The sequence below is a fragment of the Nilaparvata lugens genome, chromosome 3 (assembly GCF_014356525.2).
Source record: "Nilaparvata lugens isolate BPH chromosome 3, ASM1435652v1, whole genome shotgun sequence".
Taxonomy (NCBI): Eukaryota; Metazoa; Arthropoda; class Insecta; order Hemiptera; family Delphacidae; genus Nilaparvata; species Nilaparvata lugens.
This window is the reverse complement of record NC_052506.1, coordinates 30435595-30714568: the sequence shown is the minus strand read 5'-3', so window position 1 is coordinate 30714568 and position 278974 is coordinate 30435595. Positions and strand designations below refer to the sequence as shown.

At 34.3% G+C, this 278974-nt stretch overlaps 5 protein-coding genes across 10 annotated transcripts; 4 read left to right on the top strand and 1 right to left on the bottom strand.

Moving 5' to 3' along the window:
• Positions 1 to 2608: 2608 nt before the first annotated feature.
• Positions 2609 to 17047, top strand: LOC111062225 (nose resistant to fluoxetine protein 6; the record flags this gene model as incomplete). Its single annotated transcript, XM_039423492.1, is given in 10 exon segments — positions 2609 to 2823; positions 7372 to 7460; positions 9435 to 9625; positions 10632 to 10792; positions 11021 to 11189; positions 11865 to 12058; positions 12937 to 13072; positions 13522 to 13711; positions 14654 to 14796; positions 15780 to 17047. Coding segments are annotated over 10 exon segments (1635 nt in total), but the record flags the coding sequence as incomplete, so codon positions are not given.
• Positions 17048 to 26235: 9188 nt separating this feature from the next.
• Positions 26236 to 43214, top strand: LOC111064337 (rRNA 2'-O-methyltransferase fibrillarin). The gene is made up of 6 exons (XM_022352055.2): positions 26236 to 26392; positions 27740 to 27964; positions 28741 to 28886; positions 39094 to 39264; positions 40122 to 40367; positions 41407 to 43214. The coding sequence occupies exons 1-6, from the start codon at positions 26380 to 26382 to the stop codon at positions 41578 to 41580; spliced, it is 975 nt and encodes a 324-aa protein (XP_022207747.1). The 5' UTR covers positions 26236 to 26379; the 3' UTR covers positions 41581 to 43214.
• A 25080-nt stretch (positions 43215 to 68294) lies between these two features.
• LOC111064351 lies at positions 68295 to 217093 on the bottom strand. The gene is made up of 6 exons (XM_039423491.1): positions 216759 to 217093; positions 94104 to 94327; positions 88107 to 88251; positions 76204 to 76326; positions 74590 to 74778; positions 68295 to 68511 (listed from the first exon to the last, which is right to left on the bottom strand). Exons 1-6 carry the CDS (start codon positions 216865 to 216867, stop codon positions 68378 to 68380), a joined length of 924 nt encoding a protein of 307 aa, XP_039279425.1. The 5' UTR covers positions 216868 to 217093; the 3' UTR covers positions 68295 to 68377.
• A 15980-nt stretch (positions 217094 to 233073) lies between these two features.
• LOC111064336 (proton-coupled amino acid transporter-like protein pathetic) lies at positions 233074 to 263057 on the top strand. Of its 5 annotated transcripts, none has more exons than XM_022352049.2 (10): positions 233074 to 233356; positions 243080 to 243233; positions 250753 to 250842; positions 251674 to 251824; positions 252380 to 252504; positions 253445 to 253529; positions 256001 to 256276; positions 257744 to 257919; positions 259097 to 259266; positions 261671 to 263057. In XM_022352049.2, the coding sequence occupies exons 2-10, from the start codon at positions 243148 to 243150 to the stop codon at positions 261910 to 261912; spliced, it is 1401 nt and encodes a 466-aa protein (XP_022207741.1). In that variant the 5' UTR covers positions 233074 to 233356; positions 243080 to 243147; the 3' UTR covers positions 261913 to 263057. The 5 variants fall into 5 exon arrangements, with proteins under 5 accessions (XP_022207741.1, XP_022207742.1, XP_022207743.1 ...); XM_022352050.2 differs by lacking the exon at positions 233074 to 233356 and adding an exon at positions 239217 to 239417 and having other exon boundaries at positions 261671 to 263053; XM_022352051.2 differs by lacking the exon at positions 233074 to 233356 and adding an exon at positions 239433 to 240242.
• An 837-nt stretch (positions 263058 to 263894) lies between these two features.
• On the top strand, positions 263895 to 274542 carry LOC111064334 (proton-coupled amino acid transporter-like protein pathetic). Of its 2 annotated transcripts, none has more exons than XM_022352047.2 (9): positions 263895 to 264134; positions 265156 to 265236; positions 265893 to 266043; positions 266803 to 266927; positions 271446 to 271530; positions 272271 to 272546; positions 272928 to 273103; positions 273926 to 274095; positions 274243 to 274542. In XM_022352047.2, exons 1-9 carry the CDS (start codon positions 264064 to 264066, stop codon positions 274482 to 274484), a joined length of 1377 nt encoding a protein of 458 aa, XP_022207739.2. In that variant the 5' UTR covers positions 263895 to 264063; the 3' UTR covers positions 274485 to 274542. The 2 variants fall into 2 exon arrangements, with proteins under 2 accessions (XP_022207739.2, XP_022207740.2); XM_022352048.2 differs by lacking the exon at positions 263895 to 264134 and adding an exon at positions 264375 to 264631.
• The last annotated feature ends 4432 nt before the right edge of the window (positions 274543 to 278974 follow it).

Genomic DNA, 278974 nt, shown 5'->3' with positions numbered 1-278974 from the left:
CATCCGCTAGCACCGGAAGAAACGGATATTCAGAGCACGCGGACGGAAATGGTCAGTCTTTATTGCAATCTATTAATTTAGGCTGTGAAGCTGTTAAATTGATACCTGCTATTCTTGTTGATTTGAAGGTTAACGTTTAAGGTTCATCAGAAGTCATTTCCATTCTCCAATCTCCAGTAACTGTTATTTTCCAAAAAGGCTCAATTAAGAGAATATCGCCTATTATATATGTACATAGTATTTCATTAGCTGCAAATAACTGTTCCTGGAGATTAAAGTGCTTTATAAAAAAATTGGACATGGAATAAATATTTAAACACCGTTTCAAAAATATTTGATAAATGTTCATGATCGTACCATTTTTTTCATGCGCATACATCAATAAATTGAAATTAATTTTCATGAGTATGCCTGTAAGGTGGATGATAACATTATTTTGCGACAGATATCTTCTCTCTCATCAGGTTATCTGATAGATATTGTTAGTTAAGTGAAATGAATAATTATTAAATACTTATCGAATAATAAAAATCATGATCCGGTTTTAAAAGAAATCTTTACGTTATGACCCATATTTTGTTATTCTTAATCAATTTATTGATTAATATTTAGAAAAAATCTTTAATATAATTAATTATTAGGTATTATTAGGTATTTAATAGAGTTCAGCAGTTAGGCCTACTGCCGGGGTTTCGGGAACAAAGAATATGCAACCATAGAGAGAAGGTGGATGAATCTGTGATTCATTCTAGAAGAAGAAGAAAAAGAAGAGAAGAATGCGAAACATTTGTTTAATTGTCAGTGAGCTCAGAGTAATACCAATGCCTATAAATCATCAATTCTACGTACCGTAGGCCTACTCAAGGAGATAACATGCTCAATGCTCAACTCAACGAATAAGATAACAGTATTCCTACTACATCCTTGTCATATCCAAATATCTTTACTTCCTGCTTCCTATTAGAGATATCATAAGAAAACGTTATCAGGTCATTGTAACGAGCCATAAAAGTTTGTTAATGCTTTGTCACGTATTGATGAGTTTAATGGACAGAAGTATTATTCTTTAACGATTTATTGTAATAGAGAAGCTTGCCTTGGGCTTCATACCTTACGTGTTTGATTGTTTCTTCAGAAGGATTTACCTTCGTCCATATTCTTTTCCAATGGAAAATACCATTTTTATCTAACTTCTATCAAGTATACTGCAGTTACTTTTCAAAACATCAATTAATCTCCACAGCGATTAATAGGCGGCCTATGGCATATCGTCGAAAACAACACAAGCCTAATAAATAGCCAATTGGACGTTTTCTTGTCATTAAATTAAATAATATGCCCCATTGTTTTTTTAATATATTTTTAATGAACTATAAGTTGTCATGTTGTGGCATTACATGTGGATGAAATATGTAATATGTTCACTAAAGTAGGATTCGAACTATTTACAAATCTTAGGTGAACCATGAAGTGGTTATTGTTGATTAATCTAACCGAAAGAGGAAAGTATATATCATAATGTTAGATTATTGCTTTTTCAGAGAGATGTGACTACTTTGTAATCAATGTTCCATAGCCTACATAATTGAAATAATGACACACCCACTGGCAAATCGAAGGAAATACTTATATTTGAATCTATGTTATTGTTCAACATTTGTTCTTCAGTAGGGGCCAAAAAATATATTTTTGTGTTATCCAGTTAATTATTTCCATTTTGCATTCCACGTAAACTTCATCATGCTTTGAATTCATCAATATTCCCACATATTTTAAAACTGTAAAATTAGGAAGTTAGTAAACAACATCAGTTTATAATATTATAATTAGGTATTGATTTAGCCTATTTCTATCAACAATATAAACATGATTAATTTATATATGTATAATTTCATCAAAATATTCTAGCAATACACTAGTTACCAGTTTATCATAATGACCCAAAAACTGTAGCAGAACAAATTACGGTAGCCTATTTTTCTACTGTATGGTCTTACTTCTGGTCTTGGTTTTGGATTCAGGACAAGCATAATTGAAAGACAATAATATTGGTAGGGTGGATCAGATGCTGGCTTTATGATTCAGTGGCCAGGGTTCAAATCCCGGCCCAGGCAAGATATTTATCTCGGGCCACTCCCGTGTTTTGGATGGACACGTTAAATCGTCGGTCCCGGCTGCCTAAAAAGCAGTCGTTAGGTAATATCAGAAGCCCTGAAATTGATCAGTTGCGACCTGAAAACTCTGACACCAGACCTGAGCCAGCCAGGTCACTCGATATTATTATTATTATTATTGGTAGGGTATTACCCTAAACTCGTCATGACTTTCAACTGTGACTATAGTGAGGTCCATGTTATGATGGCAGTGGAGAAAGATAGGAGAACAACGTTGCCGATCCTCACTGTCAAGTCAATGCCTTCTTGCTATCCGCTTTGTTGAATGAAAGACAAGGATAGTAATAAAATCGCTAATCAAACAGTGCCATTATAACGTGGACCTCACTATAATCTCCGAATTGAAATCACTCATTATGCCAAACTCTGGGAGATAGGTATTCTAAAGTATAGTGTTTTGAATGATAATAACAGGCGTAATAATTATTGTGCAGTATGGAGGTTCGTACTCGAAGCAGAGACTGGACCGCGTTCGGTGGGCGCTGTGTGTTCCTGACTCGTGCAGTGAAGACGACATTCAAGGATCTTTGCGCGAACATCTCGCTCAGAAGAAGCTCAGCGATCGCATACAGATATTCCTCGACTCAGAAGGTTGTACACCGATCGACAGTCCCAAGTACGACTTTTCATTCAAAGACATTGTGTTCAGGTATGAATGAATTACATTTTCCTCTTTTATAGATGTGACTATATTATTCATATGTCTATGTTAATAATTATCTAGTTTGATATAATGAATAGCTCAATTATTCTGTCAGAGTTGTTGAGATTCTCAGATGGCCACGAATACATCTAGTAATAGTCCAGTCAATATATACATGAAAAAGGGGTGTGCTTGCTGGATTTGGCGGAAATAGCTGAAAACTGGAAAATGAACAGAAAATTCGAGGTTTTTGGGCCACTCTGTGTTCAGCAAAAGGAAATTTTGCATGAAAAAATTGGTTCTTTACTGATGGCTCTCTCATGTATCCAAAAATATATAAAAAAATCAGAACTATAATATAAATTGCAAGCACAAATGTATATAGTTACTGGACTATAATACTACTTTGCAACCTGAAAAAAGGACAAACTTGAATTTGGAGAAGCTCGTTCATGTAAATGCCTTTTGAGCAAATTAATAAATTGAACAGAGAGTTTTTTTTTTATCCCATTGTAATCTAGTCTAAAAAGACTAATGAGCAATTTTTTCCTAATATAATAACGGGTTAAATATTAATAAGATAGGTAGTTCTCACCAGGACTACTACTTCTAGCAACTAACTTGGAACAGAGAGTTGATGAAAGTTTCATGTTTCGATAGTAAATATTCTTGAATCATTGATTTGAACTGTTGGACATATCAAGGATAATATTTAAATATAAAATGGATTAAGCTCATACATTTTTCGCAATCCACGTTAACTGCCATCATTGTCACTAAAAACCAATTCACAGTACACACAATCGTTCAATTGTTCAAAATAACAAATGAAAATATATAAAATATTTTAATGGACATAATCACAATGCGAGATATTAATTTATTTTTAGATTATTTATTTGGGTTCTAAAAATATTATTTTTCCAACTATTTTTATATCATTATTTCAATTGATTATGATTATCATGATCTAGGTTTTAATTATGATTATTATGATCTTTATGATTATTATGATCCTTATGTTGATTGTGATCATCATGATCCAGGTGAAAAAGTAAATTCGTATGGCTTTCGTTGGTGGGGAGTCCCTTGCGGGAAGGTCCCACCGCCTGAATAATAATTATTTGAATAGTATAATTTGAGCCGTTAATGGGCCTTACGACTGTCATACTTCAGCGGGGATCGACAATTTAACGTGTCCATACGATAGAACACGGGAGTGATCTGGTTAAAAAAATTTGGTTGTGAGAGGGTTTGAACCTGAGATTTCTATGCACTCTATCCACTAGACCACGGATCACTTACAGATCACCACTAGACAGGGGTGCCCAGCCCCCCCAAGGCCAATGGCGCATGCCCCCCCCCAATTCAAGTGTAATGCCCCCCCCCCCAATCCATGTGTAATGACCACCCCCAAAGTACCCCAACTCCCAACTCTTTAGTTTTTAACATTAGTCAGTGTATGACAATAACATTCACATCTTAAGGTGCTTACAGATATACGCGCCGCGAACATGAGCAATTCACTTTTAATCAGCTGATGCCAAGCTTTTTATATCTGTATTTTACCGTTTCTGTAAAAATACAGATATAATCAGCTGATTAAAAGTGAATTGCTCATGTTCGCGGCGCGTATATCTGTACGCACCTCTACATTCTAATCTTCCATAGGACATTATTTACCTTTGGTCTTGTGAGGAATTCTTCCTGTTTTCATAATATTGTAAAACTATATACCATCGTTTCTTATCTCTTTAAAATAGAAATAAAGTATCTTTTGATATTATTTTTGAGACTAGCAGTGCACCCGTTCTTGTTCGGGAGGACTAGAAAGAACTTCATTACATCAGGAAAAACTACATGACACATATTTTAATAGGATATTAAAAGATAAGTAAGGGAGGCTTTGCTTTTTAAATGTTAAGGTTACTTATAAAAAGTTGAATAATAATATCATTGATAATTCTTTATTGCAAAAGAATATTGCATAGCAATCTTGGTAAACATTCATACAAATTTGGAACGACTTTATTCATACAATATATAATGTCGGCAAGTTTAGGTATTCTAAATCCTATACTATCAAACGAGCAATTTCTGTTTAGAAGTTTTGATGTTTAAATTTTTAGATGTTTGTATTTCACCGGATCTCGAAAACGGCTCTAACGATTCTCACGAAATTCAGAACATAGTAGGTTTATAATATGAAAACTCGATTACCCTAGGTCTCATCCCTGGGGAAACTCGCTGAAGGACATTAAAAGAATTTATTCATCCTTGGAAAAACAGCTGATAATTTCGGCATCTGTTGATGATGGAAGTGAGTGAGCGAGTGCATGTGTGTGGGACTGAGACAAAATTATTACTCAGCTGTTGAACTTTTGTACATAATTCAATCAGGTACTTGGTGACAGTTGTACAAAAGCCGGTTAAATTTTAATCCTGATTAATTCCAGTAGAACCAATCAGATAAGCTATCTTTTTGAGATGGTCTTCTGTGATTTGTTTCACGTGAAATGAATCAGGATTAAAATTTAACATGCTTTTGTGAGAGAAATGTTTGCATTCCTCTGCGAATTAATCTCAATCCACTGTGATTAGATAGAACCTTTCTGTATGAACTATGAATATTTAGTATAATTTCTTCTTTCGTAATAATTTTTATATGCATTTGTAGGTACTCTAGAGCGGAGCTCGGTGCCCCGATATTTATCATGAATTGGAATAGGTTGTCACTGATGTTGTGTTGTTGGTAGTATTTACTTTTAAACATTACAGGAGTAAATAACACAAGTCGAACAAAATGTAGACTAACTTTAAATGATTTGGTTTTTGGAATAAAGATATCATCTGAACAAGTACATTTTGTAAATTCTATCTATTAATACCAAATATCGGGGCACCGAGCTTTGCTCGTTATTTATTCATTGATAAACAGATTTATTTCATTGATAATCATTTCTTTAAAATGATTGGGGAAGTACTAACAGGCACAGCCCAAAACTGTTACTTACCCGAATTTTGATTTATTCACTACGAAAAATATATTTCGTCTGTGATTTATTCACAGACGAAATCATCGTCTGTTTTTCCAAGGATGAATTATCCTTTTCATGTCCTTCAGGGAGTTTTCTCAGGGATGAGACCTAGTGCAATCGAATTTTTATATCATAAACCTACTATATTCCGAATTTCGTGAAAATCGTTAGAGCCGTTTCCGAGATCTGTTGAACATAAATAACCATATAAGGAGATAGCCAGATAAAAAATAGAAAAATATAAACAGATATACAGAAATTGCTCGCTTCATATAATAGGAAAACAACTTATAGTCCAGTCAAATGATCGGTTTTCAGGAAACAGTCTCTAAAATGAGTACAATACATGATAGAAACTTGCAATTGGTCTTAAATGAGAGAAAATTCCATGCTCTATAAGCTGAGTTGCCCTAAATTGATCTTGCATCACTGTTTAAATCGAAAAACTGTCGAGACTGTGAAAATGAGAAAAATATCGCATATTTCTTGCAACAGCAAGGAAACTCAAACACAGGACCATTAAAAATTAAAATGAAGCAAAGGAGATCAGAATAATAGTTAATGATAGAGTTATAATTTATTTTTGTCAAAGATTTACCTTCAAACTCATAGGCTTAAAATTACTAAAATTCCTGCATACAAAACATTATCAATTGTGCTTATGCTTTATATTGAGTAACACTTAGCAAAATATAACATTGTAAAGGTGGGAAAAATTAACTACATTATGATATCTCTATTTAATACCTTGATTTTTTAATCATAATTCAAAATGTTGACATAAAATATACAAAAAATCATGCCCCCCCCAAAAAATGTTGATGGCGCAAATTGCGCCATGCCCCCCCCCTTGTGGGTACCCCTGCCACTAGACCACATGATCCAGGTGATAGATTATGATTACAAATATCTGAGCGAGATGATCCACTACCTCCGTAAACGGAGGTAGTGGATGATCATGGATTCCCACAAATCAGTGACACTGAAAGTGACCGGCACAGAGAAAATATGATTTCCATGATATCTGATTGGACTGTCCCGATATGTACGGCCTAGCGAGTATGAACAATCTCAGTTGGAATAATATCCTCACTGCAAGTGTCACTTACGGTCACCCACTGGTGTGTGGGTTTCAGCTTGAGACGGCCATTGAATAAAATCAACTTGAAACTGTCACCATTAGCCCTACTCATTAATTGAAACATAAATAGTCACCATTATGCCCTACTCATTAATTAAAACAGAAATTGTCACCATTAGGCCCTATTCATTAATTGAAACATTGAGAAGAACTAGATGATAACGGTATAACTATCGAAAATAGTTTCTGAAAAACGGTTAACTACCGTACATAAGAATTTGTGATATTTGGGTCTTTTATATGTATATCCAACTCAACATCACCTTCACTAAACCACAGATATAGTTAAACGCAGCAAAGTAAAGTTTCAATACAATACAGTATAGTCTAGCAAAGTGGACTATGTTTTTTAAATTATTTTTCAATATTTTTCAGTTTGTTTCTGATTGGTCTATTCCTCCTGTGTTTCATCGCCACTGTATATGACTTCATCTACTTCAAAGAAGAAGGAGACAGCCCACCAAGTAAGTAGCAGATGGCTCGTCTCTATTTGCAGTGAAGCATTTATAATTAATTTATTATTCTATAAAATATTATGTTATACACAGATACTTCAGTGAGGTATTCTATAAAGGGTTTTCAAATATAACTTCAATCACTTTTCCATGACTATTATAATTATTATCATGGATGTAATTGAAATCAATATATAGAATAGTAGAGAATGCCGTAGAACGTACAAATCATTGTAGAGTTGAGAGCTTAACTCCAGTCTCGTTATTAAATAAAAGAACAGTACCTATTGAAATGTTTAGAATAAGAAGATCATTGATTTCGAATTTGTTGTTCAAAAATTGGTTGTGGAACCTTACAAAAAACACTAGTTTTGAATACAGTTACTTTAGCAATAGCAGATACAGGTAGTAACTGTAGTTTTGAAAATTGACTAAATATCTTGTTTTTTACTGTTTAATGGAGTTACAAAATTTCAATACACATGAGATATTTCCAAATGCTTTTTTCACTGGAACTACGACAATTCTTCAACATCGATCGATGTTGAAAAATTGTCGTATATGTTGTCATAATTCGAATATGACAACATATTGTAAGATTTGGAATATACAAATATAATCGATTTCTGTAATGTTTCGATAGTAGGTGTGGAAGAATTTGCTGACGTTTTACTGAAGGGAATTTCTCCTTATTTGATTTATATTTCTAAAGAGTGGTCCGTTGATTTTGTTCATATTCTCATAACACAGTTTACCTTCGATTTCAGTCGATTTTTCAGTCAAGACTTTCATATTGTGAGTGAGAAAGATACTTCTAGTACTTGTGGAGAATTTTGATGCATGGAAAAAAATCCTGAAAAATTCATGAAAAGTTGAATATTAAAGTATTATAGTATATTAGGCTACAAGCACAGAAAGTTAGTGTTAACGGTATGAGGATAGTTTCCCGGTCGAGGCTTGCCTAGCCCGGGAATATGTTATCTGAATACTGTAAACACCTTTCTGAGAGAGTCGCGTACGATATTTTTCGCCACATTACACGTATAGCTGATGCCAAAAAGTTAGGCGTCAGTTCGTTCTGGGGCTGTGATCCCGAGATGCTGATTGGTCTGTTCTATTCAAGTCATCTCTAAGCTCCGCCCTGGCTTGGAATATCTATCCGAAAATCCGATACATTAGCTCCCAATGCTAAAGACCATTTCTCTTTCACCTTTCTTAGTTCCATGTTAGCGGCCGGAAAGGGTACTCTTTCCGGCCTTAGCTTGAAAGAAACCTGTTCTGACGTCAGACGAGAGTCGTCTGCAAACAATGTCTTTCAGATCTATGTAGGGACTGGAAAACAGCTGCTTTTTGTGCAGTGTGGCGAAAATTCTTTTTCGCAAAAGATAAAAATTTATTCTTCATATCTATTTTCGATAGAAGATGTACTTGGAAAACCATGCCGAACCACTGATGCCTAGACTATGTACATTAAAGTTATTCAAGTTGGAGTTGAAACGATTGATTTCATTCTAATATTGTAAAATATTGTAATTCAAATTTTAGAAATTACATAAATGACTTACTCTAAATGGTTTTATTTGGAAACCCTTTTTAAAGACTCAAGAAGTTCGCACTTCCAAAAATTCCCTCTCTATCAAAGTCAAAAGAACTTTGTTTTGAAAAGAATAAAAAATATCAACATTTCGGGAGAATTCTTGTGAATAAAAATTTCCTACTAGGATTCTAAAAACTCAGTATTTTTCGTTACTCGGCCGTGAATGAGATAGATTCAATTTCATCGATACCCTTGAAACTCATAGTAGTCTTATACGGTTTAAATGTTCTGGAGAGATTCCAATTGACATTTCTCCTATAGCTGATAGATGGTCTTCAATCTATGAAAAAGAATTTATCATCTGTCTAAGATTGCTTTTGTGTTGAACTCTTCTCCTCATAACTCTTTGAAAAACTATTTTCATAATATTTCACTTTGTATTCTAGGCAATTTCCTATTGTGCATGTCAGCAAGAAGAGGCTACCACAGTGTCTTTCGAAGAGAGAAGCCGATTTCTGGCTTGGATCTGACTCCGATGTATGCCATTCACTTCTTGTCAATTGTGTTTGTTGTTCTTGGGCACCGATATGCTGTTATGCTTCTGGGACCCACTCAAAACTATGAGTTGATTGAACATGTAAGTAAATAAGTTATAAGATTTATTATCAGGCTATGTAATAATGTTTTTTGTTGGTTCATGCTCATTAAATAATATCAACTCATGTTTGGTTAATCAGATGATATGATAAAATGGTCCAAAGTGATTCATGGCGTTGGGTACCGAGCAACTTATGCGAATTCGAACTTATGCGAGATTTGAACTTATGCAAACTCTGGCATCACTCCATCAAAGTTTATAACATCATCTATTCTCACTGGACTACCGCAGTTGAAAGTATTTATTTAAACTTCAAAATAGTGCACGATAAGATACTGATGTTACTTTAGATACGGAGACTTAGGAGGAAAAATAAAAAACATAGTATAGCGACTTGACTATCGCCTGTCTGTATAAATATTATCAATTTAGGGCTACACCATATATCTTGTTGATTAATTTCTGCAGTGTTGCAAGCGGGAATATTATTTCTCAGAAAAAGTTTCCGAAAATTGTCCTACTAAAACTTAAATAAATAATACTTCAGTTAATACACAGTAGCCTATTATTCTGATTATTGTTGAACATTCATTCTCAAAACAAGGATGGAATGATAGTGTACAGTACGAAGATGTAGCATTATTGAACATTCATTCTCAAAACAAGGATGGAATGATAGTGTAGGTACCGTACGAAGATGTAGCATATAATTCACATTATTTTGCTGTAGCTATCCTACAGGGATTTCAATTTTGTCAAGTGTAAGCCTATATATACCATACGTTCACTAGATTTGGCTTGTTCGAAGAAATAAAAACTCAAGGTGCCGATTGCACAAAAGCCAGATAAATTTAAACTAATTCCACGAGAACCAATCAGAGAAGCCGTATTTTCAAAAACACCTTCTCTGATTGGTTCTCGTAAAGTTAATCACGGTTAAAATTCAACCGGATGTTATGCAACCGGGCCATTGACTTGAAAACTTGATTTGAAATTCACACGTACTTCTACTATCGTTTTTATGGTATATTTTCATATTTGACAGGTATTCAGGAACTATTGGTTCTCGATGTGGATTGGTCATATGGATTTGTTCGTGGACAGCTTTTTCGTGATGAGTGGATTTCTTTTGGGTCTACTCCTCCCATTACAATGTGACACTGCCACTATCAGTCCTTTCTCAGTATATGTTCACCGCTATATTAGGTAAGATATTTCTTAGTTCAGTCTGTATATTTTATACGACTCATACCATATTCAAACAACAAACTTGGACTCCATTAGAATATTGTGTTAGAAAAATATATACATATTATAGACAGTCTGAAAATATAGTGGTAGATTACTGATTGTGAACCCCTCAAACCCTTTAAATTCCAATTCACAATTTCAGAGCTTCTATTTTTGCTTGATTTAATTTCGCAATGATTTCAGATTGATGCCAGCCTACATACTATTGGTATTTTTCTACATGACCCTGTTCTACAAGATAGGTGACGGACCACTTTGGAACCAGATGGCTGGCAATGATCAGTCTGCATGCGAAGTTAATTGGTGGACTAATCTGGTTTTCCTCAACAATGTTGTCAACCCTCTGAGAATGGTTAGTCCTTCACGATGATTTGGATAACTATTAATTCATCGCCACTTCCTGTCATTTGTTTCCCTGCTAATGATCATTATGTCGTGATTGATGTTTTGATTTTCTTTTTATTACATCACATTTTCAAAGACGTTCTATGAAACATTTAAATTAATAAACGACTAGCAGTGGTTGCTGCAAATAACTTGATGTAACACACAGATGCATTATATTTTGAATTTAGAATTCCAATTGAATACGGTACCGACCTGAACATATATATTTATTATGTTGATGGTGATTTTTGTATTCCAGTTAGCAATACCGCTCCCTAGAAATTCTAGAGCAATCCTGCACATATAATATTTGAGAAGAGTATAATATTATAGGGCATAGGCCTACCAAATAATGATCACTTCCTGTTTAGGGCAACTTGAATTAACATAAAAATTAAAGTAGCCTTTCTAACATTTATTTTCCATTTTTGATAACAGTTTCAACTTGTCTTTGAAGTTGAAACGTGTTGTGAAAAATAAATGTTAAAAAGGGTATTTTAGTTTTTAATTTTTATTCATAGGACTACATCATTTATGTCTTGTGGTATATACCTGTAGGTTATTTGTTTCGTAATAATATAAGCTAATTTCGAGTAAAGGTGAGGAAACTTATGGCATTTTATTTGTTATTGAATTGCAGTGTGCGATGCATTGCTGGTATATTGCCTGTGATTTCCAATTCATGGCTGTGGCAACAGTGATTATTCTGGCCCTGAAGAAGTACACGAAGCTGATGGTTGGTGTGTTTGCGCTGCTCTACTGCATGACTGTCAGTGCTGTCTTCGTCCACACCTATCTCTACAAGAGGACTGCTGTAATCTGGTTCTTCAAAAAGTGAGTTAGGGCTATATTCTACAAATAAACTCTATTCAATATCTAATTATTGTAATTCATTTCATTTTTTAGAAGTAATTATATGTACTTGAGCTTGCGGTATAGGCCTACTCGCAACCTCATTGGAGTGCCTCAAGTAGTACCTACAAATATTTTAAACTTGGCATTCTTGTTGAATATCAATTGCCAATATGCAATGGAGCACTTTAATTGGAATAGATGTGATAAAGTTGATTGGGATCAATCGGTAGGCTACATGATTTTTCCAAATCCTTCTAGAACAATACGCGATAGAATTTGTCTATATAATTATTATATTGCTAATATAATTGAATTGAAGTCATACGTTCCTCGAAAAATGAATAAGTTATCACTGACAGTTTTGAAGTTTTGACACTAGATTGATTCCAAATTAATTTCAAGTACTTTCTTAGAGTAATTTGTAAAGTTCAACTCAAAGGAACATTAACTATTGAAGCTGTTAATTAATTTTCATATTCATTTAATGTTTTTTCTTCTATTAATTTTTTGGATTAATGTCCCATTTTGTATGATTATTTCAATAAGTTTTTTTATAAATGCGGGAAACTTGTTAAGGATGTGATCTCTCAGATTTTTCAACAAAGTCACTTAATATGATGGGTTTTCAAAATCATGAAAAAGTTGGCTCCTTCACGAATAGGTGGAGTTTAAATGCATGTCTATCTCTGTATGAAGGTATTGTTAATTAATTCATTTATTTTTGCGAGTACTTCTCAATAACATTTTTGGGGGAGGATTACATACAAACTACTGTAGTTCTCTTCCGAATCTTCACAAATAAAATATTCCAAAATGAGATTAGATACACTTTTCACATTATTATGTTTTCATTGCAGCTTTTTCATCAACCCCAGAGGAGACGATCATTATACTTCCATCTACATACAACCACAATATAGAGCTGGCCCATATATTCTTGGTGTTCTGACTGGATACTGGGTTTATAAGAATATCAAACTCCGTCTCACCAAGGTTTGTTATATTTCACTATTGAAGTAATTTTTTCAATAATTCCTCTTAAATCACTTCCTGGCCTCCCAATATTGAACTTCTTATTACGAATTTCAATCTTGTGGATTAAGTTCTACCAAATCCATCATCGTGCTCAGAATAAGATTTTAATTTATATCAATGAAATTTATATCCATTACCACTGGTATCTTTATATGATATTTTTCTCAAGCATATAGAATGATCCAGAGCTGGCACAACCCAAACTTGAATTCAATTATCCCTCACTTACATAAAAATCATCATGCTTTGAAAGAGCTCTAAATAGCCATCAAATGCTGATGTGAGGGGTTGATTAATATGAGTACGGTATATAAGTAATGAGTAAGAAATAGAGTAATAATGAAGGGATAATATTGTCACCCAATTCTTATACTAGTAAATGATTTATAATACTGTTCCTGTTCCAGACGCAAACATGGAGCATGCTTCTAATTGGTTGTACAATAATGCAATTGTGTTTCTGGAGTGGATCACTGTATCACAATCCAGCCAGGCCGTACAATGTAATCGAATCAGCCTTGTATGCAGCTTCGACTACAAGTATTTGGGCCGTTGGTCTTTGCTTTGTGATTGTCTCCGTCACTATGGGGACAAAAAGTAAGTGTTGCCTGTCATTAATGAAGATCAGTTTATTATTTCAAATAGACTCCAATAGAAATAATTTCTTGGCCTTTGTAATAAGGTTTTGAGAAACTCATCAAAGTTGAAAATTAAATATGTACGGTATTCCACCCTTCCACTCGCAAGCCAAAATCAATTAAATCTATAAAAGCGTCATAAATTCTTGTCATATATTGAATATTTCTGTCAGTTTCAAATTTACCCGTGATATTAAACTTTTTTTGGGGAGAATTTTATTTGAGACTGAAAATAATAAAGAAATTTCACCTTGCCAATGTATGTCAAAATGAATGAAATATTTAAAATTATTCAGTCTATAAAATTTATATTTTCCATTATTCAAAATTCTTACCACGAATGTATAATCTATTATATTGTATAATTTTTCATTCTTATTTAGTAATTTCAGTTATCATGATAATCAATCAAACTAATCAAAGAATAGGTGCTTAACCAACAACCAACCTATTTTAAATGAACATTTATGACACCTTGAATTTCTTTATGAAATGGAAAGATTGCTTGGAATTTAATATTCAATTATTTACAGTTTCATTCAATCATGTCAAAAGAATAAAATGTGATGAATCAACTATTTTTAACAAGTGTTCAGGAAGGGGGATGGTTGGAATAAATCTCCACCCACACACATTTGAAATTTGTTGTTACAAAAAATAAACTATTATTAGCACAGTAGAGTAAAAATTATTACATATTATTCAATTCTCCCAATTTGCTGCAGATTGAATGTAGTAAAAAAAAATGGAAAATTAATAATTGTGACTGTAATGGTGTTATGTGTTGGCAATGTGTTATGAGTTCACATGGTTATTCAATCATTTTTGTCCTCCTACTTAACGGAGAGTTAAAAATGCCTGTCTACTTTTCTCTTTTGAAATGGTTGTATTGGATTTACAGCTCCAGGCTCAGTGGTGCTTTCATGGAAGCCGTTCACTTTCCTCGGCAAACTCTCCTATAACGTCTACTTGGTTCACCACGTTCTTCAAGTGTACTCTGCAGCATCCAGCAGATCAGGCACTCATGTCAACTTTTTGAATCATGTAAGCATCAATCGACTCAATATTTCTGTTGGATATTATCATAGAGAAACAATAGCTTAAGTAGATATCCCATGGTATAGGGAGTTTATGTCGTAACTTTTACTGTTATCTCAAGCCGATAGTTCACATATTTCTTTCCCGTGAAGCTTTGTGACACTGGTAGTCTCTCATATTGTGCCGTTCATACACTCTCACCCCAACAAAACAGTAAAAATCGACAATAATCGACAGTAATCAGCTTTAGATAACAGTAAAAGTTACGACATAAACTCCCTATACCATGGGATATCTACTTATAAGCTATTGTTTCTCTATGATATTATACTGTATACTTCAGTGAACCCATATCATACTCATCATTGATCTATCGACCCATGATTATAGCTTCCTTGTAGATTTACTAACAAATTAGCACTCTTCTTCATAAATATTTGTTAGTCACTCTCTAGATGAAGTGAATAAACAGTCAATAATGTACTTTGTTTCCTATTAGGCTATAGTGTCATTAATCATCGCCAAGGATGGATGCACATTGCATCACTATCGATGATTATAAATTTATTGAATGGCTCTAATCCAATAATTAATTTTGTGGACTTCTACAGCTCAGCCAGATGAGGCTCTCTTCCGAATGAGAAGAAACAATTTTTGGTTCGAATCCCGCCAAGCGCATATAGGTTTATGATGTCATCATCTCATCATCCAAGCACATCTGGATAATAGTATGAACATCATTCAGCAAACAAAAACGTGATGAATGAATAGAATTAGGTCTATATCAACTTTGAAAACTATTTTAGATTTGTGAAACCTTAATCATTTATTATTTTCACTTAAAAAGGCGATGCCTCGTTCTAAAATATTTTGTAACGTAGAAAATTCAGTAAATGTCAAACTATCTATCGCTTATCAAAGTTATTGTACAGAGTGATCAACATCGAGATCAGATTTGCTTCATAAAAATTATTTCAATTATTTTTCAGGTGGTTGCATCCGCCTACGATATGTCACTTTCACTAGCACTGGCTCTGCTACTGTTCGTGACTGTGGAAACTCCTCCTCGTTATATCCTCAGACAAATACAGAGTCGGATGAAACCAGCAACTATAACACCAACCGAACATAAATGACAATAATGCACACAACATTCTAAAACAATATCTAGTCTAAAATATTATTTTTCGCAGTTTTCAATACTGCGTACATCTTCAAATCTTGAGAAAAATCAATTCGCATTATGATTGAAGGTACAAATTGAGAGCAGAGAAAAAACTGCTGAGAAGTGGAGAGAACTAATGAGAGCTGAGAAGATGCAAAGTGTTCGATGATGGCGGATTTGCAATAATTGGAAGAGATGTGAGAATGAATTGGATGCAAACATTTTTAAAACCTGAAAAGGCTAATCTAATCACAAGACACCAAAGTTCAACCTGTCCTTGAAAATCCCTCATCTGCTGCCTCCCATGCTGTGACACCCATTATATTAAAACAATCCAACAAGGAAACAATAAAAAATAAATTTGACTTTTTGTATTTTTTCCAATACATAAGTTGACAGATATATTAGTTATGAATCAAGTTATGTTTCATGAAAAAATTAATGTGATCATTATCTTTATATCAACATAATCTTGATCATTTGATTTGTGTTATGCTCATACTCTTAATAGCTATTTATGTATTAAGAGCGTAATGCGCGACTTTATCGCTCACGCAAAACAGTTTTGCAAGAGCGATAAAGAAGCATTACGCGCGAATTACATACAAAATGTTTTCTACAACTGCCCAAACCTGTTAAATTTCTTATATTGGCGAAGTTACAATTACCGACTTTTTAGGTTAAGATCTGACCTTTTGGCGAGCTGCTTATCATCAGCTGATCAGCGAGCGTAAAGAAACTATTCTGCGCATACGCAAATGATTTGCGAGATAAAGAAAATCTACTGCGCATGCGCAGATGGTTAGCGAGCGAAAAAGTAGATTCTCCTCAGAAATAAGCTGTTTTACGAGGAGAATTGAGTATGTAAATTCTTTCTTTATGCGCAGTTGTAGAAAAAATACTTTCCCGAGTCCCTGCTCCTCAAACTCATTGATATAGTTTTATCACGATTATATAAACATTATTCATCCACATTCCATAATCATAGTGTATATACTCCCCAGTATATTTGGACCTGTAAATTGGACCAGTTTATTTATTTTGTAAGTAGTCATAATTTGTAATGTTAATAAAACTATCAACTTTATTGAATATTGATGTTTTTATCTCCACCTATCCAAACAAGAATAATATGCTCTAATAGTGAAAAATGGAATTTGTGTAATAGTGAGGGGATTCTGTAGGGTAGATGTCTAGGAGGGTATCACCCCTTCAAGTTGTCGCCTCGGCATTTTGTCAGCCAGAAAACTGTCACTTCCTTCAATGGGACAAGGAGTCACCTCGTCTACTTGCACCCCCTTAGGACCGAGCGCACTTTCACCTTTTGGTTGGCGCAAGTCAGTTAATGAAGAATGGAACTCGAGCGTTTCCATCTTATAGTGATATACCGGTGGTGAGCATACTGAAAGTCCGTCTCTGCCCAAAAAGCTGATTAGATGGATCAGGCAAATTCAATTTGCCAATATTGGTGCAATCACACGCTAATACTGTACCTTTGGCCCTATCAGTTAGTCGGACGTTAGAGCACCACATGGTACATCGCTTATTAAAATTAACTCAATTAAAGTCGATTGCTATTTATATGCCTTTTAAAAGCAGAAACCTATCCTTTTCTGTGTAATCTCTCCATGACTCAATTAATCCATATGACCGTATTTCAATTAATTCAATTTCCATGCTGAAATTCAACTGTTCTGTTCTTTACTTCTTTATATTCTGAGTTACTTCTTTATTACTAACCGAATGCTCACACACACACACACACACACACACACACACACACATATATATATATATATATATATATAATATATATATATATATATATATATATATAGGCTACTGTACTCACTCACAAGCGTAAAGGTTATTACAGGAGTGCTGCGGTGGAGACCTTGGCATAGAGGGTGCAAAATCGTCATGTATCATAGTTTTTTGGGCACAGCCATGGTGATCCGGTAAAGTTTGACAGACAAAGGATGTCAGAGAGATGGGCATTTGACCCCCAGGGACATGTTAGAATAGCCCAAAAAGTAGGCAGCTGACAAAAAAAAGTAAAAAAAAAATAAAACAAAAGCAGGCATAACACCACAGAAGAAGAGTAGTCAAAAGAAGGCCATGCGCTTACCAAGCTGGTGTCCAACATGAAAAACTCACGCAGTGAGTACAATTAAGGCTCATCCAATAATAAGTCTTCCAAGGCCCTCCTAAATTGGCAGGAAGGCAGACTCCTTGCCACCGCCGGCGGCTTGGTGTAGAGCCTCACAGACAGATGGGCAAAGCCTGGATTTGAGTTCTGCTCAGTCTTTGGTTAGTCCACTCACTATATACGGTACATTGGTGCTCGCATTTAAAAGTACGTACAGATATACGCGCCGCGAACATGAGCAATTCACTTTTAATCAGCTGATTATATCTGTATCCGTTTTACAGAAACGGTAAGATACAGATATAAAAAGCTTGGCATCAGCTGATTAAAAGTAAATTGCTCATGTTCGCGGCGGGTAAATCTGTACGCACCTTTATATTGCAGTTCTGATTTTTCAACATATATATTGTTTAGATACATAAGAGAGATAAAACAAGAACCAATTTTTTCATGCAAAATGTCCTTGTGCTAGATACAGAATGGCCGAAAAACCTATTTTCGGTTTTCATTTTCCAGTTTTCAGTCATTATTCCGCCAAATCCTGTAGTCGGCAGAAATATTCAATCTCGTCTTTTTTCAGATTATGAAATTTTGAATGAAATGAGATAATTCGGGATTCTCTATCTTCAATGAGTAATGAGTTACAATTTTTAAAAAATCTGGTGTGGCGCACTCACACAGCTTTCCTTGACGTTATGAAATTTGATCACCTGACGCTAGTGTTCCCGCGCATCTCAAGTCTACTATTCAAAGATTTGAGCCAGCTGGTGACAGGGCAATAACGCTGAAGACACACGAGGTGTGCTATCTCTTCATAGTGAATCATTTAATAGAATCAACAGTTGCCAACAGTTTGCAATTGGATAATCACATTTTCTCAAATTTCGAGCTTATTTTTAATTTTAGGTGAAAACGTTACTGAACATTAGTTGTAAAGATTCTCATGCTGAATCTTTTCCACTCGAATTTTGACGTGACAACGTCTTATAAATTGGTTTGCCGGGGAGACACTTCAAGAAACTGCGTTACGTTCCCACGTTATGCGCTCACAATGAGAGCGAGTGAGAGCGTTCGTTTCGGTTCACGGTCGTCTGGAAAGAGCACGAATAGGAGCAGTGGCGAGCAACACGACAGCAGCAGCCAGCAGCCAGCAATCCGAAGGCATTCACCTGGAGAGAGAGTGAAACGGAGCAGTCAACCTGCGCAGACGCCGCAAGCAATCTCCTGCGACTGCGCCACTAATTCAAAATGTCAAGTCAATGGTTGTCTCTCTCTCTCTTAGGTGGGCGCGGGCTAACCATGACCGAGTGGAAGGGACGCGTGCCTCTCACTCACTCTCATTGTGAGTTATTATTTCATCCTTCTTCCTACTATACGAATGAATATTCACATTAAAATTATTTTACCACTCAAAGTCGTTGTCACATAAAACTTTCACCCGTATACCGACTTTACAGGCAACAATGCAATTTTTTTTTTTTAAAGAAATTGGAATAGTATACCCACCAAATGACTTAATTTCTGTTGTTTTCAAATTTAGATTGTTGCATCACAGCTTTTTTTGTTTAAATTGTATCTGAAGCCTGATAATTCAGAATCTAAAATCAAACTTTGCAAAGATGGGGCAGAGCTCCTGAAATTTTTACAAAATATGGGACTTGTGGCAGTTGATGGAGCTTATCAATGACTACTCTAGGTATAACTTTAATTAAAATCATTGGAGCCGTTTTCGAGAAAATCGCGAAAAACCCTGTTTTTGACAACATTTTCGCCATTTTAGCCGCCATCTTGAATCGCATTTGATCGAAATTGTTCATGTCGGATCCTTATATTGTAAGGACCTTACGTTCCAAATTTCAAGTCAATCCGTTGATTGGGAGATGAGATATCGTGCACACAGACGCACAAACACTCATACACACACACACATACAGACCAATACCCAAAAACCACTTTTTTGGACTCAGGGGCCCTTGAAACGTATAGAAATTTAGAAATTGGGGTACCTTAATTTTTTTCGGAAAACAATACTTTCCTTACCTATGGTAATAGGGCAAGGAAAGTAATAATAAAAGAAAAAAATCAATTTTGATGAATTTTAGTTTTTGATCAACAATAAATTCCGATTGCTACCATTTAAATGTATAATATTCAAAATCCCACTGGTCGTAATTTTGTACTCTACAATCTGAGACCAGGTAGAGCGCTCTATCTCATATAGATTTGTTTGAAATCTTCATCAGCTTTCTTCTTATTAACAGGCGGACACAATCATTATTTTTCCTCCACCTACTGTCTAAAGTACTTACTTTACTCCCTGAAACATAACACTAAAGTGTCACTTTTTCGCTCTCGGTAGTAAAAAACAGAAAAACTCCCTAGGGAGGAAAAGTGACTCCATTTAAATAACATGGAAAGCATCTCTATTTTAGAAACGAACATTTGAAATAGGTTAGAAGGAGTAAGCTCAGATGAGGAAGCATATAGAGTAGTCATTCAACCAACTAAATTCAATACCTCAACCATACATTTGATCAATATATGAAATTTATGTTTGTATGCTAAAATTATTACAAACTTCATATCACTATACTAAAAAATGTATAATTTTTTTTATTATTCCATGTTATTCAAAATACCAGCCAACGAATATTCCTCATTAACAACTAATCAAATTTGAAACGGGAACTTCATAGCTGTAGCTGTGGCCATTGTTGTTACAACTTTTGCCGACAGATGGCGCTGTCGGCGGAAAACTGTTATTACAAGCCAGCTGTTTCTGATTACTTTTTAGATTATGTTGTAAAACATTGTTTGGTTACGTACGTTTTTAAAAATTATTTTATTTGCAGTTTTCATAAGAATGTAGGTGGAGGAAAAATGTTGTGTATATCATGAGTGAAAAATGTTTTTTCTCCCTCAGGAAAATTGTTGCCCTCAGCTTCGCCTCGGGCTTCAAACTTTTCCCTCAGGGAGAAAAAACAGTACTTTTCACTCTAGATATACAAATAACTATTCCCTCCACCTCCTGTCTAAAGTGCTTACTTTACTCCCTAGAACATAATACTTAAGTGTCACTTTTTCACTTTCAGGAGGAAAAAAGAGGAAAACTCCCTAGAGCGTAAAAGTGACTCCACTTATATAACATGGGAAGCATTTCTAATTTAAATATCTGGTGTGGCGAACGCACACAACTTTCCTTGCTGTTATGAAAATTGATCACCTGACGCTAGAGTACACGCGCATCTCAAATGTACTATTCAAAGATCCAAGCCAGCTGGTGACAGGTCAATAACGCTGTAGACACACAAAGTCTGCTATCTCTTCATAGTGAATGATTTAATAGAATCAACAGTTCTGTTGCCAACAGTTTGCAATTGAAATAATAACATTTTCTCGAAACTCGAGCTTATTTCCATTTTTAGGTGAAAATGTTCTGAACATTAATTGTAGAGATTTCATGCTCAATCTTTCCACTTGGAATTTTTTGTTTAAATTGTATCTGAAGCCTGATGATAATTGGGAATCTAAAATCAAACTTTGCATAGATGGGGCGGAGCTCCTGAAATTTTTACAGATATGGGACTCGTGGCAGTTGATAGAGCTTATCAGTGACTATTTCAGGTATAAATTTGATCAAAATCGTTGGAGCCGTTTTCGAGAATATCGCGAAAAACCCTGTTTTTGACAACATTTTTGCCATTTCATCCGCCATCTTGAATTGCATTAGATCGAAATTGTTCGTGTCGGATCCTTATATTGTAAGGACCTTAAGATCAAAATTTCAGGTCACTCCGGAGATTAGATATTGTGTACACAGACGCACATACACACACACACACACATATATATATATATATATATATATATATATATTATATATATATATATATATATATACACAGACCAATACCCATGAACCACTTTTCTGGACTCAGGGGACCTTGAAACGTATAAAAATTTAGAAATTGGGGAACCTTATTTTTTTTCGGAAAGCAATACTTTCCTTACTTAAGTAATAGGGCAAGGAAAGTAAAAACGTACATTTGAAATAGGTTAGAAGGTCTAAGTTCAGTTGAGGAAGCATATAGAGTAGTCATTAAACCAACTAAATTCAATAGTCTACCTCAACCAGACATTTGATCAATATATAAAATTTATGTTTGTATGCTAAAATTATTACAAACTTCATATCACTAAAAAGTTTTGTACATTTTTTTATTCCATATTATTCAAAATACCAGCCAATGAATATTCCTCATTAACTAATCAAATTTGAAACGGGGACTTCATCATAGCTGTATAATTGTGGCGGCCATTGTTGTTACAACTTTTGCCGACAGATAGCACTGTCAGCGGAGAACTGTGATTACAAGCCAGCTGTTTCTGTTTAATTTTTAGTTTATTTTGTAATACATTGTTTGGTCACGTACATTTTTAAAAATTATTTTATTTGCAGTTTTTATAAAAAATGTAGGTGAAGGAAAAATGTTGTGTATATCATGAGTGAAAATTTTTTTTTCTACCTCAGCAAAATTGTTGCCCTTGGCTTCGCCTCAGGCTTCAAACTTTTCCTTCAGGGAGAAAAAACAGTACTTTTCACTCTAGATATATGAATAACTACCTATTGTTAAGTAAAAAATGGAAAACCCTCCTCTCATTTTCTTTATTCTAACTGGAAATCTATCAATGATGAATCTTCCTATAGTGAGGTCCACATTATAATGACAGTATTTGATCAAATTTGGTGTTGCTATCCTTGTCTATTAATCGACAAAGCAGGTAGTACTATCCTTTTCTTGCTCCACAACGATGCCAAATCTGTTTTTGACAATGTAAAAAGATAATTAATCAAGGCAGAGAATCGGCAATGCTGTTCTCCCATAATCTTAATCCACTGTCATTATATAACGTGGATCTCACTATATATATATATATATATATATATATATAATATATTATATATATATATATATATATATATATATATATATATATATACAAATAAAAAAGTATATATATATGTATGTATGTATATATATAATGTACCGTGTTTACAGTAGCCTATATAGAAATATAAAATCAATTCTTTGAAAGAAGAGGTTTAGTAAGTCTAGTAAGAAGCAAGGAGAAAAGCAATACCTAAAATTTCTAGTCTACAGTCTACTAGACTGTGAGTCTACTATACAAGTGAGTGAGTCTTAATTTCAAGCAAAGAGAAAAGATCAAATATATATTTGTTCTTTTTCATAACTTGATCTGTTGTTATGTTTTCTCAAAAATCAATAAATAATTTATCAATTTAAAATGTCTAGAGAAAATCCTTTTAAAGCATTTGAATTTGTGTTTCTCATTCATTAATGTATAAAAATTATTCAATTGTTTCAAAAATACATTTTAAATCAATTAGCCTATATAACTCGTGTACTAGAGTATTTTGATAGAATGGTGAAAAAAAATGGCGGCTGAGAATTGTTTGTCTACTTTTGTACAGTCACTGTCAAAAGTAACAATAAAATGTTTTGGCAAACAGACAACATTGCAAAGCTAGAGAGAGATAGCATTATCTGTTATTTGTTGTATGATAGAAAAGGACAACAACAGTATTGTCAATATTCTACACTGCCATTATAAAGTGGACCTCACTATAGTTCATTTTGACTATGGTTTATATGATAAACTGCTTTAATAAAGTATAATCATCATTGCCATATAATTCATTCTAAGCTACATGTGATTCAATAAATACGGTCTAACGAAAAACATTAAAACAGGATAACCTGTTCTAGGTTAGGATGTCTGAAACAATGTATGGTAATAATGATAGAACATCATTCTAACATAGAAAATTATGTAATCTCAAGTATAACCCTCCATAAGAAATCTTGGCAATATTGCTATGTCAATCAACAAGTATCTAAGTAATAAAAATAACAGAATATTCACTCAAACCTTCAACACTAAAGCCTAAAGAAGTCCGCACTTCATCCAGGAAATCAATGAATATCATGATTTATTAAATGCAGTATTAAAATATTCTTTATTGCAACTAGTATCACTCAATCCTCTTTGAATTTCAAGGTATTTTCCATTTCCTCCCCAGTCGAATAATTTTTAAAATAAGTGCATTGCAAGTGAGGTATTTTTACATTCAAATAATAGCCGATCAGCCTTTGTTTCCTATGACGATTACACATCTTCACCACATGACCACAAGCGCGCTGTCGGCGTTTCTCCTGTTCCCCTGTTCGTCAATAGAAATAATTGAGGAGTTGAATGGAATAGGGGCGTAACCCAGAAATTGGGATTTCGAGAAAATGGGCCTTGAAGTTTTCAACTAGTTTCAAAATAGAGAGGTTTTTTTCTAAATACTTGGAACTAGTATCAAGACCGAATTTGTATTTTGTAATGTAATTTCAATTGGAAATTCTTGTAGATAATTGTTTGAGTATAGTGTGTGTGAATTGAATATAACAGCGTAAATAGTGTTAAATTGAATTAATTTGAATCAGATTTGAATTTATAAAGAATCCAGTTTGAGCTTTGTTCAAATACAATACAGAACCTGCAAGTTGAACACGGAAAAACAGCCTGGAAGCGAAAACCTATCTTTTTCCCAGATTTCTTCCCACCTCGAATCTGACCAAAACACCTAATAAAGGCTTCGAAGGGCAAGTAGACAAAATTGGATTAAATCTGGTGAGTTTTTGCTCTTTTTATTGTTCATTAATGCAGAGTTTAACTGTACCATAACCTGGCTCAAATTGAAGATTAAATTTTGCTCCTTGTTTGTATTTGATTATTTGAATAGTAAATTACAGTCCACTAGTAGCTCTAGCCTGAGCTTTGTACAGAACACGTTGTCTGTCAAACTTTACCGGATCACCATGGCTGTGCCCAAAAACTATGATACATGACGATTTTGCACCCTCTATGCCAAAGGTCTCCACCGCAGCACTCCTGTAATAACCTTTACGCTTGTGAGTGAGTACAGTAGCCTATATATATATATATATATATACTCTACCTCAACCAGACATTTGATCAATATATGAAATTTATTGCTGTCTATATGATATATATATATATATATATATATATATAATGTACCGTGCTTACAGTAGCCTATATAGAAATATAAAATCAATATGTGATTCAATAAATACGGTCTAACGAAAAACATTAAAACAGGATAACCTGTTCTAGGTTAGGATGTCTGAAACAATGTATGGTAATAATGATAGAACATCATTCTAAAATAGAAAATTATGTAATCTCATTATAACCCTCCATAAGAAATTTTGGCAATATTGCTATGTCAATCAACAAGTATCTAAGTAATAAAAATAACAGAATTATTCACTCAATCCTTTCAACACTAAAGCCTAAAGAAGTCCGCACTTCATCCAGGAAATCAATGAATATCATGATTTATTAAATGCAGTATTAAAATATTCTTTATTGCAACTAGTATCACTCAATCCTCTTTGAATTTCAAGGTATTTTCCATTTCCTTCCCAGTCGAATAATTTTTAAAATAAGTGCATTGCAAGTGAGGTATTTTTACATTCAAATAATAGCCGATCAGCCTTTGTTTCCTATGACGATTACACATCTTCACCACAAGCGCGCTGTCGGCGTTTCTCCTGTTCCCCTGTTCCCCAATAGTAATAATTATGATCATCATGAAAATAGTTTTTATTCTAATATGGAAATTGATTAATATATCATTGAAGAATGAATCCATTCGATCATTATTGACAATAATGATCAATTATTAAAATATTATTATTACACAATTTCACATATTCATGTGTTATTCAGAGAACATTCATGTTTGGTCAACTCTTGCGACGTAGACTCACATTTGAAACATCACATCTGCCATTGTATTTCATCCAGACAGGATACACTAAGAATAGGTCTTAAAGTTTCATGTTAATTTCATATTATAGAATTTGTCATATGATATATCCAAGTTTAAGTTTGAAAAATGATAATTCCATTTTTCAATATTTTTTCAATCACTAAATGCAAATCCGTAAAGTTTATTTTTTTAAAATTACAACCGGAAGCTGAAAGCCTCATGTGTATTTATAGATCGGAAATCGGAAAGACAAGTAGACAACAGAAACAGAAATCATAACCAAGAAACGACGAAACTAGCCAAACCACAAACCACGCTAGTTTTGTGTTTAAGCTCCTCTTGTTATTGTTTTATGTTCAATAATTTACTGTTATAGAATTTAAGATTTAGGGAGGTATTTGAGTCATCATGGGCAGACCAGGTAATATTTCATTCCTACCTACATTGATAAATTTGCAATAATGTATTAGAATATTCCTTCAACGTGATCAATGTAACCTAAAAATGTTTGTTTGCTTTGAATCAATTTAAGTTGAGTCATTAATCATACATTTAAAATCAGCTAAAATTTTGCCATTACTGATTCTTATCTCATCTTAAACTAAGCAAATTATCTGTCAGAAAGTTGAGCCTTTTGTTAACCCTTGGCCACGGTGCATATCAAATGTTGACGGTCGCCGGCGGATGGTAGGCCTATAAGAGTCCAAGTGTTATTGAAGATTTTATCCATACAAGGAATTTTAAGTTATGGTTTTCTCAGAAAATATGTTTTACACAATTGTAAGCTTTTATAGATATTCTGAATGCAATTTTTTGGTTATTTTTGTGAAGTTTTTTAAATATTTTTATTTTAGACGTACCTACTTACTCATAGTTCTAAACTTCTAATCCAGTATTACAGTTAAAGTTGAATAATATGTGAATGTATGTTCTATAAGAGTTCTATTAAGCAAAATTAATAATAGGCCTATACATTATGTTGATAAATAGCTAGCTAGTCAATAAGATGAATCATTGCAATTTAACCATCAACTGGTGATGAGTCAAACTTGTAACATATCTGGTAATGTTGAGTCTGGAAGACCTCTTTTGATAATTTCAATAAAACTACAATCTCTTGAAATGAAAAGTTTTTGGCAAGTGTATGTCACAACAGATTATTGTGCGAAGGCAGCGTGATAAGTTTTGTAAGCTCAAACCCATTACTGAATATTAATTTGTATTTTCGTAAAGTTAATGCAAAAATTTAAAATAAGTGTATTAGTGAAAAATTAAGCATGGTATTATAGACCAATCCTTATTTTCCCAAATGGATTATTATATTAATTGAATGAAAAAATTGTAGCTCAAATATGAGCAATATAAACTCATAAAAATGTTCTGTGCAGGTTTGAACTTTGATGTTTTCTGAAGATTTACTCTGAGAAACCCTCTTTGTCCACTTGAAATTCGCTTCATTTAGTTCCCACTCCTGGCACTTTTGTCTTTGGTTCCACTTCCAATATTTTTATTTTCATTTGAAATCTTTTTCTATTTCAAACTATCTCTGTTCCCAGTATTATCGTTTAGGAAAAACAATGATCGTATACTGACCGCACCCTCTTTTTCCATTCCAATTCTATCCCAATTAAGTTGTGTCTTTGTTCTTCATCCATTCTCTTCAAGTGATGATACATAGTTCACAATTCTTTTGGTGAGTTTATTTCATTTATTTTGATATTTATTATTGTACAATCGTTATATTTATTATTGTACTGTCTGTTTACAGGATTTTCCCCTAGAGGAGGCGGTGGTAGAGGATTTGGAGGAGGCCGGGGAGGTGGAGGCCGCGGTGGAGGCGACAGAGGAGGCTTCGGGGGTCGTGGAGGCGGCGGAGGTCGGTTCAGTGGCGGGGGCGGCCGACCCAGCGGGGGTGGCAGAGGAGGCTTTGGTGGTCGCGGTGGTGGCAGAGGAGGTGGCGGAAGGGGTGGACGTGGAGGAGGCGGTGGAAGAGGTACACCTGAATGCGTTTTTCTACAAATTTTAACTTGTTCACAGTGCTTGATAGTTCAGCTTGAGGAATCAAACTTGAGCGACAAATAGAGAAGGAAGTACTGTAGAGACGATTGAAAATATTTATTCAGTCATGTACCTAATCATTATTACACTTATCTGAGAAGGCACAACATGCTTAGGCTATATCCAAAACGGCCCCTTTCCAAAGTCATACTACTGTTCAAATAAAAATCTTGGTAGCTACTATTACTTTTCAAAATGAAAATTTACACTTGAAAAGACAAATTCTCAATTCTTAATAGATGTTATTACTAAATTTTACTAGATTTAGAAATTATTATTAAAAATTTATACTGTCTATCATAATACTTTCAAAGTATTCATTGGGTGTAGATGTCAGGTATTTAAAAATGGTGTTTTTTGCAAGATTTTGTTGAAAGTCCATACTGTATATTATGTGAATGAGCGATGCATACGTCATCATCCTCACTGAGAGACCTGCTACCAGTGTTTACATTACTTACTACTGTTAGGCTTATAATCGAAAGAAGCGCCAACAATAACATGAATTTTGCGCTTGTGTACGTATAGAAGTGATCTATGTCCTCATCAGACCGCTCTCGATGTATCTTGAGAATTATCTAATTAATGACTTTTGTGCAGAATCGGAATTGCAATCGGCTGGTGATGTGAATTTGATCAGGTTCAAATATATTATATTAGAAAGTTATGAATTTGAAAAGGCCAATAAATAACTCATAACTTACTTTGTAGGTGGAATGAAGGGAGGTAGCAACGTTGTAATTGAGCCTCATCGTCATCCTGGCGTGTTCATCGCCAGAGGTAAAGAGGATGCTCTGGTTACATTGAACATGGTGCCCGGAGAAGCTGTCTATGGTGAAAAAAGGATAAGTGTCGAGGTGATTATCAATCTTATTACTATTCTTCATATCTAAACTGCATTGCATTTTGTCTATATTCTTGTGATAAATTTAAAACGTTTGTTCCGATACGATCCATATCGTATTAAATGTGAATTGCCTATGATGGAGTACAGCACTAAGAATGTTTTCAGACGATAGATCCTACAATTTGGGAGTTAGTGTCTTTGTCATATGTCATACCTGATATTACTGTATTGTCATTAATGATCCTTGTTCATCGTACCTGTGTTTAAATACAGGGTGATAATAATAGGACTTTACCACTTCGAAAGCTCTTGAATATTTATTGAAATTACAGAATTGAGAATTTTACAAAATTACAGAATTGGTGTCATTTTGTTACAAAATACTTCAAGTTTAGGTGTGTTTTTTTGGTTCAATGTGACAGCCGTTGGATGCTACATACATCCCACTGATTAGATCGATAATCGATTTTTTGCCAAACTAGTACCAGCATATCAGGCGTAACTTGTGCAACCGCAGCGATCTGATTGCTATCCGATTTCGGAGGTCATTTAGATTGTCTGGTAGAGACGTAACATAAACTTTACCCTTAATGAACCCCACAGGAAGAACTCCATCGGTGCAACAGCATATTTCCACGGAGAAGTTCGGGATTTTCGGGATTGAATTGCTTTCAACTTCGCTGGATTGGCTGTGCAGGGCCAATCGCATGGCTCACCGGATTTATCACAGATGGATTTCTTCCTGTGGGGTTTCATTAAGGTTTAAGTTCCGCCTCTACCAGACAATCTTAATCATCTCCGAAATCGGATAACAATCAGTTCGCACGCGGTACGAGTGTGGCAAGAAATCGATTATCGTTGGGATGTACGTTGCATCCAATGGATGTCACATCGAACCAAAATAACTCTCACACCATAAACTTGAAGTGTTTTGTAACAAAAATGACACCTTTCTCAATTCTGTTTAAGTTATTTCTGTTGGAGCCAGCTCTAGTTTTCATTTTTCGTTTTTGAATTGGACGCGCGCTCCTCGTTCAGTTCGTATTTCTTTCACTTGAGTGCGTCGCGCTCACTTGCCGGTAGGTTTTTTCTTTCAGTTCAGTCTCGCTTTGAAATAGCTTGCCTCGAGTCGGGAATTGGTAATTTTCGTCGATCATTCCCAGAAGAAAATCGTTCTTCAAATTATTATTTTTTCGTTAATGTTAAATCGTACACCATAAACCTACGTTTGGAAGAGTGTTTGCCAAACTCCCTTTAGTTGAAAGTTTTAAACTATTATTTTTCGATTGGAAAGTTCACCGATCTATAGTCTTTAAAGACATTGTAAATATCTCGTCAGAAATATATGTGCAACGTTATATGATGGAAGCCGAATTTACCAACAGTAGATGACAATTAAGCTTGCCTTTTCACCATCCTTGATTCATCTCCTACCTCGGGGACACCTGAATACCTTACCTGGGAGTTGTAAGCTCAATAATATAAATATTACATTAGGTACTCTGCAGATTTTCGGTGAGTTGTTCTTTTATATATTCATTGCATGTACTTGTTTCTGTAGAGATATCACTTGTTTCTTTTCTATTCAATACAGTCCACTTTACATCAAAATTATTGATTACCAATTTAAAATCAATATAAATTTCTTAAAGTTGAACCTTAGAGTTACACTGGTCCACCAGGCCAGATTTTATTGGCTATTTTTTATTCAAATATTTGGCAAGCACTTATCCAATTTTATTGTAAATCGTTTGTGCATGCTAGGGTTCAAACCTGTTTGTACATTATGAATTGAGCCGATCAAGTTGGTTCACTCTTATCTCTATTGTCCGATCGGAACCGTTACTTTGCAATGCTGATAACGTTATCGCTTAGCTTGCTTCGTCTATTGAGCTTTCTCTGTTCAATTTGTACTAACATTATCATTTTGCTTGCTTGAATCATCAATGAAAATCGTTCATTGTTGCATTCGTAATTTTATTCGAAAATTAGTAAATGAAAATCATTAAGACCTTTCCAATATCCAATCATGAGTGAAAAGAAGTTAAAGCTCAAACGAGCTAAACTTGAGCAATATTTCTATCGTATTCAACGTACTTTCGATTGTCGAAAAAGGCTTTAAAAGAAGAAGCTAGTGCTAAACAATTTCTAATTCTCTATAGTTCCACTCTTAAAACTGTTCAGGATTATGAAGCTGTTGAAATGGAAATACAGGAGCTTGAAATGGAAAAAGACCCGGAATTTGTACCCAAATTTAGTAGTTCACATATGGAAATGTTCGAACATATGGAAGCAATTGCTAGTGAATTGAAAAAACGCAGTCAGGTTGTACCTAGTGTTTCTACCCCGGCTCAACCTGTATCTTCCAATAAGGATTCGTCTAATATTTTACCGAAAATTGAAATTCCTGTGTTCGACGGAGATCAATCAAAATGGGCGGTATTCTACGAAATGTTTAAATGACAACAAATCGATTCCAAATCAACAAAAGGTCCAATATCTGGTGTCCAAACTATCTGGAGAAGCGGCTAATATTTCACGTCATCTACCACCTATTGCTAATAATTATGAAATTATTTGGGATGCATTAATTAAGCGGTTCAATGACCCCCGCTCACTCTCAAATGTGTACTTGAAACAAATTTTCGAATTCAATTGTCTAAAATCTGAGTCTCGTGCAGGTTTAGTTTCTATAGTCGATCAGTTCTGTGGTTCAATTACTGCTTTAAAACGCCTACGAGGTGAAGATGTATCTGATGCAATATTTCTGTTCCAAGCGTTGAAAATTTTAGATCCTGTTTCTCGAAAGGCATTTGAAGCTTCAGTTCATACTAAGGATGATCCCACATATACTGATTTTGTTTCATTCATCGAAAGGCAGATTAAATCGTTACCGCATGACGAATCGTCTAAACAATGCAAGCCAGTAGTGAAACCAATACCAAAATCCAAAGTGTTGGTTGTTCAATCGAATTCGCAAGTGACCAAATCACCGGTAAAAATATCAGAATGTCTGAAATGTTCGATGACAAATCATAAATTGATCAATTGTCGTCTTTTTCGTCAGTTATCACCTTGGGACCGTTTTCGTTTTGTTAAGGAGAAGGGTTGCTGTTTGAAATGTTTCTCGCCAGCCCATCGTAGTAAAGATTGTACTTCTTCCAACTGCGAGGAATGTAGTCAGAAGCATAATTCGCTTTTACATTTCGGAAATGCTTCAAATTCGTCATCAAATTCGGATGCGAAAAAGGTAGAAAATAATACTATTACCTGTTGTTCTATCGATTCGAAGTCGGCACCGTATAGTGTTCTACTATCAACTGCTCAAGTCGAGGTACCTGATAAGAGAGGTAGATTGCACAAAATAAGAGTTTTAGTTGATTCAGCTAGTCAAAGTCATTTCATTACTCGTAAACTTTGTCGTAAATTGCAACTATCGATTTCTCCTTTCCAATTAATTGTGAATGGTTTTGGCGGAAATTCGCAATCAGTTTTTGGTCGTACTTTTGTCACGCTTCAATCTCGACTCGATTCTAGTGTTAAATTTTCCATTGAACCATTAGTTGTCGAAAAAATCATGGAACAGCTTCCCACTAGTAAAATTGATAATTCTAAATTATCAAATTTGTTTGGTCTTCGACTTGCTGATGAAAGTTATCACATTCCCAGCGAAATTGACGCTATTATAGGAGCTGAATTAGTGCCCCATATTTTCCGAAATGGTCGTGTGGAAATTGATTCGAATTATTTGATGGCCTTGGAAAGTGTTTTCGGTTATATTTTGATGGGTAGAGCCCCTATTTTAACTCAATCTTCAGAAAATTCAACGTGTTTGATGACTTGTCTAACATCACCGTTGGATAAGTTAGTTCGAAAATTTTGGGAAGTGGAAAGCGTTCCAGATGTAGGAAAACAACTCACTGCTGATGAGTTAGAATGCGAGAAGGATTTTGCATCGTCCGTTCGTCGTGAAAATTCGGGTAGATTCGTTGTCTCATTATCGTTTTCAAAATCCCCTGATTGTCTTGGTGATTCTTATGCTATGTCAGAACGTCGACTCATCAGTTTGGAGAAACGACTGGCACGTGATCCAAACATGCGTTTAGTGTATCACGATGTCCTCTTGGATTATCTCAAACAAGGACACATGGAATTGATAAAAAATCAGAGTGATAAAAGTGGTTATTTTATACCTCATCATGCTGTAATCAAAACTCAGAGTCAATCAACGCCTTTGCGTATTGTCTTTGACGCAGGCGCGAAAACTACTTCTGGAGTATCATTGAATGATATACTTCATATCGGCCCCAAGTTGCAAACGGATATTTTCGTTCTGTTAGTCAATTTTCGGTTATTTTCTATCGCTGTAACTGCTGATATAAAGCAGATGTATAGACAGATTCTTGTCGATGAATCGTGTCGCAAATTTCAGCGTTTGTTATGGAGATTTTCGTCCAATGATCCCATACAAATTTTTGAATTAAAAACTGTCGTATTTGGTCTGAGTGAGTCACCGTTTCTAGCTCTCAGAACTGTCCATCAACTTGTTCAAGAAGAAGGTGAAAATTTCCCTGACGCTAAAGCTCGTATTCCGAGTGACATGTTTATGGATGATTTGGTGACAAGTGTGTCTTCTTTAGGTGAAGCAAATCGTCTTTGTAGTCAGGCTAAAGAATTGTTCGAGAGAGGCGGATTCGAACTTACTAAATGGAGTTCCAATTCACCTGAATTGATGAATGATTTCTCGGAAGATGAAAAATCGGCCTTGTCTAAAGATTTCGAGATGGGAAATTTGTTGGCTGTCCTAGGTTTGAAATGGCAACCTGGTAGTGATTCGTTTTGTTTTTCAGTGAATCCTAATCAGTCTGTTCCTACCAAACGTCACATTTTATCGGTAGTAGCACGCATTTTCGATCCTTTGGGACTCTTGTCACCCCTAACTTTGTTTCTTAAATGTTTAATTAAACAATTATGGAATGCTGGTCTTGATTGGGACGATTCAGTACCTCCCTCTATTGCGCTTCAATGGGAGACATGTCAGAAGGAGTTCCCTTTATTGTCCAATCTCTTCATACCACGTCATTTAGGAGTGATGAATGATTCGAAAATTACTGTCATTGGTTTCTGTGATGCATCGACTTTAGGTTATGGTGGAGTGATCTACATAAAATCTCAAATGGATATGCAACCTGCAACTATCACATTGTTGTGCGCTAAATCAAAGTCGCGCCATCTAAGACTTTATGCATACCTAGGCTTGAATTATGCGCGGCGCTCTTGCTCGCTGAATTAATACAGGTTGTTGTCTCTGTTTTGAGCCTTCGTTGTCACGTGACTCGCGTTGTTGCATTATCGGATTCTACTGTTGTCTTACATTGGATCAGGGGCTGTCCATCTAGATGGCAATCTTTCGTCGCTAATCGAGTTACGAAAATTCAAGACTGTCCTATCAACGACTGGTTACACGTGGCAGGAAATTCAAACCCAGCTGATCCCATTTCGAGAGGTTTATCCCCTTCTGAAATAATTAATCATGATTTGTGGTGGTCTGGCCCCTCTTGGCTAATGTTAGAAGAGAGTGATTGGCCCGTCAAGGTCGATCTGGAACCTATAGAGTGTCTACCTGAGGTCAAGGTTCACTCAATTGTCACTGTAGTACAGTCGGAAAATTCATCTATTAATTCGATTCATCTTTTAATTGCTCGTTGTTCCAACTACCAACGTCTATTGCGTATCATGGTGTTAATATTGAAAGTACTTCGTCTATTGCCTAAACCTCATGAATTAGATTTCGATTTGGCAGAAAAACATTTGTGTAAAGTCGTACAAAAAATTCATTTTTCGAAAGAATTACTGGAATTGAAAGCTGGGAAAGAATGTACTTCTCATCTTCAACAACTGTCACCCTTTCTTGATCATGATATTATTCGTGTGGGTGGACGTTTACAAAATTCTGAGTTGAATTATGACAGCTGTCATCCGATTATATTACCGAAAAATGATCCATTGGTCACGCTTTTGATTGATTATTTTCATGAAAAGCACTGTCACGCTGGACCTCATTTATTGGCGTCTATTTTGAGACAAAAATATTGGATTTTATCAGCCCGTGTCCTTATAAGGAGTCATGTACGAAAATGTAACAAGTGTTTTCACTATCGTCCCACTCTTACACCGCCGAAAATGGGCAATCTGCCAGCCTGTAGAACTCTGTCGTCTAAACCATTCGTCCAATGTGGAGTTGATTATGGTGGACCCATTCGAATCACCATGGCCAGGCGTCGGAATCCTTTCATATTTAAATCGTACATTTGTCTTTTTGTCTGTATGGCAACTAAAGCCGTTCACATTGAATTAGTTTCGGACTTATCGACCCAAATGTTCTTATCAGCTTTTCGCCGTTTCCTTGCTCGACGAGGTCCTTGTAAGGTCATGTATTCCGATAATGGTACCAACTTCGTCGGCGCCTATGATGAGCTAATAAAATTGTCACGGATGCTGAACTCCAAGGAATATCAAAACCTGCTCCAGAATGAACTTGCTGATCATAGCATTGAGTGGAATTTCATCCCGCCAGGTTCACCTCACTTCGGCGGTCTTTGGGAGGCGAATATAAAATCAGTAAAGTCACACCTGTTTCGAGTTATTGGTAACCAGTTGTTGACTTACGAAGAATTGAACACTGTCTTAGTTCAAATTGAGGCTGTACTTAACTCACGCCCGTTATGTCAAATGAGCGCGGATCCGAGTGAACCCCTCGCCCTCACACCGGCTCATTTTCTCACTTTGACACCTCTTAAGTACCTTCCTATGTTAAATGTGGAAGATCGTCCAATGAATCGATTGGATCGGTTTGAATTAGTCAATCAAATGGTTCAGTCTTTCTGGAGTCGTTGGCGCAAAGAATACTTACATGAATTACAAACCCGTGTGAAATGGTGTAAGGATTCCACCCCTCTCACGGTTGGTACAATCGTCCTAGTGGATCAACCAAATGTCGCACCGTTGAAATGGCCTCTGGGGGTGATTGAGGAAGTATTTCCCGTGCTGACGGTGTCGTTCGAGTGGCTATGGTGCGGTGCGCCAATGGTCGCTTCAAAAGGCCGGCTACAATGTTGTATCCGTTGCCTATTCAATAATTTTCCTTTTGCATTTTTGTTTTATTCTCGTTTTGTTTTATTTTTATTTCTTTCGTCGTTTATTCATTGTTTTTTCGTTTCTTTGTTCTCTAGCCTTGTCTGAAAATAGCTTTTCAGCCGGGGGGGGATGTTGGAGCCAGCTCTAGTTTTCATTTTTCGTTTTTGAATTGGACGCGCGCTCCTCGTTCAGTTCGTATTTCTTTCACTTGAGTGCGTCGCGCTCACTAGCCGGTAGGTTTTTTCTTTCAGTTCAGTCTCGCTTTGAAATAGCTTGCCTCGAGTCGGGAATTGGTAATTTTCGTCGATCATTCCCAGAAGAAAATCGTTCTTCAAATTATTATTTTTTCGTTAATGTTAAATCGTACACCATAAACCTACGTTTGGAAGAGTGTTTGCCAAACTCCCTTTAGTTGAAAGTTTTAAACTATTATTTTTCGATTGGAAAGTTCACCGATCTATAGTCTTTAAAGACATTGTAAATATCTCGTCAGAAATATATGTGCAACGTTATATGATGGAAGCCGAATTTACCAACAGTAGATGACAATTAAGCTTGCCTTTTCACCATCCTTGATTCATCTCCTACCTCGGGGACACCTGAATACCTTACCTGGGAGTTGTAAGCTCAATAATATAAATATTACATTAGGTACTCTGCAGATTTTCGGTGAGTTGTTCTTTTATGTATTCATTGCATGTACTTGTTTCTGTAGAGATATCACTTGTTTCTTTTTTATTCAATACAGTCCACTTTACATCAAAATTATTGATTACCAATTTAAAATCAATATTAATTTCTTAAAGTTGAACCTTAGAGTTTACAATTTCAATAAATATTTATGGGCTTTTAAAGTTCTAAAGTCCTTTTATAATCACCCTATATGTATTCATAAACATTTTCATGGGACCGAGAATTCAGTTAATCAATGGAACCTTGAATATACGATTTTAATACCAGCTTAAATGAATGGTCTGGGATCCCACTTCGAATAAAAAAGATTCACTTCAACATTCAATCATTTAACATATCAAGAGATGGTTTTATCTATTAATTTCTTCATATGGAACCTGACATGTATGTGAAGTATAAATGAGTTATTCTGTTGATGTATTTTTCATGAAAGGGTGCGAAATCAGAGGATGGTTCAATGTGTCTAGAGTTTTGCCTTTCCCGAAGATTCTTACCCGATTCCTATGGGTTTATAATTGCTCAATTTCAGCTCTGTAATCTAATACAAGAGCTTTTATGTAGAGATTATTGTGCTCCATCAATATTCAGATGATTAACTATCAGTCTTATTATTATATGAACCATATTAATTGAAAGCTGCCATTTTATTGGCTATTAGATTCAATGTTATATATATATATATAATATATATATATATATATATATATATATATATATATATATACCATATATATATATATATATATATATATATATATATATATATAATATATATATATATATATATATATATTTTATGTTCAATTTATCATACATATTTTATGTTCAAAACAATGGGAGAAGCAATTGCAATTTCAGTGTCTAATTATGGATGAATTCATTTTTAAATCTTGATTCTTGTAACGTAAGACGTTGGACGGATGTAAATGTTGCTGAAATTGAGTGAGAAACGTTCATAATACCGGGTGATTACAAATGAAATAGACAACTTCAATAGCCTGTACAAAATTGAACTGGTTTATTTCAACATAGTAAGTGATATAGGTTTGTAGGGAATTTCTTAAAGTTTATGTTGGTAGAACTGTTGCTGGCTATTGTTGGCTGCTCCGTGTTACAACAGCCTGTTTAGTTTAGCAATATGGCCGCTACTCAAGTGGAGAAAGCTTATTGTGTTCTTGAATTAGCCAAAACAAACTCTGTTACTGTTGTGCAGCGTCATTTCAGAACAAAATACGGTAAACCACCACCAACAAGGCAATCAATTTATGACTGGTATGAACGTTTTGAAAGCAGTGGATGTGTGTGTAAGAAGAAGAGTACTGGAAGACCTTCTGCTACAGAAGAAAAAATTGATAGTGTTCGTGATGTTTTTGTACGAAGTCCAGGAAAATCGACTAGATCAGCGAGTTTAGAATTGCAAATTCCTCAACCTACTGTGTGGAAAATTCCGCGGAAACGTTTGAAAATGACACCTTATAAATTGCAGTTAGTACAAAGTTTAAATGACAATGATAAAGTTGTACGTAAAAATTTTTGTCAAGAGATGCAACATTGTCTTGAAAATGACGACACATTGTTTAATCGCCTAATTTTCAGTGATTAATGCACTTTTCACATTAGTGGAAAAGTTAACAGACATAATGTACGAGTATGGGGAACAGAAAACCCAAGAGAGACTGTACAGCATACGCGATTCTCCTAAAGTGAACGTGTTTTGCGCTTTATCTTGTGAAAAGGTTTACGGGCCTTTCTTCTTCCAAGAACCATCAGTTGCCGGAAGAATTTATCTGGACATGTTAACCGAATGGTTAATGCCTCAACTCCATGAAGATAGTTGTAACTTCATTTTTGTACAAGATGGAGCTCGGCCTCACTGGTACTCAGACGTCAGAGGGTATCTGGATGAACATCTTCCTAGACGATGGATCGGCCGTGCAAGTGAGGAAAACGTTGTGTTTCAGCCGTGGCCACCTCGTAGTCCGGACCTAACGCCCTGCGACTTTTTCTTGTGGGGCTATGTAAAAGACAGAGTTTTCGTACCACCGCTTCCTGTTGATATCGATGATCTTAGACAACGAATCACAAATGCTCTTGCTACAGTTAACCGTGAGATGCTTAGTCGTGTGTGGTCAGAATTTGACTACCGTGTTGATATCTGTCGTGTTGCAAATGGTGCACACATTGAACATCTGTAAATTTTCAATAAAAACTTCAAGAATTCTTCTATGTAATCATGTAAGTAATGATCTAAACTTTTAAATAATAAATTCTCTACAAGCTATTCAAACTGTCTATTTCATTTGTAATCACCCGGTATATTAACAAAGGAAACTAGATGTAGATTCTATTGATCTGCTATTAGATGTAGTGAAACACTTGTGTTACAGGAAGGAGAGAACAAGATTGAGTACAGAGTCTGGAATCCATTCAGATCAAAGCTGGCTGCGGCCATTTTGGGAGGTGTCGATCAGATCCACATGCCTCCTGGCAGCAAAGTGTTGTATCTGGGAGCTGCTTCCGGGACCACTGTCTCTCATGTCTCCGATATTGTAGGACCTGTAAGTAGTAGGCCAATACAGTACTCTGAATAGAACAATTTAAGGCTTATCCGAGTTGCTAGTTATTACCGTATTTATTTTGATGGGGTGAAGTTGGCATAGGTTTATTGGAATGAGACTGTGATTTTGGCTTGAATAATGAAAACAACCTATTATTATTCTTATTTAATTCAACTTCTCACTTCTGATGACATGCTCAGAATAATTCCCATCAATTCATGATTTATGATGTTCCTGTATCCAATAATACAAAATGAACAACTTGATATATAGTTGGAATAAAAAGTACAATGACAATTTTTTTTCTTGATTCACTATAGTAAAAAATAATTGTCTAATGATCTATCAAGTATCTTGAAAAAAATGAGACCACAACTCTTGTCTTAATTCACTTTTCTCAACCCCAAACTAGTGAGAGAGGTTTGAATGGTGAATTATTGGGCATTATTTAGTTCACAATATTAAGACATTGCATTTCATATTGAGATATTGCAGTGGGCAATATGGGGAGTAGGCGTTTCGGGACACTAATTGTTGTCAACGTAGAGGTTCTGAACGCTTGGACGGCGTGAGGCTGTTCAAGTAGACCAACTAAAATGCAGGGTCTCTGCACGAGAAGATGATTTGAAACTCAAGTCATTTGCAATAATAGCTGTTTAATCTAGTTCTATTCTTTGAGCAATACTCTCATTTAACGATTAACAGTTATAGTCTGGGTTGATTTATAATAGTCGTGAGAGCCATTGACGGCTCAAATTATATACTCAGGCGAAGTGGAACTTCTGTTGTTGTATTCCTAACAATAAAAGCAATACGAATATTATTATTCAATAATAATATTATTATCACTATTTAAGGAAGGATTGGTGTATGCGGTTGAGTTCTCACATCGATCGGGACGAGATATGTTGAACGTTGCGAAGAAAAGGACGAACATAATTCCGATAATCGAAGACGCGCGCCACCCGCACAAGTACAGGATGCTGGTCGGAATGGTGGACACTGTGTTCGCCGATGTCGCGCAGCCTGACCAGGCCAGGATTGTCGCCATCAACGCCCAGCACTACCTCAAGAATGGTGGCCACTTCGTCATCTCCATCAAGGTAATCATACATTACTAACATGAATAAAAATATAAATCCATGTACCCTTTTTAAAATTTCCTTTTTTTCTATTTTTATTTATATTTAAGAGTAGCCCCAACGAAAAAAGGCAATTATTATTAACTTGTTGGTGAGGGCTGCTCTTATTCAACAGGAAATGAAAAATCCAAGTACCCTTTATTCAACTTTTTTAATAAGGTGTTCTTAGATTTTTAGTTGCTGATACATTGTTATTAATTTTATTGAATTGTTCTTAAATTTCAAGTCATTCTCCGGGGATACTAGGTCCCAAGGCTGCTGGCCATACAACAGAATATACATGCCTATTTGTCCACAAGTGGTGTAGTCTCTCCATATCAGAGACTGAGGAATTTTCGCCCAATATTTGATGTACCAAGCCTTTTGCATATTTCTTCTTCTGGCTCATTCGTAAACCCATTCCCATGTACTTTTCCTTGTAACTTACCAGAACAACCTTTTTCTTCAATGTAATAACATTAATTAGGCTAGTAGTGTCGTACTTGGTGCGATTCTTCCTATGCTTCTAGTTACTTGCTTTTTGATGCAAATATATTCTTAAAAGTACTCGTACAAAACAATTTGATGGGAAATAATAAAAAATGATAATTTTATGATATGAGGCGAGAATAATTTCCAAGGTATGCACATTTTTGCAAGGATAGTTTTGCCTAGTAATGTTTATTGTTATGGGCAGCAAGAACTCTAATGGATGTTTCTTTGTAGTGTTCTCATAATTATAACATTTAAATTACGAATGTTATTGAATTATCTCAGTAATTTCATTATGAATTGTATTTTATGGAATTTGATTTTTATGATTATGAACATAGTCTAGGGGAAGACTTGTTGAAGAATTATTGTTGAATCCCAGAATGTATTTTGCTTTTGTTCACCTATAGTTCAACTCGAGGTTTTGATGGGTTCTCATTTCGAATTTGATTCCCAGGCTTTATGAAAACAACACAAAAATCTATGGTACGTTTTTTACGGTCCCTAATGTAGTATGTTCTGTCTGCAGGCTAATTGCATTGATTCCACTGCCCAACCAGAAGCTGTTTTCGCCGGTGAAGTGAAAAAATTACAAGCAGAGAGGCTGAAACCTCAAGAACAGCTAACTTTAGAACCATATGAGAGAGACCATGCCGTTGTTGTTGGTATTTACAGGCCTCCTGCAAAAAATAAGGGCGAATAATAGTTATAGTTATTAAATAGGTTAACCATTATTGTTTTACTGTCAGATATTCTTATCATTGCAAGTTATCTGTTGGACTCTTGACTATTATTTCTTAATTTTAGGCCTGTATTTCGCTTTTAGGATAAGGAGAATTATATTTCATTGATTTTTTACGTATCATAATATGTTCCGTTCAACCAGTCTCATGATAAGTTTTTAATTTCAAGACCAAGTCGTACCAAGTGTGATAAATTTTAATCTCAGATCGGTGTATTGCTCAATATGATTAGCTAATGTTGATCTTTGTAGATGCAACCAATCATTAGAAGATTCTTTGGATAACTGGAGTTCTATGTCATTTTAGTAGACTTATTTTAGCATTGATTCGTTTCTCTATTTAGTTTATTTTGAAGTGCTTGAACTTGTTCTCTAAATCATGCCGATGTTCAGCAATGCAACAATAAAATGAAGTGGTACGGAACCTACCTAAAACTGTAGGTTCACTCATCTCTCATTATCATCAGACTCATCACCCACACACAAGCCTAGAGCCTATGTGGGGTACCCTCATAAAAAAATTAATAAGTTGACCGATTATTACATATGCATGGTAGATAATTTACCCGTGATGCTTCATATTTAGAGGCTTCATACTTATATTCATCAGTTCTATAATATAGAATCCAACTCTTCAACTCTTGAAGATTGTATAGAATAGCCTAGTTATTATTACATAAGAAATTCATACTTCTGATAAAACTGCCTTTTGGATTCTACATTTTACTGAACACAATACCACAGAATAGGTACAGAATGAAAACAACTGTCAATCAAACGCCTATCCAACCAATGTTTTTTACCTGTCGCAAATACTAGACACGTCACGTGACCTTAGGAAGTTCCAATCCTGGTCTTCTGATTGGCTCATGGCAGTGAACGAGATCAATTGATCCGGATAATTAAAGTGATCCGAACCTCTCATCAATACTATTACAATGCGGCGCTTCCTAACAAGATGGCGGATTTTTGCGCCAGGGTACTATCAAAGTTTCCATACTGTATGTATACTGTGACAATACCATTGCATTGTGGCATCGAATAATACTTTTGAACTCCGTTGCTATGACATCATCAGCTATTTTATCAGAATAATTGGCCTGTAGAATTGTACATGTTAATTTTAACCATATGCCAATCCATCTCCATGGTATGCATTGAATTAAGGGTTGAGTGTTTTATAAAACCTGAATGGAATTCACAAGCTATTACTCTTCTGCTTTAGTGACAACTGGTTTTCGGTGTGCGCGCGCAAGTGTCATGACGCATTTTTGTGGGCACAACTGTCACTAATGTTGAAAACAATCGTCTATTGTCTGTGGGTTGCAGGTCTTTGTTTATTCATGTTTTTGATGTGGTTGTTGCATTGCTGATGATAGTGCATTTTTTTAATATAACAAGAGAAGAGTATTATGGTATAAACATTTTCAATTAAGATTTCATCCACTATGAAACTTGGTTGTAGACTACATTAGTAAAGTTAGGAACTATAACTTATTCCTTAGCAAGATTTACAGGTATAATTGTTTTCAAATAATTTGTATCATATAGAGCCTTTGTTATGATTCCAACAATAAATTTATTTTATACTTTCATATGAGATTTCATGCTCCTTCACCAATTTATCCAAGTTGAATGTCAGTTTGATGAAAAGCTGATAAAACAACTTAGGCCCGTACCATATGGACCGAATAAACACGCCCAAACTCGTGTGTCGCATTTTGCTCGTTACATAAGCATATGGATTTTGAGCTGGGTTTACATTCATTGGAAGGTGAGTTGGGTTTATTTGGTATGGATGGGTTACACACACCATTAAGACTCCTAATATACCCATGATAATTAGAGACCGTGAGTTTGGTCACGTTTATAGTATGGGTTCTTATTGTATGGGTATTGGTATGATCCGTGCTATCTATTGACAACAGTCTTTCTGGGGATATCTTACAGTATTAAGCAGTGTAAACTCGTTCAATGCTTTTCTCAGTGTTGATAGTTTTTTGTCTAATCCACACGTTGGCCCAGTCGATGGCCGCGTTGGTCCTGCCATCCACCCTGCAATGTGACCAGTGCTTTATCAAGGCCTGCGGTAGCCAGCGAAGAACAGTGCTGGCCTTCACTCGATATAAATGGAAGCGATAGCCAATGAAGGCCAGCGCTGGCAAACCACCTATTCACACTCTGGCGCTGGTCGTCATAAGCACGCATTGGGCCAACGTGTGAATGCGGAACTAGATTTTGGCTCTATTTTTAAACTTGCAACTTTCCAGTAGCCATCAAATCGTTGGCCAATAGGATTCCAAAAATTCTTTCAGGCAAAGACCTTTCCTTGATATTCTAAAGAAGGTAGATATATCGAACGATCGAACAACCAAAATGTTTGTTCCAAAATGCCGTCTGTTCCAAACATTGATTCATGATTAAATAACAGGAAACCTCACATAGCTTCACAATAAAGAACTACTAGGACTATCGGCTTGAGTTAACAGTGAAATATGGAGCAGATACACCCTATACCATGAGACATCTTATGATATCTTTTATCTCTGGTCATATTCTGCAATCTACACAAATCTTAAATTGCAAGTTGTCAATGGTTTTGAAGGCGAGAAATTTTATGCTAAGAGGGTGATCAGTGATTGGATATTTTTCTAAGGCAGTTAATAATCAAACACAGAAACTGGCAAATCTCCAATTTAATGTACAACCTTTTCTCAATAATATTCAGCATCGTTTTGAACTGGGCGCCTCATACAATATAATACAGTTTTGAATAACATACTAAAGACGGCGTTCTAAAATAACATTTACATAATTATTATCTTAGAGTAATAAGTTTTACCAATTGTCGGATATGCTAATCAGAGATAAACTCAATTGTTTTGCGTCTAATAAAATGGTCAAGATTGAAACTGGTGGTTTGTTCCCAACTACTCAATAATCTAGTTTTCATTTGTGCCACTCTCTGGGAACACAACCACTGTAAACTGTAATGCAGTAAAGCTGCAATCAGTAATTTTTTGATTAGGGACAACATTTTCAATGTGTAACTCATGTCCATTATCATGACAATTTCTTTTAAATATGTCTTTTGAGATATGTATGTAAATTTGATATGAGAATGAATTGTCTGAATCTGTAATCCATTACATACAAGAATCAGTTATCCAATAAGATTTGTTCCATGTTATAATAATTATATAAATATATATACACACACACATTGTCCTACAGTTCTTATCTGTGAATCTGCTGAGGGAATCAGCGAGTAAATACTGACAATCGCTTTTTATCTACATCAACTACCCGTTATAGTTACAATAAATAATGTTTCCTCTCAATTTTGTGAAATTAGATATGTTTTTTATAATTTATAATTCAATAAATTCATTTGGTTAAATTGGCATTAACCATTTGCATATTTTGAAGAATTAAATCATTTATAAACTATTCAATTTAAATCTAATGATCTCTAATTATTATTATTTTAACGTGAAATAAATTTGAACATGAAAAAGATGTCATAGTTCTGAAAAATTGTAATGAACTTTACAAGTGTTAAAATATTCCTAAAAAACGTACATCAATAAATGAGGTTCCTACAACAATAATTATTATGTTAAATTATATTATTAAATGCTTATTTGTAACTAAAAAAAACTTCACTCATTAATTTCGTAGAACTGATGATATGATACTCACTTTCATTTTAAAAAGGTCGACTTCGTACATAATTTCTACTAATTATGTAAGCATATCAAGATTTATGATATACCAATCAGTAAGTTCACTAGACTGTTAGTATCCAGCAACATTCATCGAAAGCATGAAACTGTACAACTCCAACACAAATATTCGATTTATAAATAAATTCCAATATGAAAATGTATTGTTCAAAATGATGGGTTCTTGAATTTACAGTTAAAATACCTAGCTTTTCGAGAGTTACATTTCTTAAGAGAAGACATTTCACATGAAACTACGTCGTGTTGAACACTTCTTCTTCTTCTCTGTCTCTTCCCCGCATGCCGTCAAAGCGTTGGGGTAGCCTCGACCCATCTTCTCCACTCCCGTCGATCCGCCGCCAGTCTCCTCATCTCTGGAACACTCTTTCCCCTTCTCCTCCCTATTTCCTCTATTCTGTCCTCGTACGAATACCTTGGACGGCCCACTGTTCTTTTGCCCTGTACTCTGACATTTACATACTGTTTGGCCTTTCTATCATCCCCCATCCGCTGTATATGCCCAAACCATCCAAGCTGCCTCATTTCTATCCTCTCGCTCACATCTCTCATGCCAACTTCCTCTCTTATCCTGGTGTTTCGAATCCTATCTCTCCTGGTCTTTCCTACTGATTTCCTGTGACACTTCATTTCCACCGTCCTGATTTTATTCTCATGGCATGATTTAATGGGCCAGCTTTCACTCCCGTACAACATGATGGGTTCAATTACTGATCGATAGACGTGATTTTTAATTCTTTTTTCTATCTCTCTTTTCCCAAAAATGCAATCCTTGATTGCATAGTAGGCCGTAGATCCCTTTCTCACCCTATTCATCACTTCCAGATCTATTTTTCCGTCCTCAGTAAACATTGTACCAAGGTATTCGTACTTCCCTACCTGTTCGAGCAGTTCTTCACTCACCATAATTTGAATATTCTCTCTCCCTCCTCTTGAAACCACCATCACCTTACTTTTACTCACATTCATAATCATTCCTCTTCGTTTCAGCTCCTCAGCCCATTCTGTCACTGATTGTTGGAGTTTCTGCTGAGTATCAGCAATCAGCACTATATCGTCCGCATATAGGAGAGCTCTTGCCCCAATCGGTCGCATGTTCCAATACCCTACCATCATATTCTGGGTCCTTCTCTTGCACACCTTATGGATCTCATCCATCACTAATATGAAGAGTAGGGGACTCAGACTGTCACCCTGTTTTACCCCCATCTCCATACCAAATTCATGGGACATTCCTCCACATATTCGCACTTTCGCTCTCATTCCTACATTGACACTAATGATGGCCTTGATCAGCTTTTCAGGTACTCTCTTTCTTTTTAAGGCTTCCCATATCACCTGTCGTGGAACTGAGTCAAAAGCAGCCTTCAGGTCTAAGAAAGCTAAATAGACAGGCTTTCCCCTCTCTAAAAATTTTGAGCATATATTCCTCAGCGATGACACATGCTCCTGGGCCTGTCTACCCGGCCTAAACGCTGCCTGTTCCTCCTCCATCTCTTGCTCTACAACTTTGCGCAAACGTTTCTCCAGAATACCCGTGTATACTTTCATGCTCACTTGAGAGAGGCAAACCGCTCTATAATTTTCACAGTCTGTGGTGGGGCCCTTCTTGTGGATAGGGATGATAATATTCTTGGTCCATTGACTGGGAACTCTTTCTTGATGCCATATCAAGTTGATCAAACTTGTCATCTTCTCTATCAAGAGATCTCCTCCCCATTTTATTAGCTCTGGCACAATCCCATCCTCTCCCGCAGCCCTTCCTGTCCTCAGCCTTTTTATTGATTCTTGTTGAACACTTATACTCTTAAAACTACAATAAATTATCACTGCAAATTTTTTTTATCTAATACAAATACATTAACATTCAAACATTGTCCTTCTTGAAGGATAAATAGTTTTAACGAACTAACAACATACTATTACAGTCTGTAGTAGTATGGATAAGCCATTCAAGTATTGTTATAGCACATCCAAATAATTTATGTGTGTGAATTTATTGTGAAACGAAAGACAGTATTTGAATGGGATACATTCACATAGAATTTCGACGTCAAGTGTGCGCACTTACATGTGTGTGTACATATATACTCAATTTCAACATAAAGTGTCAGGTGTGTATGTGTTGTATACGAGGAAAGATAGTTTCAATCGATTATGCAACTCCAATTATGGTGCCTTCCAGTTCAAATGATTCCGTTATTATTAGGTCTCACATCCACTCATTAAAACAACAGAAATCGTATATAGAAATGAATAAGGGTGATGTTTTGAAAAGAGAATTTCGGTGTCATTGCCCTGAAGATGTAAATCTATCAGGCTGGATTTCTTTAAAAAATGAACAAACTGCAGAATTGAGGAGTATGCAAGTCAAGAATTGGATATACCTAACGAGTCTGTTGAAATAATCCTTGAATTTCCGTTTATAATTTTTTCTAGAAAATGCGATGTGATATTTTTGTAATAATTTTATCATAGAGATTTCATGATTGTAGCATCTCTGAAAACTCGTAGTAGGCTCTAGGACCGTTTACCAACGGGGGGGGGGGGGGGTGGAGGAGGAGGAGCTGTTCTTAGTCGCGCAATCTCATCGACATGTGCAATCAATCTATGCAATTGTTTATTGTCGTGGCTGCGGCTTTCAAACAACCGCTGCAGTTCTAGATCTTGGCGATTTGGAAAATGACTTGGTCTGTGTCTCGAAACTGACGCTGACCTTTGTCTACTTATAGAAATTACTGAGACCTATCCAGCGGAAGCGGTTATAACTTTGCCAAAATCCGAACTGTCATCCCTCAACACTCGAACACTGATAGGAATACATTAGTATGATAACTTATAGAGAAGATACATTAGTATGACATTAGATTCTCAAGATGACTACAGGATGGATTGGTAATCCTGAATCCCTTCTCCCTGAAAACCAACGGTAGTGGTTTGCCAATGCAGTGTAGAGATCTCGAAGGGAATGCTATTTCGATTGTTCCAACAAAGAACAAACTTCGCTATTAATAAGGCCTTGACTTATGTATATTTTTTATAATGGAAAGTTCATTTTGATTTTTCTTGTCAATAAATGAGTAACAACTTATCACCGTACATATTTGGATCAATGTAAACAAATAATTTGATACAGTGCTATCTATTAATATAAAACACTTTTTGTATTTCCAATTTCATTTTTATCTTGATATATTAATTATGTTTTGGTTGACAATTATAAATTAATAGGTATTAATGTTTCCTTCCAAGCCATATATTGAAATAATACATTTTTAACCATCTCAGATACAATAATGTTGATGTTTGTAAATGCTAAGTTTATAATGTTGAGAAATATTCAATTACCTATATGGAAGAAGAGTTTGTCAAGTCATTGTCACATCATCTTAATCGAACCATGTATTATGAAAGCTATTTCCACTTTGTAAATATTGTTATAAAAAGGATTCAAAATAATATCTATAAAAAGTTATTCAAGACAGCAGGGATGCTCACATTCATTCATGACAAATTCAAAAAATGATTAATAGAAAAATATTATGTACCATACCATAATAGAACCCTATTATCTAATTTGTTTCATTAAAGTATATGAATACATACAATAGAACTACTTCGTTTTTTAATTGAAGAGCTATTAGGTGCTTACTCAAGTCATTCTTTGTGTACCGTACCGTACCTACGTCAAATGTCATCAGCCATTTTCCATGATATTGCTTTATCGATTTTCAATATCTTGAAACAACAATTCTTATCTATTATTCAATATTCTTATTGATTATTCAATGTGAACCAGTTTTACAAGTGATGGATTTTTATTTCATGAAAGAAAAGAAATCTGTTCTCCTTTCTGAAATAATGATGATTGATGGACAATCTTCATGTTGAAATTCAAATGTTTTTAAGTGGAGGAGGGAGTTCACATGTAGCACTCTACCGATTTATGGCAGCTTTTCATAATTTCTTGAAATTATTTAACTTGTTTTCCAAAAATTTGGTCCAAGAAGTGAACTTAGAACAAAAAATAATCTTCGATGCAAACGTCTCCATTTCACATTGGCGAACGCTCATCAAGGCAACGTTATCGCAAAAGTATACTTTCTCAATCCAAATAGTATATCTTGTAGTTATGCCCAAATAATGTATGTATTCACATTAATTTGAAGGTGAGGACATTTGTCGAACAGTGACGCAACAATCTTTATGTTTAATACAAATGCCTTGAAGTTTTGTAGCATAGAAGCAAACATTGTATTTCTATAATCTCATATATATATTTTTTAATCTCAACTATTTTTCAACAGGAATGTATATAATAATTATATTAATATTATTTATAATTATTATAAATAATATTACTATTAGGAGCAGCCAAGCAATAGCATGTGGCTTGAGCTACTTCATCGATTTTCCCATCTACTGATAAAAGTTATGAGTGTTGCAATAAGATACACATAGATAGGTTACTTACCATTGAATGTTTAATTTTTTTCTATTATTGTTCTGGTGGTAACAACTTGTTATCAATGCTTGCTTCTATGATGATCTTTTCATACATGATTTGAAATATCTCATAATTGAAAAATTGAGACATTAAGTTAAAATGAGTTTTATAATAATTTCTAATTCAATAAATTCTAGATTCATAGATTGGATTTAATCCATTGAAATGTAAAGTTTCAAATTAATTCTAGGTATAGAGAAGACAGATAATTTTCTGATATGTGTGGGATAAGAATGATAATGTTCTGTTGGATATGTAGGAATCTTGAGGGTGGTCTGTGAAGGAATGTTGACTAGAATGAGAAATCATGTTGAGAGTGATAGAGTGATAGGTAATGGCAGTTCATGGCTATCAAACACCTTCTCAATGATCGAAAGGAAGAAGACTTTGGCTCCAACAGCCAAAGCTTTAATTCTGTCAAAGCTCTCTTATTATTATTTATCAACTACGCTGAAAGATCTTAATTTACTACAGAGAAATGCACCGAAACTTATGGTCTCTTTTTAGCAGAGATAAATAGAAAAGTCCTGTAGAGCTATTGTCATGTGTAGAGACTCGGTAATTGACTGTGGCCAGCTAGGGCGGACTGCCTCGGCCTTGGCCGCACGATACAACAACATGCCTACTAACACTGAACACTGTCAAGCAAAGTCAAGGTGCAGCGTGCTAAAACTAAACTGCAGCTAAAAATAACATCTCAATTCTCACAACAACGCCTAATCCTAAATGCAATAATTATTAGGTTTGCATCTCTGAACAAGAACAATCACACGTATACAATATTTTTCCTTAGGATCTCGATCAACAATATTTCTTTATTATACTCATATATATTATATATATATATATAGTAGAACATAAAAGTAGAAATTCGAGTCTCTATTATATCATTATAATTATTATTATTATAAATATTATTGTACAAGTGTGTAATTTACAATAATTATTTTGCCTATGAGACACCGAGAACAGGCACAGACACTGCTTGTTGCACTGTTGTCGTGTGATAAGGGTGGGGGTGGGGGTAACAGTAACATGGGGTTGGGGAGGGGTGGGGGGCAACCATCCGAGTGTTGCCGTGTTGTGCCGCCGGGCAGGGTACTGCTCCAGAAATACTATTTAATTTTATACAGATAGAGATTTTCTCAAAAACATGTTAACCACACTGATTACTCGGTTAATAAAGAAGTATTTACTAGTAATAGAGATGAGTAGAAAGGCTGAATGTATATAGGTACACACCAAAAGAATATTCATCAATGACCGCTCGAAGAAACTGACAAATAATGAAAAACTTGTACTAGAGTGCACCAAGCCAGATCGAGTTTTCAATCTAGAATCAGCACTGTGATAAGTTGAATATAAAGATAAAAGTATAGGTTGATCTCGGTTGGTACATTCCATTATTATTGGATCAAATTGAAATGGATGATAAAACAAAGACTTGCTATTTTCATGAAAAAACACTGATTAAACCTACACTTTTTTTAAATTAAAGAATTTTCTGTTATAGAGCCTGGCTTGCTAGCACATCTATTATAGTTTTTTTAAATTAACGAATTTTCTGTTATAGAGCCTGGCTTGCTAGCACATCTATTATAGTTTTTTTAAATTAACGAATTTTCTGTTATAGGGCTGGCTTGCTAGCACATCTATTATAGTTTTTTTTAAATTAACGAATTTTCTGTTATAGAGCCTGGCTTGCTAGCACATCTATTATAGTTTTTTTAAATTAACGAATTTTCTGTTATAGGGCCTGGCTTGCTAGCACATCTATTATAGTTTTTTTAAATTAACGAATTTTCTGTTATAGGGCTGGCTTGCTAGCACATCTATTATAGTTTTTTTTAAATAACGAATTTTCTGTTATAGGCCTGGCTTGCTAGCACATCTATTATAGTTTTTTAAATTAACGAATTTTCTGTTATAGGGCTGGCTTGCTAGCACATCTATTATAGTTTTTTTAATTAACGAATTTTCTGTTATAGGCCTGGCTTGCTAGCACATCTATTATAGTTTTTTAAATTAACGAATTTTCTGTTATAGAGCCTGGCTTGCTAGCACATCTATTATAGTTTTTTTTAAATAACGAATTTTCTGTTATAGGCCTGGCTTGCTAGCACATCTATTATAGTTTTTTAAATTAACGAATTTTCTGTTATAGGGCTGGCTTGCTAGCACATCTATTATAGTTTTTTTAATTAACGAATTTTCTGTTAAAGGGCCTGGCTTGCTAGCACATCTATTATAGTTTTTTAAATTAACGAATTTTCTGTTATAGGCCTGGCTTGCTAGCACATCTATTATAGTTTTTTTTAAATAACGAATTTTCTGTTATGGGGCCTGGCTTGCTAGCACATCTATTATAGTTTTTTAAATTAACGAATTTTCTGTTAAAGGGCCTGGCTTGCTAGCACATCTATTATAGTTTTTTTTAAATAACGAATTTTCTGTTATGGGGCCTGGCTTGCTAGCACATCTATTATAGTTTTTTTTAAATAACGAATTTTCTGTTAAAGGGCCTGGCTTGCTAGCACATCTATTATAGTTTTTTTAAATTAACGAATTTTCTGTTATAGGGCCTGGCTTGCTAGCACATCTATTATAGTTTTTTTAAATTAACGAATTTTCTGTTATAGAGCCTGGCTTGCTAGCACATCTATTATAGTTTTTTTAAATTAACGAATTTTCTGTTATAGGGCTGGCTTGCTAGCACATCTATTATAGTTTTTTTTAAATTAAAGAATTTTCTGTTATAGGGCTGGCTTGCTAGCACATCTATTATAGTTTTTTTAAATTAACGAATTTTCTGTTATAGAGCCTGGCTTGCTAGCACATCTATTATAGTTTTTTTAAATTAACGAATTTTCTGTTAAAGGGCCTGGCTTGCTAGCACATCTATTATAGTTTTTTTAAATTAACGAATTTTCTGTTATAGGGCCTGGCTTGCTAGCACATCTATTATAGTTTTTTTAAATTAACGAATTTTCTGTTATAGAGCCTGGCTTGCTAGCACATCTATTATAGTTTTTTTAAATTAACGAATTTTCTGTTATAGGGCCTGGCTTGCTAGCACATCTATTATAGTTTTTTTAAATTAACGAATTTTCTGTTATAGGCCTGGCTTGCTAGCACATCTATTATAGTTTTTTTAAATTAACGAATTTTCTGTTATAGGGCTGGCTTGCTAGCACATCTATTATAGTTTTTTTAAATTAACGAATTTTCTGTTATAGAGCCTGGCTTGCTAGCACATCTATTATAGTTTTTTAAATTAACGAATTTTCTGTTATAGGGCTGGCTTGCTAGCACATCTATTATAGTTTTTTTTAAATTAACGAATTTTCTGTTATAGGGCTGGCTTGCTAGCACATCTATTATAGTTTTTTTAATTAACGAATTTTCTGTTATAGGGCTGGCTTGCTAGCACATCTATTATAGTTTTTTAAATTAACGAATTTTCTGTTATAGAGCCTGGCTTGCTAGCACATCTATTATAGTTTTTTAAATTAACGAATTTTCTGTTATAGGGCTGGCTTGCTAGCACATCTATTATAGTTTTTTTAATTAACGAATTTTCTGTTATAGGGCTGGCTTGCTAGCACATCTATTATAGTTTTTTTAATTAACGAATTTTCTGTTATAGGCCTGGCTTGCTAGCACATCTATTATAGTTTTTTTTAAATAACGAATTTTCTGTTATGGGGCCTGGCTTGCTAGCACATCTATTATAGTTTTTTTTAAATAACGAATTTTCTGTTATAGAGCCTGGCTTGCTAGCACATCTATTATAGTTTTTTAAATTAACGAATTTTCTGTTATAGGGCTGGCTTGCTAGCACATCTATTATAGTTTTTTAAATTAACGAATTTTCTGTTATAGGGCCTGGCTTGCTAGCACATCTATTATAGTTTAATTGTGTTTAATGAACCTGTTGGTTTGCCTACTTAAATTATTTATTCTACAGTCTTCTTCTTCTAGTGCGTCTCCTATCGGAGGTTCGCTATCAGCACAGCAATCCGGATCTTATTCACTGCCGCTCGGAACAAGTCTTTGCTGCTGCAGTCAAACCAATCCCTCAAATTTTTAAGCCAGGAAACACGTCGCCTTCCAACACTCCTTTTCCCACTGATTTTTCCTTGGACTATATTCTGGAGAGTTATATATTTGTGGCTTCTCATAAGATGTCCAAGATACAGGAGTTTTCTCTTTTTTATGGTGTAAACAATTTCACATTGTTTCTTCATTCTCCCTAGGACTTCCATGTTCGTGACTCTATCCGTCCATGGAATCCGCCACATCCTGCGGTAGCACCACATCTCAAAGGCTTCCAGCTTATCCATATGGCTCTTTTTGAGGGTCCATGATTCCATCCCATACAAGAGAGTGGAAAACACGTAACAGCGTAACATCCTCATTTTCAATTCTATATTTATGTCCCGGCTCGTGAACAGTTTTTTCATTTTTACAAATGTCGATCTGGCCATCTCAATCCTTTTTCTTATCTCTCCCGTCGAATCCCCACTTTCCTCTACCCACGTCCCCAGATATCTATACTTATGGACCCTCTCTATGACTGTACCGTCCACCATTAGGTTTGTCTGAATTTGTCTATTCAAGGCTTTCCTGACCACCATTAATTTGGTTTTCTTCAGATTCAATTTCAAACCAAATTCACCACATCTGTCATGCAATTTTTGGATCAATCTTTGCATATCCTCCATATTGCTTGTCAACAAGACAGTGTCATCAGCATACCTTATATTATTTATGGCTTCTCCATTTATAATTATGCCCGCCAACTCCTCCTCCAAGACTTCATTGAAGATAGCTTCGCTGTAGACATTAAAAAGGAGTGGAGACAAAATACAGCCCTGTCTTACCCCTCGGCGGATCTCGATTTCCTCGGTCAATTGATTCTCTATTCTTGCAGCCGCCTTCTGACCCCAATAAAGATTGCTGATTATTCTTATATCGCCTGCATCAATTCCCTTGTTGTCAAGCAACCTGTACATCACTCCATGCCTTACCTTGTCAAATGCCTTTTCAAAATCTATAAAACAGGCATAAACGTCTTGATTCATGTCTAGGCATCTCTGGAAAAGCACATTCACCCCAAAGAGAGCCTCTCTTGTTCCGAGCCCTTCTCGAAACCCAAATTGGGTATTGCTTATCCCTTCCTCAAGTTTTCTATATATCCTTTTGTGTATAATTTTTAGAAACAACTTTAGGGTATGGCTCATAAGCGCAATAGATCTATAATCAGAGCACTCCCTTGGGTTAGGTTTCTTAGGAATGAGTACAAAAGTGGAGATCAACCATTGTGTGGGGATTTCTCCCTTCTCATAAATATAATTAAAGAGGTTCACAAGAATATCAATTACATCTTCATCAAAGAGCTTGATGATCTCTATGGGGATCTGATCTGGACCTGCAACTCTACCTGCTTTCATCACTTTTAGAGCATATTCCACTTCAGATCTCAATATCTTCAAATGTACTTCCCCTCTCTTTACAACTGGTCTTACCGGTCTTTCGTCTTGGAAGAGCTCTGAGAGATATGCTTTCCATCTCTTTAGTTTTTCCTTCACATCAGTTATAATACTCCCGTCCTTATTCTTTATTATATTTGTACTCGCTCTGCTTTTGTGACATCCAGCCATTTCTTTAACCTTCTTATGCACATGGAAGCTGTCAAAATTCTTTTCCAATACTTCTATTTCTTCACATTGCAATGTCAGATACTCTTCCTTAGCCTCTCTTATCCTCTTTTGAATTCTCTTCTGTAGTTCTCTATATTCTTTCTCCTTTCCCTTGCTCTTCCTTCTTTCTTCCATAAGATCCAGAATTTCAGATGTCATCCATGCTTTCTTCTTCCTTTGGGGTTCCTTATCTACCAGGTGACTCGTCGCTATTTCTCTTAAGGTCACTTGTACCTCATCCCACTTTCCTTCTACATTGTCTACCTGTGATACATTAAACTCTCTCATGGCTTTGTTCACCTCATACTTCACAGTGTCACAGATTTTTGGGTTTTTGAGAAGTCTTGCGTCTATGTAATTTCTTGGTCGTTTTGTAATCTTTTTCATTTTAATATGCAACTTAGCTACTACAGGGTTGTGATCTGAATTGATATCAGCCCCAGGATAGGTTTTTGTAGATGTGACTGCATTCCTATATCTATTATTGATGAGGATATAGTCAATTTGATTTCTGATGATATTTTCTGGATTATCAGCAGGAGATTTCCAGGTGTACAATCTACGATATGGAAGCTTGAAGTAGGTGTTTGCTACCATTAGATCCTTCTCCTGACAAAATTGTATTAGGCGTTCACCTCTCTCATTTCTCTCACCCAGTCCAAAACCCCCTGTATGTGCTTCTACCTTATCTTTGCCTACTTTAGCATTAAAATCTCCCATTACTATAGTTACATCACTTTTCTTAGTGCTTGCAATTATTGTTTCCAGTTCCGCATAGAACTCCTCGACTTCTACTTCCTCCGAGTCTGCAGTTGGTGCATATATTTGTATGATGTTCAGGTGTCCTGTGCATGTTTTTATTTGTAACATCATGACTCTTTCTGAATATGGTGTAAAACTCTGAACCGATGCATTGGTAGCCTTATCTATAATTACTCCCACTCCATACCGATGATTTGGGTCATCTTTTCCTGAGTAATAGAAAACTCCATTATTCGTTCTACACTTACCACTGCCTGGCCATCTGACATCGCTTATTCCCAGAATGTTTATGCTGAGTCTTGACATTTCCTTCACCACATTGTCCAACTTTCCCGATGCAAAGAGGCTTCTTGCATTCCACGTTCCGATCTTCACACTCTTCAGTCTTGCTTTCATGTTCTGGTTCGCCACTGCTCCCCCCGGAGATCCGATTGGGGAGCTTTTACCTCCGGAATATTTCGTTTTAAACCCATCCATGATTGCTGTACTGATTGTACAAAGGATACCAATAATGGTCTTTAATGCAGTGGTTTCCCCTTGCCTTCTGCATCCATATGCCGTTGACCCTTTGATGGGTTCTTCCGCCTTTAGAGTCGATTTCTCCACCCTAGAGCAAGTGAGTGCCCTGTGGCTCTTCCGCCCTCTCCGCCGTTGGGATCTCTCCTCATTTTGTTGTTATATATGTGCTAAATCATGCATTCCATGACAGACAAAGATATTGTTTGCAACCGATTAAATATTCATACTATTACATTCATAATATAATACATATTTCAAATATGTGTGTATGATCATAATTCTATGCTAAAATTTAAGTTATGAATGTCAATAATTGAGATAAATCATAGATTACAATAGTGTTAACAGTGGTAATTCCCTGAAAAATCATAGCGTGCAGTGTTTGCTGTTTTCTACGGTTAATATTCTCCAAGCCAGGTTGATAATATACCTTCAGTTGAGCCAAATATATATGACGGCTGAGGCATAAAAAATTTATACATTGGGCTTGTTGAGTTGAAACTTTCTATGATTCTCTCTGTAAAGTAGCTTATCTCCCGTTCTTACTAGTTGAATCTACATTATTTAGACAGTCCAATATGAAAATTCAGTAGATTCTAAAGATGAAAGCCATGCAAACATACAAATTAAGGAAGAGTAAGCATGCATAAAAGGTAGGAAAATCATGAAAGTGTTTCACATTTAACCACAAAGTACCCTACCGTATAAGATTAATTGAAAGATGATTCATCATCTTCTATTATTTTTGTTAACCTATTTTTCACCTCCACTCACATCTTGTCATTTATTACACAAGGTTGGCAGAAGCTTTTCTTTATGTCGATTAATGTTGATTGAAATTGATTTTGATTAGGGCACTAAAAGAAAAGATCATTTTCTATTTGAAGCATTCAAATTAAATCTATTGAACATGATTTCTTATGACTTAGCATTCACAGATTTAGTTGGGTGAAGCTATTTGAAAAATGTACCTGATAATCAATTTCATACTTTTTATACCATTCTAGTTCATTGTGATCATTGAAGGGTTGAAGTTAGTTCAAGTGAATTCTAGTACAAAAGTATATTGTGCTTATAATGGGCTGTTATTTATTTTCTATCGATGTTTTGCTCCAGTAGAGAAAATTTAAAATGTTGGTTTTACATTTTATAAGCTTTATAAATAAAAAAAATTAACGGTAATATAAATTTGATAAGTCCAGTATTAAATTAATCGACGTTGATTTTCATTGTATCGCTTTGTATCAATGTTACTTGCACTGTTTGCAATTCATCACTATTCTCTCAAGAATTAGATTTTATGAAATTCATGATCTGAAAGTTGAAATTCAAATGCTATTTGGATGACGCTCACATTCCACTGGTTTTTTTTCACAATAATTGTTACGTTGAAGAGTGAGGCAATTAAATCCATTTGGAAGTAAAAGGAAATCACTGCGATTTGAACAGTGGATAGTAACTTTGAAATTCAGTTGCTCAATTCATTTCGGCTTGATCTATCATTTGTAATTATAGTTGATCAGAAATATGAATTGTATATAATAATTTATTGTATATAATGTTTATATTTCAGTTTGACTAATCTTCTATCACAGTCTCGCTTTCATTCATAAACATGATAATCCTAAATACGTTGATTAACTTAAAGATGTAGCTTATCTTACGTCGAATAATGTACGGTACAATACAAACAATTTTCATTAAATTACTATTATGATGATCATTGGAATTTCTGCTTGTGATTGAGAAAAAGTCATTTTATGAGCCTTGAAATTCGTACCTAGAAAAAGTTGCATTATTACTAGAAATTTTGTTATTTTTACTATTTATTATAGGTACTGTACATTGATTTTTGTGATTATAGAGATCAACTACTTTATTCTGAATCAGGATAAGGATAAATAGGGAAATTGTGAGATGAGGATAACATTCATAGTTACATAGCATCAATTTGAAAGCTTTGAATAATAACGATTTGAACGGAACTGCGATTCTGGCTTGGTATTGCCTCTTCATGTTCAGTGAAAATAGAAAGCTTCAGAGTAATTCGTTCTCACTATATGTGATAATATTGGTAATAATTGGTAACATTTGTTAATATTTGAACTAGGGATGGGTATCGAAAGACAAAACATCGATGTTTGAACATCGATGTTTTTTCATCCTAACATCGATAAGTGAAAAACATCGAACAGTAAACATCGATGTTTTTGAACATCGATGTTTTTAAACATCGTTTATCGCCTATACTATTAGTCCAGTCAATATAGACATAAAAAAGGGGGTGTGCTTGCAATTTATATTGTAGTTCTGATTTTCTAATATATTATTTGGGTACATAAGAGAAGTCCAGAACCAATTTCTTCATGCAAGATTTCCTTGTGCTAGATACAGAATAGCCCAAAAACCTCGTATTTTCGGCTCATTTTCCAGTTTTCAGCTATTTCTGCCAAATCCCTCCCAGATTATATAATTCTGAAAAAAATGAGATCACTCGGAACTCTCTATCTCCAATGAGTACTTTGTTATAATTTTTCAAAAATGAGTAAAATTTAAAGAAAAAATCAAATTTTGATGAATTTTAGTTTTTAATCAACAATATCTTCCGATTGTTACGATTTAGATGTATATTTCAAAATCCCTCTAGGCGTATTTTTGTGCTCTGCAATCTGAGATCAGGTTGAGCGCTCTATGTCATATAGATTTCCAGGTACACCTGACAACAATGCTTCTTGTATTGTGGAAAACACCTAATTTCCCAATAACTTCAACCATTATCACCATAATTATACTTTGTCCTCACATTGATATTTCGCACAATGACATAAGTTCATGGGTAAGAATCACCCGTTAGATGCACTTAATTTCAACATTTCCTAGTGGAGGCACGCTTAAGGACACCTCAAGGATCAAAATTTCAAACACTTATAATTTACTTTTGACAATGCTCAGATTTCATTGTACTACACTTCATTCTTCTCGGCTCGCCAAGGCGGTTCAAAATCATGCATCAACAGTCAAATTCGGTCAAAAAATAGAAAATTTATTGTTGAGTGTAGGTACTTATTCATATTCAATACATTAGAAATGACCAATTTCTATATTCAAAGCTATGTATCTCGGTAACCCCTTATTATAAAAATTATTACATGATCTTGAAATGTACAATAGAATTTTCTATTTCATCTGCTGTAAACAATTCATGAAAAAATATGTTCGTAAAGTGATATTTGATTGTTGAAAAAATCCGGAAATTGTAGATATTTTTCTCATATTAACGGTTTTGGCAGTTCTATGATAGCGAAAAGTGATTCAAAATGGATTTTAGGCAACTGAGCTCGTAGAGGATGAATTTATCTACAATTTGTAATCAATTGTAAGTTTCTATGATGTATCAGACTCGTTTTAGAAACTCTTGATCAACAGTAAAATTACGAAAAAAATGTAAAAACTGAAATCGCCATTTTTAAAATCTTAACTTCCAAATTGTTTTGGAATCGAAAGTATTATTTAATGGAGTGGGTAGAGGGGGACAATTTTCACATTCTCACTAGATTTGGAAATTTTATCAGAAGTATTTCACAAGACATGCAACTTTGAATATAGAAATTGGTAATTTTCTGTGTATTGGAATATGGGCTTAAGTACACTCAACAATAAATTTTCCATTTTTCGACCGAATTTGACTTATTATGCATGATTTTGAACCGCCGTGACGAACCGAGAAGGATTAAGTGTAGTACGATGAAAGCTGAGCATTTTGTCATAAGTTATGTGTTTGAAATTTTGATCCTTGAGGTGTCCTTAAGCGCGCCTCTCCACTAGGAAATACTGAAATGAAGTGTATCTCATGGGTGATTCTCATAGAACATAATCTCAAGAACTAATGTCCTTGTGCGAAATATCAATGTGAGGACAATGTAGTTGGTGATTATGCTTGAAGCTGAAAATTAGGTGTTTTTCACAATACAAGGAGCATTGTTGTCAGGTGTACCTGGAATATGAGATAGATCGCTATACCTGATCTCAGATTGTAGAGCACAAAAAGAGCTTCTAAAGTGACTACAATTTTATCTGGAGCTATTGTTCCAATATTTCAACAGTTACTAACTGGAATCACAGCAATTTTGGACTTGTGGTATTCAAGTAACAGTCTTTCGAATAATTGAAGTCAGGTTGTGACTAGAAAGATACATCAACTCTAGTTCACAAGATTTGTCATCTTCATGGTTTAGTCTGAAACCTCTCGGGATATCCTTGAGGATTCGGTCTTGAAATTTCACCCCAAGTTAATTTTAGCAATCATTGGTACTCATATCGTATTCATTCAATACCTGATAGATTTTTTAGGAAATGAAAATGGATTAAGTTTTTTATATGGATATCTGCACTCCTTACAATACGAGGACCTCTTTTCCAGAGCTAAATTAATTAGTGTTAAACACATGTTGAGGAAATAATTGTAGTAAGAAAAAACTCTTTCTTCCTAAGAAACAAAGAATCCGACCTCTTATTCAATTCTAAATAACTAACTATCTAACCTTGACACGGGCCACAGAAGTAATGTAAATCTTCAAGAGTATCCAACAGTCTCACATAAAATTACAGAGAGCCTGATTGAAAAATAAAAATAGCAATCTGCAGGAAATCAAAACTTATCTATATTCACAAAAAACACTAAACAGAATACTACACTAATAATATGATAGAGATAATGATTGTAATTCTGTTACTATTGCTCATTGCTCTCAAGATAATCCTCTTCAAACAAAAAAATAAAAAAAACTTGTATCAAATTAAAAAATTAGAATTGTTTTTACTTTTTAGTTGGGAAAAACATCTGATGACCGATGTCTAGGTAAAACCATCGATAAGTGAAAAACATCGAACAGTAAACATCGATGTTTGATGTTGAAACATCGATGTTTTTAAACATCGATGTATCGATACCCATCCCTAAAATTTGAACCGAATGTGCAACAAATTAATCTACTTTCAGCTTGAAAATTTTCAACTTATCAGGAGTACAGTGCTATCATATTATAGTATCTCAGGTAGGCCCACCCTTTTATTTTTTTTTTGTTCACGTGATCTGATGATATTCATTCCATTATCAAGTGTTTAAATTATAAAGAGTGATGAAACAAGATAAAACACAAGAAAAGCTATGAAAATAAATTTTGAATCTTCATTTTTTCACAAAATAAGGATAAGATGAAGGAGTCGGACAAATTATATATCATGAAACTTCGTTGAAAAACATCAATATCGGAAACTAGAGTTACCTCTGACTCGTATGGAGAAGGCACACTTCAAATTAATATAATAAATTCTGTGAGCAAACAACGAAATCCTGATTTTTATCATGAGCATGGTTAAATCGGGTTGGCAGCCTTGACTGCAGTGAAAATATTAGTGTGATTTGTGCTCGAGTGGAATTTCAAAATCTAGTTAATTTTAATTACAGTAGTGTCATTTTGAGTTTAGTTTCAACATTCTGAGTAGTGACTGTGTCTTATGAGCAGATTTCATTTGTTCAAATTTCAATCTGCAGGGGATTCCCAACATTGAAAGTGTAGAAGTTCAGTTTGTAGGTTAGAAAGAATTGACAGAAATAGAGACTTTCTTACGCAGGAGGTTCGCAAATTGAACTTTGAAGTACCTGCATCAACTCTGTGAACATAAAATTTACCGGACGTTTATAGACAGGGAAAAACGAAGGCCTAACGAAACAACAACGGAGAGAGAGAAGAAGTAGAAGAAGAAGAAGAAGAAGAAGACAGAGACGCAGAGGGAGAGGAGCTGATGAGACGTCAATCTGGATTATCTATCAGCGCTGTTATCTTCTGCGACCTTGAACTTCAGAGAGAATAAATTCTTCAAAACCGTAAACACTGTTTAAAACGAATGGGCTTTGAATAATGATAGGACTCATTTCATGATCAATTGTACGGTACCAAATTCATTTTTCGTCAGCTGTAGGCCATAGAAAACACACTGCACAATATGTCGCTGGTTGATGAGAAACTAGACAAAATTCTAGAGAAGCTACAGAAGCTAGACACTTTAGAAAGTAAAGTGGATAAAATAAACTGTCGCTTTGAAAAGGAAATAGAAGAGATTAAAAAAGAGATTCAAAAATAAAAAATAACGTTTCAGAAAGTGGTAAGACTACTGAGGAGAGAGAGCGGAGGTTCAATCTACTAATCTATGGAGTACAAGGCAGAGGCTTTTTGAAATTAATAGCGAAGTCATGCATATACTTAAGTTTTTGGTCCCCGAAATAAATAATAACTATATCAAAGACTTATGGAGAACAAACAAGGATAAAGAGAGGGCTCCAGTGCTGGTAAAATTCAACTCAATGGCAATAAAAAGTATTGTATTGAGAAGAAAGAGAAAGCTTCAAAATGAAAACCGTTTTAAGAATGTTCAAATCAAGGAAGATTTCTCTCAAGTGACCAGAGAAATAAGGAAAAACCTCTTCACGCATCTTTTGAGGTTGAAAAGCGAGGGTAAAAGAGCTATCATGATACAAGACAAGCTAAAAGTCGAGGGAAAACTGTACACACTCGATGACCTGGAGCAACAAGAGGCCAAATCAGCCAAACGGGCTAGAAGTGAAGAGCCATCTCCTAGAAACCAGGATGAGGGAAGTAAGATTTCTTATGTAAAGCAGTCTGTGAAGAAAGGAAGAAAAGTGGAAAATAATAGAGGCATCGAAAGTTTCCTAACTAAACGCGGTGATGCTTGCAAAGAAGTGAATCAAGCAAATGAACAAGGACCTATGAATCAAGACAATGATTTGACTGAGAAAGCGGGAAAAGAAAAGATGAGAGTCAGAGAGACGCAAATAACCAGACATAGCAAATACAGGAAATTAATAGGACCGGATCAATTCAGGAATTATTAAAGAACAGCTCTAATAAAAAAGATAAACTTATACAAAAGAATAACAAAATATTGAAAAGGAAAACTTTATACATTGGAACGTTCAATGCAAGATCGGTTTGTGGAGAAGATAAGCTAATGGAACTTGAAGAGGCCATGAAAGAAATAAGTTGGGATATTTTAGGATTAGCAGAAATCAGGAGAAGCTACGAAGAAGTAGTAGAAAGAAAAAACGGACATATTTTCTGTCATGCAGCGGCCACAAGGGGGTCATAGGGGAGTTGGATTCTTCGTCAACAGAAAACTAAAAAATGGTCTTTCAGAGTTTCAGGCTGTCTCTGACAGAATTGCGTTCCTGCGAGTGACGGTCGGAAATTTGAGATTATTCATTATTCAAGTGCATGCACCAACATCGGACAGCACAGAAGAAGAAACTGATGGATTCTATGAGAAGGTGGAGGAGGTGATGACAATGACGAGAAATGGAGAGCGATTGTTAATAATTGGAGATTTCAATGCAAAAGCTATTAGGAGAAGCTATGGAGATAGGAGTAGCAGTAGATATGGTGATGTGGAATCTACAAACGAAAAGGGAGAAAGACTTCAAGACTTCGCACTGACTAACAATCTGAAAATAATGAATGGTTTTTTCGAAGGAAATATAGAGGAAAGATGGACATGGAAGTCTCCAGTAGGTGGTTTGCACGAAATAGATTATTTCATTGTTAGGAAAAACAATGATATGGTCAGAAAACTGGAAATAATTGAAAATTTCAATTATGATTCAGACCACAGATTATTGATGAGTGAAATGTTACTCCACAAAAGAAGATTCTACATCAAGTCGAAACAAATAAAAGTAGATGAGCTGAATGGGGAAAATTTTATGGAAAATCTAGAAGTAGAATTTAGGAGGAGACGCATAATGGAAATAAGTGGTATTGAAGAAATGTATGAAAACTTGGTGCAATCCATATGCTCTGCTTCTGACAGATTGGTGAGAGAACAGCGAGCGAACAGAGAAACAGGGAGAAGAAGGAGTAATAGGATTTCAGCAGAAACAAAACTTCTAATTGAAAGGCGAGAAAGACTGAATAGAATTGTAAACAAGACTGAGGAACAAAAGAAAGAACATCAAAATCTAAGAAAAGAAGTGAGGAAGAGAATAAGGGAGGAGTTAAGTCAGTTTGAGGAGAACATTATAAACTCGATCATTTCAGCAACAGGATCGACCAAAAAAGTGAATCAACAGCTTAATATGAATAAAAGAAAATGGATTCCCAGACTTAACACTGAAGAAGGAATGGCAACCGAAAGATGGCACATAGTGGAGGAAGTAACTGCATTCTATGAAGACCTTTATAAAGTAACAGAACAAGATGAAAGAAAATGGATTCCCAGACTTAACACTGAAGAAGGAATGGCAACCGAAAGATGGCACATAGTGGAGGAAGTAACTGCATTCTATGAAGACCTTTATAAAGTAACAGAACAAGATGAAAGAGGGGTAGCAGTCGATGATTGGCCTATCGAATTTCACGAACCGGACATTCTAGAGGCAGAAGTAGTAAATGTAATTGGAAATCTGAAAAAAGAAAAAGCTCCAGGAACCGATGGTATCACAAATGAAATACTGAAAATAGCATTAGACAAACTAGTGAAACCACTTACACTACTATTCAATAAAATTTTGAGAAATAAAGTGATTCCTAAGGACTGGAAAACCAGCATGGTGATAATCTTGTTCAAGAAAGGATCCCGATTAGACGTAAGAAATTACAGACCAATAACTCTCTCATCCGTACTATACAAAGTTTTCGCCTCAATTATAAAGAATAGAATCATGAGTAGAGTATACGAAAACCATCCTACTGAGCAGGCAGGATTTAGGCCCGGATTCTCCACAATGGACCATTTACAGGCGGCTAATCAGCTGATTGAGAAGTGCTCAGAGTACAATAAACCTCTGTACTTGGGGTTCGTCGATTATCAGAAAGCGTTTGACAGTCTCAGTCATCGCAAAATGTGGGATGCGCTAGAAGAGTCTGGAATAAGTAGAGATTACATCAAGTTGATGAAGAGCCTCTATGACGGCGCAGAAATTTTTATCGAGTTGGAGAGAAGAGGAAGGAAGATCAAGGTAGAGAGAGGTGTTAAGCAGGGCTGTCCACTCTCCCCTCTTATCTTCAACTGCTGCCTGGAGTATATTTTTAGAAGGCTGGAGTGGGAGGACCAGGGGCTTCGAGTCAACGGCTTCAAACTCACCAACCTGCGATTCGCCGACGATGTAATGCTAGTGGCAGAAACCGCCTCACAAATGAAAGATATGTTGAACGAACTGATTTCCATCAGTGAGAGCATGGGCCTTCATCTTAATGCATCGAAAACAAAGATCATTACTAATGCCGAAAAAGAGTTAGTGGAGGTATCCTGCGGTGAAATTGAATATGTCGAAGAATATGAGTACTTGGGACAGAGACTCTCTTTCACAAATAGAGCTGTTAGCGAAGTGAATGCTAGAATTAAGAAGGGGTGGGGAAAGTACTGGTCATTGAGGAATATATTTAAGGGCAACTTTTCCAATCAGCTGAAATCCAAAGTGATGACAATGTGCGTGTATCCGGCAATTCTCTATGGGTCGCAAACATGGGCGCTAACAGAAAGATTGGACCAGAAGCTGGAGACAACGCAAAGGAGAATGATGCGCAGCATACTTGGAATCAGACTTAGTCAACGAGTGAGAAATAGAGAGGTGTTGAGCAGGATGCAGATGAAGTACCTACAAAAGGAGGCCCACATCCTTAAATGGAATTGGGCAGGACATGTGGCAAGAATGTCTGACGACCGCTGGACCAAAATCTGCACGGAATGGATCCCAAGAGACCAGGTTAGGAGAAGGGGACGACCACCTTGCAGATGGCGGGACGAGCTGATTCAGCGGGTTGGCCATGCATGGCCTACTACAGCCAGAGACCGAAAGTGGTGGACCAGAATAGTGAGCAGATTGTGAAAAGACATTGAAATTTACAACATATTATTTCCGTGAACTGTACCAATATAGTTGAGGATCTCGATCAACAATATTTCTTTATTATACTCATATATATTATATATATATATATATATATATATATATATATATATATATATATATATATATATATATATATATATATATATATATATATATATATATATATATATATATATATATATATATATATATATATATATATATATATATATATATATATATATATATATATATATATATATATATATATATATATATATATATATATATATATATATATATATATATATATATATATATATATATATATATATATATATATATATATATATATATATATATATATATATATATATATATATATATATATATATATATATATATATATATATATATATATATATATATATATATATATATATATATATATATATATATATATATATATATATATATATATATATATATATATATATATATATATATATATATATATATATATATATATATATATATATATATATATATATATATATATATATATATATATATATATATATATATATATATATATATATATATATATATATATATATATATATATATATATATATATATATATATATATATATATATATATATATATATATATATATATATATATATATATATATATATATATATATATATATATATATATATATATATATATATATATATATATATATATATATATATATATATATATATATATATATATATATATATATATATATATATATATATATATATATATATATATATATATATATATATATATATATATATATATATATATATATATATATATATATATATATATATATATATATATATATATATATATATATATATATATATATATATATATATATATATATATATATATATATATATATATATATATATATATATATATATATATATATATATATATATATATATATATATATATATATATATATATATATATATATATATATATATATATATATATATATATATATATATATATATATATATATATATATATATATATATATATATATATATATATATATATATATATATATATATATATATATATATATATATATATATATATATATATATATATATATATATATATATATATATATATATATATATATATATATATATATATATATATATATATATATATATATATATATATATATATATATATATATATATATATATATATATATATATATATATATATATATATATATATATATATATATATATATATATATATATATATATATATATATATATATATATATATATATATATATATATATATATATATATATATATATATATATATATATATATATATATATATATATATATATATATATATATATATATATATGATATAGGCCTACCCAGATAATATGTTATGACAGATCTTTAGCACTTGTGTGGTCAATATGTGAATAATTTTTGTATTTAAGGAATATTATTTGTGTACCGACCTACACAAACCATTCATCCTTTTGGCTGGAGGAGATATCACTGTCTGATCCCGAATTCCTCACTTTGCCTGGCAGTAGAGGCGGACCCGGGCCTCGCTGTACCCTAGCGTTTGGCCCGCAGGGTGATGCCAGTTTCCCGAGAGCTTGCTAATTATCGTTGTCGCCCCCGTACCGTTGCCCTGCATCTGTTGCACTGCAACACAAACACACGCATCATTAGCTACCATAACATATTCCAACCATAGTTTATCATAGTTTCTAATAAAAATGTAGTATCATCAAGTAGAGGATTATTTTTTGAGAAGTTGTCTATTTATTTTCAAACAACATTTCCCGTGAAATTTGAAAAATTCTTACTGAGATAGAGATAGCCTACTTTGATTCGAAAGTCATCGAGAAGGTTATACCATTTATTTTTAATTATATTATACTTTCTCAATAAAAATCCATAGTAGCCTCTTCACATACATGGAAATATGAGTTGGGCGATGTAAGTTTGATGGGATTGGTCCATAGACAATAAGTCTTCCTTTGAGAGAGCTCAAGAGTGAGAGATTGAGTTAGCTCATGAATGAATTTGTCAATGTACAGTCGCCAAGTGAATAAATGTCGCTTAATCACATAATTTTTTATTTAACATGAAAATATAGAACCATACATATTTTAAACTCACTAAAATGTTTCCAATAATGCATTTTAGTGAGACTGTAACTGGTGTCTCACTCAAATCGCCAGTTCGGTCACCATTCCTGGTGTCTCACTCAAATCGCCAGTTCGGTCACCATTCCTGGTGTCTCACTCAAATCGCCAGTTCGGTCACCATTCCTGGTGTCTCACTCAAATCGCCAGTTCGGTCACCATTCCTGGTGTCTCACTCAAATCGCCAGTTCGGTCACCATTCCTGGTGTCTCACTCAAATCGCCAGTTCGGTCACCATTCCTGGTGTCTCACTCAAATCGCCAGTTCGGTCACCATTCCTGGTGTCTCACTCAAATCGCCAGTTCGGTCACCATTCCTGGTGTCTAATAAAAATGTAGTATCATCAAGTAGAGGATTATTTTTTGAGAAGTTGTCTATTTATTTTCAAACAACATTTCCCGTGAAATTTGAAAAATTCTTACTGAGATAGAGATAGCCTACTTTGATTCGAAAGTCATCGAGAAGGTTATACCATTTATTTTTAATTATATTATACTTTCTCAATAAAAATCCATAGTAGCCTCTTCACATACATGGAAATATGAGTTGGGCGATGTAAGTTTGATGGGATTGGTCCATAGACAATAAGTCTTCCTTTGAGAGAGCTCAAGAGTGAGAGATTGAGTTAGCTCATGAATGAATTTATCAATGTACAGTCGCCAAGTGAATAAATGTCGCTTAATCACATAATTTTTTATTTAACATAAAAAACATAATTTTTTATTTAACATGAAAATATAGAACCATACATATTTTAAACTCACTAAAATGTTTCCAATAATGCATTTTAGTGAGACTGTAACTGGTGTCTCACTCAAATCGCCAGTTCGGTCACCATTCCTCGTGTCTCACTCAAATCGCCAGTTCGGTCACCATTCCTGGTGTCTCACTCAAATCGCCAGTTCGGTCACCATTCCTGGTGTCTCACTCAAATCGCCAGTTCGGTCACCATTCCTGGTGTCTCACTCAAATCGCCAGTTCGGTCACCATTCCTGGTGTCTCACTCAAATCGCCAGTTCGGTCACCATTCCTGGTGTCTCACTCAAATCGCCAGTTCGGTCACCATTCCTGGTGTCTCACTCAAATCGCCAGTTCAGTCACCATTCCTGGTGTCTCACTGATGTCCCAGCTTGCCTTAGTCATCACTGTGTTATTACTCTCTTGTGTCCATTGGCGATCCAACCTTGTATAATGTAACACGAGCCTTACTGGATCAAACGGCTTAAAACTTAATAAAATATGTCTTCAATTGTTTAGTTGGCCGAGCGAAGTGAGGTCTAAGATTCAAGTCGACGGTTTTGCATTTCTCTTTATGTTTATATGTTAATATTTATGTTACGCATTTACAGCAAAACGCGGCAATAGATTTTCATGAAATTTGACTGATATGCTCCTTTTTAAATTTCACGTCGACGTATATATATATATATAATATATATATATATATATATATATAATATATATATATATATATATAGTCCTTAAAATGCAAAATTTCAAAGGTTTTTGAAATTTTGCATTTTAAGGACGTTACAAACGCCATTCTTACCGTGAACATCAGACCAATCGAGTGGATTATTAATTGCATGCAATGAAGTATGCAATTTTTATGCAATATTTGATGCACAGTCAATTGCATGCAATTAATAACTAAAATGACATAGTATTTTCTCTAGACCTTTCTCTGCTTTCAACTCGGGCTGACTTGTTGCCAGTATGTCTTGAATGAGATTAGCTTTTGATGTTAGCATTTTTGATAAACCAACCCCAACAGCCATTAGCCGTTTCACACCGATATCTCGCCGACACGTCATAAAGGCAGGATTTACTCTGAAAATTCACATTATAAGAGTAGGCAGTGGTTTATAACTGCGCGAGGTCTACTGTTCACAGAACCACTAGTTATTATTGGATTAAAATACTTGAAATTAATTGTCAGAAGCGCTTGATGTTATTGAGCTGCTCATATAAATAATACGGTATGTCTTTAGTTAATATAAAATAGTGTTGATATAAATAATCATTAAGTTAGTTAAAGTATTAGGTACTAGTAGTTCTGTGAACAGTAGACCTCGCGCAGTTATAAACCACAGTCTCTTCCAATACTGTCCATCAGAGTAAATTCTGTCCTGTCCTGTCGTGTCGGCGAGATATCGGTGTATAAACGACTAATGGCTGTTTGGGTTGTTTTATCGACAATGCTAATAATTTGATGTAAACAGCTATGCTACTATCGGGTAGCCGTCTAGTTGTCCCCCCGACTACTTGACACCTACTGGACCAAAGGTGCCATCTAGTCATGACCGTAAACGACTACTTGACACCTACTGGACCAAAGGTGCCATCTAGTCATGACCGTAAACGACTACTTGACACCTACTGGACCAAAGGTGCCATCTAGTCATGACCGTAAACGACTACTTGACACCTACTGGACCAAAGGTGCCATCTAGTCATGACCGTAAACGACTACTTGACACCTCGCACCCTCGCGTCAGGGTGTCCCCCCGACTAGTTGTCACCTCCTTAGAAAGGAGACAAGTAGACGGGATGGCTCACGTCTACATGACACCTTGCACGCTGGCGTCAAGGTGTCACCCTGACTACTTGTCACCTACAGAGTTGGCACAACTTACTCCCCCGCGGCGTAAGGAGGAGGGATCAAACAATTTTTATTACTGGTTATGTTGTAGAATTAAATTCTAAGCCTTTTTGGTTCAGTAACATTTCCCGTCAAACGCACGGTTCGGGAGATATTCGCCGTCTTTGCTATTCTTAGGACAAATTTTTTCGAGTTGGTTGAAAACGGAGAAAATGAATAATAAGTCCTTTTGATGACTGAACCAGATGTAAAACACAATTCTAACACATTCTGTTCAGTTATATTTTCCCGTCAGACGCACCGTTTAAGAGTAAATTGAGCCTATTGCTAGGACAGTCAAATTTTTATCCATCAATGATATGGCAGAAGAAGCTATCAGTCCGGTTATCAACTGAGGTATTACATAAAGTCTGGTAATTAATATGAGGATAAATAATAATTTATATATACTTGTTTCTATACAGTCTGTTTCTATAATTCTTGATTGCACCATGGTTGAAAAAGCTCACTCACAAGAAAATGATTTTGAAAATATCTTATTATATCAAAATTAGGAATCTTAATGCCTTTTCATATAGAACTTGATAGTTAGGCTTCATTTTCCAACTTTCAAATGAAGAGCCAGCTGGAATGGTGATTTCTTGTGGAGTGGAGTCGAGGGGATAGGTTGTCGTGACCGTAGACGGCTACTTGTATCCTCGTAAAAATATACCATTGCTGTCAAGTTGTCACCCCGACTACTTGACACCTACTGGACCGGAGGTGCCAACTAGTCATGACCGTAAACGACAACTTGACACCTCGCACCATCGCGACAGGGTGTCCCCCCGACTAGTTGTCACCTCCTCAGAAAGGAGACAAGTGAACGGGTATGGCTCCGTCTCCTTGTCCCCTAATAACCGGTTTTCAAAGGGGACAAGAAGTCGGGGTGGCACCTATTCGCGTACCCCTACTATCATCAAAAGCTTATCGAGTTGAAAGCAGAGAAAAGTCGGGAGAAAATACTATGCTACTTCAAGTTATCAATTGCATGCTTCACTGCATGCAATTAATAGTCCACACAACAGCTGTGTTTTCAATAAGTTGAGATATTGAATTGCATGCGTCATCGCATGCAATTTATAATCAACTCGACAGCTGATTTATGATGAATAATTCCATAGTCTGATTTTTACTCTAATATTGGCTTATGGAGGAGGCTCCTTTTCCTTTTATATTATCCTTGAAATGCAAAATTTCCAAAAACCTTGTTTATACGTCGTTGCGCAATTTAAAAAGGAACATACCTGTCAAATTTCATGAAAATCTATTACCGCGTTTCGCCGTAAATGCGGAACATATAAACTAACATAAAAACATGAAAACGTTTATAAACATAAAGAGAAATGCAAAACCGTCGACTTGAATTTTAGTATTGAATAAAAATATTTTGCATTGTCAAAATCATCTGATGGTATTATTTAGCTATCGTTTGGGGGTAGGCGTGAATGCTTACTTGGCAGATTGGTATTGTAGGAGGGGGGCGGCGGCTGGTGCTGATGATGACTGGGGGTGGGCGGCTGGTGCTTGCGGCACACGCAGAGTGAGACACCTCCTATGCAGGCGCACACCACCAGCAGACCACTCACCACCAACACCACCAGTGCAGTCATGCTCATGCCCAGCACCAGCGTTCTCTCCGTGTCTGCAATGCAATGCAATGCAAACAATCAACATCAACCAAAATACAACTCATACAAGTAGTCTACAATAATGTGAAAGAAAATTATAATTTTGGAGTAGGCCACCGTTTGTAAAGTTCTCTCGAATTGTTAGAATGTAAGTGATACTAAAAAGCATATGAGATACCCCACTGTATGAATAACAAGGAACATATAAGGAACTATAGGAATATTAGGAACATATAGGAACTGTAGGAACTATACCGAATAACAAGGAACACTGTTACTTGTAGAAGTAGAGTAGTAATACTTGTATACAAGTAGTCAAGACACAACTGAAAAACATTTAAAATTGAAAACCAACATTGCATTTAGATATTCCAAAATGATTTACCATGGCTGTCTGAAGATGGATGCACAACTTTCGAAATATCTCAATTTTACAAGAGTACTTTTTCTTCATGTTTTTATCCTCTGATAGTAGTGTCTTACTGTATTGATTAAGTTGTATCAGTTCTATAGTAACTCATATTCCATTGCTGTCAAGTTGTCACCCCGACTACTTGACACCTACTGGACCGGAGGTGCCAACTAGTCATGACCGTAAACGACAACTTGACACCTCGCACCATCGCGACAGGGTGTCCCCCCGACTAGTTGTCACCTCCTCAGAAAGGATACAACTAGACGGGTATGGCTCCGTCTCCTTGTCCCCTAATAACCGGTTTTCAAAGGGGACAAGAAGTCGGGGTGGCACCTATTCGCGTACCCCTACTATCATCAAAAGCTTATCGAGTTGAAAGCAGAGAAAAGTCGGGAGAAAATACTATGCTACTTCAAGTTATCAATTGCATGCTTCACTGCATGCAATTAATAGTCCACACAACAGCTGTGTTTTCAATAAGTTGAGATATTGAATTGCATGCGTCATCGCATGCAATTTATAATCAACTCGACAGCTGATTTATGATGAATAATTCCATAGTCTGATTTTTACTCTAATATTGGCTTATGGAGGAGGCTCCTTTTCCTTTTATATTATCCTTGAAATGCAAAATTTCCAAAAACCTTGTTTATACGTCGTTGCGCAATTTAAAAAGGAACATACCTGTCAAATTTCATGAAAATCTATTACCGCGTTTCGCCGTAAATGCGGAACATATAAACAAACATAAAAACATGTATAAACATAAAGAGAAATGCAAAACCGTCGACTTGAATCTTAGTATTGAATAAAAATACTTTGCATTGTCAAAATCATCTGATGGTATTATTTAGCTATCGTTTGGGGGTAGGCGTAAATGCTTACTTGGCAGATTGGTATTGTAGGAGGGGGGCGGCGGCTGGTGCTGATGATGACTGGGGGTGGGCGGCTGGTGCTTGCGGCACACGCAGAGTGAGACACCTCCTATGCAGGCGCACACCACCAGCAGACCACTCACCACCAACACCACCAGTGCAGTCATGCTCATGCCCAGCACCAGCGTTCTCTCCGTGTCTGCAATGCAATGCAATGCAAACAATCAACATCAACCAAAATACAACTCATACAAGTAGTCTACAATAATGTGAAAGAAAATTATAATTTTGGAGTAGGCCACCGTTTGTAAAGTTCTCTCGAATTGCCTTCGAAATATCTCAATTTTACAAGAGTACTTTTTCTTCATGTTTTTATCCTCTGATAGTAGTGTCTTACTGTATTGATTAAGTTGTATCAGTTCTATAGTAACTCATATTCGATGTTAAGAAATAAATATAATATACATAATTTTAAAAACTCCATCAATTGCCTAATAAATTGTCTAACAAATGAGTCTGCTATCGCTGCGGTTTGTCCTGGTTCGAATCCTGCCAAGGGCATTGTTTTTTGACAATCCACTCTAATCACAAGTAGATGTATTAAGTCATGTGTAAAAATATTTATGATATCTATTTAATTTTAGAGTTTTCATCTATCTTGAATTGTCAATAAACTAAACCAATGTGTAAATATAACTAACACGTTTCATCATTAAGTTCAGTGAAAATCAGTTTTACCCTAATAAAACTAACTCAAATTTATAATATTAGTAGGCCTATTTTGATGAATGCATATGAATGACAATGACAAAAGATACATTTAAAAGGCATGATACATTAATTCAACTATGATTCATCATAAAAAAATTAATTATCCAATTTGAACTGTCAATAAACAAATTTAATATATAAATTACTATCAAATTTCATCATTGAGTTTAGTAAAAATGATTTTTTTCTCAATAAACAAACTAAAATTTTTATTTATTACCGTATACATTATTTGATGAATAAATAAGAATTATATTTTTAAAGGTACGTTTAAAAGACACGTCATATCAATTCAACTAGAGTATGAAATGGATCAAAAGTTCAAGAGGATTGAAACTCCAGAAGAAATGAAAAATTGCTAATTATGCAATAATTGCTTTGATCATCTAATCTGGCTTTCTATTTGTACAGCATAATATGTGCTGCATTGAAACTCATCATTAACTCCCCAGAAATGGCATGTTTATGCATTTGTGACAACACTGTTGATGTCAAGGGCCAAGGGCACCACGAAACACAATCCAAGCTAATTGAACCTGTCAGTTAGGTAAAGCAGGGCTTTGATCCTGGATGCAGGTTAACAGCTACGAGAGCAGCTTGTTGATAAGCCCTTACAACGGTAGCTTGGCACAGACATTCAATTAATGTTTGATTTATCCTAGAGAAACATACAATTAGATCAGCTGCTCAACCATAATAACTACTGAAAGAGAATTCTGTAGCTGAGCAGAGTAGTAGGTAGTTTCCAAAGGGAATTTTGAAATGACTTTTCGTAACTGAAATGTGTGTAGGCCTACACCAGAATAACTTATCTGAGCTAAAACCTAAAATATACAAATAATTTGGTACTTACGGGAGCATTTTGTACTGATTGCTTCGTCTGAGCCGTCAGCACAATGGTTTATGCCATCACAAACTAGGTCTGTAGCAATGCAGAACTTTTGTGATGTACAGGTGAAGTCTTTGCAAGTATGGGCTGAAAAAAATCACACTTTATTATACACTTGTTTTAGATCAACATTATTTGTAAACTTGGACAAATTGAAAACTATCTATTCAATTTAGCATAATTTACTTCAAAAATGTATTTACTTTTTGGTAAGAGCTACGATACTCTTATCTATCTGGAAATTAAAAAATTCACCGACTTGAAAATAATGTAATTATTACATTGATATGTTGGAAAATGAAAAGTTTTAAAAAAGGGCACTACTTTGATTTTTTTAATTCCCGATTTAAAAATTTAATACGACTGATTCATGTGCTCGTACTAGAAATCCAGTAGCTTCATATCTTAGGTACCGTAGGTTAATATCACTTTTTTGTCTTCTGAATTTAAAGATTTTTTGCTGTTATGGTAGATATGAGGTATATAGGTTGAGCCGTTAGTTTTGCTGATATCTGTTGTAGTTAATGCTTTTATTCATGCTTATTTTTACTACTAAGAATTTATTGAAATAGATTTTAGCCAAGTCTCTTAATTCTAACTGTTTGTAGAGATTAGCGTATGGAAAAGAGAAGACTGAACTGTAATAACTATTCCATTTCCTGCTTTGGTAATATGCGTAAATAAATAGACTATGTATCTATCATGGAGAACTTTAAGTATAGTATGAGTGTGCCACTACAGATTTTTTGTTTTGAATACCATATTTCTTAGCAAATCAGCAACATCGTGCATTACAATAACAATTGAAAGTTTGAGAATTGTAATAATAGGCTATATCCACAATTTTATTTTAAATCCTACGATACATCATTGAAGGTGCAAATAATACGGTAACTATACTCCGTGAACACTCATTCACAAATGATATGAGTTACGTTTCACATCACAGGGAATACTGGTATACTGCCCTTTGACTTTGGGAGGAAACAGACTGACCTCTAGTGAATCCATACCGGAGTTTATTCATAGCTGTTGTGCTTGATAGTGTTCAAGTGTAGCGCTTGTTCGCCTACTGGTGACAAGTTCACAGGATCACTCAACATATTTTGACCGCGTTACATTTATGAGCTGAACTGGTTTTCAATTCCAATATACCCTTGTATCGCAATAATTTGAAAACAAATAGATCAGTTAATCAGTACTACCACTTTATTCTACCAGTCTCTATTAATTCGAGCATCCGAATCAACTGCTGGTTACTTATCTCCTTCTGGGCTAATTAGTGAAAACAAAACTTTTTTATTGAATGAAAAAGACTGAGAAATTGTCAAAAACCACAGATTTATTGATATTTAGAAAAACCGGTTTCGGTTATTACAATATTGTCAATCTCTGATAAACTAAAACTAAATACAAGAGCAGCAGAATTCATACTAGTAGGCGAGAGTACTGCTATTGGTCAAGGACATGAACGCCTGCCATTGGCCCAGCTGGACAGTCTCCTCCCACTCAACGGTGTGACAAAATGGCTGCTTAAGCAGCAGAATCGCCATGATAACAAAATTTATTTTCAGTACAAAATAAGAACCAAGAAAACAAGTGTGAAAGATAATAAAACAAATATGTAAATGGAAAAACTATTGACTAATGTATGCTTACAATTTTATGATAAAACTTAATTCGTAGTGTTGTATTGATTGAAATGAATCTGGTCATTTAAAGTATACTTGGAATTTTCCTTAATTACTCTTGTTATTTCTAAAGCCTCTAGAATATTCAAAGATCTGCCTTTGTTATTAACATGCAGAAACTCAACATTCTCCTTAACTGTGAACTTGTGATTATTTGTTATCAAATGTTCTGCAAAGTTAGATCCCCATTCTGTTTATTCCAATCTCTGATGTGTTCTTTAATTCTACTTTTGAAACTTCTACCAGTTTGACCCACATAACAAGCATTACAATCACCACATTTAAGTTTGTACACCCCACTTTTATCCCAAATATCAATTTTGTCTTTACTCCAGCTAAATAGACTATTTAAAATTGATTTGGTCTTGAAAGCAACATGAAATCCATTCCTCTTCAATTCCCTACCTATCTTATCAGATACAAGGCCTAAATATGGGATTGTTATCCAAGTCTTCTTCTCACAGTTTGAGCCTACAAAGCTAGAATTGATTGAAATTTGTCTATTAATTTTACTCAATAATCTGTCCACCATACTTTCTTCATACCCATTTGTGACAGCTATCTGTTTAATTTTAGTGATCTCAATATCAAAATCATGATAGCTACTCATAGGTATTGTTAGTGCTCTATAGACCATGCTATTGAAAGCAGCAAGTTTGTGAGAAATAGGATGACAAGAATGAAGAGGAATGATAACATCAGTATGGATTGGTTTTCTGAAAATAGAAAACTTGTGAAAACCAGTGCTATGATCTATTCTTAAATCTAGAAAATTCAATACACAAAGAGAACCATAAATAATTCTAACCCCTCCATAAATAATTCAGCTAGGAGTGGTGAGAGGGGTAACCCCATTGCCAACCCCTCTCTTTGTTCAAAAAATCTATTGTTAAATTTGAAATAATTATGCTGAGTGCATAACTTCATCAATCCTATCAGTTCTTCTCTGAGTGTATGATCATTGATAGAGGCTTTCATTATTTCCTCAGCTCTTTCAAGACTTTCTCCCACCGGAATGTTAATGAATAAATTAGTAACATCAAATGACACAATTAATTGAGACATTCCTGAACGCTTTTTTTGCCTTAGACCGAGCCTTGAACTCATCAATTTTACAAATGGGTTGGTTACTTTTGTTATAGTACTTATAATAGATATTCCAAATTTACTCAATTTTTCAATATTTCATTAAATCATTCAGATTGTAACTCTACATCTCTCAATCATTGAAATGAACCCTTCAATTAATTGAGGATGAATTCGAGGGTCTTTATCATCACATCCACTTTAGTTCAAAACTGATTATCCACCACCCGTATCTTCTACTACAGCATCCAGTAGCCTACCGTACCTATTAATTTTGAAGATACGTGATAATTGTGTGATTGTGAAATGTGCTCTGCACGGGGTTTGTGAGATGACTGCTTATAGTGAACCTTCGTATTTCGAGAGGTATTGAAACTTGACTCATCAGAAGCTATTGAGAAGCAAATGGAAGTGACCTCCATATTCTTCAAGGTTTAAGTTAAGCCTAATATTAACGAAACTCTGTTCTGACGTGACTTTCTGTGGAGTATGGAGGTGGCACTACACGCAGGTTGAAGAGAATTTGATGAGTCATTCATCTCGGTATATAAATGAATGCAAACTAATTAGTTTATAGTGCAATTCATGGTTCATTGCTATTCATTCCTGTTGATCAAATAGGCTCTTTTTTATCCAAAAATTCATTTATTTATGGAACATACAATTAGGCTATACATTGGGCTACGATCTTCTATCTTGATATTAGGCCTATATTTATAATCATTTACTTATTATCAAGGTAAACTCTTTGTGATAGCTTTATTATAGTTTCCACGAGCCTCACCACCCCCACCAATTGTTTTATCAATTAACCATATCGCGTATGAGGGTACTAGGAAGGGAGAGGGGCCCCCAGGTCCCATTGAAATTATCAAGCACTATATAGGATGCTTTTTTTCATGAAGTAAGAAAATAGGTAGATATAAGCTTACACAGCCCAATTGCTATGAATAATTATGTAGCCACTATAGCATAAGTGAATAATACTCTACGTCTATGCAGTGATTTGTTTTCTAACAAAAGTCTAAATGGAATCAATTTATTGCGATTAGCGTCTACCATACAAACAATTTCGTCAGGTACCAAAAAGTTAGCTTTCCCCATACGTAATTATCTTCCATATTCCACTCTTACTTTCAAATTTCCATTACGCATATTGCAATTCTTTTCCATATTTCACTTTTCACGGAATATTCGATTTGTTCCATCTCTTTCTTCACCCTGAAAATCTCGAAGTTCTTGCGTCTTGTCGCTGACATCGTTCGACGTGGTTATATTTCCAATTTCATTTGGAATAGGGACCCTGGACCCGGGAAATTTATTTGATACTTGATTACTTGATTGTTATATTATTTGTATCTGATCGTGATTATTTGTAGTTGAATTAGAAATTTAATCGTTAATTATTGTATAGTTTTGAGTATTGTGCCATAAGCTATAAATCTTATCGCAGGTTTTATTAGGACGGAATTTTTTGTGTATTTAGAAAAATGTTCACGACAATGCACGACTTTTCAAAAAAATCATCCAAGACATCCACTGATGATTCTTCTTAAACAACATCAACTTCATATTTGAGCATTGATATTATTGTTAATGTCATTGAATTGGAATTGTCACTGACCGGATTAGCAGTGATAATGTTCATAATTCGAATGACAAAGAGAGACGATATTTCTCACTCTCTGTGTGTGAATTCTATTTTATTGTAAAAAATAATTGCAGTAAACACTGCTTGGATACCCTATTCGAAGTTCAAGTTTTCTTTTACACCTTGAGATGAATTTGAAATTTCAACTACAGTGACTTGAAAAATTAAAATAGCTAGCTTATTCTGAATTGAATGATGGATAATTTTTAAATATTGTGTATTGTTTGAAAAAACTAGCGGCTGAGTTGGAATTCTAGCTGGCAGTCGATTGGGACATTTTTTTAGCAAGAAGTATAAGAAATGGCAGCATGCCATGGGAACTTTTTCCAATCACGAGAAGAATGAGGAGCGCTGTGGAGGAGTTAAATGCTGCTATTGATGATGGTGAGGATTTTTCTGTAGATGGTTTAGTCAATAAAGCCAAGCAAGTTGAAATGGCAAATAAGAAGAAAATAATTTTTCCAGTCATTAATGGAATTATTCTTTGTGGTCGTGAAGGTCTAGCTTTAAGGGCACACAGAGGGGCAGTGGCGCTCTCTTTCTCTCCGGAGATGCCTGGAGAAAATGATGGAGACCTAGAGCAGGGATGAGCAGTGATGAGATATGGACTTGAAATAGCGTCTCTAAGTGGTGCTGTTGAGCTGGCAATGTTGAGAGAAAGAGGTCAGCGTAAAGCCCAGTATCTCAGTCCAGTCATACAGAACGAGATTATTCAAATATGCAATGAGATTTTATTAGTAAAATAGCAAGCTGACATAGATGACAATAATTTTCATCTAGTGCTGGCTGATGAGACGGCAGATATATGGGGCATTGAACAATTATCAATTTCTATGCATCAATTTGCAAATTAAAAAGAAGAATATTGAAAAACAATTGATGCAATATCTATCCTAGTTGTAAGTACAACGGAGAAGAGCCTGCAGAAACAACTCTATCATCACTGAGAGGGTTGGGACTTGATATCAACGAAATTACAGGGAAGAGGTATGAAGTAGAAGCAGAAACTAGTGGTCAATTCAAAGGAACTCAGAAGATCATCAAAGACAAAGTTCCGAGTGCTTTATATTATGATCATTGCAGTGCGCATCCGCTGAACATACATTTTTTCTGCATTTTGCATCTCGTCGATATGCTACGTATTGGTACTATCGAAGCTGTCTATTCATTTTTGTGTTTTCAAAGCGTCAGGCAGCATTATAGAAAATTTCAAATTAAAAAACCAACAATAGAAAATTGAAACGCATGTGTTTTACTAGGTGGGTTGAAAACACAATGCAGTTCAAAACTTTGCTGACCTTTAAAATGAGGTGATGAATGCTTTGGGCAGTCTATTATACACTTCTTGGGAGGGTAGGAAAACCGCTAGTTAGGGAAAGTCGTTACACCTGTCATTGGAAAACACAAAGTTCAAATGTTTGCCTTTCAGTATTGATCCAAGTGTTCAATTATCCTGTATGGCTGAGCAAAGGCTCACAACAGATAAACTTGGACTTATCAGAAGCAATTATACTTGCTGACAATGTAAAAAAGAGTTAACGTGGAAAAGAAATTCAAAGAGCTATAGGCCTACACTAGTCTCGAAGGTAAGGCTGGGAAATTTGGAATTGAAATAGAAATGCCTAGAATATATCAAAAGGATGCAGAGATTGGAATTCAGAACCAATTCTGTTAAGCAATATTGAATGAGATGGAAAATACACACCGTTTCTTTCGGTGCAGCAAACTGTCACTTTGCGCACTAGATGCACAAAAAACTATTACTTCATAGTTATTGTGAAGGCTAGTAATTAATTTGAGGAAGATCATTATAATTATTATGTTATTGGATCCTTTTGTTGAAATCGTTCGACTATATTTCAACGATCTAGATGAGCCTCCGATTTTCATTGCTGAGGTAAAGTTGGGGATAAGATAATAATCACTACAATAAAGACATCAAATGTCGAATTATCTATTCACTGCAATGAAGACTTTCACACCAATGTTTGGAAACTTTGAAATAACTAACAGTGCTCATAGCTTCAACATCCACGCCAGAACGAAGCTTATCCTTTATCCGAAGGCTCAAGAGCTACTTGCGGTGGACAACAGGGGAAGACAGGCTGAATGGACTAGCTATGATGAATATTCATCTCGACTTGCCAATAAGTGCCTCAGAAGTGTTGGTGGAGTTGGTGAAGAACAAAAATCACGCGATTTTCAATAGATAAGCTTATGAAAAATTATGTCCATATTAATCAATGTTATCAAATATTTTTTCAATTGTTTTTACAGAACTTACTTTTTTGTTTCAAGAGTTTTGTGAAGGGTTGAGGGAAGAGACCACTAGAGTAGGAATTCGGGTATGACTATTTGAAATACTTATTCCGCTTACTACATCAAAATAGAATTGATGAATTCATGAGTGTGTGAATGTGGATTGGAAATTTTTCCAATTCTTGACGATTTCTTATTCCATTACTCTTTTATAGTAGCCTCACTGGAATGAATGTACTCAGTTTTTCTGGTGAAGGGATTAGATTAGATTAGATTAGGGAGGGTGTGAATACATAGTAAGTTATATAAAAAATTAGTCTTCTTATTTGTAAAATGGATTCCTCCGCCTGAAGAGAATCCTGGATACGCTAGTGAATGCAACAGACCACTAATTACATCGAAATTGTTTAGAAATTGGTCCAAACTTGGTTTAAATGGGATCACTTCGTTTTTCAACTGGCCAAGTTGAAGCTTGTCATAATATAATTGAGTTTCATGTGACAATTCAATTTTCGAATGAAGCACGAAGGGCGCTTTGTAACAGCAGCCTTCTTCCCGCCGTCAGAATATGATTTAGAGTGTGGAGGGTTTTTTAACTTGTCAGCTGACGATGAATTATAGAGCCCAATCTATTTGTATGGCGTGGTCTGTAAATCAACAACGGCGCTGAAGCGTTGCTCTGAAAAGCTTTTTCGTATCAACTTAGCCATTTTGTAGACCAATCTGCTCGCGTTAAAAACGTTTCTGATCACCCTCTCAAGAACTCAGCCATTTGGTTGCTTTAAATCATTTTCTGTTACAATTTATATTCCAGTCAATGAATCACCGTTGCTGTCAATGTGGTAGATTATGATTTATAACACTCCTGTTAACAAGTCAGGTACTTTATAGAGTGATATCAATATTGGTGAAACCCTGATAACTTATCATTAATTCCAGAGAAGTTTTGTTGAGAGACAAAATAATTTTATCAGGTTTTTTTTGGAAGATAGCGTTGTTCTGAAGTAGACAATAATTCATTTTGATTTTTTCATTTCCTTAAGAACATGAATAATATTTTTCCTGTAGGCTATGATCACTTTCAACGAACCAAACTAAACCAGCAATGTTTCACGAAAATTGAAAATGACGAAACTGTTATAAATATTTTAGACTTACTGAACGAAAAATGTTTCTTTCCTAGATGAATCAAAACCGCTAGAATCAACTCTTGCTGTTGCATATTTCCATCAGCCAAAAAACACCACTGTACCGATTGTCATTCAAAAGTATTAATTTTTGAGCAATCTATTTTGAAATGTTCGTTTGATATTTTCCATAGTTGATTTAAACTTGTATTACAGTATCATGTTTGAATACTAATGTATTTTATCGATTATTAGTCTATAGTAATACTTTGAATCAGTAGTATTGATTCATCGGTATCACTTGTTGAACGGTGTTGTCGACTTGATGAAGCTATGCTATATTTTGGTACGGAATAAATGGAGTGAAAATTGCATTGAACACCAACACACGAGTTGCCATCGATTTTCGTTCTATCTTTCATATCAGTGCTGTTGACGATAGAGTCATATTACCGAACTTTTTAATCAAAAAGTGTTGTGTACGTTGATAGATTTATGTGGCGAGCCAAACTCTTATCAGCAAACTTTCGTTCAAACATACAGCATCACATCCATTAGGCCTATAGCAGCAAAATATTATTTAATATCCTTGGAGAACCGGTAGGCCTGAACCATTCAGACTGTCTTTTTCATTCTCGATTTAGAGGGATAAACATGAAAATGTGTCAACCCATTAATTTTGTCCACTCTTCCATTGAATAATATGACATTCGCTCGTCTGTGTTAAGTTTCCCGGAACAAATACAATAGTTATTTTTCGGTATTTTTGGCATATTCAGTTGAGTTTTGCACAAAAAATGTTTTTCCATGATTTTGTTATAACGTACGTATATACTCAATATTATAGAGTCTATACTAAAGCTGTATTTTCTTTTTACAATCATTCATCGTTGCATGATGGGGAATTTACATCATGGGTTCAACATTATAACATAAGGTTACGTAGGTTTTTGAATCTGGAATAATGCTGGCAACACTTGAAAACTATAAGTGATTTCTATTTACACACTAATTTACAAACACTTTAATATAGGATAAAAGACCTATAAATTGTAGAAAAGAACAGGATAGACCATCAGTTAAAAGGGATACGGATTGATAATAAGTGAATTGAAACAGTCGAAAGACCGATTCAAATAATATTAGAACACTGTACCATATAATAATGAGGTTCATTAATACACATGAAACTTTAGAAATAAGTATACGTATTATGGTATTATTAATAATAAGTATTCCATCCAGTGAAAGTTTCTCACAATATAGAGAAATCATCTATCATATAGAACATATTCAAACTATTCTGGATTTGACAGACCTGCATGAACTTTACGGCACAATGGGACAATATCCCCGAATCTCATTTTATTGAACAAATTAAGGTTTTTTGAGTTTGAGAGAAAGATGATCTTTCCTATGGTTTTATACGTAAAAATGAGTTGAAGCAGTTGCCGCCTGATTGCATGATAAATTGAGTGCGAGAGAAGCCTGTTTTAATGCGTTGTACCGCGATGCCGATGCGCTGCGATGCGATGCGCTCTTCCGCCTCATAAACAAGATAAAACGCGCTGAATTGTGATTGGCGGCGATCGGCGGTGGAAAGGGGAGGGGGGGAAGCTACTGCTGTTGGTTGCTAGCTGATAAATCGCCGCTTTATGGGCTCTATGACGTGATGAAGACAAAAGCTCCCGGCAAAATTTAAAGCAGTGTGTTGCACTCAAACTATCGTCGTCGAAACGCTACACTTGTTTGCAGACTATATTATATTATAATAAATGGTTTCTCGGGCGTTGTGCCGTTTATTAATTACAACTCTCGCCGCCAGAGAGTGCCGTGTACAGTATTTAATAATAACGAAACGCCTAGAACGAAGCGGCTGCCGCTCTTAATGGACGCCACCCATACGGCAAGAGCTACCGCGTCGTTTACCCCCTCGCAACCGCCCCCTATAACGAAGCGGTTAATAGCAATCCCGGCGTGCACAGCATAAGTGAGCTTATTGTTATCGCGTACACACACACACACACACACACACACACACACACACACACACATATACACATACACACACAACCTCAAACTTGCATAAACGCTCCCCTAAACCACCCCCAAACCATCAGCTACCCCCCCCTCCTTTCTACTTGTAAAGGCTGCCTGGTGAGACTAGTGGTACGCTAGCCATACCACAAATTTCATGAAAGGCGTGGGGCTATGATGCAAGTTCAAACTGCAGTCACGATGGCGTCAATGATAATCGGATAATTTCACACAGCTTACAAACTTCTGTATGATTTTTGGCGGTCATTTAGTAGAAGAAGTTTCATAGTCGAATTCACATGAAGTCAGACATCCATTCTAAATCAGTATAAACATATCTCATACAATATATCAATCATAATATTCTTGGTTTTCTTACACCTTCAAAAAGAGTAGTCGAAACTGTCAATTCCACATTCTACAATTTTCTCAATTTCGGTAATATCACAAGTGGTTCTTCTACTGATTCATGATACTATTTGTCTTTGAATTCTGTCAAGGACTATAGAAGTTTAGTACAAAAAAGAAGGTTCTGCCCACTAAGGAGACACAATCATCTCATATCTCATCTTAGGTGTCGAATTTGTGTTTGTTATCTTCTCTCTCTTCAAATTCTATTTCTCTGTAGATGTGACAATCAAGTTAATATTTGATCAATTAGCTATACATCACAGTAGAATATTTTCTGATCTGGCTTGTAGTAAGTGAAAATACATGTTGTTGACACCACAGTAGAATATACTGTTAATATATAAGTAACCTTCCTCTCAAAACTATAAAATGATTGAAAAGTCGCGCAAGCCAAACCTCAAAAGTGTTTTGAATTCGAATTCCATTACAAAACAGGTAGAAATCACGGTAATGCCGATGGTTTGAGCTGTTCTCTTCGATTCTTAACCGCCCAAGATGATCCTATAATGAATATTGATAAAGAATTATTGAAATCAGCCCAACGTGAAGACAAAATATTGCTTTCAACAAATCAAAACAATAATTATTGAAAACTGAGAGAAAAATGACGATTATCTGTTGGATAATGACGAGTATCTTTATAAGAGATAATCATGAAACAACAAGTAATACATTGAAGCTCTTAATATCCTCTCATCTGATGTCAATCAATCTGATGGATAAAATAATAAGATTCTCTCATTCTACTCAATTCTCAGTCCTTCTTCTTCCTCCTTGCCGTTTTCCCATTTTTTGGGGTCGGCTCTATTTGATCAAAGTCTCCAGTTCGAACGATCCTGGTTCGTCTGATTTGTCAGGTCCAACTGCTTCATATTTTTATGAAGTTCTCAGTCCATCAAGGAATACTTGATACATATTCCAAATGTGAGATATTCAGCTGAAAATATGATTGACCCAGAATGAAAAATGATGTACAAACCTACATTCAAAAATGCGTATCATGTCAGGAATGTAGATGATGGACATAGAAAAGAAAAGTACCTATAGTATAGTATTATATTCGACCCTGTCCATGAACCTTTCTAAATGGTATCGTTGCATATAAGTGGTTTTCAACCCGTCAGCTACGATAAAAATAAGTATATACTCACTTTTCTATGACCCATTATTGCGAATTATACTTATCAAAGATCAAAAGGCAGAAACAAGTCCCAAAAGAATTTGTAACCTGAATCGTAACAAATTACGGTGAACCACAAAAGTTGCTTACTGATTCAGGGAAGAATTTCATCTCGGATTTATTCAAAGAAACTTGCAAACTGTTAGGAATAAGGAAATTGAATACTACCGGTTACCTATGTGTTACAGTTGAGGTTGGGAACTAAATGGAAGCTCAACATAATCTTGGAGATTTCAAAGTAGCTGATAAAAGTGATGCATCCCATAGGATATACTGCCAAGTTAAGGGTTTAAAGATGAAGATTTTGATGCAATTCGGTTGTTGATTTACAGTGTTTTTGTGATATTTCTACCTCCTAATACAGGAAGTTTGAAATCGCAGACGATGAAAGAAATATTTACAAGAAAAAATCTAATTATACTTACTGGGATCTTTGACGGCGGTAATGACCATGCTGAATCCGTTGGACTCAGTGCCCCAATTGTCAGTTACGTATTTCAGTGTTACGAAGTTGGTCCTCGTGAAGATAGCGCCGACTGTTTGCTTTGTATTTCGACAGCTCAGGTCAGCCTAAAAAATATAAGTTTTATTAGTTGTAGCGAAGAATGATTAAACTAACGTTCATGTGAAAGTTCCAATAAAAAGTCAAAATGAAGAGTGATTCACTTCTAATTGAAATGGGGTACAATTTAAAATGGTAAACGATAGAATATACTCTTCTACCATCATCCAATGGGAACTAATTGAATCCAAACTTCATCCAACCTGACAAAAAAGAGCTCATGATTGGATTTCGAATCTAATTACACTACTTCAACTCACTTTAATTGATATTCGGTTTGATTCTTCGGCACAGTAATTCCAATTTAGTTCACTTTTAGTTAAATTTTTCACTGACTGATGTAATGAGTTATCAAAGGCAAAAGGCGAATCATTTATGAAACTTTCCAAGACTAGAAGAGTCTGGTCTCCTTCAAAGAAGTAATTCGAAAAGTTTGATCAGACAGACGTTGAATAACTTATTTCAAGAAGAAAATGTTCACACATACTAATTTTATTGCCAGCAAATTACGGAAAATAAAAGTTTTCTCTTGGAATTGAGTTCATGAATATAAATGTTTAAAAATGATTGATAGATTACCAGTTCAATGAAATGCTGCTTCTCTATCAACGATGAAAGTCATACAGACTTGTATTACAAACGTGGAAGAGGAGTGTGAGGTTTTGATATAGGAAACAAAATTTTCCTATTCTATTGAATTTTTTTTAAATTATATATCTCTTAATTCAATAGATGGAATGGGAGTGGTTTATCACACATGTGCTTATTCTCTGAAAGTGGTGAAGTGTACTTGATAATCAGATGTATGCATAGTTATTTATTGTATTAGTCGATTTGTCTGATATTTTATGCCTTTGAAACGATATATTTTCGATTTTTCAACGTTAGCTCACACCAGAATAAAAAAATCATTGCTAAAGGCCAGAATGATGCCATTCAGCTGAAACGAACTTGTGCCTTATTCCGTAAAATAATGTGCTGTAATAATCAAATCAAATGTTTATATTATTTGTGTCATTGATTTATTCATTTTTCACGGGGAACTGAATCAAGTTGTTGTAGATTATTCCGAAGTTTGAAAGACTATTGAGAAGCTTATATTTATCCTAAAGCTTTCCCTTTGACGTAATATGTGAAACGTTACCAACTTGTTCGTTCAGGATCTCCTGCTGAAATCAAATATCCTTTGGCTTATCGTGATCAGACAGTACGAGAACTTCACGAATACGGATTAAATTCTCTCTTTATTCGAATAACTCTGGTTATTTCTGTTTTTGAGAGGTCTTCGAATTTTCCGAATTAGCTCGTGATGAAGCTTTGCGGATAATAATAATTATTATTATTATCATTCCACTGTACTGTAAAGTTCATGACACATGAACTTAATCTCGTAATGGATGCTGATGTAATTCGGTATCAGTATGAAAATTTTATTCAGTTAGTCCTAAGCTAGGGTCAAAGCTTCAAAGACATTCTTAGAATGTTCATGGAAACCAATGTTTTTCTCCATAACTCCATAATTAGACTTAAATTCGCTTCTAAAACTCTATGATTCCGCAGCTGCAACGCAATCTGTACAACAACCTTTGAGAGAGGATTTTCACAAGTGATAAAAAAATTGATACAGTAATATATTTGTTTAAATGGTTTTGGTAATCGCTTACTGTTTCGTGTTGCGCATTTCTAAGGATTTTACACAATGGGATTCTTACCTAAAGCTCTCCATTATTGTCATTCTATTTTTCTCTAAAAACATGAAATATCGATCAATCACAATTCCACAGATTTATATAATATAATTGTGTTTCATAATCAATTGATAACTGTTTGAGTTTAATTTTAATTTAACGTATCTAAGGAAGAACAGCCTACTGATGAGTTGTGCGATTATCTGTTTATTGTTGTATGTGTATGTGTATGCGTAGTGAAGTCGTTTCAGTATCATTTAATTAATCTGCAGTGCAGGCCGGTGATTAATGCGTCTTTCCGTTGCCATCGCAGCCGGATTGCAAGTTGGCGATGGCGGCTCTCTGTTTATTGATAGCAGTTGAGAACGCTGTTGTCATGTATGAGTAACATCGATAATGTTCGAGAAGGCAGAGGGATGCTCGTTTTGAACTCTTGATCGATCGATAAGGAGAATGCAATCATCGAAAACTCATCTGAAAATCATTACTGCAGTTTGATCGCAATGCAGTTATCGATTCTAGGTTGAAGTAAAGGAGAAACATGAATGTAGAGGCCCGGAAAAAATTTACCACAAGCAAAATATGACTGGACTAGGAAAATATTGAGATTCCCTCAAGTTTGCTGGGAAAAGGAGCTAGAGTGGATCAATAATTCATTTTTCTGGTTCAATCAGTCAAAATCTAATTCACTCAAAATTGATTGTGAATTCAAGGCAACCAGCTTTATGAAGGAAGGGTTTGATACGATATGTGAAAACGTATTATAGATCCAGTTTTGACTGAGTTTGAAATTGATGTCAATATTTATCATTCATATGTGTGTTTGTTATTGCATACGTTTCAATTAGAAGGAGATGTGTTGAGTAGATAAGCACGATCACATATACGTTTTGAGACTATTATTGAACTGACAAATATATAATTTGGACACTTCCCCGGTCTATTGACTGAAACACTTTCAGATTCTTGAAACGTCATTCTTAAACATGATAAAACTATCGAGTTGCCCTGTATAAATGAATCAAAAATATAATTTGTAAACATTTTTGGATGGTTTTCATTCTTGCGATCCTGGCTTGCTTTGCCTTAGCACTAGGTTCTAGGCGACTGCAAAGATAATCCATCCAAGACTCTGTATCAATTATAAAACCATGCTCGACTCTATTATTTTCATTCTCCATTCTCATTCAAAGCTTCCATACAGTCTTCATAGATGTCTGAATACAGTGCCATTTTAAGCTGTCTTTTCTACCAATACTAGACTTCTCTGGTGAAGCACGATTAATTGAATACTGCAATAACTTGTGAAAAGCTACAGAATCTCTTTCGACTTGGAAAAAGGATAACTGGAAAGCATGAAAACAGGAGACAAGAAACAGCGTCGTTCAAATCTTCGCATGCTGTTTACAAAAACCATTACCAACTTTCCTTTTCAATTCTCTCGCATTTCGAATCTGGTGCTGAGTTCAACTTGAATGGAATGAACGATGACTAGATGCTACTTTTTGTTCTTGGAACTCTCTTTTGAAAAATCATCTTGAATTGAATTTTCCTGGGTTGAATGACATCGGAATGTCATTTCGTTTATTCAACTGACAATCCGCATTATGAGAAAAATCTTGTTTAATTAACTAAAACAGGATCCAGAATGAGAGCTTCTACATTTATTATTGGAACTCTCAAAGCATTCATCATTTCGAGCATCTTGCTCTTGAATTGTTCATGACATTCATTCATTATTTAATAGGACGCTGCATTTGATAAATCACTTCGACACTACGATAAAAATATGCTTGACTCATCGAAACGAAAGTTTCAAGAGCATCAATGAATTTTCATCTCATGATGTCTTCAACATTGGAAATTTTTATAAAATTGGAATTTTTTCCTGTTTATTTTGAATGCCACCAAGCAAAAGAATTGATTTCAATATCTCACTATGTTTGAATCGATTATTACAAATTGAATAAATTATTTGTATTAATTCATCTCAATTTAGCTAATTATTGATATATCTTGTGATTTTGTTCCTTAGTTGTCAAGTAATGGGACTATAAGCTGCTCCATTCTCGTTATTTGCAGATTTTCAATGTACAATTCATATCTACCAGACTCTGAATACCAGACCCCGGTGTTGAACACTGGACGCTTTTGGAATTCATGTCATTCACCTTTATTCTCTTCCCAAGAGAAAATATTTTCATTGGAGAAACGTTCGTACTAACATGATATAAATAATGGTACTTATGGAATAGAAGTTATTTTGTTGTATACTAGTAATTCTGTGAACAGTAGACTTCACGCAGTGTTCTCATCCACAAGTACCTGATTGAAACTACAGACCTTATAAAGCAATAGACTGGATTCTCCACACATCTGTGTAATCACTTGACAGCTGATTTATTATGAATAATTCTATAGTCTGATTTTTACTCTAATTTTCCAAATTCATACTCTGTATAGTTATTTATCAGCTCTATTAACTGGCATGAGTCTCCTTTCTGGGAAACTAATGGGGGGTCCACCCCATCCTTGAGAATGGACTTTGTAACCTCCTTCTCGTGCATGAGGTAGGTAGGTAGAGCAGTTCATAAAAAGAACACATAGTCGAGATATTTCATCTGTAGAACAGCTGTTTTGACGACTTTAAAAAAATGACGACTAAAAAAATCATTGAATTTCACAAAGGAAAAAGTACTCTGAAAACAATTATATATACACATATACAAAAGTCTGATCGTAGTTTCGAATATGAGCAAGGAAAGTTGTGTGAGTGTACCACACCAGATTTTTTTTATATTATCCTTGAATTGCAAAATTTCCAAAAACCTTGTATATACGTCGACGAGCAATTAAAAGGAACATACCTGTCATGAAAATCTTTTACCGCGTTTCGCCGTAAATGCGAAACATATAAACATTTAAACTATAACACATTTAAACAATTAAACATCAAAACAAACATTCAAACATTAAACATTAAACATTTAAACATTTAAACATTTAAACATTTAAACATTTAAACATTTAAACATTAAACATTTAAACATTTAAACATTTAAACATTTAAACATTTAAACATTTAAACATTTAAACATTTAAACATTTAAACATTTAAACATTTAAACATTTAAACATTTAAACATTTAAACATTTAAACATTTAAACATTTAAACATTTAAACATTTAAACATTTAAACATTTAACATTTAAACATTTAAACATTTAAACATTTAAACATTTAAACATTTAAACATTTAAACATTTAAACTTTAAACATTTAACATTTAAACATTTAAACATTTAAACATTTAAACATTTAAACATTTAAACATTTAACATTCAAACATTCAAACATTTAAACATTTAAACATTTAAACATTAAACATTTAAACATTCAAACATTTAAACATTTAAACATTTAACATTCAAACATTTAAACATTTGAGCAATTAAACATTTAAACATTTAAACATTTAAACATTTAACATTAAACATTTAAACATTTAAACATTTAAACATTTAAACTTTAAACATTTAAACATTAAAAATTTAAACATTTAAACATTTAACATTTAAACATTTAAACATTTAAACATTTAAAACATTTAACATTTAAACATTTAAACATTCAAACATTTAAACATTTAAACATTTAAACATTCAAACATTCAAACATTTAAACATTAAGAGAAATGCCAAAACGTCGACTTGAATCTTAGACCTCACTTCGCTCGGTTAAAAATACGCATGCACATGTTCAGAAATGTCGTGATCATGCTTGGTCTTGTTGTTGTTTCTTGTTTGTATACTTTCTTCAGCTCTGTCAAGGTGCGAGCTTTTTTGTTTAACTTTTGATTCGACCCCTGTAGATACTCCTACAGAAATATCAAAACTGGACTGTCTGAGGACCTTGAGGATAATGGAATGACGAATTCAAGTTTACTTCTGGAAAGTTAGGTATCTGCTTTTAAGACATGGATCAGATGAAAATATCAGTCTTTCAGTGATTATCCTTCAAATTGTTGGTCAATTTCCACCCCATACTTGATGATTTGTGGTTTATGGTACGATTTGTAGGAGAATGTAGTTGGACTGAAATTGATGTGAAATTCGTTCAGTTGTGAGTTGGGATAAGAAGTGGATAAGAAACAAACACATTTTTTACTGACCTTGTGGTTGCCAACAGCATGTGCTCCATCATAAATGAATAGATGATCATTGCAGTCCAGCTGCAGCATGTCGAATCTCAACATGAATCTCTGAAGTATCGAGTGAGTTTGAAAGGTGATCACGCAGTTTAGATTCCTCTCGTTTTGAGAATTGAGCTCTGCTCCATCTATTTTTCGATACAATCGTTGAAGAAAGTTGTTCTTGCATAGGTTCTGCATATGATCTGTAAATGAAAGAAATACAAATTAGCTAATTATATTAAATTTTTAATGATATATATATGACTTTGTTATCTATTCATTTATTCAACAATGATAAAAACACATAATCATAAAATTTGTTTAATAATATGAGAATGTGAATGAGAGTTTTCTTCTTGAATTGAAAGAATGAAAAAGTTTCAAGTCTGAAGATCTAAAAATTTGCAGTTCCAGATGAAACGATACTTGGGATACGGTAAATACAGTAGGCCTACCCAGTATCTCAAATCTCCGCATAGAGCTCTTTTTTGAAGAGATCTATGGTGTGAGAATATTAGTCTTCGAATTCTTTATTGAATATAAGAACTGAACTACTATATACTTGCTTTTCAGTAGCCTACTACTATAAGCCTCTGATCCTCTATAAATCCTATTATATTATCCTATTATAATAAGCGAGCAATTTCTGTATTCTTATATTTATATTTATATCTGGTTATTTATGTTCAACGGATCTCCAAAACGGCTCTAACGATTATCACGAAATTTGAAACATAGCAGGTTTATGATATAAAAATTCGATTGCACTAGGTCTCATCCTTGGGAAAACTCGCAGAACGACATTAAAAGGATAATTCATCCTTGCCTGAAACAGCTGTGGATAGTAAAAAAGTGAGTGAGGGAGTGAGTATGTGAAAAATCAAAATATCGCATCCCCGAAATTCATAAGATGACATATAGCCAGCTGTGAAATAATTATAAACACGATCATTTTAGAGAATTGTATTCTGTTTATCTATAATATCGGGGCACCGAGCTTCGCTCGTTATTTTTATTTATTGATAAACAGAACACAATTCTCTGAAATGTTCGTGTTTATATTTCACAGCTGGCTATACGTCATCTTATGAATTTCGGGGATGCGATATTTTGATTTTTCATATACTCACTTTTTTACTATCCACAGCTGTTTCAACCAAGGATGAATTATCCTTTTAATGTCGTTCAGCGAGTTTTCCCAAAGATGAGACCTAGAGCAATCGAATCTTTATATCATAAACCTACTATGCTCCAAATTTCGTGAAAATCGTTAGAGCCGTTTTCGAGATCCGTTAAACATAAATAACCAGATATATAAATACAGAAATTGCTCGCTTAATAGGATAAATAAAAATCGGGCCTTGAATTTTGACATTCAATAACTTTTTCATGTGAGCACCGATTTTGATTATTTTTTTCAGTTGTATCCGTTATGTTCATGTCCAGGTTTATGGCCTATCAAATTTATAATCCGACTTCAGGACTCTTTCCTACGGTCTTTCAAAGTTTACATGCAATCCTTTTGGGAGAAGATTTGTGAGCTGGTCACACACAGAAATAAAAATCAGCTGTTATAATCATTGCGTCATCCAACAGCCGTCGGTAGATAGTAGATAAGAGTGTGTGTTGCTCTATAACCGCCCTTGTATTTCATTCCAAACGCTCCGATTAAAAACAAAATGACTATCCTGTGTGTAACCATCCAGCAGTGCGGCCTCAGGTTAAAGACTTACATGCGCTAAAGACATTGCTTTGTTTCGAATAATTGTGATGTCTTCGGTGTTTAGAATTAATTGATTTCTAGTAAATTATTTATTTTACTGTTGGAAAATTATCTATGTAATAAAATCCATTAAAATTGATAGTTGGAATAATATGAATAATAGCATCTGCTATTCAAAACCAATAAGCAAGAAGCACCTTGATGCAAAATGCCGCATCACGCCTCCTCAGGTGTGTATCCAGCTAAAGTTTGTCATGAGATGCATTAACTATTTGGCGGTACGAAGTTCGCCGGGCCAGCTAGTCAATAAATAAAATTAACGAGCGAAGCTCGGTGCCCCGATATTAGAAATATAGATCTCAGTACCCTTTATAAAATTATTTAGTCACATATGACAAAACATGTCGTGACTAAATAATTTTTAAAAGGGTACTCACATTATTATCGATATTCAAACTAAAAAAAATCTGGTGTGGCGCACTCACACAACTTTCCTTGCCGTTATGAAAATTGATCAGCTGACGCTAGTGTTCCCGCGCATATCAAATCTACTATTCTAAGATATGAGACAGCTGGTGACAGGACAATAGCGCTGCAGACACACGAAGTCTGCTATCTCTTCATAGTGAATGATTTAATAGAATCAACAGTTGCCAACAGTTTGCAATTGAAATAATAACATTTTCTGAATTTTAAGCTTATTTTCAATTTTAGGTGAAAATGTTACTGAACATCAATTGTAGAGATTTTCATGCTTAAACTTTTCCACCTAAAATTTTTTGTTTAAATTGTATCTGAAGCCTGATAATTGGGAATCTAAAATCAAACTTTGCATAGATGGGGCGAAGCTCCTGAAATTTTTACAGATATAGGACTTGTGGCAGTTGATAGAGCTTTTCAATGACTATTTTAGGTATAAATTTTATCAAAATCGTTGGAGCCTTTTTTGAGAAAATCGCAAAAAACCCTGTTTTTGACAACATTTTCACCATTTTATCCGCCATCTTGAATTGCATCAGATCGAAATTGTTCGTGTCGGAGCCTTATATTGTAAGGACCTTAAGTTCCAAATTTCAAGTCATTCCGATAATTGGGAGATTAGATATCGTATACACAAACGCACATACACTCATACACACCAATACCCAACCACTTTTTTGGACTCAGGGGACCTTGAAACGTATAGAAATTTAGAAATTGGGGTACCTTAATTTTTTTCGGAAAGCAATACTTTCCTTACCTATGGTAATAGGGCAAGGAAAGTAAAAAGACGATTGATCTTCTGTATAATATCTAATGTGAACTTGCTTTACAGTTTTAAAGGATTGATCTTCATGTAATGGGGACGTGTGTATCCTTAGCCAAGAGAATCTATCTGCTTTCATTCAAACACTTTTTTATGAATGTGAAACTACCATTTTAGTGTCACTCAATTATTGCTTCCATTCATAACCTTATTGATTAAATTGCATGAATGTCATCACATAAAACATTACGATATTATCTTACTTCAGCTATTACCGAATAATCTGTTTCAAGTTATGAGCTTCACTCAACTACTTTTGAAAGCGGTGAATAAGACTGATATACCTGAATCTAAGGTTGAAGCCTCTGATCAGCATTAATGTTATTTCGATAGAGATGGTGAAATTTGAACAGGTAATGGTATCCCTCAAGTTGAAGAGCTGACCTGGAGTCTCAAGGGAAAGTGTGCTTCAGTCATTAGCCTGTACCCCGATCATGTTGTGTGGAGTTTGCCGTTATTCAGTCTTGAGGGACGTGTGTTTTACCACTAATGCACAATGAAAGCTCTTGTCGGTAATCGAGCCGCTGACAGGCTTCCCATGTATGAAACTTCCCGATATGAATGATTTTTTACTCGATAGGAACCTGTAACTTTGTAACTTACTGTATTGGTCTCCGAATTCCATGAACGTTCAAATGAATGACGTCAATTCTTCACAATAAATTGTTCAATATTTGAATGATCTACAATTATTGTACATGTGAATGTAGACTAATTCAAACGGAATATTCTAATCACATGATCCATTGAACACTTCTGTCAACACTGTTGCGTGTCTCTTGGAAGTGGCTATTGGCGATCATCATTGCCACAGTGATATTAATTGCTCTTCACTAGTAACTGTGTGTAGACTACTAGAGAACTGCTTGTCATAAAGTGGAGAGACTTTAATTCACAGATAGATGTTTTGGTGAATTCAAAAGACAATCAAAAGTGCCATAATTTGTTTTCAAAGTTTCATGTTGATTTTCTTGGATTAGGTATCTCTTGCAAAGAGATTATTTGATTTAGGTATTGAATTATTTGAGATTATTCGATTTACCAGTCGAAGGAACACAAATTGAATGTTTGACGTTTGGACCGACCAAACCCAACTAGTCAGCTTTAGTTGTGATGCCTGAACAAATTTTTCCAAAATCAAATTTCCACCAGAATTCTCTTTCCAGACTTTTGTCAAAAGAATTTTCTCATCTTCTCTCATGAGGTGAGATATTCCAGTGCTTCAATAATAGTAATGAATGAACAAACAAAGGAAAATGAATCAATCTATTTGAATAACATTTACATATCTTTGTTTGAACAAACAAATGAAAATGAATAACTTTTTTTGAATAACATTGTAATATCTCAAAATCAGCCATGAAGAGCGTTCATTCGGAAAACATAAATTCAGTTGAGAGGGTTCTGCATATATAATATTGATCTATGCAGTTGAAAATGCAACAACTTCTACTCCAATCACTGAAGATTTCAATGAATTATCAATTCTTAAGATAACCTGAGCTTTTAAAATTGTAGTTCGAGAAGGGAAAGTGATAGAAGGAAATGGAGAAGAGAAGGCGAATCCTAGGTGAAGAGAATCGTAGACGGTTTCTTCGTCGATGGAAATCATCTTGCGAGCTTTGGTTGGCTGGAAGCCATGGGTAATTGTTCGGGTTGGCCTCTCTCTAAGTACAAAGGCTCGGCTCACAACTAACAATGGACCTCTCATTCTCAGTTTTCTTTGAAAGTGAGCCGTCTTGAGCTGAATTCCCTCCTGACGTCATCAGAATAGATAGAACTAAAACCATTATCAACCTTTTGTCATTTTTATCCAACTTGGGTCACTTTGGTAGACGGAAAGTTGCTTTTTATTCACAGCAACTGCAATAATATAGCGTAGCCTATGGGTTAACTCTAACATTTCAAATACGGTTGCCTTCACAACAAAGAAATCTTCAACACTGGAACATCTCTAGATTTTTGTTATCTCTTGGAGAAGAACATGTTTTGAAGGATGATGTACATGAATGACAATGAAATTCAATCATGATGCTTAGGGGAAATGGATAGCTACTACACACCAAAAGGTGTCACATCAATATACTTCCATCTTCCACTATAGCTAAACTCTTTTGTAGCTGCCTCGCGATGAATTTTCATAAATTAATAGCTTCAACACTGGACATGGATTGTTGCATTGTTCCAGATTCATAAATTTTAGATGACCTTTTCAAAAAGACAAACTCTTATCGGGAATTAATTATATTCTGCAATATAATTATGGGATTATGCCTATAGTCTGATAGTTTCAATTGCCGTGAGAAGTTAAGAATTCCTGGCCGTCTGGAAAATTATCTATAATAAAGCTTTTCATCTTAGCTGCTTCCCACTCTTTTAATATTATTTGATTCAGCCTTAATAAGTAGTTTAATAGTATTATAAATGGATTTCTCTTGAAATTTTAGTAAAACTTTTAATAAAATAGGAAGTTATGAAGTCATTGATAAGCGTGGAGCTTCTATCGATCAGGAAGTAGAACATTACCATACGGAATAAGCTTTCCTCACGAAGAGGAAACATTAAAATACGAATGGGGTCTTTTAGCAAGGAGCGCTGTTTTCCTGGTTTGGGGCCGCGCTAGTTCTTGAAGTGAGGAAATCAATGGTCTGATGGGCTCTTGCATACAAGAATCTGTCATTATTACTTTGACAAATAAATCACCCTTGATAATGGCTTCTGCAAAGTTCTCTTCCCAGCCTGCTGGTTAATTATTGATGGCCTCAGAAAGTTTTCTTCAAAATAGCACTGCTTTCCTTGCAAACCATGTTTGCTGTTTGAACTCATGAAGTTTGATTCGCTTTTTCTCGCAGAATTATTTTCGTCTGATCACCTACCTTTATCACAGTTCCAATATTTTTTCACAGCCGAGTTCCAATTCTTAGAATGGACAAAACCGTCATATAATTTATCGGAAACAAGAAAAGAGAACAGAAAATGGCTTGATACAATAATCTTGAAAGTTTTTAGGGAAAAGTCCAAGAAAATCTCTGGAATGGATAATTAAAAATTTCGCACAATGAAACAAAAAGTCACTGATAATTGAACACCAATTTGCCAGAATGAAAAGGAGTTCAAATGATAGGGTGGTCAAGCTAGGAATCAAGTTCCAAGTAAAGCTTTACAAACCACAAGAAGTGGGTCTTCATCCGTCACCAGAGCTTCCCTTTCTCATCAGTCAAGATTAAACACAGTAGCTTTCTACATGGTCTGTTTCTCTTGTTCTGCGATAAACCCAATCTCCTTCTGAAGAAACCATTTCTCCAAGTGTGACAATAAACTTTTTCGTACATTGCTGCTTAATCCGTCGTCGAGTGATTCTTCAACACAATGGAAAATCAACTTTTTTCTTAAAGTTTACAAATGTTGGAATAAACTTGAAGATTTACTATTATAAGCTTGAATTCATCTCTCATGTATAATGGAAAGCCAATTCTGTAATAGCTGCTATTTTTAAGTTTTTTTGATAAATAATTAATTCCAATTGATACAAATATAAACATACCCATTAAAAAAGTTGGATAAGGACTTGCTCAAAGAATGGTCTCGTATCCTACCCCACAAGAGACTTTATCTCTAGTACTGTAATGTAGAAGTTAGTTTTCTGTGTCTTTGAAACGATAGGGAGCATGTTTGTGCACAGATGTGTACTACTGTATCATTCCGATCCTTGTTTGCTCGGCTGAATTTGCTCTTGCCAAACTACAAGAGAAAGTTGGCAGGTAGGATGCTCAAACACAATACTCTCAAGTTGAACATTGCTGGAGCGCTGTGGTTAGTTAACCTCAATCACCACGTACTTTGCTGAATTTACTCCAAAAGTTATATATATGATTCACTTATATATGATTCAGTTCAGAATCCTATAAATGCCTTGTTATCAACCACAATTCCAAAATTAATCTAATAATTTCATTGTTGGAATGATATATTATATATTTTTGGTGATTTTACTCCTTATAACAGCGAGTTAAATGTGCCCAGGTTTTCTGAATAAATATGGTTGTTTTCAAAGTCCTTGGTTTGTAGTATTGGATTTGTAGCCTGAATTAAATCTACCAGACCTTATTAACACAATATGTAGAGCCCTATTCATGAAACTACTAACTTATTGGAAATCCAGAAATTGAGTTCTAGTAGCTTAAAAATGGTGATTGAACACTTATTGCAGTATTTTCCGAATACGTAAGATGGTTGTAGTACGAGTATCAATAGAAATTGTGAATCATGGCTCAATTGAAATGTCTTGGCTCAAGATGGATTTGGAATTTAGTTAGCTGCGACACTAGCAAAGCGTAGCTGATGCCGACGTGCTCTCTAAAAAACCTGATTATGTTGGAGCTGCGCTTGAAATCACTCTTGGTTCCTGACCATCGATGGTAATAGCTCAGTTCATAGCTAGTATGGATGATCTAAACATTGATGTTCAGTTTGGTAGCGAGAGTTCTCATATGACCAGCATTATGGGACGAAAGAAACAGCAACCATTACAATAAGATTTGTATTGGACAAGTTGTGGATTGAAATTGCTCAAGAATTGAAAACGAAACGTGAAAAATTGAAGTAATTATAGAAATGACCAGTACCCTATATTGTAATTTAATATTATAAGGACCCTAGTTATTTCTATAGTTATTTAGTTGTTTCTATAGTTTTTATTATCTTTATTTATTTATTGTTATTGTAATTCTTTTATTTAAAATTTTATTGTAATGACATGGCCTAGTGTACTGTATGTATTTTCTAGCTGTAATAAAATCATTGAATCATAGTTGAAAATTCAAGTAGCCCTATTAAAATAATTCATATTTTAAGTATGAGTATTTGAATATTAGTATTTTTCATCAAACTCAAAATAATCTTCCTTTTAGTGCAATTAGAGTCGCTGCTGTTTCAGCCCTGAGCTAGTATAGCAGTTTTGACATGAACAGACGATAGCAGCATCGCGCCACTCTCTGCTACAGTATTACTATTCTTATCGCAGCTAGTATAGCTTATCACATCTCCAACATGAACGCAACCTGGAATTGAAATTCATGTGGGTGAGATTCTATTCCGTTACCTCCTAACTATCTACGATTATTAAAAGAAAATTTTCATTGTTACCAAGTACGTTAATCCCGAAAACAATATGCTGTAACCTGCTTTGATGATATCGTATTTCTATAGGAGTTATCTTGAGAGAATGCCAGTGAACGTTCATTAAAACTCATCAGAAAAAATTTCCATCAGAGTCCACATCAATAGTAATCCTATTATTTGAAGTAACGGAATAAGGATGATTACCCTAGTCGGATTCAGAAGATTCTGAAAAACTCAAATTATCATAATATAATATGGAAAAACGTTCTCCATTTGTGATTTGGAATGTGAGCTGGCACACTCGTTAACCCGAAAAAGTATAATTTCTCATTTTCATCCTGATGTGAAAAGATTTTTCATGGTGGAATAGATAAAATCTTGACAGACTTCTCAGTGTCCGAGTGAAGGATTTCATCGCAGTGGAGATTTTTTCCATAATGAGAGCTTTATGTTAAAAAAAAATTGTGACTTGTTTGGGTTGAGGAGTGAGCCATTAATAAGGGATGAAACTGATTTTGTGAAGCTGTGGTGGGTGAATATTATGCTCTGCACTGGGCTAGGGCTACCTTGTGGGATCCATTAGTAGTCGCCTGCATGAGATCACAGCATCCAAACAACTCTTTCTTTGTCCCTTACTATGACGTGAGAATGAATCAAACTAGTCCCATTTTCTTTCGCCTGATTTCGTGAGGAATAATATAAATCTTTCCAAAATTTTCATTCCACACACTCATGATTCAGACAGGGTTATGCCAGACTGGATAGACTTAGTAAATGCCAAGCTATAGCATTTTTAATATAGATTCATTAATCTCTATATAATTACAGTTTCGAAATGCTTCATCAGAATCAATGCATGATGGAGTTTTTATGATATTTCATAATACATTCTAATAAGGGTTCATGAACCGATCAGCATCCAAGAATTGACGGAAATAGTGAAAAAGAGGAAGTTTTAAATAGCAATCGGCTCATTCGATCTGTCTTTGTTCATAAAAAGAAACATTCACGTACTGAATGGTATTAATTCTTATAAAAAATGAATTTTCCTAAATCAGTGCTGTGATAATATTGATTTTATTATCAACATTATTTTGCAAAATTATTTAGATACCGGTACTGTGATAGTATATTTTCTTGAATGAGAACAGAGAATAAGAATTCATCTATGGCCTAAATTTGGATTAGGCTCTCTATAAATGGACTGAATTTCTGAATAGAAGAGATTTTGAACGATGATTTTTCTCTTCTTCAATTTATATTCTACACTTGATTGGGAAATGAATATTTATAATAAAGACTATATTCTTCTTTCCTAACCATATTACAAAATTGACTGGCCATTTCTCGATCCATTTATCATGCTAGTTTTGAACTCAGTATTCCAAATACGATATAAAACAAATATGAGAACTATCATACTATAATTATATTATACAGTAATTTTAAATATTTGTCATGGCGTCAACATGGCGTCTCACCGTTACCATATCATTGTAAGACTACATATATTCCAGTATTACTGCACGTATCACTCTCACTTCCCCCATCAGAAAGTCCTTATCGTGAGAGTAATGAGAATGCACCTTGATGGGTGTTTCAGTGAGTCATCAAAGCAAATACACAGTTACATGTCAGATTTTCATTTGTGGGGGAAAAGTGCGATTACAGAGATACGGCCTTTTTATTCTTGAGTGGAGACATGCTCGCGGCTCGTGATAGCACCCCCCCCCATCCCACAGCCATTGTTCGTAGTTTTTCATAATCTTTAAACGAAGCCAGCTTCCAGTCACGTTTTCTTTTGCAGTGATCGATCCCTGGAGGTTTGTATGGAGCATAATACTACCCCTCTCTCAGCCCGTGCAGTCTGGTGTCACCATATCTGGCTTATTAAGGCGCCGTAGTACGCCTTCGGGGAGGCCACGTGAACCAATGACTGCTAATGTCCCAGCGGGACGCCTGCAGAATACTCTGCCACTGCAACCGGCCACTTCACTCACCTCGCTTTCTGCCGCCCGGCCAATATTAGCTCCCAACTTGATTGCCTGTCCCGATACAAACCTTCCTTATCTCTCTCCTTCCTCCTCTACTCATCTCTCTCGCTCTTCAATCACCATTTCCAATTCCGGAAGGCGAATTCACGTACCGTCCCTTAACCCAATAGCCCACTCAAACGAAAATCAACCCACTCAATCAAAATTCAGAGCTACAAGAATCTTGAAACTAATCGAATTACTACTGAGGAGAGAGCTGCTTCGCAGTAGGTTATTGGATGAAAAGAAGAGAGCGACGATTGTTGAATTATTATTGGCATAGTTGAAATGCCAATCCCGAAAATAGTTGTTCCATAAATAATTTTATTCCGATGGAGTATAATTATTCCTTCTCGAGTTTAAGATACCGAAAAATTATGATTATCTTCATCTGGTTGAAGAAAAAACTTTACAATAAATTCAGTTTATCTCAGCCCATACGTAATCGGTCAGAATCAACTTTAGATCGCCCGAGAGAGGTTAACTTGATTATTTTCATTGAAGCCTACGTTTCTTTCCTACATGTTTAGGATTATGATTAGCAAAAACATTCCAGTTAACTATGAATTGAAAAGATTTGAGTTTGTACAAACTTGTAATCCAGGATGAACGTGACAAGATCATGATGATAAAAATTGATACTTTCATTGATTATCAAAGAACCATAATACAAACAATGAATTTTCTACTTTTTTATCATCCTCTTTGAATGTTCTAAAGTCTTTGCAGAATTGAAATATCCAGAATGATCATGTAATGAGGTAATCCACTTATTGTGAATATTGAACTTACAACCTAATTCCAGGACATTGTTGTTTTTCAAGTCAGTGTAGATTAAAATTAGTTATCTCGATGAATAACTCTAAACAGTCTTCAAGAAGTCAGAGTGGTTTGAATAATGTGAATTTTTTCTAGTTAGAATTTTAGAGAGGCGTTCCATGAGATACATTAGAAGTTACCTTGAGAAATAGGATGCTTAAAAGAAATCGCTCACATAGCTTGAATGTATATTGTAAGTGATTTGGTAATTTTTCTCTTAAGAAGCTGCAAGCAGTAACACTAGCTCCAGAACATTCAGCTACTTGCTGTAATGTTCAACATAGAACACTCCAGTACTGTTTGGAACGCCAGGCCTCTTCCCAGTTATGGTCTCATCGTGGTTCTTGAAACCCTACTTTGTCGACGGTTCAGGTTGATGGCTCCAAAGGAGCTATTTGTGTGAAAGGTTTACAGCCAACAAGGAAACCTGATCCACACACTGATGCTACTCCGTACATTTCATTCAAGATGTGGATTTTTTTTATACAAACTGTAAGTGTATATTACAACTCCTTGAGGACATAATACAATGATACAAGCTTCAATGAAAGTTTCTGAGAATGGCCGTTGTGGTTATCAATGCCCAATCGGGGTAGAGCAGGGTACCTAGAACTCAATTACAGCGTATCCTTGAATCGGTAAAAATTTAAAGAGTGATTGAAATTATAAAAATTTGATGATTAACCTAAACTGTCCTTCCAAATTCTTTGAAGCATAGCCGTTTTGAATATGGCTCAACTTTGAACTTTGTTGTTTTAGCAATATTTCTGATTAAATTTCTCTGGTCTGATGGATAATAATAATTTTCTGGTCTGATTCTTGCATTCATGTTGTGTCATGGTGGTCGCATTGATCTTGGAATCATTGACAGAAATAAAATAAATCACAGAAATGCGTTTTGCAGGGGTTTCAAATTGGCTTCTACTACCGTATCTCTACCATATCTCATTTTGTTCGTTGCAAAGTTGATTCAGAGCACGGTAGCCTATGTAGGAGTAAATAGAAAGTGATTTGGGATGTTTTCATATTGAACGGTACATGACCAAGTTGGCATGAATTTACACTTTGAATGACACGAACAAAAAGTTGCTTTTGTGATAAGGTATAGCGACCGGTGTTTTTTCACTGTTTGTCTGTTTTTAGATAGGATCGTGAGGGAATAGAATAGCGATAGGAAGGGCAACGATCAATGTGTCCCTGAAAGATGATGATGGATGAATGTGAGCTGTGTGCACCTTACATCATCTTCAAAATGTGGCGGCAATCTCCCCTCGCTGGCTCGCTGGAGCGTGTTCCCCACCCCCACCCATTACTAGCATACCCTTTCATCACTGCACTCTCTTAGCAACCACCACTCACACAACCGTCACACTTCACACTCCCCTCGTCGTCTGCTCACAGCTATACATTTTCTTCACTAAATACTCGACTGCCACAGGCCACCAACAGCTTTGTCTCGTGTATAATGCGATTTTCACCCTCTTTTCGACCAGCATTTCTACTCTGTCGAGCAACAACGTCTTTGACACCTTCTTATATTCTCCGATATAACTTAATGTTTTTGAGTCTGGTTCTCTTATTATTATCATTTCTATAAAAATAATCAATTTTTCCAATATCACCCATCTGCTAGACAATTCTTCTGCACACAGTATTTATGTAGAAAAGGTAGAAGACTAATGGAAACAATATTATTTCTACTCTGTCGAGCAACAACGTCTTTGACACCTTCTTAAATTCTCCGATATAATGTTTTCGAGTCTAATTCTCTCATTATTATTTCTATAACAATAATCAATCTGCTAGTATTTAAACGTCCGATAACTAATCGTTGAACCATGTGAGCGTTCTAAGTGCAGGCTATTTTGAAATCTACATTAACTTTCGAATGCTAGAATGTTGAAGATAATAATTGATGTTGGGTGGAAAACCTACTATATGATTTGAATATAGTATAAGAGAATACTTAATTCTGTCCCTCTCCAAAAACATTGATTTTATTGAGAATGATCTATGTGGAACTGATTCTTTCAAGGTCTGGCGAGTGTAGTGTGGAGAGCTTGACCCCAAGGTATGAGCAGCAGATGAGGATTGAATTTGTGAAAATGAATAGAATCAAGTAGCAGAGGATGGCTCTAAGGGTCTGAGAAAGAAAAGGAAGATCTATAAAATAACAAAAGAAAGGAAGGAAAGATGGTGGCCTGGCGTGCTGCCTGGCACAGTGCACCGATTTCCTGAATAGGATTTGTGATTCCCGGGAAGTCCTTTCAGTAGCTTTTCCTTTTCCTTTCACACTGAGCATCATGCTCACACGCTTGCGTGCTCTCCTTCACAACTGATGATGCTGAAACGACTTTTCAGTCAGAAATCCTCATTCAATATAGGTGCTAAGGTCGTTAAATGATTACCTTGAACGTACAGCAAACATCATTCTTATTGATATATTTTGTTTGGTGATTTTCACTCCTCTTGTTTAGATCACCAAGCTTACCTCCTCAACACAGACCCATAGAGTGATATGTTATTTATCACATTCATGTTGCAATCTGCCTACTTTTATTATAATCGATTTTATTTGGGTAATCCATTCCATGATCAATTGAGAGACCATCATGTGAATCGGAAATCGTTGAACATTTTCTTTGTGTCCTCTCATTGGTATCTTCAAGTGAACGAACAAAGAGACTGGTTTAACTATCAGCGAGAGATGCAATCGAACAGCACAATGAGACCGGATGCTCAATATTGTAACTTATAACTCAATATGTTGATTCTCGTAATTTGTCTTTATCCACTCTGAGAATATAAGTCCCAGTTTCAGATTAGTACTTGTAAAAGCTTCCCATTGAAACAAAGCATAAGAAAAAAGTTTACATTAGTTAACATTAACAAGTTAATTTCAGAAAAAAGGTTTAAATCCCAGAAAACTCTAGGTTTTTGAAATTGTCACTAGTTCACATGAAATTAAACTTCCTTTCGAATGAGAAATCAAATCCATGATCCAATAAACTATCAATAGACTGTCAATGATGATATAGTCAAGATTGAAAGATCAGAACAAGTTACACAATTTTTGGAAAAGTAGAGACTAAGATGAAAATACCAACTGCATGTTGAATGAACAAGAATGTTGATTCTAGTAAAGTCTCACTTCGGCATCTTTTCCATGGGTGACTGAACACGAAAACAAAATAACTGTGCTATGTATCTCAATGTATGCTTTTGTGACCTAATATACATAGAAAATTTCTATCCATTCAGTTCAAGCTGGTTTTACAATTTCCTTGATGTAAACATTGAGGTTATTGTAATAATAACACTTTGTAGAACTCCATAGGTAGAGTTAAAATTTGATGATACATATTCTAAGTAGCTAGGATATCTTGTCATCACTTCATATATACACACGAGCATGCTATTCTTTGAGGAAGGAAGAGGGAGAGTCCACCTCCAAATAGCAAACTGCCCCGCCCTGCTTGAAGCTGAACAGCTTTGAGGTAAAGGGCGATTATGTAATGGGGAAATTCCTTTGCAAGACAAATTCTTAGCGCCATGTCATACTCTAAATTCTTACAACTAGTTAAAGATTTGCCGGTTTCTGTGCTCAGGCAGGTATTCGCGCTCTGGATTCCATACGTGTTTGTGGTAGTGAAATATTGTCGCCGCCGCCTCGCTGTGTTTGGGGAGCCCCTCTTGGGGTATTTGAAAGGGTGGGGGTGATTGCACAGTGCCTGTGTGATAAGTGCCTCGCCGGACTGAGCTGTGTGACTGTGGGCTACGCCGGCTTTCCTCACCAGAGTCTGTTTTGTTACTTTTCCTCTCACGTCGCTCTCTCTCTCTTTCTTAATCACCCCTTTGTTTCCAGTTTCGTCCATTGCACGACAATTACCTTCTTTTCTCTCGTATTAATCTGGTAGATTTAAGTAGAAAATTCACATACTGTAACCAATGGTTGACGATTCTTTATTGCAGTTGCAGTGATATAAAGAATGCAAAACTTGAATGCAAAAATATCCTGATCGGTCTACTCATCGAGGTTATGATCTTGGAATCAATAACTGTTAACGGTATATTGATGATTGAGTAGTTGATTATTATCATAGTTCTGATTTGAATGTTGAAGTAAATACTATTGTTGTGTACAACAAAGTTGAATATAAATTTATTTAGAGTTTCCATCATAGAATAAATCATACTGAAATAATATATGGTTTGGAGTATAATATACTCCAAGCAACTGATTGTTACATAAAATATTCCTAAAGGTGCGTACAGACTCTCGCTCTGCTCCGCAACCGAACGTCACTCCAGCAGAGCGATTGATGATCGACCGGCGAGCAAGAGTGGTTCGACCGGGGAACGCGAGAAGATCCAACATCTTCCGTAACGTTCATGATGGGTGCGTGGGCGGAGCGACTGTGGTTCAATGGTGGTACGAGGGCGGTACGAGGGGGAGCGTGCTCGGTGCGGGTTGGAAGCGCGAATATGTGTACGCAGCTTAAGATGTCTATTAGAGGAACACTATTGGAAAGTGATTATGGATGCAACCACAGATGTAAACCAAGCCAAGATTGAAACCACAGATTTAAGCCTGTGATGCAACTCTTTAGAACCTAAAGCGAAGCATCAAGTTAACCATTCTGGGAAAAATGAGTTAGATCTAGAAACATTCTATTCATTAGGGGAATTTATAGCTGTGTAGTTGATGATAAGAGTGGTTTGAGTGGTAGAATCTACTTGATGAAACTGTTGAAACTCAAATACTGAATAGTTTGATCTTGGAAAGGTCTTGGAAAGATCTTGTTCTACTAATCAAGTTAGTTGATTAATGAACTCCAACATTGAATATTTCAACTTCCCAACCATTATTCCATTGAAAAATCGATTTACACATCCATCAAAAGTACTTGATTCGACTGAATAGATGAATTCTCTTACTGTAATAGTGTTTATTCAGCTATTATTCATTGTTTCCAAGAGCAAGAATGTAATCAAAAGATGAATGTAAATACATCTGGTAATGAATATCAAAAACTTACAAGATGTAAAAAAATACAACTAAGAACTTGATAATTCAAAGTTTTGTAACACAACAAAAACTTGTAATCAATCAATTTCTTCAAGGCATTAATTGATAATATTATTGAAAACCTTGAATAGATAGGAAATCGATTCAAGATAGCAAATAGGTTTAGTACATGAATAGAATAATCGTCCAGGAAGGGCTGAGGACTTTTCTATTGAAAAACTTATAATGAAGGGGTGATTTTAGTCTCTATACAGTAAAAAATATACTTTCCATCAGCTTGAGAGTCTAGTGCAAGTAGTAGCATTGATCCCAAGAATCAATTCCATAGTTAGGAATAGTAGATACCATCCTATTATATTAAGCGAGCAATTGATGTATATCTGTTTATATTATTATATATGGTTATCTGGTTATTTATATTCAACGGATCTCGAAAACGACTCTAACGATTTTCAATAAATTTGGAACATTGTAGGTTTATGATATAAAAATTCGATTACACTAGATCTCCTCCCTGGGAAAACTCGCTGAAGGACATGAAAAGGATAACAATTATTCATCCTTCGTCTGTCGAAACAGAATATGCGTGTGTATGAGAGAGACAGAATTATTTCCAACTGTTTAATCAATCAGCGAGAGATTTTAATCGACTTTATCAAAATAATCTGATTTGTTATTCCAAATCAATGTATGAATGACATGATAATCATTCTAAACTAGAGTATATCATAATTTTCATTATTCATTATTCTACAATTTTAAGTGATTAGTGAGTGTTATTTTGTCATTTAATTTGGTTTGTAAATAATATAAATTAGAACTTTTTTGTTTTGAAATGTTTGGACTGAAAATTGAACCTGAATTCAAGTGTATGGAACATAACCTACTTTCTGGACTATTGGTGTATAAATCAAAATTCGGGGAAGAAACAGTTTTGTGCTGTGCCTGTTAGTCCTTCCCCAATCATTTTAAAGAATTGTGTTCTGCTTATGCTTCGTTAATGTTTATGCTTAAGCTAAGCTCGGTGCCCCGATATTTTTCATTATATTGTATAGTATAGGAAAGTTAATCATTACTTTTTTATAGAATTTAAATTTGAACTGATCACAAAATTAGTACTTTTCTTAGAGGAGTAAACTGGAATATTCTAGCAGTTACATGAGTTGAAAGAATTGAATTTTCAACAAAACTCTCGTGAAGAAGCAACGCAATTACGATGATGGAACTGGTCCAACGCGCTACAGGCCTTGCCATACTCTCATTGTAGCGAGGAACAAGTTTGAAATGAAGAAAGTTTTCTCGAGTCTAGTCTTCAAGCAGTTGAAATCACATGTTTGGCCTAATGTGATGACCTATATTTCCTGTTCTGTTGTTGAACAAAGCTTGTCAATCTCGTTCTCATTTCTTTTAAAAGTTATCCTATGGATTGCTTGGGAGTGCAGTAGATTAATTGCTACTTGAACTTTATTCTTCAATCAAATTATGGAATCGGAATTCCTGAAACGCGAACCCCAAAAAATCCATTACCAACTCTTGAGGATTTTGAGTGTGATGCTGGATAACTGTGTTCATTTGTAGGTTTTTTTTTAAATTATTTTCACGGAACCGGAAAAATAGTTTACATTGGACATCTTTATTCCATCAGAGTCTGTTGAAATACTTTAATGGATTGGATTACTCTTATAACGAGAAAAAAATTGTATATGATCCAATGCTATGTAGTCTATGTGTCGAAATTGAATATTCATATCAAGGTCAACACATTTATACCTTACCATGTGAATTTCGAGTAGAAATATAGATAAAGTAATATCATAGTATGGTGGGCATCGTAAATTCGACTTCACATGGGAATGAGAGAACATAATATATTTCACTGTATGGTCACCTCTTCCCACCTCTTCCTCTACTTTATCCTAAAGCTTGCTTCTTTTCCCGACTAGCTTCAGCAGGATAAGAGAAGTCTTTCCACACCAGACCGTAGGTAGAAAAAACCGATGAAGAAGCGCTTAATCCTAACGGCGATAAGTCTTGGAAAAAGGTGTAAGGGAAATCGAAGAGTATGTGATGGAGAGAGTGTGTGTTTGAAGGGGGGGGAAGAGCCAGTGAGAGTGATTGGGGGGGGGAGGATGCCTATTTGTTGCAAAGGGTCGTTTGGGGCGTCGCCTCGCCTCAATATCGGGCAGAGATCACCGGCTGTCCCTCACCAGAACCCGTCCTCCTTCTAGCTCGGTGCCCCTGCAGCAGTGTTCAACGCAAACTGAATGTCACATCAACACTCGCTCTTCGCTCGGATGAGAGTGAAATTTACATTATCAAGAGTCTAGAATCGCTTTTCGCTGGGATACAATAACCATTGGATTCGATTTATACGAGCATCTGAAGCCGGTTTTCTTCCTTTTGATGCTCCCTCCAGGGTCGCAACTCACGCTTTCCATCGAGATACAAATTTTCCATTCCCATAGATAAAACGGCCATCATTCCCAAGAAAAAAAGGATCCCCGCCTATGTTTCGTGAGAATATCTCTGAACACAGCTTTCAAGAATATCATGACATGTGGATGATATTTTGACAGTGATATTGAGATTTACTCTTTCCTTGTATCTAGAGCGATTCAATATTGTTTGATGCGTAGTCGCTATATTTCCTGTCACTCATTTTGATAGGTATCTATATATAAGAATATGGGTAATTTTGAACGACCCGGATAATTATTGTTACTCTATCTCTACATAAAATTTGCCTATTGTCATGAAAAATGATTATTTCCACAGCAATTTGCGATATCGGAATTCATTATTTTTAATCAATTGCTCTGTATTATAAAATCATTTTCCAGGATTACTTTCAATCAGATGGTGATAATTTTAATGGAAAAATAAATATTTTTTTATAATCTATTGCACTCTCTTATTAGTGAGAGCTTAGTTGCCACACCAATAAATTTAAATTAATAGTCTCGAATAGATAAATAACACTATATTCTCAGCCAATATTTTGGTTAGAAAATAATGTAGGCTACTGTTATTATGAAATGAAAATTATCCGTTTTCTTATATCAGCCTCGCTTCATATCATACTCGATTCTTATCCCTTACATCTAATTTTTTTTCAGCTATAACGTTCCTTATCGAGTCACACCTATTGTTTGAGTCTGAATTTTTGATTCTGTTACTGTGTATTAATCACTTGAAAAATGTGGGAATGAATATCATAAGCAATTTATAAATTATGATTTGTCAATATTCTACAACCATTGGCTGATAAACATTGAACAATGTTGTATGAAACACTCACACTACTTCTCTTGCCTTTACAATATTGAATATTCACAAATTCAAACCAACAGGCTTTCAGCTCAAAACGTTTTTCATCCTTCATTATGTTGAAAATAAATATTTTGGTTCAATATAACAATAAAAAATATATTTAATAAAAAACTCGTATAGGTTTCAAAAATTTGAGAATCTTATTATTTTTGGCCTTGTTGAGCAATAATTCAATTTGATCGGGTCTCTAAAATGTTCCAATCATAGCTTAAATTAAATTAGTTTTGAATTTGAAATTTGAAAATGAATAGATTTTCAAAATCAATTTTTGACATGAGTTCTCCTTGCAATCAATGGTAGCAGGGCAGGGAAAGTAAAGGTGATGCTTACGATATTTTTGCATTTTCACAACTCTATTGAAAACTAAATTGTAAATTTTTATTGGTATTTGATATCCATGATAAAAATGCTGAATGATAAATCTAATGAAATCAAGGAAGATTAAAGTCATGAATCTAATTCATCGTTATTGTGCGACCCCAACAACCAGGGAAATTTTGAGAAAAATATCTGAGATTATTAAAAATATAAAATTACTGATATCGAAGAATTCTTATCCATCAACTAATCTTGGATCAATCATTCCATTACATCAAACTCAATTTTTCTTGATTGAATTGAAATTCTTTGCCCGAAATCATACATTTCAAATTGTATTTCATTAATGCTTTACTCAGTTTATAACAAATAACATTTTGAACTAAACTTAAAATACTGTGAGTCGGTAACATGAAAACTTGACTAACCAGAAATATTTAGAAGATAAAGTCTAAGGCTAGGCACACACCAATTAGTCAAGACAAGACAAGACACGTTTAGTCATAATACTTCACATAGTTGCTTATGAAGACATGTCTAATTGCATTTACATGACTAATCGGTGTGTGTTGCTTCATAAGAAACAATGTTAAGTATTGTGACTAATCGTGACTAGTCTTGTATTGACTAACTGGTGTGTACCTGTCCTTATTTTCCATCATCAAATCAAATCGAAATCGGTTGATTTCGTTTAGACTTGAGTACATAGAAATATTATTTACTTCTAAAATGGAAGGAGGAATATCTTCAAAGGCATAAACCTGAGGTGAGGGGGAAACCAGAAAAAATAATATTTTATTATCATTTATGATCCAAAGCATAATTTTTTCTTCAGCTTTTCACAACAGATGTGCCCTGAAAATAGAGGGGACAGGACAGGATGACCGGCTTCTATTTTGTCAGTTTGAAAGTTCAGTTGAATGATGACCTTTGCTGGAGATAGCACTATCTGGTGTTATTAATAACTCCATTGTTGAGAAAGGTCGCAGATGAGGACGCTGGGGAGTCGGTGGCCTGAACCCGAACTGGACTGCCCGTCGGCTGGAGTGACGGGGATGACGGCCTCACATTGCAAACGCCGAGATTGGTGACTCTGGTCTTGTGGGGGGGGGGATATCCCTAGTGTCAGTCGGACGCTACAGAATTATCTCAATTGAGCCTCTGCAAATGAAGGCTATAATTGAAAACTGCTATCAAATTATTGATCAGTAGACAGATCATTGATCCAGGGCCCACAACTATTTTGGAATTGTTAGACATTTTCGAAAAGACTCATAATTATTGAAAACAATTTTAATTTGACACAGTATTTTGCGTCTGAGTATACACAGAAAATTACTTCATAAATTAATAGACAAATTGTTTTAGTTATGATGTTTGGCTCACCGTCGGACAATTTGCGATGAGACTTGGTATAACCGTAGTTATGTATTTATGTGAAATCGAATAGTAGAGGAAGTCTCTGAGTCAAACAATTGTTTACCACTAGTTAATGTTTGTAATCGATTGGTTACCACCTGAGAGGCTGAAAACACTTGAACTTAACACTAATATAAGCTTACACATTTGGAAATTCAACTTTAGCTTGATCGCTTGATCAATAAATAAATAAAATAAGTCTCTTGCATGTCCATTGTGTCAACAATTTTCATCATCTTAGATCAGATTTATGCACATAAAAATCTGTTGTACAGATTGTTGAATAACATAATAACTGTTGATAACTCATCTTCTGATATTCCAAATCAACAGGAGGATTCAGAATTCTCGTATTCTGGAAATTTTCAATAATTTGAAGAATAAATCAAACTTCTTTCTATTCTCCAAGTTCCTTCACAACCTCCAATCAGTTGTTATTTCCTTCATGTTACAAGTTTGGAGAATGTCATTGTTCGAAAAGGATTATAGAAGGAGTGAGAAAAGTCTTCTGAAAATCAAGATGTATTTTGAAATACTCGAGCGTGAGGAAAAGAATGTCGAGAAAAGAGATTACAGCTCCGTACTCCGTACCCGTTCGTGAGTAATAGTCCAGAGAATTAGGGGAGGAATCAAAAATGCCGCTGAACAGACAGCTGAAATGACCCGACTTGGAATAATGCTGACTTTCGTGTTTTCAATGACGCTTGCTTGGATGTTTTCATCCCATGGAGCGGAAAGACGTCGAACTTTGCCGTTGAGGATGGTGGTGGAGGGGAGTGGAAGGGGTTAGAGGCTTACGTTCTTCAGTTTGTCTCCAAGTTGTCCCTCAGTTGACAAACGACGTTTCTTTCTTCAATCTAATAGCATCCTAGGATCTTGTAGAAAGTGGAAAGTCTGACTCAGTTGAACGAGAGTTCAGTGCCAGAAGTCTGATGAAAATTAAAGTTCATTCATCACTTTCACACCTGAGAATCTTCTTAAAGTATAAAGTTGAAAACACGTACACAGAGAATGGTATTATTAATGTTTGTTTCTGGGTTCAGTGATGGATGATTACGTTTCTCTTACATTTATAAAGTTACTTGAAAAATAACATTCACCAGAGACGTTAATTATATAAAGCAAACTGAATTATATGGTGAATTCTTGAAACGCCTACCGGAACAATCTACTCGTATTTCTCATATTTCTCAACTCTATATAATGCTGTTCACATCGTTTAAAACTTTTTTTTTTGTAACAAACAACACTGATGTGACAAAATTGGTAGATAAAATACTAATGCCATCCTTGCGTTTTTTTCTCTCCAAAATTAAGGTTATAACACAGAATATCGCATTGTTGTTGCGAGTGACTTCTAAAGCTGAGCCGTTAAATTGGTCACTATGAATATTATTCTTTTCCTCGTTATGATCTCTGAACTGTCACTCTATGCTGCTACACCACAACAAATCCCATATAATATCCAGAATTAATAATTCTATTACAGTCACATCATGCACTCATTGTTCGATCAGATGTCTCTGTTGACGTCATAGACCACCTCTACTCTGAATCGTCTAATTGAGCAAATAGATGCACAATTACTTTAAATCGACAATCAGTCTTGGATTCGAGTTTAAGCAGAAATCATTAGAAAGAAAGGAATTCGTCTACAAACTCCGCTCGAGTTTGAAATGAGTTCAAGTTTGCCTGAAACTTAGTGTTGCTGTTGAATCGATTCAAAACTTGCTCAATTGCAATTTTCACACTCTGCTGATATTGTACAGTCTGAGATTGTGTATTTCTTGTTACAAATGATTTTCACAATCAAACGAAGATTAAATCTATTCATTTTTGATCAACTTAAGGGACCTAGTTGATTGTTTTTTGATGAATTGTATATTATAATCCAAATAAGATTATCCTTCAAAAAACTGTGGGTACATTAAGTTCATGGGTACACTAGTTATGAGTTATGCGTTATGATATTGGAATTCGAAAAGCTGTCATGGAATATAGATAGACCTTATGGTAGAACAGATATTGGTAGACCTCTAAAGCCAGTTACATACACATCAATTCTTTGACGTTCAATTTTTGCCGTCCTTGCGAATTCTAACAGATTTATAGAGAAGAAACTGAATAAGAAACGGAACTTCACAAAAATTATCTCTCTAAGCCAATAGAATTCAGAAGGACGGCAAAAACTCGTACGTCTAAACATCGATGTGTGTGTAACTAGTTTCAGAAGATTGTAAATGTATAACTTGACCTTACAACCTTTGAAACAGGAAAAAAGTGCACGCCTTATCCCGGAAAGAAGAAGAGAAATAATAAGTTCACTCAGAGAAAAGAAATAATGAGAAAAAAGGTATAATGAGTTACTGAACGGTTTAAAAACCTGAACTAATGAGAAATGCATTCTTGTTTAGTTGATCAAAATGTTTTGACGCGGTCGTGCAAGGTTCAGACTAGGAACCTAGGAAGTATTGTTTAAGTGTAATCAAAATTCTCGAGACAGTTCAACATCCATCATCATGGAGCAAGAATTACTACTGTGAAAGCACCAATAAATAATGTTATTTTCATGGATATTATGAAAATATTACGTTTCCCACTCAATCCATGGCGAATACATGTCGGTACGAAATGTATATCATTCATTCATTCGTCTATCATTAACTCTATTTTTTCAAATTGTCTTGAAGGATGGACCTTGTTATAATAGTTTATTCTCTTAGTCGAAACAAAATTATATTACTCAGAAAATGTTTCAAGTTGAACCTCATTCCAATGCCGGTGTACTAAGTACGTCACGTACTAAGAATATTTCGGTTGACCGGGATTAGTTTGAAAGATTGGTAAAAGTGGACTCGCTTACAATAATTTTTGCTCATATTTTCTTCTCTCTTTTTTCCTACCTTCTCCAATTTTTCCCTTCTCCGCTCCTTTTCACCCTTCCTTTCTTACTTTTATACCTGCTTATTACTTGGAAAACCATAGTTGGCTAGGTAGATTTCCTCCTTTCTTCATTTTCAGTACACCCCATCATGAAGCCTGTTTTTTGTTTTTTCATTTAATTGGAATTCATTTTGTGATTGTAATGTTTTGTATTTCGATCTCTTCTATGTATCTTGTGTTGAGTTGAATGAAATTATTGATCGATTGATGTACGTAAATTTGAGAAACGTATAACCACAGATTCAATTATTACTTAATGTATGGTTTTGCCCACCTAACACTCATTCAGTTGTTACCAAATTTATAATGACATAGCATATAGCACGTTGTGAATCAATTACACACTCAACTTTTGATTAAAGGTAAAATCGATTGACTCACGCTGAACTAGAATGTTATAACATAATCTCCGATGATGGAAGATCTGGTGCTGCTGAGAAAAACAACAGTAGCGTGTATCCTTCTTCAATAAAGGAGCTCATCCATCAGGACGTTCAGCTCTATAAATCTAAAAGACTAACAAGGTACTAGCAAAAACGACTCAGGAATGACAGAGCTCAACAATGAGCTCAACAATGAATTATTGTTTTGTGTACAGACTTGTAGAAATGACTCGGCAAAGTGATTCTCATATTAGGCCTATATGATTTAGTTTTAGATTGGGAAAGTTTGTTGTTTGTATTATAATCGTATTACTCGTAAATACGAGTAGTATCTCTAACCAATTGATTGATTGTTCAAACTACCTTATGCATATCTAATATTTAAAATTTTCTTTTCAATAGATTGATATATGTTTTACTGTATCAGCTTACCACTTACAGTCCAAGAGAGTGTAGTAAATTCCATGAAGATGTGGATTTGGCTAACTTTCCACTCGAAAGATAGGAGCTAAGCCATTCGCATATGTCACTCATGAATGAAACATGAAACCGATCAACATGCCTGAACCAGGAGCGGTCACCGGACACCAGTGACACATGCTGCTGCCTCATATTATATTTGTCACTTCCTTTGAATCTCTGTTATTCTTATCAAGATACGCAATAATGTTCATTTTTCTCGTCTCTCGTAGTACCTCGTATACTTCTAACTTGAATCAAGTCACGAATCATCATGAAAATCACGTTGATTCAGTACGGGGAGAGATGCACACTAGTAATCTTTGTACGCACATCATTCTACTTATTCTCAAAAATATCCTTATCATTATACGAACATCAAGAGTTTGTACAGCGAGACAAAAATAATCCTAGACTGCTCAGGCTCCTAGTCAGAGGAAATTGTTATCAATGTTGGTTTGAGACAGGGTTGTCCACTCTCACCACCTCTCTTCAATATTTATGCGGACGACCTTTGCAGCAAGTGGAAGCAACAAATTCACCCAGGTATACAACTAACACACAATATTGCTGTCAATTCATTATGGTTTGCAGATGATCAAGTAATATCGCAGGAATCAGAGGACAATCTGCAAAGAGCAATATACCAACTCCATCTCCTGAGCTCAGAATATAATATGAAGATTTCCTTGCACACAACAAAAGTGATGGCGTTTCTGGGGAAGTCTCCAATACGTTCTAAAATAGTTCTCAACAACAGAATACTGGAACAGGTATCACATTTCAAATATTTGGGATGTAATATTACATACGAGGAAGACCACGACTTGAATGCAAAAATTAACAGATTCCAGTACATATGCGGAACTATTAACAGAACTCTCAAAAATAAAGCCCGAAAAGAGACGAAACTCAAATTTTATAAAGTAATGGTCGTCCCTACACTTTTGTATGGCTCTGAAACCTGTGTACCAAAGAGAAGGGAGTGGAGCAGGTTACAGGTGGCCGAAATGAGATTTTTAAGGTCAGTGAAGGGATGCACCAGAGAGGACAGGCTTTATAATATTGATATCCGTAGAGAGCTCAATGTGATCTCTATACCTCAACGAGTTGACGAGAATCGACAACAGTGGAGAAAACACGTTGAGAGAATGGGAAACGGAAGGATCCCGAAAGCTGTCATTGCTTACAGGCCAGAAGGGAGGAGAAGTATTGGCAGACCAAGAAAAAGGTGGGAGAATGTTTGAAGGCGGAACAGGTATTAATGCCTACCCCTCTAAGAAGACGACGACGACGATTATATGAACATAATATTCAACTAATAAAGCAATAATTTTATAGTACTCTTTTTTCACAGCTTTTTTATGTATGTGATATTAAATTTGAAGTTTCAAGTAGCTGGAAATAATCTCGAAATACAAGTGAATATGGAAAGTTGAAATAGGCGCGAAAATCTCTATCGAAAAATAAAGACTCAATGTCACTTAGTTCGTTATATTTCAATATTTCCATGATTGAATTAGTGAATAAATTATTATCAGTTAAATACTCTCAACTCGTACATCATCTGCCATACCTTTATATTTTTCTGTAGTCCAATTTCATACTAGAATTATTATAAAGTCCTCATTCCATTCTCAATTGAATTATTCAGAATCATGTTGGAGCTAAGTGAATGGAACCGAATACCGCAATAATTAAGATGGCCTTATTCAAATGAAATGTTTTTGACGCAAATGTCCTCATACGTTTTAGATGAACTTTTCAACATAACTCACTTCAGCCATACATAACCTCCACAAATGTATTGAAACCGTACTCGAAGTTAATAAAAGTGAATCTATTCAAATAGGAGTTTCATCCTTAATTTAATATAAAAGATAAACTTATTGATGAATTATTCACAAAACACTTGCAGTTCTATACCAATAGAGTTGAAACTTTTTACACTAGGATCAGACGGAGATAGTAATTTTGGAGTGAACTTTTTCTCCAAATGATGACTAATATATTTAGAATTCAATAATTGTGCCGTGGTTGGGAAAGATATTAGACCGCATGAAACAACAGACAGAATGGCAAATTCCAAAATGCGAACCAGGTCTCTGATAAGTACTATAGGTTGTAAGAAGGCAAAATGCTGCTGAACCAAAATAGTAAATATTTCGAGTACCGAGTTTAATTCTAACATTGCCTATACGATCTATTACCTCTCCTTGCGACGTTGATCGGCTGATAATGCAGGAATCACTTCACCTCGGTCGGTGTGGTAGGCTAGTGGGAGTCGATTTATTATTTGATTCTGCGGGATATTCCCAATAAAAAGATTTATTACTTGATAAGAAAATCGACCACCATTTACCACCAGAAGGAATAATAGTCTAATAATAGATACTATACTCGATAATGTCTGACTATTGCAAAACAGGATGTGTCCTGCACGATCAATATGTGTCAGTCGAGGAAGAACGAACTTGGAGGTGTAATGAAGTAAACCCAGTTTAATGAAACGGTAATATGGATATATTCTGAAAGATATACTTTTACAGCAAATATTGAATAAAATAATGAACAGATTTTACAAATTATGATTTTTAATCGATATAGAATGAATACCGGTTGATAGCGGATCTGAATCTTTAAATTATGAATATTATGTAAAAATTCGTTACTCTTTGATTGAACAAAATGAAAATGGATAATAGCCCTTGGAAAGGGTCATAAACTGCACTAGTTAAACAAGCAAAAATAAGTTAATACAAAATTATAATTCAGAAAATGGAATAAATGAATAATTAAAATTATTCTCAGGGTGTGGTTTCGCCTAAGGAAATTAGACCTTTTGGCTAAGTACAGCGTGAATATTCAAATTTATTTAATACTATAAAAATCAATTATGATAACTTTTGTACCCTTAAAACTATAGTCATGACTTTTCTTAAATGGACGAATTTGTACGCTGTGCAATTTTCGTAGATTTATGGGGATCCCCTTTTATATATTCGAATAACTTACGTAGACTTTTGTTTCCGTTTTTGGTTTTCGAAATATATTCGGCCGTAGAATATATCGTTCCGGCTGGATTCTTCCGCGTGGTGAAAAACGTTGAACAGACTTCACTAATATAATTTCGGGGTTTATTTAAATGAAATTGAAAGTCTTAATATCACAATTGTTATAGGAACTTTGGAACAAATTTTTTTAAAACAGAAAGACAAAGATTGAATTACATTAAACTGAAATTAAAGCTTTTGAACAATTAAATAGGTGGACTAGGTCTGCATCCTACCGATGATTCTTGCAAAATGGCCTCGAGTCTTCCTCTTCTAATTTTCACTTGCGTTTCTTCTTCGAATTTATCTTGCCAAATTTACATATTAATTCGGGATTGGTCAGATTCTGTGACGTAACCAATACGCTGAATGGGTGGTGTCAATGTGTCCAACTTTAAAGCTTTTAAATAGGGCGAAATTCCTGATTTTAAGTTGTTCCAAATTATCATTTAGCTCATATAATTATAATAATACACAAATAAATAATAGAATTCGTCTATGATGATATGCATTTGTAATTAGCTTCGACGGATAGCTAATGATTATAGAACATAGACATGCTTTTATAACATAGAGTAGACATAATATAAGAATATATATGCTTATAATAATAACGAACATAATAATAAATAAATATTTCTTCCTTTTTTTGTTTATATGGTTTTTTATATGCTAGAATATCGACCCTCAATCATCATATACTGGCTAAGCTAATCTGTCTTCATATTTCTAACAAGTATATTTTTATGATATTTCATTAAATAAAATTCAGGCCTATTCGGCATAGAAATAAAAATATAAAAATGAAAAAGTTAATATTATATAATTTTTATGATCGATTATTAGTCGAACTGCCTTCTCAATTTGCTACTTGTTAACAAGTTAGCTTTGGTCTGTTTTAGGGTTATGTTTTTGTTTCAAAACTAACCTTCAAATATTGTATTACTGATCAAATTAATAAACATACAAACATATATGGCTTTTTCCGTTGACGAATTTTTGAAAGGTATATAATTACTGATTTTTTTATTTCATACTTTGTAGGTTAGATAACAGTCGTCTATCTACCTCAGATAAGATTGGAGTGTTTTTCGGTGATAGAATATATTTCGTTCTCATAACGGCCTATGAATAAATCTATTATATAGTTGAGGGCAGCACAATCTTTGGTACATCACAAGTTCTATACCAATAGAGTTGAAACTTTTTAACAGTATAAATTTGAAGTGCAGTTTCTAGGGGAAGTTTCAATGGTTGAGCATATTGGTTGACATTTTCATGACTCATTCTAGATTACCAGTTTCCTGTAAAGATACTAGCGAATATGATCAAAATACCTATTGTATTTCAAGATCCTCCGATGTTCTTGTATTATTCCTACGATCCTCAAGATATAAACCAGAAGACAGGGATTCTCCTCTTGCTAGGCAATGAAGCAACACAGTATAAAAAATAGAATATTTCGTACTCCCACATACATTGGTAGTTTTCTATTAGAAATTCATTTTAATCAATGCTTGTACTTTTGAGTTTGTACTTGATGGTTAAGATTTGTACCTGCGAGTACTTCTGTAGATTATAATCAAAGTCGTTGATGCAACCAAAATTTGACAAACTCTAGAATACGTTACCCTAACATTCTTATTTTCTTAGTACCAAAACCTCAAGGAGAATGAGGATGTTGAACACTGACTGCCCTATGAGGGGATGGTTTTCAGGTCTTCTGGTGCTATCGATCGGCAGAAGGCTGCAAGCCAAAATCTTAAACACATGTGGGCTGCTATCCTCTAATAATAAATCTCAATTATGCAGATTTGAACAAGGCATTCACCCAGTGCCTGTGAGCCCTCACTCAGTGCCTGTAGTGAAGTCCTCACCCTGCCCTATTCCCTGTCTGCTCCGTTATGGCCCGGGGTCACTGGCTCCACTGGCAAACATACTCCTTGAATAATTCAACGGCGGATGTGAAATTCAAATGAACTTCTAGATCACGGCCTCCGATACCATCCGATTAGCTGATGCAATTAAACCGGGGAGCAACTCCAAATATCTAATTTGAATCGTATCCAAATAATTCTATCCTGAGAAATTAAAACAAATCATTCTGGACGAAGATTTATGAGGAAACATTGAATTCGTTGTTGAATTGCTCAGTTAAGTGGATTTGGTTACCCTGCGATTGTCCTTAATCCCCATGCATTTTTCTTGCTTCCCTCTTGCATCTCGAGAACGCTTGACCATATAAATAAGTAACGCTTGACCATAAGTTTTTCAGATACAAATTGAAACTAACAGAATAAATCACATTTCTTTTTTCCAACTCAAATCTTACAAAGTTCTACATCTTTGAAGTTCTAAGAAATGTTATTCTAAAAATTATTCTGTTTACAAATCATGCTGTTTGCATATTCTTTTTACTTGATCAGAGACAGTTCTTTTCTCAAAGTTCTGGGTTTTAGATCTAGAAAGTGTTTAGTTTCCACTGATCGATGGGTATTTCCATAAACACAATCGGTTTCTGAATTTCCGTAATTTTTTCCAATATAATAGTTCATAAATTTTCCCATTCTATTTGCTCATGTTGGGATATAAATTTGAGATTTGGTGTGGGCTAAATCTTCTGAAAGCAATTTACTACGCATTAGTTCATTCCAATATAGCTTACGGCCTGTGTATGGATGCACATCAAAAAGAAACTTGGACAAAATATTAGTTCAGCAGAAAAGAGCACTGAGAATTATAATGAATATTAAAAGTAGGGACTCAGTAGAACAAATGTTCTATCAGCTAGGCATATTGACAGTCTATGGGCAATTTATATTTTTGATGTCATAATGTACTTTGAAAAATTCACTGATTTAGAAAAGAGAAGTAGTATTTCAAATGCATATGATACTAGATCAGAAAGATTCGTACAGAGAAATAATTTAGAATTTTTGAAAATGAAGACAACTTTCATGAGAGATGAATATTTTAACATGCTGTCCCGAAATTAAAAGTCCATAAAGAAGTTAACTTTTTATGAGCTATAAGCTGAAGAAATATCTGATAGGATTGTTCTTATATTCATTTGAGGAATTTTTACAGATTTGATTGTGATGAATTTCTTATTGACTATTTTTGTGTTTTTTGTTATTTTATTATACTTATAATGGCTTTATTTAATGTATCTGCACATTTGTTGGATGAAAATATTTGAATTGAATTGAATTTCATCTCGCGAATTTTTCAAAATCATTGAGCGTTGTGGAAAAACGATCTCCGCGTTGACAGCAACGTAATTTGAGTTGAGCCATTCACATCTCCTTCAGCTCTTGACTTGGAAAATGGAGAGCAATAAGTTGGAAAATTGAAAATAAGCACACGTACTTGGCAAGAGGCGAATGAATGAATTTCCTGACAAATGTTAGCTACAGACTACAGACTCTCAGTGTTACACAGCCAAAATGTATTATGCTCTCTAAAGCTGGAAGCTATTAATTTGAGAGTGAATTCCATCAATACTACGCTCCAATGGATGCATCCAGATAGAAATACTTACGCATTTAGTTTTTTTTTTAAGAATAATACATTCAAATAAGTTTATATTGGAAATTTTATGTCAAGTCTCTACTTTTATTTTCATTTTCAAATTCTGCAACGTTTCATTTATTGATTTATCACTAATACTATTATACTATAATACTTGTATGCACTAGCAATTGTCGGTTTTCCGCTGAAATAGTTTTTTATTCCAAACATTGATCCGTAACAATGTTTTTTCATGATAATTGCTGTTTAACTCCAACTATTATACTAATATAATATTCGGTAATCAACAATAATTGTTAAGAGGATTTATTCATCAACGATAATACAAGTACATTTAGCTATCAAGCTGAACCAAGATCATCTTATAATCATTCTTGTTTGCTTAGCGAAGATGAAATACTAAACATATGGAACGAATTGTAGCTCATATATTTTATAGTGGGATGGAAAAGGGCGAGTGCAAACAAAAATTGACATTATGATATGAATCATTGAACGAGCAGCTCGAATGATAAACTGCATCGTAATTTCCATAAAATTTTCCATCTATTATTTTTTATTGTTATACAAAGTTGAACGTACTGACATTGATCGTAAGCTGTCATGGTAGACTCTCACTATTTGTTGTACAAAACTTGATCACGAATCTAGTTCAACTAAAGTTCAACTAGTTCAACTAAAGTTCAACTAGTGCAACATATAATGAACTAGAGATTGTGTTTGAAGAGAAATTATTTGAAAAAAGAATACAAATAATGAACATCAGTTCTAGACGAGTGAGAATATGAATAATATCTATATGAATTGATCAGGAAAATCAATTTCCGGTTCAATTTTAGGAGTTCAATATTCCTAAAGGTGCGTACAGATATACGCGCCGCGAACATGAGCAATTCACTTTTAATCAGCTGACTATATCTGTATTTTTACAGAAACGGTATGATAAAGATATGAAAAGCTTGTCATCAGCTGATTTAAAGTGAATTGCTCATGTTCGCGGGGCGTAAATCTGTACGCACCTTTTAAGGCTAGTTTCACATTCATTCGGTTCGTTTCGTTTTCGATTCGTTTTCGGCAAATTCTGATAAGTGTGAAATGGTAATTCGGTTTGAATTCGGTACCGAATAGAAACCGCATAGAACCGAACGCCCACTTGACTCCATCAGGTAATAAATTCCATCAGGTTTCAATTCGTTGCTAGCGAGAGGCTACTTTCACACACTTTCGGTTCGGTTCGGTTCGTTTCGTTTTCCGTTCGTTTTCAGCAAATTCCGATAAGTGTGAAACGATTATTCGGTTTTAATTCGGTACCGAATAGCAACCGCATAGCACCGAACACCCCCTCGACACGAATAGGTTTCTTCATATTCGAATTCGTTGCTAGGGAAACTTACACACGCTTGCCTTTTTTGTTTTTATTTTAACCTGATATCGTGATTATCTGTTTCAAAATTTTCCAAGTCAAACCGAACCGAATGAAACCGAATGTGTGTGAAGCTAGCCTAACTCTATCAAATATTATAATGATATTGATTGGATATAATTTGTTCCAAGAGATGTGACAGATTTTCTTTGGAAAAAATAATCAAACTTTGATCAACTATATCAAATTTATTACAAGCGAAAATGGAATTATTTCTTGAACCGAAAATACTAGTCAATACAATATGAAACATTAGTTAAGTGGTGACACTAATGGTGCGGTAATGAGTATTGCGAGTTCAAAATGTTCACTTTATGACCTCACAACATGAGCAGTGGTGTGAATTTGGGTGTGAAATTTCCAAGCGTGTTAAGAGGGGAAGGTTACAGGAGTGGAAGGGAAGGTTATATGGAGGGGGAGGAGAAATTCATAGTTTTGCAGTTGGTGGTTGTCTAGTGTCTAGATCGGCAAGAAACTTGTAGCGTGCAAAGGTAAATGGTGTAGCTCTGGCAAGTTCGGCCAATGGAGCTCACAGCTCACAGTAGAAGCATCGGACCGCAGAAAAGGACGACCTTTGAAGTAAAGCAGAAGGCTAGCCGGAAGCTATTTCCGTCCCTCCCCCACCGACCACCCATCATCCTATTTGACAGTGAGATGGTCGGGTGAGGGGGAGGTGTAGTCTCTGTCCGGCAAAAACTCAGACTTCATGAATGAGTCCGTTTGAAGTTGGCCGAATAATTTAGAAATTTCCAAATCCTTTCCGGCAACGCTGTTTCCCCATTCCTATAGGCCTACAGACCAGGACCGGCTTCAAACGTTGAACCCCCAGGCTTCTGATCAAGTTTCTATCCGTATGGATTCTCTGACAAGCAATTATGATTCTAATTCACGAGCAAAACCAAAATGAATCCATCTATCATATATTTCAGAAAAAGGTTTTTCAAAACCATGACCTTGAGAAGTAGCATAAAAATTTCAATTATTCAAAGCATCAGTGGAGCTTTGAAGGCTTTACAAAAGACTAGCCTTTTCCTACAAAGATCATAAAATTAGTTTATGGATAAGTTTTATAAGCTTTGGAAACTCCAATTCTTGACATCTTGACCTATATCATGGTTTATTGAAATCCATTCTGTTTCTATTGGGTCCAATCCATGACAGTTTAAAAAAAAACACAGCTACTGTGTTTCAAAACTCACACATCATATTTATTTGATTGGTTGAATTTTTGTGGATAAAATTTTCATTTGAGAATGTTCAGGATCCTCTACGACTTTCACCTCAAAAGATGCAACTTTCGTCATACTAGGATTCGTTACAATGGTCAACTTACTTCATTTTATGCTTCTTATCTGTACTTTGTCAACATTCGGCAGGTGTGTTTAACAGGTAGGTACTTTTAATTGAATATTATGATAAGAGGAGGGGCACGCTGACAGATAGGTAGCGTGGAATTTGCTACGGTGGCGTTTCCTACAAGCCCATTAAGCATGGCGTTTCCTACGAACCAAAATCAAATTGTGGCGTCTCCTACGAAGAACTGCTACCTGTACTCAACTTGTATCTGTTACTGTTATCTGCCCAGTAATGTCACTGTTACTGTTACTTGTATGGAGCAGATGGGTGAACTCTCAAGTAGTGACACTTCTTACAAAGTAGCTTAGGGTGGCATAACTTACAAACAATACAACATTTTAGAAATTTTTGTTCTGTTATCTTCACGATTAGAAACAGCCTAATTCTCGAGAAACAGACCAGTTGTAATGCTATGAAAATAAAAATAACGAAAATCAATACAAGTATGACTAATATTGAAGTACAAGTACATCAATAATACTAATACTAATACTTTACTATAATAGTTCTAATACTAATACTATAGCTTCCTATTAAGAATAGAGTTAGAAATTGATTTTCTAAATGTAGCTTGGTATCTTGGTAGCTAGTAGTGAATTGCTGCTGTAATTATTTGTGAGTTGTTGTTTTGTGATTGTGAAAATGTCACGTGAAAAAGAGAACCAATGCTTAGAAAAATTTAATAGTGTGTATCAAAGTGAGAAATCCTTGTGAAAAGTTGAATCAACAGATTATCATGATAGAATAAAGAAGGAAGCAGTATATATTATTAATTTGATTGATATTGATCCTATCAATCATTATTTATATTATATTCCTAGCTAAAGAAAACTTTCATTGTAGAATAGAATTCATGTAACTGAATCAAGGTGATCAGAAATCAAATTTAGTGAATCTTGATTGAAAATCGAGTCAAAAGAGCAAAAGTTCATTACTATTTCAGTTCATTTATCACTTTGATGGAGGATGGCAGATTTAATCCCAGCTATAAGATTGCAAGTAACTTATCACCTTGACATTTCACTTGGTCTCCAATTACACCCGCCTCCCTAGTATCGATCGATCAGCCCTGAAGGATTCTCGTCTTCATCTCACTCACCTGCAAACAAACAACAAAATTAGAGTGCTATAAAAGAGCAGACATGCCAAGAAAAGTCTATGGATTTTATGACAAACCCAGTTTTACAATATCGTTATTGGTTTACAGTTTACAAGATCACTGTAGTGATATATGTCAGAATTCCGGTCATTACTGTAATTGCAACAGATCTTCTGCACAGTTCAAAACGTAATTATGGGAAAATTGACAGAAATTGAGGGAAATAATACATACAAAGCAAAAGAACTAAGGCTCTCTGAACATACAAAACATAAAGCATGATATTTTTATGACTAGGACTATTAGTATATAATTTATTTTCCTCAAGTTTTACAATGGAGAAATTTGCTTACTCGTTATTACACGACTGTTTGGATCAGACAGCATAACTTGAGGTTATTCCAGGTGAATGAAGTGGACTTTTTCCCAACAATCATATTTTATCTCTTATACTTTGGCTTATCTCATAACATAACACCCGTGTACCAAGAAATAATGAAACCTCCGAACTTATGTGAGACTTTTTGGACTGGTTGGGCTGTTTCTCCAAGTAAAGCTGTGTTTTGTGTCATGGATGGGTAAAAACAATCACTAGCCGTACTAAGAAAATTGGCTTCTCGTAGTTTGATCATTCATACACTAATTGCTAGATGATCGGTTTAACAATAACCTATATAATGTTCATTCTCTATTTCAGATTACAACACTTCAAACATCATATCCTTTTGAATATTGAAGTGAGAAACAACAAATTTGCTGGAGACTCAATAAATATTGGCTGCAAGAGCCGTGAATCATTCATATCAGATACTTCAGTAATTTATTTCAACACAAGGGATTTCAGCCATTTCACTGTAAATTTTGGTTGGAATATGAGCAGAATATTGTTGAAGCTCAAAACCTGTTACAAATAATAGAAAAAAATCGTTGTGAATCTCAGAGAGAAGTGTGTGAATTGATGAAGTGGGCTTATCTGTGTGGAAAAGGGAGAGACCTGTTTTTGAACCGTAGAGGGAACGATGATGCATGGATATGAATTAATTGACGGCATCACTCTGGCTAAGTGGAAATCAATTTCTCTTATGCATCATCCCACCACCTCATGCAATCAAGAGAACAGCTACAAAAACCTGTTATTAAAAAACCCACACCAACTCATAAATGAATGGAGGATTGAATATCTCAGTCTAAAACCATTAAAATCTGGCTCTGAATATTTTATTCATTTATTAACAGTAACAGATCATAATATACCGTACAATATGATCGAGAGAGAACCGTCTCTCTAAAACTTCAAACTATAAAAGCTTCCAAAATAATAAGTTTATGTTTTTACTTTTCCAAAATATGAGTCCAATTTCCACTGTGAAATAACATAAACCACACATTTTGAATTTCGATGGTTGAGAGGCTAGGTACATCAATTTCACTCAAGGAACCATTAATACTGTATTATATTGGAAAATTCCAAAGTAGGCTAGTTTTACAAAACTCAAAGCCAGTAGTCTGATGACATAAATCATTTTTTGCTCTGACTTTCTTATAAAAACATTTTTTGCATTATCTAAAAATAAGTTCTGTGACAAATATCCATTCGTTCCTCGATCGTCTTCTACATCTGAAGAGATTTCACACATGAAGTAATAGCAAGCATATTCGAATCTTGACATATCTTTACATGAGCCCACTTATTCGTGAACAGTCAATAATGTTATATAATTTAATGAAATTGAATGTAATTTGATATAATATAATGTTTCAATCAGACTTTATCTATGTTTACAAATTTAAGACGTTTTCAAGGAATAATTTATTTATATAGGTAAATTAAAAATATAAATATAAATTTCTGTTGGACTTGATAATGTGCAAAACCAGTACGAAAAATACTATATGTCGACACTATAAAATGTGAGTGTTAATTTTTCCACAGAAAAGTACTATTATAATAGCTTTTACAATAATATGATGAAGAAATTCATGATTTAGATATTTATCCTCAATAATTTAGATGGATGTAACATGTTGTATGCATCACACGGAGCTAAAGTACTAATCCACCTTAAACGAAATTCTTGTTCTCTGCTACGACATCGGGTGACAAACATTCCCTCCAACAAAAGGGTGAATGAGTTTTGAGGCTACTGTGTGAGTCATTATGGTAACTGACGAGTGAAACTATAGTTCAGTGAGGTCCTGAAAGGGCAGAATGTTAAAGAACATGAAAGTGGTTGAAGCTGCTTGGCCAATAAGTGGTCACCCTTGTTACTTAACTCGTTTCTACTCTTATTTACTTGGATTTAACTAGCGCACAAGTTCGCTTTGCTAGCTGTGCCAATTCTATTTATGTATTATTCATTTCTATGATTATGTATGTACTGTATATTTTAATTATCATTGTATTATATAATTGGAAATATTTCTAGTGATGTTGTATTTTGGCGAAATAAAAATTTTTGAATTGAATTTCCACAATTCACCAATTTTGAGCACAGATGACAGTTTTGAGAAAATCTGTCTACCATACGAAGGTACTGTTGACGCAGAACTTCAATTACGAGAAAATGGTAATAATCTGAAAATTCTGGCAGAATTGGGAAAGGTGATATCACGAAGCTGGTATTATTTCTATGACAGTCATCCTTGTAAATGCTACGACGATACGTCCTAATGATCTGAAAAGTCTGGTTATTGGGAAAGTATGAAATTTGGCAACAGAAAAACAGGACGAAAAGTTGTCTCACTCTTCAACTGCTTCCTTGGGGAATTCTATCACGAATATCGTTATGTATTCTTTGTTCATCATTCGCTCGGACGGGCGGGATGAGAAGGGGGCTTCTTATTTCGGTGAGAGTCACTTTTTGAATAAGAATGAGAAAGTTATTCTCCGTTACTGAAACCTTCCCCGGTTACAGTAATGGAATTATACTTGTCGTCATCTTGTAACAGACGTGACTTTATAGGAAGATGGAGTTTTCAGAGCCATTTAATAAAGGGAAAATAAGAACAATAAGCTGGAAAGTTCTCTCTTTTTGCAACTCTTTGCAACTCGAGTTGGGTTTAATAAGTGGGCTACTAGGTTTTAGTTGGCCGGAAAGTATTTCACTGTGCTTCAGCTATTGTACAGGAGGTGATTGTCGTTCCAAGTGCAGGTAAATTTTAGAGAATTAAACCAGAAAAATATCATTCTTGCGTTTTTACGCACACTTGTTTCTGTATATGTATATCAAGTTGATAACAATACCCAATATCATGTCTATCTTGATAATTTCGACATCACAAAACGTTTTTTTTTTCGTTTTTTAAAAATATTTTTTCTCTAGCCACCAAATAACATTTTTATAGTAATAATTACATGGGGACATCGCAAAATGATTTTTTCTTGTTTTCTCCAAGAAGTTAGTTGTTTCATAACCCATATTATTTACTTATCCGCTTCAGAAAAAAATTCTTATGTTCAATGATTCAACTAATACAATAATTTAATTCTACTCTTGAAATAGAGTGAAATGATAATACTTCAAATCATCGATCTATTTCGAAGGGTAGTTCGCAACAAACTTTACTGAAGAACTTAGTAGAATGTGGCATTACATGACTTGGAAACTAGTAGCTGGGGCCTGGTCATTTGAGCCCAGTTTAAACCCCAGTGATAATGGAGGACTGGCCAATGGCTGCGCTCGAACAGAATGACCAACAACAATAATCTCCTAATCCTTTGTCTGAAGAAGCCGGGATAGAAGCTGGGTTAAGAACTTTATTCATTTGCCTGTTCCGGAATGGCCCTGCCCTGTTTACGTAGGCCCTGACACAGCTGTCGGCTTTCGGCATCTGATCAAAACAAGCTCCAAGCAGAGCCCTATTCTCCTACAATGTTTTTTCCTGTTCTTCCATTCATCTTCTACTTCTCTGAATTTTAGAGGGAACTTTCTACTTCTCTACATTCTCTTTCTACATTATTCTTTTTCCTGTTCTTCCATTCATCTTCTACTTCTCTGAATTTTAGAGGGAACTTTCTACTTCTCCACTTTCTCTTTCTACATTACAATCATTATAATGACTGGATTCCTTATTCTAGATTCCTAGAGTCCTAATCTTGAATGATTTGACATAACTCCTGAATTGATCAATATAATCACAGGACATTAATAATTGTCATCGTATCATTGAAATGATAAAATCATGTTTGGTTAATATCCGACTAGAGAACTAAGATATTTTGCATCTAGGAAAGTTTGAAATTTGATGAGTTCCCACTTTTTCTTGGTGGAGAAAATTGGGAATGAGTTTCATCTTGAATTTCATTCATAAAAAATAGCGGGAAAATGAATAGGATTACTGCGAGATCACAAGTCGGATAGTGAAAGTACTCGTAATAGGATTTCACAGGGAAAATTGCTCGATTTAGTTTGAATAGCGAAGCAGGGGTTCTGAATAAAGAATTCAGAAGATAGAAATCATCCTGGTTGTAACGACCAGCTGTGCGAACAGGAGCAAGAGAGGAATATCAAGAGTGAAATGATATTAAAACGATAATTTGGTCTTATTTTCATAACCAGGTGCTCACGGAATATGGTAATCACAGGCAATGTAAAAATAAGGGACGATTACCAGTAGTGTACAACCTGTTGAGCTAGTCATCACATGCGAAACAGAGGTTGAAATGTCTCGTCGCAGCAGGAAAAATTAGGAAGAAGCCTTTCAGGTACTTTTCATCATACGAGATTCTTGAGGAAATTCTTTAGGACTTAGTAGGCCATCGAACTGATATTTCAATCTTCTATAATCTATTTCTTGTACGTAGAACCATGTCAATTAAGAAATTATATGATTTAAGTGGATGATCAATACATTTCTTAGGGATGATACATACTTTTTTCCATTAATCTGTTGAAAATGTTTTATCCAGTATCACCAAAAAATCGTAAAGACTTTATTTATTTATTTATTTATTTACATACAAAAGCTCACAGAATAAATCCATGAAGAGCCTTATTGACATCAACTAGTTTAGATACATAATATTTGATGCAAAATAAGAATGAAAAATAAAATAAAATTGTAAACACAATTTTTGAAAACTAATAAGATAAGAAGAGGCGAAATGAAAAAATAAAATAAACTAATGATAATAGAAAATGAAGAAGAATGAAATAAAAATGATAAGAAAAATAAAATAACGAATAAAATAGAGAATAGAGGAAAAATAGGGCTTTAGAAGAGAGAAAAAAATGAGGGAGTTTAGTATAATTATTTATCAATCATGAGTTAGCTATAGAGCGATATGCTAGTTCACAGGATTTCTTAAAGGTTTTGAAACGGTCAGCAAACGGATCAATGCAGTGGCTTATTCTATTGTACAAACGTAAAGTTCTGTATATATAAGAATTGCAATGATGAGTCGTTCTGATAAATGGCATGTGGAACAGAATATTTGGTTTTGGTCTATTAAACGGGACATGAAGTTGCAACATACTTATAAATTCTGGCATGAATACTTGATTGTTTAGGATATTATATAATAGCAAGAGGGAACTGACAGATCTCCTTTCTTCCAATCTTTGAACATTAAATATCAACCTTAGATTGTCTGTTGAAAAAGCTATCGGACAGAATGCGTTGAACTTTTTAAAATAAAGATACCTTAAAATTTATTCTGAATGTTTTCTAAATCAAGAATAGCGCTGCTGTGAAATGGAGCCCAAACTAAAGCAGCATATTCAAGTTTACTCCTCACTGTAGCATAGTACAATTTCAAAACAACGTCACATGCTGTAAAAGGCCTACAATTTCGAAATAAAAACCCTAGCGACCTATTAGCACCATTCATAACATGTGTTAGGTGTTCCTTAAACTCAAGAGTAGGGTCCATTATGACGCCCAGGTCCTTTATACGGATAACACAATCTAGGATTGCATTATTAATATTGTAATTGTAATGAAAAGGATTTTTCTGACGTGTGAATATCATGTATTTTGTTTTTGATATATTTATTTCCAATCTATTTCTCAAACACCAGTCATGAATCGCATTCAGATCCCGCTGCAAGAGACAGCAATCCTCCAGACTAGAAATAGGTCTGAAAAGTTTTACATCGTCTGCAAAAAGCAAAATACTAGATTCTTTAATATGGTCAGGCAGATCATTCATGAGTAGGACGAACAACAAGGGACCAAGGTTTGACCCCTGTGGAACCCCAGAAGAATTGGTAAAGTAAAGAGATCTGTGATTATTAAAAACCACATAAGACATCCTATCGGTTAGATAACTCTCAAAAAATGCAATCAAACTATCAGACAGGCAAAACCATTTCAATTTTTTCAACAGAATCCCAAAATCCACCGAATCAAAGGCTTTTTTGTAATCTAAATAGATAACATCCATACGACCATGCATGTCTAGCTGCGAAGAGACAGATTGGGTGAACTGCAACAGATTAGTTATAGTTGAGCGCGATGGCATAAAACCATGTTGGAATGAGGAGATTGCGGGTCTTACATGGTTGAAAACTTTGCTATATAAAATATATTCAAAGACCTTACTTGGAGAATTGAGGATAGTAATGGGACGAAAATTCGAGATTATATTCTTTCCACCAGTCTTATGAACAGGTGTCACCCTTGCAGCTTTCCATTTTTTAGGATATTTATTCAATCTCAAGGACAAATTGAAGATAAATTGTAAAGGTTGAATAAGAATATCTCTACAACCTTTTATAATGTATGCTGGTACACCGTCAGGCCCACAAGATCTAGTTGCTTTAAGTTTATTTATAGCTGAATTTACTTCATTTTCAGAAATATATGAAACTTGTAATATATCAAGATGAGGAGATGAGGAAATGCTGTCATATGATTCATTATCATTATTATGTTGGATGTTATTACGGTTGTTGCTATTATTGTAAACAGATGAGAAATAATCAGCAAAAGCCTGCGGTACTTCCCGATCGGTATACCTGCACCCATTCCACTCAAAACACTTTGAGTCCGATCTAGACTCTTTTTTACTCGCAACATAGTTCCAGAAGTGTTTAACGTTTGAATTTATGTTATTTCGTAGAGATTCTATATAATTTTGTTGTGCTATGTTGATTTCACTTTTTATTGCAGCTCTCAATTCCTTGAATTTGTTCAAATAATATCCCGAAAACGATTTTTTCCGTGCACATTTCTTTTTTAATTTAATCATCTGGATAATGCTTCTAGTAAACCAAACCGGATACTTCGATTTAATAATATTTTTATTTTTGGGCACATGCGAAGCGAAAGCATAATTCAATAAATCGTAAAAATAGTCTACAGCGAGATCGACATCGTTGAATTCATAAAGTCTATGCCAATCTGAATCTCTAAGTGTGAGATAAAATTCATAGTAGTTTGCTTTTTTAAAATTGTAATACTCGATACTCAAAGGGGGATGCAAGAGGCTCTTTTTAATCAAAAAACTAATATCTAAGCTTGGGTGATGTGGATCTTCAGCAAGCAGAGGGCTTGTTTCGTGCAAAACAATCAGAGGTAGATTACTCAGCACTAGATCAAGAGTTTTTGCATTGGCATTTAAAACATTATTAAAGGATACTAAGTTGAATAAACACATGCAATTCATCAGTCTGGCATATTTACTAGGACCACCAACAAAATTAAAACTTGAACCATTTTTCTTATATTATAGTTTCTTCGATGTTTTTCTAGCATGAAAGATCAGATTCTTGATCTCTTGCAAACTGGATTCAATCTTTATTGACAATGACACTAATTCCTGGCTGAGAAAGACGGTCTTTCTTTTGTACCGCTCATAAAAAGGGTTGAAAAAGTAGAATTTTCATATTATCTAATAAACTTAATTTTTTATCAAAATTGTTCAACTGAATGTGACAATGAATAGAATTAAGGAAGATTACTTTGAATTTCTTCTTTTTCTTCTTTGACCGTTGGATTTGGGTTTCTATAGGGTCAGCATTTCACCGATTAATCTTGTTCATCATTCTTTTAAAATGTTGATATACTCTGTGAATGTGATAAATAATACCCGTTCATCAATTTATTGAGAAAGTATGAAACAGTAGTGTTCTTTGACTTTATCCTAATAGGTCATTGTATTATGAGAACAGACTATTTTATCACTCAAAGATAAACTATGCCCATAAACTTCGAAAATCAGGGGAAACAGAACTCAAAACTAACAAAAATAGCGTAACTTGTAGCATCAATGTGTTTGGATTGAATGGAGACCACATTTTGAAGAGGTTGAGTGACAAAACACTCCGTCCTCAGGATGATATACATTTTTAATAGTAGGCCTATTAGCAATGAGCCCCACCCATTCATTACTTTATCTATTGAAAATCAATTTTATGCTTTTTAAGTGGTGCTGCAGTTGTTGACTTTTCGATTTGGATTGACATAGGTTTACAATGAATAGACCTCAATTAGGAAGATTGTCTAATGTTCAGTAGTTGTGAATCATGAGAAAGTTACGAGGTAGAGAATCAAGAGGGAAACAGGTGAAGTTGATTTTTTAGTTTGTAGGTGGTGTTGCTGTCACTCTTTTTGATCAAGCTCTATTAATAGAAACAAGGCCAAGACACCCGTGTTTCTTATGGAGCGAGCGGCCATTTTGTTGGGTTTCTATGGCGGCACATTTCAAAATCCAATCTAATTCAATTTTCTCATTACAAAATCATGCATTTTATAATCAATATTCTAGTTCAGATAATATGTAAATTCAGGTTTTCGATTTCTTCAATAATGAAATTTAAATAATTTATGGTTCAATAATTGTTCTTGTAACATGTTTATGATTCATAAGGCATTGGGACAAGAGGCTAACCTCAAAAACAGTTTAAAGTTCCCAATCAATTAAATCTGAAAATCAACAATAAATTCAGTTCCTAGTTGGAATTCAAATACTATTATTCTGTTGGAAAAAATTATTTTACAATTCAAAGCCAAGCAATCTCCCTCGAAAAAATTACAAATAACACATCATGTTGTTTTACCTATTATGATAAATTTGAAAATTGGTGAACTAGAAGAACACACAAAATGGCGATTTTGTAATGCATCACGGGATCTGTATTTCGTAGACCATGCTTTTGATAATACTTTGTTCATTATGAGGATATTAGAGTAGTCAAATAAACATTGTATTCAAAGACTTGCATAATCACCTACTGTTTTAATTTTGATAATCAAGAAGGATATTGAAATATTTTTATCAGATACAGTATAAATAATATTATTGGTTCATATTATTCATCAAATATGATTTCTAATATATTGTTTCCAATAGCTGACTGAACATATGACAATTTTGATTGTTAACCTGTTGATGCCAAACCAAAGGCATCACAATGGCGTTATAATCTCGCATGAAAAACGGCCTAAATAATCTGATTGATTCTTTATGACCAATTGGTAATGGCAACTACGGTAGATGAATTCAGCAATGAATCACAACAAGTAGTGAATGTTGAAGTCGTAGTCAATGGAAGGTTGTGTAGGAGAGAGGGGGCCGAGTAGCGTGGTTGGCTCCCACGAGAGTTGCGGGCGGCCGGACGGCGGCAAAGTTGACTGTGCGGTGGCGGGGGCGGGGGCTTGAAGCTACCTACGTGTAGCACGTCAATTGTAGAGTGAGGCGTCCGGCCGACGTGACCCAGTTGTGGCGATTGTGTGCGTAGCGTGGCCCATTTCCCGGGTCGACTCGTGACGTCACGCGACGCTCCTATCGATCTCATCGTCTGCTGCTGCTGCTGCTCTGTCATGCTCCTATACTCTGTGATCGTATAGGTACTCCACCACACCACCTAAGCGGCTTTCGTTGGCGCACGTCAATTGTAGAGTGAGGCGTCCGGCCGACGTGACCCAGTTGTGGCGATTGTGTGCGTAGCGTGGCCCATTTCCCGGGTCGACTCGTGACGTCACGCGACGCTCCTATCGATCTCATCGTCTGCTGCTGCTGCTGCTCTGTCATGCTCCTATACTCTGTGATCGTATAGGTACTCCACCACACCACCTAAGCGGCTTTCGTTGGCGCGTGCATGCGTTGCTAAACTTTTGCGACACTCCATCACGCACCATCACGCTTCCATCCTTAAACCCCCCCCCTCCCGCATACACAACACACTCCTCTCTCACAGATTCCTCAACAAAAATCAAGAACTTTTCAATTATTTGATAGTGGACAACACTATTCGAAAAAAATTGAATATCTTACTGAAGACTGAAGATAATTTTCAGACATGGCATAAGATTAATTTTGAGGTAGATCTTTCATTTCTGGTGGACAATAATTAGAATCAATGATGATATTTTCAACTTCATTAATAATAAATAATAACAAAAAGTAAATAATAAATTATCTTTTTTCAACTACAGCATATTCATCAAATTTTCAATAATTAACAAGGCTCTCTCTGCACTGTCTTCAAAAATCTTATGATTAATCTTTCTGAAATTTACTGTTTTATACTGGTATTATAGATAATGACTCAGGTTTATTTGTAATATGATCGATCCCGCACAGTTCTCTTAGGGGTGCCATTCTCCATTTTTTATCTTCTCAAACTGTGATATATTCAATAACTTTGTTAATCTTTGTTGAATTTGAAAATAACTTCCTTTCTTCCTTGAATGATAGAGAAAAATTATCTACCTCAACAAATTCATACAATTATTCGTTTGAATTAAGACTGGAAACACGAAGAAAACGAAAGTACATAAAGAAAATATTATTTACAACGGGAGAAATAGTATGGAAAAATACAGAATCCTATATACTTGAATTGGATACATATGAAATGATAGAAATTCTAAATTTTCACACGCTTTATGAACGGACTCCCAGAGACTACATTCAATCAATCAATAATTTTATTAGAATCAACACAATACAATATACAAAAAAGAAATCACAACAACAAAAAAAATGTCTAATAAAATAAAAAAACAGGCTTCATGGCGGGGTGTGCTGAAAAGAAAGAAAGGAGGAAAAATACCTAGCCAACTATGGTTTCGTATGTCGAGGTTTTTATTTCTAGTTTATTTTTTCTACTAACCTTAGAGTCTATGAGGAAGTGGTCCGGAATAAGTTTATTATTTTAGTGCTTACATGGATCAACTGTTTCCTTAAACATTCAATATTGTTGTGATATGTGACATATCTATTTGCAGTGGGCTTCAAATGATAATAATTATTTACAATTGAATTTAAAGTGCGAGGAAAAAGGAATTATATTTGATAAAGTATTCATTTACGGTTTTGATAAATATTAGTCGTATTGTGATTACCTTAAAGTCACTAAAAAACCATCTCCGTAGGGTACAATTTAGGTTTGTTTAGAATAATTTTAATGATTAGTTTTTGCACCACGAATAATTCCTCAATATGACAGTTGAAACAACCCCACCCCCTTTAAACAGCTATGCCATACTGCAAAATTAATTTAACTAGAGCATAATATACCACTCTTCTAAATTTTCCTTATTTAGAATTTTATTTATTTGATAGTATTTGTAAGATAAATATCGAATTCTTCCACAGACGGGCAATGTACATCCCACTTTGGATGATCATCAATTATGATTCCCTAGTACCTATTTAATATTATTGACTTTGTTATAGTGAGACAATCACAAATACTTAGGTTTGAAGTGCACCTTGAGTGAAGCTTTAATTCTTCATTATCAACAGGCTGCCCTTTATTTACTCAAACTGTTAATAAACTGCAGAGTTGGATTGTATTTCTTGTGAGTGAAACATGGATCTCTATGAAACAGAGTATCCAGAACATTCATCCAATTATTTCACCAAAATTGATGATAACTTTACATAATTGTTATATAAATGTAATAAAAAGCTGGAATATCTAGATTATGTTTCTGAATTATTAATCCCAACCTTACTCAATCATGATTATCTATCAAATTAATGAAAGTATCTCCATTACTGTCAAAAAAGATAAATGAGAAGAAATCTCGTCAACTGAAATGCATTGATTTTTGGGCAACTACGATACAATTCAATGGATTTCATCCATTTTCAATTTCTTGTTTCAACCAATCTCAATGTCAAACACGAATTTGAACGTACCAGTTTCATAGGAACCTATTTCTTTGTTTAAAAGTGAAAAAAATTGTTTCTTGTTGATTGAGATATGAATAAGCTCAGATCATATCAAATGAATACCCATGTAGTGAAGATTACTGAATACAAAATGGAACTTTTCTGAATAAGTTTCATAGATAAGAGCATGAATATTAATGAGTGGGTAACATGCAGATTTGGATTGTATTTCTTGTGAGTGAAACATGGATCTCTATGAAACAGAGTATCCAGAACATTCATCCATTAATTTCATCAAGATTAACTTGAGAGTTTGTTTGATTCTTGAATCTTTTTATAATAATATTCTTGGTCATAGATCATTCTTATGATTCGAGGAATATTAAGTGATGACTGATGAGGGAGAACTGATTTGTGATTTTCTCAAGTTATTACAATTGAGAGTTATAGACGTTCATTTTTTCATGAAAATACTGTTTTTAATCTGAACTGTTCTATAGATTGGAAGTTATAAGTTTATCCGAAGCGGAATGAAATTTGAAGTGCATTTTCTCGATGAATCGCACGAAGCAGGAGTTTGCAGATAGCTGGAATGCTCGTTTCGGGCCAAGGCATAGAAGGACAAAAGTGCATCTGCAGCTCTACATTCAGTTGAATCGATTTCAGATAGAGACGGCGGTTGCTCTGAGCCCCCCTTCGACCCCCCTTCCACCAACAAACTCAAAACCCACCACGGTGAGTGCACTGTTATATACCTCTCTGCTCCGCTTCGCCACTCTGCCACTACTAGAGAAAACTCACTAGTATCTCTGGAGATACGCGAAACACACAAATCCTTCCAATCTTCTTCATAACTTGAAAGCTCTTTCAGCAATCCATGGAGACCATTGTTGAAATATGGATCGAACGAACCAGAGAGTTCACTCATTGGACGAGTGAAATTTTTTGCTCTTGTCACGTGTCTGATTTAGAGATTTTGGTTATTGACAACTTCTTCCTATTTGTAATCTTTTTTGTTGAGGGTGATGCCCACATGCGCTCTAGGCTTGTGCGTGTGTAAGGATGAATAGATATACTCATGAATAATTCAGAGGAGTTGGCTCTGATGAAAAGCTTTGGTCATTAGAAATGATTTTGAAAACTTTTCATAGATTTAAGAGAGGTGTAATCATCAGTAAGGTTAGTAATTGAAAATCAATTGTCAAATCTTTTTTTCAAAATATAATCATAATCGATTTTAATTTTTGGATCTTGAAAACTGTTCTTAACAAACTATAAAGCGAACTTCATAAATCACTTCAACAGCGTCAACTGTGATACATGTCGAGTTTTATGGATAGATCCTCTTAAAAAAATATTCTCACTCGCTGAGTACTCATTCTTGTCAGTTTGGTCAGTCTTCTCGCCTCTTCCATTCTACCGAGAGTTTTCCCTGCTCCTTCACCTTTGAAAAGCTGGCGCTGAAAAGTTGGAATGGAAGAGACCCTGTTTAGTATGCGGGACTGACTGCTCCCCTATCGTGAGCTAATTACTCCATTGCTGGCATTGGAGCCCCCTCCACCGTATGTCCACGCCAAGCCTGCCCTCTCCAACGGCCTGCAAACTGCTAGTTAAACAACCTCGCTAAATATTTTCATGGAAAACCTCCAAGAGCTTTGAGGCTATTAATTGCCAGTATTCTTTTTTGGAATTATTGATCAATTCTCTTACTCTCCCGCGCCTTTCAAACATTCTTAGATTCAGAAATCAGGATGGAATCAATATTCTAACACGGATTATTGATGAAAGATGGAAATTATTGTCGATGAAAATTTTATAATGTGAGTATAATTATTCCATGGGGACTTGGGGACTTCTATGGATGATAAATTTATTTTTTTTAGTATATCATTTTGAAACATGAAGATGAACAATAGTTTCAAAAATGCATTGAAAAAGTATTCTGAATTAGAGAAATTGGGGAACAGTGAGAGATGAAAGAAATTATTTATCATTTTATTATGTGATGATGATGATGGGAAACACAATAGATTTCATGGTAACAAAATCCAAACTGCCCCCAGCAGACTTCCATAGAAACAAAAAAATCATTGAATCAATCTAGATGACTTGTGAACTTGATTCATCCAGATGAATCAATCTAGATGACTACGACTTGTGAAGTCGTAGTCGAGCAGTCGTACAGTAAACATCTAAGTTAGCGAGTAGAGTAGCTTTCAATAACAGTGAAAAGTAGGTCAATAGAATAGTGTTAGTTTAACATCAGCTATATAGTGTAGTACCATCAACATTATAGTGTGGTGTCTTTTCAACAAATGCAATCACCAAAAAACCCACCATATGGAGTGATTCCAGAATACGAAGAAGAGGAGGAGAAAGAAGAAGGAGAGGCGTTTCAACAAAACGTTATTTTCAGCCCTTTGGAGCAGAAACAGGACCAGGAGGTGGAGCTGCAAAAAGGTAACAATATGAATACTATAAGTGAAGTTATGGCCTATGAGTTCAAAAAGGATATTGAGGAACTATATAATAGACTCTTGGATTTTAAAAATGGGCTGCAGTTGAATATGAGAGAAAGAAACTTTTAAGAGTAGATTATGATATATTTTCAGAGATGTTAGTTGAAACAACGGAATCTGTCGTTAGAATCGAAACAAGGGCTATTACTGTCAGTCAGTTGACAGAAAATCTCAATTCAGGTGGGCCAAAGTTACAAGAAACAATAGTCAGCTTAAATAAAAAAATGCAGGAAATCAGTAATAAACCACCCAGTTTTGCTGAAAAAATAAGAAATTTAAGAAGAATCCAACCTAAAGAGCATGTACTTCTTCTAAAACCAACAAAATTGGAATTGGTAGGAGATAATGAGAAGCAGAGTAGTAAAAAAATAAGGAAAAGTCTGAAGGAAAACATTCCAAAGAAATAAAATAATATAAGAGTGAAGAAAACTGTTAATGTTCGAGGCGGTGGCCTTCTTATTGTTCTGGATACATTGGATGATAAGAAAAAAATACTAACAAACAAAAGCTTACAAAAAGGAGGGATAAAAGTCACGGAGCCTACAAACAAGAAGCCAAGGATAATCTTGTACGATGTCTCATCAGATGTGGAGCTGTCACAGATCATCTATGAAAAGAATTTCTTTAACTATGGAATCCAAAAAGAAGACTTTGTCAAAGGCTGCGTCCCATCATTCAAGTTAGGCCCAAGAGATAAAGATACCCTTCATTGGGTGTATGAATGCGATCCTGAAATAAGGAAACTAATAATTAACAAGGTGAAGCTGTTTATCGACTTTACATGCTGCAAAGCCAGCGACTATACTGTAGCTCAGAGATGCTTCCGGTGCCATGAATTTAATCACGTGATGAAGCATTGCAAAAAATAACAGGATGTCTGCGGGCACTGTTCAGTTATAGGACATAATTCTAAAAACTGCCCTTCCCAAAAGGAAATTCCAACTTGTGTTAATTGTAAAAAGAATAACAAGCCAGCTAATCATAAAGCCAATGACGCGAAATTTCCATGTCATAGAAGAGCACTGCAACAAGTTATCGATAGAACAAACTATGGGATTGCTTAAAAAAATGAAAAATAGAATTTTGAAAAAAGAAACTCTAGTTAAGCCTGGCATCAATAGAAGAGAGCCGTCGACTATTGAAAAATCTGTTAAAAAGATAAATAAGCTACATGTAAATAAGCAAACGTCAAAAAGTAGAGTATCATTTATTCAGAATTACGGTGAATATTCCGATATTAATTTAGCGTTTGCTTACGTAGGAGAAAATAAGATTCGAGTCTCAGATGGATTCTCGCACGTACTAAAGTCAAAATCGCTGACGCTAGAGGAGTGGTGTAGCCTTGAGCCAATTAGTCTACAAAACAAAAATGCTCGGCGATCTTACTGAAAACAATCAACACGCCTGACAGTAAACAATTAATTCGGAATTACTTGTTGCCAGTAAATGATCATAATGTTCTAGAAGAAATTAAAAAAGTGCTATTGGAAATAAATGAATGGGCATCAATGAATTATCCACGTGTCGTAGGCATAGACGAATTCAGTCAGCTAGCAGATTTATCCTCAATTTATTGATTAACTCAGTTTTATTTTATCAACTAATCATTTAAAATATTTAATTTATCATAGGGGCATGAATTAACTAACAGCATGAATTTTCTCAATATTCCAGAACCAGATCGGCCAGAAGAAAAAGTATGCCCAAAAGGTTATCTACCAGAAGATAGCAAGCACCATAACTTTCTAAATTGCATGATTGAATTGAAAAATCTTTTATAGCAATATGATAAAATAAATGAGGATATTTTCAAAGAAGCTCTTTTAACACTTCGAACCGAAAATCGTCATGCTTCATCGTCGGTCTTCAGAGAAATTGAATTGAGGAGTATGAATGTTTACGATAATGAATTGAAAATGTTCCTTCTACCAACTACTTCAAAATATAGAATGGGATTAGTATGGAGGGAGGCGAAGCTTACGTATCATTTGACAACAGTTCTCGCAGATTTAGAGCCAATGAAAAATATATTATGGTTAGTCGAGACACTCAAGTGATGCTTAATGAGGAACTGTTGGATGCTGTTTCGAAAATTGATATATCTCGATGCAAGATACCAAGAATCAGATGGATTGATGAAGTTCCAGGGAGCGGAAAAACACATTTATTTTTGATAAACTAATTATTTGATAGACTAATTGTTGATAAACATCGAACAATTGAAGACCTCATACTAACTCAACAAGAGCCGCAATCAAAGGAATAAGATTAACTATACAAGAGAAACACGGAAATGAATTCAACTCAATCATCAATTCAAATTACAGAACCGTGACGTCGTTTCTAATTATTAATGGCTGCCATAAAAAATATAAGCGCGTATTCATCGATGGAGCTGTCCTTATGCACGCCGGCTTTGTGGGATTCGTCTGTGAGCTGACAGGCGCAGACGAGGTAGTAGACCCTACTGGTTGCAGACTCAAAACAAATATCTTACATGGAGAGAAGTGGTTTACCAGCAGTGTGCAAAAATATTTCTGTTTTCGCGGATCCGGATTCTTACCAATCAGTAACCAACGTGGATTTCGACGTGATAGTCTTAACGGAATGCTTGATTGCTGGCGGTGTTCCCTCGAAATCAATTAATAATTATACCTGCCACAAAACAGAAAACGATATTCTACAGAATGATGGAGCTATAATTTATGCCAAATCCGACCATTTTGTCGAAATAAAAGAAATTGCAGTTAGGAAAGCCAACTGTTTGAATATGCATCTAAAAATTGGGAAAGATACTTCTGTTATAACAGCGTTTTATAGATCTCCATCATAAGAATTTCTCATTGATCTGAGGCAGATTTTGGATGATAATGGAAAGTATTTTCACATCGTTCTAGGAGATTTGAACATCAACACAAAAGAACCAGATCAGCACAGGCAACTAGAAGACTATGATAATCTACTCAGTGGATATGGATTCCTACATTGTATAAAGCAGGCAACTCTTATTGGAAATAATAGCGCTTCATGTATAGAACAATTCTGATAAACTTTGAAAAATATATAATACTAATAGTTCTCCCAAATTCTATCACAGATCATTTTATAACTATTCTGGGAATTACATATGATGCGGTGGAACACAATCACAACAGAAGAAAACCCTAGTATGAAAGTATTGATTATAATAAACTTTCATTAGCACTAACGAATGAGACCTGGAATTCCGTGTACCTGCAGGAATGCGCTGAGAGTGCTTTGAAGAGAATGATAGAAATACTGAAGAAATTCACAGAAGAATGTAACGTTATTAATAGAGTATTGTACACAAAAAGAAAAATGAAGCCTTGAATTACAAATGGATTAATCACACCAATAAGGAAGAGAGATAAATTACACAGACAAAGCAAGAATAATACAGCACTTAGAGAGTATTATAGAAGGTACAGAAATCGTCTAACAACTGTAATAGAAAATGCGAAGAAACAATACTTTTCAACGCAATTTGAAACTTCCAGCAACTCTAAGCAAACATGCTATTTTTCCGTAACATGTGCCCTGCTTGGCCGCAGTCGGTAGAGCAAAGATTTTTGAATATATATAATATTTTCATAACTCCTGAAAGAAAAATAGCACCAATTTCTTACCAGCTCTTCTAGGAGCTCAAACAATTTTCTGCTTTCGCTGGCTGCAAACGTCGGCCACTTTAACAGTTCACAGTTTTTGTGACTGATTTGGTTTGACTCCACAGATATAGATGCAGGCGAAGTAGATAGATATAAGGGCTCTGACTTTTATACTAGACAATTCGGTATCACCTTCAATGCCACTCGCCACCATTCGACAAAGTGGTCAGCAATGCAAAATGATACCGAGCGGAATCAAAGGCTACACTCTATCAGAATACCTTATAAATTCTATTAATTTGTATTGCTGCTGCAACTTAATATTATGACCTTTGAGTTTTTTCAAATCGGATGTGCTGGTCCTGGATAATTTAAATAAATCTCGGGAACGTATTATTTCCAAAGATTTAATGATCAATGCTGTATATCACCGACTTATTCGGTGAAGAATACAGTTGGTTGATAATTTTAATAATATGTCAATAATGATAATAAAATGGAATATAACAAGATTGGTCATGCATGGAAATAGGATAATAAATAAAGGGTACACCATTCAATAAACATAAAAATAATATAATTACATGAAAAATTCAACAAGCAATAAATAAAAATATAGAGCAACAAATATAAAAATAATATGAGCATAAATATATATCAAAAAACATCACAGACTGCTCAATTATTATTGACTTTGTTTCTTAGCACGAATTATTACCATGTGCTTCTTTGATCAGCATATACTCTTTCAAATTATACAGCTCAGTTGTCGACTTGCTGTTGCTTGTCGAATAAAAATTTATAAATCTTATTCCCAGAAATATAAATGAGAAATATGAATCTCAGAATATATATATATATATATATATATCAGGGCTTGGGTTCGGCCTATGGTGGAAATCAGATAAATCAATTTATCTTATGAACATGAGCTTTGCAAAAATCTAATAAATTACTGATAAAAGATATATTAGTGAGCATAAAATTATAATAAATCAAACATTAATAAATATTCCCTCTGTGCATATTTAATAGTGAATCTCATAAATGTTTCTTAAAGAATATTCCCTTTATGTTTTAATACTTGTGCAAGTTTTGTTATCATTTTTAATACTTAAATAACCTTTCAACGAGCTAGCTTTATTTAATTGTGATAATTTCGAAGCACTGAGGGCCCTCCTAAATAACTTTTCAATTGAACTCACATGTCGAAATTCACAATTTTGATGGCGATCCGGATTTGTCTCGATGTCCTCGGCCTTCCTGGTGGGCTGCTGTCGTTTTCTTCAAGGGGATTATTTAAATTCAATGACTCCTGTTATATCACAACTTCACTGAGTCTTATGAAATTAATTTCTAATTAGTAACTTGGATTTCTAAATGTACAATTATTTTTAAAGGGGTCTAGTTTTGTGCTCTATAAATTGGTGGCTGTCCCCGGTGACCTCTAGCAAGCAAGTGGGCTTGGACCTACCCTTATTCTTTCACCACCACACTTCTGTCTTTTTAATTTACATAAAATTTAAATTTCCACTCTCATTGGTGGCCTCACTACTATGCAATGATGTAATTCAAAGTTGTCAAAATAGTCCATACTAAACTCCTATGTTACAACCTGAAGAGCGAATATTCCAGTCTTAAATATTTATTTTATATTTGTTACATAAATCTGAGTACTGCATAGTTTACAATTTCTAACACTTTTTCTTTTACATTGAAATGCCATGCTTGTTTACTAACCCTCTGATCATAGTAAAAGCGAATGCTATTTGTAAGCAACTAAATTTGCCACAAGGTGTCTGGCTAATTCTCAAATTATATGGTTCGAACAATTACTTAGGTCGCCGACTAGTAAGTACCAAAGAACCTAACCTCAAATATAATATATTTTATATTATTAAATAAATAGCAATAATACTTTTATTTTCATTTGGCTGTTCAAAACCATAGCCTGGAGAGCCATTTTTATCTAATCTAGAGTTTGTTGACATTGTATCTGGTGATAATGATACAGCTGCCTGCTCAAGACCTATCAATTCCCTTTCATTCCATGATTTTGAGAAATATTCAAATTTATATTCTTACAATGGGAAGTAATAAGAGAAATAACTGAAGTGCAATGTTCAAGAACAAAAATCCACCAAATCAACTTGGAAGGGAGAGAATTGGAATTGGGAGATGATGATAAAGATATGGCAAACTCTTTCAATGAATTTTTTATTAGTATTGGATCAAAACTGGCCCAGGACATTCTAAATAGCAATTGTAATGGCGCAGATGTGCATGCGGCAGCTGATCAGATAATCTGCCGGTCATTATTCTTCACACCTGTCAGTGAGAACGAAATGATAAAAATCATAAATAGTTTTGAAGCTAATAGTGCACCTGGACTCGATAATTTAAAACCAGATTTTTCAACAGAATAATACCATACTTGCCAAGCCTTTAACACATATTACAAACATAAATTTTCAAGGAAGGTGTTTTTCCACAGTGTCTTGAGGAAGCTGTCATTTGTTCAATCTTCAAAACAGGAGATAAGAAAGATATGAATTGCTACAGACCCATATCATTACCCAGTACATTATCAAAAACTTTTGAAAAGTGTATCAAAACAAGACTGACCACCTTTCTTGAAAAAAATAATCTTCTATCGCCAAACCAATATGGTTTTAGATCTAGTCGCAGTACAAATAATGCTATCCACCATGTGACCACTCAGATTGCCGATAAAATAAACACTGAAGAGAAACCATTAGCAGTATTCTTAGATTTGAAGAAGGCTTTTCTTCGGGGTCGCATGACATTCTTCTTTCAAGGCTTGATAACTATGGAATAAGAGGAGTCGCATGGAATCTGTTCAAGAGCTCCCTATCAAACCGAACACAATGTGTCAGAGTCAATGGATGTATAAGCAACAAGCTGACTGTAAAGTTTGGAGTGCCACAAGGAACAGTACTAGGACCAATTCTTTTTCTTCTCTACATCAATCACCACTCTCTCAGTGGTGATCAATCACCACTTTTGCAGATGACACTGTTCTACTGTTCTCTGAACTGACCTGGGAGATGACCTGGAGGGAAGCTGAGACTTCACTTCAGAGGGTGTCTCGCTGGTTGAGTGAAAATCTGCTAACACTGAACCATGAGAAAACCTTCTTTCTGACCTTTTCGGCGGCTCAACGTGCACAGCCAACAGGAGATGAGATAGTAATCAAGAATCAACGGAATAACACTTCATACACAGTTCACAAGAAACAGTCACAGAAATACCTGGGAGTTACAATGGACTCTTTTCTGCGCTGGGATCATCATCTCAATGAATTATGCGGAAGACTGAGGAAGAGCATCTACAGATTCAGGATTCTGAGGACACTGGTCGACAAAGAATGTCTAAAGCCGCGTCCACACTATGTCGATCGACACCGATCGACAAAGTCAATCGACAATGTCGAACAAGTCTGGACGTATCACTAGACATTGTTGAGCGCTGTCGAGTCGAGTCGTACGCAACCCGAATCAGGTCGGTCCGGATCAAAGACAGTCGAGTCGAAGGCACCAGTGTGGACGTGTCGATCTTGTCACTTCCGTTTCAAAAAATAGAATAGTGCTATACTGTTGTTCAAGTGCTTACATTTTTATTGAAAATGAATTGGAGTGATACCCAAACGTCAAATTATATTGAAATGTACCGTGATCGTTCTTACTTATGGGATTCAAGTGATGTTAACTATAAAAACAGAAACAAATGACATGATGGTTTGGTGGAGATTGCGGTGTCATTTGGCATTGAAAAAGTGGAGGTGGAAAAGAAAATTATAAATTTGCAATTGTCAAACCTTGACATAATCCTTAAGTGCTTCTACCAGGGCATCACAAACTTCTGGGACAATGATGGAGATTGCTTGTTTTGATATCTTCAACAGGTAGCTTAATGAAGTGTATGAATCGCCAGTTGCCAAAAAGCTCAGCGTTACTTCAAGGCGATGGTTTACTGGAATTGCTTTTCTGAATGGTGTGTCTTTTTTAATTACGTTTTTAGGCGCAATCATTTTCAAAATCGGAACTTTTCATTCTAAAAAAGTTTTTAAAGCCTGCGTCACATCTACATTCTAGATTTAATTCGTCAACCTCATCCAGCAATAAATCTTCCATAAATTCCTCCGTACTATACTTTTTTCTGCCTCGAACACGGCTAGGCCGTACCAGAGAAAACCCCTATAATTCTGTGGCCGTACCCAAAATCTCCGCGGGCGACAATCTTTTTGGCTTCCCAAGATGGCAATAAGAATTGCAGCAGAAGCCGCTGCTCCAGCATCTTCATCATCACTCATTTTATATAAAAACTCGATTTATATTTTAAATAAAACACTCGATTAAATATAAAACACTCGATTATGTATGAAAATTTATTATGGTTGTCGGTCGACTCGTCCACATGTACTGAGGCAATTTTGTGGAGTTGACACAGTCGAAGGTGTCGAGCGACTTTATCGATCGACCGGGTCGACAGAGTCGATCGACATAGTGTGGACGCGGCTTAAGAGTTATCTATTACTCTCTGGCACAGTCTCTCATGCTGTATGGGATTGTAGGATGGGGAGGTACAAGCTTCTTGCACTTCGAACCGCTCCTCAGGGTACAGAAGCTGATCATGAGGGTCATCAACCAGAAGCCTCCACGCTATTCATCAGACCAACTATTATATGAGTTTGACGTGATGGATCCAAGACAGCTTTACTCCAAGGAGATACTATGCAGATTACACAAGAACCCAACAACATTTCAAACCAGAAACCACAACCACAACATCAGATACAGGAATCTTCTCATCATCAGTGTTGCAAGGAAGGCACTTTACCAGAGGCATTTCAATCATTTAGCACCAAAATTATATAATCTACTTCCTGCAAACTTTAAACAGATTAATCATCCTAGAAAGTTCAAAACAATAGTACACAATTGGTTGATGAGCAAAGGAAGACAGAACATAGGGAACATTATTTCAAACAACAACTAACCACCTAATGACTTACTAAACACTAACTAATTAATTATACGCACAAAAAAACAAACAAAACCTACTCTAGAACATGGTACGCCATAGTGGAGTAGGTCAATTTCCACACAGAAAAACTAAACAAGTAGAGGACACATTATACGAATTTTTTGTAACTAACTATTGTATGTAATTGTAATTCATCTAATATTTTGTATAATTGATGTTGTAGTTTTAGTTTTTTGGGAAACAAACATTTATTTATTTATTAATCTTTTCACAACACAGAGGAAGCTTTACTCAAAATAATAATTGATCAATTGACTTCTTCGCAGAAAACAGAGCAGTATATGCTAGATTTGCTACATGGGAGCTTTGCAATATAATAATTATGCTATGTTTGCAAAACTTAATTTTTCAATCTTGTTCTGCCAAGGGAATCAATACTTTTAATTCCATCGAAACCACCACCATCGATTCTCCGAGCTTTATAATCTTGATTAAGAAAAAGCCAGGCTCCCTACAGAGAAGAAAACGTTCAACTTTTTCCCCATTCTTAGAAGATGTAGGTGTATGAATAGTATTGGAGCATGCTAGTCGTCAAATAATCTCCGTATATCCCACAACAACACATCCACATCAAATTTATCTGTTGATGATTGACGTTCGATGATGAACGAAATATGAGGCTTGACTGAACTATTCTGGAATTGGAATTTTGTACGACTGCAACGAATATGAGTTCAGATGCTCGATTCAAAGTAGCTGAAATAATGCGCTGAGCGAACTCGGTCCAGACGAATCCTTTGACGGTAGATTGAGATGGATCCAAGTCAAGAGAAACGGACGGAATAGAAACAGTCGAACTAAATACACAAGCGAATATTGACTGGTGGGCTGAGAAGCTCGAATACGAACCAACAGGAGAAGAACCGGAGGAATAGAATGCCTGTTCCTGTTTATACTGCTGCCTTTCCTTTGACAAGCTCGTTCTCTCACACTCACTGTTTCTGTGTCCCTCTCATTCATTCTATCTCTCTCCTTGGATACCATTCCTCTCCAAAGATGGTCGTTTATCAGTTCGAACTATTCCCTTTTACACAATGGCGTATATAGAATATACTTTTGGGGGGCCAAGGTTAATGTTAGGTTAAGTGATTTTAAATAACACCTCATAATACTTAATATCAGTTTTACTGCTCATATTCAGAGGGTAATTTGCGCTGAACGCCCTTTCTACTTTACCGTCAGGCCGTCAAAAATTCAGATTACTGTACTTTTTTTCTGTTATTACTGTACTGATTTTTCTTCATTTTCATTATTTCGGGGTGGGGTCGGGCCCTCCTAGGCCCCCCTTATATACGCCCCTGCTTCTACATGCATATATGAGTACGTGAAATCTTCATCAATCACATAACATAAATTGAGATTATCCTACCTGTAGGCCTATATCTATTTTAGTCGCATATTTTGCAGCCGCATTTTCTTGTTTGGTTTCATTTTCATCAGTGAGGGAAAACATAATGTGAAGAATGTTACAGTATCATTCAATGTTACAGTATTTGTTCAATTGAATTGAATTGATATCGATCAAATAATAATATTGATTTATGACTCAAAAAACTCTCATTCAGATACACTTACTTATAGGTGTGTCGTGCAGAATTTGGAATTGAGTTGATCGACATGGAGCAGCTCCAGCTTGATGAAATAATGCGTTCAACTTCCGCATTAGTTGCTCCCCTTCTTCTTATCCAGGAAACTTTCACCATTGTTCGGCTCACCTTTCCTGCGCGAATGAATATACTCTTTTATCCACCCGAATGAGAATTATATTCGCCTCTCATAATGAATCCTCCAATATTCCATATCCTGTATTATCCTCTCTAGATTACGTCATCCTTGCAAACTTTCCTTCCCAGTAACATCAGTAATCCTAATCCAAATGATCCACTTCTCATTGAATCTACTCCATTATAGCAAAGATCAAAAAGCTTTCAATTTCCTATTGTGTGTGAATTTGATGGTGTGGTTGATATTGGAAGAATGACACAATCAATTGAATCTATTTTAACAGTTTTTTAGAAACTAGTTTTGGATGTTACAGTATCAAACTTCAGTAAACACCTTTAACTCCACTCGAGTTAACTAGAGATTAAAAATGGTAAAACAGCCGAAACCACTTTATTTATAATGGTTCTATAGATAACTGGTAGCAGCAATTCAGAGTAGTTTATTTCAAAATATGCTATACAAAGAATCCACCAGCATACTAGAAAAAACACTATGTGAACAGTCTATTTCCACACAGTCAATAATGGTTATTTTTGCAATAAGATAATGTTGTCGAGTTATCATATTTAAACTCTTATTTCTTGTATCTTACCGAGGTTAATTGATAAAAATATCTGCTTCTTGATGGTGGGCTGTTATATTGATTAAAATCTTGGTTGGAGTGAAATATTTTTTTATCTTTTTTTACTTCATTGAACATTATTCAAGAATGTTATTGACAAAGTGACTGATTCATCTTCCTTCTCTTCATTTATTCCAGATGATCCATCAAATGCTCGATTGGGTAAACATGATGATATTCCTTGGACAATACTTATAGTTATTATTGACGGATCAAGAATGAATGAGTAACTTATGCCGTCAATAATAATTTTGTTCAATTTGTAGTGGTCATTCACTCAATAATGAAAGTTGTTAGTATGTTGATGTGAAATATGTTGAATCATTCTTCGTTAGTTCTTCAATTTCTTTATTTGTATTAAATGAATAATTCTTCTTTCTATTGGGTTGAAATATGCTCCATATCTCACTCTGTTTGATTGTGTGGTCGAATTTATGAAAATTAGTACTTGCTATGATGAGTCATCGTGAAACTCAACTTACAATATAATAAATAACCTAGATACAATAACAGAGCCCTTATGTCACACATGTTACGTGTTGGAATTAGACCAAATGTTTTAAAAAGTTCAAGTAAGCATAATAGATTAAAAAATATAGATATGAATGATATTATCCGGCTGTGTATCAGTGTGTCAATGTTGATTGACAAGGGAAAGTAAAGTTTGATGATTGGGACGAACCCAACAATGGAACATGGCTGCAGCTCTCACACTGAACACTTCGTTAACTGACATCAAAAGTACGTGAATGAAGCCAACTGAGGGATATCATTAGAGTCAGTAAAGTTTGAAACAATATCACAGGACTCACTGTCTGATGTGAATATTATTTTCAGTTCCACTGCTCTCATTTCAGCGCTAACCACAATCCTTTGTTAAATTCAACGAATGAACGTTCCCGGCATATGTGGCATACTCTCATCCCCTTTCAACTTTTGAAACACCACTGTTTCTTTCTAATGTGCCATTGCCACAACAAACAGCAGTCCATCCAATCACAATGACTTGCAAAGCACAGAGGATACAAAAATCTGCTACTGTCACTGACTCCAAAAATTAAAATTCCTTCTGAAAATAGATATTTGAACGATCTAACGATCATCTGAATCCAAGCATCATTAAAATTCCACTATCCTCAAATAAGTCATGTTGGAGATATCAATCAGTTTGTGAGAAATTAAATCAAATAAAGATTCATTGTTAAACAAATTTATGAGCCCTTAATCATCATTAAAATACTGCTTATTCCTGTACTCGAGAGCTATACTTCTAAAAATATCTTGATGAATCCATTCTTTGAAAAATACTGGATAATATGATTCCAAAGTAACATTATCACACAAAATTTGATATGGATAGATGAAACAAGTATGATTGTTGTGTGATAAGAGTAGGAGACAGAACAACACATCACTGTCATCACGCGTAGTTTCAACACAGTACTATCTGGTATCTGAATCAGTATAAAAAGAAAACACCTATTGGTAATTCAATGAACTCAGAGTCATAATAAGATAATAAAATCGAATTCTTAATAATCATAGGCGTATGGCAGTTTTTTACTTTTCTTGCCCTATTACCATAGGTAAGGAAAGTATTGCTTTCCGAAAAAAAATTGAGGTACCCCAACTCAATTTCTAAATTTCTATACGTTTCAAGGTCCCCTGAGTCCAAAAGAGTGGTTTTTGGGTATTGGTATGTGTGTGTGTGTGTTGTGTGTGTGTGTGTGGTGTGTGTGTGTGTGTGTGTGTGTGTGCGCGCGCGTGTGTGCGTCTGTGTACACGATATCTCATCTCCTAATTAACCGAATGACTTGAAATTTGGAACTTAAGGTCCTCAATATAAAGATCCGACACGAACAGTCTCGATCAAATGCAATAAATTCAAGATGGCGGCTAAAATGTTGTCAAAGACAGGGTTTTTTGCGATTTTCTCGAAAACGGCTCCAACGATGTTGATCAAATTCATACCTAGAATAGTTATTGATAAGCTCCATCAACTGCCACAAGTCCCATATCTGTAAAAATTTCAGGAGCACCGCCCCATCTATGCAAAGTCTGATTTTAGATTCTCAATTATCAGGCTTCAGATACAATTTAAACAAACAATTTTGAACAAATTTTCAGTAGCATTTACACCTAAAATTGAAAATAAGCTCGAAATTCGAGAAAATAAGATTATTCAATTGCAATTTGTTGGCAACTGTTGATTCTATTAAATCATTCACTATGAAGAGATAGCAGACTTCGCGTGTCTGCAGCGCTATTGTCCTGTCACCAGCTGGCTCAAATCTTAGAATAGTAGACTTGAGATGCGCGTGAACACTAGCGTCAGTTGATCAATTTTCATAACGGAAAGGAAAGTTGTGTGAGTGCGCCACACCGGATTTTTAAGAATAGGAAAACACATTAATATGGTTCAGGAAATTTTGAGTGTTAAAGGGAAAGTAAAATGAAACATAAGTTCACAATATTGGAACATTATTGCTGAAGTTTATCCATTTATCTATAATTTCAAATTTATCAATTCGATTCTTAATGATACAAACCTGATTCATTTGTAAGAGTAGGTACCTGGTATGACTCCCTGTTAACTGACCGGAATAAAGTAGGGTAGTCGCTTTAGCAAGTTAGCTGGACGAATCCAGAATGCAGACCGGCTCATATCATTATAGGACTTGCTTTGGAGGAGGCGATCTGGGATTTTCATCCCTCTCAGTTGATCTCTGCAAATATTCTATGCTGTGCGAGCCCTATGAATAATAAAAGCGAATATGGGAACTTTTTGCTCAGACATGAATGCAGGCAAATATGCAAATAGGAGAACTTGTTTGCTCAAGCAAAGAACGGCCCCAGAAGACTAGCCGCATTCAAAATGATACGAATTTTATGAACTAGAGGGAGCAAAATGGTTGCACTCGGTCACGTTTTGGCTGTGACTGTACAGTGGGCCTACCCCTACACCACCACAACTTTCCAATCCTCACAGTCTTCCACCCTCAACAAAAAGCTTTTTCACGAGGCACAATATTAATTATTTTTATCACCACTCATGTATAACAACAGAGGAATAATCAATAATTCGAATTTTCATTTCAGATTCCCTGATGTCAAGAAAGCACAGTCTTGCTACTTGAAAAGAAATTCTTCCTTCTGATTTTCAATTTGATATTACCGTATTACAATTTCATTGAATAGGTTATCGACTCAATATCAACTCATCAATGAAAATAACTATTGTTACCGAAAATACAATTTGTTGCTTTCATTCAATTGTAATTAATCTTATCCAAAATCTATAATTGATTAAATATGTCACTAGAAAGTCAATATTGATGATGGATATGTTAGTTCTAATATTAGATAGGACAAAAGTAAAATTATATCCAACAATATATTCAAGACCATATTGTAGAAATAAGAAAAATAATTTGTTATGATTTATGGTTTATGATTTATGATATCTGCCTATAACAACAATGTTTGATAGATAGTTTTTTTCGGAATAAATAAATATTATTGGATTACCAATAGTGATCAAATTAGCCATGATGAATGAAGAATTTCACATGAGATTGGATTTAGAGTTTGAATCAGTTGATCTGAATCTTGAAATGTGGTGCTATTGAGTGAGAGCTCCCAGCCCAATATTCAAAGCCTCTTCAACTTCTTAGAAACTTTGCTAGATTTGAGAGGATTCTAGCTCGAATCTTGAGATGTGACTGGGAAACTCCAACCAAGAGATGAACTCGAAGAACAGAGGGGACGCCATCCAGAGTATGGAAATTGGAGAAAATCACAACGTTAAACTTGAAACATTGTTCAAGTTGAGAAGTTGAATGTGCTGCTTTTCACACTATTGTCGTAAATTTGTCTCTTCATCACTTGCTAACTCCTCGTAATGCTATCTGTTCTTGATCCTCTCTACTAACCTCTCTCACAATCAATGCTTTCAACAGTAATTGGATTATAGTTGGTTCCTAGTCTATTCATTGCTTAGTGATTGAATAGTAGTAATAAAAATATTGATTCTTATTTTTGGTTACCTTTTCTACTCCAATATTATACATACTCATCCTTAATACCTTATCATATTGGAATTGGCTGAATGAAATGCGTTTAGTCATAATTTTGATAGTAGTAGCCATCGATAATCCCACATTCAGGTTTCAGCCGGAAATCTTCTTCTTTTACATACGATACTTCTCTTAATTCGGACTTGGATCTCAATATGCATCATGTAAGTTTAGATAAAATTCAAATAGTTTTTGTCTTTGGGAGCTGCTTCCCGAAGGGCGAAACTGACAAAAAATAGTAGTTATCAAATACAGTATTCGAATTTGTGTTTGGAATGAAAATTCCTGTCTGGTTTTTAATAAATTGAGTTGATAAGTTTATCATATAATCATGTTTAAATATCTAAAATACTACTTTTGAAAAAAATAACATCTATGATTAGGAGCAAAGCAATACAATGTCATTACTCCTAACTCTCATCCAATCTATTTTTGCTTTTTATTCCTTGAGGATTTCCATTTCTCATCATTCACCTGCCATTTGTCAACTTCCCATTTCGCTTGTTATTACCTCCTGGATGGCAGTAACAAAAGGCACAACTCCGAGTGTTATCCAGGAAAGAGAAGAAAGCGTCAGAGGAGAAATACAACTCCACCCAGTCTCAGAATCCGATTATGAAGTTTGAATAGAGAGAAAACGCTTCATAATCTTCTTAGATTACTTGAAGGACAGAAGATTGAGGAACGGCAGGATTCTACAAAATGAGAACGAAGTCTAGAGACTTGGAAAGCTTTATCCGACCGTACCTAATCTCCAGCATCATATATTTTTTCAATTAAACTTCCATCTATGCTCTTGTCTCCCTCCATCTTCTTCTGCATGGTTTTTCGGAGGAGGGATCAAATCAAACTTTTCAGGACTTCCATGTTCCATGTCATACTTTAACTTGCTGGATTGGATTTTCTCGATGTACTGACACTGACGCTTTGAAAAGTGCAATTTCAGTACAATAACTCCTCAAGAGAGTAGTTACTACTGCACCATATGAACAAAAGTGACATTATCCTTTTTCAAGAATAAGTTGTATGTACTCTTCCAGAGCAAAGTTGAAATTCAGAAAATTAATAAATCATTAACTATGAAACAAAATCAATGTTGTTGACAATTAGTATTTATAGCCCCATTGAGTTTATAATTTATTAATTATGAAGTGAATGAAACATTAATCTGTCATGAATAGAAAAAAAATAGTCGAAATAATCTAATGATAATATTGAAATATTGCATAAGTCATCATTATTAATTTGTACACGAGAAGTTTTTTTGCAACATTAGGTACGTACCAGATTCATTTATGTGATCAAAGAACATGACAAAGAGAAGTGGAATATGACTTGAAGGAAAGCCATAGTTAATGCCATAGTCCAAGCTCCATGTTAATGTTAATATTCAATACTGGATTGATAATAAAAAAACTACTATTATTATTATGTGGGAAAATTCACGAGTGATCTAATATTGTATTAGTTACAGACTCACTCATCAACTAGGCATAGAAATATGTTGTCCTCTTTTTACTTTCCTTGCCCTATTACCATAGGTAGGGAAAGTATTGCGTTCCAAAAAAAATTAGGGTACCCTAATTTCATGTTTTTTATACGTTCCATTACTTTCCTTGTCCTATTACCTACCATAGGTAAGGAAAGTATTGCTTTCAAAAAAATTTAAGGTACCCTAATTTCATGTTTTCTATGCGTTTCAAGGTCCCCTCAGTCCTAAAACATGATTTTTGGGTGTTGGTCTGAGTGTGTGTGTGTGGTGTGTGTGTGTGTGTGTGGGTGTGGGTGTGTGGGGGGATTAGGGTACCCTAATTTCATGTTTTTTATACGTTCCATTACTTTCCTTGCCCTATTACCTACCATAGGTAAGGAAAGTATTGCTTTCAAAAAAATTTAAGGTACCCTAATTTCATGTTTTTTATACGTTCCATTACTATCATTGCCCTATTACCTACCATAGGTAAGGAAAGTATTGCTTTCAAAAAAATTTAAGGTACCCTCATTTCATGTTTTCTATGCGTTTCAAGGTCCCCTCAGTCCTAAAACATGATTTTTGGGTGTTGGTCTGAGTGTGTGTGTGTGTGTGTGTGTGTGTGTGTGTGTGTGTGTGTGTGTGTTGTGTGTGTGTGTGTGGTGTGTGTGTGTGTGTGAGTGTGTGTGTATCTGTGAACACGATAACTTCATTCCTAATTAACCGATTGACTTGAAATTTTAAACTCAAGGTCAAAATTCAATTCAAAATGGCGGAAAAAATTGCGGATTTTTTAGCCATTAAAAAACCATATTTTTCACGTTTTTCTCGAAAACGGCTCTAACGATTTTCTTTAAATTCATACCCTCGATAGCTATTTATAAGCCCTATCAACTGACATGAGTCTCATTTCTGGGAAAATTGCAGGAGCTCCGTAATATTCCTGAGAAGAATGAATTTTGTTAAACTTCTATCACGATTTTCTCAAAAATGACTTGGCCGATTTTTTTCAAATTCATACCCTGCATAGTTGTTTAGCAGCTCTATTAACTGGCATGAGTCGTCTCCTCCCTGGGAAACCAACAGGGGGTCCACCCCATCCCTGAGAAATTTACTTTGTAACCTCCTTCTCGTGCGTGAGGTAGGTAGGTAGAGCAGTTTATTCAAAAGAACACATGTCGATATTTTATTTGTAGAACAGCTGTATTGACAACTTTTGAAAAATCCTCAAATTTCATAATTCAAACAAAGGAAAATGTACTCTGAAAACAATAACAATAGTATAATCATAGTTTTAATTATTAAGCCGCCAATCGGCTTAATGTTATTCCCCGAAATTATCCTCGTTTAAGAATGAGGCTTATAGATCAATGAGCAAGGAAAGTTGTGTGAGTGTACCACACCAGATTTTTAGTTTAGGCTATGAACTCATCAAAATATGAACATCAGGCTATGATCAGCATACTAGAAATTTAAAACCAAACTTTCAAGATGGTGATTTGACTTTTATATTTCTTTGCAAGGACGATGCCCAAATGGAATTGCAGCTTTTGTGTGCGGGTGATAGTGTGGAGAATGATGAGAGCATAAACTGCTCTAGATGGGTCCCGAACCACCGGGAAATAATTCTAAATTTAAAAATTATGAATGATGTTGAGTGGAATCCGCTAAAGTGGTCATCCACTAAATGTTGGTATCAGTCACATTAATAGACGGAACAAAATATATAGGCTACATAATTATTATATCTACGGAAAAAAATATCGGGAAACCAGGAAGCAAACCACATCCCTATCAAATTGAACATATATAGTTTTCATTGTTGAAAAAATGCTGATTCTATCACAAATTAAGTGCTGAATCATAGATTTATTTAGATCCTCTTCTCTCTTCTGTACTGGGCTTTAATGTTTGAGTTCTATTCTCTGGTCTGTACATTTCATACTCCATGTTCTCTCCCTTTCTTATTCGGATTATGTACTCTACAGAGTGTCGCTGAGCAAAAGAAAGAGCAATTTCCTAAATGCTTCTATTCTCAGGTGTGGGAAGTTGGAGCACTTGAAACCAGCAAGCCGTCCTTTCGCGCATCGTATGGTTCAGTTTATGGGTTGAATGGTAAGAGTCCGTAACGGGGGTGGGGGCGGCTAGAGTACGCTCGACCGCCTCCCCGAATTGATATCAGCTTCATTTTGTGCACAACAAATCGCGATGTCCCGTTTCTGCATCCCTTGAGTAATTCTGCAACGATCGTTCACTTTGCACACTGGTGTCAATGTTTTGCCGGCCATTATTGGAGAAGGACAGAGATGTGATCCCTGCGCACAGTCACCTGCAATTCGTTCATCAATCCACCTGTTTCGACACTATCTGCACTATTCAAGCAGTTGGCCCCAATTATTGCGGAATGGGTGATTGTAAAAACACCACAAGTGCAATTTTTTCATAAATTGACTTTTTTGCCATTTAACTTTCTACAGGTCAAACTACACATTTGAGTGTAAAAACCACGAATGTTGCATGTTTCCTTGCCGAGTTATAAGGTTTTGAAAAACACATTGGTTGTAAAAATACCATAAGTCACTGAACATATGGTGTTTCTACAATCAATGATCGCAGCTTGTTATTCAGTGACAACTGTTTTGGTCAATGAAAATCAATACTATAGTACGTTTTTGTAATGCATTAGTAAAGACTAGCGTTTCAAAGAGGTAGTGCAGTATTTCCCAATCCGTGGACATTCGTTTCTACCTTGTAATAGGGCTGTACCAAAAATTTATTAATTACTTAATTTTAATTTATTTATTTTATTTTCTCCTTATTTGGACATAACTTTGAATATCCATTTATTAAATTTCTAGTTAATAATTTTGATTTGTTGGATTGGTACAACTGGACGAAGCCTTGTCGGTTGACCAGCCAGCGATTTCCTCTTTTTCTTGTTCTAAAGGCCTAGCTGTGGCATCTCAAAATGTAGCATGTGATTTGAATTATGAAATATCTAAATTTTTTACTACAAAATTTTTCTTTTAAATTATGCTAAAGTAGCATAAAATGTAAATCTACAATGCCTGATTGAATTTTATATTTGAATAACCCCAGTTGGGTTTTTTTTATTTTACCATTAATTTGAATGACCGGACAAATATAATACCAGGATAAATACAGGATGAAGGAGACTAAACATTTTCCATAAACTCAAGCAAATTACAAATTTTGGAATTCAAGTACAGTATGAAAGTTAAATTTACAATTCGAAGTGGGGTAAGCAGAACACTTGTTTTACAATTCGGCTTCTAATTCAACCAAGTCCATCGAATTTTATGAGTTTCAAACTTCGTTAATCATCGCTTATCTACGATTCCACATCACACTGAAGCTTCAGTTGTAGGCCTACCGGGTTACTAACATAGATTTAATAATCAAAACTTGTAAACTGAATATTTTGTAACTTCAGAAATGAAATTGATTTTTAATGTTGAAAATATAAGATTCAATCGGACTTGGCTTAAATTTTATTTCAACCAGGATTGCCAAAATATTCACTGGCCCTCTTGACCAGCATTACTTCCTACTTGTTAGGCAGTCTTATTTGAGATTACTCAAATAGGGTTGGTTACAATTGGTAGCAGAACGTGGTTCTAATGTGGTTCTGCCTTTTAATTTATATGGAAATCTTGGTTGAAATTGAAGTATAATTAATTTAGTATGGTTACTGAGAGAGAGCTTAGTACTGAGCAATTATTTTCATGATTTGTATTTTGTACCGTATTGAATTGTTTCACTTGCTATAACCATCGATTTTGTAATCATGGAAAAACTAAATCAGACTATTTCTGATGAAATTGATCTGAGTAAATTTTTAACTCAGAAAATTATTCCTGATTATCTTGTGAAACCTACCCTTGTTTTTGAACTCATGACCTTGGGAGAAGACTTGTCAAGTCTTGAGTCATGCAATGTGAGTAATCTTAGATCTAGCTATCGTTCATTAGCAGGTAATAGTACCAATCAAATTATTCATAATTTGTCAAGTTATAATGAGTCAGTCAATTGTCTTAGAGAAAAACTTCCAAAAGTAATGGAACTTATTGACACTGTACAAAATGGTGTGCAAACTGGATATTACAGAACTGTAATCAGAGCTAATGTAGTGAAAATTGAGTCAATGTTTATGCATTATTTAAATAGGATGAAACAAATTATTGTATTTTTACAAACTGAGAGTGAAGAAACTTTTGTCTTAACTGAAAATTTGGATGAGCTTTCGAATTTGCAAAACATTTTATTGATTGTTATAATAGAATTATTGAACTACAAAGCTTGATTGCTCCATCTAGACCACCATCACCGAATCCAGCTGCTTTACTGGAACCTTTTCCTAGTCAATCTAAAGTTGTAATTAATAAAAATTTAGGAACTAGTTCAAAGGATACTTGTGCTGTTACATTGTGTGAACCTGGTACAAGTGGTGAGTCTACAACTGAATTTGAAAATATTGGTCCATCAAAACTCAATCATGGTTATCAAGTTAATAATTTGATCCCTAGACCAACTTTGGAAATTGATTCAAGTTTCTACAATAAATTGAGAAATCCTGTAGAAAGCTTCTTGAAAAATCTTCAGCCTTGTGATGGATTAAATATTGATAGCTTATTGAAATTCTTGGAAGCTGCTATAAAAATTCATGATTTATCAGTTATGTCTGACACAAGCCTATTGCAAATTCTTGTTCCTTATACAACTGGACCTCTAGGTGATAAAATATTGTACTCTTTGAATTCTAATGCTAGCTTCAAACAATTTCACCTTGACTTGTTGAAATATTTTATCCCTCAGCGTCTTCTCTCGACAATTAAGAGAGATAAATTCGATAGATTGCAAGGACCTTGTGAAGCCCTATCATCATACGTGACAAGTATCAAAGAAGCAGCGAAATTATTATTATTGGATGAGAGTAAAGCTGAAATTGTAAGTACAATCATATCTGGTCTTAATCCTCAAGAGAGAAGTAGGTTAGTATTCATGAAAAAACCTGAATCATTCAATGACCTAAATATGCTTGCAGTTCATTCTCAAAATATTGCCTTCATTGATAATGAAAGAATGCATTTGTACAATAATACTTCTGTTCAAAGTCATGCTTTTGGCAATTCTAATAATAAATATCCCAATAAAAATAATTTCAACCGTAGGAATGATAGTGTATGCTACACATGCAATCAGAAAGGTCACATCTCTCGTAATTGTTATTCAAAAAACGAGCGGCGCGGTTTTCCAAAGGACAACACCTGATTTCTAATGCAAGTCTAAAAATAAAAAAGAATTATACTCACAAAAACCAATTAGGAAAGATTAAAAAAGGACTTTGTGGCGTTATCAATTCTAATAATAATCTGCCTTTTATTCCTGTTAGCTTTGGAAATAGCAAAATAACTCAGTCTGCTTTGATTGATACTGGTTCCTCTTACTCCTTTCTTTCATACAACTTATTTCATGAGTTGACTAAAAGTAATGAGGTGGATTTCAATGTATTCAGTAAAAACCTGATTTGTTCTGCTGCTAATTCTTCTGATATGACTATAAAAAAGGCTTGTATTATGAAAATCAGATTGCAACATATGACTTGGAAGTTTGAATTCCTTTTGAGTAGTGATTTGCCAGTCAAGATAATACTTGGTGCTAATTTTATAAAAATGTCAGATATGATTATTGATTTACCTAATAATCGATACTTCTTTTGCTTCAACCCTAGTACTACATTTCCTTTAATTCGTGATGCAAACAACAATGCTAATAAAAGAAATTTCTCGGTTAGTAATGTTATTCAAAAAATTATTCCTGGAGATGTTTCTCATCTTTATGATTTTGAATTGAAAAGGGTGAACAAAATCATTGCTGACTTTCCTGATGTATTGACCAGTAGAGTAGGGAGTACTGATTTAGTACAGTATGATATCAAACTGACTTCAAATAAAATTGTTAGATGTCAACCTTTCCCTCTTACTCCTTTCAAAACTCAGGTTATGAGAAGTAAAATTCAGAAATTATTGGATGATGGAGTTATTGAAAACTCTGACTCTCAGTATAGCAGCCCTTGTTTTCTTGTACCAAAAACTGAAAATCCCACTGAAGAGAAAGATTTCAGACTGGTAGTAGATTATAGGCGTCTAAATCAAAATATTGAATTAATTTCTGCACCAATTGGAAATCTAAATACATCCTTTCATCATTTTTCGAAAGCCAAGTACTTCTCTACTCTTGATTTGAATAATGCTTATGGACAGATTGCTCTTACCGAACGTTCTAAAAAGTTAACTGCTTTCATTACTCCTTTTGCACTTTACCAATATAAAAGAATTCCAAATGGAATTTCTTCTGGAGCTCAAGTACTTTCCAGCCTAATGGAGAAAATATTTGGTGACCTTAGATTTAAAAACGTTTATTTCTATCTTGATGATTTAATTGTATACACTGAAACTCTTGAATCCCACTTAGAAGTACTGAGGGAGGTATTCAACCGTCTTCGTAGTGCAGGTCTAACTGTTAATCCTACCAAAGTGTCATTTTGTGTTCCAAAAATATCTTTTCTTGGACACATTGTCTCTCACAACTCTATTAGCATCGACCCTGATAGAACTAAGGCCATTGTAAACAGTCCTGTACCGAAAAGGGTGAAAGACATTCAGAGATTCATTGGTTTGTTAAATTTTTACCATAAATTCATTCCCGACCTGGCAACCATTGCAGCCCCATTAGATGCACTTCGAAAGAAAGATGTAAAATTCATTTGGAGTACTGAATGCCAGCAAGCATTTGACAAATTGAAAATGATAATTACCCAGCCTCCTGTTTTAAAAATTGCCGATTTTAATCGTAGATTTGTTCTGGAAACAGATGCATCTAGTGTAGGTATTGGCTGTGTCTTGAGTCAGGATTATGACGGTACTCTTGCCCCAATAGCATTTGCATCCAGAACATTATCCACTTTAGAAAGGAAATATTCGGCGTATGAAAAAGAGGCACTTGCTGTGTTATTTGGTATTGAAAAGTTCAGATATTTCTTAGAGCATACGAAATTTACTTTACATACTGACAATAGTGCTCTGCAATGGGTACTTAAGAATCCCAAACCATTAGGAAGGATAGGCCGGTGGATTCTTAGAATAAGTTCTTTCCAGTTCGATGTCAAACATATCAAGGGTACTGATAATGTGATTGCTGATTATCTAAGTAGGATGTTTGATGAAAATCCTGATAAGGAATCTACTGATAATGTTTCTCCTAATGAATTTGAAAGTCTTGATTCTCCTGCTTTGTGTAACGTTGCTCTATCTGACTTTCCACTATGTTTTACTGAGATTTCTGATTATCAAAAAAAGGATCCGTTCATAATAGAGATAATGAATAAGAAGGAATCTGGAGAAGATATTTTTCCATATTCTATTTCTAAAGGGGTACTTCTTTATAATAGCAGAAATAATCAGGAACCCAAGATTGTTCTTCCTAGTATTTTGAAGCCCATGATTTTCAAATATTATCATGAAACTACTTATGGCGGTCACTCTGGTTTTCTGAAAACACTAAACAAAATAAAACAAAAATTTATTTGGAAGGGTATTTCTAAAGATCTAGTTGCTTTCATCAAGTCCTGCAAGTTATGTTCATTGAGTAAGCCAGCACAAAAAACTAATTATGGTTATCTTTGTTCATCTATTGCTTCACAACCAATGGAAAAAATGTTCTTAGACTTTGTAGGGCCATTACCAAGGACAACAAGTGGTAACACCATGATATTCTCCTGTATGGATGCTTTCACTAAGTATTCATGGCTACTTCCATTACGAAAAGCAACCTCTGAGTCTTTATGTAAGGAGCTTCAGAAAATATTTGTAAACTTTGGTGTCCCTAAATATGTAGTTTCTGATAACGGTCCTCAATTTAAATCAAATTTCTTTAAAAACTTTTGTTTCCAAAAGGGAATTTTGCATATAACTCAAACAGAATATAATCCTAAACCTAACCAAGTAGAAAGAATACATCGTAATTTAAAATCTTGTCTTATTAGCTTTAATCATGACAAACAGAATAAATGGGATTTAACTCTACAGTGGCTTCCCTTAGCATTCAATAGTGCTTTCCATGAGAGTAGCAAGTTTTCTCCTCATGAACTGATGTTTCGTCATAAGGTTAATAATCCTATAAACAATATTTGGAAAATTGATGATATACTACCAACGAAGTTTGTTAAAGATACTAACAAAATATGGAAAGATGCTTATCATAACTTATTGAAGTCTCATAATTCCAGTAAAAAGAGGTATGATATGTATAGAAATCCAATTCCATATAAGATAGGTGATATTGTTTTCCTAAAATCAAATCCTGTTAGTAAAGCATGTAATCAGATTACTGCCAAATTACTTCCCAGGTATTCTGGACCTTATTTGATAAAAGAATGGATTAGTCCAGTCAGTGTGAAATTATTTTCAACCGATGGACAAACATTTGTGCGACGAGCACATGTGAGTCAACTTAAAATGGGAAATAATCCTTAAGTAGACTTTTCTCATAATGAGATTTTTTTTATTGTAATACACATATGTGGTGGACGCACCCATATGTTTGTGGTAGTTACTCTTGTAACTATTCTATTTGTGTAAAATTTTGTTGTGTTCTTTGGAAACTTGTGATTCTGCACAATTATTGTGTCACTTGATTTCTTGTAACATGGTATGATGAAGAATGTACTGTATATTTAAGAATTGTAATTATTATTGCTTCGTAACTAAGTAAGTTACAGTGTATCAATTTAGTTGTATATGTTATTTTGATAATGTGTTATTTGCTCACTAAACTCATTGCTCAGTTTTCTCTCGGTAACTCATGCTGACTCTTGCTTTTCTCTTTGGTAATTTGGATTTTTGAAGTTTTGTCCAATGCTTGTAGATTTTATTTTCTTCTTTGAGCCTTGTCGACCTGATCAATTGACAATGATCTCTCTTCTTTCTCTTTCTCTTCCCTCTACTTTCCATTTTCTTTGGGCGGCCGACCAATTACTCTCCTTTTCTATTTATTTAACTTCTATCTTGAATAAATTTCTGGTACAATTTGGTTCCTAAATTAAATACCCCCAGTTGTGGAGGTTTGTACCAAAAATTTATTAATTACTTAATTTTAATTTATTTATTTTATTTTCTCCTTATTTGGACATAACTTTGAATATCCATTTATTAAATTTCTAGTTAATAATTTTGATTTGTTGGATTGGTACAACTGGACGAAGCCTTGTCGGTTGACCAGCCAGCGATTTCCTCTTTTTCTTGTTCTAAAGGCCTAGCTGTGGCATCTCAAAATGTAGCATGTGATTTGAATTATGAAATATCTAAATTTTTTACTACAAAATTTTTCTTTTAAATTATGCTAAAGTAGCATAAAATGTAAATCTACAATGCCTGATTGAATTTTATATTTGAATAACCCCAGTTGGGTTTTTTTTATTTTACCATTAATTTTGAATGACCGGACAAATATAATACCAGGATAAATACAGGATGAAGGAGACTAAACATTTTCCATAAACTCAAGCAAATTACAAATTTTGGAATTCAAGTACAGTATGAAAGTTAAATTTACAATTCGAAGTGGGGTAAGCAGAACACTTGTTTTACAATTCGGCTTCTAATTCAACCAAGTCCATCGAATTTTATGAGTTTCAAACTTCGTTAATCGTCGCTTATCTACGATTCCACATCACACTGAAGCTTCAGTTGTAGGCCTACCGGGTTACTAACATAGATTTAATAATCAAAACTTGTAAACTGAATATTTTGTAACTTCAGAAATGAAATTGATTTTTAATGTTGAAAATATAAGATTCAATCGGACTTGGCTTAAATTTTATTTCAACCAGGATTGCCAAAATATTCACTGGCCCTCATGACCAGCATTACTTCCTACTTGTTAGGCAGTCTTATTTGAGATTACTCAAATAGGGTTGGTTACAGGGCTTTTGGAACAATAAAACAGAAGTTGTCAAAAATTGACCGCATCTATACCGTTAGAGAATCTACTGAAATAATATGCAGTGCATCGAATAAATTCACAGTAAAAGAAGTTTCAACGTCTGACATCCTAAATTTCAAAATCTGGTGGCCAAAACTTTATAAAAGATCATGCCTTCCTGATTGTTCCTATGGAAGAAATGTACAAAAGGAACAAAAAATCAGATTCCAAATTGCGAGTTATTCTGAATTTAAACATAGTGCTGATTTTGTGGAGAAAGTTCAATGTAGACATTTCATTGATGGTCTGCAAACTCTCATCTTTAGCATAAAAATTATCTCAAAACGTGCGTTTCCTCTCCAATTTCCTCAAGAGCCTTCCTACACGAACAAGCTTCCTTTCAATTTTAAGAAAATGAATGATGTAAAGAAAATGGAACATTATATTCCAGAACATGTGAAGCATTACTACAATGAACTCTATGAATGGCCCGTCAATGGAGAAGATATTCAAGAGGATATTGAAAATGAAATTTTTGACGAGTGAAATTTGTAGAAATATATCCTTTTTTATCAAAAATTTCAAGTAAAATAAATTTTGTATTCCAAAATAGCAGAATAAACTTCAATTCCAATTCAATAAAAGTGTGTTATCAATCTGAATTAACATTCTCTATTCCTCCCAAATCATTTCCAACTAATGAAAAAATCTGGTGTGGCGCACTCACACAACTTTCCTTGCCGTTATGAAAATTGATCACCTGACGCTAGTGTACTCGCGCATCAAAGTCTACTATTCAAAGATATGAGAAAGCTGGTGATAGGTCAATAACGCTGGAAACACAAGAGGTCGGCTATCTCTTCGTAGTGAATGATTTAATAGAACCAACATTTGCCAACAGTTTGCAATTTAATAATCACTTTTTCTCGGATTTCAAGCTTATTTTCAATCTTAGGTGGAAATGTTACTAGACATTAATTGCAGAGATTTTCATGCTTATGAGAATCATGCTGATAATTGAGAATCTAAAATCAAACTTTGCATAGATGGGGCAAAGCTCCTGAAATTTTTACAGATATAGGACTTGTTGCAGTTGATAAAGCTTATCAATGACTATTCCAGTTATAAATTGGATCAAAATCGTTGGAGCCGTTTTCGAGAAAATCGCGAAAAACCTTGTTTTTGACAACACTTTCGTCATTTTAGCCGCCATCTTGGATTTCATTTGATCGGAATTGTTCGTGTTGGATCCTTATAGTGTAAGGACCTTACGTCCCAAATTTCAAGTCATTCCGTTAACTGGGAGATGAGATATCGTGTACACAGACGCACATACACTCATACACACACACACACACACACACACACACACACACACACACACACACACACACACACACACACACACACACACACACACACACACACACACACACACACATACAGACCAATACCCAAAAACAACTTTTTCGAACTCAGGGGACCTTGAAACATATAGAAATTTAGAAATTGGGGTACCTTAATTTTTTTCGGAAAGCAATACTCTCCTTACCTATGGTAATAGGGCAAGGAAAGTAAAAAGGTTCACTGTAAAAACACCACATGTTAAGGCTTACATTTTTCATTTTCCTGGTTGATATAATACATGAATATTAATGAAAAATTGGAATTGGAGTCACGATTCAATCTTTAATAACATGGATAAATCATATTTTTAAAAAATAACCTGCATTTTCCAAAAAAATGTTTTTTGTTGTTTCCCAAAAGTTTCAAAAACGTTACTTGTCGGCTTTTTACAATCACCGATTCGTATTTGAAAGACTTTATTTCAAGTCTAAGATTAATGCTTTTAAGTGGATGAGGAAATAATTTTCTACGTAAAAATACATTTATGATTTGAATTATTTCTGTAAAATTATGTCGAAGTGTGAATTCAGGGTGAGAAAAATCTCTCTCTGAAGTTTAAAATCTAATTTAATGAGTGAATCACTACAATATTGAATGTGAACTGTTATATAAGTTATAAGTAGGCTACAATCTTCTATCCGATAGCACTCGTCCTTTAAAAAATTGTCTAGAATAATCTACAAGTCCTTGAACAACACATAGAAGCTCGAGAATAGCTGGAAAGATGTTTGGAAATTCAATTACCGAGCAAATCCCGTTGTTTCGGGAATACTGCAGACAAGTGTGGTTGGGGAGACTCACTTCGTCGACTCCACCAGATGGGTGCTAGTGTGATAAAATCTATTTGGCCAGGCAGTCATGGCACCAGATTTCAAACGTTGCTAGCAAGATTGTGTTTTTCTGGAGACAATTTCTCTCCTCTTCCTCTTTTCCGTTATTTACAGCGGAAACTTCTCCATATGCAACAGAAGATAGCAGCTGGAAACAGTACTTATATTCAAAGTGAACTAAGGGGCAAATGAATTCAGTACCATTCTTAGTCGATAGTGCAGCTTGAATTTCTTAACGAACGAATATTTAGGACGGTTAGAGATTTAATCGCACTTTCAACTATCAAGAAATAACGAGGCTCTACAGCAAATTTGCACAGTGTAAATTCATGGTGCTTTGAAAGTAATCAGAGGGTTATGAATCGGAATGTATTGCATTATAGTAAATGCATGAAATAAATGAGGGTATTAGTAATTAGAGCTGTTCTGTAAAATAATAATTGCAGAGGGAATTTTGTTCATTGGGCGGGGGCTTGGAGTCCAACTTCGGCCTTATTTGTTTGCAATCGTTAGTTTCCGTTGTCAATTATCAAATCATGTTATTTTGCTTGCTATTTGCTTGTTATTTTACATGAATACTACACATCGTATTGGTTCGGAATTTGTTGATTCCATGGAAATCTCTTGCTATTCTGGAATCTTGAACATAGACTATCGCTTACTTTCTGTCTTAATTGTCCAAACGTCTAAAAACTGCCAGGGCTCTTCTACTGATTCTTTCTCCCATGGCTGATTTCGAACTCGCTGTCTGGTATCCATGGAGATATTTGACTTTTCTGAGTATCATTTATTTCTCATGTTATTTGTCTAAACCCTCTAAGAACTAATTCTCTTCCATCTTTTCTTTCTACCATGAGTCAATGTGAATATAAGTTGATTAAATCCACCAGCTATTCAGAAGCTGTTCATCAGCTGGTATACGAAGGCCGAATCAATAATTTTTTGAAATGCTACGGCGAGTTATCCCAGAAATGACACCCGATTCAAAATAATTTTTGCATCAGGAACCGACTGTATTCCAAATTCCATAAATCGTTGGAGTCATTTTCAAGATCCGTCGGACATACACATAAACTTCTCCACAAACAAACACGCATACAGTAATTATTGCTCACTTCGAAGTAGAATAGGGAGGATGGTGAATTTCGTTTGAATGTAGATTACAGAGATTAAATTCGAAATTAATTCATTTAAAAATGAATGAGTAATTAAAGCGATTACAACAATACGTGACGCTTCATTTTGACTCTCCTTGAACTTATTCCATACCAAAGTCAGAGTCCCACTTAGATGTTCAGGTCAGGTGTCTAGGTGTTATCAACCGCCAAAGGTGATAAAGGGTTTCAAGCACAAGTGAGACATTTTACAAATGGGAATTCATTTTTGAAATTAAAGGCACAGATAAATTTAAATACTTGGGTTATACTATTACGCAAAACGGGGGTACAGATTAAGAAATAAAGAGGAGGCTAGGGCAAACTAGAAGTTGTATAGGACAACTGCATCCCATAATCTGGAGTAAGAGTATCCACAGAAAGACCAAACAGATGATATTCCATACAATAGTCAGAAGCATAATGACATAAAATATGGTGCAGAAGTATGGGTGACGAACAAGCGAAGTAGGGGTAAGATTTTGGCTGTGGAAATGGAGTATTGGAGAAGGTGTTGCGGGGTCACCAGGTTGGATAGAATACAGAATGAAGAAATAAGGAACAGAATGAAAGTTTAATCGGATATAATGAAGTTCATTGAGGACAAGAGACTGGTATGGTATGGGCACGCGAGAAGGGCTGGTGCAAGTAAGTGGATTGGAATTGTGACGGATTTGAGCCCATTGGGTCGAAAGAAAGCGAAGGAGACCAAGGCGATCTTGGCGAGACGAGGTGGACGACGCCATGGAGGTTCCATGGAAATCTCACAGATGGTGAGTGGAATGACCGACAAAGATGGAAAATCCGACTAAAAGAAGGAAGGCGGTGATTCACCGTAGAATCCTAAAATATATGTATAATTTAATTTTTGAATGAATAAGGTTGAATCAACTTGGGTTAATTACTTGGTTAACTTGGGTAATTCAATTACTGTAAACTTTATTACAGTCATAAATTATTGCAGTATTATACTTCTGTAAATACACAAGTATTACTGCAGTGGTTCAGATTATTTTTTGAATAATCTCAAAAAATGAAGATTACAGTAAATTAACTCTAAGTTAATAATTCAACCTAATTAATTCAAAAGAGAATTTTTATTTGTAGATTTTCCCCTTTGACCTTATATTGATAGTATAATGATTATAATGAAGCTAAGTTGAAGGTTACGCTTAGGAGATATTGCTCTCCCACACAGAATCTCCATAATGTTTGGTGGTTGATATCACCTACACATTCGAGTGGGACTCTGACTTTGGTGTGGAATCAGTGCGTAGGAGAAGCAAAACGAAGCGTCGCGTTGTTCCTTCTCACGAGTCCGAGGAATCGTTTAGAAAATTTATAGCGTGCCTCATGGCAATATCTCTCTCACTTTACAACCTCGGTTCAGGAACCTGGCGGCTGCTCTCCCATATACCTCCACGCAAGAGCACAGTCATGCCGCTTTCAGTTCTATCTAGTGCTCTCCACTCAGTGAATCAATCTCTCTTGAATCACCGTTATTATTCACATCAACACAATATCCCAGGTATTAGAATCAACATCACCATAATCGACATCAACACTTTCCGCCAGAAGATCAATCATCACAATACACCTCAACCCTGACTACACTAGTTTGAATGCTTCTGCAACATTCAGACTTGAGATTCCCGTGTTTGTGTCGCATAACAAATTCATGACCGATCACAGAAACTTCTAAACAAGTTGGATGGGATTCGATCTTCTTGTTTCGAACACCGAACTAGTGAAGTTCGATTGTGAGTTGCAAGATGATATACACAATCGAACCCACACTGAATTCACCCTCATCTAAGTTCATTGTTAGAACTGAGTCCATGTTAGTTGCTACAAACTAACTAATCATTCCAATACAGTTCTCGAGAAATAATTGTTCTTCCATTTTCCATGTAACTGGTACTACATGTAGCTGGTACTAAATTCCATGATTAACTTTTTGTGAATTAGATACAAATAGAGAGAGAGATCACATGTAGAATTGGACAGGCTGGGCAGGCAACACAAACATTAAATTCCATACTTTGGTCCAAAAATATTACAAATCCCACAAAAATGAAAATGTATCATTCAATTGTACAGAATTGCTCTATGGCTCTGAAACATGGGAATTAACAAAACGAGACACTCAAAGAATAAATGCTGTGGAAATGGATTTCTTGCGCCGGAGTTGTTGTGTTTCAAGGATGGATCGAGTGAGGAATACGGAGATAAGGAACAGAATAGGGAAACTGGACCCAACAGTAGAGCAGATTGAAAAGAAGCGCCTTGTATGGTTAGGACATGCACAGAGGATGAGAGATGAGAGGTGGCCCAAAAAGATACTGAATTGGGATCCACCTGGAAAAAGAAGGAGAGGTAGACCGCCCGAACTGTGGAACAAACAGGTGTATACGTGTATGAGGAATAGAAATCTGGTCCAGGGAGACTGGAATAATCGCAATAAATGGCAGATGGGATGCGACAAACGGCTGGAGCTGTAAAATAGACTCGCTTATATATAGATATAAATATATTCTTATACTCAGTTCAGTTTCGTTTCAATTAAATTTTCATGTTAATATGGTGTGTATTGCTCAATTTGAAGTGAAACTCTCTAGTAATATGATGATCTCTTCTACTACTCCGTATATTAGGGGTGCTCACCCATCTCAAACCTACCTTTACTCATTTCTTGGCGCTCGGCCTACACCTCATTTAGAGCCTCGGCCTCCTTCAAAACGGCTCTCTATTCATCTCTATCAGAAACCTTACGTCTCTACCCTCTGACACCCAGCTTCCTCGTTCTCAGCATACCCCAGCCAAGGCTTTCGCGGACGTCCTGTCAGCCTTCTTCTTTCTGGGTTGATGACCTTGTTTGACTTTTAACGACAATTAAGTCATTCATCCTCACAACGTGTCCCAACCAATTCAAACGCCTCACCGTTATCTTGTCAACTATTCGACATTTCTGCTGAAGATCACGCAGCTCTTGATTTGATCGTATTCATGATTACTATATACTCAGCTAAATATCTTTCTCAAAACCTTTTGCTCTCAAATATTCAAAAGATCTTCATTAGTCTTTGTTAAACCAATGAGTCTGCTCCATGCATCACAACCTCAAGCCTAATGCGCAACCAAAAATTAATTATACACGAATTTCAAAGACTCCGTCTTCGCCCCTTCCCCTCCTGTATCGCTGCCGCTATCCTGTGACAAGTATATCTCGTCATGACTTGCCTTTAATGAGAAAACGAATCTCAATGCGAATGAAATCATTCGAACTGCATGGGTGATGTAATCTTCTTCTTCTATATATATAAAATCGAAATGGCACTCACACAACTGACTGACTGTCTGACTCACTCACTCGCAGAACTAAAAATCTACCGGACCAAAAAGGTTCAAATTTGGTAGGTATGTTCAGTTTGCCCTTTAGAGGTGCACTAAGTAATCTTTTGGCGATATTTTAACTCTAAGGGTGAGTTTTAAGGGTTTAAAGTTCTTCTAGCATGTATATTCTTCTTATTCCAATATCTTAAAATTATAATTGAAATGTCCATACCATATGTTAATATAGAACTATAATCTAGAGAGAGTACCTCTTCGAAACAGTTGTTCTGGTAACTAAATTAAACATTTTGTCAGGTTGGCATTAAGTTGAGTTGACTTTGTTAGGTTGGCGCCAAGTTGAAGATCGAAATGCATTTATCCAGGACCTCCTAAATACCAATTTATCCAATTAGCCAAAATTAGCGTTTTCTCAGCTTTTCTGCGTTTCCTCACCTTATTCAATAATTGATGGAAATATATTAAATTCAGTACACAGGTTTTGCTGAGGTGGAAGAATTTCGTTCGCCAAAGAAACGCCGATATGGTAACAGGTGTTTTTCGAGATCAAATTGACATTATACGTTCAAATTCGTTACAGAGGTTCCGCTGAGGTCTACATGCAGGCGAACGAAGCGAGCCCGCTGATCTCATTCTTGGACAATCCAGTCGGGGGTCCAGAATTCGGTACAGAGGTTCCGCTGAGGTCTACATGCAGGCGAGTGAAGCGAGCACGCTGATCTCATTTTTGGACGATCCAGTCGGGGGTCCAGGGGGCGGAGCCCCCTGGTTAGACGGATATGGCGAGCGAAGCGAGCCTGACGGCTAGTTTTATATAATTTTAGAAGCATGAAAACACATGAAGTCGCAGCACAAATAGGAAGTATGGTCTTCATGATACAACTGTTTATGAGAATTATTTTGACAGTCATAGATGCCACATTTGATAGTATGGGTTTAAATGATAAATGATTTCATGTTCATGTTAATGAAGTTAGATTGATAATTTAATTCAATGATACGAGGCGGGTTAGTGTCAACAATCGGTTTTCGGGTTATTTCGTCATAGAAGGTACCCAGAGACCCCTCCGATATAGAATATAGACAAGAAAATTGGTGAATATTATCCATTCCTGCAAAGATGAATATAATTAATGGATAAGTTCAGTACTATACCTGTAGGCACAGCGAAAAGCTCATACTGAATTTGGCGCATCGCATTGTGAAGCTCAGGTTGAACAACACTTTCCCAGTGAGAATAGATTACATTCTATACTCTCTGCACTTTTCACGCTCTGCATTATAATCCGACTCTAGCATCCCATCTCAAATTGGGTCCCCCAGATTTGAGCCGCCTACGACACGGATCGGGCTTAGTTATTCTTTCAAAAAGAGCTCAAGAATTTAGAATTTAAAAACTGACGCAGGAGATGATTCATCATAACTGAGTCTAGCTGTAACAAATAATTGCACACATGAGCTCCACGCTACTAGACAGTTGTGTCGTGCACGATACGTAAAATGATTAATGGGATGAGTGGCGATGGTGAAGGGTTGGAGGGTGGTGAGTGGCGGGTGAATGGTTGGAGGGTGGAGGGCGGTGCTTGATGCAGGAATAGTGCATGAGCTGGGTAGCTGAGCCGCTGAGCGTCGAGGCAGGCCCCAGTTACTTGTCAATTAGTTATTTCACGCATATTAATAATTCAATTTGACAACAATCCTCATCTGGATAGCAGCAACATCATGTTGCTCTGGTAACAGAAGGATGAGTCAGACTCGGAATTGGATCCGTTACTATCGATTACTGGTTCAGTAGCAGGATGCTTCCGGCCTGCTCGGAAACCAGCACATTTGCCACACAATTGTAATTGATTGCACTGGAAAATGTGCATTGCATGATGAATGAGCATATTGTCATTGAATTTATGATTCAATGTGTTCATTGATACTGTAAAACATTATCCATAATTTTATGAATTACCATTTTCGATGTGCACGATCACAAATGAGTGAGAAAAGTTTATGGCTTTTGGAGTGACACTTTTATCTATTTCGAATGGTTACTTGGGAGAAAAATACCTGATCGATTCCAAAATATTTGATAAGGACTTAACAGACCGTTGATTTGAAATTATCTGGCACAGCTTTGTCTATTGGAGCCAATGTCAATTGAATTTCCCCGTATTGAATCTATTCACAATAGATCTACAATATATTCCACAAATCTAACTATGTCTTGTCTCTGTAGAGTGCATCCAACTCAGCATTTTATTTTGTTTTTCAGACACCATTTTCACATGTTGGACCATATATTCTTCGCAGCATTCTTATTTAAGCAACTCTGAGTGCTTTCTCATCTGCATCGGTAATTGCCCAGGCTTCACAGACATAGACAATGATGGATCCAACTGGCCAACTGGTGTCTGGTAGAGCCAGAGCTTACATGCTTTGGAAAGGAGCCTGCTTTTGAACATGGCAACATTTGCCAAGAAGTATGATCTGTTACCTGCCTGTATTGAGACACTTGTACATTCCTTCAGGCTGTTGGAGTTAGTGAGTATTGCTCCCAGATATCTGAAACACGTCTCCATCTTCAAAGTATTTCCATCAATGAATAAGATTCACTAGTCTTGCTTGCTGTGCTGCATCTGGAGACATCATCATATATTTCGTTTTTTCTCCATTCACCTTGAATCCCATCAAAACTGACTCTTCTTCTAACTTCTAATGCATGGTTTTCAATGTCTTCAGATTTTGTTTTGTTTTGAGTTATGATAACAATGTCATCTGCATATGCACATATTCGACGTGATTTCCAGAATATTGTGCCTTTCTGGTCAATTCTCTTGACTTGGTCGCTCGATTTTCCTAAACTCAAGTTGCCTTGAGCTTATTGAATCACATTTCAGCACTCAGTGAGTCCAGCTGGGCTCGGAAATAATAGGCAATATACAAAAGTTCTATAAGAATGTACATCTCTTTTTTAACGTTCAAATACATTTACACAATTCTCAACTGGGAAACGGAGTATTAGCCGAGACAACTGATACAATCTTATGCTGTCTTTCATTTATGGTATTAGTTATGATTTATGTCACTTTTTTGTCTTGTAGCCTACACATAAATGAAATCAAAATCTTTAAAGGTGATAAACTATTCATCAGTTTCCTTTAAAAGTAGAAGGAAAACTCTTCTACTAGCAGAAAAATCAAATCACAGCTCAAAGAATATCATTATTTCATCTCCACGATGAAAAGGAAAGTGTTGAATTCCCTAGTCCAATCTCATAGCTCACCTCTCACAAAGTGTATGAAAAAAGCGTACGGTTGAGTAAGTTCCGTGACAGAAAAAAGAAGAAATTGTAAACATGAAACTTATTCCTGCAACGGACACTAACTGCCAATTTTAGAGGCGCTTCTTTGCTGACTTCTTTCTAATCGTCGAGAATTTCTTCTCTCTGAGGTTGACAGGCTCAAAATTACTTTGAGATTTGAAGGAGCGGCAGACTTACAGTTCCTCCCTGGATGGAGCATATCTTTTTGAATGGAGGACCTGTAAACAGCATCTGGCTCACTGCTGAGAAAAGCTTGAGGTCTCTAAATCAATTTCTATGCAATAACTAAGCAGGAGCTCTCACATGATATGAGAAAAATATTTGGATATAAATTCGAAACTAATCACGTTCACATGGAACTCTCCTGGAATTCATTCAGTAGCTAATACACATTGTACACTACCGCATTCAAGATTGTCTGATAAGTACTTGAACAGCATGATAAATGAAATAATATAAGTCTATTGATATCGATATTTTATGTCAACGAAAACTTACTGAAAACTTTTGGATTAATTTTTTCACCCTGCATACAAGTAGTGTGGTTGGCACTCTGCTACTCACCTGCAACAAATAAATTCATTTCTCATGAATGTGAAAGGAGTTTGAAACAAAGTTACAAGTGAATGAAAACAAGTAAATGAATCAACAGGCGTTTTTTGACGAGTCGGCAGGGCATGAAGCTCTCCGATTGGCTAATTGGGTTGACGTTCGGAAATCAGCTGATAATCGGCCAATCGGAGTGCTTCCTGTCCTGCCGACTCGTCTGAAAACGCCTGATTAAACACTACATGTGGCCCTCAAGAATGAGCTTTGTTTGGATTTTCATCAACATTGAAGAGCTAATGGTTTTTTCTTGTTTTATTGTGTTTCTGTAAGTGATGAATTTTCCAAAATAAAATCACGTCAGACTCAACAAATTAAATCTATTTATTCTGAAGATGATTTTATTGCACTAAGAGTAGTTATGTTCATTCATTCAGACGGTCTCAAGAATAGGTAAGCAAGAGCTGAAGTTGGCAAGGTGATGATCTATAGTGGCAATTTGTTCCACACGGAGAGTTACTACTGTAGGAGAAGAGGGCCCAATTTATGATCAAACAATGGAAGCTGGCGAGCAAGTGTAACTACTTTTTTGGTGTCTCCTGCCTTTGTGTAAGTACAAAACGAATGGAAGAACAAGCGAAAAGATTGAATGGAGGCTGATGAAAGCAATCAATTTCGATTACCAGGGAGATGGCTTGGAAAGGAGGGTTGTCAAAAACTGGGGCTGATCGATTCTACTGAACGAATGAAGTGAACACCTTACTTACTGCTGAAATGAATCGTTGTTTCAGAAGTTCTGGATTACAAGAATATTCCTTATTGCTCTCCATAACTCATCGCCTTTCTTCCAACATTGATCAGAATATATAGAGCCGATAGTAATTTTTTTAGAGTTCTTGGAATATTAGAATTCATGAATTATTCTTCCAAAATTAGAATTCCGGAAGAATTCTTGGAGGATGTTGAAAAATCCTCTGTAGCGGTATTAAATAATGTTCTTAACTGTTCAATTAAGACTAGCGGAGGATATCTATCATAATATTATCAGCCTTCGTGAGCTCTCACTTGGTGAGGAATTCCACTTGTGAAAATGATTTACTGCCAATAATTGTTTCAAATTCTACATTCACTTCCTATTATTCTGGACTGATTGTTGTGGTTTGCTGAGTGTGGAGCAAGAGTCTAATAAAGAGGGCATCCAATGTCGTGTTCTCGTAAATTTAGTTATTCGCTGTTCTAAAAAGACGAAGTATGTGCTTTTAATCTGATATAAGATTATAATAGAAGATTGTCATCAATATGATACAAGATCGGTCTTATAAATGATCACAAGTCAGAAAAATTATGAATACAATAAATAAAAAATCTGGTGTGGCGCACTCACACAACTTTCCTTGCCGTTATGAAAATTTATAACCTGACGCTAGTGTTCCCGCGCATCTCAAGTCTACTATTCAAAGATCTAAGCCAGTTGGTGACAGGACTATAACGCTGGAGACACACGAGGTCTGCTATCTCGTCTTAGTGAATGATTTAATAGAATCAACAGTTGCCAACAGTTTGCAATTGAAAAAATAACATTTTCTCGAATTTCGAGCTTATTTTTAATTTTAGGTGAAAATGTTACTGAACATTAATTGTAGAGATTCTCATGATCGATCTTTTCCATTCAAAATTTGTTGTTTGAATTGTATCTGAAGCCTGATAATTGGGAATCTAAAATCAAACTTTGCATAGATGGGGCGGAGCTCCTGAAATTTTTAAAGATATGGGACTTGTGGCAGTTGATAAGGCTTAACAATGACTGTTCTAGGTATGAATTTGATCAAAATCGTTGGAGCCATTTTCGAAAAAATCGCGAAAAACCCTGTTTTTCACAACATTTTCGCCATTTTAGCCGCAATCTTGAATTGCATTTGATCGAAATTGTTCGTGTCGGATCCTTATAGGGGAAGGACCTTAAGTTCCAAATTTCAAGTCATTCCGTTAATTGGGAGATGAAATATCGTGTACACACACACACACACACACACACACACACACACACACACACACACACACACACACATGAGGATGACATGTACGTGTTATTTGGGCTGAGAGTGAATCACATTTCAGGAAATCTCTGCTAAACAACCAATCTTTGTGTAAATTGATACCGGATACTATCAGTTTTCTGTGAATGGGCTCATGACTTTAATCTATCGAAAGATACATTGTAAAGATTGAGATGTGATCTAGTTCCGTAATTTTATTTATTTTAGTGGTTTGAATAAGCTCTATTTTCTTTTCTATTGACATGCTTTCTATAACCTAGTTGTTCGAACTCACTGCCGGCGCACAAGTTGTTCTTTGCCGGTAGTGCCATTTTTTTTTAAATATATTATCAATCTGTATTTTTATGGCGGATAAATGAATTTGATTTGATTGAGTGTTTTCAATGAGGAGAATTATTGTGCTATTCAGATTTTGCAGGTATTGAATTTGTAGAAACGGAAATCTATTCTACGAATGAATCAGGAAGCCCTTCATCATTAAATTTATGACGAGTACTCTCTTCTATGTTCTGTTACAATGGCTTCTTTGTTTCTTTTCAAATGTAGGGTGGAAAAATTTCAGAAGGTTATATGAACATTTCTTATTTAGAATATGGAAGTAGATCATCAATGATATATTTTTTTGGCTGATTGCACTCTTCACAAGTTCCTAAATACTATTCTTTGATAAAGACCTAATACTTCCAAATAGGTGAATCTCATAGGAATAAAAATCTGAACTACAAAATTGGAATATGATTCCTGAGTAAGAGCCAAGATCATATTGTATATTCTCTGTTATACTTGAAGCTTGATATGAATAATGAACATTAATCCATCCCGATGTATTTTGAGATAATATCGGAAAAAGACCAGTTCCCTGAACAAAAGGAAAAGTCGGTAGGGAAATCGTTCTATATCACAGGAAAAACCGAGCTGTTACACATCACGAGAAAACTCTCATTGTGTGAAATAATTGCCGCCATATTCTGCAAGTTGCCCAGACAAGAATGCCAATGAGTTATTGTCCCTGGAGGCCCATGAGGCAAACAACGTACTCACGTCCTCACCATTCATCACTGCACCTTTATAGGCTAATTTGAATTGAATGTCAGTTGGATCTGAAAAATATCGCCTACCACAGCAATTCTAGTGATAAGGATGTTATATCCTCCTTTTACCTTCCTACATGATTATGACACTGGACATGCCTTTTTATGATTTTTATATGTGTCAGATGAGTATTCTCATTTCATATTTATCTCATTTGACTTCTTCTCACTTCTAGACCCATGCCAATGTCTTTTAACACTAACATGTTCTGACCTTTATTCAACTTCAATATGGTGTATAATGATGTATATGTGTAACTGCTTGGGACTAGCATTGTTTAAGAGCTGTTTGGGACAAAATGCACCATCAACCAACATGCAATTTTGTATTGATGTTTTTGTCACTGCAACCAGAGAGAATAGAATACTCCATGGAATATTCGTTTTTCTATTATAATAGCAATGTTCTCTATTAGTAATAGCAATGTTCTCTACTAGTAATAGCAATGTTCTCTATTAATAAAGTATATTATTCTCTCTATAAGTATAGCAATGCTTACCATTTCACCAATGCTGAAAGTGTGAGGTGGATCTAAGCTAATATTGGTGGAAAAAGAGCCTCCATAACAATAATCATAGCTGAGTCGAATTGAGAGGCTTCTGTATCCCAATTAATTGAAATGATAAATGCTGACTGCTAGTAGCATCACAACAGGATATCAAGTGATTCTTGGCTGGACATTATTGAAGCTGAGAAGAGAACTATTGAAGTTCATTGCAAAGATATTGAAGGTTGCAGAAAATATTGAATAATTCGAAAATATACACAGGCTTTATAAGAAACAATGGCTACTTTTAGTAATATGAAAGCTCTATTTCAATTATTTTATTTTTATTACAGAAATATTACAGAATATATTCTCATATTTTAGGAATATTGTATAGTAGAGCCTGCTCTCTCTCACTCTCCCTCACTCACTCTCTCTATCTTGAGGGTTGAGTGTAGGGCCGGCTGCGCCCTAACTTCGCTTTCCTAGAATTTGAACTCGAGACACCCTGGGTTTAAGAACTCGCTCATGAACTGTTGTATTGATCTCTGAGATCCGTAGCTTGTTACTTGATACAGAGTTGGTGAGAATTATTATGGAATCAGCTCAATATATCTTTTACAAGTATGATATTATTACAGTAGTAGCCATGGGAATCTCATTACAATTGAAAAAAAAACTTTCTGTCGCTTCAAAACTTTTTTTGCAATCTTGGATCCAACTTCATTTTGAATCCAGCTTTATTTTTTCAAATGGGAAGGTGGTCATGTGATACATGATTTTGGTACAGAATTTCAAAGGAAAATTCATGGCTAAACCCGCACCGTTCAAACCGTTTCAATCAATGTACCTAGAATAAAAATGTATAAAATAGAAAAGTATTCTAAGTACATTGGTTTCAATGATCTCAACATTTGAAGGTACTAATAAATGATACAAAAATGAAATAAATGAGTACGGTACCTATACATTGAGTAAACAAGTGTTAGTGAACACTAATAGTAGCTTCTACCATACAGAAACAATAGCATAACTCACGCTAATGTTTCTCTAAGCTTCTACTCACATTTCAACACTTTGAACGAAAAAAATTGTCATAGCAACTGCTATCACAAGTAGTATTAATTACGCGTATGTTATGTTACAGACAGGCAGACAGGAAGTTAGTTAATTTAGAATTAATAAATTAATGTTGTGTATCATTCAGCTGAAATCATGTTACGGCGCATAAAGTCTGTCTGTCTGACAGTCAGTGTGACAACTGCCAAATAATAGCATCAGCTTTTTTAAATGGATGGAAAAATTACAGGAATAGCATTCAAGTAATTCCAGCTGACTGATAAATGATAAATCAAAACAATTTTTTTTCTAATGCACTTCCAATGTTATTTTTATATCCTGAAAAAGGACTGAAGGAGTAAGTCAATTTTGTCCAACGAACTTGACCTGTAAAAAGGTTCGAAGAATTTGTGTTCAAAATTTGAAGCTGATTGATCAATTCTCTCTAAATTTCTTGTCGAACATACAAACTGACAGAAAACGACTTTGGGCTCTAGTAAGTCAAAAGTGAGAACTTCGCTAACGCTCGTTCAATAATACATCTATCCAATCGAATTCTCTCTGTCGATTGTTTCACAGCCAGGAGTGGGCTTTGACATTCTCTACCACTCTCCCCTACTCACACTCATGTCTGTCAGCAATCTTTGTCTGCCATCCTCTCACTCATCCAATTGTGCCAAGCTCTTTGCAGCCTGTTACAGAATAATTATCATACTTAAAGCCTCTGTTTGAATACTCTTGACAAAAAATATTATCTCCTTCACAATCTAAGCCATGTTTTTCTAATTATTTTTTTTTCGATAATATCAACCATCTTTCGTGAATTAATTTTCAAAAGCTCTGAATGGCGCATCCTTACTCTGCGTAGGTAAGCAACTATAATCACCGGGTCTACTGTCGGGTCTAATAATTTGGACGAACAAATCCATTTCCACTTTTTTTAAACAACTAATAATCAGAAATGTTCTTTGAGTGATATTTCCTGAAATAAAGTCCTACTCCAATCCGTGGCTGAACTTCTCAAATTTCAATATTTTCTGTCAATTAGTTCTTGAAAAAGCCTAGAAATGCAGGCAAACTAGGGATGTCAATCCCGGGATCCCGGTCCATTTTTGATACCTAACAATCCCGGGATTCTTCAGCGTCAATCCCGGGATTTTCAGGATTAGAAAACCTGAAATTGTGAATCGTATTTTTCCAAAAACAATTCAATATAGAATTCATTTACGGTGATGAATATGAGTTTCGGATAGTTAATTTATTGTTCTAAGTGTTTGACTAATTTATTCTACAGGCACCGCCTACAGTTGCATATACATAATATATTGTACTCTGTAATGGCTGAATAGAATTCGCATTATCGGTTTGTATTATTAGCAGAATGGTTGTTTTTTTTGTGTAGTTGAGTAGTTGATATTGTGGTAATTATTCATATTGAATGAAAAAGACTAAGATATTGTCAAAAAACCACTGATTTATTGAAATTAGAAAGACCGGTTTCGGTTATTACACCATTGTCAATCTCTGATAAACTGATCAGAGATTGACAATTTATTATCAGTTTATTTATTTTATTATACAGTTTATCAGAGATTGACAATGGTGTAATAACCGAAACCGGTCTTTCTAATTTCAATAAATCAGTGGTTTTTTGACAATATCTTAGTCTTTTTCATTCAAAAAGAATGGTTGTTGATCGGTTGTTATGTCTCTAGGTTTGTTTCTGTTCACACAGCACCACTATTACCAGTCTAGACCAGTGAGTATAGAATGTAATCATAATATATTAATTACATTCTATACTTACTGGTCTAGACGGCAAAATATTTGCAATAGTGCCGATGTCATTTCCTTGAAATGCACTCAGAACTCTCTTCTCTTTCTCTAACATAAATAGAATATTATCTGAAAATGAAAACACAACTGTAAGGTTAAGAATATTATCTAGTTGAAGAGAATATAGTTGGCTCTACGAAATTTCATTTAGTAGATTAGTGGTTCAGCTTTCGTATTTTTTGGTCAGTATGGCATTACGGTCTTAATTCAAGTGATATTAATTCAATTTACAGTATTCGAAATGATAAAAGAGTTTGAACTCAATCTCGTCCTGATGTAGGATAGAAATGCCTTTGTTCTACATTAAAAAGACTGATGAGTCATCTTGCTTTCCTCAGTTCTCACTATCATCTAGGATTCAGCAAATTGGAGGTACCAAATAAAAAAGTTACTCCTAATCTTGGAAACATTTATAGGAATAGAATGTTAAATTTTAATATTATTCCTAAGTATTTTTTCATTTTAATAATATCCTCTCTCTCTCTCTATAATGATTCCTTTTTCATCTCCACACACTTACTGAACATGTAATTGAGGAGGAACAATAAATTGCAAAAATACATTAAACTGATTTTTGCCAATCCCGGGATTGATATTGGATAATCCCGAAATACCGGGATTGAAAATCAGTCCCGGGATTGACATCCCCAAGGCAAACGTTCAAAACCCGTCAATTTTAGACGGATGTTTGGCGTTGTTCCAAAACTCTTCAAATACAACATTTTTACACCTCAGCTAAGCCTTTACACCAAATTTTAATATTTTTTGTCAATCAGCAGAAAAACGTTGGAAAAACGCAGAGTTTGGGCATATCTTTGGAGTTTTTTTTCAAATGTGTTCTTAGTGCACCTCTAAAAGGCCAACTGAACATACATGCCAAATTTGAACGTATTTGTTTCACTAGATTTTTAGTTATGTTGATTATGAATCAGTGATTGAGTGAGTGAATGAATCAGTGCCATTTCGCTCTTATATTATAGATTTGGAATCAACAAACATCACTCATTCAACCAATATCAAGACATAAGAATTATTTTGAATGTTAGTCGATCCTGGAAGTTCTGGTAGGTAGTGGAACCAATTTCATCCCAAAAAGATTACTTGCATGTTGAATATGGAAGAGGCTTGATCACTCTCTCTCTCTCTCTCTCTCTCTCTCTCTCTCTCTCTCTCTCTCACTCTCTTTCTCCCCTTTCAAGCTTCGTGAGCTGAAATTATCTCTTTCCGGATTTACTTCGGAATACTTCCGGTCAGACTGATTTATTTTGATTTGGATGAAAAGAGGGCATTGGCATGAATGAATATACTCACCTTCATGAGCATTAGCAAATGAAGACACATGAATGGGGGATGCAAGACAATCTCGAATAAAATCTTTGTCGCTTGATTTCGTGTTGATTTTCTTCTTCAGTTGCCTATAAAGCGCCTACTTCATTCATCTCCATTTGTTCATTGAATATTAAACATTAATATTCTTCCTTCATCATATCCTCCATAATTAAAAGTCTCGATGATTCGTCACCCTCTATAATTCGTAGTAAACGCTTGGTCCCGTAAACTATAAATATTATAGAAGTTCTAGTTGGTGTGCAGAAAAAAGTGGATTTGATGATCCGAAATATTGATATGATCGGTCAGGATGGCCTTCAAAGCTATTACCGTACAATGAAAAACTTGTATTTTGGCTGTAGGACATGGTTTTCTATTTTCGCTAGTTCTCCCCCCTCTACCCAGTACTAAATTTCGAAATTTCTGAGAAACTTGTTCGGATTTGATAGTACTTCCACATAATTTGTGATTTTTCCATCATTAATTTATAATACTCCAAGTTGTATCCCAGATGATACATAAGGTAGCACATTACTCATATGTTATCTTTTCTCTTATGTTATCTCTTCTCTCTATAGAGTGGACGTAGAAAGTTTCTAGAATTTGAAAAAAGCCTTTGTAGACAGGCCACAAAAAATATGGCAATGATCATTATTTATTATTAAAAAAACAGTAGATGATAGTGATGTTATTAGATTGGATTATATTGATATTATGGAATTATACATTTATTTATTATTATTATTTTATGTTTTGTTATTCTAATTACAAGCTGAATGTGAGTCGGAACAGGCAATAGCCTAATCTCTGTTTGCAAGAAGAAGAAGCCTTGAAAAATACCCTTTTTTGGAAATATGTAGCTCTAAAATCAGACATCTTTCAATCCTGCGCAAACACATATTCTGTTGGAAATTCCATTGTCTTCAATTTCGCATAGAATTTTTTTTACGAATAGTCTCGAGGTTTCCGAAAGAAACTGTCAAAAACTGAAAAAAATTCAAAAGTTTGTGGGTTTCGGGGGGTTTTTAGGGGTAAAGCCGCCCTCTGGGCTCTGGCGTGTCAGCAAATTTCATATTTGCCCCATAATACAGCGCCGCAAAATTTTAAAACCGACAAGAAAAATTATTTCGGTGCTGTTTCCTGAAAAATTACCATTTGACTGGACTATATCCAAACTGTGAGTTTAGGTTCGCTTTCTTTTTTAAATGATTTTCAAAGCGTTTTTCATGAGATTCGATTATTCTATTTGATTTGCTCTTATGAATACATTCTCCGAAGAAGAGAAAGGCTCGTTCACCTTGACGATGAGTTTGTTTCTGTCTCACTTTGTCCACTTTGTTTTACAAAATTATTAAACTTCCATAACGATAAGAATGATATTTTAATATATTGGAATTCTTCAAAAATAGTAAGCATAAATTATCCCTCTCCCATCTTTCTCAATAATGCCTTACTGGAGGCAAAATTATTAAATTCATCGATAAGATAGATATTATGCGTTACAATATAGTGCGACTGCCGTCGCAATATATGGCAATCATGCCGCAATATTCCGACAGGGAATATTCCAAAGTTTCCAAATACCAATAAGGTCGTTTCACCGATGCAGAAAAATGACACTATGTAACAATGTAAACTCTGCTTAGATTTATCATCATCTGTTCGTGTTGTTCGATCGATAATTTCGCAATCAATTTTGCCATAATATAATGTTCTATCGAGAAGTGAGGCAGAATGCGGTCAACATATTGCTGCGTTCTCTCCGACCATCCAGCTGGAAACCGCACGTAGTCTTCTTGGTCTCTTTTTCATCCATCCGTGAAACTTATATTGGAGTTTTATTGAAACGTCGGAAAGAAATAAGAATGAAAACAAAAGAAAACACTCCTCGCAGCGACGGCAACATAGCTTCACAACTGCTCTCTTCGGAAAACCCATCTTTTCTTTGCTCTGAAGCTATTTTCATTTGATTAAAGTTTTCCGTCCACCGCTCGAAATTAATTTTCTGTGAAATCTAGAACTCATATTTCTTTAACAGGTTGTCTCTGCTCCAACATTTAATCAGAATTAGAAATAAATTTAAGCTTAAATTTATATACAATATTAATCATTTCATTTTTAGTATAGATTATTCTTTCATTGGAACTTCGTTTTCATTGGAAAGAGAAATTTGCAATAAGAACTCCAAATGACTTCCAGGGTCGCATGAATGACCTACCATTGTACAACAAACAATAATTAAATCAGAATACTTTTAGAAATGGAAATTGTAGTTTTTTAGGTAGCTGTAATAATATGGTAATGATAATTCCAAGAGCATCAATAAAACAATTTCATTAACAGTGCACCTAAAACTGAACACCACAGGGAAATCATTAAGCTAATGATTCCATTCTGTGATAAAAAGGTAGCTATGCTATGTGGTTACGGATTGATGATCATGTATTTCAATCCCCTCTGCTATGCCATATTATTACTTTGATATATAATCAAATTAATAAAGATTCAATGAGGCGCATTCATAGATTTATAGGGTGCGAATGGCAAGAGTCAAATCGCTATTGTTAAAACTTCTTATTTTCCCTTGATCAATAGGCCTACTGCAGCGTCTATCATCGATTCATTCCTCCTTGTATTTCAGTTACTTTACTACTCAAGACTCTTCTTACATCAGCCTATCACCTATTAGACGAGGAACAGAGACAAATTCCATGATCGATTCTCATGTTTCAAGCCAAGCACCCTACAATCATACCTAAAGCACGTTCAGCTGAGAACGATCTTTAGAACCGTTCATAAATTTTATTGGTTACCAAATTTATAACACAACAACAACCAAACAAAATGTTCCAAGTAGCAACTATGCCATCTGATTTAGTTCTGATTGGTTACTGTTAATCAAAAACCACACACCAGTTAGTCAAGACAAGACAAGACATGATCAGACACGTATAGTCACAATACTTCACATAGTTGCTTATGAAGACATGTGCCTAATTGTAATGACCAATCAGTGTGAGTTGCGTCATAAGCAACTATGTGGAGTATTGTGACTAAACGTGTCTGATCATGTCTTGTCTTGTATTGACTAACTGGTTTGCGCCTAGCCTTAGACCGGCCACTAACGGTAGAACATGCATGATAAACATGCAAAAGGTACATGAATGTTGTCATGTACACACACATGTTCATCATGCATGGTTTGCCATCAGCGAGAGGCTCTAGAAACACAACTAATAAACAATAAATAGACCACTGGAAAATTACAATGAAAAAAAAATCGGAGATACAAAAACCTAAACTCAAAAAATGTTGCTCTGAGCCTTCCACTGTGATGTATAGTTTCTTCATCATATCGAAGCTTTATCAATAGGTTGAGTTCCGATAAGGTTCGGATGTCTAGTCAATTCAAAGTGATATAGGACAAGAATGATATCTGAATGTAGTCTCCTATTCAGAGAAGAGAAGTGAGAAACGACGGAGACAAGAATGAAAAAGAAGCGCTGGAATGAAATCTCCAACGCTCGAAACGGGAGTTCTCGTAAAAAGCGACATTTAGATTGCAAATAAATTTCCCCACACGAAAAGGAGAAGTGAAGAGCTCGGAGAATAATGCTGAAGCAAATCCAGTAGTGGCTTACCATGCTGTCAGAATGGCACTCTGAGCAGATCCCGGCTGCAAATTTCCGGCCGCCTGAATTTTATTCCTCTGTCGCTATCATTGAATACCAATGATCTGATAGATCTTCAAGAGAATAATGGATCCCAAGTTCAAGACATCGAAATAAAGCTTTGTGATGATGATTTCCGACTTGAAAAATGAATATCATTGACTTGAAAGATGAAAGACATTATTTTGCCACTAAATGATACAATAATTATTATCATCATCATCTTTGTGGATAGTAAGTGAATTATTTTGGAGCTGCTGCTGAGGCTGATGACAACATGAGGACTACACTCGTGGGTGGATAATAGGAGGGATGATGATGAAACATGAATGGGCTCGCAGTTTCACACAGTTTTTGATTTTTTAAGATTTTCTTGATAAGATAACCCCATGAACACTCAATTAGTCTGTGGGTAGTAGAAGGAATGTTTGTAGAAAAATGAATGAACCTTTAGTTCATTGTGAGTTTTGATTTCTGATCCACCAATACGCTATTTTGAACTCCGATAGTGCTGACAACAAGCAGTCAAATTACTTTCAACGGGATAACCGAGAACGAATGAATCAGAATGATTCCTCTCACCTGGATTTAACTTTTGTTAAGGGTATTCCAGTTTACCTCCAACTTCATGAATTTTCACGCGGTGGCATCTAATATTGATAAGTTACTGTATATCTGTACTAGCCAGGAGGCTCGCTTCGCTCGCCTTATCTGTCTAGACAAGAGGCTCAGCCCCCGGCTGGATCTTACAGAAATAAGATCAGCAGGCACAGGATCATAGAAAGCACAGATTTTGAGCATATGTTTTGGCGTTATATCAAAGCCCTTCCAATACAACATTTTTAAACACCTCAGATCAACCAGTTTACCAAATTTAATCAGATTTAATCAAATTTAACGAGTTTACCAATTTTAATCTATTGTTGATAAGTTTTCGAAAAAGATGAGAAAACGCTGAAAAATTGCCCGGGAACACTAATTTTGGGCTTATCTTCGGCATAATTAGGAAAACAATGTATTTACCTTAGCTGAACTTCTGTACCAAATTTGAACATTTTCTTCCAATTAGTCCCTGATGCAGTTTCTCAAGACGTACAAGTAAAGTGAAATAAAGTGAACCGCTAGGAATACGCAGTAGAACCGCCTGTCTTGGACGGGGGTATTGTCGCCTGTTATAACCGCCTGTTATGTTAGGCGTAATTCTGATTTCTTCTCAAGACACGATTTCTAGACCCTTCCTGAACTTCTTCAACTTCTTCTCTTGGAACATGATCTGTAAAAACCGCTGATCATGGGCGGTACTCAGGCGTTATGTCAAAACCCTTCAAATAAAACATTTTCATAACTCAGCTGAGCCTGTGTACTGAATGAATGGATCAGTGCCACTTTTCTTTAATGTATTATTCAAAGACCAGGTAGAATGGCCCTCAAAGCTTACAGTATGAACTTTTTATTACTTTTTTTTATAAATTTCATTTGAAATTCGATTATCCCATGAAATTTTAAGAAATTTGATTGCAAATCACCTGAATAAATTCAGTGAAGGTTGATCAGGGTCAAGCCATGAGTATTTACTGATTGAAGAAGAAACCAAGGAAGTATCATTTAAATTACGACACTATTGAAAAAAAGCAAATATAACAGTTGATTGTACTTGAGGTAGAGGCCGTAGATTTGAACAGGTGAAGTGCCATTTCTGTTGTCTTTGTTCATACAAAAGCCTATATTAGTGCTTGGACAAGAGAATAATTCGCTATTGAAAATGTACACCTGGTAACAGGTGTTTGTTTTTGGAGGCTGCTCCGGGGTCCTTCGTACAAACATGGCAATCATTAGTTAGCCAACATATTACTGTATCAACATCTCGTTTCAGTGACTGTTTTGCAACCGAGACTTATGTTTATTCAGGTTTGCAAATTCAGCTTCCTGTTGTTTATTTAATGACGCGTGAGACAAAATGCTTGTAGCAGATTTGTAACGAAGCTCATTCTGCACTGGAGAAATAATGATGAATAAAACTCATCAATGAATCAGTGACTCTTGATAATATAGGCCTAGGTCTTGAATTTTTCAAATGTGGGATATTCAACGGTATTCTAATCATTCATTTTTGGCTCAAATACAAATCTCATTTGAATGCCAATCATTATTCGAAATGTCAATGAATACTAAAGAATATTGAAAAATTCAGACAATTGTCCACTTCCTTCAATCACCAAGTTTAAAACAGCCGAATTCAATTTTTTTATAAATCTTCAAAGTTGAAATTGCCGTTTGATGTTCATCAAAAAAATAATACATGATTTTACCCTGGAAACGTTTTAGGGCAAGCAATTTTTTTCCAGGAAAATATTATTTTTTTAGGAAATAAGGACATGACTATCATGTCTCATGTGACAATAGAACCAACTAAGGTTTCTCCACAGAAACTAAAAGTAAATGGATCCAGAACAATACACTAAGAAATAAATTTGTATTGTTCTTTGATTAATTATTATTTGGGTATACTCTGCATTCCTCATTCACCTGCAAGATCATTAGTCTTGCGTTTCACAATGAAGCGACCCAACGATCGACCTTCCTCTATCCTCTTTCTCCTTCATTCTGTCGTGTGTCGTTCTGAGGTCGGTTCACGATTGGTCTGCTGCTTCCATGATGCCTCTCACTGACACGTCAGCTCGCTCGCCCTCAAGTAGGTATGATTATTTCAATAATAGTAATAATGACGCAGGTATGTTTCTAGCAAATAAGCTCCACTCTTTCAAAAAACTTTTCAAGGCTGCTCACCTTAACGTACAATCCCTCAGTTGCCACATTGATGAACTCAGAGCAATCTTCCGTTTTCAGGACTTCAATATAATCGGAATTTCCGAATCATTTTTGAAGCCTAGTATTTCATCAAATTTTGTTGCATTGCCTGGATATAATCTTTTCCGGAATGATAGATTAAATAAAGCTTGTGGGGGTGTAGCAATTTATGTGAAAGATGGTATCAAAACAAAAGTATAATCACATCTAAACAAGAGTATTGTTCCAGACCAGAGTTTATGCTACTTGAATTATCCTTATCTAGTACTGATAAATTACTCGTTGGTATCTGTTATCGCCCACCAAAAATAGGTCATTTCACAGATTTCGAAAGTGCCTTGCTTTCTCTTATGCCTTGTTATAACCGTATACTAGTTATGGGGGATATGAACACCGACTTGAACATGACAAATCGTAACTTTGACTACTCTCAACTGACTACAATTTTCCAATGCCTAAACATGACTATTTTACCTCTCGATCCAACTCATCATACTAACGAATCAGACACACTCATTGACCTTCTCATTGTCAGTGATCCCAATGAGGTTGTTCAAGCAGGCCAAATCTCAGTCCCAGCTATTTCTAGACATGATTTGATCTACTGTGTACTTTCCCATAAGATACCCAAGCCAGAACAGAAAATTATCACTTATAGAGACTTCAAAAACTTTGATGAAGCCGCCTTCCTGACTGATGTGGCTCAGACTTCATGGCATCAAATTGAAGCATTACCCTCAGTTGATGACATGGTCAAGACTTTCGAGAATTGGACTTTGACTTTGTATGACAAACATGCACCTTATGTGACAAGGAGGATTAATAGAAAACGACGAGTACCGTGGATGACTGAAGACATACTTAAGATGATGGGACGTAGAGACAAAGCACATAGAAAATTTAAAAAGACATTTGACTTGGACAGTTTGATAGAGTATAGGAGCCTTAGAAATAGGGTTAAACAGGAATTACGGAACTCAAAGATTAGGTACTTGAATTCGTTTATGACAAACAATAGACAAGACTCTAAATCACTTTGGCAGGGAATAAAAGAATTCGGGCTTGGCAAACAGAAATCGAATCCACAAATTGACTTACCATTGAATAATATAAATGACCATTTCGTTTCACACTCTAACCAACGCGACGAAGTTGTCATTGCTAATCATATAGATGATCTTGAAGAGCAGGTTACAAACTTAGATTTACCAATCACTGATCAATTTCATTTCCATCCAATCTCAGAAGAAGACACTTTCAGAGCAATTCAACGTATTCATAGTAATGCTACGGGTGTAGACAAAATTCCTATTAAATTTATCAAGAAGATGTTATTTGCTGTTTTACCAACCATTACATACATTTTCAACAAGTCACTTGAAGAAGGCATTTTCCCTGAAAACTGGAAGTTTGCTCTGGTTCGCCCTCTAAATAAAGTTACATCACCCAATAAAGTTGAGGATTTTAGACCAATCAGTATTTTACCTGCATTGTCCAAAGTGCTAGAAAGACTCATTCATGCTCAAGTTGTAAAATTTCTAGACAACAATAGTAAGCTTCATAACTTTCAATCAGGCTTTAGAAAATTCCATTCAACTGAGACAGCTCTGCTTCGTGTCACTGATGATATAAGGTTAGCTATGGACCAAAGAAAATGCACCATCCTCACCCTATTTGATTTTTCTAAAGCATTCGATACTGTTGATCATACAGTCCTTCTGAATAAGTTGGCTATTCTTGGTTTCAGTCACAACTCGTTAGTTTGGTTTAAATCCTATCTATTAGGTAGGAAACAATGTGTATCTGTCGGTGACAAAAAGTCAACTTGGAAAAACGTTATGCATGGAGTACCACAAGGTTCAATTTTAGGCCCTCTCCTCTTCACTTTGTATGCTAATGACCTTTCTTCCATTATCAAATTCTCCAGTTTCCATACTTATGCAGACGACCTTCAAATCTATTTAAGCTGTCCCATAACAAAAATTAATGAAACAGTTGGAATAATGAATCAGGATATCAATTCGATAGTGGAATGGACAAAGAAAAATGGCCTTAAGCTTAATCCCATCAAAACACAACCCATTATAATTGGATATTCTCGTCTTATAAACAATATTGACCTTGAATCGATTCACAAAATTAGTGTAGACGGTAATGACATTCCTTACTGTAGCTCAGTTAAAAATTTAGGCATTATTATGAATAATACTCTTGACTGGTCAGAACAAGTGAACAAAACTTGTAAAAAGGTATTCTCAGCCATGCATGCATTGAAGAAAATGCACGATATCCTCCCTAGAAACATTAAATTATTATTGGTTCAATCTCTCATCTTCCCACATTTAATGTATTGTAATTCTGTTCTTAATGATATGCAAGTCACTCTGAATGATAAACTACAGCGTTGCCAAAATTATTGTCTACGTTTCGTCTACTCTCTCCAACGCCATGATCATATCACCCCAGCCCACATTGCTAGTTCAACATTGAAGCTTCCCGATCAGAGGCTTTTTCGAATAGTCACGCTTGTTAGAGATATCTTGAAATACGGTAATCCGAACTATTTTAAAGATGATTTCAAATTTGTCTCTGAAGGTAAGAGGATAGATGCTTCACATACTAGAACCGGAGAAAGTACTTTAAGGATACCCAATCATCGAACTACTATTTTCACAAAATCCTTCTTAGTCAGTGCCTGTCGTGCATGGAATACACTTCCTGTTTCTATCAGGTCTATCGAGAGCCGAGCGAGCTTCAACCTGACTTTAAAAAAACATATTTTGGAACAAATGACTGAAACTGTTCGGCCCTAGAACGATCACATGACAACCATCCCTCACCCATTCCACCAATATAAACCTTTAAACCATGTTATAGAACGAATTGTATATATATATATATATATTATATAAACTCATGTTATTTCAATTATCCACTGAACAGTATATTACTGAAATTTGATAGCCCTGATCTACTTTCAGCCTACTTCATTTTATTAATCAATTATTTGATCTTATCTACCTATATAATTATTTTACTTTATCAATTTTCTGTTTTTTTCTCTTCAATATTCATATTGATAAAAACTTTTACAATATTTCCATTAATAAATAAATCCTTAGTTTAAATAACGAAATTAACGTTTTGGTAGAGAGTTAGTGGGGAGGATATTTTTAATATTCTTCCCAAAGAATGGACATTGATATGTCCAAAGCTCCGCCAATTTATGTAGATGCATAACAATATGATTATTATCTATAGTTATTATATTACAAATTGCTTTTTCATATCATATACAGTTCAATAGTTATTTTCTTAGTCTATATTATGTAAATTCATCTATAACTTTGCTGTATTGTAAGCTATTGTATATAAGAGTGTATAAGCCAGTATATATTGTAATCTACATAAATAAAGTATTCAATCAATCAATCAATCAATTCTGCTACAATCACCCCATACTTCTCATTCACTCCATTTTGCTTCAAGCCGCAGAATTTTACATCAGCCACATCCTCACTCTATTTCTTATAACTTTGTCATTATAGTAAAAAGTGGTAGTTGATTATCACAATGTTATATTCCAAAACCTGTATTAGCCTATACTATCCATAATAATATTTGCTATAATTTTGAATATCCAAAATGATAATTATAATGTATATGAACAATATATTACAGATAAAATCAGCCTACTTAATCGAAGCAAGTATTTTAATCAATTATTCAATACATGTTTTTATTGTAGCCTATCAACTTCTATCTTCTGCTTTAGCTTCAATCATTGGATTGGTAGACAGCTTTCCTTCGTTTTCAGTGCAGAGATGTACTTTTCAGTTATATATATCTCTGGATCCCTAGATCTTAGGTAACTTGCTTCAGATATTGTAGCCGGGGTCTTCCACGAGCCCTTTGTCCAATTATTATACCTTTCAGTATTATTAACGTGAATTCATTGTGTCTGAATACATGTCAACTTCTATAAGAGACAGAAATGCCAGGGAGTTTATGACCTCAAACCTTGATTAACATTTTTCTCAGGTGACGTTACTCAGCTTACTAAGCCAGAGACTGGCTAGAACGCCAGAGACTGAATTTCATATTTCGATCATTTTATTAATTAGGCTAGGAGTTTTTGAAATTTCTAGTGTTGTAATATTTGGATTCAAATCATTCGTAAGAACGAATACCAACGAGCATATAAACATTTACGTTAAACGTTTTCTTTCACGGGTTGCATTACTACCTGTTCTGAACCTCTGTGCCTCTAAAATCAACCAATCTCTTCCTGGGACATCCGTGATCTCCTCTTGCAAATAGATACAATAGGACCTATTTGAGATCCGTCCATCACTAATCAACTTGAGAAGCCCTAACCAGTCACTTCTGTTATCATTTATTCTACTTCTTGCAGCAAAGAATGTTGAGCTGAGTCCGTATACGAGAATATAGATACTCGTATATTAATAAAACAAAATAAATCTTATAGCACCCTTTATTCTTTAAAAAACTTAAAAATATTTGAACAACTAGTTTCGGTTTACACCATCTACAGGTTCCAAAATAAAATTCAGGTTTTATTTTAGAACCTGAAGATGGTGTAAACCGAAACTAGTTGTTCAACTATTTTAAAGTTTTTTAAAGAATAAAGGGTGCTATAAGATTTATTTTGTTTTATTAATAATTTAATTTTATTTTTAATTTAAAAGCAGCCCATGTCAATAAGTGTTTTATACTCGTATATGTATTGTAATCCTATAGCGATCATCTCTGCTACATCCGTATTTATTTTCTACGGAGGAACCCCATCTCTGCTTGCAACCTGCTCTCATTATGTTTGGAAATAACTCATGTTTCGCTTCCATACAATAGTGTAGGTGCCGCAATCGTTCTGTAGAATTTGATTCTAAAAATAATTTACTTTTAAATTTTTATGTTATATTGGAAATATTTATTATTCTCTTTTTCTTTTTAGTTCCAAGTTATTTTTCATCAGAACTCTATCCCCACACACAGACTTGTCTATGTGGGGGAAATTCACAAGTGCTTTTCAGCTGAAAATCAGCTCAAAACGATGGTGTGTTTGTTTTTTCGATTTCGAAAAGTGGAGAGCTGCTCTCCAATTTTTGAAACGTCATATCTCGAAAACGGTGGGTGCTCAAAACGAAATAAAAGTTGCTCAAATCAGCTCAAAACGATGGCGTTGAGAGATTTCAAAAATATTTCAGTGGAGAGCCAACTTAATGTTGGTGTGTGTATGTATGAGTGTATGAGCGTCTGTGTGTGTACACGATATCTCATCTCCCAATTAACGGAATGACTCGAAATTTGGAACTTAAGGTCCTTACACTATAAATAGCGGCTAAAATGGCAAAAATGATGTCAAAAACAGGGTTTCTCGCGATTTTCTCGAAAATGGCGCTAACGATTTTTTTCAAATTTATACCAAAAATAGTCATTGATAAGCTCTATCAACTGCATCAAGTCCTATATCTGTAAAAATTTCAGGAGCTTTGCCCCATCTATGCAAAGTTTGATTTTAGATTCTCAATTATCAGCCTTCATATACAATTTGAACAAAAAATTTCAAGTGGAGAAGATTAAGCATGAAAATCTCTGCAATTAATGTCTAGTAACATTTCCACCTAAAATTGAAAATAAGCTTGAAATTTGAGAAAATGTAATTATTCAATTGCAAACTGTTGATTCTATTAATCCATTCACTATGAAGAGATAGCAGATCTCATGTGTATCCAGCGTTATTGACCTGTCACCAGCTGGCTCAGATCTTTGACTTGAAATGCGCGTTTACACTAGCGTCAGGTGATCAATTTTCATAACGGCAAGGAAAGTTGTGTGAGTGCGCCACACCAGATTTTTTTATATTATTTATACATGTACTGCATTTGTAATCATTTTGTGAATAAACTCAATTTGAATTTGAATTTGGTTCCCTTGGATGTACTATTCCATAGATTTCGATGAATTGTTGCACATATGTGTTGGAATTTATGCATCTTGTTGTCTTCAGAATGAATTATAGTAGACGGAGGATTTTATGATTGTTGTATGATGAATTATTGGCTTTTGATAATAATGGTATTGATAAAGACCTCTATCTCAAAGGATGAAGTTGGAATCTGTCGAAAAATACAAATTTCGCCTTTCACAATTTAAGCTTGGACTGTGTTGTGCAGGAATATTTACTTGATACAGACACTGTTTGTCTTTCTCCACGTAACGTTATGAAAACCAGCATCATGATCACGATTCACCAATTCCAGACAATAGAAGGACCATGATATGCCACAAAGAAGGTGAGATTTCTAAATAGCAAGGATGTGTCATAAGTATTGAGATTGGTATTATCAAGCTACGTGACACAATCTTCCAAGTAGCTTAATGTGACTTATTAATGTTACTTTAGGTGGATAGTGAAGGGGTTAGGAGGGTGAGGAGAGTGGTTTGGGGTGAATTATATTACACAGTGATTGGTACTAGTGCACTGTAATGTCAGCGTGTGGGGAATCGTCAGCAAAGTGACGCCCATCTCTCCAATCGCTGCACTACTAGAGCCTATTTCCAGAGTCAACCACCCTGTTTTACGTCATTCAGTACCCTCGCTGCACCCCCTTTCAACAACCCCCCTCCCACCACTCAATTCCAGTACCACGCACTCAACGACGCGATCGTTTATAATTCAACAAGCAAATTGATACTGAGGCCGCCTCCACAAACTCACACCAATTTCTGCCGCTTGCGGTCTCTTCACCATTTTTCATTCCACTGTTGACTCACAAATACAGCAGTCGATCGCTAACTTCGAATTTCAGATTGGACTATGGTTATGATTCACCGAATTCATGATCTGCAAACAGAAGTTGTAGACCTCTGTGTTTTCTTATCGTTCATGTGAACTTTCATTGCATTGGGTTAAAATTGGAAAGTTAAAATCGTTTTGAACGGGTCGGTGTTGTTTCAAGTGATTCAAATCATCAGATTCGACGATTCCCCGAGTTGATTCAAGACAAAGTTAGCACAATGAAGTTTTTTTATGAAGATTATTTTACAAAATTGTTCGTCTTAATAACGTTTTCATGTTTCATCAATTTGTACACCCTACAGCATATGGCTCTAAAGCTGCGTACAGACTCAAGCGCTGCGCAACGCACGAACAAAACGTGAGAAGTACGCAAGATGATCACAGTGAGCCGATCTCCTGGTGACAAATGATTTTGTCGGAGAAGGCTTAGTTGTTGAAATTGTGCTAGGCCCTGAGGTCTGCCGATTTGTATCTTATCAATAATGTGATCCTTATTCTAGTGGTTTGAGGGTCTTGGAAATAAGAACATAGATATGCGGTTGACTGACTGTTCTTATAATAATGAAAATAATATAGAAAATATTATAAAATACATCTTCACATGAATAATCAATCTGTCTTTAAGAGACCAACACAACATTCTTTAAGAGACCAAATTTACGGGGGGACACATCTGATATTGTAGTGGGGGGGTATCAAGTACTTATCTAAGATCTGTCGTCCTCGAGTCCGGTATCCAAAGGGTAATGGATGAGGATGAAGGATGATGGCCTCCAGGCATCGGGGTAGTGGCGTCAGATCGAAGATCGTCTTTCAGCCCCGTACGGCAAGGTCAGATGTCCGATATTACCGGCCATCTCGGTCGGCGAATTCGTCAGCCCTCGTTCGACATCAAGGCATATTTACAGCTCAATCCTCGAATGAGTATTCAAGAATACACACACACAAACAAAAAAAACCCTTAAATAGGTTTTCGACTGTTACTAATCCAATAGCCTAACATAATAATAAATTGCAGCAGTCAACCGCTCTGAATGGAAATTAACTATGCCATTAACTATTTAATAAAAAGATTAGCGATTTCAAAACTGATGGGATAAATGGAATATATTCCCAATAATATCTTTAGTCTCCAGGAGAGAACAAGAAACAAGACGAATATGTCATGATAAGATCAGATAAGAAATAAATCAGCTCAGAAAATAATAATATCTGTACTCTACAGAATCTAAAAGCGGTCTCTCGTTCAAGTCTCCAAGTCGACCGAATCAGGCTCAAAAATAGGTATCAGGCTGAGCAATGAAGCCAATAAAAAAATTCAAAATTACAAAGGACGTGGTGGGGACGACAATAATTTCCCTCAATAGAACGAGAAAGGAATACAACTGACAAGGACAGAATACAGCAAAATTCCCTCAATCGAAGTAGAAGACTCAGCATTAGAATGGATGTTCAACTGATTTTTCATGATGATTTTGCGTCTACAACAATTTTAAGTACTCAAGGAAAACGTTGGAAAACAATAGAGAATAAAATTCAAATATTAGAATTTAATTACGTAATGCGCGGAATTACATCATGAAGCTACTCCAATACCGTGAGAATCACAACGTTAATCCAGCACTCTAATTGAATTTTTTCTTGAAGAAGTTATAATTTTGAAAAAAAATAAATTTCGGCACAACAGGTCGCGCGATTTCGGTTCGCGCAAAACGAACTTCCCGTTTATCCGCGGAATGCGGAAGCGAAACTTCCTTTTTATAAGAGTGAATAGAACTCTTTGTATGGATCAGAAAGTTTGTATCCATTTTTTATATTGTAGACACTTGTATAAAGTTTTGTTTAAATTAGTTTTGAATATCAAATCAGGTAGGAGAGTCCCCAGTTCTCCATACACTGAGTAAACCGCTTTCTGGCGTTTGTCATGACTCCTGCCAGTATTACAAGCTTATTTTAGCAATTTCTTCCCTGATATTAGTCTTTCAATCTTGTAGGGTCATTGAAAGGTTCACTCAAACAAGGGATTTCAAAAACCCCCATAGAAAACAATCACAAGGGTTCAAATCGCGAGATCGGGCTGGCCACTCCATCCATATCACTCCTAATTGAGATGAGGCGTCCTGGAACGAACACGTCAATAGAAGTCACGTTCTGAAAGTTCCTGCACAATTGCCATCTTGTATGGATGAAAATGAAGATCATCATGAAGAATTTGTCTCACAGAACGATCGAAAAGTCGTAGAGCAGACGCATGTTTGCCGCTGAACACTGTGGTGATCGCAACATTGAAATTCTCACTGCCTCAACGTTCTCAGGTGACCTAATGGGCCGAAGGTCTTCAGTTCTTCGTCTTGTCACACTTGCACTAAACGTTGTGACTCACGTAAAAGTTGATTTCCGCTCAGAGAGAATAGCAAAAGGGGCTAAATTAAAGCGATATTGAAATGCGCGCTGGATTGTGATCAAAAAACATCCGCACGAAATATACGTCTCAAGGGCAAATGCACGCTTCTTATTGCTCCAATGCATGATGGCAACTGAACATGACGGGAAGAAAACTTTATGGTTTGGTCTCTCTAACGAGACCAAATTCGTCATCAATACGACATCAGCTGACTGAATGGCATTCACTTGAAAAAAGATAGTTTCGCTACCGCACCCGGTATTATAATAATAATTATTATCAAGTCCCTAATTCATATAAACTTGGCCCATTCCAGTATTATTGATTGCTATACAATTGCTATAAATCAATTCACAAAAATTGCACGTGATACTAATGAAAGAAAAGTTTTTCTTGTTCTTCAACTTATTCTTGTTTTTCTTCATATCAATAAAATGAATTGAATTGATTTATTCCATTATTATTAAGAGTAATGTTTATTTTATGCTGTAGTTCCATTTTTTTGCAATCATCGAGATAGTTCTAGATTGACAGAGAGTGACGGTGCTTCATATTATATTACCAACTCTCAAATTCATATAAACTTGGTCCATTCCAGTATTCCCATATAGTATTTTTATTCTATAATTGATGTTTGACAACTTTTCATTGTCAATAATTTCCATCAATCTGAGAGACATATCGAAGAGAGATGTTTGAAAAGAGATCACAGATGAACTGATAAGATTGTATTATGAACTCGGGTTTTGGAATGATAGAATAAATCATACATCATGTACACAAATCGTATTCTCACGTATTCACAAACGATGAAAACAAAATGATAAATTATCGATGATAATAGTTACTGTTGAGTATACAAGTTCCTGATTACATATTTCTGTCATTTTTTGTTAATATTTCGTGTATTTCCCTTGGCTCCTACCCCCTCACCCACATCCGGGTTTCCGAAAGAGTGAAACTGCTGAATCAATTAAGAAACTGTTGGCTGGTGGATCGTTGAGAGGGTAGTTGGGGGGGGGAACTGGCCACACGCCAGCCTAGAGACAAGCCAGCGTAATTAATTGCCAGTCGATAAGGGGGTGTGATGGTGAGGGGATTCCTAGGAGGAATAGGAGGAACAAGGAGAGAGTGAGGAGGAGGAGGAGGAGCAACCCAGAGGGTGAATGAAATACACTAATTGCTGCACACAATTCGATTCTACTCGGCCGCAGCCAGATTTGATACAAAAAGCGCGCAAAATCGTCTCTCACTTCAGTTCATGTCGATGTTAAACTGTCAACACGTGAACAATATTTCTCAAGAACCGATAAAAGTCACACACTCCACTTCATCTGCTTGTGAGGTGGAAATTGCTTCTCATGACAACAAAATATTAAAACTGTTCAGACAGTAGAACCGTGATTGCATTTCAGTCGAGTTGTACGTAACAATGTATTCTCTAAGAATCTCTTGAAATATTCATAACGACCATATTATAGTAACTATTCAATATTCAATCTCTGTGCATTTTATGAAGCTCTTGAAGTTCACAAAGAGAATGATAGCCATAAATTAAATTTTATTTTTAGTTGATTGCATCAGCATCAATGCGACATCAGCTGTAATAGCGTAGTACGTTTGAAATGAGGAAATTTAAGGGTGTTCGGTACACTTTTTTTTTAATTGAATAATCTTTTTCAATATAATTTTTAAGATCATTATATTAAGAGTGAGAAGAAGTGGCAACTGAAATTCTTAGTGGTCTAATAAGCGAGTTATGTGTTGTTGAAAGTGCTAACTCTGTTTTCTTTCCAGATCATAAACGGTTTCGAATTTCTCATTGGAATTTTTTTTAATACATTCAGTATTATCATTGACTTTGTTCTAATATATGGGATTCATGCCAAAATAAACAAGTTAGATATCGAATTTACAAAAAATGTTACTTTTTTATTTATGAACGATATGGGGAATAAAATGTTTTAGTTTGGAAAGATACATTTTTTGAGTTTTTAAGAGAAGTTCTGTTAATATAGTCGAGACCGTTTGATCTGGAAAGAAAACGGAGTTAGCACTTCAACAACCCATAAGTCCCATAACTCACTTATTAGACCACTTAATAATTTCAGTTGCCACTTTTTCTCACTCTTATACTTTGTTAAGTTATCTTTGGTCATTTTTGGTAAATCGAATATCTTAACAATAACTTAAAAATTGTATTGAAAAACATCCAATTTAAAAAAAAGTGTATGGAACAGCCTTGAAAGACCATCTCTATCACTCTATCATTGTATCTATGATAATTCATGAATTTTATTTACGAATATGATAATATGAGAGTCACAGCTTCCTACTCGACTAATATAGCGTTGACTATAGAAGTTATATTGATTGGATTTCGAAAAATAATATTACTGTATTATAAACCAGGCGCTCTTGGAGAATGGAAATAGAGAGAAAAGCTATTTAAGCTGAGAGTAGCCTGCAATGGGCCTATATATTTTCTGTGAATGAAAAATCCACTTGTTGATCGGATCGTTCTCTCATTGTTCCAATGTAATCAGAGATAGTTAGTCATCCTTTTTTATTGTCCAGATAGAATTGAAAACGATTGTTGTATTTAACTTAACTTCTTGTTTTTGGTCATTTTTGGTAAATCAAATAACTTTATAAAAAATTAATATTTTCACAAAATTTTTGTTTTACTAGATCCTCTGAGTCTCATGGATTCATCTCTTACCGAATTTGAATTGTTCTGTCCCAAAAATTTAAACTTTAGGCGCTCATATCTCAAAAAGTAATGATCGGAAAAAAATGTTTTCCTAAGAAAACTTTTCCATTTTGTTAGCTTGATGATATACAAATCGAAAAACTTTGAAAAATATCGCCAGTAGAAAGTTTATTCTTAGCCTTTGCACAGCCTTAATGTTTTTTTTACAGTACCATAGGTTTTGTACGTTTGATTATCAATAAATTTATCCCTATACCACTTATAGCCTATGTGGAGAATACTCATTATTGTTCAACAAGAAAAATCATCATTTTTATTTCAGATATGTGGAATAATCATGTTATTATTAATATGATTTTGCATGATTCACATTCCTATTGTACTGAATATCTTGGAGTAAAGACAACTCAGGGCATTTCCGAGAAAAAATGGAAGTATACTGAGAACAAAATTCATGGTAATAATAATTTACATTAGTTTTCACATTAATAATAATTTCACATTAATTTAAATTAGATATTAAAAAATCAGAACAAGGTAATTGGTAGCGAAGGCGAGAACATTAGTACACTCTTCAATATGAACTTGAAAAACGTATTCTTAGGAATCTTAAGAAGTGAGCTAATGAAGAGTTTCTTGGGGAATATTAGCTATGAAAGCGCCCTTATTTGAGGAGACGAGGCACGTGGCAAGTGAACCAGTAAATGGGTGCCGAGCAGTGTCCAGCATTCCAAGCAAAAGAAAGGGGAAAACAAGAAGGAAGCCCCATCTTATGAAAAGAAGCCCTTTCAAGTTGACCTTTCGGGTGAAACTTGAAGAGACAGAGGATATAAGGAAGATTCAAATCAGCTGAGTAGAATGCCGTGATCTGGTTTGTTGGGGGAAGGGAAGTGAGTTTCCTAACACGTTCCTTGGAGAATCTGCATCAACACTCCTCCATCAAAGAGTTGCCATGTTTCGCAAGCAGACAGTGGCTTGACAAAGCAAGTATCTCCACTGTAAACCTTTCGGCTGCTTTGATGCAAGTGAGACCAAGAAGAAATTCACCCTCTCCCTCCTTCACAACACGAATCTTTCATAAATTCAAATATTTATCAGTATTTTTTGAAGTTGTCTGCAACAAATGGGACTAAATGAGCATAGTGAGAAAAAATCTCAAACCCAGAATAGTACGAAGAGTTGCAATAATTATCACTACTGTGAATAATTTTCCCATAGAGATAGCTACAAAATATTTGATGATTTAAAATATCTGCTGCTGATTTTAATTCGGCGATTATGCAACAATCAATAAGAACATGTCTTTTTGTATATCTAATGCAGATTATCTCTACAGACTTTTTGCCTTTTGTAATGTTATAAAAATTCATTGACATGAGATATCAAAAGTAGTTCTATATGATTTTTCAAGCTCAATGTATTATCATTAAAAAATTCCAATCCATGTTGATTGTAAAGGCTACGAGGCTCGTATAATGAAATGAGCTGTATTGTAATGAATCCATGACTAAAATTAAATGAGCTGAAATTAATTGTTATGATACAAGGAACTTCCCGGACAGAAATTACTGAGGTAAATTCCAGAATGTGTCAGCAGAGCTGTGTTGTGAGAGCAGATTGGCTTTGGCGTTTGAGAGGAGATTTACTTTTCGAGTCAGAATGCTATTTGTACTTTTGTTTTAAGCAGTGTGTGCTGATTCGTTTGAACAATAATGGAGCCTGTTTAAGACCAGAACTCTACTGAGCTTTCGCTTGTTGAGATTTCATTACAACAGTCGAATAAACGAAGAACACAGCCAGAGATGCAGACTGCTTTTCAGAAACTGAGAGCGCTACTGAGCTAAATGACCTGCTCCAACTCTAAACCTCCTCCTCATCCTCCTCCTCCTCCTCCTCCTCTCACCATCACTCCTCTTCCTCCGCTACGCAAAGAGCAGCAGCAGCAATTAGTTCAACGCTGTTTAAGGGCGTCATATCAAGCTATTCCGGCTAATTAAATTCCAGTTCTGCGGCAGATCTCGCCTCCTGAAAAAGTGCTTTTGAATTCCCTCCCGAAACGTTTTCAAAACTCCATCACCACCGACATCAACTTTTCCAAATTCAATTTCAGCTTTGGTGTCTTATCAGATTTCGAATGCCACCCTTCCAAGTGTTAACCATCCACTTTAATCTTTGTTACTGTTCATTGTGATTGTTGCTATTCAAAATTCATTCAACCAGGGTTCACTCGTTTCAACACGACCTATTATAAATTCTACGCCAGGAAAATATAAATAATTTTGTTTTATAGTTCATTCGATGATTTTTACTGTAGACAAGACCTTTGGAGATGAAATCAATAATAATTATTCATTATTGTTATCTGCATAACCTTGAACAAAACCTTTGCAACTAGTCATGCTCAAAATAAATATCTCAAGCGCGTTTCCATTTCGTTTCTAAGTCAGTCATAACATATTACATTGAGTCGAATCCAGTTTCAAAAACTCCTACTGATTCAACTTGCCCATTTTTCGTTTCTGTTTGTCTTCCACACAACTCCCCCCTCTTCTTCCCTGATTTGAGGCTATTTCAAAAGAGGCTATTAGTTTGATAAATACTAAAATTCCAAAGAGCTTCAATATAGAATTCACATTTTTCGTTCCAATTATAACAATAGTAAAGCTGGGTCTTCATCGGTAAACCTTTCCACACTCTCACTATTCTTCTTAGTTTTGAATTCTACGTGAGATTAACATGCACTGAAGCTCTGTTGTTGACGATCACAGCTTTTAATACATTGATTGCTTGATCGATCATTTAATTGAATCCTTGAATTTGATTAATGGTCATAATGCAGATCAAAAATCTTTCACAAGTTATTTTTGCTGTATATTTTGTTTTCTTTTTTTGTGAGCTTAGTGAATTGATCATCTCGATAATGGTGAGTGGAATTAGAATGCTGGAATAGTTTGGCGTTGTACATGTGAGCCATAAATTGGTTTCGTTGGTAGCAGCCAGTGATTGGGACAATTGCGATCGGCATTTGATAAACTAGATTGCGACGGCGACTGTGATTATTTGCTTGAGTTTTTTCGAGTGTGCGTTACGAATGCGTGACCAAGCTCGACCAACTAGCGATGCGAGATACAAATAATACGAGTGAGTGTGCGAATCGATCGCGCCCGCTTCACATGTCGCCAACTCAGCCGCTACAACTCAGCTGTGCGCGCGCCTCTCTATGTGTGCGAATGCCAAGGGTTGAAGGCGGCAAATCGCACCACATTATTTTGATTGTCCAATCGATTGGCGGCTTAATTCGAATCGGCCGTTGACTGATGTTGTTGAAGAATAATTTGAATGTGAAAGTATGATAGGAGCTTCGGGTACCTCAACACAGTTCAATTTAGTTGAGCAGGACATTTGAAAGTTTGCGTCATAATCTTTTTGATACTACAGTAATACAAAATTTCCACAAAAATAATGAACAAAATTGTTCTTCTGTATAATTATCTGTAGAACATCACTCAATATCGAATTCATTGATAAAATTTTGAATTTTGTGATTGCTCTTCACTTTTCACATCCTGTTCTCACAAAAATATTGCTCAAAATTATTCATCAACAAACTTCAGGGATGCATTAACATTGTGTATTCTATTTGAACATCTGAACAAAACATTTCAGGAACCTAATGATAATCAATAGAATGAACAGATAATGAACTAGCTATTGAGTAATGAGCCCTGCCAGGCAGGAGAACTCGCTTAAAATGCCGCTGATGTATTCTGTCAGCTGCATGTTCTATTGAAAGCAGTGGAAAGTGGAAAGGAAAAGTTTAAGTAGCATGCGATTGATCATCTGATTTGTGATTTGTAATAATTATACACGTAGATTAACAAAATTTATTTTCTCATAGTTTACACTTTCAATGTTATCCTGATATAGGTGAATAGATCAAATAGGACGAAGAAGTGAGTCAATTTTGTTGGTCAATGAACTTGATCAGTAAAACGGTTCAAAAATTATGTATGTTGATAATTTTAAGTTCGTTGATGAAAGATTTAGATAGTAGTTATCCTCGAACATACAAGACCAAAAACGGACAATGGCGTGAGGCTCAATTCAAAAGTAGGAGTTCTACGTTCATTGATTCAATTAAATATGAACTGATGGCCTCAACGGAAAATTTAAAAACTACCCTTTACTTTAACGTATATTTCCCTCAGGCTTGCATGATTACGTTCAGGTTATACAGTTACTGTATAAAGACAGTTTGGCCATTAGAACTATTCTGTTTTATAATTCTAGATCTGTTTTATAATGGTGCTTATATTATGGAATCAATATCGGGGCACCGAGCTTCGCTCGTTATTTTTAATTATTGATAAACAGAACCATAGCCACCTCTAATACAATGCTCCGGCCTACGATATTGCAACGTCGCAGCGTAGGCCTAGAATCTAATACATGACTGGTGGAAAAGATTTTTAAAAATACCAGCTGATCTTTTTCACCAATCATGTATTAGATTCTAGGCCTACGCTGCGACGTTGCAATATCGTAGACCGGGGCCTTGTATTAGAGGTGGCTACGACAGAACACAATTCTCTAAAATGATCGTGTTTATATTTCACAGCTGGCTATACGTCATCATATGAATTTAGGGGATGCGATATTTTGATTTTTCACATACTCACTTTTTTACTATCCACAGCTGTTTCAGCCAAGTATGAATTATCATTTTAATGTTGTTCAGCGAGTTTTCTCAAGGATGAGACCTAGTGCAATCGAATCTTTATATCATAGACCTACTATGTTCCAAATTTCGTGGAAATCGTTAGAGCCGTTTTCGAGATCCGTAAAACATAAATAGCCAGATATAAAAATAACCAGATATATAAATACAGCAATTTCTCGCTTAATATAATAGGATAATAAAATCGCTGACTTCTACTTGATCAAATAATTTTTTCTTGAATATAATCTTTTTATAGTCTCTACAAATCCCTAAGATTAAATATTATATTATTTGTATTATATTAATCTAATATTGATAAATTTCCCTTCCAAAATGTTATACCGAACCACGGAGTGACCGAACTAATCGTATGTTGAAAATATGTTTCCAATCGGTGAAAGAAGTGATAGGTTTCAAATTTTAAAAGCAAAACGTTGGGATTATGAAGTTTCTATGATGTTTTCAATTGAAATAGGATCCCCAATAAGACCTAACTTTGAATTTTCTGTGTAATATAAATATGAAACTGTTTGCATAATATTGTCACCAAACCTTCATGTAAAATACTGTTGAGTTCATCATGGAGTCTCTACACGGTCCAGTTAGCTTGGATTCCAAGTGCGGAAATTGGGATATGATTAGAATTTATATGTTATGATTCAAATTTATATGATTAATTTAAATGTAGGCTACTATATAATCAATAGGCCTACATTGGAGCACAATAAATCCAATAGAGTTTGGAGAGAATTTTTTTCAACGAGTTAAGAAACAAATTAATAGACTTCTTAGGTACTGTTTTTAGAGGTGACACATATAATCCCAATTGTAGTGCTCAAAGCATTGTAGTGATATTGATCCTAGATTATATGACATGCAGATCTGAGCACCTAGTTTGTTCGATATTGATAATTTAGATGAACTCCTTCTCTCTCACAGATTTGTCTGGGAGGAATAATTGTCAATAACATATTGTTTTTGTGATTTTAATTCTTTGCAATATAACTCTGCATTACTTTCCAAACTTCACTCCATCATTAAATGAGAATGTCATTGCATCCCATGTCATAATCAATCGTGAATGAAATCTCATGGGATAATTACATACACACTTGGATAAATATGCTATCTAAAAACATGTACGTTCTAAAATCAATTTCGAATATGACTCAAATGTGGAGAGTAGACTCTTATCAATATTTTAGTAGTCGGCTTGATTCCAGTGGGACATATGCAAAGAGACGTTGTTCGTGGGATAAAAAGAAGACATGCTTCTCACGTTTCATTCGCGAATACTTTTTAAAGTTGAGACAGCTACCCACTGCAAAATTGAAGAAACGAGGGCAGACGTTGTAAGAATTCGCTTATTGAAAATTGTTTCAGAGATGTTTTCGTAGCACTCCACTTTCTTTCTATTCCTTTTCCCTCCAACTGGAGTTCGAAAAATGCAATTCAGCCAATCCACTAGAAGAAATTGAGATGAATGAGCCGTATCACAAACTTTTTCTTCTAAGCTTAGCCGACAGTAAAATAAGAGTTGGGCTGAATGTACAATTTACATATGCTCAGCATAGCGAATGTATATAATTTGTATGGTACATTGTGGAATTTAATCCAAATTTCTGCATGAGAATAGCATAATTGCACAAGTTGGTACTCACTGTCTTTAATTTCAATACAGATAAAGTGTAAAATATTTTATCATATTAAAAACAGGAAGATAACTTCCGAAAAGTAATACAGTTTCAAGTCTAAACTTGTTTCTTTTTTTAGTTTCTACAGTTCAAATGAGTGAAAATACAAACAGTTTAATCTTCGATTCTCCAGAATGTGATTAGAAGTTTTCACTTCAAAGGTCTGCTATTAATTGATACAACCTCTTAAAAACCATACCCATTTATTTAAAGTATGTTTTTTCATCACATTTAGAATGTTGAGTAGCTGTTTCTGAAATCGTGGTGAGATAATAAAATAATGAAAGAGTCTCATAGATTCTAAATTTCTCGTTCTTTACAATCTACTCGATGACATGTATCATCATAATGCTTATTATAAATTGAATAATTATGATTCTAGAAGAATAATCTTGTAATGCCAGCTCCACACTCTCGCCAGGTCGCTTTGACAAGTGACTCGCTGTTAACATCTATTTACGGGTGGAGTGGAGGCGAGCGCAATAGCACAATAGCCATCCACACTCTCACGCTCGTTGTCATTGTACGCACTTGGCAATAGTGTAAAGAGGCGACAATATGCCGCTTTTTAAAAAGAAAATGAACAAAAAATGCGACTGTTATTTGATTACTATGCAAACTGATTCCTAATTTTGTGAACTCAATACCATTTCTTGATGTTTTGCATGATAGGTACATTTTGGACAGTGATAATAGAAAAAAACTTATGGTGATTGCAATCTGTTTTACCATAAAAATTGAGAAAATATTGTTGATTCTGACAATAGTACTCTGTCCCAAAATTGAGCGCCCCAATAATATTTACTTGCTTGAACTTTCAACTGGTAACGTAGATTGAAAAAAATGTGATAAATTTGATTGAGATATAATAAATAGAGCTAGTGAAATAGGAATGATTAAAATTATTTTCAATGTATATCCTTGTAGTAGTTGTTGATCTCGGATAAGAATGGTTGAAGGACTGCCGATCAAGCTTCAATTGCTCTGTTATCTCGCGGGTGTTCTCCAGCATTACTTTTCACTGAAGCTCCAATTTTCTCAACCATTGCCTCGTGCAAAATTGATCATGGAAGAATCAGTCTGAATTTTATTATTATAGGATCTAATCTGATACAAGTGTCGGTAAAGATTTGGAGCAGATAAGTTGGATGATAATAAAATTTTATTGCATATTTGAATAAATCATAGATCAAGTTTATTTGAGAGGTATGAACACTAGGAGAACCTCAGAGTAAGATACTTTCTCCTGTGCTGCTATTTGGGGTAGGCCTAGTTGTGCAGTTTTCTTCCTCGTTCAGTATCACCATAGTGATATTAGGAACACAGTATTATAGTAACACAACAATATTTCTCGAATATTTCATTGCGTCAAGTAATGGAAAGTGATTGGATGTTTAGTATATCTTCCCAATTATCTACCTCCCAATCTGTACGAATGAAACTATTCCTATTAATTTTCATTTAATTGGCTGTAAACATTATTATAATGCTTTTGAGTAGAAGTTTTGTCATTTATTAATGAATTTTAATTTTTTTCATGCAAATCTTAATTCAATGTATAGGAATTGCTCATGTTCTTGATACACGATTGATACACAAATAAGACAATTATTTCAACATCCTTCAACGAAAGTTTTGCTTTTAAATACGATGCAAGAGAATATTATAATGCTTACCATGGATTATTACAAATATTCATTAAAACTTAAGCTCAATGTATTGCACAATGTGAAATAACACACTTCTTTGATGAATTTGTATTATGGTAGTTGAAGGAGGTGGTTAATAATATATTATTGATTATAGGTATCATAATTATGATTGAATATTTTATGGATTCAATCATTTTTATTCAGTAATAAAATTTTCGAGGAAGTCTCTTTGATGCCTAGTATAACCTCCCTACCTGTTGACTAGCAGTACCATCAATTTATATACAAAACAATTGGTCGGTTTTTGTAAGTGTTTTAACAAATAATACTTTTTAGAGTTGATAAGATTATTAGAATGTTACGAGAATCAACAACACGGCTGTTTCTTTCGATGGATTTGACATTGAGATTGAATGGCGCGCACAATAACCTTGTGAATTCCAACTACTTTGAATGAGAATTACACACGCTCATTGAGGAATTGGTAAAGATGTAGTAGCTTAATAGTATTCGCCAATAATAATTGATAACTCTATCTTTTTTCAAATTTTCATGAAATATCCAGTCAATTATGCTGTATCTTCAAACAAATACAATTCTAAAAAATTGCATTTCTCCATTTTTATTTATCCCCCTAGGACTTATAAAATGAGTTTTTGTTAGAAACAGTTCATCTACTGCTGTGGTAGGTATTTCAACAATACTGTAAACTGCTTAATGATGCAGCAGTGCATACAGCACATCAATCTTCCCTAGGTTGCTAGTTGGAGTAGGTAAGAAGATTATTTTATGAATGCTTATCATTGGATATTAGACCACAGATTTATCCTTTAATAAAATTTACTCCCTTCTTGTAGTTAATAAAACACAGTAATAAAACATAGGAGTTCCAGAAGTCGCTATATAAACACCTCCAACTCTTGAGAAGGAAATGTTTAAAAATAACGAATCAGAGCTGTATTTAAACTTTGAGTCTCTTCCCAGATCTTGTATTGAAGTTCCGGAATGATTTGAAGTGAGAAAAACTGGGAAAATATTAGATAATTGTGATAATGGAGAGTTGAGCTTAGTAGAAAGAGGTTAGGTCCACCATTCAGAGAGAAAGTGTTATTCAGAGAGTGTTATTCGTATACTGGTCCAAGTAGTAAATCGATTCAAATGTACTCACATTTTTTATTGGTTTCCGAAACAACGGCTCCAATGAAGAAGATTAGGATGATTAGTAACGATGGCCTGAACGCCAGTGGAGGGCCGGGGCCCCGCGAATTCAACGACATAACAGTCAGTGGGTGCTTGTTAGCCACTAGTCACATTGCACTCAGTCAGATATGAAGAAGCACAGTTTATAGTTTACACACAAGTTATGGCCACAGTTCAGTCATTGCCGGGTTTGTTGTCAAGTCCGCGTCTACGCTCATCGGTCATTCTCAACCACTACAGCTACGAGTTTTTACTTGTCGATAACACTGTAGACGGCCGGCAATGACTGGACCAGCGTGCCATATCGATCACAGCGACGCCAGAGACACCTGCCGGGCAGAAACGGCGCTAAAGCATGCTAGAGCACGCGCACTTCCACCCCTACAGCTACGCTACCACTACACTCACTACTCGCACAGCTCTACTATTCACCACTCACCTACTCTACGCAACTTCGCTCACAAATTAAAACCGCTCGTAATTACCCAGCAACTGCCGTGATAATATTTATCAACTCCCAATCATTCTCGAAGTTATCGTTACCCCATTCTTCATTCTTTCTGATTTTTGAATCGATTCATTAAATTGACAGTTCAGTTCCAAATACTTTTGCTGGCATTACTAGGTAATTTGTAAGCAAACATACAATCTGTACAGTAGGCTAGAAGTTTCAAATTGTAATTCATGAAGTAGATAGATGTACCACAAGAGAGATGGATAGAATATTATTTTATTCACATTATTCGACTATGAACAATAATTCATAAAATTGAATAACGAGTAGCGGTATGATACTCTCCATGAAATAACGGAAAATTGAGCAGTAGGCTACGGTACACTCTTCATATATACAAAGTTCTCTTCTCATAAGAAAAATTGAAACAAAAAGATGTTGGTTTTACGGAGGAAAATAAGAATTTCATCTATGAAAGTGTATTCTTGTATTCACTCAGTCATGTATTCACTTACTATCAGCAGAACTAAAAAACTACTGGTCCCAACATAGGCTGCATACAAATTTGAAACGTTCAGTTGGCTCTCTAGAGGTACACTTATAACGGATTCAGGAGAAAAAACCAAAGATTTGCACAAGATATGAGTTTTTCGAACTTTTACTGTTTTTTTTTTTTTTTTTTTTTGAGAACAAATTACCGTAACAGGAGATGTTCAAATGTAGTGAAGGTTTTGAGCAAGAGTCTAGGACTTTTTCTTGGAGAGACACTTCAAAATTATTTCAATGAACGATCATTTCTGTGTTTTCCAGCGTTTTTCCAGCTTTTTGAAGAACCAATTAACAGGAAATTATCAAATTTGGTACACCATTTCACCTGATTTTTACAAAACATATTGGGATGAAAGAGCTTTAAAATCACGAAAAATATGCCAAAATCTGCGTTCTTCCATACACATTTGGTGCAAAGTTTGAAGCTATGAACAAACAAACCCTTGCCGGGTCTGAGAATGTTCTGTTAAGAAGGTATCAAATTTAGCCAGAAATATGTCCAGAATCGGCGTTTTTAAACTTTTTCGGGAGATCGAACCGACAGAAAACTTTAAAATTTAATTAAAAATAACTCAGCTAGACTCTGGAAGTTCGAGTACAGAGGGTTTCAAAAATTTTGCCAAGGATGCATCCAGAATGGCGTTTTCAGCGTTCTCACAGTTTCCACAAGATTTGGTAAACAGAAAAATCCATGTTAAAACTGGATACACAAGCTCAAGCTGATCTAAGCTAGGTGAATGCTGTGTTGGAAGGACTGTCAGATTAGCCTGAAATTGCGCCTTATATTTATTTGCGTTTGTAGCAAGTATTTACAAAATTTCTTTGCAACACCTGAACTTGATACAAATTCGATACAAAGGTCTTGGGTATTGGCGATGCTAAACTAGAGGGTTTCTTATCTCCAGTAATTTTTATTTTTCAGATTCATTGAGTTGATTGGAACTTCCTAGGGTTTGATAAGAATGTTTGATAAGATATTTTTATAATTTCCATTTAAAAAAATAGCTAGACTGGATGGAATACGATAATTCTCATAATTCTTAATCATTTAACTACGAGAGAAATAACATATCCAATTCGATTGAAATAAAGAGAAATTTTTGCAACGCTGAGCTACATCAACCGGTGATTGAAACGAGCCTGAAAGTCTCCATTGACTAAGCTATTATTATTTGACTGACTGAAGAAAGCAACATCAAATGAAGCCAAGCGAGCCAGCTGGCGTCTTATCTCTGGTTGGTTCAGCCAGGGCCCCAATGGGCAGAGCCTCCTGGTTCAGTGATGTATCCAGAAAACCATTTCGAAGGGGGGATCATATTGGCATAGAAAACACCTAAACTTGTGGCGGGCACGGGGGGTGTTGGAATACTCCCCACCAAAGAGTGGTGCGGGTTTCCCCCGGAAATAATTTTGAAAATATACCTTAAATTTGATGCTATTTTACGCAATTCTCACTTGAAAAGCAACATTTCATTCTAGTTTTCTTTGTTCACTAAGCTACTAATTGTTTCGATTTCCCTTAGAAATTTCATAGGCCTTTAGGTTTTTGATCCAATAACAAATACAATGGAATGGAATACAATTTTATTAGTGTTTCAATTTTAGATAACATATATGCTACAATTTTGGCTCCAAAACAATTTTTAACAAATTCTTCTATCATGAACATACTAGGTTAGTTTTAACTTGAATCATAATTTTTTCAAGTTATCATGATTTTTCTTGTAGTGCTCAAATTTGGGGAGGGAATACGTCCATTTTCCAAATATTGGGGGGCTGTGTCCCCTTTGTCCTCAGTGAAAACTACGCCTGTTATAATCATAACTTTTGTTTTTTAGGAGGTTGGCCTACTCTCTATAAAAAGCTTCTGGAGCATTGTCACCTTTCTGGAGGATATGAACTACTATAGACAGCCACACTTTTCAACCACATGCTTGAAACTGAATAAACTATAATTGACTAAATGTATAATTAACTGAACCATAAGCTATATTGAATTTATGTATAATGAGATATGTTGGGAAGATTGACTTACTTCAAAGTGCTGCCTGTAGTTTTCTGCTATCTTACGCACAAGAACACTCACTGTCCAGGTCATAATCACCATTGTGCTATTCTCTCATCTCTTATAAATTCTTTCGGGTTGTGTAATATAAATACACTGGTGAACCCTGGGTTGAAGAACTCGCTCAAGAACTGTTATATTGTAATCTTTGAAACCCGCAACTTTTAATCATACAGAGTTGTTGAAAATCATAGAAAAAGCTAAATATTTCTCTAACAAGAATAATTTGACAAAACGTTTTATTGAGGATCCTATTTGAATAAAAAAAATTCTTTTCAAAAGTTACTCTGTTGCTCTCTTGAATCTTTGACCCTTATTCGAATCCAAGTTCATTCTTTGAAATGTGAAAGGTCATGAGTTACATGATTTCGATACAGAGTTCCAAGAAAAAATAAATGGCTAAAACTGCCCATTGATATCTCAACCCGTTTCAGTTTGTTACTTTCCTTGTCCTATTACCATAGGTAAGGAAAGTATTGCTTTCCGAAAAAAATTAAGGTGCCCCAATATCTAAATTTCTATACTTTTCGAGGTCCCCTGAATCCAAAAAAGTGGTTTTTGGGTATTGGTCTGTATGTGTGTGTGTGTGTGTGTGTGTGTGTGTGTGTGTGTGTGTGTGTGTGTGTGTGTGTGTGTGTGTGTGTGTGTGTGTATGAGTGTATGTGCGTCTGTGTACACGATATCTCATCTCCCAATTAACCGAATGACTTGAAATTTGGAACTTAAGGTCCTTACGATATAAGTATCCGACACGAACAATTTCGATCTGATGCAATTCAAAATGGCAGCTGAAATGGCGAAAATGTTATAAAAAACAGGGTTTTTTGCAATTTTCTCGAAAACGGCTCCAACGATTTTGATCAAATTCATACCTAAAATAGTCATTGATAAGCTCTATCAACTGCCATAAGTCTCATATATCTGTAAAAATTCCAGGAGCTCCGCCCCATCTATGCAAAGTTTGATTTTAGATTCCCAATTGTCAGGCTCCAGATACAATTTAAACAAAAAATTCCAAATGGGAAAGATTGAGCATGAAAATCTCTACAATTAATGCTCAGTAACATTTTCACCTACAATTTAAAATAAGCTCGAAATTCGAGAAAATGTTTTTATTTCAATTGCAAACTGTTGATTCTATTAAATCATTCACTATGAAGAGATAGCACACCTCGTGTGTCTCCAGCGTTGCAGTCCTGTCACCAGCTGGCTTGGATCTTTGAATAGTAGACCTGAGATGCGCGGGAACACTAGCGTCAGGTGATAAATTTTCATAACGGCAAGGAAAGTTGTGTGAGTGCGCCACACCAGATTTTTGATGTAGAAGTTGTAAATCATGTTAAATATTATCAGCTGATATCTTGTGTCAGCACATGAAGGACTGTCTGTGTGATAGTTCTCAATAGCTCTCAAATGTTACGAATGAATGGAAAACTGTAATAATTGCATGCAATGAATTCTTCAGCTAAACAAATCAGAACAATTTGTTTTCTTATGCACTGTCAATGTTATTTATATATCCTGAAAAAAGACGAAGGAGTAAGTCGATTTTTTTGTCCAACGAACTTGACCTGAAAAAAGTTTCGAAGAATGCGTGTTCAAAATTTGAAGCTGATTAATCAATTATTTCTAATGTTATTGTAGAACATACAAACAGACGGACAACGACTTTGGCCTTCAGTAAGTCAAAAGTGAGAACTCGTTCATGACATAAAAAGCTAATTAGTAGCTGATCAGGACTCAAAAAATTTAGGTCATATTTCTGGAGGGGTACAGCCCCATTGGGAGGGGGCACTGGATATGCCACTTCCCTGGCTGGCTAGACGGATAAGGTGAGCGTGCTGGCCAGTTAAAGAATAAATATGATAAATATAAAACATAAAATAATTTTATTGCAATCGAAATAGTTCAAACAAAATGTCTAGTAGCCTATACAATTTTTAGTAAACAATTTTTCTATTATTTAGTACATAGTTCTGAATTCAAATTTGAGATCTTGAAACCATTGTGATGATAAAACAGCTGTAATATTTATAATCTGTTATCTCTGTTACTAAGACACATATTTAATGTCGAATAAAGCTCGTGTTGAGTCCAATTCTATTACAATTTATTCGACATTAAATATGTGTCTTAGTAACAGAGATAACAGATTATAAATATTACAGCTGTTTTATCATCACAATCGCAGCAAATACCAGCACTGACCTCTCAAAATGTCTTGTTTCCAGTGACTGTTGTTATAGCTTCTTCAAATGATATACAATTGCAAATACTTTCAAAAATATTCGGTGACACATAATTGATCAAAACATTCAATTCATCCTTTTTCGGGATTGAACTGTTTTTTAAGAAGTTTAAAAATGTTACCTTCCAATGTCTCCACGTTTTCGGTGCTTCATCTGAATCTTGGTCAATCGATAAAACTGTTGGTTTCAGTATTTTTCCAAGCATTTGGTTTTGCGAATCGTTTTCTCCTTCACTGACTAAATCTTGACGTTTACTCGTTTTTCTTTTCGGACCCATTTATTTTATATTTAATGTCGAATAAAGCTCGTGTTGAGTCCAATTCTATTACAACCATAATATTGTTAATTGATATTATCAATAAAAAACTTGAGGATATGCTAAATAGATTATAGCTACATCCTGATAAAAGTAGGCTACAGAAGGTAATATTTCGCGATTCATCAGGATGTGAATATTGAACACAATCTATTAAATTATTTGTAAAAAAGCTATATAGTCTTAATAAATGTATAATTATATAATATATAAAAATCAATATGTGTACGGTACCGTAATTATTGTGCATTAATGATCGATAAATTACTTGTGCTTGTTATATTACTTGTAGGTTAATCACTTGTATTATAGACCTATTATATTGATAATGTAATTATTGTTCAAAAGTAATTAATGCCTAAAATAAGGGAAAGAAAAATGTCTGTCTATAAATTTAATGCAGAGTTTAGAAGTAAGTATTCATTTGATAGTAAAGTAAAAGTTACATAATATTGGAAAAACTGTTCGGTAACTATTGAGAATTGATAATAGAATTTGAATGGTGGTTACAGTTTTGAAATATTTCGAATATTGCCTTGTATAAAACATTATTGACTATAAAAACTATTCAAGACTTCAATGATAAAACCTAGATCACATAAATAATTCATTATACTATAATTATATTATCTACTGTACATACATCTATAATAATAATAATAATCAATCTCCAATAATCTCTAAACTTTAATAATGAGTACATTATTTCTGAAAAAAGATACAAATTATTCTGAAATATATTTTTAATTAATTTGAATATTATTTACCAATACGGTACTTCTTCTATTGCAACCCCAGTAAAAACGGTAATTTCTCTAACCTCAAATGATCATTACTTTTACAACCATTGAAATAACAAATAAGTTTTTCTCTGAAATGATTTTAATTTTTATATAATAAGAGATAAACAGAATGAATGTGGAGATGTTTTAGTAGTATTATAAAAAAGTATAATATAGGCTACTATTGAGTGGGAAATTTCTCATTTTGTGTTAAACTGCAGATACAAAGATCTAATGAATAGACTCACAGCCATATACAATGCAAGCTTTTTCATGATATAAGAAGAGGATGAGTTGTCTCTATTTTCTTTCTTTGTGTCTTTCTTAAAAATTTCTCCTATCTGATCGGGTTGATTTGAGTTTACTTCAGGCTTCATTCTTCAACGTATGCGCTTTCTTAGAAATAGCAATTCACTTCAAAAATTATCTAGTGTTGTTCTATGTGTGAGTTTCTGACTTTAATTTGACTCTTTATAAACTACAGTACCTTTTCTTAATAGACTAACACAGAAAAATACTGTAATAGAAAAATTTCAAGGAAAGAAATAAGCAGTCTTGAGACTTGAACGATTTTATTGTATGATAGCAAAACTAACATCATATTTCCCACATAATCAATGAGTCTTCTCAGATGATTGAATGAGAAGATATTCTGGTCAGATTTCAGGGATTAGAAATGATTAATTATAGAATCTCCCATCTCTCTGATTACCAGGTGTTCTCATCAATATGATTGTATAAATCCTAGTAAGACGTTCTAGTAAGATGATTATTATAAAAGACTTTCAAGTACCCTGTGCTCTGCAAGGGTTTGTTCAAAGCACAAATAGATTGAATTCAAAACTATATTTTCATGCTGATATTGAATGTACCAAGAACTGAAATAATTTACAATAGAAAAACGGAATAGAAGAATAGATTTGATTGGATTAGATTTTTTATCTTTCGTAAACTTTTTATCACAAATTGAATAAATTTGTTCAAATGATTAAAATTATAATTGATTGATCTACAAAATGAAAAATAAGTTTATAACAATCCTCGGTAGAATAAAAATATTCAAGCAACATTTTTATATTAGACTACAGAGGAAATTCATTTTCTAATTCAATTCATTATCCATATAACACAAAATTTCAGAAAAACTTACTCAGAAGACTAAAGCAAATTTGGTCAAGTTGAAACGTAAACTTGGTCGATAAATCTTATTTTCAATACTTTGTCACTCAACTTCAATTATAATATTAAACTCTTAATTAGCCTACTCTAACTAAACGAACTAGTTATACAGTACCGTATTTATTGTTATAGATAAACATTATTGAAGAATAAACTTTGAATATTTTGCAAATGATTTTTTCTTCAATCAATATAGGATTACCTATATTAATTCAATTCAAAATTCCAAAACGAATTTCATCAGAATACAATATAGCGTTCAATTATTGATTCAATTATTGAACGCTACATAGTATCCTGATAAAATTCGTTCTAGAATTTTGAATTAAATTAATATTACTCAACACTTTTATACATTTGGTTAATTTGAAGAGTGAGCTAATATGAAAAATAATATTCAAGGCATAAGGCATTATTTATAAACATCTATTCAGTGTAAATCTTAATAATAATAATAAGAATAATATTCTAACTTATGTAAACTTTGAATTAGTTTAATATTCTGTCTTAAAAAAATATTATGTTGAGTATAGTATTTCAATGGAACACAATCATCGAGAATACAAGAAACATACTAAAAATTTTTTGTGAAATTTATAAAAAAATCCAGATTTTTATCAATAATGTACATTATTATGTAAATTGATCCCAATTTTCACTATTATTCTTATAAAACAAATACAGAAGGAAATATGAATGATGAACTTGGGTTTAAAAATGCTTCATAAGTTATAAAAAGTAGAAATCCATTTGAATACAATAAGCTCGAGTACCTATTCATCCCTCCCGTGAAATTTACCACAAATGAAAAAATTTGTTCACCTCTCAAACTGAGGTAATAGCATAAGGAAGGAGAGCAAGTGGACATCTCTCACCGCCATCAACAAACATAAAATTCAATAAATTCAATTACACCATACTTTCTACAATTTTTCATATTTAATTTTTTTCATATTCTATTCCGGAGAGTGTCCACTTGCTCATCACCCTTAATTTTGCTAATATCTTGGTCTGGGAGGTGGTATGAAACTTTTCTTGGTGGTACAAAATAAATGTGTAATTGAATTTTACTTTTGTTGATGGCGGGGTGAGAATGTCCACTTGCTCCCCGCCCTCAAATTCGCTATTATCTTGGTTTGGAAAATTGTACAAACATCACCCATGATATTTCATTAATTGAAATCCTACCTTATTAATTTCATTAATATACAGAAGGAATAGTAGAAGTATTTGTAATATTACATTTTTTCTCGATTAAAATCGAATCTTCAATTCGAGATCTATAAAACTTGATAGTAGATATCAGAGTAATCGATATGCGGAAAACTTTTAACTGAGAATTTATCGTAAATAGTTGTGTTGCACATTCCATGGTATCACCGAAACAGAGTTAACATAATTAACAGATCATTATAAATATAGAGGATAAATAAATTTAAAATAACAGTTTCGAAATAAAGTTTTATTGAGAACAAATGTAAAATTAATGTGAACAAAATGAATCTTGCTTTGTATCATGTTGATGAATTCAACTTTCAACTAAAAATTGAAAAGGTGTATGCAAAGCATTATCTAGTGAACATGACTGACTTTTGTAAGCAAAATGGCTATATTTTTATTAAATATACTTCCTTATGAAAGTTTAGTACTGACATGTAGGATAGGCTCTAATTAATCTTTCTCTTCCTTGTATTATTTAGGAAATTTATTTACCCAATTTTCTTTTTCTCTTATTTGTATTATTTAGGGAACTTATTTACCCATTATCCATCTTGATTGTCTTTGTATTGTAATCTTGAAATGGTTTGTACTTATTATACAGTCTTCAAATTCTGAAATTATTTAAAAAATAAATGGTTCAATTTAGAACATGCTGAAATTTAATCTTATGTATAAATTCTTTTGTTATAATAATAAAACTTCAAAATTTGAAAGTATTAATGAATTGTGTCGCCATATATATGAGATGTTCAATATAAATGAAAGTTAACTTGAATAATGTTTTCATTAAATAAAACATCTTGTCATATTATTAATTGAAATGAGTTAAAGGTTAAAATTTCTCTAAAGTTTTTGTAATTGATGTCTTTTTCTAAATTTTGAAAACTGTTCTATAAATTTTGATATGATTGATTATCGTTTGAAATGGATGCTGGAGTGTATGTAGAATTTTTAGTGGGGTTTGTTGATTAGAATTTTGCTGGTATGTGATTGTTTTTTGAGATGGAAACCCATTATTGCCTAAAGAAGGAATAACAGAGGTTATGACTTAGAGAGGCAGTAATGAGATAAAAGTTTTTGTGTTGAATACTTATGTTGATTGCCATAGATGCAAAATAATGATTAATAATGTTGATTGCCATAGATGCAGATGATTACTTATGAATATTGATTGGCTTTGAAGCAAAATATTATTGATGTTTTAAATGATTTCTTGTTTAATGATTGATAGTAAAGTTTTGTCATGAAATGTAGTTTGTGTTTAGAACATTGAAAAGTCGAAATAAACTATAGTATCCGATAAACGATGATTAATAATATTCTCTTATCCTCGATTAATAAAAACTATTCTTTATATATATTAAACTTTCTGTTGAGATATTTTCCTTAAATTATAAAGCTAAATCAAAAGTAATTTTGATATTCTATACTTTGAAATATTGTTTGGAAATGTATAACAAATGCTATTGATGAATTTTTATAATAATTTTCAATATTATAGGATGACATGTAATGTTTTTATAGAAAAAATTGTTACTGTTCTCGAATTTAATTTCAACAATTTCCATTTGTTTCAATGTAATTTTTTTCTTTAATTTCTCAAACAGTAAAATTTTTTATGTCAAGAGGGGGGTATTTGTAATATTACTTTTTTCTCGATTGAAATCGAATCTTCAATTCGAGATCTATAAAACTTGATAGTAAATATCAGAGTAATCAATATGCGGAAAACTTTTAACTGAGAATTTATCGTAAATAATTGTGTTGCACATTCCATGGTATCACCGAAACAGAGTTAACATAATTAACAGATCATTATAAATATAGAGGATAAATAAATTTAAAATAACAGTTTCGAAATAAAGTTTTATTGAGAACAAATGTAAAATGTAAATCCTAAACTTGTAATTTATAATTTTTTGGAATTTAATATCGGTGATGTGTTTGTAAAGTCATCACTGGTTTGAGGTGTGGCTTTGCTCTGTACTTTGTTAGCTTCCTCTCTAAAAAATGGTGGCTGGCTATGTGTTCTAATTTTGTGCTCTCTGAATATTTTTCTGTTTAAGTAAAATTTTTAATGTTTTAATTTGAGATTTGAACAGTTTTATGGTGTTCTAAGTTTGTATAATTTGATTTGTGTGTCTACAAGCCTATAGCCATTGTTTTCAACTATATAACTGGATAAGCTTGTAATGATGCTAGATGTTTAAGTGTGTAAGGTATTGTTTTGTGGATTTGTGTTGTATATTGCCAAAATTCTTATGAAGATTATAAGTTGATTTGCTCTGAAAACTGGATTTCTCATTCATAAGCAATAGATCCATTCATAATTTATCAAGAATCTACTACTTTGGAGCTGATAGCTTCCTTTAGGTTAATAGGTGAGAAATGCTATCCAACCTATTTAGGAGAAATTGGTAGCATGGCAAATTGAATAATAAATTATTCTTAGCTTAACCAGTATATACCGTAAAAATGAGTTTAAAAAAAGTAAATTCAGTAAATTGGATAACTAAATTGAATTGAACAATAAATTATCAATGAATCATTATCATGTAAATTATTATCCAGGAGACATACAACTAAAATTTTAACTTAATGTATCAATAAAAATCAAGTTAAAATTGGACCTCAGTAGGCCTATATTGGAAACTGTCTTTTCTTCAAACAAAATTTCAAAATTTATCTAAATATTGGAGGATGTATGAATGATTAAATTAGTAAGACCATTTTAAAACAAAGGAATCCCTTCAGCATTCTTTTCATAGGTAGGCTGCATAATTATTGTATCCACAGTAAATGGCATACAAACATTATATTCATTAGAAATCCATCCTGCCTACCACGGTAATTGAATGCAGACATGCTGAATTTGAATTTGGAAATAAATAGGGACTGTAATAAGAATCTTTGACAAGATTACAAAAGACATCAAAAGGTGCCTAGACTCTATAATGTTTCGAAGTTCAATATTCATCTCAATTGCCTGGTTTTCTAGTTGAGAATTCTGAATGGCATGAGATATTTAATATCTTGCAGCATATCAATCCCAGAAACTTGTTTTAACAAGTTCTTCGTCCCTATCTCATTCGTAGAACTCCTCTAATGATACCAGACAGCGGCATGAGTCAACTTGGAGCTATCTACGATCCAAGATGAACGAGAGAGCTATTGAAGTTTCTTGGTAAACAAAATCCACTGTACCGTCATCATTAAACTAAGAATTTTGTTTGTCTTACAAACAACACCTTCACCACAAAGAATCGCCACCTCCCACCACGAGAACCTTGGAAAATATAATCTCTTATATTATAATAATCTCTTATAGACCTTGAATTTCAAAGTAAAACTTGAAGTAAGGTCAAGTGAATTCATGTTCCTAAAAACTTTAGAATTATAATTCAATTATAAATGTTACAGAGAGCTAATGAGAATTATACAATAACAAAAAAAAGAATCATAAGTTATTTTATAATATATAATACTCATTTAGGCCTACATATTGTCACGTTATTTCTTTCAGTAACGTGTTGCCCTGCTTGGCTGCAGTCGGTAGAGCATGAATTATAAGATATATAACCCTTTTTGTGGTTCCAAGAATAGTAATAATACCAATTTCTTACTGGCTCTCCCAGGAGCTCCCGCAGTTCTCTGTCTTGCTGGTTACTGACGTCGGCTGCTCCAACAGTCCACAATTTCTGTGACTGATTTGTTGAATTCCGCAAATGCAAATGCGAAAATTTATGTTGCTGCAACTTAATACTATGACTTTGAGATTCTTCAAATCAGATTTGCTGTTACTGGATAATTTATATAAATCTCTGGAACGTATTATTTCCAAAGATTTGATAATCAATGCTGTATATCACTGCTTTCCCCAACTTATCCGGTGAAGAATATAGTTGGCAGGTAATCTTAATAATTTTTCAATACTGGTAACTAAATAGATTATAACGAGATTGGTCATGCATGGAGATAGGGAAATAAATAAAGGATACACCATCAAATAATGACACACATATATTACACAAAATATTAACGAATAAATAAATATATAGAGCAACAAGTATAAAAAATAAAATAAGAACAAATATATATATCGAAAAAATATCACAGACAGCTCACTTATTAGGTTTTGCTTTTAGCACGAAAAATTACCATGTGCTTCTTAAATCATCAATCATATGCATTTACATTATGCAGCTCAGTTATCGACTTGCTGTTGCTTGTCAAATAAAATCTCATATACCTTCTTTCCAAATTAATAAATAACTAATTAATAAATTATAAATCTCAAATATATTAATATGTATTTCTCAGGGCTAAAGGTTCGGCCTCTGGTGGAAATTAGATAAATCAATTTATCCAGTGAACATGAGCTTCATTTATATCTTTATAATTTACTAATAAAAGAATGATTGAGTGAGCATATGAATTATAACATCAAAATTTAAATATTTCATCTGTGCATACTTAAATATGTAAATCTGATACATCATTCTTAATTAATAGAAATCCCTTTTTACGTTTCAATACTTGTGCAAGTTTGATATTAATTTCAATATTTGAATAACCTTTCGACGAGCTAGCTTTATAGATCTTGTTTCACTCGAAGCACTGAGTGCACCCTTGATATATTTCTTGTTAACTATATAACTCACATGTCGAAATTCACAAGATGATGATGGCGATCCGAATTCTTCTGTCGTCTTAGGTTTTCTGGTGGCTGAAGTCGTCCTCTCCAAGGGAATAATTAAAATATCTGTATGACTCACGCCTTAATACGGCCTCACTGAGTCCTATGAAATTAATTATTGAATTTAAACTTAAACTTTTCAAACGTACAATTATTAACAAAGGGACTTGTGCTCTATAAAATTGGTGGCTGTTCCTGGTGACCTCTGGCAAGCAAGTGGGCTCTGATCTTCCCTATTCTCTACAATCATACTTCTGTATTCCAAATTTGCATATTATTTAAATATTCAACTACTACGCCATTACATAATCAAAATAGTCCGTGTCAATCTGCTAGGTTATTACATAGATATTACACATTATATTTTATAATCACTCAAATTACATCTGGTACATGAACTGAGTAGTGATAACTTACAAATTCTTATCATTTATATAAATAATAAGGTTTATTTTTGAATCGACTCGCTTTTACTGCCAGTCAGTTACTGCATTTTGATTGGCTTATTCCAAAATTACAAATTTATCCATGCGCCCAATAGAATATACATACTTCCTTAATATTTTTATTTATTTTACATATTTTGTACATGCTCCTTTGACATAAGCTTAATAAATATTTTTACGTTTATTAAAATGTTTTTCCTTTTACAATAACATGCCACGTGGTTACCAAATCCTCTGGTCACATCTTAAGCAAATGCTATTTGTTTACAACTAAATTTGCCATAGGTGTCTGGCCAAATTTCAAATTATACGGCTTGACCGATTATTTAGGTTGCCGACCAGTAAGTATTATAGAGCCCAACCTCAAAAATTCATTATTTTATATAATTAAATAAATAGCAATAAAATTCTTTTCTATTTGGCTGTTCAAATTGTAGCCAGGATACCCGTTATTATCTAATCTCTAACTTGTTGATATCGCACCCGGCGATAACAAAGCAGCTGTTTGCTAGAGACCTATAAAATCTTTTCATTTAGCGATTTTGCCAGTTATTCGAAATAATCTGTTATAATATATATTCAATCTATACTTGAATATGACATAAATTACTGTGATGTTGCAGCATGTTGTGAGAAAAAATAAAAAAAGGGTACTTGGATTTTTTATTTTTATTCTTGATAATTATTAAGAGTAGCCCTAACAAAAAAGGTAGTATATATTATACCTATTTGTGCCTTACAATGTAGTTGTAAGACTTCTAAAAAAATTATAAAATTTAATTTTCAATGGAAGTTTGCCTACATAGGTATGAAACATGTTCGTGAGCACGAGCTGCTATGTTTCGAACAAAATATAGGAAAATGATTATCGATGAGCGAATCCTTCATAATAATTTGCTGAACTCTCTACTCAAAGAAAACTGAGTATTGTAAACTGATGAAGAGTTGATTGAATTATGAAAAATAAACCATTATATAATTATTTGAGAAATGTATAAAAGTAACTAGTATCTATGTTCAACACTCTAAACAGCTATGATCTAAGATCCACTGACCTTACCACTTCGGATCTCCAGCCTAGTACCGGCCTAGTAGTCCGCCTAGTACCGGCACCGAAATAGAAACACAGTGACCAAGTATAAATTATGCAAGTACTGTAGGCCTACTGCATGTGCTGTGATGAGCACTATGATGATTATTCTATTCACAATGTAAGAAATTGATGTTGTTGAGAACCTGAACTCATTTAACCAATTATTATTCAATTTCTGTTAATTATGTAACTTGATGTAAACCAAATAATTCAGGCTTACTTACTATTGAAATAACAGTAGTTATTTGAGTTTTGTTTCATTCTGAAGTTAATTTCCAAAAAAATAATTGTTTGTGATTTTGTTGGAATAAAGACAATAAAAGAGTACTGAAATTTTCAGAGTGAAGCTGCGCCCTGACTTTTCAGAGGATTTCAGTCGAATGAATCCGCGTCGAGAATATCCAGAAGCGATAAGAGGCTGACTAAGCTTCTCATCAGAAGAGAAATGCATCCAACTTTTCAATACCAAAAAGTGAGTATTGTACATGGAATATTTGTATTATTTACTAAAAAGTAAGTTAATCATCTCTTTAGTCATAGGTCATATATAGAGTTATAAAGATTGTTTCGTTATGGAGATCAACATCGAAATAAACATAGTTCTGTTTTTAGAATGAATACTACTAGTACGGTAGATTCAGGTAAATAATCTATTTCACCCATGACCCTGTGACCTGTCATATATTTGAACAAAATTCCCAATCAAAGATTTGACAATAACGAGTTCTTTGAACTATTTGGTTCTATTTTTTGAATTATATTCTCATTGTATCACACTCTGTTTTATAGGCCAATAGAGTTATACCTATTATAATTGAACAGGTAAATTTACATAGAAAATGAGACTTGACAAATTTCCTAAACCCCTGACACCAAACCTGAACGGAGAATGAGTGACGAAGAAGTCAATAAACTAGACGAAACACGCGAATCCCTAGGCTAAAGTTGAGTGACTCGAAACTGTTATGTGTCAAAGTCCACGTAGTGGTCATTGTTCATTCAATTTTGAACGACTGTAGGCAAAAATGTGGGAGTGAAGAAGACCGGAGGCTCCATTCTTCAGATGACGTATTATGGTGTATATAGCGCTTTGAACATCTATAGTGTTTATTTAAAATCGCCCTGGGATAAAAGATTGTTGCTATGGATGAGCGGAGGGGTTTCCTCTTGTTTATTTGTTAGTTGCGAAACGAGACGAACGTGGGGCGTCAAAAATAATAGGTGGAGCGAAGAATTGACAGTACGTCAGTGCCTGTGTGCAGTAGATGTGTTCATCTACTCCGACCTCGGTCTACTGAAAGGCCTGCTCTGCTCGTCCAAAAGCTAGTACAATTCGCGAGTTACAGTGATAGTGTGCGTTAATTGTTTGAGAGCTCCGACAGTAGTATACACCTATCCATTCCTACTTCACTGTGATAGTTTAAGTGATAAGAAGTGCATAATCCAAAACAAAATTCACAGTCATTACCGATAGTGCTGCTATGACGCTTCAACCATTGGATTCTCTATAAAACTGGTGAATATTTTTTCTCAATTCATAGACTATGGGATTAAATTTCATTTTATCAACATGAGAAGTTGATACAAAATCCAAACTGTGAGTTGCTTCCAACTTATCATAGAATCAATTAAGAATGGAATACTGAACTAATCCTTTTGAAACGCTGTTAAAAAACTGGCGTGAATCTCAATCACATGAAATATAATAAGAGGTTACCGTATTGAATTCCATCTCCAAAACAGAAGTTCAATTTTCAACACTATGAATATCGAGTATGATTGGCTCTGATTATTATTATCACCTTATTGAAAAAGGTGTAAATAATATTGAAAAAATCGATCACAGTACGAATCAGCAGACTATTATTAATAGTTCAGTTTGTCGGACGACAAACATAACTACTATTGTCTTGTTTATTGGCTAGGCCTATTTCGTCAGCTATTGTCTGAATCGTATTTTTTGGTGCAATAATATTCAAGTATTGTTTCATTGTTTGTTGCGGAATAGACAATCATTTACAACCGACTATGAGTGAAGCCTCAGTAGCTATTGCTGGTGAGTGGAGGAGGTTCCAGAAGTGAAGGACCTTAAAAGTCTAGGCAAAGGCTTAAATAAAACTTTATATTGGTGATATTTTCCAAAGTTTCTCGATTCGCATACTATCAAGCTATCGAAGTAAAAAAGTTTTCTCAGGAAAACTTTTTTTCCGATCATTACTTTTCGAGATATGAGCGCATAAAGTTTAAATTTTTGGGACAGGTCATTACAAATTCGATAAGAGATAAATCCATAAAATTTTGACGATAGTATTCATGGTATTGCTGATTGAATAAAACAAACATTTTCTGGAAATATAAATTTTTGAGAAAGTTATCAAATTTACCAAAAATAAGTCAATTAAATGTTATTTTTAAGAATTTAGGATCCTTACAAAGGATAATAGATGATTTGAAACAGTTTTTTCGTTTTTTTTCAAATCATTCTCCATTCAGAAAACTTGAGTACGAGATCAACCACAACTTCAAAGATACTTGAACAAAAAATAGGATTTTCAAAAATTATTCGATAGAGAGCCTCCTACATTCGATCACTACCGTGTATGGTTTTAATACCATACCTGGTTATTTCAGTACTAGTGAGTACTAGTTCTTAATAACTGATTTTCAAAAATTAGACTGTAGTGTCGTCGAAAATAGATATACAAAGCAAAATATTTATCTGAACTAAAGTAGCCTGTATAGAAGAGCGTTTTTTAGTGAAGAACTTACTTTATTTTGCAAGTTCTCCTCAAAGATGCTTGAATGTTACCAATTAGCACGATATTACCGAAGTACTAGAGCACATTCCTTCAGACATTGAGTAGTTCGTTCACTATAGAACGGCAGTTGAATGAAGCTTTGTTTCCATTGTTGTTAATGAATGGAAGTGTACAGTTTGTTGTGATGGTAGCTGAGAGTAGCAAAAATTGATTTTCTAATTCAGAACAAGAGGTATCTCATCATTTTCTTTTGAAGATTAAAAATAAATTGATCTGAGATTATTGAAAAATTTGTTTTCTTTCTATAAAATCGCATGAAAAACACTGGCAGTCTTTTGAAATCAAATTGGACTGATAGAATTTATTTTATGTGTTAAATATGTTGATGCTCGTTTTTGTATGAAGAAAATTGTGAAATTTTCTGTTCTATTCGTGATTATGAAATGATGAATATCAGTGAGGGCAGTACCCTGTTTAGAGTTTTTTTCTTCTAAAGGAGACGCTGAGTGCTGGCGTGAATCTACAGTCATAACAAGGGAACAACAATAATTATTATTGATCAACTCGAAACTTTTTTTCGATAATAGTATTGCTAGTCTCCTCGCCAAACAAAGTTTATGTGTCATTACCATGAAGAGGGTTGTCTAAGACCCCCCCCTTCCCCAAGCTCATGCACCACCCCCTGAAATTAGGAAAAATTCAGCTGCTACGTCCCTCTCATTGAATCGAAAACCTGAAAAATGAAGTCAGTAGTCATTCCAAACACTGCTGAGCTATTTGACCTTTCCCTCAACATCTGATTTTTTACGCCCCCTCCTCACCGGAAAGATTTAAAGGACGCAGCCAGAACCCACAGGGGGGCACTTCTACCTTAAAAACATCCCAATCTGGTATTCTATGAACTCTGAAGTTTCTCAAGGTAGTGTGTTATTAAGTTGCACAGTTGCAGTGAATTATAGTTTGCTGATATGAGTAAAATGACATGCAATTATCTTTCAAGGTCGTATAGTGAGATTGTTAACAACTCTTCCAACACATAGCGTCAAAGGATATAGTTTTCACCTGTCATAAACTAATGATAGCATGTATTTCATCAGCGATTCTAGATAAACGTGCTTGGACTTTGACTTTGGCGATATTGCTGTCACAGAGTAATTCTTTCACATGTAGGCCTAGTTGCTTTTTTCAAATATCAGCACGTACCGGTAGCACTGATAATTCACTGTAAAACTTTCTGTTAGATCAAGTTAGAAATAAGCTGTTCATTGAATAGAGTTTCAAATTTCAGTCAAATTTAGTCATATTATTTTTAAGAAAATTAGCATGCATTAGAGAAAAATGTCTATTATAGAGAAATCGGGGTGCCATGAATTGACGAATTTCGTGATACAAATTGAATTGTTGAGGTTTTCAGTAAAAGGAAATGGATGAGTATACAGCCTATTACTATTGGTTGGTGATAGAAATCTAGTGATATTCTATTTGTAGATAGAACGTACTTCAAAGTGGTTTTTGAACCACGAAAATGGTACAAATGCTTCTCTAGATTATCTTCGTCGACAAAATATTTTCCAGATGAGTGATAATGGACCCCCTCTCTCATATAAGTTGCATTATAATATTAAAATATCTCATATTATAAGATTCTGTATATAATAATCTTGTTTGTATGTTTTTGATATGCATGTATTTTACATTTCCTTGTATTGTGATTATTGAGAATAAAACTTCATTCATTCAATATCATGATAATCAATAAATGAGCATACGCAAACATTCATTCAAATATTCCAAACAAGCCATGTTACCCATTCAAAAAAATTTCATGGACTTCTTCTTAGATCTAGCATCTAGGACTGTTATTTGCGTCATTATCCTTCTAACCTATCACGTATCAGGCAGCTACATCAAAGTTTCAAATATGTTATAAATCATATGAATTTTTGCTAGAGATTGAATGCAGAGAAATCCAAGCACATAGCGAATCGAGTGACTATCGAATCGAATTTAACGACCAACCTCACAATGCAAATAGCGCAACACAAATGGTTTATAATAGGCTAATATTACTATATTGCAGTACGGTATCAAAGTATTCTCTTGTAAATTGAGGATGCAATTATTAGAGTTCTATATCAAAGTGGCTGACCTATTGTACTAGTTATTGGTTGTTTTTGGTTATACATAATTTATTGTTCTGCGATGTCCAGAGTATTGACACACTTCCTATACAGACATCGAATGGTTGACATCAGTAGTCCAAGGAATCGATAAATCTCAAAAAAGTGAGAGTATGATTGAAACCAGTAGTAATATATACTCAGTTCAAGTTTTTGTATGAATCTTATTGTTAGAATTTCAATTTCAAAATCTATTCAATGAAGTCGTTATCGGCAGTTTATATTCCGCGAGTAAATTCCCCTAAAGTCTTGTTATGCTTTTGAACTGAATGATCGATTCATCTTGAAGGATTAAAATTTTGTATGAGTGTATACACATACAGGCAATCAAGCCAAAATAAATCTAAGAATAGATTGATTCACTTTTGTAATCAAAAATTCTCCCTCTGAATCTCCCAAATTTAATCAATCTAAATTGTCTGTCTTTGATTATTTAGGTGTAGTATTATTGTCTCTGTATATGGAAGGGTCGATTCGAGTCCGTCATTATTCAATTTGAGTCTCAATTTAGAACTGTGGTCTCTATTATCATTTTCGAGTTGTAGAGCTCTAACTCGTCATTTCCGCTTGCAAATTGCAAGTATAAGTCTCTTGCTATTACTAGACTTCCAAGACAATTTGTCATTTGTTGGGATCACAACCAATAATCCAGAAGGCTTTAGAACAGGCTACCGCCACCATGAGAAAGTCGCAACTCATTTCGATTCAGTCCAAATTAGACAAGGACTTTGTGATTTCAATTTATACTCAGGGGCGGCTGGTAGATGGTAGCCTATTGTTTGTATTACTTCAACCCCACAAAGAGAAGAGAGAGGGAAGAATTCTCTACTAAACACATCATATCTGAATGCATTGAATTTCGGTTTACCAGTTAATAAAATCAATTGCCCTGAGCCAATCAGCTCACCAATGTTGGTCAACGAGAGCTTGATGATCTCCAGTACCTCTTTTATACCTTGAAACATTGTCGATTATCATTAAATGTAGTTAGCTTTCTATCATTTGCTAGATAGAACAGGATCTGATGGTATGTCGATTCTCAGCAGTGTACTGAATTCATTTTTTTTTCTTTCAATTCTCAGTGATGTAGGGTCACTAATTATAAACGGCAGTGGATTTCATTTTGCTCCAACAGTTTCATTGAATATTTTAGTTTAAAAAGAGAGGTTGCCTCTCTCCTAGCATATCATAGTGGAACAAAATACAATTAATCGCAATTAAAAGAACATCAAGTTCTTCGATTAGCCTTTTCTATTGGTATTTTCTATGAAAAGAGTTTCATCTCAAAGATTCAATAAATCTCATAAAGTTATTTGTGTAACTCTGCTTAAAAGCAGGAAGGATGGAGTTCACATTATAATAAACTGTCAGGTGCGCCACTTCATGCACGTTTTTCACTCACATTTTACATTGCAACACTATTACACAATGAATATTCACCTGCTCACCGACCGCCAGAGGGTAATATATATTTTTTAAATAACTACAGCCCAATAAGGCTTTACAGCTCTCCACGATTCTCGGTCCTCTGTTAATTGTCTCCATCCTCTAATACTAATACCCAAAAACTATAATTTGTCAAATAGGTGTGAATTTATAAAAACAGAAATTTTCTTGAGACTACTGTACCTAGCAACAACATGAATTATTTTTCATTCTGCATTAAGTGATTGCTCTTGGAACTCATATCACCTGGAAGACGAGCTACGTTGTTCAAAGTTCTTATAGAATGCATCATATAGCTTTGGATCACTTAAATGAAATAATGATAATGTGAAAAAGAGTACAAGATATTAATTGATCATTATCTCTTGATAATTCATATTAGGCCTTTACACTTAGGACCCATGATATGATTCTTACATAAATATTATTGAAGTACGTGTACGTATGCTTTTACTCGTATATACACGTATAATACGAACCGTATATGTGAAACTTGTAACTCTATAGATACTTTGTATAGTAACTTGTAACTCTAATATTAATAACTTTATTGAATAGCTGGGATTAATAAATTTACACAACGAATGTAGGTTTGCAGCCTACAATTAGACAAACACATTAACCCTGAATATTAATAATGTTTGTAACAATCTATTACGTTGTCTAAGCTACTAGTAACTAGGCGATTGATTCCAGTTTGGAAGGAGGCTACTTGAAAAAACGAAGTCACTTCGTTACTTTGTAGCTTCAGACATTCTAAATTATATTTTTCAAGTTGAAATATCAAATATTTCTCTTAAAAAATAATTTCTCAAGAATGTCACACAGCCATGTAGTTTTTCATTGGAAATATAGACTATGATTGAATGATTTAAAATTATGTAAGACTAGCTGTATATTACATGAGAAGTAAAGTAGCTCAGCTTAATCAATAATTATCGAATTCGATGATTATTAGTCTGTGATGAAAATTTACCTTCCTTATTGATAGAAATTATTGGTATCAGAACAACTCGGATCTCAAGTTGTCTGTCTGAGCAACATCAATATTGGGTTATTACTTTATTACCTTGGTTGCATCATTTAGAGAGTTACACATGTCTTTATCTTAATAGCCCCCAATTCATGGATTTGCCACCTCATGTTATAGATCTCAGTTCTGTTTGAAGAACCAAGTATCAACGATACTCAGGTAAGTTTGTCTCTCTATTATGTGAAGTCTCATAATCTGTCTAGTTGAGAAGTTGAGAAATCTATGTAGTGAACATTATTCACCATTCATGACAATTTTCGTCCTATGAAGAATGCAGTCAATGCGAAGTTGAAGAGTGCTCAGCATTCATCAAGTATATAAAGGAAAAGTAAATCGTATTATATATTATCAGTCCAGTCAAATGGTCGTTTTTCAGGAAAAGTCCCGGAAGAATTTTTCTCGATGGTTATATAATTATTATGTATTTTGGGGCGCTGAATTCGAATCTGAAATTCTCTGACACGCCAGAGGGCGGTTTCACCCCCAAAACCCCCAAAAATTTCGGAATTTTAAATTTTTTTCCAATCAATCTCGAAAACTTTAAGTTTCTGGGGAAAAATCATTCTCTACAAAATTGAAGATTATAAAATTTCCAATAATAAATTGAGTGGTCGCGCAGGACTTGTTTTCAAAGAAGGGGTATTTTGTATGGGCACTGCGGTATGGCGGGCAATACCTCGAAGACGCTGGATTTCTAAAACATCTCCCGCTACTTTTCAGCAAAAGCTTTGAATTTGCAAAAAACACCGGATAACATCGAACACGTATTCCTTGAATGGGGACGCAATTATTCGAGCAACTGCTTTGTTTCTGCTACAAAGTCTTCTCAGTGTGATGACAAATATTCGTGTTTAATTATCGTTATTATGCTTTATGCTTATATATGACTTTAATTGGCGGTGAAATCGTTTCGGATATTATTTTGCCTCGAAAATTCAATTCGTATTTCTCTCAACTTCGCCATGGATTTCAGTGAACCACAAAGTGAGTATGATTAGTATATTAGTAAGATTTGTGACTATAATTCTAGTGCCACATACGCCGACCATTTTCTCTCTTTCAAGCGTTTCTAGATTTTCCCGTTTATTCTGTGAAGCGTAAGATTTTAGGAGGGAGTGAATCTGAATCACATTCGATTCCCCCAACCCGTATGATACGTACTTGCTTCCAGTTCTATACCACAAGTTGAGTATACTCGCAAATTGTCACGAATTGATTTGGATTCCAATATCCTAATCCAGATTAGTAATTCACTTCGTTTTGAATGATTGAATGTTGAAACAGATATATATGAGCAATGCCCCATGAATAAATGAATTTATGATAACTTGGTATAATCATGAGAAAGAATCTATTGAAGTATATATATATATATATATATATATATATATATATATATATATATATATATATATATGCTTCTATATATCTGTATTATGAAAATAGGCTAATCATGATGCTATCTATATAATTATCATTTTAGTCAATTATTAAATGGAGAAAGACTGAGCTGAGGTCTATGTATTTGGAATCTAGTGTTTGTTTTGTTAAAACAAATTTCATGGATTTGATGATTATATTAATATGGAGAACCGTACCTTTTCAATGACAAAATTTTTATCACTGTGTAAACATTGAAGGAAAGATATTTTTCCCATCAAATTCGTGAATGGAATTATCATGAAAAGGGAAGAATTCTTGATCATTGGCTGAATAATATCTAATAATAATTATTATTGTCTATCGTAGTAGTGAGAGTTGAAAATTTCCAAGATACTACATTTTTCATGAAGTCTGTTTCGAGTATTGTTGTGCTAGGCCTAGGCATGTCCGGTAAAATAACTTTGTCAAATGAACTGTAGTTCTGTAGTTTCAAGTGCGTTTCCTTATTCTTATTTCTTAAATTTTATGGTGCAAAAATCAATTAACTGTGTTGTGGATACAGTTAGTTTTTAAATTGTAAATTAATTCTCATCCATTAAATATTTCTCAAGATTCAAGTTTGGTAATTTCGGATTGAACTTATAAAATATTTCAAGAACTGTTGGTTCAAAACTTTAAATTAGTAAAAACTAGAGCAAGCTATAGTTCCCTAGTGTGAACTAAATTGTCAAGTAGGCCTACAGTACCGTAACTCTGTGGAAAATTTGTTTTATAAATAGAGCGTTCCAATCTCATCTTATTATTCAGCCCGTTTCAAAAATCAACAATGATTCTCTGGTTAATTGTGGGAAAACTTTTAAATTACAGTATACACTACTAAAGACGGTATCTTTCAGAATGTTTTTCTCTGCTCTCTTGGTTTTCCAACTGCCATTGTTTATTTGATTCGATCAGGACGTCGACAGTGGTTATTGCTTTAAAACAGTTTTCTCAACGTGTCACAGGATTTTCTGTAACGAAAAAGAAAAACAGTCGACCTTCAATTGACTCATTATCATCATTGTTTATCCTTCTGAGTTTCAGAGATAAACACGTGAGAGAACTGATCCACCGTCCGGATGTCAGGTACTGCTTCTTTGTCCTTGACGTTCTCTGTTATACAGCATGATGAATTATTGGAAGCGACGTTTTTATGAATACTATTGTATGAATCCTTGAATTTTGCACCAATTCATGATAAAAAAAATGCTATTACTTCGACTCAGTTTTGACAGTTCATTTTTTCGAATTTTCTACACCTATAATAAAGGTAAATAGGTATTTATTTCCTATAATAAAGGTAGATAGGTAATGAGGTCACCGCCTCGGAAGACAAACTATTCTAGAGGAAAATATAAGAATATCGTGAATTATTCTATTTCCATTTGGGTTAGTTTTCCAAAATATAAACTATTACGGTTGTTGGTTGGATCACGAATCGGGCTTGGAAATTTTAACTTTAATACGAAGGAAAGAGTATGTGAGAGCATAGAGAAACAAAACTATATTTACTTCATCACTGGTGAGAGTGCTCGTGAGTAGCCTAATAATTCCCAATTCACACAGAAGTGGCGAGACGCGGACGTGGCGCTGACATTTTAACTCTCATATAAACATATTATTATGATTCAATGCAAACATAAATGGCGTTGCGAAACGCCACTTTTGTTTGCATTGGACTATGATTATGTTTATATAGGAGTGGCGTTGAAGTGACAAAAAGTCAGTGCCACGCCAGCGTCATGTCACTGCCACGTCAATTCAGTTGGTGATGCATGCTACTATTATTATTTTTATTATTATCACATGTTAAATTTGAATTGAGAAGTAATAAATTTATTCTGGATAAAGCGTTAAAAATCTATCAAAACGAAATACGGCACAGTAGGCATCTAATTTCCTTGGAAAATCCACATATTTCTGACATTGTTTAATTTCTATACCGATACCGTATACAGGTAGCATCATTATTTCAGGTTTGACAAAGACGTTTGACAAGTGTGGGAGGATTTGGTGAGCCTCTAAAAATGCTGCTCGGAGGTTCTCCCACAGAAATAAAGATTTAAAATATTCAAATTCAAAATAATGAAGTTCAATGTATTTTATATAGATATTTTTATATTCAATGTAAGCAAGTGAATGAGTGATGAATTCTTGGGCAGGGCTCAAAACAAGGGGACATAAGGGGGGGATGGAAGCCGAATTTTTCCTATATTCAGGGAGGCTGCGTTCATACCTGTATGTTGGGGGGGGCACTCCGTCTTTCTCTGATTATCTCATCCTCATTCATGAGTTACCTATATTTTCTTTATTATTTATGATTCAGAAATATATATACTAGAATACCATGTTCAAGTGTGAATATCATTGAAAATGAACGTTTTTATTTTGTATTCCAGGTATCAGTAATGGAAGAAGACAAATTAGCCAACAATAGTAATTCGAGGCGATAGCAAGATTTTGAAAAATGGCATCAACAATTAATATGAAAAATTCAGGAGCACTTGATATCAGAAATACTGGAAGTACAGAGAGCTTCAACACTTCCAGTCAGTAAGTAGGCCTATTACAAAAATTACCTTCCAGGCCAACTATATTTCAAAATCTGTATAATGTGGTAAGAAATGACCAAGGAGATATTTTATTGGAGTATGATTAATGAATAATACCAACTTATAACGTTGAGACCTGCTGTAATAATATAATATTTTTTATCTTGTGAGATAACACTATGATGATATAGCTGGGACTAGAATTTCATTTGTATAATAGAAAATCGTTATGGTACCGTACTGTAACTTTAACGCATTGACTTATCAAGATTAGCTCGCATTTTCCATTCAATTCACATGAAGCTGGAGTCATCGATTTTCTTATATGGACGGCTTCTATTGAGGAAGCCAACACAGTGGCTGAGATGAGAAAAATTGGGAATTAAATATTTACAAAGCAGAAAGCTTCAAAGGGGAACATCACTTTTTTGGACAACAAGCTTCCATTTGCTTCATTTTTCTCATTGTGACTGTCAAGTATCAACACAATGCTTTCCAGATTTCCCTCTAAGCGTTCCATACTACATTTTTTTACGTGTTTGATTCAAAATCAGGAGTATTTTATGGAGTGCTACATAGTGAGGGTTGGATCAAAATTTATTGTTTGAAGGTTTTCCTTCAAAATTTTGAATCAAAACTCGTTAATTTTATTATAGAAGGTTACCGGTACCGTGTACGTATTTATTTTGTTCATGTTCAGAAAAAAACAACGGTAGGCCTACTGGGATTCCTACTTTAATAACAAATTCTAAACACCATTGGTGTAAGAACTGGGATAGAAAAATAAAGTATATCTGTATTGTGTTGTATAATGTAATATTACATTTTTCTTCTCACATTGGAATCGAATCTTCAATTCGAGATCTATGGAACTTTATAGTAAATGTCAGAGTTATCAATAGACGGACAAATTTTTTGACGGAGAATTTTATTATCGTAAATGTTTGTTGCATTGCTCCATGGTGTCACCGAGGCAGGGTTAACAAATTACTGGATAAATGGTTTATTTAAATAGAATATGTATAAAAATTTAAAATAACATTTTTAAAATAAAGTTTTATTGAGAACAGATGTAGAATGTGAATTCTAAACTTATAAGTTATAATTTTTTGGTGACGTGTCTGTAAAAATCGATACTGAACGAGGCGTTGGCTTCGTGACTTGCAACTTATGTCTTTTCCTGTTCCTTCTTCTCTAGAAAAATGGCTGGCTACAAGTGTTGTCGTGGAGTTTTGCTCTAAATCATTTTCGTTTATTAATGTTTTAAATTGAGTTTTTATAAATTTTTACGTTCTGTTTTGTTCATAATTAGCTATTAGTGTAGTCAAGCCAATAGCCACTGTGTTTCAACTGTAAACTAGATAAGTATTTTAGTTCGTAATAACTCTGAAATAATTAGGCTTAAGACATATATGTTTCTTTGTGTATTTGTGTATTTTCATCTGAAGATTATAAGTTAATTTGCTCTGAAAACTAGATTTCTCATTCATAGGCAATAGATCCATTCACAGTTTGTCAAGAATCTATTTTATTGGAGCCGACAACTATCCTTAGGTTGATAGGTGTTAAATGCTATTCCAACCGTTTAAGGAAAAATTGGTAGCACGGCAAATGTTACCCCTGTGGTGGGACCGAATTACAAAATAAATATGTCCCAAATGGTACGCCCTGGTGTGGGACTCAAACTACAAAATATATCCCTGGTTATAAAAAAATTATTGGTAGGATAGATATCTTGATAGGTTATGAATGGTTTGTAGCTGAGTGGGAAGTCGGTTCAAGAGAGATCAAGTTTTAATGAATCAGTGCATATTACAAAATGGCAAACATTAAAAATGATCTGAATCTTATAGCATTCTTAACACAAAGGTTTGATAAGCTAGATGCTAGATTTGATGAGCAAAATGCTAAGTTTAATGCTAGATTTGATGAGCAAAATGCTAGATTTGATGAGCAAAATGCTAGGTTTGATGAGTTAAATGCTAGATTTGATGAGCAAAATGCTAAGTTTAATGCTAGGTTTGATGATATGAAGCAAGAATTTGCTGAAACATTGAGTGATAATCATGAAAATGGAAACAAATTGAAGCAGTATGATAGTAGTGTTAAGTTACAAGATCAACTCATTCAAGTTTCTGAAAATGTAGGCCTAGTTACTGTTGTTGAAAAAGTCAACCCTAATGAGATAGTAGAATTGAGTAAAGAAGTAGGTAGGGAGTTGTCTTCATTGAAAGTCAACTATCAAGAAAGTACTATTGCTACATTGAAGGTTAGGAAAACAGTAAACAAATCAAATGTTTCTATGGATCAGATTACTACATCAAAAGTTAGGAAGATTGTAAACAAAATGAATGATTACATGAGACAGGTTTCTGTGGAGGTTAGGAACAATGTAAACAAAATGAATGTTGCTTTGAGTCAAGTTGATGAGTTCAACTTTCAACTGAGCATTGAAAAGGTGTATGCTATGCACTCTCAAGTGAACATGACTAACTTTTGTAGGCAAAACGGCCTTTTTGAAACAAATGAACCCATGAATAATAAAATCATGTTCTTAAAGAAAACAAAACGCAAAGTTTCCATTGATGTATTAGTATTCAAAGGTTGTTTCAAGTTGCTTACTTACAAGATGATAACTGTGAATCACATGATGGAAGGGTATTCCCCAACACACAATGATTAGGAATCCTGTGTTATGCCAGGATTCAGAATAGCATAATCGCTACACAGTGTATGGTAAGAGTCCATAATTGTGTCTTTTTTCTTTCCTGTAGCCTATTTTTCTTGGCCCTTAATCTTTTCAATTTTCGATTCTTTCCTGTCTTTGTGTAATATTCAGTAAATTTCTTCTATGATGCATATCTTAACCAATCTTGTCCATAGTCATTTAAATTTGTATTTTTTCTGAAATAATATTAGAAGTTGAAATAGTAGCTTATTTTCCTAATCTTTAATTTGTTGATAAAACTTAACTTTTCTAAAATCTATCCATTGTAGTGTAAATAATTGTTTGCTTGCGGTATATTTTTTCATCATGTATTACATATTTTAATCATGTCTATATTTTTTTTTAGGTATCATATTAGGTAATTAGGTTTTTCAGAGCAATTTTGTCCCATGTTCTCATCTTTCATTGCATATTGTGCCATAAGCCATATGTAATTAGGTTCTAGTTTTCTTCTGGGCTTTTAACCCATTTTGCATTTTATTTTTTCTTTGCTGTCCAATACTTTGGATTTTTGGTAGACAAGTAGGTGTGATTCTTTTAGAGGTGTGGGCGTGAACCACATACGGCTGGACTCGATTATCTGACCTACTTGTTTGCGATATAAAAACCTTATGACTGCAACAACAAATGTTTGTAAAACCTTTTGCATACTTTTGTTTTTGTGGTCCGATACTAGAGTCTGCTATCACATTGCCTTACAGACATCTAGGAACTTTCCACCCAGTCACAATAGTCAACACATTTTTTCCTTCACCAGTTGTTTTTGTGGGAGTGATAGCTCACAATTATAACAAATTAGAGTCATACTTGGAATTTACAAAATTCCATAGTAGTATATTTTATTAAATATACTTCCTCATGAAAGTTCAGTACTGACATGTAGGATAGGCTCTAATTAATCTTTCTCTTCTTTGTATTGTTTTAGGGAATTTATTTACCCAGTTTTCTTTCTCTCTTGTTTGTATTTTTTAGGGAACTTATTTACCCATTTTTCATCTTGATCATCTTTATATTATAATCTTGAAATGTTTATACTTATTATACAGTCTTTAAATTTTAAATTATTTTAAAAAATAAATGGTTCAATTTAAAACGTTTTGTTATATTATTAATTGAAATAAGTTTTTGTGATTGATTTTTTTTTCAAATTTTTAAAACTTTCTTGTTCTATAAATTTTGATATGATTGATTATCGTTTGAAATGGATGATGGAGTGAATGTAGAATTTTTAGTGGGGTTTGTTGATTAGAATTTTGCTGGTATGTGATTGTTTTTTGAGATGGAAACCCATTATTGCCTAAAGAAGGAATAACAGAGGTTATGACTTAGAGAGGCAGTAATGAGATAATATTTTTTGTGTTGATTACTTATGTTGATTGCCATAGATGCAAAATGATGATTAATTATGAATATTGATTGCCTTTGAAGCAAAATATTATTGATGTTTTGAATGATTTCTTGTTTAATGATTGATAGTAAAGTTTTGTCATGAAATGTAGCTTGTGTTCAGAACATTGAAGAGTCGAAATAAACTATAGTATCCAACAAACGATGATTAACAATATTAAATAATTTGCTTTTTATACAATTTTTGAACAAAATTAAAACTAAATAATTTTGAAACCCTGAATGATAAATCATAAATGTGAAATGAACTTGCTATAAATGAAATGTTATACTAAATGATAATGAAATGCAGATATATTATGAAATGATTGTGAATAGAAGACCAATTGTCTGAAATTATTGAAATATGTATTGAAATTAAATTTTTTTGTTGTGATAATCTGATGTTTTTTACAATTTTGATAATGATACAGAGTGTTATGAAATTCTATTTCTATTTTGAAGAATGGATTAAAATTTTGATATTTGAACAGTGAATAGATGAAAATGAATGATTTTTTTTTTTTTTAATTTATCATTGATATGTCCATATTTCACAATTTATGTATTGCTGACTGTATAATAAGATGTTAACAAATTTCAATTTCATAAATACTTAAAAATAATTTTCATGTGTATTAGATTGTATGGATAGCCTAATCAAGTTTTTCTTCTTAGTTTATAAGCATTTTAAGATAACAGGTACAGCACAGACATTAACATTGAAATAGTTATCATGTGAATCTCGAAATCAGTAACAAGTGAACGCCATGAAGAGTGTTAAGAACATTTGGGTGATTTTCGAACTAGTGTGACATAACTACGCCAATATCTACGCCAAAATCAACGCTGCGGCCTACACCAATAACTACGCCAATGTCAACACTAATAACTACGCCAAAATGCCAAAATCTACGCCGATGCCTGTGCTGATGCCAATGCCTGCACCAATGCCAATAGCTACGCCAATGCTGATGCCAAAATCTGCGCCAATGCTGATGCCAACGCCAATAACTACGCCAATATCAACACTAATAACTACGCCAAAATGCCAAAATCTGCGCCAATGCTGATGCCAATGCCAATAGCTACGCCAATGCCTGCGCCAATGCTGATGCCAACACCAAAATCAACGCTGATGCCTGCGCCAATGCCAATATCTGTGCCAATGCTGATACCAATGCCTATGCCTGCGCCAATGCTGATGCCAATGCCAAAATCAAAGCCGACACCAAAGCATACGCCAATAGCAATGCCAATGCTTATTGCTGACTCTGTATCTCAAACTTCAACACTACTGCATTACCTGGAGGTAATTGCCATCCATGTTCACATTCACAACTTTGAATTCAGAAGAACAGTCACAGTATCATGAAAGAATTGATTCAAAAAATCCTCTCCTAAATTATTCCTGTATGCAGAACTCTAAACCTTGAAAGCTGAAAATATCAAAAAACCAAACCTTACCTAAATTAATCCTCACCTAAATTAATCCTGTATGCAGCATCTATCTCTTTTCCAAAAAAAAAACGAATTACATTGTCATTTCAAGCCTGAAATGTACATTGTATAATTACAAATATGATACAAAATTTATGTGACTCTGTATTGAATTTGGAATGCAGCCGTCTACTACAAACATGAAGCAATGCTAACTGAGATGTCACCTGTATCGAGTTTGGTATGCAGCAGTCGACTACAAGTATCAGCCCAACACTACATGCATCCAGATCAGCCCAACACTTAACGTCATCACATTGGAGTCACACTTAACTGAAAATCATACTGAGTGCCTTAACGGACTGTTTTCCAAAATGTGCATCAATAAAATCAACCGCATCAATAGTGAAAGAAATGAACATTTTTTGATTTATTGAAATTTTATGTGAAAATTAAATGTAACAATTCATCAATTCATTTAAAAAAAAAAAAAAAATAATAATAATAATAATAATAATTTTTCATTCAACATACTAAATTTTTTTTTATGCAATAAAAATTGAATTTATCTATCTATTAAATTTATGTGCAATTTCAAAAAAAAACTATTCTTTACATATTAAACTTTCTGTTGAGATATTTTTCTTTAAATTATAAAGCTAAATCAAAAGTAATATTGATATTCTATATTTTGAAATATTGTTTGGAAACATATAACAAACGCTATTGATGAATTTTTATAATAATTTTCAATTTTTGGATGACATGTAATGTTTTTCTAGAAAAAATTGTTACTGTTCTCAAATTTAAATTTCAACAATTTTCATTAGGGTCAATGTAAATTTTTTCTTTAAATTTTCAAACAGTAAAATTTTTTTTTATGTCAAGAGGGGGGTATTTGTAATATTACATTTTTCTTCTCACATTGGAATCGAATCTTCAATTCGAGATCTATGGAACTTTATAGTAAATGTCAGAGTTATCAATAGACGGACAAATTTTTTGACGGAGAATTTATTATCGTAAATGTTTGTTGCATCGCTCCATGGTGTCACCGAGGCAGGGTTAACAAATTACTGGATAAATGGTTTATTTAAATAGAATATGTATAAAAATTTAAAATAACATTTTTAAAATAAAGTTTTATTGAGAACAGATGTAGAATGTGAATTCTAAACTTATAAGTTATAATTTTTTGGTGACGTGTCTGTAAAAATCGATACTGAACGAGGCGTTGGCTTCGTGACTTGCAACTTATGTCTTTTCCTGTTCCTTCTTCTCTAGAAAAATGGCTGGCTACAAGTGTTGTCGTGGAGTTTTGCTCTAAATCATTTTCGTTTATTAATGTTTTAAATTGAGTTTTTTATAAATTTTTACATTCTGTTTTGTTCATAATTAGCTATTAGTGTAGTCAAGCCAATAGCCACTGTGTTTCAACTGTAAACTAGATAAGTATTTTAGTTCGTAATAACTCTGAAATAATTAGGCTTAAGACATATATGTTTCTTTGTGTATTTGTGTATTTTCATCTGAAGATTATAAGTTAATTTGCTCTGAAAACTAGATTTCTCATTCATAGGCAATAGATCCATTCACAGTTTGTCAAGAATCTATTTTATTGGAGCCGACAACTATCCTTAGGTTGATAGGTGTTAAATGCTATTCCAACCGTTTAAGGAAAAATTGGTAGCACGGCAATAAGTATTGTTTTTTGTTCACATGGAATGAAAAACAGAGGAGCTGTTTTTTATCTTATTTTAGAGGAATTGAAAATGCATTGACTGCTTTCTAATTGAATAGTCCCATTGGGATATGACAGACGTATTTTTGTATTCTAGTTGGTGTTAATGCACCTATGAACTCAGTTATGATGATTTACTATTAATGAATTTTCTAATGTGACTATTGAGGGTGAGATTTCATTCAAGGAGAGTTTGTTAATATTGAACTATTTATCTTTTTTTAGAATTGAATTGGCTCCAGCATCAACGTTGGATCAGGATCAGAAGAAGAAAAAAGAAGTTTTACAGTCCAGAGACCATTCAAAGGCGACATCGTAAGTAGTCTCATTTTGAAACACTAAGTTATGGAGTGAAAGAGTTTTACTCTTACTCAAGTGAGTAGGCCTACCGGTGGGTAGCCTGATTGGCTCTTCAAAATGTGTTGTTAATCTCCTATTAAATAGACTTTGATATAACATGTGTTTCCACAAAATTGAAACTGACACCAGTGCATGCTATATTGCATAATCAACAACATAATATATTAAATTATTATGCATAAATAGGGGGTTATTGGTCTATCCGATGTAAAATGCAGGGTGCAAGAATATTAAATCCTGCTATAATTTATTATTGAAACAGAGATGTAAGGATCGGTTGAATATTATCATGATTTTTGAATTATTAGACACAATAATTGAATTTTTCAATCAAATTTTATCCACCAACGTAACTTATTTATCTCAGAATATTTAAATCTTATTCATGCATATTTAATAAATATTATAGAATACATTAATTCCCGATTTCAATTTTTTTAATCCTGGTTTCTATAATTCCAAAATTCTCCACTCAAAGATATTTATTGAGGCTTTCCAGTAGGATACGTTCTCTTAATACTAGGTGCTATGTGATAACTAATTAGAGACATAATTGGAATTATTATTTAATAACACTTTCTATATCCTCTGTAGGCATGAGTATAGTTTGATGAACCAACTGTCTATTTATGGGAGTGAATCAGTACGGTACCTTACTTATTTGACATAGATTTATGTTTTTTAAATCATTCATTGTGTTTTAATTCACTATCGGTAGAAGAGACTATAATTTCGCAATGCACTTTACAAGTTTCACATAATTTTTCACTAGTTTCTTTTTTACAGAGACTTTGGAGCCTTATTGCATGTCATCAAAAGCAGTTTGGGCGCTGGAATCCTAGCTTCACCAGATGCTTTCAAACATGGAGGTCTCATTTTTAGTATTTTTGGAACTATTTTTATGGGCATCGTCAGTACTCACTGTACACACTTAGTGGTAAGTTTTTAAACTCCTATACAAACTCAACTGATATATTTATCAAAATTAGGTAATACCGTTCTTATTATTTCTAGGTACGTTGTGCAAAAAATTATTCAACAGTTTTCTCAAATGACTATAAATATTTGATAAATCACACTCATTCTTTTTTATGTTATTCCCATGCAATTGCTACATAACAACTTATTCATAATATATGTGACATATATTATGTGTCATAATATTATTGATGAGTTCTAATAATAAAATCATCGATCACAGTTTTTATAAAAGATATCAGATACTTATATCAAGTGCATTATTTGAACAGAGACCAACGACTTTGTTAACTGTAGCTAAAATGACATGATATTACTAGAAAATTTAAAGTTTTCATTATATCTAGAATAATATAAATAGCATCGTAACTTTTTAACCATTTCAATACTGTTCCCAGTAAAGAGCTTATATTCTTGTAAACTGTAATAGTTTGAGAAAACCTTATTCGATTCGAATCTATATTATTATAAATCTTTATCATGATAATAAAAATCACATTCACATTTTTTTTAGGTGAAAGCATCCCAAGACTTGTGTTTTATGTTAAAAAAACCAAAGCTATGTTATCCAGAAACTGCAGAAGGAGCCTTCCAGGAAGGTGCTGGGAAACGACTCAGAAGATATGCACGATTGTTTAGGTAAGATCCTCCAAAAACCAATAAGAGGGCTTTCACATTTTCGAACAAAATTATTATTCAAGTGACCTGCAGCATCTCTTCCCTCTTCGGAGTCAGTGTTCATGTTTCACAGATTTATTATTCCAAAATACTTGACTTTGGAGTGAAGTTCAAATAAACTTTTCTAAAGAACTTTAAAAATGTTAAGCTCGATTATAACGTACCAGGAGCTATAGAGGCATTTCATATATATTAATTTACTTCCAGGCTATGTATCATTACAAAAACTCCTTACCATTCTGAATAAAAAATGTTGTGTTTCTGTAAAAAATCAAGCCTTTATTACCGTGTTGATTGATATTTTTCTATTTCGTTGCAATGAAATCTCTACCTATTTCATTTCAAGACATGAATATTATAGGCTAAATAAACAAAAACATTTTTGTTATCAGGCTTATTGAATTTTTGTATTTTTTCTTTTGGATCTTATACTGTATTGAATAAAAAATTCAATAGTTTTGTTCCAGAAAATTTTCAATCGTAATTTTTATTGCCATTACACGAATAATGAATAATACAGTTCTAATATGCTAGAGAGAAGAGAGAGACTCGCTATTCATATAAATCCCATTAACTTGTTTGACATGAATTGACATTAAGAACTAGGCCTATATAAACGAGATATCGTGTACACAGACACACATACACACACACACACACACACACACACACACACACACACACACACACACACACACATATATATATTATATATATATATAATATATATATATATACACAGACCAATACCCAAAAACCACTTTTATGGACTCAGGGGACCTTGAAACGAATAGAAATTTAGAAATTGGGTTTCCTTAATTTTTTTTCGGAAAGCAATACTTTCCTTACCTATGGTTATAGGGCAAGGAAATAAAAAAGGGGATGTATTTTTTGTTTGCAGAAAGATGGTTGATTTCTCTCAATTTATCACGTACTATGGAATCAACACAGCTTATGTTCTCATTATTTCTTCATCAGCTAAAGAGGTAGGTACCTACTTCATTATTTAATTTCTATGTAAATATATGTAGAAAAATTTCTATGTAGATCATTCTTTTCGTCCTTTCAAATCAAGAGCTTCACGATGATAAAAACCCTCATTCACCTCCTCAACCTATGCAGGGTGTCCAACGAAAGCTATTACAGCCAAAGACCATATATTCAACATGAAATTTTAAACAAAAAATATTCAGTACAATTTTCTTATATCGACCTAAGTTTTCGAAATATTTCGATATTTTTGAAAAAAATCAATACCTAACTAGAAAACTATATAAGTCAAAATCGAATTCTAGAGATATGGTTGGGAAAATGAACAAATTTCAAACAAAATGTTATATAATTTATTTCTCTATTTGACGTGTTTAATTTTTTTTTTTTAGCGTACAAAAATCCAAATTACAAACAGTTCAAATTAACAATCATATATAGAGTTCAAAAACGTCAGAATAGGAACAAATTATATGAATTTCACTGTAAGTTAATTTCGTTTCCAAACATATCCTATGATTTTGACTCACAGTTTTCTAATTATTGTAGTTTTCCAAAAATATCGAAGAATGTATATACCTCGAAAACTGAGGTTGGTATAATAATTTTTTCTGGACATTTTTTGTTTCAAATTTAATTTCGAATCTTTGGTCTTCGGCTTCCACATCTATCGTGGAATAATCGACTGTAGGCTATATTTTCTAGGAATATCCATAGGGTGCATCGTAAGCCATAAGAGCCTAATAATAATGCGATAAGTGAATAGGTATTGAAAATGTTTGAGTAAAATAAAACACCTATTTCAGGTAAATTGTGAGACTAATAATACGTAGGCAGTTTTCATAGTACCGTACCTATTTTAGTACCTATTGTTTTCAGGTGATTTATATGAATATTTGTTTATAATGGAACTCGAAGGATTAATTTCCATCCAAAAATAAGTGCTTCTTAAGCTACAAAAAATTGTAGGAAGTACAATAAAGGAAGTAATCTTATAGTTACCTTATGTTATCATACTTTACAGTTGATCGTCTGGGGTAAGATTCTTGAATCAATATAAATTGAAATAGCTATTTGCGCAAAGTGACAGTTTTCTGCACCGAAAAAAACGTTTACGCACGAGCCGTAGGCGAGGGCGGAATGATTTCTTGAGTGCAGCAGAGGAACTTTGCGCATGTATTTCACATTAAATTTTTCCTACAGTTACCATTGAATATGAAAAGTGGTTGATTATGGGTAAAATGATGGCTGAAATCCATCAAATGTTTGTCTGTATAATTTTTTTATTAATAACAACTTTAATTTATTTTAAACTCGATGATCCAATTGAAAATTAATAATAAATAGTTTATTCAAATTAAAAATTAAATTAATCTAATTAATTAAAAAATTGTAATATTATTGAGTAAATCTTAATTTCTAAATAATTTTTCAACCAATCAATTTATGAATAAAAAAAATATTATTTGAAATAACGAATAATTAATAATACTCAAAATATATAATTCAATGAGTTCTCATTTTATCTATTTGAAAATCAGAAATATAAATAGAACAAATTCGCATTCAAAATACATGCCAACAATGTCAACAGCTGATTGAGATGGCTGCAAGATAATACGCAAAGTATTAAGAGTACGCAATGTAATACTTTGCGCACTAGAGCGGAAAAGTGATTCATTGCGGCCTGCAATCAGTCCAGAAATGATCACTTTCCAAGGTACCTGTAGGAAAAGTATTATTTTAGATTCTGGAACCTACTCCAATTTAGAAGATGTGCTATTCAAATAATTGGCTCACTAATTATTAGTGCAATAGGAGAGGAATTTTTCCTCTGAGCGCTGCCACCTTTCTGGTGCCTCTTCGCTACCCTCGGAAGCTTTTGCTTTTGCTACCCTCTTTCTTCAGGTGAAACTGGTCTTCTCGAGTTTGTATCTTGCTTGATGATAAATGGTTTTAGCATATTCAGAAGTTCATAAAACTTCTCTAGCGACATTCTAAAATATTGAAAAAAATTTCTATCGTCCTTCAGTAAGTCTGGAAAGAGATGGTGGAACACCCTGAAAGTGTCTCTCTTTTTGTTAATTGGGTGAACCCACAGCTGTCTCTTTTTCTCCTATTATATTATTTTACAATTTACAATTATTTAAAATTTTATTTTCATTATATTAATATATATATATATAATATAATATAATTTCATTATATTATTATATTAATGCTATTATTTTCATTCAAATTGATTGGATTGAAGCATGTGTATGTGTGTTCAAAATCAAATTTATTTTGTATTAATCACAAAATATTCTGAACTATTCTTAAGCTATAATTATTTTGCATTAGTCTACTTATCCAGGCAAATATTTTCCTTTTTGATGATCGCACGATGTACCATTTATTTGAAAATGTATATTTTCTGTATAATTTCAATCAATTTTTTTATTTTGTTTTCTGTCCAATTGCACAGGTTGTCGAATATCACTTTGGTGTATCTTATAATATACGATGGTATTCACTTGCTTCCACTCTTCTGGTGGTGCCGATTGGCTGTGTGAAGCACATGAAATACCTTGTACCTTTCAGTGCAATGGCCAACTTCTTACTTGGAATAGGAATCACAATAAGCTTCTACTACATCTTCCAAGACCTGCCTCCAATCGACTCGCGGCCAGCGATCCAATCACCGAGCAGCATTTCGCTCTTTCTCAGCACTGTCCTTCTTGGAATGGAGGGAATCGGGACGGTAAGCACTTCAATCTGTGCATAATTATCACCCAACTTTACTAATATACTTGTATGATCAGGATAAATTTTGAAGGAATCTGATGAACCAAAAACTTTCTTTTACAACCATTCTCCATAAAATTGGGAATTAGAAGGAAGTGGATGAAATAGACATATTTCAACAATAATTATCCAAGAAAATTTAGGATAGAGGAAAAGATGGAATAGGAAGATTGATAATAATAATAATAATAATAATAATAATGTTTTATTAACTCAAGAGCTTTTACAAACATAGAGTCTCGTCATACAGTAATTTATAGTCAATACAATATCGATATAAGTTCCATCAATAGTCCATTCAATATAAAAATCTTTTCACAGCTTATCCGTTCCACTGCTGAGTCGGTCCAGATCACAATTAAATTAATTATAACAGAAAAAAAACAACAACATATCTAATAATGATCAAAAAAATACCAAAAAATAACATTTATATCACAGTTACGTCAAAAGGAGATTAAACAAGAATCAATCACAGTCAGGCAGGTCAAATCACAGAAACACAGCATAAAACATAAATAATCTACACATCAATATAACAGCCTCCAGATAAAAATTCATTTATTGAATAAAAAAGGCTATGATTGGATTGATGAGGAAATTGATAGAATAATGTTATTCATTATTGATAGGTTAGGTACCGTACACGAATGAAATAGAATGATTTAGAATTTGAATAGGGCTCACAATTATGAATAGTATTAACTTTGTTGTGGTTAAGACACTGTGTTACTAGTAAATATTTGAAAAAAAAAACACTTACTTTTCTTGGAGTAATGAGGAATGCATTTCACTCTCGAAGAGGAGCTTCATCAGCCTCATGAGGCTCATTACTCCAAGAAAAGTAAGTGTTTTTTTTTCAAATATTTACTAGTAACACAGTGTCTTAGCCACAACAAAGTTATTATATATATTAGTGTTTTGTCATGGAAAGCAACATCAATTATGAATATTATGTAGTAGACCCATACGTAGCCTATTAACTTAACTTTGAAAATTTTTAGAATAAAATCTTTGGATTTTATTAGGTAATTTCTACCAAGCATAGAATAATAAGCTATTGCAAACGATCTTATAACATTACCTGAACCTTCATCGGATGACGTACCGTACCTATATTATTGGTTCCGTTATGTGCAAAATTTGTCACTTTCCTTACCGTACGTATCAGTCATATACTCATTGGAATATTATTTTCAACCGGCCCTACAAATAAAATTACAATAGATAGAAAGGCTGCCTTTATTTTACCCTGGAGGGCCTGGCGGGCTACAATATATAAGCTGTTGAGAATTCTACAAATAATTATTGTCTAACGTATGCCTAATCCTCAATTTAATTCTTCAATAGCACTACATTCAAGAAGAAGAATAAGCCTGCCATTATCAATTGAATGATGCATATTATAACTCCTGTTTTCCAGATAATGCCTATTGAAAATTCGATGAGACACCCAAGTCATTTCCTAGGATGTCCAGGTGTTTTAAACTTTGCAATGCTGGTAGTTGTATCATTGATCACGTCTTTGGGATTTTTTGGCTACCTCAAATATGGAGATAAAACAGTTGGTAGCATCACCTTGAATTTACCTCATGATTGGTGAGTAATATAGTTTGTGCTTTCACAGCTCATTTAATAAGTATTCTTATGGATTCATAAGATTCTAATTACATAGGATTACATAGGATTCTAATTATTGCAGTATAGTATTAGGTGATTCTATTTCGAATGCGAATATGTTGGCAATGGAATGAAAATTAGACTACGAAAGAGTCAAATCTAACAGTTGAGTACCGTAGGTACACAGGTACTGATATCTGTGATGAGAGGTTGAGTATCCAGCAAAAACCAATGCTGCGTCTCGTCACTGAAAAAATATTAATCCAGTATAATGGGTTATGAATCAGTGTGTATTTTCTATTTGTCATTACACAAAGAGATATCCGCCAAATTCATAGAATAAAAATAAGCTAGTTGAAAACGTGATCAATCTATTCAACTAATCTCATCAATTAATTGGTTTGAATTAATTTGGAATATATACATAGATTCAAGATAATTATTCATAGATGTGAAGACTCACTCGTCATTATATTATGATATTATTAATATTCAATCAATGCTATAAATGATTCTGTCGGTCATTAAATCTGTGGAAAAAGCAATAATGCTATGCTGTGATTACTTCGTCAATATTTTTATTCTAAATTATATAATAATTTGAATTCTAACATTATATTGTATTAGTATTCTACTTAATTCATTGAGGAGCAACTTTTACATGTTTCCACATTCCTCTTGGTTTTTCTATAATTGGTTTATAGGTATTACTTCAGAATACCAAAAAAAATTCCTTATAGAGTAGAGCAAGTAATAAGAAATAACGCACTTTGAACCATCTCTATAATTATCATCTCTTCATTGGGGTAATGTGAGGTTTGATATAGGTTATATATTACTATAATATTAATTTCATGTTTACATAAACTTGATATACCTTGATGCTTTTCTATATAACTTGATTTAGTATTGAAAATATTAGTGTTGAAAATCTAATAAATCTAAAAAATAACATTTATTCCACTGATATTTTCATACTTGAAAATTTCAAACACTAGAAAACTATAGTTGCAGTGAGCAATGAAAACACTGAAATTTTCACAATGAACATAGTGAGTTATAACAATTTGTATGTTGAATACACAGTATAAATACACTTCTACTGAAATTCACTTTTCGGATTGTTTCTTACTTTTTCAAATTTGTATGTATATAGGTTGGCCGAGTCGATAAAAATCTGCGTGGCTCTAGCCATTCTCTTCACCTATAGTTTGCAGTTGACAGCATCAATTGAGGTTCTTTGGGATAATGTGAAACATAACTTCAACAAAGAGAATCAAGGAAAAGCTTATTATGTGATCAGAGTACTGCTGATAATTGGGACAGGTAAGGATTTAATGATTATGATTCACTCAGAAAGCCGAGTTTTTGGGACACTTTTATCTAATCTGATGGAACATCAACCTTTTGGTTAAATTTGGATTTACTGGTCCATTAGATTCAATAAAAAGTTCTAGAAATTGGTTCTTGATAGCGTAAACTATTTATTCATCATAGCAATGACATACACACATAATCATACAATAATGATTGTGAATGGAAAACACAGGGCTTAGACATCGTATTTCATTGCCGAATTTTGGTTGAAAATATATTATATATTAAAATATTTGAGAGTTCATTATTGAATAGTATAAGCCTAGAGTTTTGGAACTTTATTGGTATAAAGCTTTAGAATACTTAAGTGAAAGTTCTAAACCAGAGGAAATTCATGAATTTCATTTGTAGCATAGGCCTACCGCGTATGGTACGTTGGCCTATGCAAACAAACTACAGTAAATTTCATAGCCTAGAATTGAATACCATCCTGATCTCATTACTTCAAAATGCCTTGCTAAACAGGACATTCATTCAATTCATCAAATGAAAAAGTCATTCCATTCTACTTCAAACTTATTCTTCGTTTTTCAATTTTTATTTTTTGCTCCCTCTATTTTAAAATTTTAAGTTCACCATATTCAGAAATAGGTCTGTGATGTTATTGATGACTGATGTGGGCTTGGTGTGTTTTCATGCATCAATGATATGCAATTAAACAAATGTAATAAACTATTATACGTGGTACGATTTTAGAAGAGAATATTATTTACTATATTGTAATAAACAGTGGCGTAACGTTTCCAAACCGAGCCCCCCCCCCCGCAAAAAAATTCCGGGCCACTCTTCTAAAATCGTACCACCTTTCTCCAGCACCCTTCTCCCTTAATCCCAAGCATTAAACTCTAATGTGAACGTACATCTTTCATTAGTGAATTACATAGCTTAGTTGAAAAAATAAAACTTGTTCTTGATTGAATTCCTCCAATGCTTACTTAAAGATAGTAAATAAAGATAACGATCTACTTTAGAACCATTCTGACAATCTTTGTTTGAATCAGAGAGAAAAGAAGTAAATCTTATCTATAATTAAGTGGTTTGGATAGTATCAGTCTGGATTGTCTTACCGGATGTATAAATTTTAATGATTTGTAAACAAACAGCATTCTAATTTTTCAATAAGCTCACTACCAGCACACAATTATTGAAGCTCTGTCAATGGAACTATAATTATTATTACGAGTGGATTTGAACAATGATTGTTTTTCTTTATTGCCTTATTCATTATTTCCTACTTCTTTCTCTTGATATTAATTTATAACTAGACTGATAACATTGTTCTATTGCATATTTCTTCTTACACAATGAATGAAACCTGTCATTTTCCACAATAAATCTTCTGCTTTTTTATCAAAAGTTACTTCCATGATTATTTAATTTTTCTTTTTAAAGTATGCAATATATAATTATTATTTCGGGCCCTAACCCAGGCCCCCTAGACCGGGTAATTTTATTTTTTCAGAAAACCTATATTAGCCTACATATTATCCGGGCCCTAGCCGGACCCCCCCCCCGCGCCCTGGGTCAGCGGGGGTGTACGTTACGCCACTGGTAATAAACGTATTTCAAAAATTCAATTGCCATATAATTATTAAAATTGTAATTGTCATTCATATTTTTACAATGTATAATAGTCTACATTTTTACAATGAATTGCCATGTTTTGTATTTATGAAATTAATTTAGTTCAATGAATCAAAATTCGGTGGAGAAACAGCTTTGGGCTGTATATTAACTGTTGGTCCTCCCCCAATTTATTTTTGAAAATAATTGTGTCATCATTGAATCAATAAACCCATTACCATCATTAACATTTTTTTTGTCAATCGATCGAATCTTCAAATCACCTCTACCAAAAGGGAATTTAGTTTTTAAATAAATTGATCTATTACCAGTATCGAAATTGTTGATAATCTATTATTGAATGAAATTTCAAATTGATTGATGAATCTTCATTCAATTGGAAATTGGAACAGGGAGAACTGATAAGTTTGATTCCCGCTTGAGTTAATAATTTTTGAAAGTTACTCTCATCGAATTTCATTCTAGATAATTGTTGCTTTCGTATGTCAATATTTTTGTAGTAGCATAAGTCTTGATAAGACTTCAGGGTGAATGATAGCAATAATTAATATTTGTAAACTCATTCAATAATACTCAATAATTATTATGATGTACACGGTACATTCATTATAGCATTTAAAAAAATACAGTATCATATATTTTTCTCATATGATGTATTCTAAATACTGGTATCGACTGATATCGACATATTTTGTGAATTGTGACACTCTGTGATGATACCTATGATGCCCACCAAAAACAATTGAAAATTGTATTTATTTATTTCCAGTGCTACTTGCCATTGCGGTACCAAATTTGTCACCTGTGATATCACTGATTGGAGCGGTGGGATTTGCTGTGCTGGGAATAACGATACCGGTCATAATTGACACGATTCTATATTGGGACGAGGGCTTTGGAATGGGAAATTGGGTCTTGTGGAAGAATGGCGTTCTCTTTCTCATTTCACTCTACGCTATGATTGCAGGAGGCATCACAAGTGTAATAGATATCATCGAAGAATATAGCTGACAATCCTAGAAAAATAATATTAAGTTATGATATTTTATCATATTATTCATACATAGTATACTATATCTTCTAAAATCTTCTCTTCATAAACACTCATCTCTTCAACTCGAACTGTAGCTTTCCAAATATCCATGAAATTTTTAGTAATATGCTTTTCCTTCCATGTATTTTTTGTTAATTGGATTATTAGTTTGGAGCATAAAAATTCTGTTATTATTATTATATTTTCACAAACTTACGGTACAATAGTAAATAAGAGTAAATAATGACATCATATTGGTGGGGACTGGGGAGTCCCTAACGGGAACAGCAGAATGATTACATACAGGCTACCTACTTTACACGGTACTTGAATGATAATGCGATGAGAAGCCACTTGATTAACTAAACAAACACTTGAATCTGAAAATCTAGAAACAATTTCCATCAGTTAGATAAATTATTTTCTCCGAAAAATTAATCATTTTGGAAATAGTACAATTAATTATCGTTATATGAATCTATGTTCAAAACTGATCATGGCATTTCATGAACAAATAATAATGATTTTGTTGGAACATTTGGTAGTTTATTAGTAGTCTAGTGAAGTAATTATTTCAATCTGGAAATTTTCAAACTACTTAACATAGCGCCTACCGCGGTATCTTTTTATTTCATTATACTTTCACCTGCCATCAGACATTGGTTGCAGACAATAACGTGATATCTTGAAATTTCATCTTCATTTGAATACTATTGTTGTATATGATAAGAAGTATATCAGTAAATTGGTATACATATACCAATAAGAATTTTTTTATTAAGAAGTAATAATGTAAAGTCATAGTGAGATGTATTGAAAATGTGATATCTACAATTTTACTGGATTTGTTTTTATAAATTCAGAACCGTATAGTGATTGTCTATGCTCCTGATGTATCCTTCTTCTGTGTGTTTCTCCTTATAGCGAGAATCTTGAAAATTTATTTTGGTGAAGAACCTTTTATTATTATATTTCTAAATAAGATACCTATACTCCTAGACATGTGGATGAATGATTACAAGGTACAGACGAAAAACTTTAAAATCAATGTGAATAAGTACTGTATAGATTCTATTGATGTATGTTAAGAAATTGTAAATAAATGAATTTGTTGATTCTTTAATACTTTTGGTTTTCTTCTACATGATAATTAAATTTTTCTTGTACGGTACTAGTACAATATGAGCATTATCGAATTTGCCGCACAGAAGGCTTCCGTACTGTAGTTTTTGTAGGCTGTGTTAAAAGTTGCAAACATATAGTAGGATGAATATTAATCGATATCGAATATACCGATACCGGTCATTTTAAAACTCAGTTTATAGTCATGTTCCTGTCAAAATTTTTGAAAAAGGAAATGATAATTCATCTTGAGGACACTGTATCGTAGAATAACTACTACAGGACCTTATAGGGTTGTTCTTCTTTTTGCTTTACTCTCTCAAATAAAAAATAAATAATATCTGTTGAATTGGGATAATAGATAAAATGGGAATTCAACTGAAATCTGTGGGAAAGAATCAGAGATGTGTAAACATGCCATAGTAAGGATAACTGATGTGATAGATATTATTAATTTCAATAATTGATACAATACAAATATACAAATACAATATTTTATAAAAAACATGGTACAGCTACAATAGAACATTTAATTCACTAGAGGGATACTGTATGACAATATTCCTAAAATTAAAATAGAATGGAATATATTTTTACATAATCACAAGGTTTGAGATAGATTGAGTCAGATTCCTAAGTACGGTACCGTATTTAGACTAAAATAACATAATCTAGCTAAATGGATCGTTTCGATTTTCCTAAGTTACATAATAGAATGTTCAGACTACATAGCATTCATGAATAAAATTTGTGAAGAAAGTTTCTATTAAGAAAATCAAGTACAGAAGTAGCTTATCAATTATTATTTTCCCCTGACACTCTCCAACTCAAGTATTGAATCAAGGGGAACACGTGTGAAACCAGTTACGGTACAGACAGCACTCTATTGGGTACTGTTTCATAATTATTGCTTTGTTGATCTCGATTGATCATCTATTGAATAGATAGATGAGACTAGATCTCATACAAACAAACACTCAGTGTTAACTGTTGGGTGGAAGTGCAGAATGAATTCATGCCAGAAGAAAATATCAGTAACAGAAAAAAATGGAACTAATTTTTCTACATCAGTCAACGTGTGAGTACCTAGATGATTTTTTTCACTTCTATGAAAATTACTGATAACATCAAAATAAAGAATATAATATAAATAGATTGTTACAAGAAATAATAATTTATGAGAAGAAAATGCAAATTCCATTCAAGACTTGGCAAAAAACATTTTTCTTTTTTGTTGTAATATAGGATGTACTCGAATCTATCATTGAAAATGCGTAACACTGATGATAAAACTGCCTGATTTAAAGTGTAGAGATAAATCTGAACCTGAATTGATGATATAATTGAAATACAAATAAACATAAGTATAGGCCTATTTGTCTAACTAACTCAAATAATTCATATGAATTTATTGAGGGTTAAATGATTCTACAATGAATTAATTTAGAGCAGGTGGCAAGTATGAATAGATTCTGTGATTGATTTCTGAATGAAATATGGTATTATATTATTCATGGAAAACTATACAAAAACATTATTATGGAACATAGCAGACATAAAATTAATCTGACTCACGTAAGTACCGGATTATATATTTCATTCCTATTTGAATTTATATAATTATATATTTACTTCATGAGTTTGTGTTTGATAATCCAACTATAATGTTTTCAATAACCGAGCAGTTGCGTGTCAGTGGCTCATGAGAAGGAGGTTCCACCTGAGGTGGGGTTCACTAGCATCACATATATTTCAGCCTCCCAAAAATTTGTTTTCTATATAATTTACGCCACTGATATAATATAATGATCAGGATAGTAATCCAAGTGATCTTCAAAATCTCTCAAGTTTCAATCAATCCACATATAAGTCACAAATGCGACCCTATGCATAAACGATTATTAGGAGCTCTATGTAAGCTAAGCATCATTTATTGGTTGTCCAGCAAGCATCCAGCTTCTATGATACCGTATGTGTTATTGCTTTCTATATTATTTTTGCTATTGGTTTCCGAATGCCTCATTGACTATCTAATAGCGTTTCCAATAATTGTTCATGGATGAACATCCTATCCCTAATAAGCTATTATTTTGTTTCAGTTGTGACGCAAAAAATGCCAAACAATCTGGTAATGGAGTGTTCAACGAGGCTAATACTCGCACAATGCATCTGGCCACTACGTAAGATCAACAATCAAATACAGTAGACTATATACTTTGTGTATTATGTAAAGGCTATTTGAATAACATGCTAATGACACAATCAGCGCCTTTTTAAGTCTATAATACTCTCTGTGTTGGTAGTCATAAAGAAATATATAGGTAACTCAAAAATACATTAATCATTTATGACCTACTGGTATAATTTTACTGATGGGAGATAATAGAATTTGATCATTCTCTTCTTCCATTTAATAGCCATTTGAGAGGGAATGAAAAAATGAGATAAATAAATTAATCTGTCAATATTTGTCGTAGATTAAAGATGTGAGTGTTTATTTCAAACTGAACTTTCTCAAATCTAATGAAATTACAATAATTTTCTTTGTATCTTCTTCCTATCATATAAATACAGCCTTAAAATAGAAAAAGTGGGTATAGATTTTTCTATTCTTCAAAGTAAAATCTTTAGAGGAATCATAATATTTACATTGTACCATTGGGGGAATTCATCAAAATTATTAGGCGTAGTTTCAGACTCTATAAATTGATTGTTTTTTTACTGATTCAATTATTCATCAAATAGCTGAGTTTGATAATATATTATTATATTGATGGATAGTTAATCTTGCATTTTCAATATCATTTAATAACTTGGGAATTGTATGTTTCTACAGCGATTTGGATGCATTATTGCATGTAATCAAATCCAGCTTGGGAACTGGTCTACTGGCCATGCCTTTTGCATTCAAACACGCTGGAATCATTGAAGGCCTTTTTGCTACTATCTTTGTAGGATTACTATGCAGTCATGGAACCCACTTATTGGTAAGATCTTGTATTTTTCTTTTTATTGGTGTTTTTATAAAGTGAGACTTTTGGAATTAAAGTATACTCAATAATGGAATGAATGGGAAAACAAAAAAATTATCCCTCTAGCAAACAACATAATTGAAATAGCCGAATGAAATGATTATTATCATCACCGGTACCATTAATAAACTTTAATCATTTGACTATACTTGACTGTGTAATATATTTCCAAATTTTATAACAATAATACAACTTTTTTTCATATTAAAAATAATATTTCAGTGGCTGAGCCACCTTTCTCAATCCAACTAGACTGCAGCAATGTGAAGCTTGTGTATATTCAAATACACAGCCGTTACTATGATTCGATTTCTTCATGTTTTCAATTTTAACATTGTTACTCTATCCCTATTTATCTTTCAATATTCTAGTGATTAGTGACTAGTGACTGGAAAAGAAATTCTTTTGTTTTTTAGCAGTTGTTATAGCAGGTATCTGTGTGTAGGTATAAGTAAATCAAGATGGATGATCCATCCATTTATTTTGTTATCATATTCATTATAGGCCTATTACTAGGTGAGCTACATAATAAATTGATGAATTACTAGGCTACAATTCATACTAGCATAGCCTAGTTGAATACCTATAGTTTCTCTGTGATACTATGTGTTACGGTAGGTGTAATTCGGCCTATATTCTCTGATTTTTATCAACCCATTCTATTATAGACCACACATCCACTCTTTTTAGTGTTCAATTTAATTCTATTCACAGGTGAAAGTATCTCAACAAATGTGTACAGTACTTAAAAAGCCATCTCTGACGTATTCAGAAACAGTTGAAGCTGTTTTTCAAACCTCTCCACATGGACGATTAAAAGCACAATCGTCATTAGTTCGGTAGGTAACATTCATTTTCACGTTGATTTAAAAAAACAGTAAATGGTGTCGATTATAATAAAAAAAACACGATAGCATGGAAATCAATTTATAGATACAGAAATAAATATATTTCAGTAGAAATATGAATAAGGTACGGTAATATCTATTTTTATTGAATATAATAATATTGAATTCAACGTTATAGAAGTTTTTTATTTTTACAATAGGATAGGTACCGTATGAATCTCATATTTCAAAATATGAAGATTCATGTTTCATTCTAGGAACTATAATACAGTTAAAATTCAATGATATTGATGTTTGAAGATTGTTAATCAATAACATTAACACTTGATGAGCTGCAAGATATAGTCGCGAAACTCATCATATTATTTTATATGTAAGTAGCCTAGGTATCATGTTTAATATTAAGAAGGTAAATATGAGTGTTTATTTCAGAAATTTCAAGTCATGAATGAAAATGTTCATGATGAGATAAAATATGTCAACTCCATGATTGAGATATTTTTTATGGAATGTAATGATAACATTCTTTATTAGGCGGAGTTGAGACTTTTAATGCTCTCCAACAATCAATCTCGACATCCATTCTTTTTATTAAGATTTTGGATGGTCCAAGTTCTTTATAATTATTCTTATTGGAATTATAATATTCTATCTCAAAAATAGTATCAGAGAAATCCGGTTCAAAGATCCGGTACTGTTATTCACCTTTCATGACATGAGGTTTTTTGAAAATTGCATTGTTGACAAGTGATTTAACAAAGCATGTGACGCTTTGCGCTCACATGACTAAGTTTAGTGATTAATGAACATATTGAAATGATTTTTATAATCTTTTATCTATATTCAAATTAGGGATGGGTATCGATACATCGATGTTTCAACATCAAACATCGATGTTTTTAACATCGATGTTTACTGTTCGATGTTTTTCACTTATCGATGGTTTTACCTACACATCGGTCATCCGATGTTTTTCCCAACTAAAAAGTAAAAACAATTGTAATTTTTTAATTTGATACAATTTTTTTTTATATTTTTGTTTGAAGAGGATTATCTTGAGAGCAATAAGCAATAGTAACAGAATTACAATCATTATCTCTATCATATTTAGTGTAGTATTCTGTTAAGTGTTTTTCGTGAATATAGATCACTCTTGTGAAAGATCTCGCATAAGTTTTGATTTCCTGCAGATTGCAATTCTCATTTTTCAATCAGGCTCTCTGTATTTTTATGTGAGACTGTTGGATACTCTTGAAGATTTACATTACTTCTGTGGTCCGTGTCAAGGTTAGATAGTTAGTTATTTAGAATTGAATAAGAGGTCGGATTCTTCGTTTCTTAGGAAGATAGAGTTTTTTCTTACTACAATTATTTCCTCAACATGTGTTTAACACTAACTAATCTAGCTCTGGAAAAGAGGTCCTCGTATTGTAAGGAGTGCAGATATCAATATAAAAAAACTTAATCCATTTCCATTTCCTAAAAATCTATCATTTATTGAATGAATACGATATGAGTATCAATGATTGCTAAAATTAGCTTTGAGTGAAATTTCAAGACCGAATCCTCGAGGATATTCCGAAAGGTTTCAGACTAGACCATGAAAATGAAAAATCTTGTGAACTAGAGTTGATGTATCTTTCTAGTCACAACTTGACTTCAATTATTCGAAAGACTGTTACTTGAATACCACAAGTCCAAAATTGCTGTGATTCCAGTTAGTAACTGTTAGAATATTGGAACAATAGCTCCAGATAAAATTGTAGTCACTTTAGAAGCTCTTTTTTTGCTCTACAATCTGAGATCAGGTAGAGCGCTCTATCTCATATTCCAGATACACCTGACAATGCTCCTTGTATTGTGAAAAACACCTAGTTTTCAGCTTCAAGCATCATCACCAACTACATTGTCCTCACATTGGTATTTCGCACAACGACATAAGTTCTTGAGATTATGTTCTATGAGAATCACCCGTAAGATACACTTCATTTCAGTATTTCTTAGTGGAGAGGCGCGCTTAAGGACACCTCAAGGATCAAAATTTCAAACACATAACTTTTGACACAATGCTCAGATTTCATCAGACTTCATCCTTCTCGGCTCGTCACGACGGTTCAAAATCATGCATAATAAGTCAAATTCGGTTGAAAAATGGAAAATTTATTGTTGAGTGTACTTAAGCCCATATTCCAATACACAAAAAATGACGAATTTCTATATTCAAAGTTGCATGTCTTGTGAAATACTTCTGATAAAACTTCCAAATCTAGTGAGAATGTGAAAATTTTCCCCCTCTACCCACTTCAATAAATAATACTTTCGATTCCAAAACAATTTGGAAGCTAAGATTTTTAAAATGGCGATTTCAGTTTTTACATTTTTTTGTAATTTTACTGTTGATCAAAAGTTTCTAAAACGAGTCTGATAAATCATAGAAACTCACGATTGATTACAAATTGTAGATAAATATTCATCCTCTACGAGCTCAGTGGCCTACTAAAATCCATCTTGAATCACTTTTCGCTATCATAGAACTGCCAAAACCGTTAATATGAGAAAAATATCTACAATTTCCGGATTTTTTTCAACAATCAAATCTCACTTCAAGAACATAATTATATTTCCATGAATTGCTTACAGCAGATGAAATAGAAAATTCTATTGTACATATTTCAAGATCATGTAATAATTTTTAATGAGGGGTTACCGAGATACATAGCTTTGAATATAGAAATTGGCCATTTCTTATATATTGAATATGGGCTTAAGTAACTACACTCAACAATAAATTTTCTATTTTTTGACCGAATTTGACTGTTGATGCATGATTTTGAACCGCCTCGGCGAGCCGAGAAGAATGAAGTGTAGTACGATGAAATATGAGCATTGTGTCAAAAGTAAATTATAAGTGTTTGAAATTTTGATTTTTGAGGTGTCCTTAACCGTGCCTCTACTAGGAAATACTAAAATGAAGTGCATCTAACGGGTGATTCTTACCCATGAACTTATGTCATTGTGCGAAATATCAATGTGAGGACAAAGTAGATGGTGATGATGGTTGAAGCTGAAAATTAGGTGTTATTCACAATACGGTACAAGGAGCATTGTTGTCAGGTGTACCTGGAAATCTATATGACATAGAGCGCTCTACCTGATCTCAGATTGTATAGCACAAAAATACGCCTAGAGGGATTTTGAAATATACATCTAAATTGTAACAATTGGGAGATATTGTTGATCAAAAACTAAAATTCATCAAAATTGATTTTTTCTTCAAATTTCAATCATTTTTGAAAAATAATAACTAAGTACTCATTGGAGATAGAGAGTTCCGAGTGATCTCATTTTTTCAGAATTTTATAATCTGGGAGAGATTTGGCAAAAATAGCTGAAAACTGGAAAATGAGCCGAAAATACGAGATTTTTGGGCTATCCTGTATCTAGCACAAGGAAATCTTGCATGAAGAAATTGGTTCTGGACTCATCTTATGTACCCAAATAATATATTAAAAAATCAGAACTGCAATATAAATTGCAAGCACACCCCCTTTTTTATGTATCATCCATAAAAACGTAGGGCAATAAACGATGTTTAAAAACATCGATGTTTACTGTTCGATGTTTTTCACTTATCGATGTTAGGATGAAAAAAACATCGATGTTCAAAACATCGATGTTTTGTCTTTCGATACCCATCCCTAATTCAAATATACATTTATTTATTCTATAAAATACAATATAACTAACTCATATAGGCCTAAATATATATTTCAATATACATTGTGATTATAAAAGGACTATACAACTTTGAAAGCACATAAATATTCATTTTAATTACTCAAAGAATTGAGAAAGATGTCATTTTGTTACAAAACACTTCAATTTTGAGGTGTGGGTGTTATTTTGGTTCGATGTGACAGCCGTTGGTGATGCGACATAGGTACATTCCACCGATATTCGATTTCTTGCCACACTCGTACTAGCATATCAGGCGTAACTTGTGCAAACCGCAGCGATCCGAATGTGATCCGATTTCGGAGGTGATTAAGATTGTCTGGTAAAGGCGGGACGTAAACCTTATCCTTAATAAAACTCCACATGAGGAAATTCATTGGTGTTAAATCCGGTGAGCGAGGTGGCCATGCAATTGGCCGCCTGCACGGACAATCCAGCGAAGTTGAAAGCGAATGCCTAAAAAATCCCAAACATTTCCGTGGGAATAAGCTGTTGCACCGTCATGTAGCTGAACAAGATGAACAAGTGACCTTCTACTTTCAGAACGACGGTGCACCAGCTCATTTCCACGGAGAAGTTTGAGATTTTCTAGACAATTGCTTCCAACTTGTGGCCAATTGCATGGCCACCTCACTCACCGGATTAAGTTAGTAACACTATTGGATTTTTATAAGTGGTTACATGCTAGTTTTGGTTTCTTGATTCAAAGTATTTCATTTTATGAATGACTCTTACTCTCTGAATGACAATGCATAATTTGCATGGTTTTTCCAGGAAGATTGTAAACGCTTTCCTCTTTTTGACATACTACGGATCAAACACAGCTTATATTGTTATAGTAGCGGCTACTCTCAAGGAGGTAATTCCCAACTTCAACTTCTGAATATTCTCATTTATGTGTTTTATCAATCATTCCTGCTGATCAATTATATTATATTACATTCATTCATCCTGGAATTATGATGCAGTAATGAGTCTTATTGCTGAAAACACTTTTTTATACTTTAAAAAATATTATTTTGCTTTTCTAATATTTAATAAATTACTCTCAAGAATATGTTTCCTAACAGCATTCATTATTAGAAAAACATCATGACACCACGTACATAATAAAATATACCAGTATAAAATATAGTATACTGGTTGGAGATTTCAATCATCAATCCGTATTTGATTACTGATGATTGAACTCAGAATATCCAATTGCAAAATATGTTATAGTAGTCCTTAATGAGTAGTGATTTGGAGATTGATTTACATCAATGTATTAAATATAGGTAAAATATCTTATAATCCGATCATATTTTATAATGTCTGAATATAATTTGAATAATGGAATTATAGCTACCTCAAACAATAATTTAAACCATTTAATCTACATTAGTTTTCGAATTTTTACCAAAAGAAATAGAAGAATTTGATTGGAGTTGTGAGTGAGACATTAACAGAATTGAGATTATATACCATATTTTAGGGTACCATGAATATTTTCCTTTGAAATTAAATGGAAATATTCTCCATATAATGCGGATTTACTACTCAATATTTTCTTCGTTATCTATTTTGGACTAAATTGTCCGAACCTATTATATATTTCAGATAGCCAAAGATGATCTGGGATATGACTACAATGTTAGATGGTACATGTTGATTTCAACACTGCCTTTACTTCTGATTGGCACAATACGATCGATGAAGTACCTAGTTCCTTTCTCAATGCTGGCCAACGCTTTACTTCTCACTGGAATTGTTTTTATCTTCTACTACATACTTCAAGATCTGCCTCCAATCACCTCTCGTAACGAATTCAAGCCAATATCGAATTTTCCAATTTTCTTCTCAACTGTGATTTGTGGCCTCGAGGGAATAGGGACTGTAAGTAGCTGAATAATAGAAACTCATTATAATGTCGAAGAATAATAATTCGAAATTGTAGAAAACTCAAAAATATAATAATTGAACAAGCATCAAGAAGCTTCGTGTGAAAAATAAAATAATAGCCTACTAATACGTTGATAAAGACATAAAATGCTAATCATGTGATAAAATTTCTACTGTTTCTCCTACTCAGGTCTCTACATTTTCAGGTCAGAATTGGCACCATCCAAATTTATTCGAAAAATGATGCTGATTCTCAATGGTGTTGAATAATCAAAGATTCTCTTAGTTGACCTTCGTAATTCATACTTACTCCTAATTTTAGATTATTTGATATTCAGATATGAAAATGGATTGATATATTTGGTGTTCTTGCAGATACTCCCAGTTGAAAATTCAATGAAAAAGCCTCAGCATTTCCTTGGGTGTCCTGGCGTGTTGAATATTGCGATGACAATTGTTGTATCTCTTTTCACAAGTGTTGGATTTTTTGGATACTGGAAATATGGAGATAATGTCAGAGACTCGATAACTCTTAATCTACCTCCAGGATAGTAAGTAGCATGGAATGATTATGATAGAGAATTATATAATCTAAGTTATAGTGTAGCCTACTTTGAAGTGTGTGTTTTGCTGTAACAAAAATAGTGTTGCTTGATTTTCATTTTCAATCTTCCATATATATATATATATATATATATTTTCATATCAATAACATTCACTTTAAATCCAAGGAAATTCATTGATTCAGTGATAATTTTATTCCTATACATGATGAGAATGAAAAAGGAAATGAAAGTGGCTACAATTAATTTTTATCAATAAATGTATTTTCTTATTTCATATATACAGTATAAAATAATGCTACCTAATTGAGAATATAAATATTTATCACTGAAATATATAAAAGTTTTTTCAATTGTTTAGAATTATTCATAGTCCAAATAAGTTTTAATATTAATTTAATTCTATATTAGTAAAAGTAAATTCGTAGTATAAAGTAATTCTATATTAATAAATATGATTTCCTTAAACGTTTTTTATGCTTACATGGAATCAATAATTGAGACCTCTGAAAATCTCTCATTTATTACCGCACAAGAATACATTATTTATATTGTAATATCGTAGGTACTTTTTCACAATTCAGGTTCAGATAAAATCTATCAACATTATTTATTGAAATACATAATTCTTTTTTTTTATTCGTAATAATTCATTAACATGTGCAAAAAATACAAACTGTAATATTCATCATACAGGCCAGTTAAAAAAATTGTTATTCTCCATAAAAATAACAACAGGTTTTGTTGTACAGAATTAATTCTTAATAAATGTACCAAATTTAATCAAACATCAAATAATTGTTTTTTCAGTATAGGATCTACAGTGAAGCTGCTAGTTGCCCTGGCCATTCTATTCACATTTGGACTACAAATGACAGCCGTTATGGAGGTTGTATGGTTCTCAGCCGAGAAAAAATTCACCCCGCCTAATCGAGACATTGCATATTATGTTATCCGAGGAATTCTTGTGGTTATCACAGGTAAGAATTATTTTCATAACTATACGATAATTGGATTATTGTTGCATTTCTTATGGCAAATAGAATAACGAGTTCTGATTTTATCCATGCTCTTAAGACAGCTTAAATTAAAATTCTAAATTTTTATTATATTTTCAATTTTTCCAGTTTTGTGTGCAGTAGCAGTCCCACAACTGGGTCCTGTGATTTCTCTGGTTGGCGCAGTTGGCTTCTCAACTTTAGGTTTGTTCATACCTGCTGCAGTGGATTTAATTTGTGCTAGTGACAGAGGAATCAATTGGAAAAGTTTCTCTGTTTGGAAAAATTTATTGATGATGGCGCTTTCCATTTTTGCTCTCATTACTGGATCTTTCACAAGTATGAGAACAATAATTACTCAGTACACGTGACATAATAATGGGCTAATTGTGATACAGGTAGGCTACTGAAATAAAATTTTGTCTAGTAGCTCAAATGAAATTATTTATCCATCCATGATCCCGTACTCCTGTACACTTGTTCCTATCTGATAGTTTAGTACCTAGTTTTGTAATCTTCATTATTTACATACTTGTTCATAATAGTGAACTTTTCAGAGTAGGCCTACTTTGATTGTATTGTATTGTATTGATATTGTCAATACCACTATTTTTATTCAAAAATTAATTCATACTACAGAACCAGGTTTCATGGTAACACCTACCACATCTTCAGCTGAACTAATAATGTGTGTTTGTTATTGTTGAAGGAACCTTCAACCTATTGTTCCTTAATCCTTCAATAATAACAAACACATTAGTTCAGCTGAAGATATGGTAGGTGTTACCATGGAACCTAGTTCTGTAATATGAAGTATTTTTTAATAAATACAGTGGTATTGACAATATCAACGTTCCATTCTTTCAATTTTTAGAGTACATAAATTCCAAAAAATGTATCTAGCAGATGCAGCCGTATTATCAAGAGCAAGTGACAAATTTCCAAATAGGCCTGATATTAATTAATTAATTTCAGCAAGAGTTTGTATTATTGAAAAATAATAAATTTACAATTTATTGAGATCCAGTACCTGAATGCCTGTTCTAGTAAGAAAAATATTGCAAGATCAAAGAAATCAACTCATGGAAACATCAGTAATATATTATAATTCAGTTTGCTAGAAATTGATTAACCTATGTGCAGTGTATGAGAAGACTGCTGGAAATATTACCTATCCAATTTATTGTTCTTCATTGATCTCTGTAGATTTCAACGACGAAATATAGATAGCCTATAGACCTACCTGGATACTAGACCTACCTACCTAGACCTAACTAGGGCAAGCAAACTTTGCCTCTACAATGAAATCAAGCCTCTTACCGGGTACTTACCTACTTACTCCATGGTGCTATACAGCCCATCCAGGGCCCAAGCCTCCTCTAGAATGTCTATCCACTCCTCTGTCGGCAGCCTTGCGTCTCCATCTCCTAACGCCTATTTTCAAAAGATCATCTTCTACATCCTCCAGCCAGCGCTTGCGTGGACGTCCTTTCAGCCTTCTTCCATCTGGGTTTTCTCTGAAGACCTCTCTAGCGGTTCTTGAATCGCTCATTCTACATGACCTAACAAGCTCAAGAGTCTAACTATTATTATACCGGGTACACAAGTACCTATCATAAGAATTTCCCAATGGTTTGGAGAGAATTCAAATTGTAAGGTGCTCTAACTTAAAATCCAACATATATTTCTATTTGGAAATGGAAGTAACCGCGCGAAAGTTATTACTAATGAGTTTGAACTAATTATGGTTGCGATATCCTGAAATACTGAGGTGTGATATTAGATTAATTAGAGGGAAGTCCACATAAATGATATAAAAATTATTATAATTGAAAGCCTATACTTTCTATATTGATGTAAGTTCGTATTCCTATGTAATTAAACTTTCATCTGAACAATCTTATTCTTCTTTTATCCTTATCCTCAACCTTAGGCTATGGTAGATTCCAAATTTTAATAAATAATAATTGTGATAATTTAAGTTGTATTTATACATTTTATATGTCATGTGATGGATTTGAATATCAATTAGGCTATTATGAACTAATACTTTTGAAACCATATATAAACATCAGTTTATACTATTATAAACTAACTATATTTGAATAGTGAAAACCAACCTCATTCTTTTTTGAAACTTTTATTTGTAAAAAATTGGGAGAAGACAGTTTTGAGCTATGCCTGTTGTCTTCTCCCAATCATATTTTAATTATGATTTGTGATTGTGAATAAATAAATAAATACCTATACCGTAGTCTATAATATAAGCCTATATAGAAAAGAGAAATGACACTGACTCATTCAATATTTTTGTTCATTCATCAATTCAGCATGAACAGAGCTAGAATCTTTTGATAATTTTTGAAATGAACTAAAAATTGCAAGAAAGTGACTATGGTTTTTTATTCATTCAAGCTTTCAAGTTATGTAATTTCATTAATTAACCACAAATCATAATACAGTACACAAATATTTTTTGGTTGGATTTATTGATTTTTCCAGTGGTTTCAATGATAGTTGATCTTGGCAAACGATCTATATAGGCCACACCGCAGCAGTCATGCGTTCGATTCTCATTCCTACTGGAATTAACATAATATGGGCTTAAATAACATATGCTATTCGTATATATATAGTAGGTAAATGGGTGTATTATCCTGATCGCCATCTCTTGAAAAGATTACTGCTCGTACTCGAATAAAAAATCGATCTCATTTTAGCTTTTCAATATTGTTCAATAGTAAAGAATTAACTCATTATTCAAAATATTGTGAGGATAGATACGCTCCTACAACGTACCATATTCGTTTACTAGACCCACTAGAAGTTTGCGTAAACAATAATTTTAGAAATTCATTGAGCATTATCGCACTGTAAAGGGAAGAGACTTAGGGCCAGTTTCCGAGCTCGGGATCTTTAAGTTCTAGACTTATTCGAGTCCAGGACTTTAACGCAGTAATCATGAGGGAAATTCACAATATTTTGCTGTTGTATTGTTGGCATTAAAGCAAAACGGAAACAGCTGATTGCAGCGGGATAATTCAAATGAGCGGGCTCTCCAAACTATTTTGTAAAAATCTGGTGTGGTACACTCACACAATTTTCCTTGCTCATATATTTGAAACTACGATCAGACTTCTGTATATGTGTATATATAATTGTTTTCAGAGTAAATTTTCCTTTGTGAAAATGGTAAAATTCGATGATTTTTTTAGTCGTCATTTATTTAAAGTCATCAAAACAGCTGTTCTACAGATGAAATATCTCGACTATGTGTTCTTTTTATGAACTGCGCTACCTACCTACTACGAGAAGGAGGTTACTATAAGTCTATTTCTCAAGGATGGGGTGGACCCCCCATTAGTTTCCCAGAAAGGAGTCTCATGCCAGTTGATAGAGCTGAAAATAACTATACAGGATATGAATTTGAAAAAAATTGGTCAAGTTATTTTTGAGAAAATTGTGAAAAACATGGCTTTTTAGTAATTATCCGCCATTTTTCTCAAGAATATTACGGAGCTCCTGCAATTTTCCCAGAAATGAGACTCATGTCAGTTGATAGGGCTTATAAATTTGAAGTTTAGGGCTATCCATGGTATGAATTTGAAGAAAATCGTTAGAGCCGTTTTCGAGAAAAACGTGAAAAACATGGTTTTTTTAGTAATTATTCGCCACTTTTTCTGTCATTTTGAGTTCAATTTTATTGAATTTCTTATTGTCGGATCCTCATGGTATAAGGACCTTCAGTTTGAAATTTCAAGTCAATCGGTTGATTAGGAATGGAGTTATCATGTTCACAAATACTATTACCACGGGTATTTTGTACTATTAATGGCGCTCTTTTCAATGATAAAATCAGTTCTTGTCAAAGACAGCAATTTCCTGTAGAAAACCGAGTTGAAAAACTCTTATTAATTTAAAAGTCAGCAATATCCACTGTACCGGTTGCTTCAGAAACAGCAATCTCCACAGCGACCAATGGCAGTTGAGTATTAAGTCACATGACCATTTCTTGTAGGTTATGTAGCTCTACTGTGATCTCCAAAGACTCCAAGTAGTTGCAGTTGTAACGTAAACGTCGTAAAAACACTATTTAAAGAGAAAATTGAGAGATTTTGGGTGAATATTGTTTTCAATTAATTATGGATTGTCAACATGGGTTGAAAAATTTCAACCCAATAATTATAAATGAATATTGCAATACTGTGAAAGAAGAAAAATGTAGGGATGTAAAGAACTTGTTGTTAAAACATTTTGGTGAAAATTGGGAAGAAGTAAGAGAACTAGATACTTTTTCAAATTTATTTGGTCGTAATAATAATATTGTTAGGGAAGAACAAGACTCTGATGTTGAGTGCGAAGGAACTGTAGATATTCCAGAGTTTTTAGTTTAATTTCTATCAACTATTATGATGCCCCAATTATTTTTTACTATTTCTTTTTCTTATCAGCTAATTTTGAACTTAAAATGTACATATTTGAATGAAAAAAAAATATATATATATATATATATATATATATAATATATATATATATATATATATAATATATTGAACTAGAGCGTGGTCTCTGCATTTTGTATAAACTATTTTAAATCATGCATGAATAATGAATTATTATATTGTGTTAATTATAGACTCAGAAAGGCTTTTCTGTCATTTCATTTTTTATGTGAAATTAACATATTATTTGTTTCAAAGACAGCAAACTCCATACTTACATGCCAAACTCAGCAATCTCCTACATATTATTGCTTATTACAGATTTTGTGATCAATCTAGGACCTTGAGCATATATATTTAATGATCTTATGATATCATTTTAATTATCCCATAAAAATTTCATTAAAGTAACGGTATAT

Coding starts and splice junctions, on each gene's coding strand:
- LOC111064334 (XM_022352047.2), top strand. CDS start 264,064: ATGAATTCATGCCAGAAGAAAATATCAGTAACAGAAAAAAATGGAACT. Junction 264,135..265,155: donor TTTTCTACATCAGTCAACGT/GTGAGTACCTAG, acceptor ATTTTGTTTCAG/TTGTGACGCAAAAAATGCCA. Junction 272,547..272,927: donor GCCTCGAGGGAATAGGGACT/GTAAGTAGCTGA, acceptor GTGTTCTTGCAG/ATACTCCCAGTTGAAAATTC.
- LOC111064351 (XM_039423491.1), bottom strand. CDS start 216,867: ATGTCGTTGAATTCGCGGGGCCCCGGCCCTCCACTGGCGTTCAGGCCA. Junction 88,252..94,103: donor ATGCTGTTGGCAACCACAAG/GTCAGTAAAAAA, acceptor TATATTTTTTAG/GCTGACCTGAGCTGTCGAAA. Junction 68,512..74,589: donor CTACAATACCAATCTGCCAA/GTAAGCATTTAC, acceptor TTTGTGTTGCAG/TGCAACAGATGCAGGGCAAC.
- LOC111064337 (XM_022352055.2), top strand. Junction 39,265..40,121: donor TCTCCGATATTGTAGGACCT/GTAAGTAGTAGG, acceptor TCACTATTTAAG/GAAGGATTGGTGTATGCGGT. Junction 40,368..41,406: donor ACTTCGTCATCTCCATCAAG/GTAATCATACAT, acceptor TTCTGTCTGCAG/GCTAATTGCATTGATTCCAC.
- LOC111064336 (XM_022352049.2), top strand. CDS start 243,148: ATGGCATCAACAATTAATATGAAAAATTCAGGAGCACTTGATATCAGA. Junction 252,505..253,444: donor AGATATGCACGATTGTTTAG/GTAAGATCCTCC, acceptor TTTTGTTTGCAG/AAAGATGGTTGATTTCTCTC. Junction 256,277..257,743: donor GAATGGAGGGAATCGGGACG/GTAAGCACTTCA, acceptor CCTGTTTTCCAG/ATAATGCCTATTGAAAATTC.